General features: G+C 26.6%; 11 protein-coding genes and 3 long non-coding RNA genes across 42 annotated transcripts in view; 5 read left to right on the plus strand and 9 right to left on the minus strand.

Moving 5' to 3' along the window:
* LOC126895601 (dolichyl-diphosphooligosaccharide--protein glycosyltransferase subunit 2) overlaps positions 1–2299 on the minus strand; it is a 15215-nt gene extending 12916 nt beyond the window's left edge. Inside the window, exons 1-5 of the mRNA XM_050667668.1 lie at positions 2140–2299; positions 1802–1995; positions 1546–1674; positions 1319–1482; positions 1101–1240 (exon numbers count right to left, since the gene is read on the minus strand). Coding sequence (XP_050523625.1) covers positions 1101–1240; positions 1319–1482; positions 1546–1674; positions 1802–1995; positions 2140–2149 — 637 coding nt within the window. The 5' untranslated portion in view covers positions 2150–2299. The remainder of the gene's footprint in view (positions 1–1100; positions 1241–1318; positions 1483–1545; positions 1675–1801; positions 1996–2139) is intronic.
* A 6803-nt stretch (positions 2300–9102) lies between these two features.
* LOC126907089 (tumor protein D52) lies at positions 9103–18667 on the minus strand. 8 transcript variants are annotated; one of them, XM_050688127.1, is made up of 7 exons: positions 13266–13884; positions 11483–11744; positions 11319–11378; positions 10533–10601; positions 10332–10391; positions 9466–9628; positions 9103–9397 (listed from the first exon to the last, which is right to left on the minus strand). In XM_050688127.1, exons 1-7 carry the CDS (start codon positions 13579–13581, stop codon positions 9278–9280), a joined length of 1050 nt encoding a protein of 349 aa, XP_050544084.1. In that variant the 5' UTR covers positions 13582–13884; the 3' UTR covers positions 9103–9277. The 8 variants fall into 8 exon arrangements, with proteins under 8 accessions (XP_050544084.1, XP_050544141.1, XP_050544103.1 ...); XM_050688184.1 differs by lacking the exons at positions 10533–10601; positions 13266–13884 and adding an exon at positions 18498–18667; XM_050688146.1 differs by lacking the exon at positions 11319–11378 and having other exon boundaries at positions 13266–13893.
* A 6316-nt stretch (positions 18668–24983) lies between these two features.
* Positions 24984–25338, minus strand: LOC126897200 (uncharacterized). Its single transcript, XR_007702048.1, has 2 exons — positions 25201–25338; positions 24984–25062 (listed from the first exon to the last, which is right to left on the minus strand). It is a non-coding gene; the product is annotated as an uncharacterized LOC126897200 (long non-coding RNA).
* A 54-nt stretch (positions 25339–25392) lies between these two features.
* Positions 25393–29393, plus strand: LOC126897192 (F-box only protein 5-like). The gene is made up of 3 exons (XM_050670603.1): positions 25393–25719; positions 26733–27573; positions 28100–29393. Exons 2-3 carry the CDS (start codon positions 26749–26751, stop codon positions 28355–28357), a joined length of 1083 nt encoding a protein of 360 aa, XP_050526560.1. The 5' UTR covers positions 25393–25719; positions 26733–26748; the 3' UTR covers positions 28358–29393.
* A 211-nt stretch (positions 29394–29604) lies between these two features.
* Positions 29605–51069, minus strand: LOC126897186 (sphingomyelin phosphodiesterase). Of its 3 annotated transcripts, XR_007702045.1 has the most exons (13): positions 50746–51069; positions 37969–38058; positions 37451–37647; positions 34985–35302; positions 34758–34922; positions 33707–33934; positions 33449–33621; positions 33005–33373; positions 32437–32629; positions 32175–32359; positions 31930–32115; positions 31649–31750; positions 29605–29985 (listed from the first exon to the last, which is right to left on the minus strand). XR_007702045.1 is itself a non-coding variant. In XM_050670575.1 (12 exons), the coding sequence occupies exons 2-12, from the start codon at positions 38042–38044 to the stop codon at positions 29913–29915; spliced, it is 2163 nt and encodes a 720-aa protein (XP_050526532.1). In that variant the 5' UTR covers positions 38045–38058; positions 50746–51069; the 3' UTR covers positions 29605–29912. The 3 variants fall into 3 exon arrangements, 2 of the variants coding, with proteins under 2 accessions (XP_050526532.1, XP_050526541.1); XM_050670575.1 differs by lacking the exon at positions 31649–31750; XM_050670584.1 differs by lacking the exons at positions 31649–31750; positions 50746–51069 and adding an exon at positions 44262–44580.
* A 6903-nt stretch (positions 51070–57972) lies between these two features.
* On the minus strand, positions 57973–74757 carry LOC126901397 (uncharacterized). The gene is made up of 4 exons (XM_050677814.1): positions 74510–74757; positions 66447–66569; positions 65742–65986; positions 57973–58911 (listed from the first exon to the last, which is right to left on the minus strand). The coding sequence occupies exons 1-4, from the start codon at positions 74600–74602 to the stop codon at positions 58479–58481; spliced, it is 894 nt and encodes a 297-aa protein (XP_050533771.1). The 5' UTR covers positions 74603–74757; the 3' UTR covers positions 57973–58478.
* An 820-nt stretch (positions 74758–75577) lies between these two features.
* Positions 75578–88995, minus strand: LOC126901358 (carboxypeptidase B-like). Of its 6 annotated transcripts, none has more exons than XM_050677767.1 (9): positions 88775–88994; positions 81414–81892; positions 79168–79430; positions 78489–78597; positions 78004–78165; positions 77698–77902; positions 77226–77412; positions 76953–77140; positions 75578–76478 (listed from the first exon to the last, which is right to left on the minus strand). In XM_050677767.1, the coding sequence occupies exons 2-9, from the start codon at positions 81592–81594 to the stop codon at positions 76274–76276; spliced, it is 1500 nt and encodes a 499-aa protein (XP_050533724.1). In that variant the 5' UTR covers positions 81595–81892; positions 88775–88994; the 3' UTR covers positions 75578–76273. The 6 variants fall into 6 exon arrangements, with proteins under 6 accessions (XP_050533724.1, XP_050533740.1, XP_050533732.1 ...); XM_050677783.1 differs by having other exon boundaries at positions 75578–76482; positions 76957–77140; positions 88781–88991; XM_050677775.1 differs by having other exon boundaries at positions 75578–76482; positions 76957–77140; positions 88775–88991.
* LOC126901407 (uncharacterized) lies at positions 84415–87638 on the plus strand. The gene is made up of 3 exons (XR_007703042.1): positions 84415–84483; positions 87387–87440; positions 87529–87638. It is a non-coding gene; the product is annotated as an uncharacterized LOC126901407 (long non-coding RNA).
* Positions 88996–91368: 2373 nt separating the features above from the next.
* On the plus strand, positions 91369–98175 carry LOC126895666 (U3 small nucleolar RNA-associated protein 15 homolog). The gene is made up of 9 exons (XM_050667807.1): positions 91369–91635; positions 91697–91789; positions 91865–92049; positions 92119–92245; positions 92302–92482; positions 93675–93892; positions 94120–94415; positions 96324–96457; positions 97399–98175. Exons 1-9 carry the CDS (start codon positions 91546–91548, stop codon positions 97605–97607), a joined length of 1533 nt encoding a protein of 510 aa, XP_050523764.1. The 5' UTR covers positions 91369–91545; the 3' UTR covers positions 97608–98175.
* Positions 98176–98556: 381 nt separating this feature from the next.
* LOC126895661 (MOXD1 homolog 1-like) lies at positions 98557–133681 on the minus strand. 5 transcript variants are annotated; one of them, XM_050667791.1, is made up of 15 exons: positions 133563–133681; positions 130134–130213; positions 129042–129174; positions 128756–128979; positions 126531–126816; positions 124962–125417; positions 109336–109491; positions 104780–104956; positions 104622–104708; positions 104230–104536; positions 102863–103143; positions 102650–102775; positions 102385–102569; positions 101984–102305; positions 98557–98998 (listed from the first exon to the last, which is right to left on the minus strand). In XM_050667791.1, exons 5-15 carry the CDS (start codon positions 126789–126791, stop codon positions 98819–98821), a joined length of 2538 nt encoding a protein of 845 aa, XP_050523748.1. In that variant the 5' UTR covers positions 126792–126816; positions 128756–128979; positions 129042–129174; positions 130134–130213; positions 133563–133681; the 3' UTR covers positions 98557–98818. The 5 variants fall into 5 exon arrangements, with proteins under 5 accessions (XP_050523748.1, XP_050523749.1, XP_050523750.1 ...); XM_050667792.1 differs by lacking the exons at positions 128756–128979; positions 129042–129174; positions 130134–130213; positions 133563–133681 and adding an exon at positions 127291–127829; XM_050667793.1 differs by lacking the exons at positions 128756–128979; positions 129042–129174; positions 130134–130213; positions 133563–133681 and having other exon boundaries at positions 126662–126768.
* A 1833-nt stretch (positions 133682–135514) lies between these two features.
* LOC126895664 (2-hydroxyacyl-CoA lyase 1) lies at positions 135515–141345 on the plus strand. The gene is made up of 11 exons (XM_050667806.1): positions 135515–135877; positions 135939–136165; positions 136227–136408; positions 137340–137516; positions 137584–138008; positions 138079–138154; positions 138229–138318; positions 138670–138817; positions 140570–140677; positions 140750–140873; positions 141149–141345. Exons 1-11 carry the CDS (start codon positions 135818–135820, stop codon positions 141242–141244), a joined length of 1713 nt encoding a protein of 570 aa, XP_050523763.1. The 5' UTR covers positions 135515–135817; the 3' UTR covers positions 141245–141345.
* Positions 141346–150832: 9487 nt separating this feature from the next.
* LOC126895663 (zinc finger protein rotund-like) lies at positions 150833–234231 on the minus strand. Of its 9 annotated transcripts, none has more exons than XM_050667802.1 (7): positions 233780–234231; positions 203875–204264; positions 187246–187317; positions 186689–186731; positions 184677–184894; positions 158042–158119; positions 150833–153073 (listed from the first exon to the last, which is right to left on the minus strand). In XM_050667802.1, exons 1-7 carry the CDS (start codon positions 233906–233908, stop codon positions 151949–151951), a joined length of 2055 nt encoding a protein of 684 aa, XP_050523759.1. In that variant the 5' UTR covers positions 233909–234231; the 3' UTR covers positions 150833–151948. The 9 variants fall into 9 exon arrangements, with proteins under 9 accessions (XP_050523759.1, XP_050523758.1, XP_050523761.1 ...); XM_050667801.1 differs by having other exon boundaries at positions 203875–204267; XM_050667804.1 differs by lacking the exon at positions 233780–234231 and adding an exon at positions 230611–230780.
* LOC126895667 (uncharacterized) lies at positions 216007–225805 on the plus strand. The gene is made up of 3 exons (XR_007701694.1): positions 216007–216083; positions 224783–224881; positions 225240–225805. It is a non-coding gene; the product is annotated as an uncharacterized LOC126895667 (long non-coding RNA).
* A 15712-nt stretch (positions 234232–249943) lies between the features above and the next one.
* LOC126900854 (ubiquitin carboxyl-terminal hydrolase 48-like) overlaps positions 249944–286705 on the minus strand; it is a 46444-nt gene continuing 9682 nt past the window's right edge. For 2 of the 3 annotated variants that reach the window (XM_050676844.1, XM_050676836.1), the window contains exons 9-19: positions 283749–283924; positions 278457–279106; positions 277466–277590; positions 277198–277373; positions 268973–269089; positions 265530–265642; positions 261280–261422; positions 257758–257958; positions 254328–254456; positions 251520–251580; positions 249944–250096 (exon numbers count right to left, since the gene is read on the minus strand). In XM_050676844.1, the coding sequence (XP_050532801.1) occupies positions 250077–250096; positions 251520–251580; positions 254328–254456; positions 257758–257958; positions 261280–261422; positions 265530–265642; positions 268973–269089; positions 277198–277373; positions 277466–277590; positions 278457–279106; positions 283749–283924 (1911 nt within the window). In that variant the 3' untranslated portion in view covers positions 249944–250076. The remainder of the gene's footprint in view (positions 250097–251519; positions 251581–254327; positions 254457–257757; positions 257959–261279; positions 261423–265529; positions 265643–268972; positions 269090–277197; positions 277374–277465; positions 277591–278456; positions 279107–283748; positions 283925–286705) is intronic. The other variant, XM_050676855.1, reaches the window with a different exon arrangement.

Below are 286705 nucleotides of genomic sequence, written 5' to 3' on the forward strand. Positions count from 1 at the left end.
ATGGTCATTAATGAGAAAAGGAGCCTCAAAAAAGTATATTAATATAATAGAAGATATGTATGATGGCACTTGTACCAGGGTAAAAAAAGTAGAAGGAGTAACAGAAGGTTTTAGGGTAAAAGTAGTAGTGCACCAAGGTTCTGCTCTAAGCCCTTACTAATTTTCTATAGTGATGGATGAAATTACTAGAAAAATACAAGGAAAGGTGCATGTTGTTTAATGATAATGTCGTGTTAAAAGGAAAAAATAGGGAAGAAATTAATCAAAGGCTAGAGGTGTAGAGATCAGCTTTTGAAGAAAAGGGTTTCAGAATAAGTAGAAGTAAGAAAGAGTATATAGAGTATGAGTTTGACAAGGGAGAACATGAGATAGGTAAAATGAGGAGATCAGTGACGATAGGAGAGGTGAAAAGTATTTATGATCAGTTGTGTAAAAGAACGGTGGTATTGATGAAGATGTAAGACACATAATTAAGTGCGTGTGGTTAAAGTGGAGAGAAGTGTCTGGTGTATTATACGATAAAAGAATTCCAATGAGGCTGAAAAGTAAATTCTACAAGACTGTAATAAGGCTAGCTATGATGTATGGTTCGGTATGTTAGGCATTTGATAAGAAAGTAGAATAGAGAATGAGTGTGACAAAGATGAGAATGCTTAGATGGATGAGTGGAGTGACTAGAGAAGATAGGATAAGGAACGAGCATATAAGAAGGAGTATAGGGGTAGTATCAATTGTGGATAAGATAAGAGAAAATAGACTTAGATGGTTTGGTCATGTTATGAGGAGAGAAGAATCGGAAGCTGTAAGAACAATTATAGAAATAAATGTTGAAGGAAGAAGAGGTAGAAGAAGACCAAAAAAGAGATGGAGGGATGCTATTGAATGTGATATAAGGACAGCTGATGTGAACGTAGATGATGAGGGAGATTGTGTCTAGTGGAAGTTTAGAATAAGGGTGCCCAACCCCAAGTAGTTGGGATTAAGGCTAGGAAGAAGAAGAAGAAGAAGAAGAATATAATTAAGTTAAAAGAATTCCCATTAAATTTCAATGATCAACTTGTTTTTATCCACCCTAATATGTATATATAAGTAATAATTACCAGTTACAGATAGACCTCCTTCAAATTGCAAAAATTTTTTATCTACTTGATCAACTTGCATGATTGCATCAGTTAAACGATTATAAGCAAAACGACCATCAGGTCCTAGACTGGCTAGTAGGTTAATTGAGTAACCAAAACTATATTGTAATAAAGAAGACAGATTAAAAAAATTAAAAAAAAAAAATGAAAATACTTTAGGATAAAATCAAGTATACTCAGTTATAGTGTCATCTGGTTTCATTTTTCTTTTAATTATATTAATTAGTTTGGTAGTGTCCTTTGGTTTTAAATTTAGGTTATTTAAAGAATCAACACCAAAATACAAATCTGACATTCGAACATCTCGAATATCTTTTTTTTCCAGCATGGCATGAATACTCTAAGATTAAAAATCAATATTTAAATAAACTAGTTATATTATATGTAAAGATAACTTCACTACTTGAACCGATTCATCAACTTGTAACCTTCCAGAACATTTTTCAAGTAATTTCCAAGTGCTTGTAGAGAAGTATAAAATATCAAATGCTTTGTTTTTAAGGACTGAATCTGACAATTTCTTACACAAAATCTAGGATATATTACTCATTAATAATAGAAAAAAAAATTTTTCTATGTGTTTAAAATTAATATATAATACAATAATAATTTTCATTGTATAATAATGACATTTAATAAAAACACAATATATTAAATACCTCAACATTAGGTATTGAGTAGCCTAGTTGTTTTAAACCGGATACAGCATAGTAAATATCAGATACATTTGAAGAGTCTAATCCAGATGTTAGAATATTTTTTAGTTGTTCTTTGTCTCTATCTGATAAATAGCTATTGATAGAAAGACAGGTTGGTAGGAAAAAACAACTGGCATAGAAGACGAATAAAACAGCTAAAATAAATAGATTATTTAAAATTAAAAACATATTTTTATAATTTATTTAAAGCTAAAAAATATTTATCTCAAAAATAGATTGATTTAATTAAATTGTTAACATGATTGAAAAAATAAATTTTAAGAAAATTAATATCTTACTTGTTTTCATGATGTTTTATTCAAAATAATATAAGTTATACGGAATAAAATAGTTAATACATAACAGTAAATTACACTTTAGTACAAAATATATCATTTAACATCAGAAGACCGGTAGATTTATTCTAAGTAATAATATAAAGTAATACGTTAAAGAAAACTTTTTATCAGTTTGTAAAGGTTATGTTTACAACACGTCGCCGATTTAACGGTATTATCACAAACTACATAAAATTTTTGTATTATCTATGGTATAATAGACGTGTCACATTTAATACCAATAACCACGTCTATGTCAATATTAGGTAACAGCTCAATCTTATGAACTCATCCCCTAATTAATAAAAAAAATTTTAATTATTATGAACAGTATTTTATATAAGGTATTAATTTAACTTAAATAAACTTTAATGATACATTCTAAAAAATTTAATTTAGAGGTTTAAAACTGACATTTTAATTTTAAATTTCAATTTCTATACTTTATATTATAATTTCATCTTTAAAGAGTAAGCATAACTAGGAAAGCATCTTAGCCCTCCAAAATTATAGTAGTTATATTTTTTTTTATATATTTGTTTAGTGGTCCTCAGTATTGTACTTATACATCAATATATATAATTTCCAATTAAGAAATAAATTATAATAATACAAAAAATACGTGTTTTTGAAAAATATAGAGTGGAACAGGTCTAATTGAAAACTTCTATAACTTTTGATACACTTAAATTTCACTGTATTTTTATTTAAATAATTTAAGCATTATTAGACGAAATTAAAATCATATTTGTCATTATTAACCTTTTAACGCTTCATTTACAAAAATGATAAATGGATCCATAACAATTTTATGATATATCTTTATTTATCTGAAAGCATTTTAATACAATGAAACGGTACGTAGTGCAGACGGAGTGCATTTACGAAAAGTACGAGCAGTACCCACCCACTCTATATATTAAAATGCTGTAACGGATAAAAAAAATATAAGAACAAAATAGTTTATTATTTTATCATATTACCAAGTTAAAAATAGGGGTTCCTATTTAAGAAAATGTTATTTAAGGTTTTTTATCACTGATGGAATGAAACAAAAATATTAATTTACATATAATTGTACAGTAGTGATGGCAACTTGTTATTAATTTTGATAACTGTTACAAACTGTTATTGTTACTTTCAAAATAATAGTGATGTAATTGTTTTATGTGTTTAAAGACTGGTGAATATTGATGACCTTGGGTTTGAATTTGTTGTGTTTACTTTGCTCGTTGGGGTTGCACTTTCTCCGTAATCATTTGCTCCCGATCCCACTTTGTTTTTGGAGTCTCTCTCTTTACCAACCAGTAAGTATACCAACCAATATAATAAGAAAATGTTTCTATTCTCATTGTTTGTAATAATGACCTTTTTTTTTACTTTTAAAAATCTGTATATCATTAATCCATAACGTTATCAATGACGCATTAATCTCTGATGATAAGTTTTAAACAAGAACTGCTAATTTTAGATCTTATTTTTATACACAAAGATAAACTATACCAAATCAATTTTTTTTTTTGGAAATAAGGTGATGCTATTTTTGAAATGCTCATGTTCAAAAGTTAAAGTGTGTACCGGTCAAGTTCCCCACATAGCTCGAATCGCATTACCCCTCTCCATGTAATGACGACACTCGTGTCCGGCACTACCGGCAGTTTGCCGTCACTAACTACGTCGGTGTACGCGAGTGAAGTCGTACCGAACCGTTTGGGTCTGATGACTCGTGGCCAGTGATCTGGTATATTTTTTTTTGTTGGGTTTGTGTCAGCCTGTATAGGCGAAGCCCCAACATACGGTTACTAAAGGCTCAATCCATCTTTGGAGTTGGTGTCCTTAACGTCCATACACTGGTGGTGTTTCCTTTTCTGTGGTATTGTCAAGTTAGTGCGTCTTGTCAATATAAAATTAATCGTGGCATTCAGGATTGTTGGCGTCGGCCAAGAAGTATTGTTGTGGAGATGTGTCAAGTGGCTGGGTGATGTTACTCCTTTTTCTTATTACTTAATGTTCATATTATATGTAATTATTTAATTTGTGTATGATTAAAAGAATCGTGTCATTAGTAAAAAAAATGTGTAGATTGTGTTTTTAGCCTATTATTCGACTGTGTAAGTAAACTCCCGATCCGTCATTTATATTAAGATATTAACTTAACGTTAAAAGTATAAAGTAGTGAAATAATTTACTCTGGGAATTGTAAAGTTTCATTTCAATATATTTTTACAGCTCATGTAATGACCATTTCAAATGAAGTCTTAACTAACTGTCAAAAAAAATGTGACTTGAAATAGTTTATCTCTGGTGTACAAATCATATTTCTCTCTTATGATGAAAATTATTAATTTTTTTGTTTTTTTGTTATTTCGATGTGACGAGTACTGACTAAAATGATATTTAGACTATTAGTCCGTGTCCCGTTCCGTCCTTATAATTTATATAATTGTTTGTTTATGTAATGATTTTTGTGGTTTTTAACTTGAATTTTTAATCATAAGATTAATGATGCAATGCATTGTTATTAATAATCATGGAAATACACATTTACAGTACTTTTTGGGTCGGATTCAACGACTTGAGCTTCGGATTTTGGAGTGAACTATTTAACCCCAAACCATAGATGTACTGGAAAAAATCTTGTTTTTCTATTTCGATCATGATTTTAGTGATCATTTTATTATAGTATGAACAAAAAAAACAGTTCAGTCGGGACCCGGTGGAGTTTGACGAAAAACGGCATTTATGTCGGGTTAATTTTAAGAAAAAGTCATGCAAATAATAATTTCCACAAACGTTGATAAAAAAAAATTTACTGTACAGCTATAAATTAAAAAACGCCTCGCATTATCTAGCACCAGTAAAGGTGATACGGAAATGAATATTTTCAAGAATTAATATAAATAAATTATTATTCATATTTTGAACTAAATACTGTAAATTGGCGTTACCTTAATAATAAGGGGTTACTTTAATAATTGATTATTTTTATCTTAATATTGGTATAATTTTTTGATAACGTATATGAATTGCCGTTTTTAATAATTTTTTATTTGGTGCAACTGGTCAAAAACTCAAAATTGTTCCTTGATAACATTTCACCATAATTTTTTAGTTTTTTTCATTGTTAATAACAATTTAAAGCAAGCCTCCAGAGCTAGGCCGACACTGAGAAGAAATGATTATTTTGCCAGTGTTTTCATGTCATTAGCTTAACGAGTGACCTGCAGATATAAATGTATTATTCTATAAATTCAAAATGAACTTTTTAAAAAATGTTGAATACTGTTATACGCTTATTCTTAAAAAATATTAATTAATTTTCAAAATAAAATTACCTATACTATATTTTTTCATTTTATTTATCTTATTAACAGCAGGGGTCTTACCCTGTGATTGGAAACACTCAACGAGTGTTTCAGAGTGTACCGGGTTCGGTCCCCAAAGTGCCATTGAGATTTTTCTTGTGATTTACTTATTGGTGGTGTCTGATCTCTTGTTGCAAGCCGGTCATAATACAAGTCCCGTCCATCATTGGCCTAGTCAAAGAACAATCTTTGACTCTCTAATTAAAATTTGGGAGTATGAATAAAATTATTCATTGAGCGTACAAACTGCGCCTAGTATCTATTAATTGAACAGGAGTCATATACATTTTCCATGTAATAAAATTTTTTCTCGAAAACGGTCAAAATTTTAAAACGCTCACGAGCGAATGTCAACAATTTTCCGACCTACGGCAATAATTTTGAGATAATTATAATTAATTATAATTATAATAATTAAGACGGAGTCTCGTGATCCAGTACTCTTGTTGCACGCTAAGTAATATTCCCAGAAAACCGTTTTTTTCCTTGTTCTATGTTATAATAAGATACGCGAAGTGATAAAATGATGAACAATAAAAAATTATTTTAAATTTTTTAAATTAAAAAAAATTCTTTAGCTGACTGTGATTCAGATATCGATAATAATATTCATTCGTTACCTGTAGCTGTAAGTAAAACAACATTTTATTTGGTAGTTTTGTTGTTATAAAATCATTTTTAGGAATAGAAATTAATATAATAACTATTTAATTTTTTGTAACTATAGTCTGAACTAACAACTAATGCTTAAGTACTAGTAGCTTATTAATAACTTATTTATGTTATTAATTTGAATACATATTTAACTTTGAAAACTTTTTTAAGATATCCTATTTTTTTTAGGAATACATATTATTTGTAAAAATTGTTTAGGTCAGAAATGATGGTTATCAAAAATTCTTTGAAACGAAACATTGATTTAGAAATGGCGCAATACCATTTGAAGTCAGTGAATGGTGAATATGTGTTTCTTAATTATTGCATATTATTCAAATTAGCAATAACGTTTCTCTTTGATACTGCCACATGTGTAAGGTTAATATGATGGGCTAAAATATGAAACATTACTAAAAATTTAAAATGGTGTCTCAATACTGAGTGCCTAATTTTGATGAAATGAATAATCAACAATTCATAACTAATAATAAAGTCAGATCATGAATTTATAGATGAATCTATATCTGAATATCAACAACCCAGTGAGTAATATATTAAAATTGGTACATTTATTTTTGTAAATGTAAAATTGTAGACCGAGGAGTAAATAAATATTTGTATCATGCTGATTTTTAAAAGAATATAATTAATAAACAATTTGTGATAGTTACGTATTGATTCAATCAAATTAAATTATAAAGCTAGTCTTCTGAAAAATGAGACTGAATATTAGTTTAAATAAAATCAATTAATAAATTGGTAGTGATTTAAATTTTTTATACGTGGTATAAATATTATTGCTTCTAAACTATTTTTTTTTTCAATTAAAAATGTTCAGTTATGATCTGTAAAAAGTTAAATCTAGTTATATTAAAATTGTACTTTTAAATCATTAGTTTTATGTAAAAGTAATATGGTAACCTAAGTAATCCCATTTTAGTCATATTTAAATAATTAAAAAAATATTTATCAAAAAATTTCTTTTAGCAAACAATGATAATTTCATTATTATACCTCATGATATAAGGAATAAAATTATGGGGTATCAAAATAACCCCACATGCAGGCTATCATTGATAGGTACATTTATCATAATACATTAACATGTTAAAATTAAAAAAAAAATTTTTTTTTTTATATTTAAGAAATTCATATTTTTGAAGTAAATAGATAAATATTTATTTACTTAAACATTATTTAAAAATGAAATTATCTAAGAATACATATAAGAATTATAAAAGTAACCCTAATTTACGATAGTGAAATTGTGAGTTAAAATTATTTAAAAAGGTTATTAATAATGACTTAACATTTAATTTGAAACTTGCGATCTATTGAGTTTAACTCTAAAGTTGGGCTTTCATATCTCTATTCGTGGGTTCTGATTGAAAGGTCTCAGAAGTGATTCCGGTTTTGGGTTCTTGGAATTCTTTACTTGGTAGACATTAACAGAAGTTTTTGTCTATCTCGACCAGTCTAAGGTTGCTTGTGAACACTAGTGAACCGGGAAATCTGGAGGTCCATACTGACAGCTTTGCATGTCATATTCTTGGTGTCGGACTCGATTGGACTTGGTTTCCAACCTAGTACACATTGGTTTTGCAATTTCCGATGTGTGCGTGGCCCTTAACGGGCAGAGCGTTGCACTCTGGTAGTTCTTCTTGGTCACTTCGTGATAATGAGATTCCAAGTGGTGCTCTGTCATGTACTTCAACTTACGGCTAAAAGGGAATATTAGTGGTAGGTCTCCGCTTTACTGGGTATGGAAGAACTATGGAGTAACGTGGTTTATAATCTCGTCGCACAGTCTTTTCTAATTGTAATAAGTAAGTTGCCTACAGTACGATTTCCAGATATGTATTGTGGATCCAAGGCTCTTAGCACCTTTAACTTTGGTGGCCGGGGGCCAATCTGACCCCCCAAATGACACGAAGTAACTATGACTCTTTTTTTTTTTTTACCAAATTTGACCATAAATAACACTCCTGAATAATTTAAGTTTAAGACATCGAATATGTATGTATAAAGCTTTATTAAATATACCACTGAAAGGATGGAAGCACTACAAAATTTATGAATTGAAAATACATTTAAGAATTTATATTTTTAAACATGAACTAATTTTGGCACGCTCATTTTGATTTAATAATCCGATGATCTTAGATTAATTATGTAGTTAATAAACTAAGTGGATTTCTATATGCCTGTTCATAAAAGTACTTATAGTGTATTTACTTTATTAAAGATAATAGGATTTCTCTAATCATATTGAAGTATTTATAAGTAAATTAAACTAAAATATTAACTTATAGTATTTTTAAGTGTATAAATTGATTTGTCAAGTTCTTAATGAGGGTTTTAATTATATTACTTGAATTTCAATAAAGAAAATTTTATATTATATAAAATAATATACAACCCAAAATACTATTCCTATAAATATATTTTCTTTAGTTTCATACTATATTTAATAATACTATAAAAAATAAAGATAGAGTGTGTTCATTTGAGTACAAAGAAATATTTATTACATTTAACTATAGCATAATGGTATATCTATATCATACACAATAATTAAATAATGATAATTAATGTGATATTATAATTTAGAAGTTATAAGTTACAACATTCACAAGTTATTAATGAAATTAATATTTAACAATCTTTAAATATTTATTTTTTAATAATTTATGCTCCAAAATGTTAGCTAAAAAATATCTACTTTACAAGTGGAATTAATATAAATATGTGGTGTAAAGTATCTTGCTTAGGCACAATAATTTTCATATCATATCATAAAACTTACAAGAAAATGTTCTATACATAACAAAAAAATAATTAAAAATGATAATCACAATAACTAATTACAAAATATTTATAACATAAAGAAATAAAATGTTAATATTTGCAATATTAATTGTAAAATATATATTTTTTAAATAATATTACACTTAACTAAGAGATTAAATCTTAGGAGAGAGAGAAAATTATTTTTGAACTGCATAAAAATTATTTGTAAAATGAAATTTGCACATAAATAATTTTAATAAATATCAAGTATTGAAAAAATATTTGTATTATTTATTGGCTGCCTCTCGTTCTTCTCGTAAACGCTTTTCTTCATTAGCTATCCTAGTTTCTTCTTCCAATATTTCATCAAAGTTTTGCATAGAATTAGATCTTGAAGACACTTTTGTCTAAATAATTAATGATAAAAGATGACAAAATAAGTTTTATAATTATTAACTATAAAAAATATATCTACCTTGACATTTTCTAATGCAGAACCAACTTTTTCTTCAAATGAACGGAATGACTCTGAATTTTTTATCTGACCTAATTTGGATGTCAGACCACTACCAATACCTCCAAATATTGTAGTCGCTTTTTCTGCAGTAGTTTTAACAACTGATTCAGTTTTTTGGTAACTAAAATTTAAAAGAGAAAAAAAAAAGTCACACTTTTACTAAAATAAATATAATTTTTTTTAATTAAAAATAATATGGTTTATCAAACAATTTTTAAAATAAAATTATTATATTAATTTATATCATTGTATACAATACCATAAAATACAAACATAACTGAATATGTATTAAATAAAAATTGAATATTTTTATCTTCTATTATAAAACATAGCTAATCTAAACTTGTTGAAATTTCAATTATCAAAAAATTAACAAATTAAAAAAATTAAGAATTTCAATGGAAATTTTGATGAAAAAAAAACAAACAAATATGATGGTTTTTAAAAAAATTGAATTTTTTTGTGAAATATTTATGAGAATGTTTTTTTTTAATTTGGATAAATTTAAATAATATTAACAATGAAAATACATATAATAAGTAGATATGATTATTATTAATATTATTCATCAACATAGAGCAATATATAATTTATTTATTTTTAACTAATCAATTAAACAGAATTTTATTAAAAAATCCTTTTGAAATGAGAGTTAAATAATTTTCAAATAAATCATCAAAATTTTTCTATTTTTTGATTTAAACTTTCACCGGTTAATGATGAGTTAACTAAAGTGTATAAAAAGCTTTTCTAAATAATAGTCCATGTTACACTAAGCAGCAAATTAATCAATAATAATGCACATAGATAAAGCTTAAACTTACATAGGTGTTTCAACAACTGCAGATCCAAACTGTTTAAATTTGCCTTCTACATTTTGATAACTAAGTATATAAAAAAGTAGCTAATTAGAAGAAAAAGCATAGTGCTAATAAAATAAGCAATTTTGTGAAATTTTAATTCAATAAGAATTACTATTAATTTTTAAAAGAACATGCTGGACTACACATGTAAATTTTATATACCAGTGTTTTAGAACCATATTCCTGGTGGGGGTACGCATGTCACTTGAATCTGGTAAAGAAAAGTTGAATCTAGTAAAGAAAATATAAAAATTTTCAAATTATTTTCTTTAATATATAAAACTTGTAGTAAAATTAAAAATTCAGAGTGATATAATATTAAATTTTGACACAAGAAGCAATAAAATTGAGTTATTGTAAAAAAAAATATAAATCTACACAACTTATAAATGAATAAAAAAACAAAGTACTAATGAACTTTACAGTTGTTAAATTCTTTGTAACAAATAAAGTATATTAACTATAGAGTAATAGATTCTAAGATTCTAGCATTTTACTAATTTATGTTTGTCTGTAATTAAACATGGTTCAGGGTGATGAACATGCTCTGTCCAAAAATAAAAGTTGGATCCAACATTTTTATGTTGTTTGAAATTAAAAAAAAAAATTAAGTAGACACTCTTATAAGAAATAATGGTTGAACAAAAAAAATTCATAAAAGTTATTATTTTAAATAAAATTAAGTAGCTAGTGTTAAAAGAATCACTCTGTATAAAGAATCACTATGTATGGTGGATATACATCCACCATACATAAATTTTTAAATAAAAAATCAAGTAAAAAATGAGTAAATTTGTATAATTTTTTAATTATTTTATCATTACGAAATAATATTTAGGAGTTGTATTAATGTTAATTTTCAACTTTATATTGTAATTCAATAAAAACACTGATATATAAAATTTCACTAAAAGCGATAAATGTTTTGTCTTTTCAAAGAAGACTTACATTGGTGCGTCAACAACAGCCTTCCCAAATTGACTAAATTTTTCTTCTACATTTTGATAGCTACATAGAAATAATAATTGTATAAAAATAATAAATTCTAACGAAAAAAAAATTAAATCAAAACAAGCAAAAAAAACTATTATTGATATTTATGGAATACTCACACATTAGATTCTTTAACATTTTTTAAACTTTGTGAAACATCATCAGTAAGTTCTTGCCATACAGTATAACCAAGTTTCCTACGAAGTTCTTGAGAAGCTTTCACTTTAGAACCAAGCACTTCACGTAATGTTTTAATTTCTTCTTCAACTTTATTTAATTCTTGTTGCCATTCTTCTTTTTGTTTTTCTTGTTCCTCGAGACTCAAGCCTTGAAGTTCGTTAATGCCAGAATCAGGTGACATAATTACTGGTGGTTCTTCGCCTGAAAAATATCAAACATGCAACAATTCGCCATGAAAAAATAAAATATGTTCAAAAATTGCAAAGCATCGATTTGTTAGAAAAAATATATAAACGGCCTTGATGATGTACACGACTACACACTAACTCATCATAAACGAAATATTCTTTTATTATAACATCATGCAAACTATTAGAACTCATAAAAACGCTTTGCAAACAAAATTGCTTTACAATTACTTAAAAAACAATAGTAAATAAACCGAATTTGTTAAAGCAGGTAAGACAAGAAAGTACACTGGCGAAGAAGAATATTTTGTCTGTAACTAATCTAATACACAATAATAGTGTATCAATTTATTTTTATAATTGTAACTAAATTCATTGCGTTACAATATTAGTGTTTTTTTAAAATAATGGACTTATTTTATTTTAAGCCTAAGTCATAAAAATAAAATATTTAGTAAAAAAATAATAATTATTTTGACAATTTTTATTTTTTAATAATAAAAAACCTCAAATCCGCGACCTCTTATTAGAACTTAATCGTATTTAATACAATTAGTAAGACTATACCTAATACAATTTTTAACTCTATTGGTCATGTCTAAGATAAACTACAAATCTTAAATAAACAAATTATAGTATAGATATTTTTATTAATGTGATTTTAAAAATTGACTTAAGTTTTAAATACATTTAGCTTGTTTATAAATTTTCATAATTAATAACACTAAACAGTAGTACAATAATAACAAAAGTAAAATATGGCGTAATGCAAATTAAATAACAAAAGTTAAGTACTATGTTTATGTATTTACGATCATGATAGCATTGAAAATAAAAAATCAATATATCATTTATCATTTATTTATGCCTAATATTTAAAAAATATAGCCTAGATATAAATGTTACAAAACGCTAATGCTGTTCAATCAGTCAAGAAAATGGTCGAAATCATATTTATAATATATTTGGTAATGAATTAAAAAAAGAAATTATTTATATTATACATTTTATTTGAGATTTCTACAATGTAGTACATTTTTAAATCATCAAAAATATGAAAATTTATTTTCATATAAAAAACAGTTTATTAAAATTTACGCTTTTGAAAATAATTAATAAACCATTTCTTATAACTATTTTTGATTTTAATAAATATTTGCGTTTAGAGTTTAATGTCTCAATTATCTATAAATGTCAATGACTAATCGTAATTTTCTAATGAGCAGAGTATGAGATAAATGAGTATAGAATATACTATGCACAGTTGAATTGAAGAATTAAAAATACATAAAATAATATTATAAATGAACGTTATATTCACTCTAATAATTAAAGCACTAATACGAGTTATATAAATTAAGATGATGCACGTGATGCACAGAATTTCTTGTGTTTTAAGAAGTTAAATCATGTACCAAAAAGAAAATAATATTTTCAAAAAATTTTGCACAGCGAAAATTGTTCTTTAAACAAATAACGGTTCAGCAATTATTCAAACTAAAACGTGTTAAACAGAGCGTAACAAGCCGCCGACCTTTTTTCTTCATCATTCTTGCTAGTTTTTGATAACTCTTATGTTCTTTAATTTTATCAAGGAATTTAGTGCGACTCGATGTAAAAGGTAATTCTGGTGAATGGTTAATTTTCAGCGGGGAAGGCGCAAAAGAAGCAATGGAGTCCTCATCGTCTGGATCAGATACAGTATCCTCATCAACAATAACGAATGTACTGCCAAGAGCTGCATCATCTGCATCAAAACTGGGTGTCTCGGTGCCAATAAATGCAGTTTCTTCATCATCGTACTCTAGGGATGGCATGTCCACGTCATGCACTACAACGTCACGCGCCATAATATCCGTGAGAAAACAAAAATAGACAACGTGTGAATTTTTCAAGAAAAATAATGATGTACTCAAAATTTTTTACGTCATCTTGAAAAACAGCGTCTTAAGCGAACACGAGACGCAAACGTGTACCGGACACAGAAAAACAGCACACCACTACTTCATCGGTGACTGACAAAACCGGTCGCTGTCCCAGCTATACACATATTTGTGGATACTTTACAATCCCCGCCAACACACTAGATTTAGTAGTATTATTGCCAACAGAAACACACGATAATACCGTACACAACTTAATAATGACACTAATACTACGTTTCCATTGAGATCAGAATAATAATATATCCTATTCTATAGTATAATAAGATAGTTTAATCTACAATTACTGTAAATTAGAATATAAGTATTTTATAATTAAATTTATCTATAACTAATCCGTGGTGAAATTATGGTCCACCTTAAAATATTTAAATCTAATAAAATCTAATTAAAAAAAATCTTGCAATAAATGATAAATTTTCAAAAAATTGTTTTTACGATTTAAACAAATGTATTTTTTCTGGAAGAATTCTAGATCCACATCTGTATAAACCATCAAAGACATACAATAATTCTTTAAATTTTCGAAAAAGAGTAAAGTCACATCTTAATTGTTAGCTTATAGTCCTTATTATTAGAACATAGAAAATAATATTTATAATTTTAATGTATGGCCCACATTTATCATTATTGTAAGACAATAATTTTGGTTAAATTTAATTATGATTTCTTAACTCTTACCTATGTCTATTCGTTAAGTTTAAAAAACGGTTTATACAGGTGCGGATCCTGTAGTGAATCAAAAAAAGAAAAATAATATTATTATTTGTTTGTAATTTAAAAGGGGGATATTACTTGTATTAATTTAGGGAGTACTTTGAAAGTTACTTAAAAGAAATGAATTAAATAGAATATGACGGGATTTGGGTGCTTATTTGATCCACTACTTTATTGTATTAATAATATTATTACTCGTGGTATAAGTACGAGGGTCTGTAAGAAAGATAGAAAATTAAGTGATCTTTATTTTATTAATATGGGATTTATTATAATTAATTGTCAATTTTTAATATCAATAATGCCCTGAGTTTTGACAGTTATCGATGATAGGTGGGATTGAGTCACCTCGTGTGTCTACCCAGAGTGGTATGATGGGTTATACATATGAACCTCCAACCTAACTCCTGAAATAGACACGTATCAACGATATAACTCTGCCAAGTAACTCTGTACAAACATGATCGATTTATTAAATTTACTTGGTATATTTATTATTATTGATGATAACTTGATTTTCCTGTATGCCTACTTAATCTATGTACTCATAAAATTTAATTCTAAACCTTATATATTTTTGGTGAATTTATTAGATTCCAACCTTGATATTTTCTGTGACACTCTTAAAGAAATAGATGTTGTATTTTTTTTACAAATATAATTGTGAAGACGGCGGATCACTTCTTGCATATATTTCGTTATGAGGAATAATCGAGCGTAGTGAGTGCCTCTATGAATATCTGACTGCATCTGTTTTTTAATGTTCTTTATTTTTGGCTTTTTATATTAAATTTGATGGTGGTTCAAAGGCAAGAAGTGATCACCGACGCCACTATTATTTCTTTATTAATCGTAATTTATTACATTTTTATCAATAATGATCTACATATTATAAAATACTATCATATCTTATACAACAATTTAGATAAGGTTTATTACCCTTCATCTTGTGTGCTACCATTACATATTGTTTATTATTTCCTGTTTGTTTTATATAATTAATATATGCTTTTTTCTATGAAATTTCATTAGTATATTTAAACATTTAAAAGGTACATATATATATTATTTCATTTTGTGTGATTGATTGATTGAAGTCTTAATTAATACGTTATGACATTAATGATGTATTGTTTATATTACAAATAATTTATTATTACATAAATGATGTACTGTGTATATCATTACAATCCAGAATTTTTCCAAAAAAGATACATTCGTTTAAGTCGTAATAAACATTTTTTTGAAAATTCAACATTCATCACATTCTAATACATTCTACAGTTCTATACAATTTTCGCTAATGCAGTATTTCTTAAATAAATTTAAAAAACAATTAAATTACCTCCCTTTTCTTTTAATCCCTTAAGAAAACGGAAAGGAGTTTAGTAAATTTAACCAAAATTATTTTTTTACAATAACAAAAAAAGTATATTAATTTATTTAAAGACTTATTCATCTTCCTTGGAATTCTTTTATCGCATAATACACCAGACACTTCTCTCCACTTTAACCACACACACTTAATTATGTGTCTTACATCTTCATCAATACCACCGCTCTTTTACACAACTGATCATAAATACTTTTCACCTCTCCTATCGTCACTGATCTCCTCATTTTACCTATCTCATGTTCTCCCTTGTCAAACTCATACTCTATATACTCTTTCTTACTTCTACTTATTCTGAAACCCTTTTCTTCAAAAGCTGATCTCTATACTTCTAGCCTTTGATTAATTTCTTCCCTATTTTCTCCTATTAACACTATATCGTCAGCAAACAACATGCACCTTTCCTTGTATTTTTCTAGTAATTTTATATGAATTTATTTAAAGTATTCAATTTATGAACAATGGCTACATTCATACGGTCGGAAATTTTACATATAAGTTATAGACTTTTTTTAAACATTTTTGTGGCGAACAATAAGTTTGAAGATTTATGTTCAATATACCCTACTTCAAAAAAAAAAACAAAATTAGCTCTTCCATGATTAAGGAGAGGAATCTTTTTATTTATACCTGGGAGTCTATTTTTGAATGTATATTAGTGTGAAATCAAAAAATCGTAGTGTAATAGTGAAATATGTTTAAAAATATATTTAAATAACTTAAGTTTTAGATGAAATTTTTAGAGTGTGTTTTACTACATCGTGATATTAGCACACTAATTACAGTTATCAATGAATTTTTAAAAAATCGAGTTAAACAATTTTTTTTTTTAAGTTTATAATAGATTATAATGTTACATTAAAATTCAAATCAATGTTATTCAAAATATAAATTTAAATATTTTTTAATAAAACGTTTTTAAAAAGATTCTAAAAGATTAATTGTTAGTTAAAACTCAGCATAATATTAATTAATATAATTAGTTGGTAAGTATTTTTTAAAATATTATTCTTTGACATTCTATAGTACCATAAAAATTTAACTAAAACTAGAAGAATTTTTTTGGGGGTAGGTGCGCTAATTTTTATGAATTCTTACTTTATCAAAATTTATAAATTTTTTCTTGGTCAGCAAGCCTATATAAAATTATTTTTTGAAGAAGGGAAGATAAAAACCAATGATAGAGATCAGCAAAAAGTTTCAAGTAGGGTCAAATAATTTAAAATATATATATATATATATATATATTTTAGGCCTAGAAACTAAATAAGTATATATTATATGAAATTTAAAATTAATTATACATAAGACGATAGTCTACAATTGACTATTCTATAAATACCTTCAGTTTTTAAAATGCAGCAAAATAAATAAAAGAATAAAATAAAGAAAAAAAAGTTGCTAAATTAAATTGTATTAAATCTATACAACTTTTAAAACTTACAGAGAACAATTAAAATTTATAATACTTCTTTGAATCTATAGATCATTATCATGTATTGTATTATGATGTAAATAATACATGATATTTATATATGAGGCACTTAGAAGAACGCAAGAGATATAAGTGATATATTTTAATATTAAGATTAGACTTCAACATTTTTTGATTCATATAATAATACAATGTATATAAAATAACATTTCTGATGATTTTTTTTGTGTTATTTTACTAAACTTCTATCAGCACAAAAATTTTTACTCAGTTTTTGTATAAACCTAATAAGAGCAGTATAATGTCACTTATAACTGTACCATTCTTAATTTGATTCTTTAAATTTAATTCAAAATTTCACATTAGTCTTCAATAAATAATTATATAATTTTTAAACAAATTAAAACCTTGACAATTTTTTGGAGAATCAAAAATAAAATTGTAGTTATTAAATTTAAAATATCTATTTACATAAAACATTACTCTTGATACTATACTTTCATAAAATATTATATATATTTTGCACTTATTTTACACTTAAGAAATTGTTTTTTAATGAAACAATTTATATTTGATTACTAATGCTTATGTCCTTCTTAAATATTAATAAAATCCTTTAAAAAAAAACCATTTCATAGAAACAATAGTTATAGAATTATTATTTGCTGTCTACTATGATTGGCATAAGTACATAACTATCAGAGTAATTATTTCGGCAATAATATAAAATTTTAAACTTTTTTATTTTCCACTTATGTATAAACTTTCATAGACTATGTATTTAACTTGAACATTACATATATACAGAAGCTCAATACTATTTACATTCAGAGTTATATTATTTGGGTAAACAGTAGTTCAAACAATAGTCTTAATAAAATTTAAAAAGGGATTCCCCTTTTAGATTTGTTCTTTAGGATATATCAAAAGTATATACTAATGAAATACGAAATTTAAATGTAATATTTTTTATACAATACAGAAATACTTATTAAAAACTTGTTTTTCGTTGAATTTTTATGAGTAAAAAAATATAATTACTAAACATTTATATAAAAAAAAAGTACTTCTATATTAAAATCAATCTAAAATATTCCAATAATAATATAATTTTGAACTATTATAAATAGTTAGAAAATTTGCTAAATAATATATGAAGTTCATAATACATAATTTATATCATAATTCATGATATAAATTTAAAACATTTATGACACATCAAACGTATGCTTCAGATCATTAAACATTTAAGTTGAGTAAAATAAAATCAATACATACCAACTGAAAGAGTACTCATTTCGAAAATGATTAATAAATTGTATAAACAGCACACTTAATTTAGCAATATTCTACAAAATCACCAAATCTTGAAAATAGGGATGAAATAATGCAGCCTTAAAGGTTCAAGTCCATAATCGCCTTATCAAATTATCAATGACGTCAAAATAGTGCGTAGACGTCCATTCGTTCGGTAAAAATTATTAGTAATAATCCTTACAGTGTAGCCAATAAGCTCGTGACCAACATAATAATTTAGGCGCATAAAATTAAATACAAAATACAAAATGTTTACATAAAAAATAACGATTTAACAAGATATTGAAAATATCAAGTGAATAAAACTTGAATGAAAATTAATCCATGCAAAATTATCATTGATGCACAGTGTATTTTAAAACATTAAATGAGAAAGTGTTTACACTAAAAATCGGAATCCTAATGTAATCATTTTCATTGAAGACAATATAATATTTTTGTTATTAAAAAAAAAGACATAAATATTTTATGTATGTATATTACATTTAAAAGTCTCAAAAGTGCATAGGTTGAATTGACTTTCTATCAACCTTGATTCAGACTAGGAAAATTTATAACTAAAATTGTTTTAAAGTTTCATAATCTTTCTTTTACTCGTTCATATGTTTGCTAATATCTAACAGATCTTATTCATAAATCCAAGGAATTAATAGCGAATTTAATAAGAATTAAGATTGTCTTTACCTACACCTTAGACTAATGACGTACACAAAATTTTTCAATGGGGCCTAATATAAAAAAAAATTGTAGTGACTTTTCTTTTAAGTGATTATTATTATCTAAAATGTTAATAAACATAATAACAACAAACTTGATATTTCCTAAGGTTTATGAAAATAAATCAAACATTAATTTGATAATTTTTATGAAAAAACATTATTTAATAAAAAAAATGGCGGGGTATCATCCATAATAAAATTATACTGTACATATATTTGTTATACGTATTTATTTAGGGTATAGTTTTTAACGGTTACTAACTTTTTAACTTCGATGCGAAGCTGAGAAGGTATTGATTTTACTATGATGTATTTTTTTCTTAGCTCTCGTCGAACCGATATCTTTCAACGATACGTCAAAAGATCATAAATCGTATCTAGTCGAAGACATTACCCTTAAAAATTGAAAAAAATTCCCTTGTTTCCCGTAAATGGGGAAAATCTCCAACAAAATTACAAATTTAAAAATTGCTAATTTTCGACATTTTTTTTACTTAAAACTGCCATAACTTTTTCAAAAATGAACAAACCAATATAATTTTTTTTTATAGATGCTTGATGTCTTTACCTATCATTTGTTATATTTTTTTTTATAAATCTGACCTTTTATAATGTGGCCTGCCCACAGGGAGGATTCAAAATGATAATTTTTTTATAAAAAATTAACTTTTTCAACTAAACTTTTGAAAGTGTTCCGGAAATATTGACACTTCTATATATATCTTAAATTAAGGCTAATGTAATATACTTTATCATGGGAAAAAAATGTTGGACTTTATTTTGTCTTTATTTGAGTGGAACAAGGAAAATTTTTTCAATTTTTAAGGGTAATGCCTTCAATTAGATACGATTTGTGATCTTTTGACGTATTGTTGAAAGAAATCGGTCCAGTGATAGCTAAGAAAATGTGACAAGAAACAAATAAAACATATTATAGTAAAATTAATATCTTTTCAACTTCGCATCGAAGTTAAAACTTACTATCTGAGGCATCTTGATACTATATAGTTCCCCACTATCCCGAGTCCATTTTTAGTTTCCATGCGAAGCTGAAAAGGTATTAATTTTACTATTTAAAATTACAAATTTAAAAATTGCTTATTTTCGACATTTTCGACTTTTTCTTAAAACTCTCATAACTTTTTTAAAAATGACCAAATCAATATAACTTTTTTTTGATAGATGCATGATGTTTTGTTTGGTGAAAATGGCTACCGAATGCTATTTTTGTGTGAAAATTTTCGATTTGGTATTTTACATTTTTAACTTTATTGTGCTATAATTTATTGAAAAATGTACGGATCAATACAATTTTTTCATGAGAAGTAATATTTATATTTTTCTTTCATTCGACATACTATATCTTAATCAGGATATAAATAAGGAAATATCAGATCATGTAGCTTTTATAATAATCCATCAATTTTTTTAAATTAAATACTATCTAAAGTTTTGCATTGAAGCGTTTTTTATGATAGTGATTTTAATTACTGTCAGATATCATCATACTTGATTCAACTATGCCACGTCACCACTGTGCCGTGACCACCCTGTGCTGGGTTTTTTTTATTTTTATTGATTATTATTTTTATTTGTTTTTTTAAGGAGTCTACAATATTAATTTGTATTGGACCACAGATTGATAATTCAGAGTCTGTACTAAATACGCTATTGCCTTACACTAAATAATCGTTTCTATTCATAACAAAACAAAAATGTCTACGGTTGTAGCTAATTAAAACTTTGATTGACCATTTAGTTAAACGTCAGATTAACTCCGAGGTGTATTTATGGAGTCCGGATCCTCATGGATATATAATAATAGTACCGTGGCATAGTAGAAAGATTCATCACATTACTTCTCTACTACCTAAAAGATATCTGAATTCCATATAAAAAAATTTTAATTAAGCCACTGCACTAACTTAAAAATTGCATTATCGTTAATAGACATAGAGTAAAAAGTTACCAAGATACATAACTGTATGAACTACTAAGCAGGATCGTACTGGAAAGACGTAAATTATGTCAATTCTGTTAATTCGAAAAAAAGAAAAAATGAGCAAAAAAAAAAAAAAGACATAAATCAATTTTATAAACCGGATTACGTTGTTCATAACTACTCTCTTTGTTTTCTGTCACTAGGTACTATGCCTAGAACTTCCAAATTTGTTTTTTTGTTCTTCGCCTTTGCTAAAATAACATTGTAATTTGAATTTAAAAGGGACTAAAAAAAAACTTAATATTTATTAAACTAATTAATATTAGTACTCGGGGCTAACAAATAGTGTAATCTAGAATTGCCTGAATGAATCGATCTTTTTGAAACATTTAATAATTACCAAAAACGTTTTTGGGCTGATAAACATTTGTATAAAATATGTATTAAATTTAAGTTTAACTTAAATTAAATAATTAAGAATGATAAATGTTAAATAAAAAATTTCCTTGGTATTAAAAACCTTTAATCTTAGAAAGATTCTTATGGAAATGCCACAATAATTATATTTCATATATATATTGGAAACTAAATATAGAAAATGATATAAAGTAGACCCTCGTCCAGGCGCGGTTTTAGAAAAATTTTGGAAGTTCCTTTCACTATTTNTCCAGGCGCGGTTTTAGAAAAATCTTGGAAGTTCCTTTCACTATTTCTGTTAAAGTTGAGCAATTTTTTAATAATAAAACTTTGTTTTAAAAAATAATTCTAACTTTGAGGGGGTATTGTTCCCATCTTTCCCATATATGTCCGCTCAAGCTCTTATCTTAAAATTAAAATTTGTGGCTACATTCCTCCTTAGACGTAGTATTATTGATAGTTATGTTTAATCAATATAATAAAAGAAAAATAGAAATTAGTAATTAGTAATTAATAATTATAGTTTATATCAAAAAATTATATTTAAACGATAATTTAGGCTGTATAACGATTGAGAATATTTCATTGTTTTCTTGCTTTTGAAAATCAGAGATTTTATAATTAAACTGATATAAAATTAGAAAAACCAATAATCATGTTTTTAAGTTGTTTTAAAAAAACTAATTGTAAGAAAATTTGCAAATCTTATTAAATCCAATCGTTTCTTGTTTAATATAGATTATTTTTAAGGAAAATAAAAAGGGTATGACATTTTAATGAAAATAACCTGTTTTGAACATGCCTATGTACAAGTCTATGTAATGTCATAAATAATTTTATGGATCACATGCTATTGTAGTTCATTTTTAGAGTTTTTTTAGGTATCAAACTAAGTTTAAAGGAGGTTTGAATTTTGTATATCTTTAATGCTACCTAAATTTTTTATCTGGATCAAATTGTTGACCTTTTTTAACCCACTATATTGGGTCAGGTCATAAGTATATTTGCAAACCACGATTGTTAAATAAATTTAGTTGAATATAAAACAAGTCATTTCAGTTTTTTTCTGAAAATAAAATAAAACATAGTTTAAGAAATAATACATATATTATCTACTATAACGTTCATTACGATTTTAATATATGAGAAAAATATATTTTTATACAGAGTGTTCAGTAAGTAAGGAAACAGGTCAATTGTTCTAAACAATGAGAACAATAGAAATCTGTTTCATTACTTAATGAACAGTCTATATATTTGCAAAAGAAAATACAACATACTATGATAAGATCAATGTATTTTTCAATTCTCTTATCATCTAATAACATATAGTGTATTTATAAAAAAAAGCATTCTCTTTTTAATGTAATAATATTGTTTTAATAAATCGTATTTATATAAATATTTCTATTTTAATATGAAATTTTTTAAATAATAAAATTGAATTTATACATTAATTATTAGCTTATTAGTAGGGCTCAGGACTTACTAATAAAATATTAACTAGAACTTATAAACTATATAATTTAAACCACATTATATTTATTGTATCCATTATAACATGCACATAATAACGGAGTTAAACTTATAGTAAACATATAATATTAATAATATAATATTTTTAATCAAATTTCTGGCTGGGTTATTGAAGAATATGTATTTGCTTAAAAATTCAGACTTAAGTAATCATCTAAGGCATTAGAGGATAAATGTAATAACGCAGAATTTTAAGTACGATAATGTAAACCCTGCGTTTTGTAAATAAACTACTGACTTTTCTAGTCTAACCTATAGAAAGTTTGAAATTACTTAAGTTTTTTACAAAAAATTTATTAATATCAATAGGATTAATAATTTAATATGCTCTTTAAAATTTCTAAAGCATAAAGAAATGAACTTTTAATAGTTAAATATCAGATCAACTTGTTAGAAATATGACGTTATTTTATATCAGTTTAATTTAGTATTTGTCATGAGAGACGTGTACAAAAAACTATTTTCTTATACTTACGTGAGTTTTGTACAGCATCAAGTGCACAATGGGTTATTTTTTTTTGTATCAGGTATTACTAGAGTGCATTTTTTAAATTTAAATTAATTTTGCTAATTTTTTTAACTTTTTTAACTTTTGCTCATCACTTGTGCGAGAGTTCTTCGTTGCTTTAATGAGGCCTATTAAAACGGACAGAAGGATAACACTGAGAAATGTCGTTATCTTTGTGGTTCAACTCGTACCAATTTATTTTATAAATATGTACATTTTACGGAATAACCTTTTTTTTAAATGATTAGTTAAATATAAGAAATATGGTTGATATGGCATTTAAACTTAGTAAACAATTAGGGACCTTAACTTATTAAACCATCAAATTGTGCCTTTTAAATGACATTGATTAATAATTTCAAATAAATGTAATATTAAAATGATTTGGTATTCTAATTGATCCTTTTCAATTTGAAATCGCTATATGTATGTTATTTATAATCACAGTATATGTATACAGTGGTGTTTTGAGAGGTATACGTCGTATATCCACTAACAATTATTTAAATTAACATATATTTAAGAAAAATAATATTTATATTGAAGGGTAATATATTACGTATACGCTGATTTGTAATTATATACCCCCAAACACCCATGACTATACATTTTATTCAAAAAATTATAAAAACATTAATTTTCTTGATATAAATTGTATAAAAGTGCTAACTTTTTTATAAAAAATGCGACGAATTAAAAATGTAGTATTCAGATAAGAAACTGCAAACTTGTATTTGCAGTTTGTTAATTTAGTTGTTGTGGCATTACTACCCACGTGTTTGTAATGACATATTATGACAATCATGACATTACTATAAATTTAATTAATATTAAATTAGAAAGGAAGAACAAAACTAAATAGCACATTATAATGTAGACATTCTAAAAGTTTTTAAAATCATTTTTTGTGAAGTATTAACTCTATTGCACAAAATTTTACAATAAAAATATCTCTCCGATCCAGTAACACCAAAATTACAATTTTGTAAAATATGTCAGATATTTTATATTTTTTGCATAGTAAACTATTTTTTGAAGAAATGTTTATAAATTTTTAATTAAATTAATTTTCAATAAGTGAGACTAAAAAAATTACATAGAGAAGTTTGAATTTATTCATCTTCATTATTATTATGGAATTTGTCATAATTTAAAATTGACATTAATTTTTACTGAGTTAAAGGGAATCACCGTCATAAAAATCTTATAAAATGTGAAATTTAATAATTTAAAAGCACATATTGTTCTATAATACTTTAGATATAGTTTAACTATCCCGAGTTTCGTTTAAAAATAATATTTAAAATATACAAAACGCGTATAAATCTTATTAGTATATTCTATTTCAATCGATATAAAGTAATACAAGCAGTCCATTCATTAAAATACCATATGGGTTGTATCCTAAAATTCCAAAATAGTTTTTCAATTGATTATTTATATTAATTATTAGTATATTTTTATTATTTAATAATTTCAAAGGCTATGCTATGAAAATTCCATTTTTAAGAAAATCATATTTTTTAATTAAAAAAAAAAAACCTTGTAAATTAAGAACATGATTTCTCTTGATTCATTATTATTGTTTGTTTGCAGTCGCCGGCAGAAGCAGCTTCCCATTGGTCATTTGTTGGCGCGACGGTTACCTTGTTATAGATCCCGTTTGCCGCTCTTCTACCCCACCACTAAATATGCTGTACACATGTGCCTATGTTTCTTTATTTCGAATCTAACCGACATTCCTGATAATATCCGTCTATAACGATTGAGTGTTGTTTTCATTTTGGTCTTAACGATAATCCTTATGCAAAATGATTTCACTTTTACTAATTCTTCATCTATTTTAATGCAAAGTGTGATCAAAATAATTGTTATTATAATGAGTTATTAATCTTTGACCTTCATGTATACCGCCGCGATTTACGGTTCTACAATTAACCACCGCCGTCGTGTGTGTGACATTTATACGTAAATGGCTTTACGCTAATTGAAATTTCCGGACACCCCATACTTCAATTATAATAATTTATAATTCAATACTTATACACATAGTACATACAGGTAATAGTTCATTATTTAATTGTGTAATAATGTAATCTTGATCTTCTATATAGGGACATGCTGATTAATTGTTGTATCAATGGTTTTTTATAACACTAATCGTTTAAAATGTGATATTATTTATTATACAATCGTAGTATATTGTATTTGATGACGATCATTTACTAACAATTAACATTTACCCTAACGAATTAATAATTGACTATACTTATAGATATCAGTAGGTTAATTTTAATCAAAATTAATAATTTTAGTTTTGATAGAAGTAAATAAATATAAAAATATGTAATTATTTGATTTCATCTTAACTATTTTTTTTTTATAATTGTGTAAAGTATTGAAATCAGATTTTTCATAAATGTAATAATATAAAATTAATTATGTAGTATTTTAATAAGTATAATGAATTTCAACATTTTTCATTTTGCATTAATAACTATTTAATAAAGTATTTTGGGTGAAAGTATCAACATTTTAATTGAAAAAGTGTAATTATGGATTGAGTTCAGTTTAAATTTAATTACATATTTATTTTTTCTTGATTAATTATTGAACATTTTAGCAATTTTATTTATTTTTAATTTCATAGTCAAAAAATTTAATTTATATTTATTAGAAAAAAAGTAATGTAGAAACTATATAACTAGTAATTTTTAGTGTCTGAACTGAGAATTATAAGTTTTATTGTTTCTCATCATATAATATTATATTTTAATAAGTATATTATAGGAAGATAACTTATTCAATAGTTTATTTGTTTGATATGAGTATTATTATATTAAGTTTTTTTGGCAATATGATATTAAGTTATCAAAGATCAAATTATTATGGTTAAGCTTGACCCCTTTTTAAAGGTTTTAGTGGACTTTGTATTATGTTTACATTATTTCCACTTGATTGACTATTTAAAATATATGTACTTTATTAAGCATTATTATTAAATTTGTTAATGACAAATCTTTATTTTCAATATTTATATTCAGTTATTACATATATATTGTTTCTTTTTTCAGAATATTATTAAAAACAATGGCTGATCTTTCCATTAAAGAAAGTCCATATCATTGTGACAAGTATAAGTCATTTTTATTCACATCAACCCCATTTAAAAGTATTGACGATAGTGGATATGATACTTCAAGTTCAACTATAAACGGTGTTACTTCTAATATGAGTAATTTATCTGATGGATCTATTAATTTGGACCCAACAATAAATGATCACTCAAAATTTCAGTCGTGTTCTGATATATCTTGCATCAAGAAAAATGCAAACCAAAAAAAAGATAGCGTTTGTTGTACAGATTGTAAAGTTTTTAACAAATTACCCCAGCAACTTGAAATTTCTTCAGATCTTTCTCCTTCAAAAAAATTCAAATTTTCCTCAGATTTGAGGATGCGATTTCAGTTAAATAAGAGAGTAAAAAAAGAGAAATGTAGACCAAATAGAAAAATGTATTATTTACATAATAACATTAACCATGAGCGAATTTCTTTAGAAGATCGAAAAAATGTTGATATTATGTATTTTTTATCAGAACGTCATCATTTTGGTCCAGTTATAGAAAAAATATTTTCTTTTTTATCCGATTGTGATATTGTATCAGTATCTTTGGTATCAAAAGTTTGGAATAATGCTGTAAAAAATTCACTAATTGCAAATAAAAAGATGGAAAAGTATTTTAAATTATCTAAAGAAAACAGAGAATGTGAAAGGAAAGATCGAACATCTGGTTATAATAAAGGGTGTTTAACTAATATTGAAAATGTTATGCGTTCTCCTGTTAAAAGAGATTTAGTTTTAAAAAGTCCACCTGTCAGTCCTAGTAAATATAGATGGCATGTTTTTCAAAAGGTAAGATTATTTTGAAAATAAAATAATAGTTATTATAGTTTAATATATATTTTTTAATAAACTGAACTATATGGCTTTTTTAAAAGCAAAAAGATTGAGTTTTGAAATTATTTATCAGATGCATATTTAGACATTTTAAATGGAAGGCTAAAGAAATTTTCATTATAATTTTATGATAAATATCATTTATCATTTATTTTTTTCAAAATCTTTCTAGTAGAAACATTGTCAGTCAAAAATTTAGTGGTCACATGAATTTCAGGGGTTCACACCCCTTAAACCACTTTATTAATATGACTCTGTTATTTATGATAAGTATTTAGATTGTTATGTGGCAGATAATAACAAGTTTGTTTATAAGACTTCAAAAATATTGATCATCATTAATTACTAAAAAACATACTCAAGTGTTAAGGAAATATTTTTAAGGTTATCTTGGTACACTTTTATTAAGCACATTTTAAATGTCAAAATTAGAGCTTTTGTGTGAAATATTATTTAGTTAAATTTATGATAATTTATTTAGGAAGCAAGAAAGTTAAATTCTGACCAGCGCCTTATTCATTGTCCATTGTGCAGAATGCCTTCTTCGTGGTCTCCTACTCAATCAACTAGAGCACAGTGTCATGGTATACATTGTGGTTACACATTTTGTACAAGTTGTATGTGTGAATATTCTAATTATTCAGAACATAAATGCCGATCTGTCCCAATATCATCAAATACTCGACGATCCCTGATATCAAGTATATCTAAGAGCAAACATAACTTACGAAGGTTGTAATGATTAGAAAATAGTTAAAGTAATTTATTGTTAGTTTAATACCCATGATACCTCAGTATTGTTTTTCCATGTTAACTGTTTCAATAATACATATTTTCTGAAGTTTTATTCAGCAATTTATGTTAATGTTGCCAATTATAATTGGTTAATTGAAGTATAATCTTTTAAATAATTTTACTGAAAAAGTTTTTAATTAATTTTTTATCTTCTAGTTCTAGTTAATTTTTTTGAAACATTACTATTAATTTATTTTTTTTAATGTACATATTTTCATGTGAATAACATTGAAAAATTGCTCAAAAACAAAATTTAATATAAGTTTTTGAATATAAATTGCATTCTGACTGAATAAAACAAAAATGTTACCAGTGTATTTAAGTTTATACTATGGTAAGAATATATTTTTATTATTTTTTAATTGTAATGTACAAATTATTAATTAGCTCTCTGTATTATTTAGTATACATTTTTTTACTTTGTTTTATTATTTGATAAAGTCTACTTAATTTTTCACTAACGATTTCAAACTTTTATTTCATTTTTTTGTTATGTGAATTATAAAAGTTAAGAAATTATATTTTTGTTTAATTTTTACTAAATCTATTTAATTAAAAAAGAGAACTTCTGATTAATATAAAAAGAAATTGTATGCAAAAATTTTATTATTTATATGAATCTCAATTTATTTTTGCAACTTATATTAGTGACTTAATAGTTTTCCATTGCAACATTGTGTTTGACTGATTTAATTTGTATTCATTGTTTGAAGTGAACTTAATTGATTGTCTCTTTTTATTTCAATTATTTTTGCTACATTCCAACTATTTGCTCAAAATTTTTTGTTACATGTTAAAGTAGTTATTTACTTTTTTCTTCTTAATGATAAGAATTTATTATTTCTATTTATTCCATTATCTACTTAAATTAATTTGATTTATATATAATTCAAGTGTTTGAAAAAAATTAAGAATTTTATTATATTTGTTCCATTATATTGTCTTGTAAATTTTAAATATAAATGACAAGAATTTTATTAGATGCATTGTGTATTTTTTTAGGAACAACTATATAATAATATGCATTATATTAAGAATTAAATAGCTTTATCACAATTAATTTATCTGAAGTATTACTTGTAGATAGAATAATAAACAAAATTTCATTAACTCCTATTAATATTACAAATCAATGAAATATTGCTACAAAATATTTTTTTTACTTACTATATACATGCATTAATTTTGATCCTAATTTAAATTTTTTTTGTGTACATAAAAGTTAATTGCCTACAAATTAAATTTAAAAATAAGTAAATAGGTAAACGTGGATTACTATTAATATAACTCGCAGTAAGCTCATTTTAAATAAATCCCTCATGAATGTTTGATTATATACAAAAACATTCGAGAGATCAATTTAATATCTTCAAAACTTTGTCTGATCGCTATTCCAAAGTGTAAATAAGCAAATAAGCTGCCAACTTATCTGATCCAATTGACGATAATGACTTAAAATGAATTATATTTTTCATATTATATCCTTCATAGATCATGATTCACCTGGTATATCCAAGTAGGTATTTTGGTATTTGATATGTATAGTGTGGTATAGACATAATAACTGACATCCTGACAAATAAAAATATTTTTTGTAAAAAAATTAACTTAAAAATTTTTTTTATTTTTAAATTAAACTATTTACTGATTATGACTATAGTTTCTATAAAATAAAGGCATAGTTGAATTAAAGAAAAAATTTTAAGGCAACTAATGAAATTCAAATATTTCTCATTCCTGCCTAATTAATACACCACACTGCTTAACAATTTTGACTATAACTATGCTTAGCCAGTTTTATAAATTATAAAAAAAAATGTATCTTATTTTTGTTTATAAAACGAACAAATATTAATTTATATTGTTTAATTCAGTTTCTTAGTAGGACGGTTTCTCAAAAATTAAGTTTTGAAATTCAATCAATACACCTCCAAGGAATTGTTCCAAAAGGTGAACAAATAATTTTTACGCAATTTGTTTGAAATTGAGTGAGGTTAATACGTGACGTAAGAGGGTTGACAATTTGACTGTAAGAGTGGTTTTTTGAGTTCGTCATTTATCTTATAAACTACACTGTTTATAACAAAAATGATAAAACTTAATTTATAGGACTAAATGTTTGCTGTAAAAAATGTTATTAGAAAGAAGCCGTACCTATAATTTATATTAGACATTAAAATTAAAAAAACAAGATATTTTTACTTAATCCATGAAATTGATTTTACTCGATTATTTAAATATTGCAGCAAACTATTAAACTTAAAAAATTTTTATATAGAAATTGTTCATAATTTAATTTTTATTATTTTTGTTGTGCTTTTTTTTTTTTTTACCATACATAGTACAAATATTTCGAGTATTAATGTGCGAAATTTTTTTTATACAATTGCAGAACAAAGAGACACGAAACAAATTAATTATTTTTAATTAAGTAGTTTTACGTTACTAAAGATAATGTTAAACCAAAATTTAGGTATGTTTTAGGTTTTTTTTCTTGGGAGAAAGTTTAACTGAGAATTCCCCAATTAATACGTCTAAAGATTATAATAAGTCAAATAATACTAGTTAATAAATTTTTTTGTTTTATAATGTATGCTAATAAATAAATGCTTGTTTATTTTATTTTCATCATAAGGAAGTGTTATAAATATCTTCTGGTTTATCTGTCTAATCTCTACTTATTAGTTTATAAGTCTAGGATCATTGAGATAAATTTGCATAGGGATATTATTTTATAAATGACCAATTATTTGAGAAACAACACAGAAGAATACAAGACAAAATGGGATAACGCGTTATCTCAAAACTTAGGGTTTAACTAAATATTATAAGACTCTTAAAACGTTTCGTTAATGTTGAATTTATAATTTATGTCAAAATATCGTCAATTAGTCGTGCATTAATATACCACCGGAAATCTTGTGTTATAAAAAATTGCGTTATTAGTCCAAAATTTTCATATGCGCATTTCTCGGTGAAAATAAGATCATTTTATTTTATTATTTTTTTCAATTTGACATATCTCACAGAATAATTGTTTTGGTAGTCAGTGCCACTCTACATATCAATTGTAACTTTAAAACACTATTTTTCACAAGCTTAATAATTTATTAAATAAGTGGTTCAAATATTTGCTTGTTTATTGTAAGTTTTTAATACGTATTATTAATTTTAATTGTATAAAATTTAATTATTTAACAAAATTTTCATTAATAATAAAATTAAGGCCACTCACCATTATTGTATTAATAATAATCTGTACTTGATGGTTGAATGTATTTAGAGAAATGAAATATATACATTGCGATAGACAGACTACCGTCACCATATTGCCATTCTTTGAAATATTAAGAAATGAATTAATAGTTTTTAAATAAGATTGTATTATTTTAAAGTGGTTATATATATTGAATAGCTGTTAGGTTATAAGTAATAAGAATGAATTATTTTGTGTTAATCAATAAAAGTGCATAAGCGTTTTAGCAGTTATTCAGGTAAAATAAAAAAGGAACATACGATGCAGTAAATCCGTTATACAACCATGTACGCCAGCCTACTCTAGTGCCACGGTCAATACGAGACTCTATTTCTTGGCATAGGGTTTTACGGTCATGAGAGCGGCCAGACCGAAGATCACAAATCATTCGTTTTTTACATTCTGCGTCGCATAATGGCCGTGTCGGTGAATTCTTCCAATAATGTCTATAAGAAAAATAACATAAATTTAATAATATTTTATATTTTTAAACTAAACGATTTACTTGTAATATAAATCAAATGCGGCTTGATCGTCGGTTAATTTGTTAATGAATGTATCCCAGTCTTGAGGTGAAAGCGATGGCAAGTTGTAAGTTGATCTAGTTGAGTACAGTTTTTGCCATATAGGATAATCATACAAATTTGCTTCTTTTAAATTCATGACCCACGTTTCGTGATCTAGCACTGCCTATTAGAGGATTTAGCCTTATGTAATCTTACAATAGTATTAACAATATCTTAAAATCAATATTTATTTAATATTACTCTAGTTGAATGATCTCGATCACCATCTACATAATATATTCGGTAGCCAGGATTTAAATCTGAATATGGCGTTACTGATGGTCCAACATATGCTATGCTGACCGGTCTGCCAAGATCTTGGGTATCATAGAAAATTTCAAACTCGTCAAAATGTGTATGTCCAAAAAATTGAGCTGCTATTGTACTTTCATACCTAATAAAAGAAAAACAATAGATAATATAGACATCAGTCATGATTTGATTTTGTGTGGCGTAGTTACAGGTATGGATTGGATAGTATGTCATCCCTAGTGATATCTTGTACCTTCTCAAAAAAATAACTATAGCATTAAAAATGTATTATGGGGATATTTCTTTCGCGTAACCCTCATAAAAGGCTTTGCATACATTAACATATTTCTATTGAAAAGAGTATGTTGAATTCTATTAACAAAATATCGAAAAATTCCATTTTCAATGCTATAGTTATTATTCTATCTAGTATATTTATAGTTAACCTTAGTCTTACTAAATTTAGAGAACTTAGAATAAAAATTAAAAATAGATTTACAAATTTATCTAATGATACCTGGAAATTATTGCGTAGTAGTTTCGACTCCAGACTTTCAAGCAGTCTGGATGACCTGGAGGTATGTGTCCGAGCACATGCACTTTTTCTCCATTAAATTCAGCGTTTTGTAATTCGTATATGAACCACTGTAGTTCTTTAACGGGGTCAGTACTGTTAAGTAATAACCACCAATTTTTGTTATTGCAATAATTCATGTTAAGAGAGATGATTCGAAAACCTGGTCGAACAAGTACGCTATAAAAAGCACCTCGTTTTATAGTTCTGCTAACTGAACTCGGTAACCAGCGGCGCCACTGGGTATCTAGTTCACTGTACAACCAGTCGATGGCATATTCTGGTATATTTACGACAGAGCTTGGAGGAAAGCTGAAATATTAAAATAATTTTTAACTTTAATTTCATTCATATTTAAATAGTAAAAAGGTATCAATTTTCTTTTACCTATTTACCGGCACGGCTTCGTGATTACCAAGTGCTGGAAATATAGGAATTCCTGGAAACATGTTTAACAACTGTGCAACTGTTTCTTTTAATATTGCTAAGTTTTCCTCTCTAGTTTGATTCCAAATATCATGTGCTGGCAAGTCACCCGTCCAAATTATGTAGTCAATGTCCTTAAATTATATATTAAATCACATTATACAAACAGTCAATACGTTAAATAATTGTAGTAATTAAATGTTTTTTAATTATATTTACAGCGTGATTTGTGGCAATGTGTTGTAACATACTGTCCACTGTACGTTTTGGAGTGTCGCATTTTCTATAATCTCCCCATCTTCCAGCTCGTGCTTGAGTAGTAGCTGCTGGTCCGTTGGTTAATCGACAGCAAAGAGGTTCATTACATTCAGCATTTGTGCCTTCTTCATAGTACGGATCAAAATGTGTATCTGATAGATGTAGTACTTTAAATTGAGGTATAGGTTCCTAGAAATCAACAAGTAAATGTATTTTTTTGAGTAAATAAGTGAAAGAGCAAATAAAAATCATTTTTAGTTACTTGTTCTGATAACACATATTGTTGCCTTATGTCAAAAGTTACGAAAATTATTAAGTGAGATAACATGTATAAATACTTGTAAATACTCCATATATATATATATATATAGTTGAAGTTTCTAATTGATAAAATAATAGTTAAAAAGTTAAGTAATCTATTTTTTAAATTAAATAATTGTTGTATTTTAATAAATGTATTAATAAGTTGTAAGTAATTTATCTCATTGAAATATTGGAAATAAAACAAGAACAAAACATAAATTAATCAATTGGAACAGCAGTAAAGTAATAAGATTTATAACACTTGGTCAATTATGACAATGATATGAATTTATATAATTAAATTTTTAGAAGAGATTTCTAAAACTAATGTACTAGACGAAGATTTTTGTCACTGCAAAACCAAAGTGAGAAATGATAAGCAGCTGTTAATGACAAAAAAGTTCATCGAACATTTTTGATGAAAGCCCCTTGTACTTAATTGTGGTCCAGATTTTTACTATATATAATTGATTACTGAATAACGTGCTCAATTTTATTTTAGACAAATATTAAGCCTTATATTAAATTGTATCGTTAAAGTTTTCTTTTAGTTCAGATCTTAATTAGAAAGCTTAATTAGAGATTTACACGGTAGTCCACCTGATCAATTTAACTTTAAGGATGGTAACTCATAATTAAAGAGGTTTAGGAAAGATTGAGACACAATTGAATACGGCAATATACAATTGTTAATTTTAACAATAGTTACTTTCGGAATTATTGGTTCTATTGGAGATGGTTTGGGTACTGGTGGAAAAACTACATCCCAGTCGTGTGTTGGATTATAGACATCCCCACAGGCATCACCAATGACAAAACTGCATATTTCTTCAGGACCTATTGATATTCTTTTGAGAACGTAAACTACTTCTCCCTAAAAATAATGACATTCCATTACATTTAACTATTTACTAAAATAATAATTTTAATATTTACACTAAACAATTCAGTAATGCCTTCGCAAACACGAGGGGTTTGTAATTTGAAACTAATACAAAATTGGTAAGTAATCTTAACAATATCATCACGCGTTTTTCCAGATCGTATATAATTTTGTAATAAACTAGCACCAGCTTTGCAAGCTGTGCAAGACATTTTTGACATGACGCTTGTCTCTACTTCACCAACTACTTGATTCATATTAAGTAATTGAAGAGCTTTATCGACAAACCTTGGTAGGACTACTCTAGCTGCTCTACCATCGTCTTTAGCCTCTTTATCATCTGCCTCGTAGAAGTACTTACTGTAATTTGCCTAGAAAAAATGTTTAAAAATTAGACATTAAAGCAAAAATAAGTTAAAATGTTGTGTTCTATTATAATTAGTGAATTTATTAAATTACATTATTTTATTTTACTTATATTAGATTTATGTCGGAAAGGACACCTTATTAGTTTTAATCTAAGTTTTAGCTTATGTATTACAAAATTGAATAATCTTTTAATACTATCAATGATTTTTTTTAACCTTTATTCTCTAGCAGAGCAACTAATTAACCACCAAAGAGAAGGATGGGGAGTCAGTTCTTGATGGGTTCTAAGTTTATTAACCATAAGCACTCAATAACTATCTAAGTTAATTTTATATAAAAATATCTTGTTTGGGTATGGAAAAAATTCTAATTAGGTTAACAGTAAACTTTCAATTATTTTAATTACTTATAATATTTATGGTTAATTAACTTGAAGATTTTTTTGGATTTATTAATTGAAATAGTAGAAGGGAAACTAAATGTTGGAATTTATCGGAAAAACATACGTAGGTTCAGGTGTATTTCGAACAATTCGAACCACAGCTGGTATATTTTAATAGTATGGTTTTTAGATTAGTTAATATTCCAATAAATAAAATAGATTTTAATAGAAAATTGGGGTTTATAAGAGAAATAGTAAGATTTAATGAGTATAACGAAAACGTAATTTCAAAATTAGTCCGACACACAAAAGTGTAATAAAGAAGAGAGGGCAGCTAGTACAGTCACTAACGTGGAGGAACAAATGGTAATTGGGTCGTCCATTTTATGTTATTCGGGCATTTTAAACGGACTACCTAGAATTTTTATACTACTAAAGTAACTTTTAAAAGTAATAATTTAAGTGATTTATTAGGTAGAGAAAAAGTAAAAGAAGAGAAGAAATCGGTTACTTATAAAATACAATGAGAAAGTTGTAATAAATGTTACGTAAGACAAACATAAAGAAATATAAGGTTTAATAAACTCTTAAGAAACTTTAAAAATCAAGAAGATGATAAATAACCTGTGTTTGAACATTTATTAAAGTATAATAATTCCATTAAAACCATAAAACTAATTAAATACGTAAATAATTACAAAGAACTTAATATAAGGAGGCAATATAAATGTTAAAAAATAAGAATAATATAATTAAATGGGGTCTTGGCCTTCTGAAAAGTTCAATATTAAAGTTGTGCCAATTTTCGAAATGTGCTAATATTGCTTAGTGATAAGGCCACTGGAGGTATATAAGGGGGTAAATTAGGTCAGTGTGTCATTAGCGATGATAATGGTAACATAGTTCTCGAAATACGTATCCGCGATTTATTTTTCTAAATGGTTTTTGTTGTATTTGAGTCAAATATTCTTTAGATTTTTTTAGATTTTAATAATTAATCTTGATTTCAAATAAAATTAGGCACAAGTGATTAATTTTTTATTATATTTCTATTTTGTATGGAATAAAATTCCGACAGGTGGCATCAAATTTGAAAGTTTAAATAACAAGGACACCCTAATATGCTCAGTAGTTTTCAACAATTTCGGATAGGCGTTCTGGTCGTATACAAATTTCTCAAAACGAGTTTCATACAATTTGAGGGTAATTCTCGATTAAGTTATCACGTAGTCACTTAAAATGTGATATTGTAATTTTTCGTGAAAATTTACATAATTATTCTAATAATTGATAAGACATGATACGAAAAAATGTTTTATACATAATATGCAATAAATTATTAATATTTTTAATTAATTTTCTTATGTGTTTTGTCAGTATATAATAATGAAAGCTACAATAATCTGCGTCCTTTTGCTAACTACTAAAATAGATTCGTTTGAAAGTTAATTAAAATAAATTTAAAAACGTGTAATTTGGTATGTTACTTTAAACTTTATATTCCCCCCAACTATCTTTTAATGAAAAAATAAAAATAATACATTTTGGATTCTGAGACACTAAAAACATATATTTTGACATTTTAACAAGTAGTTTTCATAAAAATTTAGGCTGTATTAATTTGTTCAGTTTTTGAATTTTCACTTACTGAGCAGTGCACTTACCACTATTGTGTACTAAACAATCGATATAAAAAGTATTAATTGCACAGAAAGTTCTAAATATTTTATCTCTGAATATTGAATTGTTTGTTAATAGAACTAGTTACTTTTAAAATTTCAAACTGTCTCATTGTTTCGTTTTCTATTTTTTCTAAGTCTACGGAAGAATGGCGTTCTGTCTGATTGACTAAAATCAATGGTTGTTGATCGGAATCAGCACTCAAAAGTATTATGTCTTCCCATATAGACATATTATGTGTGTTCCATTTGGACGAAAAAGCATTTTGTTTTTCTATTGGTATTCCTAAATAAAATATTTATATTTTAAATGTATATAACCAATAGTGTAATTTGCAATGGAGATGGCGGAGTCTCCATTGACACATTGTAACATCTATAAATAATTTTATTTTTATATAAAAGGGAAAAAGAAAATGCAATAATAGAGAATTTCTCCATTATGTCTACTATTTAAAATTATGAACAATGAATATGGGGCCATAGTCTATACAGACAATTTTTTCAAAAGTTTACGCTTATCTATGCTACTAGACTTATATATCAAAAATTATAATAAATTAAATTTTAAAGATTTATATTTTTTAAATTAGTTAAATATTTTTACCAGTTATGTAAATTGTAAGTATTGTGAGAAATATAACGGTTTGTTGTGGCCATGATATGAGTAGACTGAACAGCATAATACGTCAAGGGTCTGTAAAAAAAAGGACAGTTTTAATAAGTTTGAACACTTAAAAGAATAATTTTAAATTAACTATGTATAAAATATTTTAAATAAATAACTTCAATACGAATTAAAAAAACGCATTATCTATTAAATTTAATCTAATAAAAATATTGACATACTAATTTTTATTGATTACTATGAAAGGCGCAGATATACAGAGTGAAAGAAGTCTGACTGACACTCTTATAACTTTTAGTTCAATAATCATTTCGAGGTCATTTTTTTCTCTCTTAGATCATATTAATAGCACATATTTATTATTTACTTTTAATAATAATAAAAATATATTATTTCATTTTTTAATATTTCAAAATAGTTTATTTTTAGAGATAACCTTTTAAAAATTTTTAATGAATTAATAAAAAATATGACAAGTTCTTATTGAGTTACAGGCAATTTAATATATAGAGTAGGTATGTGGCCTGGGTGGAGGGTATAGCTCGTACTGGTGTAAATTTATAATGCTTAATCAACTCACTATACACACCTACTCCATGTATTTAAATGCTTGTAACTCAGTCATTTCTGGTGCTAAAATTGTAAACGGCACATTAACCTTTTTGTAAGGAAAATGCTAAAAATAGCTATTTTAAAAAAATTTAAAAATAAAATTTTTTTTACAATTATTATTAAATACAACATAGTCTAAATATACAAAAATGAGTATGTAAAAAAAAAGATTGCAGCAAAATTTTAATTATATTATAAGAACATATCAAGCTGACGTTTTTATACGTCAGCTTGATATGTTCCACTCTGTATATACACTAACATGTTTCTTAAAATTATCTTTATTTATCAGAATTAAAGTTTAACCTTTGATAATATTAAAATTTAGTATTACTATAAAAGTAACTTATAAATTAAACCTTTGTTTCTTTGTAAATAAGATAAAATATTAAAAATAAGACAAAGTTTAGACTTAAATGCATTAAATATAAAATATAACAAATACTAGATAGTATAGATTGTAAGTATATGCAGTTTATATTTTTAGACTGAGTTGAATTATACGATTTATAAAGACATTTATAAAAATAGGCCGAGTTGAATGATTATAGAAAAGTAAATATGATTTTGTGAGAAAAAGTATGTAATAGAAAACATAAGGAGTTACGACAGAACATAGAGGAGTAGCGTCGATTTTGGTTAAGATGACAGAAAATAACGTTCGATGGTTTGGTCATATTATGAGGATTAAGAAATCGGTAACTGTAAGAACAGTTATGGAAATAAATGTTGAAGATGATCTAAAAAGAGGAGATTGGATGTAATTGGGGTTGATATAAAGACTGTTGGTGTGTATATAGATGAAAAGGGAGATTGTGTTAATTGGAGGTGTAGGATATGGATGGCCAACACCAAGTAGTTAGAATAAAGGCAAGCGAGAAGAACATCAAGACAATTATCAATCACAAGGTTTTATGTAATATTTTTAATGAAAATAAAAATTTCTGATTGTATCTAAAATGTTTTTTATAATTTATTTATTATTCACTGATTGATAAATATTAAAAGTGGAGGAATTGTAATCCAAGTCAATAAATAAGGTTTTAGAAATTTTAAATTAAAAAATTATAATTTTAAGTGATATGTTATTTAATGTATTATTTTTGACTTAATTCGTAAAAAAAAAAATTGTATTATGGGAATATAATAAAAATAAAACTGTTATCAGTTAATTGGTGACAGAGAAGATCGTTTAGAACTTATTTATATTAATTATTGATCATAATATTATTAATACGAATTTGTTTCGTAGCTTTATATGTAATTTAAGAAGTTTTAAATTATTTTAAAGCAATGACTGGATACTTATGTCGTATGTTATTATTATTTATTGCTATTATAATTTTTAAATATGTTAGTGATGAACTAACATGCAATTAAATTATTATTCAATGTGCGATTATTTGATTTTAATGATTTCAATCATTAAAACATTAGATTATCTAATATTTTCAAATCTATACGCACTGTTAAAAAATGTTGGCGTCTATACAGTTTAAACTGCAGTCCAGCAAAAATCAACTGTATTTATAAAAAAATGTATTTTAACATTGTTAAAAAAAGACCGTATTGTTTTAGATTTGAAGGAAGTATCATGTTATTATTCATGTTACGTATGCCATTAATTGACGTTGTAAACAATACAGCATAATAAAAATGTAATTATTGCATTACAGAGATCTCACATTTCTTAAACGGATATGGATCTCTTCAAAATTTATGCAATTCACACATAACTAGAAGGTTCAAGTAAATAATTTAATAAATATATGAACAGTGTTGAATCATTAAATTATAATTACTTAATTACACGGAGAAATACGAAACTCGTGTTTTGATTCGGTAATTTGAGTACACTTACCAAAATGTCTGATAATTTGCACTCGCATATTTAGTATAAGCCATTGACATCCAATCATTAGTATAAAAATAAAAAAAAATTACAGGCGCCACTGCTTTACTCAGCTTCGTGTTCAAAAATTAACATATCTATGTCTAATGTTTGGATGCGTTTAAAATTAATTATAATACTATGTTAATATTTGAATAAAGTATTAAAATTGTTAGTTATAAATTATTTTTCTTGAAAATAGAAATAAATTATATTCTCTACCTCGTACCAAATCATGCCGTGGTCATTGACATGAACGATGTAATAATAAAATGAAAATATTATTCTTAAATAAATTTAAATACTAAATATTCATTATTCTTTGTTCGAATTTGTTTTTAAAGAAGACGTGCATTAATATGCATTTTAATGCAAAAAAATGTATGTATTGCTTATGAAAAAAATTGTTTGAAAATTGGCATCAACTATATATTGCATATGACTGTTTACTACTATTTGAACTATAATTTGCATAAGAAAAATAGAGCCAATGTTGAAAAAATATATTTATATATGTAAAAACACATTATGACAAATAAATATTGAGTAATTATATTATATTGAAGAGGATGTGTTAGTTAAAATCTATTTAATTTATATTTCAAAACATGTTCATTCAAACCGGAATTGCGTTGTGATGATAATAATGAAGTCTTCATTCGGCATTATTAAAAGTTCTCATTTATATTATATAATTTTTTTGTTTATAGTTTTTATTTTTTTAATTAAGTACGTACATTTTCAGTGTTGCCTTTATAAAATTAAACATTTAAAAAAATGTTATTTGTATATAAATTTGAGTAATCCATTAGTAAAAAGATAACTTATATTCAAGTGAATATTATTCTTTTGAAAATAAATGTCCAATAGCTCTTTTATTTTGCTTATAATCAGTTTCAAATTTAGCATCTGCGAGCAAAGTAAATTTTAAATCTCCTGTATACTATTTTAAGAGGAAAATGTTAAACAATAAATAACCACACCCTAAAAAGCCGTTCCAGGCTCTTACCTATTTATTCTACCTCTAAATACACTGTTTCTAATATAAAATTAAATGTTAAGAAAATATATCAATTCTACTAGTTAATACTATTTGGTTATAATTAACCGTTCTTAAAACTAGCGTGTAGACGTACATATTTATACTGATACGTCATCACTGTAATATATAGTAACCTATGACGTATCTAATCAATGTAATTAATTAACAGTTTCTGACGAGTGGCAATCGTTATTTTACCGTTAATCTCATATATTTTTCAAATAATTTTTATTTTAAAATAATTGTAATAGATTTCATTAACATTTATTGATAAACAAGTTTATTTATTTCGTATTAGTTGTAAAGATTAACATGTGTAAATAAGATACTTAAATAAAACTTAGTATCCAGGAAGAGAGTTAAAATTATGTTATCTATTTAAATGGATTTAAAATGACTATGATAGGCTATTGTAGCGTGATTTGAGGTCAAGGAATCTTTTTAATCATCACATGTATAGTATCTCGTACAGCCTTATAACCTGTAATATAACGCCAAGAGAGATAAGTAACTCACAAGTTAAGGGCTAAAATGTCAGTAGGGATTGATATTGTTTAGATTAATATATATTTTCTTATTTCATAAATTTAAGTATTTATATTGATGTGTAAGTTTTTAGCTGCAGTAACATTCAACGAATGAATGTAAAAAGAGAATTAAACAACATTTAATGATAATTTTAAACTCTTAAATAATTTTATTAATATATAAATTCAATACATTTATCAGAAACAAATTCACGATTATTCTTATACACGATATACATAAGAACAATTATTTATTCCTCTCAAATTGCACTAAAATCTTAATTTTTTGAACTTATAAGGTAATAGTAATCCGAATATAATCGTAAATATTTATTTAAAAATCATTATCATTCATTGGTTTCTTATCAATAATAATCACCAAAACAATACATTACAGTCCATGATAATATTCTTTAAAACCACCTTAAGTCTAACTTAATAAGTTATTTATTTTTAATAAAACAGTAGGTGTAATTAGTATTTATCAAGATAAGACGTTAAATAAATCATGTTTCAAATATTAAATTATAGATCTGAAAGGTAAAAAATGATACAATTTGACGATCAATATTCGTTAACCGCTCTGAGATACATTTAATATTTTTCAAACGTTTTAGAATTCTTATTTTTAGTTCTATATCACATGTTGCCAAATATTGAATCGTCATAACTATATTATAAATCATAAAATCAAAAATATAAATTTATATTTCCATCCTTTTTTCCGTTTAGTGATCAATTACATATTTAATTAGATCAATTGTGAAAGTTCGATAAACTCGGGGATCGCAATTTAACTATTTAAAAATTTAACGCATTGAACATTTTTTAGTTAAGAATAGTTACTTATTATGTTGTATTTTCACTTAAAATAATCGATTACAAATTTTACTGGAATGCATGAGTGAAAAAAATGATAGTTCTAATTACATTGAACTTGAAAAATAAAAAGGTATCACACTCCACTTGTTTAAACTTGCTTAGTATTTATAATTATTGTATAGAGGTATGGTTTCGAGATCGAGGTCAAGGATATTGCCGGCGGTCAAAAAGAAAGAATTGGTCGTCTCATATGCTATACACCAAGTAGGAATTAAGTCGTATCCTATTTGAAGCCTGTCTATTAATCGTTTGTGTCGTTTGTATACGTCACCACAGTGTGTAAAAGGGAAACTTCAAAATAGTATACAATTTTTTTAATTTTCATATGTATGACAAAAAAAAATTGAAACTATATTTAGAAAATTTAATGTTAAAAGTTTATATTTTTTGTGTTAAGATAAAATCTACTTTGATTCACCAGTGTAAAATAAAATTATGGAAGAATGTAATCATAGATGCAATTTGGAGGTGTTTAGCGCCGCCTAATTTTATCACGGTTCCCCAAATTTATGAAAATTATACTTGAGTTTTAATTAAAAATATTTTTAAAAAGGGGAAAAATTAAGTTACATTAAAAAAAAAAAAAATTGTTCGAATAGCACTTATGAATGTATTTGACATTGATCAATTTTTCTCGAAAGGAATGAAGAAATGCATTCATTTAAAATTGAAATTGAGACGTTTGTTTTTATTTTTCAACTATTAGTTTAGCTTATAACTTTATACGAAACCTGAACTAAAATACATTTTAGGTTAAAAACCCTTCGTAATAATACATTTAAAACTACTTATATTTATTGTTGAAACGTTTGAACTATTAAAATTTCTGGCTACTAAATTATTATGCACACTTCAAGGACGAATAACGGACAAATATAATATTTTTATTTATCGCTACATAAATAAACTAAACATTAATAAAAGTATAGATAATTTTGTAATTTATGATGAAAACGAATTAAAAATATCAGTACAATCTTTATGAGTGAAGTCATTTGCCTACTGCTGAATCTTGACCTATACTTTTAGTTTTATGTATTAATTAATTAAATTTGAAATTTAAGTATGTTATAAATATCTTTTTAATAGTCAGTATTAAATAATATATTTATTACATAAGTTGCAATATAAACTATGTGAATAAATTGTTTATTTATTTATAATTAATTATAGGTATTAGTTTTACTATTGTTATTATATTATATATTTTCCATCGTTGTAAGTTAAATGTATGATATAAGATTTATAATTAGTATATATAACATTATTAGAATAATAATAATTATTAATTAATTATATATGATAATTTGTACTTTACCTCTCTAAAAATTTTCATTGTATTGAAGTTTTATTAAGTTATCTCTAGAAAATAATAGAATACGTCCACACAGTAATTAGACTCATACTGACCACTGACATTTTAAAAGAAGCTATTGCAGCGCTTCTATTACCAGTACTCACTCCCTCTTAGTTGTCAATAAATATGCAGAACCAGCAAAAAAGCAATTACGTGTAAAATTTAGAATGCCGGATTAGCGAATACGATTAGTTTTTTTTTTGTAAATTATTAATGGTTAATTTATTTTTAAAATAAAACTGCAATTTTTTTTAACATCTCATGAATTTAAAAAATCTATAATTAAGCATACAAAAATAAGTTGATCCCATACTATTCCTCTCTATAAAGAAACTAAATAACCTATGAAATTTATGATCATAAATGCAGCCAATTATTAAAATATATGTTTGTATGCGTTTTGAAGTTAATCGTTGTTTGATAAGAGAAGGGCACTGTATGCTACACATCATCTAATTGCATTATACATAGATAAAGGAATTGGGCTAATTAAATTTTAAATCAATATTTCCAGTCTAATGAAACTATTAATCAATGAAACGTATTAATTTTATCATAAGTCAGATATGTTACACTCGTGAGACTTTTAAGTATGTGAAAAAATTGTTATCGGCGTCGAAAGAAAGGAACCTTTATTCACTATAAGATATTGAGACTCGACTAATTATTCAATACTTGAAACCATTAGATTAAATATAAACATCAGTTTTAAAGAGTGTTCATAAAACACAAATGGAATATTTAATGTTTACAAATAAAAATAATGACATAAAAACGTAGTCGGATTAAGTTTATATGAAAAGGGCAACTTTTGTTTATACCATTTTTCAATATTTTCAGAAATAACCAACCAAATAGATTTCATTATGTAATATAGGTTCCAAAACTTTCTATTACTATAAACATTTTGAATTATAATTCATTATCAATATTTGAATTATAAAAGACCGATTTTTTGGAATTTTTATTCTAATATAATATAACTATTTACAGTGTAGTGCTAAACATTTTTTCATTCGAAAATTATCCATAACACTTTTTTGCCACACCCTTTAAATTGTATTTTTAACATAAAATTACTTTCTTTGTGGAAGAATTTTAAACCCTATTCACTTAGGCACGTTCTTGATTCTTTATACTAGTTAAAAAGCTAAGTATATTGTGAATTTCTTTAAACATAATATACATAATTAATTACAGTAAATGAATTATGATAAATAAAATTTGTCTCAAAAATACAAATTTTATCATGGTAAATGTTCATATATTTTCAAATAGATTAATTGGAGTAAAAATGTGAAAAAATATTTTTAATTGATATAATATCTAATGGGATAATTTTAAGAAATATAATTATAACATTAGTAATTTTTTAAGTATTAAAATTTTTTCTTTTAAGTTAATTTAAATAATTTGATCGAAATGTTATCTTTGAATATTGCATATTAATATTGTAAACCAAATTCTAAATTTTAAATTAGAATTTTATCTTGATGTTAGGTATGTATAGTAGAGTGCAGCAACTTTTTTTTATGTAAAATATCATTATTCAGAAATAAACGATCAGGTTTAGATCTGATTTTTCATGTTTATTCCGCTACTTAAATTAGAAAAAAAAAAGATACTGCCAAGCAAATGATATACATATTTAAAGATGTAAAAAATAATGCGTTATAAACTTAATAATTATTAAATTGTAAAATCTGAATATATTAAGTGGTGATGGTAAGCACTATGCATGCTGCTGTATATAACACTTGTCTACTAACTGTGCTGTCGATAGGTCCCCGGCAAACCTATTGACTGTAAGAAAAGATAAAATCCTATCATTTTACAGGAGTTCAAGGGAGTATAGTTTTATCTTTGTATAACACAAACAACTCGACATGTAAATAAGAGGAATTAATGAACCACCTCGAAAAATTGTAAAAGTATATTATATATTATATATATTACTATATTTTTGTACAATAATCTTATGAATAACATTGAGTGTTCTGAATTTTTACGAAAGCTAAATTTTCATGTGGCTATCTGCAATACAAGATTAAAAACAACCTTTTATATTTCAAATCAGCAATGATTATGTATTTAATATTCCTCCAAGCCGTTTAATGCGTTCTTGTAATTTAATAAATAATGATCTTATTGTAATTGCTTCATTTTATTGTTTTAAACATTTTGTTTCTAATATTTTATCTATAACAGTTATTGATACATAAGTTATTTAACACTTAATGTTTAAAATTTTGATCATATTATTTTGTTGTAATATTTGTTTAGTATATTATTTATTGATGTTTGTTATATTTAATATCTAATTATTTTTAATTACTGCCGATCAAATAAAAATTGTATTTACATTAGGTTTTTACCTGATAAATAAATAAACATAAAAGTTAAATAAATAAAAAAATTGAGTAGTCCTCCTTATGAGTTCTAAATGTCTTTGTCTATTAAAAGATATTGAACCAATGTATGTAATGTGATTTAAGTTTAAAAAAATAGGTTTTATTGAGTTTATATTTATAAAAATGTCAGATTAAATAAAATAATTTCGTTTACCGTTTAAAAAATTATAACGTTATCTAATAATTTAAACATTTAAACGTTATACAATTGTTTAACGTTAAAGGGGTTGCACACATAATTTATGCCATAAGCAGTTTTTAATATGGACAAATAGCTACTTTTTATAATGAAGAATATAGAACATTTTATGAAAATATGTAAAATGTACTTGTTTAAAACTATATAATTTTCACACTGCTATTAAATTTCATATTTAAGACATGAAAACATTTTTAATCAAATATTTAGTATTCCAAAAAATTAGGTAAAAACACATTTTTATAATAAAAAATATTTAACTATTGTAAACATAGTTGGTTTAATGAACGGACAAATCGAGAGACTGCCAAGGGCGATATTCTTTTATGTTTAGGTGTGTTTATTTAAAATATAAGACAATGAACAAAAAAATAATTATCAAAAACTACAATAGATCACTTCATATAATTTTGTATCTAGAATGTCAAAATACTTAATGCCGTTTCCGACAGTACACTAAAAATATAAATACATATGAAGTTTGACACAATTTATTTCAAGAAAACCATTTAAAAATAAAAAGTGATAATAATTTTTTTTTTTTTAATTTTGTATTAAATTACCATTTAATTATTATTATTTTATTATCAATTTAAAAGTTAAGTTTTATTTATTTTTTAATATAATTTAAAAAAAAGTAAAACCAAAATTAACAATATTGCTATAGTGTTGGTATTTCTGTTTTCGGTTAAAATCAAAGTAAAATGTACAAGTAAAATTTCAAAAAAATATGTGTAAATCTATACATTTTTTAAGTATTACAATTTCTAACACAACTATTTGAACAAAAGGTGAATATGGTTAAGTATTTTTTTATGTTTTTTACGAAGTATCATTTAAAAATATGAATTTTTATTATACATTAAGATATTCATCGGTAGCATTGTTATTTTGTAGCATAAATTATTCAAAATTAAGTACAAGTATATACTTTGTTATTATAAAAACACGTACATTCAAATTAAATTAATTTTGTTCATATAGGTGTAAAAACAATCTTGAAATTTAGAAATATTTTATAAGGTTGTTTTTTTTGTGTACAATTAAAAGTAAGTTTAACTAGGTAAATTTAGTTTTAATGTGATAAATTGTCTATATGGGAATTCAAGTATAGTAGTAGTGTTTTGTATATACAAATTATGAAAATTGACGCTCTTAAAATTTTTTTACAAAAACTCATCTAACGACCGGTATGTCATAACAAACATATGTATGTCTTAGTAATAAAGATTAATTTAATGTTTAATTATTTTAGGCGTGGAGAACATTATAAAACATTTTTTTTAAAAATGACAATATTAAAATATTTAATCGAGTTAAAAACAAATAATTTAAAGTTTAAAAATTTTATTACTCGATAAAATAAGTATGGATAAAAATCTAAGTGTTAAGTTTACGTGACTATTAAAAAAAATTCGATAAAAAAATTTAGTTTTTAGATAATGCTTATGCTTAAAATAATGCCAGTGTCTTAAAAAAACAATTATATAAATATAAAAAGTAGTTACATTTTTAAAATCCTTAAATCTTTGCTATTGTTAGGTTAAATAACTATAATTGTAATTTAATTATAAAAAAGTTATAGTGGAAATTTCAACTATATACTATATAAACTAATAAATTCAAACTTCAATGCTTTGCTTGTGTAACGACTCAAATTTCTTGTGTTTAAACTCATTCATATAAGTTTTAAATTTTACACAGTTCGTATTTACTAATGTAAATACGAACTAAATACTAATGTAATACACATTTAACTACATAGTTAAACAATTAAAAAGCATGAAAAAATTTAATTTCTATATATTAAGAACCTTTTTTAGATATGAAACTAGCTCGATTGTTAGCATATATATTATCTTTTATCAACTTTATATTTCTTAATGTTAAAGTATTTGAATTTTGCGACGAGAGAAATTTTCTTAAAGTGAGATTGTAAAAGTTAAAAAACTAAAAATATACATCATAAATATAATCTACTATTTGTGTAAATATTTGTCATACAAACGTTTATTATACATATTAACCTTGAATAAAAAATAATAAATATTATATGAATTCAATGAAAAATGAATTAGATTAACTTTTGCAATTAAAATATGATTTCTGACAATTTTACTACAACCTTGACCTAGTCTTTTGAGGTCCGCTACATGACCGAATCAACCGGTTGAGAATATTTTTTTATTTTGGTACTGGCTTCAGTTGTATTATACTGTTATGTCGTTGCGAGATATCCGTCTGGAGGACCTCTTTAAGTTGTAATTTAAATACGTTTAGTGTTATTATTATTTAAATGCGTATCATTAGACAAATAGTAACAAAGTAAAAAAATACATCAAACATTAAACCGTAAAAATAGCAGCACTAAAGAATATGCATTTTATTTTTTTAAAACAAATTTAGCTTGAAAAAGCGTGAGTCCGATGTCAATATGCATTTAAAAAAATATTTGTTATCAGTAAGATTCTTTGATGTATCAAAAGATTTTATCGACATTTTGTTAATTCTTACAAACTTATAAGATTGAAATCTATTGGATTTCAATAACAATCTAAAAACATTTTATTTAAAAAACATTAATATAAACAGACATCATTCACTGGTTTTTAAGTAGACAAAACTTTTACCAAAATTGATATTCCGTAGTCCACTTAGATATTTACGTATTCATGACCAGCGTGTTAAATTTAACCTACTTGGAATAGTCAATAGTGACATACCACCAATTGACTGACATATTATAGCGCTGTTTACTGATGAACAACTCTCACTACAAATCGGGAAACAAAGTATCATTTAAGCAAATTACTTGCACTTAGAATATTTTAAACAAATGTTGAAATCATGTAAAAATATATGCAATATATATGATGTGTAGAAATATTTAAATGTATTTATATTTTTAATTAATAGCACAATTATGTTAGTATGAGTATAATGAAAAATGGAATAGTATGGTTTATACGATTCCATTTTTCATTTGGTTATTTTTAAGTGACCTAAACATTTTTGTTCCTTGTTTATAAGATTGATTTTCATTTTAATGATAAAATAAAATTTTAGAAGAAACATCAGACAATTTAATAAATTTGTTACATTTAATTTAAAATTTTTTAATAAATATTTATATAAATTTGAACTTTAAATTCAACATTTAATTCCAATATAAACAAAAATTGTATACATTTTAATAAAGAAGAAGAATATTAAGTACAGTATATATGTGTTGTCTGTATAAAAATGTACATGCAATACACTTGATTATTATTTTTACATTTATCGTTTATGTCATAGTAAATGATGCATGTTCGACATTGATATTGTAAGAGGCTATTGTTATCATGACGCTGCAGGTATGTACAATAACTAAGAACATTTAGAGATCATTGGCCTGTTATTGACTACAAATTTGTATTGTTTAAAATTTTATTAAGAATGGTAACAAATTTTTAAACAAAGATACATTACGTTGAAATATACATAATACCAACGATATGATTTAAGTAATCATATTGATGAAGATTGCTAATTAATGAACTTTTAGATCAAAATTCCACTTGACAGTATACAAGACGGTATACACATCGGTATTGTTTACCAAGCCCAGTTATTGAAGTACACTATTCGAACGGTTTTTGAATAAATCTAGTTTATACTCTCGTAAAAAATCCCAACAGGAGTTTCACCTTCAGTCCCGGAACTTTTTAAATGAATTTACTATTCTCGTGTATTCAAGAGAAAGCGACATGCTTCTGTCCATAAAATTTATTACTTGAAATTTATTAAATACGATGTGTTAATAAAACAGTAAAAAAAATATTGTAGTACTCACGTGCAAGTCCGAAAAATTGTATTCCACTTTTTTAATTCTCTGGGCCCACCATCAATTGACAGATTTTATATTAAGATACTTTTGTACTAATTAAGTACTATCTAGTTAAAATAGTTCACAAAAAGAGCTATTTTAAGTTAATAAACATAATTATTAAAATAAGCTCTATGGAATGGAATTTTTAAAGATAAATCTTATAGTTAAATTTGACAAATAGATAATTTTGAAAAATTGTTATTAAATCTAATTATTGTAAAAGAACGACGAAGATAGGACAACACGAAAAATCCGAGAAAGTATTACAGCGAATGTTGAATACAGACTACATCGTTGGTTTATCGTATATCTTTAGAAGCGGCCCGAGGAACTTCTTTTCGTATCACTTGGAGAATAATTAGCGCAGTGCTGCCACGTATCGGGAGCTCTATCAGTCAGAAGTCAGTCATTATAACAATATGACGCAGATACGTAATATTGTTGTGTATTTCTCTACATATATCGCTACTGTTTGCGTAGATAGTCAAGTTATTTTGAATAATGATAAAAATATTACCTGGCAATACAATTATGACTAACTATCACAAACTATACAAATTGTATTTGATTAATGTACCTTTAATAAACTAATGACCTTTTTAAGTATCTGAATGCAGTCTGTCAACTATTAACTCGAAGTTTTTTTTTTATTACATGAAAATCGTTTCCAATTAGAAGAATCATTCTCGAGTCAAATAAAACATTTGTAATGGAACTTTTATATATTTTTAACGTGCGATTCCTGTATTTTGTTTTATACATTTTTGATTTAAAAGGATTTATTATGTAATATGTCCAAGTTGAGATTATTATTCACTACTGCATAGGTATTTTCTTTATAATCTCTTATAATATTCGAATTGTTTTGTAAAATAATATAAATGTGGAAAATACATTATGTTTTTAAATGGCTATTTCTGATGTATGATATAATTATAATATTTTTATAATACCATAAATGTATGTATAATATATCTTTAATACTTTATTACGTCATAAGTAACATATTTTCAATTTTTTTCTGGGAGAAGTCTACTAATGGTGTTGCAGCATAGTTGACAATACAATATTGTCAGCTGACCGATGGTGCACAATAGCTAACATCGCAACGATTTGAAGTTGTTAATATTTATTAATGATGGGAAATATTGAATAGTAACTATCGAACTATTCGATAGTTGTCCACTATTCAAACTATTCAATAGTCATTCAAAAACTATTCAAATAGTAAAAATATTCGATAGTTACACAATATATTCAAATAGTTTTAAAAATTATTCGATATTCTATGCTAAAAATAAACTATTCGGTTGTATAAACACAATTCGAATAGTTAATCGATACTTGAATATTGGAAAATGCCCATCACTAATTTTTACAATTATTAATTGTATAATAATTTATTTATTTTTGTGTTGAAAAAGTTTAACTTGTGTGTAAAAATTGTTATTTTGATTCCCGGTGGTCATGGCAAAAGTTAGATTTTCAAAAAATGTATATAAAATGAAAGAAGTAAAGATAAAATATTTATGAAAAAATAATTGTATTGATCCATACATTATTCAAAAAGATAAAATAATTTAAAGTTGAAAAAATAAAATCTCAAATCGTAAATTTTAACACCAAAACTGCATGTTTTTTAATTACGGCAACCATTTGCACACAGAAGATAAGTCGTCGGGACAAATTTTTTTTTTTTAACTTATAGTCACACAGTTGTTTATATAGAGCCGTCCGGTAAAATACTTTTTACGTCCGGTAATACTTTTTGTATTACGATAGATGAGGTAAAATATATATTTTAAATATAGCCCTATATTGTAAAAATTGGCTAAAATATAAAGTATAAAATGTTACGTAGACCATAAGTTATATGAATTGTCACTAGATCTGTTCCACTCTATATATATATACATGTATTTTAAAAACTTATCCATTAAATTAAGTACAGGAGGGGTTCAAACAATAGAACATAAGGCTATGCAAATTATTTTTACTATATAACTTTTGACCAAGTTTCAGAATTTCAGCATCTTTAAAATACATGTTAAATTAACGCTTTAGTGATATAGTGCAATTTTAGTATATTACTAATATGTAAGATATTAGATACAGGACATTGAAAGAACAGTTAATTACTACGCTTAGTAAATTAATACAGTACATTAATTTATCTTAAATATGATCAACTAAATAATTTGTAATAATAAAATTTTTAGTTTTTTAAGTAATTTATAAAAATAAATTTTGCATCATGATAACAATAATCATAATCATTATAATAAATAAATAACAAATTATTACAATATTTTAGATACCTATTAAAAAATATATAATACATTAAATACATAAATATTAAATTTAAATTCATAAAATATTTTATTCTTGAAAAATTTTAGTATTATTATAAATTAACAAATCATAGTAATATGAAATAAATCAAGGAAAAACAATATTGTAAAGCATAATTAAAAAGTTTTAACTGTACAGTTTTAATACTTTATAAATGATCTCTAATACTTAAGTAATTAGTTCCATTAGAAACAAGCGAATATTTAAACTAATAATAATTTTTAAACAGCAGTCAATAAAGTAATCAATAAAATTCAAGGAGTAATATGTCATTTATAACAACTGAGTAGGTTGAAAATATTACTAAAGAAGGATAATTGGGTAAGTGTACAGAATTCCTGTTGTTTTTACTATTTATCATATAAATAAATAGTTTTTTATCCCTCTTGATATTTCACTGATTGAGTGCCTTAGTTTTAGTTATTAATGAGGTGGACATAATGCTCATGCACTCAGACCTGTTGGTCCATTGTTTACCCACCTAAGTGTTATCACCGAAGTTTTATTACATTATACCTATCATTGTATAAGGGTGGACCATTAAATCACCCCTATGGATGACCAAAAAGTCCTGTCTCTCCGGCGAAATTAAATATCTCTCTGGGTCTTAGGTATTTAATATCTTCTTTTTCAGAAAAAGGCTTACTCAAGTAGTTTAGATGATTCAGTGGTTAATAATTATAAAAATATATAATTGCTTATTTTATATTTATAATATTTATTTTATTTTGTATGTTAATTTGAACTTTTCTGTACTTCTTTTTCATTGATAGAAGAATATTTTACATTTTTTGTAAAAAATTGAAAAGTAGTATTTATTAATAATAAATATAGATAATTCAGTTAAAACTTATAAACATACTCATATATTTGTACAATTTGTCGGAGATTACATGTGTAAAATTTGAAAAGGATCATTGTTGTAGGAAATATTAAAAAACACTTTAGTGCATTTATCGGAGATCATAAACAGACCACTTAAGAACACTAATCTCATTACTTGACAAAAATCGATTAATACCAAATATTCGACGAATAAATGAGTAGTAGAAAAAACCCAGTACAGTGGGGACGTGGCATAGTTGGGTCCAGTATAGATTAAAATCACTATCATAAAAAAGGCTTCGATGCAAATCTGTAGATAGTGTTCAATTCTAAGAAATTGATGGATAATTACAAAAGCAACCTCAACTTCTATTTCCTTAATTATATCTAGACAAGTAATTCTTAGATTCAAAAATATAATTGTTAACGCCACGTAATGGTTCGTGAGTTATTTTATTACTATTTTAAACTTAGCGGAATGTATAATATAAAATAAATTTTACAACAATATGATTTTTATGTAATTAATAAAAAAGAAATTATTTATTAATCCACAAATATAAATTCTATAAAATTTTTAACTAATTAACATTGAGCAGAGCTAGCGGACAGGTTACTGCGGCTATTGTCGCACTAGTACTAACGAAATGAGATAATAACATGTCTTAACAATAATATATAATTTTTATAATTAATTGTTTTCAAATTATTATTGATTTCGATTTTTAATCTGTTAAAAGTAATAATTTTTGAAGTTATTGAATTTAAATGAGGATAAAATGAAATTATTTGAAATTTTTTTTTCTAACTCATAAAAAATGCAAAATATAAATTGTTATAGGTAGATTCGAACCTCGTACCCTAAACATGAAAGTCACAAGTGTACCAATTCAGCAACTGTTTATTACTTTCCTCTGGTTATAAAATTGACAATTTAAGCTAATTCAAATTTTAAAGTTACTTTTCGACTTTAAAAAAGCAAAAAAATTTAATTAAGTTTAACTTCTTATGTATTATGAACTTTATTCTATGTCAACTAAATTTAATAATATTCATGAAAATCAGTGTATTTCCCTTGTAAGATATTTTAAAATAAAATAAACTTCAAAACCTAGAATTTTAATACAACAATAGCATATATTTAATACGGTAGCTTTTTTCACCAAGAAGAAAATTTATTATTAAAATTTTTAGCTTCGATGCGAAGCTGAGAAGGTATTGGTTTTACTATAATGTGTTTTTTTTTTTTTTTGTGTGTCTGTTACCACTTTTTCTCAACTCTCACCGAACGGATTTCTTTCAACAATACGTCAAAAGATCACAAATCGTATCTAGTCGAAGACATTATCCTTAAAAATTGAAAAAAATTCCCCCGTTCCCCGTAAATGAGGGAAACCTCCAAAAAAATTACAAATTTAAAAATCGCTAATTTTCGAAATTTTTTCAATTTTTTTTACTAAAATGTGCCGTAACTTTTTCAAAAATGAATATATCAATATAACTTTTTTTTATATAGATGCTTGATGTCTTTACTTATTATTTGATATATTTTTTTTTGTAAATCTGACTCTTTATCTGCCCATAGGTGAGGATTTAAAATAACAACTTTTTCACAAAAAATTTACTTTTTCAACTTAACTTTTGAAAATGTTCCGAAAGATCTGACAATTTTATATATATCTTAAATTAATGATAATGTAATATACTTTAATTAAAAAAAAAAAAATTTGACCTCTGGACTTGTCTTCATGGTGAAAACGGCTACCGAATGCTATTTTTGTGTGAAAATTTTCGATTTTATAATTTACATTTTTTACTTTAAAGTGCTATAACTTTTTAAAAAATGTATGGATCAATACAATTTTTTCATGAAAAGCAGTATTCATATACATCTTTCATTGAACATACTTTTTTTTTAAATCAGACCATTTCCCTATGTGTGGGGGGGGGCTTAAAATATAAAAAATGCATATATAAAGTAGAACTTTTTCAACATAACTTTTGAAAATGTTTCGGAAGGTCTGACACTTTTATATATGTCTTAAATTAAAGGTAATGTAATGTACTTTATTATGTAAAAAAAAAATGTCGGACTTTATTTTGTCTTCACGGCGAAAATCGCTACCGAATGCTATTTTCGTGTGAAAATTCTCGATTTTATTTTTTACATTTTTAACTTTATAATGCTATAACTTGAAAAGTGTATGGATCCACACAATTTTTTCTGAGAAATAATATTTTTTAATAAACCCTTTTTCGTTCGACATACTTTATCTTAATCGAGATATTAATAAGGAACCAGCAGATCATGTAGCTTTTGGAATAAAACACCAATTTTTTTTAAAATTTAACACTATCTAAAGATTTCCATCGAAGCGTTTTTTTTTATAGTGATTTTAATCACTGTCAGATATCATTATACTTGATCCAACTATACCACGACACCACTGTGTCGCGACCCCCCTGTGCTGGGTTTTTTTTTTCATAGTAAAGTGTATAATATAAGTTATAATAAAGTGTCAATAACATTTTTAAAAATTAAACTGAAAAAGCTTAACTTGTGTGCAATAATTGCTTTTTTGAATCACTCCTGTGGGAGGATTTAAAGTCAGATTTAAAAAAAATTTATATCAAATGAAATATAAATATTTAAGGTTGCAATATAGGTTTGAAAATGTTCCGGATACTCTGACACACACACACATATATATATATATATATAATGTATTATACATTATTATGGAAAAAAAATTTTCGGACTTTACTTTGTTTTCACTATAACTTTTTGAAAAATGTATGGATCAATACAATTTTTTTATGATAAATACTATTTATATACCTCTTTCATTCGACATAATTTTTTTTAAAAATAACCATTTCCCTTTAAATATTTATTCCCACTGTGTTGGTTTTTTAAAATTTGTAATTAATTTTTGCTTCGTTACAACCAGTGGTGTTTTTAGATGCGATTGATGCGTCCAAGGCATATAAGCACGAGCAGAGAAAATGCCATATTTTAAAATTGTATGAGTATAATATAAAGTTAATATTAAAAAATTAATTGGTTTATATTATACCAATTAATTTTTTGTTTATGCTAAGTCCTTCGACTTGTCTGTATTTCATCATATTTGATCATAGGTCAAAGTCATCTATTAAAAATTAAATATAGGCAACTTTGTCAACAGAAGTATATGAAAGTTTTGCAATGGTTTTATATAGAAAAGAAATTATAGTATGATGAATATTAACTTGATATTATCGAATTTTTAATGGAGAAATTTTTTTATACATTTAGTTTTAAGAATACAATTACTTCTCCAGTATTGTGTAATCTTATTTATTTTAACAAAATAAATAAATTTGCTTAATTTAATTTACAATAACTACAAATTTAAAAATGATCTTGTTAATAGTTTTATGTTGTAGTAAATTTCGTTAGAGTTATCTAATAAAATCTTAATTAAAGATAATTATTTAAATAGATAACAAAATTTAAACATTTTTCTATCACATCTAGATGTTGAAATAATTATTAATTTATAATTCATACAATAATTATACAGTAAAATCTTTATAAAAATATTAAAATTTTTTTTTTTTTTAACTATCTTAAAATTATTTCATGATGTTTAACAGGATTTGTGAAAATTTTAGAGCTATTCTATCAAATTAAACAGACTTTTTTAATTCTTAAAGTTGATTTTTCAACAAAAAACTTTAAGTATAATTTTTTTTGGTTTAACTTACAATAATGAAACTTTATCCATTATATAGATAATTTTATAAGTATATAAACATATTAACTTAGTACAGTTTAAGTAAAAATAAGGTGAAAAAAGGTGTTACTACAAAAAGAATATCAGGATAATTCGTAAAATTACTGGAAAAATTCTTTTATATACTATTCTAGTATAGTTTAATTTTGAAATAATCAGTGCTCGAATTGGCCAAAAATAAGTAGGGGAGCTCAACTTAACAATTTGAAAACTGCGTCCCTAGCATTTTGAAGTCTTTTTTTTTTTTACTCATTACTTTATTTAGTATTTATTAATAAATTATATTTCATTATCATACTAATATTTAAAAAAAAAAAAGAGGTGGTATTTTCCACCGTCCTCATAAAAAAAAGTAGTTGGGGTGCGCAAAAAAATTTTAAAAAAAGTAGAGGAGCTACGTCCCCCTGCGCACTCCCCAATTCGAGCACTGGAAATAATTGAGTTATAATATATACAATCTTATATTAAATTTATTTTAAATATGAATACAATCTTATTTATAAATAAAGGTTTATAAATGAGTTACTTAATATGCTTTGATATTTGATTTATATTTTATACACGTCAACTTACCGAGTAATTAAGTAATGAAAACCTTTTAGTCGACCATTAACCCAGTTTCTAATAAACTTAATTATATACAAGGAAATAAAATAAAAATGCTTATTATTAATCATTTTATTAAAATGATATCAATAATAATAATTATTGATTAAAATTCAACTGTGGATCTCATTTTAGTTAGTTTTGGGTTTTTGACTGGATATTATCATATCTTTCCACTATAAAGTACAGCATAGGAATCGGATCTTTTCTATTATAGCCAATTTTATCAAACATAGTAAGAGATATATCGTTAAATCTACTTATTATTGCATGTGGTGATATTCCTCTTAATCCCATTTGTTTAGTGACGGCTTTTGTGATTAATTTACCCAATCCGTTATTTCTTTTATCAGATCGAACAACTAAAGTAGTTAAACCACCATAACTTCCACACATGGCCCATGCAAGCAGATCGTTATTATTTTTACTGAATATTCCGTAGCCAAAATTGTAAATAACTGAATCTTCAATATCCGATTTAGAATAGACATCACTGTGTTTCCATTGTGAATACATAAAATCTACATGATTTTTATTAAGCTGACTTATGAAAACATCGTCTGGAATTCTACAACAAATACAGCATTTACATTTTATTTATTATCATTTTAATATAATTTATTCAGAATAATTCTATACACTAAATATTAAATGAAAAATAAGGAAAATTATTTTAGATATGGTCGAAAATAGAAAACAAATTTTTTGGGTTTGCTTGTTGATATATTTGAATGGTTTTTGTATAATAGACAGTAAGCTTTACAAGATAAAACATTATAATCCAAACTAGTTAAAAATCATACTAGCCCAAATTAAGGGTCCCCGAGCTTTAATTTTTAGAGGGTCTTTGATTTTTTTTGTTGAGTTATAAAAATATAGATTGAATGACACTAATGTTATAGAGGCATTATTTAATTGTTGGACTCTAAGTCTTACAATAAGGATGGATTTAGAATTATTTTAAATGAATGGAGGTGTACAAAAAGTTTATAGGTGATAAAATAAATTTTTTGCCAATTTTATTAATTAAAATATCTTTTTTCAGTAGTTAATGATAAATCAAAAAGGGGAGAAATGATGCCTGCGCTCACCTCTTGATCCGTCACTACCTTATATCTTTATTCGAGTTTGAAATTATAAAAATATATAGAATATACCTTATGTATATATTTTATAAATATAAAAATTATCTAGCTCAAAACTAAACTTAAGAGGGCGTCCAAGTAAAAACGATGCGCATATAACGCTCCTGAGATGGCGATGTGGTCCATTTGGGCGGCAAGGTCACACTATCAGTCCCTACTACCTCTCTCCAGCGATCACTGCCGTTGAATCGTTCCAAACCGATACAGTTTTAATTAGTGATGGGCATTTTCGAATATTTTAAACTATCGATTAGTATTAAACTATTCGAATTGTTTTTATACAATAAAATAGTTTATTTTTAGCATAAACTATCGAATAGTTTTAAAATCGATTATTTTCGTCCTAGTATAGAAAAGAAGTTTTTTTATATCTTTTTATGCAGCTATCACAGTCATAAAGACACAATCACCTTTACAGTAATCTGTTAGTTTTTAGTGAGAACGGTTTTGCCTTACAAATAGTTTGTATGGAGGCAAAATAAACATTTTAATTATTTTCTAATTTTTTTGTATGTATGATTTTGATATTTTTTTTTAGCTCTTTTATATCCAATCAAGAGCAACCTTTTAGGGAAATGAGGATCTTCAATCTCGAGCAGTAACCACTCTATGTAAAACATACTATAATATAGTGACTGTGTAACACGTGTTTTACAAAATACACAAAATGTAGTAAAGTTTAAATATCAGAGTATTCTGATGACGACACAATAGTTAGAAATTATAACTTTCAGTGTAACATTATAATGCACAATGAAGCAAGAAATAAGAGTTCATTAAATAAATTCATACTTGGTTAGTAAAAAATTTTGTGTTTGATATTACCAAGAAATAATTTACATAAACAAATGTATATATACTCACATTTGTTAATACCGATTATCCAACACAAACCGATATAGGAATCGTAAAATAAACGCCATTTCACATTTATCAAAAAAAAATCAAAAATAGCTTTATCATGTATTATTTTTTTACAATTTCGTTAAAATTCAATTTCCAAAGAATTATTATTTATGATAAACCTTAAATTAAACTAGGCGTGAAAAACGTCGTGTGTGCAAAAAATGGAAGTTAAAAATTTTTTTTCTCTGAATTAAAAAAATACTCTACTTGGCGATAGGATCAAGTGTAATAATTGTATGCAATTGGAGTAATTGTAAATGCATATTTTCTCTCAGAATATATAGCAGATTTTATTTTAGATTGAAAAGTTGAAAAGATAAATTGGGTGTCGAAATGTTCATATAAAATTTAATATAAGTTTATATTCTCTATAGTAAACTTAAAAAATCCCCATTTATCCTATGAATTTTAATATATGTTAAGATTATTAAATACGCGCTTAATTATTTAGAATTTCTTATCACACATTGTGAGTCTTAAAAATCAAAAAATGGTCTTGAGTAATACCTTAAACTACGTATAAATAAATTCAGGATCGGTAAACTTTAAATTCCTACTCAAATTTTTTATGATCTTTATTTTTTTGGTTAATAATTAATTTTTTGGAGAAAAAATATCTGATTTTTGTCGAATACTAAAATATCAGCTACTAAATCCGTCCACGAATATAATGTATGCTGTCGACTCATATTTATGATAAGTGTGTTTTCGAATGTTAAAAAAAAAAACTCCATGTAAATTTCTGACAGATTTCTGATCACTAGATATTTTTATTAAATATTTATTATATTTTACGAGTAAAAACCATTGAGTAACTATGGTAAAAAGGATTGCAGTAAAATTGAAATTGGAGTCCCTTTACCCGTCAACAATAACAATTTTTTTATAAATTCACATAAGTGGTTGCTAAATTGTATTCTGGTTCGTCGATAACAAAATATAAAATAACTGGTTTTGATTATTCGCGTGGGAGCAGTTGAAGGGGAGGGTAATCGGTTACCTCCGCACAACAGAAAATTCGTTACGTTATAAATGCCACTAGAAATCGATACATGTTGACAGGCAAAAATTCATTTTTTTGCACAAAAACTGAGATCTATATAATTTTGTTAACCCAACTCTGAAGTTATTTATTGAACTTTTAAAAACCAAATATTAGGAATATTTACTTATGAATAAAAACTATAAATGATGTTAATGAAAAAAAACGCTAGATTTAAGATAATTTTCTCCTTTATAATTTGGTTAAAATTTTGGGACTAGTATCAATACAGATCAAATAAAGTAGTCCAACGTAAAACATGTTAAAATCGTTTATTCTATGTATCATGTTAAATAAAAGTTTGGATAAATGTTATGTCATAGCCTTTTTTTGGTCAGGGTTTTGGTTTTATTTTTTTCTTTAATAACAAATAGAAAATAACTAAACCGGACCGTCTATTAATAGCAATAATTTTAGTATATTTGAGCGGCAAATTCAAACAACCAATGGAATAAATATTTTACAAACGGTAACAAATTCAAATAAAATGTAAGTTAATAACATCAAAATCAATCACTTCGTAAATTTATTTAAATAATATATTTAAAAAAAATTTTATGTAATCGTCAACATAATGTCTATTTTGATTTAGGGAGGGGTGGCCTAGCCCCTTTAGTTGGCATCTACGATTTGTGAAGATCATTAAAACATTTAAGAGGTTAATTTTTTTTTTTTGATTGACGTCCGAGTTTTGGAAAATGTATGCCACGTGAAAAATTTCCTTAAAACCATCCGTCAAATCTATCTTGTATACAGGACCGTTTTAGGGGTTGCTCGGAGGCGCAATAAATTTAATAGTACAGAATTTTAATAGTACAGAGCAAAACCTACAAAATTTGTAGGTTGGGTTTAAAATTTAATATTGTCAACTTACAGTCGCGTAACCAAGTGTATCGTAAGATGATTTTATGTAAGCTCTCATGTGCTGCTATAACTCATTGATTTTGATAAATATTGGATTTGTCATCTTACTCCATCGTACCCTACATAAAAAAATTCAAAAGGAGCTGAGATGGGGTTCAAACTTTAATAAAAAATTTTTTATTTAAATATTTTTATATATTATTTTATCTTTTGGGGTTAGCTTGGTCTGATGAGGGGTAGAAATTTATATTTCGGTGAACTGAGTTCCGGGTTCGATCCCCAGGGTGCCGAGTTTTTTTTGTGATTTTCTTATTGGTGGTGCCTGATCTCTAGTGCAAGTCAGCCATAATACCTGTCTCGTCCATCATTGGCCTAGCCAAGAATCATCACTGACTCCCCAACATATGAAGAAGGGTACTACCCTTTGTAGTAAGTTCAGGAACTTGAATGATATAAAAATGAGAATTTTTTTATATTATTGTAATTATATTGTTATTTATATAATCAAATAAATCCAAATTTTTATAATAATATAAATATTTTTTATTTTTATAAATACTTTATTTTTTTATTTTTTTATTCGCCTTGTGATTAATAAGTAAAAATTGTTGTTATTTACTCAACTATTTAATATATGGTAAACAATTAAAGATAAGATAATCATTTTCTTGGAAACTATTGAAAAGTTTATATTTTTGTAATAGAAAAAAATATTCAATTAAAAAAACATTACAATAATAATATTATTTCTTTTACGAAAATTAAATAATCTCAATAGATACCAAGAAAACAAATGTCTCATTCTTAATCTATTATTATGTATTAACTATAGTTGATTATACGTAAAATTTGTATTTATTTATCACAAAATCAAAAAATAAATTATGCCACATGAGTACTAAAGATATATGCACATGGAAATAATAAAATAATAAATATTGTTCTCATTGTTTGTAACAATGAGAACAATAGAAACCCGTTTCCAGACTTACTGAACACCCTGTATACATTTGGTTCTTGTCGAGTAATGAATCAAATACGTTGTGTTGTGATACCGACCCATATCACTTTGAGTATTTTTTTTATTGGGAAATAACCTGCCGTTATAATAAGCATTGAGCTCAGTGGAAATTGGATAATTTACGATAAAATGAATCCACCTTGTGTAGAACACTAAATAACTGTTACTATTTCTTTCAAGTAACAAATTGTTATTGCTAATAAAGCAGTAAATTTTATAAATCACTGTTATTGTTATTTTTTCCAATCACTATGCGACAGCATTTGTGAGGAGCTGCATCCTTGTCAGTAGACAATTCTTATGATAAAACGAACTATACTATAATATAGCATATGTAAATGATAGCTATTTCACGTTTTCCTTGTATTTAAGTTTTTATTAAATTTTCATGAAAGTAATACCAAAAAAAAAAAGCTTATTGTAATAAGTATTGTTCAAATAAATTTCATTAGGATAAGTATCTTTATGACATAGTTATAGCAGTTTTTAAATATTAGTATGAATAGTAGTTAAAAAGGAAAAAATTAAAAATTATTTCTTTACAATAACTTAATTTTGAGATATTTTTCTAAATTTCTAAAGTTGAGAATACGCATAATAAGGATCAGTATAGATTGAACTCTAAAAATAATTATTAAAACTATTATTTCTTAAACCCTTCCCAAAAGTTTTATACAAAAATTTATATAATCTTTCTGAATTTTGAGAGTTTAACGACTATTTGTATATAAAAGATAAGTCAAAGTCTTAAAAATAATTATTTCAATTATTTTTTTCTGAATTAAATAGGGTCAAATGTCATAATGCATTTTTTTTTTAGATAATTACAAGTTTTTATCTCGAATTTAAATTCTATATGATATCAACATATAAGCACCATAACTTTTCAATATACAATAATAACTACTAAAAATTCTAAGAGAAAAATGAATTTAGAATTACTCTATTTGTTTCTAATAACCCACTTCACCCTATATACAAACTTTAACTTAAGATACATTTAAAGATATTCAATTTTCAACAATTATAAAAGAATAAATGATGATAGTAATATACGTTTTTAAATATAAAATTATGTTTGTAAATTTAATATTTGGTATATTAGCTAAGTACGAACATTTTTATAAATTAAATATTATTAGTTATTTGTTTCAGTTTTATATTATAGTGACTTTTTGGATTAGACTATTAAGAAATACTATTAAGTAAAATATAGTATGTTAAGTATATTTGCTCTTTTCGTAAGTACTACAGAAAGTTGAGTAAACGAAAAAAAATCATACGCATTTTTACAAATTTCAGAAGTTTACTTTTTCATTTTAGCTTCAACTCGCTCTAAAAAAAACAAAAAATTAGTCATTAAAGTGTAAAATTAGTCATTAAAGAGTGAAATTAGTCATTAAAGTACACTATTCAGTATAAAATTTAATGCTTTAAAAACTGATATTTAACTTTTTTCTTTTAAACATAGTAACTCGAGTAATCGTGTTGTTTTATGCTTAATATTATAACATTTGAAGAAGTATTAGAAAAATCGTTGAATTAATTTAGCTTGAACTCCACAATATTAGTAAAATTTGGCTATGAAAATATATTTTCGAATAGAAAATTTTATACTTTACAAAGTTGATACCTTGACATTTTTTTCAAAATGCAAGAAAACATCGTTGCATTACACGAATGAGAACAAAATCAAAAAAATCTTATCTGACTCTAGCATTATCTCAATAGATGCGAAATTATTATGCAATTCTATAGGTTAAATAAAATTCTCTACACCTTTCTATAGAAAATCAAATTGTCTACAATTTTGATCTGTAATAATTTTTTTTTTTATATAACAGATTTATATTAATTTTGAAAAAATAAAATGAAATACGATTTCATGTAAAAATTAGTTATTTAGAAAATGTTATTTAATAAAGAGTGTTATTATTTTGGTACCGCACAAGTAATAACAATTTTATTATGAAACCAAAGCCGGTTTTCGAAACACCACCGCCGACGACTGCACATGAGCAACAACCTCCGAAAAGTGCGTCGCAAAACTGTGTAAATATATGAAAACATGTAAGAGATATGATACGTCGTAGAGATTTGACCAATATGTCAAATTTAGCATTATAAAATTATAACATCCGTTCATAGGCGATTTTTGATAAACCAATTTAAACAAAATTATAACAGCTTAAAGTAACGTAAACTTTAAATGGTTATAACTCTTTTTTAAAGTTTTTACTGAGACTCAAGCATGGACAGATGTAGATAATTTTGTCGTGTTTAATTTGACATATTCATGTCTCTATGACCATTCAATCCTCCAGAATCTATGATCGCCCGAGATATGTTTTGATATGCCGTAAAAAAGTACTTGGACGCCCTATTAATCCTAAAATTTGATATCGTTGAAAAAAAAGTACTTCAGTTCTAATTGAGCTGCTTCGTTGGCGGGCATCCATTTAAGAATACTATCAGCATATAATTTACTTTCTAAACCCTTTGTTTTGATGGTTGTCTTAATAACATCTACCATTCTTCCAACGTTTGCTTGAAATAGAAGAGTTCTCTGCCAATTGAAACGTTTGGTAGAACTTAAAATTCTTATATAATTATCTTCATTACCAGGAAATGTATACGTAACAATTATAACAGGATATTGGTTTCCCTGGAAATTCAGTTATTATTAATAATTGAACAATAATTTAAAAGAAAAAAATATTTGTCATTTGATTTGCAATAGGTTCTGCAGTGGCATTTTTGAAAAAAAAATCTTCTTTTTATATCAGGCTATAAGTTGATTTGTGAGCGTATTCCTTAAGTGTTCTATAAGGTTCTGATGTATTTGATTCAGCGAATATTCTGTGTTACCTTTTTTAAAAAATAACTTTTAATGTAGTTCAAAACTAAAAATTATTTAAAAAATGCAACAACAAATATTTGATGGATCAAAAATTATTAAAAATGTCAAAATCTAGTGGGAAATTCTGTGTATATTATATAAGTATTATTTCTTAAGGTATACGTTAATTAAAAATATTTTTAGTGGGTATACCATACAAAATACCACTGGGATTTGATATTTGTATCATTCTCCCAATTATTTGCTTGAAAATTTATTTACTTACAACTTGGTATTGAATACCTAAAAATGTGCCATTTTCAATATCACTTGGAACGTAGTATAATTTGTAACTTGTTGGTGCATTACTTTTGTTCCATTTAAAACCATTTTTTATAAAATAATATGCCTGAAATTATTTATAGTACATTTATTAGATTTTGATCTAACTATAATAAATCAAATTTAATATATTTATTAAAACTTAAACGACAATTTTTCTTTTGGATAGTTAAAAAAAAACTCAGTGAAATCAGGTTTGGTACAGTAGAAAAAGGTCATAAAGGAGATAATTATAGATTGAATTCTGATAATAATCAAGATTACTATCATAGAATGCTTCGATGCGATTGTGCTTAAAGAAAGTTAGATTATTTTAATCTTCATTAATTAATAATTAGTAATAAATTATTACTAATAATAATAGTTTGAATTGAAATTGTAATTTATCATAAGGCGTTGGTAGTTAAAACATATTATACTAAAGAAGGATATTTTTAAAAATCAGGGGTACTAAATCCTTATATGCTTATACTGTTTGTCCTAAAGTATATGCACTAATAATTGAAAACAAAATTAAAGTTGAATATTATAATAATACAAAAAACAATAATATTTTGGACATAAATAACATCTTAATTATCAATGGTAATTAAAATGGGTAAAATAAAAGCTGAACTTTCGCTAAAACTATTTTGATACCTTATATATATATATATATATATATATATATATAGATAATAAATTATCTTACAGTTATGAATAATAACTGCCTTAAATGAGACCACTATCTTTAACAACATAATAGTATAGAAAAAAATAATTTCAAAAAATTGTGTTCTATAATTTTTTTATCCAATTGAACGTTAATCCGTTAAAGTATTTTAGTACATAAAGCATGTAGCACAAGTGCAGTATACTTACACCTATACAAGTTGTAACCATATTACTCTATATTTTAGGTTTTATCATAACACGCTAATTACGTGCAAAATTATGTTATTTGATAAATTCATCAACATTAAAATTGTATTTTTATACAATATCATAAATAGTACTAACAGACAAAAAATTTTAAATATAATAACTAACATATCACTAAATTGTATTAGTTAATATTTTACAAAACTGTTATTTTATTGTGAGCAATTTTCTAAATATTAATTGTAATACCATTACAAATTAGTAATAATATATTACAACTTTCAAGCATTTTGTTATATTATAAACTACAATATACGTTGAATTTGGTTATTTTTCGAATTGTAAACTATTGAATAAAGACAAATATATATTATGATTTCATGTATAAAAATAAAGTGCTAAAGGATTATTTCTTATCTTAAATTGCTTGTGAAAAATGAGTCAAGTCATAGTGATAATTTATTAATCGCGGGTAAAAGGTTAATACATTAGATGAAGTACGCAATTTAATAACAATTATAAGTTTATTACATTTAAGAATACAACTTGGTAAAAATATATCGTACAAAACAAAAATGAACGTTAATAGTGTGAGAGCAATGACCGACTAAATGAGATACAAAAACTAAGGTTAGACCAACAAAAATAATTAAAAAACACCATTAGTATATTACTTATAAAAATCATTAACAATGTTAGGAACATATAACAAAAAAAAATAATAATAACAATATATCATAATGATGAATAATTGAAGCGAAGTCAGTTTTCCCCTACACTATTCTTCTCTGACTTAATGCAAAAGAAAAATTACGTTTTTACGAATTTTTTAGTGGTAACTTCTATGTATGGATAGCTATGATCTGCTAGCGAACATCTCCTAGGATGAATACTAGATTTAATCGGTCTGCCATAATCCACGGTACTTTGTTATGTAGTTGTATCATATAAATTGTATCACAATGATCTAGTAAAATAGACAGGGCGTATTTCAATGGTCTGTGAATACGTTCGATTATTCCATTCATCTGGGGAGATAGTAAGAAGAACGTATTTGATCTGCTCCAAATGTATCTACGAGTGCTCTAACAGATCCGAATTATCAGTCTTAGTCAGATGTTAAAACCGGTACGCCAAATCTTGCGATTTACCATTCCCTGATTTTCTTTGCTCAAGCAGCGGCCGTTATGTTACGAATTGGTCACACTTAAGACCAATGGGTGAAATCGTCAAGGTAGGTAAAAATGTACATGTACATTCGTTTGCTAGATTGAGCGGCCTAACGGTATCAATGTGGATATGTCTGAATCTATGCTGCGTAAAGCATACGGCGTAATGTTGTAACATTGTTTTATCAAATTTACTGTCCCCTCGGCGTCCGTGTAATGTTTCGAAAATTTGTCGTCGGCGTGTTAGTGGCATGTACAGCCTAAGTACAAATAATAAGGATGTAGCTACGTATCTATCGAGCAATTATTTGAGTTCCACGTCATTCATCTGGCCCACATCAAGTTGATTTGCGCTCAAAATTATCCAATAACTAGTACAGTCAGAGAAATCACTGTGATTTTTGAATCATGGATATCTTTCGAAGTATTATTAATATAGTTTAGAGATGAATTGTACCTGTCTATGGCGGTACCATTTATAAGATTTTCTCCTCGCCTTTACATAAACTCTGAGGTTCGCTAGGTGTATCCCCTAAATCTCTACTTGATACGATTTCTTACATCTATACCTATTTTCTCCTATCTTATCTACATTTGACGTTACTCCTATGCTTAATATGTATCATTTATAAGTTATGATAGATTTTTGTGGTTATATTTATAATAATAACTTGTTATTATAGAAAACAATCGGTATCTCACACCGCACTGTACCATATATGTATTATTTCTTTTATTAAAATTTTTTTTAGTTATTTATTACAAAAATGAACGTTGTCAGTCTATCTTATATCTTCTGTTGATAATTCAAACTTCGATAATTACATTTCAGAATTTTTATCAGAAGATGGTTCTGGAGTAAGTAATCATGATTTTAAATATGATTAAAATACTGATATTATTAGTGAAATTGATGAATTTAATAGTTCTAATAATAATGAAACATTACAATAAACAAATTCAAAGTTTTTTTTATGGAAAAAAAAATATAAATGGTCGGTAAATGACATTACATCAAAATAAACTGGGAACGCGCGTCACAATACTTCTGAAAGTTATGCGAACCCGTAAAAAACTTAGATCACTCTGCGAACCCTTCTGATATTTGTGATATATAACTTACTGGTTCTATTATAAGGAAAATTTTAATTCGGTTTGCAAAAATTCATAGCATCCGTCAAAAATATAGACGAAAATTGAGTCTTACAAAAAACACTGATAAAATTGAATTACGATCGTTTTTTAATATTATTTTTACAATGCTATTTTTAAGTCAAATTATAAAAGTGTCGGTCTATTATTAGGACTAGTAATAGGACTAGTCGAGAAATAATTTATTTAGTGGTGAGTAAAAAAAGTTTTTTATTTTTAATTAACTGTTTACCTTGATAATCCGGATAATAGAAATGAAAAAAAAAAGAAAATAATTCTACTTTTTCTACTTCTGACATTTTTGATAAATTCATTAATAGTAATAAATCATTCGTTGGATTTCTGTGCTACTTTAGACAAAATGCTTATTAGCTTTCGTGAGAGGTGCAAGTTTAAAGTGTACATACCCAAAAAAGCTTGTAAATATATGTCTAACTGATTCCAATAGTCATTATTAATATATTGAATATATTTATGATGATCAAAAATTTCAATGGATACTTATTTTAGATTTAGCCGAAAAAAGAATTGCAAAACCAATTAGGTCAGTTTTGAGGTTAGCTAAACCAATACACAGTTCAAATAGAAATATTACACTCGTTAATTGGTTTTGTTCCATAGAATTAGTAGAGCTTTAAAAAGAAAACCTAACACAGTGGTGTTGCGGCACAGAGGAACGCGGCAAAGTTGAGACGTAGAAGTATATATGATATCTTTAGTTAATTATTATCATCAAAAGGCATTAATTTATATCTGTTAAATTTTATAATTTGTATATTTTTAATTTTATAATTTTTATGATTTTTATTTTACTCGAATATTAAATGCTAGTTCAATTATTTGTTAAAATAAAAATAACAATATTATTTTGCTTTAACGTTCAATTTCACATAGTAGAACAGTCGTATGTAATTTTTTTTTTTAATATTGTAATACACTTCAAAAGCTTTATTTTGATATAAGTTTAAATTATCAGGTCTTTTGTAATATTTTAAAAAGTTGAGTTGAAAAAAAAATAGACTTGTGTAGATGGTCTTTTTGGATTCTTTTGATATTTAAAAATTAAAATTATATTAAAAATATTAATTTAAAACTAAAAATGTGTTAAAAATATTTAACTCAAAAAGCCACAAAAATTATTAAAAATCGTGGACGCGTATTTCGGAAATATTGTTACTATTATCAAGGCTAAGCACATACTATTTTTTTAATTAGTATTTCTTTATGGTAATTTTTTTGTGATTTTTTCAATAAAATTTTGTCGAAAAGTTGAAGAATTCTGAATAGAAATTGGGCGGATTGTCATATCTCGGATGTACGCCGGGACAACAGATAAGATGAAATAAATTAGTTAGAGACAGATGGTCTAAAGAATAAAGTGTTTATTATCAGCCGAATAACTTGTAGGGTAGCTGTTTCATCAGTAATGTGTACAGGCCTATCCAACACTCATAGTGTCAACGGCGAAGGGACTTCATCACTCAATTTTAGGTTGGACTCGTGTATAAGGAAGAAAGAAAGATACAAACTAAGAATAGGTATGTGAAATGTTGGAACATTAACTGGTAGAAGTAGATAATTAGTAGATGCATTGAAGAGAAGAAAAGTTAATATTTGCAGTGTGTAAGAAATTAAGTGTAAGGGAGAGAAATCAAGAAAAATAGGTTAGGATTATAAAATAATATATTCGGGTAATACCAATATAACGGATGGTATAGGAATAACAATGGATGAGGAGATGAAAAATAAAGTAATAGAAGTAGTTAAGGAAAGTGACAGAATTATAATCGTAAAATTAATTTTTGAGTGCTTTTTGAAAATAGGCAAGAAAGTGTTTTGGAGATATGAATGAGGTGGTACAAAGTATATCTGGTTATGAGGATGAAAGAATCCTGGATTTTGCAGTGTCGTATGATCTTGCTCTGATACTTATTTTAGAAAGAGAGAAAAACATTATATAACTTATTAGAGTCGGAGTAATATATCACAGATTGATTATTTGATGTAAGGCTAGTAAAATATTGTAAATTTATGCTAGGCTAGTATGTAACTTCACAACATAGAATGATGGTAATAGAGTTGTGGTGTAATGGGAAGAGAATATACAAAAATCGAGGATTCGGTGATTGAAATTGAAAGGAGAAAATGAAAAAGAGTATTTAAAGAAGGTAAAAAAGAAGGCGGTGTAGAATGTAGAGACAGACATAAATGATGTGTGGAATAGATTTGCTAGTTGGAAAATATCAGACATGTTGCCATAAGGTTATTGAAAGATCTTTATAATAAAATCGTATTAGAAGGAAAAATATCAAAAGAATGGAGGAATACTATTGTGGTGCCGATATTTAAAGGCAAAGGTGACATAGGAGTGTGGAAATTATAGAGGTATAACGCTTATTAGTTATAGTATGAAGATTTCGAAAAAGGTAATAGCCAAAAGAATAACATGAGAAACATGAATAACAAAGAACCAGTATGGTGTATTGCCTACAAAATCAACGAAGGAGCCAGTTTTTTGTGTAAGATAACTAATAAAAAAGTATATTGAAAAGAAGAAAATTTTATCTTTGATATTTATAGATTTGTCGAATGAAAGAGGTATATAAATAGTATTTATCATAAAAAAATTGTATTGATCCATACATTTTTCAAAAAGTTATACTATTAAAAATTAAAAATATAAAAAGAATTTTTTTACAAAAATCTTATTTTTTTATTAACTTTGATGTCCGTTTTTACCATAAAAAAAAATAAAGTCCGAAATGTTTTTTTTCAATTATAAAGTATATTACATAAGCTTTAATTTAAAATATATATAGAAGTGTCAATATTTCCGGAACACTTTCAAAAGTTTAGTTGAAAAAGTTAATTTTTTATAAAAAAATCATCATTTTGAATCCTCCCTGTGGGCAGGCCACATTATAAAAGGTCAGATTTATAAAAAAAAATATAACAAATGATAGGTAAAGACATCAAGCATCTATAAAAAAAAAATTATATTGGTTTGTTCATTTTTGAAAAAGTTATGGCAGTTTTAAGTAAGAAAAATGTCGAAAATTAGCAATTTTTAAATTTGTAATTTTGTTGGATATTTTCCCCATTTACGGGAAACAAGGGAATTTTTTTCAATTTTTAAGGGTAATGTTTTCGACTAGATACGATTTATGATCTTTTGACGTATCGTTGAAAGATATCGGATCGATGAGAGCTGAGAAAAAGTGGTAACAGACATAAAAAAAAAATACATCATAGTAAAATCAATACCTTCTCAGCTTCGCATCGAAGTTAAAAAGTTAGTAACCGTTAAAAACTATACCCTCAATAAATACGTATAACAAATATATGTACAGTATGATTTTATGATGGATGATACACTTTCAAAATTTAAGTGTAAAAGTAAATTTTTTGTGAAAAAGTTGTCATTTTAAATCCCCTCCTGTAAGCAGGTAAAAGGTTAAATTTATGAAAAATATATACCAATTGATAGGTAAAAACATCAAGCATCTATAAAAAAAAAAATTATATTGATATGTTCATTTTTTTAAAAAGTTATGGCAGTTTTAAGTAAAAAAATTTCGAAAATTAGCAATTTTTAAATTTGTAATTTTGTTGGAGGTTTCCCCCATTTACGAGGAACGAGGGAAATTAACTCTAGTTTGAAAAACCAATTGATCATATGCCAAAGGATTTTCATACACTTTTGCTCTTTATTGTGTTTAAATGTGACATTTAATGTATCTTTATGCTACTAATTTATTTAGTAATGTTTTATGAATCTATGAAAATGACTATATTATTTCTTTTAATTACAAAAATATTACAATATTTTTAATGTTAATAATTTTTTTAATATTAAATTTTATTTACGACAAGTAATACTTCCGTTTTGAAGTTTTACACTTATCATATTTTGACTATAATATGTTACAAAACATTTAGTTGATAAATTAATTCATCCTTTTTGGGTTGCTGGTAGTTTTTATATATTTTACATATCTATGATATAAAATATACATTTAAATAATTTTAATATTTAACAAAGTAGTAATTATTTTATTAAATAAAAATTAAAAATAATATATTTTTTTGGTATCTAATTTACAAAATGTATAAACATATTAAAATTTTCATCAGTCTAAACGTTTAGATATTTTATTTTTATCTTAGGAAATATAAATAGAAGACATTAGATATTTTTAATGGTCAAATAAGTTTACTTAGCGATAATTTTAATGCATTAAAATTACTTTCTATAATGGTTCATTTGTTAATTATAACGATGTTCGATATCATACAAATCGTGTTATTCCCAGTCATCTCTAGTCAAATTTAGTAAAAATTTTATATATTGCATAATACCAAATTTTTAATTTTAGCTAAATATCATTTGGAAAATGTTTATTTTATTTATTTTTTTTGTTATAGTTAATTAAAAATCTATACAATTAATTAGTATAATTACTACAAAATTTTGAATTATTAAAAAATGAACACTTTTTTAAATAAACTATTTAAGGTGTTCTTCTTCTTAAAATTATCTAGTATATTGTATTAAATGATCCCAAAATTTAAAAAATTTCGGTATGGTACTTTTAATATACACATTACTTTTACACACGATTGGTGTAATTATGACATAAAGTATCGAAAAATCGTATTATATTCGTTAAAAAATTCCAGTATATATATATATATCTAAAAATTCTTAGTCTTGTAAAGAGTGTAGTGTACTAACTTAGTTTATTATATTCTTAACACAATTCGAGTTATTTACATAAAATGTTTCTTTCATTTTTCACATTCGCACAAATATTTAAATACTTACATGCATGCTGTCTGGCCAATCACGTTTTAGTACTTGTTCACAAAAAAATTCGGCGATTTCGCTTGGCATTTCTTCAAGAATTTCTATATCCATTGTTTTTGTAAATTTTAATTAAATATAAGTAATTAATTTAACAATTAAACCAATTAAAAATTAATCGGATTTTAATGTTTAATTAATGTAAAAAAAAATCAATAATTATAGATTTACCGAACTATAATATCAACCGATGCACAACTAGTCAGTAAGTACCAGTATGTAGTAATGAACTAATAAAACTTGCAAGGCCATGAAGTGCAATAAAAAAAATTCTGACGAGTTTTACCCGTATCTTTAAGATGATTCAAATTAATCGACACCAATATACAGCATGTAGCATCATTATTTTAAAAGTAGAGAGATTAAGTAAGTAATATTGTTGATCTTTCCACTTGTATATTATCAGTAGCTAAAATATTTTATGGTTTGTTTAACTCAAAAATTGACACTATGACCGGTCCTGATCAAATTCCTTCGTTCCTAATTTTTAAATGCTGTTATTCTTTTTCACATTCGATTCACTTCATTTACTCTTTATTTTTATAATTGGAGAAATATTCTTTATTTTGGAAATCTCCCAATCTTTACATCAGGTCTGATTTTAGGTATGATGTATCAAATTATCAACTTATCTCTAAAATTGGAGTCTTACTAAAATTACTAAAAAAATTTTTAGAACAAAAAATATTTGTGATTTTAAATAAAACACTAACATAATGTCAATATAGATTTCGAAAAAAAATGTCAGCTTTTATTTTATTACTTTGACTTAGTCTCGATAGCATCATGCTATTTATATGGACTTAAGAATAGTCTTTGGCAGTGTTAATCACAGAAAGTTATTTATAAACATGAGCAATTAAGTATTAATGGATCTTTTTAAAGTTGCTTAAATTATTTCATTTCTAACAAATAAATACGTAAAAATTAATAATAATGTTTCAAAGTAACCTCGAGATTATCTCAAGGTCATCAAGTCATCTATCTTCAATATTGTTTAATATTTTTATGAATGACTTGGAAAGTATGTTTTGTATTGAAAATATCTTTTATTTGCTGATGACTTAAAACTAATTTTGAAATAAATAATATTAATGACTTTGAAAATTACAATCTAATTAAGATATATAAATAATGATTTTAAATTTTTATATAAAATATTTAATATTGATATCGATTGTCTGGAATTACTTGCTCAGGTTCATTAAATGTTCCGGTACACTATATTAAATCTTCGCTTTTTTTATACATTAAAAGTAATAAGAAAAACTATAGTATATTGACTTCTCTTAATAGAATATTTTCTAATTGCAATAGTCTAACTAATTTTGGTTTTTTGTCGTTTTTCATTTTTTATGTTTATTTTATTATAAATTTAATTTAATCTTATATCTGTTAATATTACGTTAAGTATTGTTTCAACATGTACTTATTTGACTGTGGAGGCGTAAATTATTTGTTTCTTATAAATGAATAGATAAATAGTTATGTAATGATACAATATTTAAGTAGTGATGGCACAATCTTTTGCGGGATCCTAGACAAAACTTGTAAAAAAAATTAAAACTTATTCGGAGCTTTCAGTGATATTGTAATTTCAGAACCGTGAGACTTAAAATACAATTTTTAATCGCTAGGCCCGGTGCAAAAAATAAACATTATTTTAATTATAGATAGTGTAGTATTAATAACTAAAATACTTTAAATTTAAAATTGCTACAATTTTTAATTTTTCGTGAGCACATGCTTGTGCTTTAAGTTGTTAATTTTTGAAATTGAATTAGCAATAGACTTGATTCCAGTAAATATTTCTCTTCCCGTTGGTACAATCTTATCAGCCGGTAACAGAAACCCATAAAAACCTGTATCAGGAAGTTCAATCGTATAACTGTATTTAATACCAGCTTTACCCTTAGCCCAATCATCGGAACTTCCTATAACATAAAAAATCTTGTCAATATTTTCAGTATAATTAAAGGCGAACATTAGTATAGCTAATATAGTATAGGCTATACTATATTAATATATAGTAAGGAAATAATTTTTCATATTTTATTCAACTTTTTTTGTATTGAAATAACTTCAAGTTGGGAATATTTAAACGATTAGTGTTATTTTATTTTATATATACTTTTGTATAAGATAAAGCAGGGTAAGCATCAAAAAGTTTTTTTGGAAAATCATGAAATTATTATATATTCTCATTAAATGATATTGACAGCTCTAAAAAATCTTTAAAGGTAGTTACTTTAGAGATATTATACTTAAATATTATGTTTTATATGATTTACAGAGTTTAGTTGCATAATATGTATAAAACTAACAAATTTAGAAAATATTAGGGAGAAAATATATTTATACATAAAAGATACATTTTAGGTATTATCATGAATTTTGTTTTAACTTGCCAGATATTGAGTAAAGAAGACCAGGAGAAGACCCTAGTCGATAATTTGTTCCATGTCGCATTTTAATTGCTTCAGTTGCGTGTCTAGCTACATACATTAAATCGTCATAATCTTCTATACGTTTTCTTGAATGACTCCATGGTACTAACCACATTTGGGAGTAAGAATGTAAACTAATATACACCTAGAATTATTGTCTACATAAATAATTTAGTTAAAAAATTAATATATTTATTATTCGCGTATTTTAATTGTTTTTGAATAAGTACCTGAAATCTATCTTTATGATCTAATATGAAGTCAGAAACTGCTCTTGTTTCAGGTTCGGAAAAAGCATGGGTTCCAGCAAAAGTGTCCTGACAAGGATCTTCGCTTGCACCTACTTCAGCCCAATGCCAATCCCAATTTCTATTAAGATCTACTCCTTCACATCCTTCAGATAATCCCCATATTGTTCTTGTTTGGAATAATAAAAATAATTAGAACTGTTATAATTGTGTTACATTTTTATGTAAAGTAATCATACAAAAAACCTGTCTAAAATTAACCCTAGATAAACAAAAACCTGTTCCAAGTGGAAAATATTTTATATTTTTTTTAACATTCTAGGCATACACATCTTATTTAACAGTTTTTAAAGGAGATTAAAACGTAAACCTGTCTTAAACACAAATTTTCTTTAATCCTGCGAGATTAATTTTTTAGGCAGGTTTAAGAAACTAGAATTTTGTTATTGTTTACCTAGATAATTCAACTGGTATTCTTCTTGACTTTCTCCATAATCGATCTGTTGTATGAGTATATTCATAACCATCAGCATTAACAACTGGAAGAATATACCAGTCTATTTCTGTTATCATAGATTTATAAAATTTATTATCTTCTACTAGTTGCTTCAATATGTACAATGCCACAGCAGGCGAAATCCATTCTCTAGCGTGAATTCCTGTTGTTTTTCAAAGAAAAATAATCCAATTCTTAACTTATATTTTAATAAGTTATTTAATAGTCATTATAAACTATTATTATCATATATAAACATAGTACCTCCATCAATCCAAATAGCGGGTTTTTTCATTTTTTCTTTTAGTTGGCCAGACGATACTTTAACTACTTTAAGTGGACGCCCTTCTGCAGTTTCTCCGATTGGTAATATTTCGACCAAGTGAGGATAGTTTTCTGACAGATACATTAAATAATCGAGTATATCTAAAAATTAACCAAAATTATAGAAAAAATTTTCAACAAGTAGTAATTTATATAATTTAAATTTTAGATAAATTTAAACTCAGTAAATTAATTAAACTCATATTATTTATAAGTGTAATGTATTTAATTTAAGCAAACATAAGAAAAATCTTAAAATTTCTAATATTTTACTTTACAAAACTATTTTTATATTAATAAATAATGCTAAAATATTTAGTAATAAAGAATTTAATAGATACAATATGTTTCATAAAATTGCTTTATATTACATTGGTGTGTAGCTTTTAAAAAAGAATTACGATAATCGTATTAATTTGTTTTACCTTGATAGCGATGATATCTGTTCCATGTTAAAAAATGACCTTTAGTTGCTTTTAATTCCATTCTTTGATTGGGTAATGGTGATTTTGGATTCTGTGTACTTATGCTCCTCTGAAGAAAATAAAATTTGAAAAAAAAAATCATATTGAGCAAAAATTTAGATAAATTAACACTAAAGTATTATTGGAATTTCAACCGTTTAAGATATCAGTGCAATAATGTCGATTTTTTAAACTGTTCATGAGACATAAAAAACTACATAATTTTAATACTAAAATTTGTATATTACCCATGTTTATTTTTACAATATTAGTTTTTTTGTGTATAAAAAAATGATTCTCTACCAGAAAATATAAATAGTAAATTTGGAAAAGAAGTAGAGATAATTGTTTATTGCACTGGACCCTTCAATTAGTTGTAGTGTAGTTAAGTTCTTCCATATGGAGGATAGGTGTAGAGAAAAAAGGTCCTTTTAGCAAGTACGGACCTATTTTCTCTAAGTAAGGAAATAGGTCAATTGTTACAAACAACGAGAACAATAGAATTCCGTTTTCCTAATATAAAATTTCTTAAAATTAATTATTTAAAATTCAATATTTTTAACAAAATTTTGTAACTTTATTTTTAAATTATGTGGAAAAAAGTTGATTAATTTGTTTTAAGATAAGCATAGGTGCATACCTCTAAATCATTAGATATCACTTCATAATCTATTTCTCTTTGAGATAAAAATCGTTTGACGTCTCTAGCTAAACTCGGAGGTAAAACTAAATCCACTGTTTGGTTAATCCGTATAGGCGTCCAAACTTGCACACCTGGTTCTTCAGCCACAGATTCGATCTCAAGAACGGCATCATCATCAATCGGCTTTACTTTTATTAATTGATATCTTTTATAAGATACTTTATTAGATGATGTAACTGATTCTCGCTTCATTATATTTCCTGAAAAAGTAAACTATTTTCAATGTTTCCAACATTAAAACAATAATGCGTTGTTTTATAAAAATGACTTATTTGTTTTCATACAATTAATTAATATTTTTATTTTACCTTCCAATGTACAATTTTTTCTTTTAAATCAACAGTTTAGTAATTATTTAACGATGAAAACTTTATGAAAATTATATATAATTATTTTGGTTACAAATTAAAATAATTGCCGTATTATTATATACAACCCCTCAAAAAATGTATGTATTTAATAACTTATTTATTAACATTAATTACCAATAAAGTGTAATACTAATAAAACGTATAAATTATATCTATTTAAAAATTTGTTTTAATTTTACACATGTGGTATAATGCATGCCGTAGAATTAAGCTTATAATTTATCTACAAAACACCTAAAAGTAGAAGTATTAAAATACTTCTACTTAATAATTAATAATTATTGCTTGAAACTTGGGTTTTTGTTCTTTATATCTCTAATCGTGTTCATAATTATAATAAAGTAATTTAACCTATAAAGTTGACGAGGAAATCATATTGAATTTATATCAAGTATTTTGTATTATCACAAAAAAAAAAATTAGATTTTTTCTATTATATTATGAAAATTTAAACTTATTATGTATTTTCGAATAGTAATAACCATCCTTTCAATTTAATCAAACGAACTATAAATAAAATTTAAAAAAAGTAACCATGAGATGTATTACAGTATGTTTATTCAATTCAACTGCCCATTTTAGCATAACGAAAATCCGGTGGGCTGTTTATTGTGTTTTATTTTTTAATAAATACATAATAATACATAAATAATATTTCCATAAAAACTAATGAATGAACAAGAATTTAGTTTTTTTGCAAATAAAAACTATATTTTTATTAATAAGGAAACGAAATCTAATTTTATTTCAAACTATTTTAAGAATAGTAAAATCTGAATAAAAATATCTTATAATTATAAAATTAAAAATTTTTTCAATAATTTCCTTAATCAATGTACGAAAAAAAACTTTCAATACGTTTATTATTTTGTAGAATAAAATAACCAGTAACTAAAATATTATTGATATTTCTATAAATATCTCTAAATATTTGAATAGCATTTTCTTATTAAAAATTTTTATTAGAAACTTAAACTTAATGCATAATAAAAAACTTGCTAGAGAAATCGTGTTTAGGTCATCTTTCCTTATTTTACATATTATAATAACGTAGCTGTCGAGAAATCATAAATTGTGTAGGTGTTTTTGACATTATGAAGTTATCATAGTTACTTTAAGTCGTAAATAGATTAATATTATGTTGAGTTATGTAAATTTATAAGATTTTTTATTTTTTAACAGTATGTAATGTGTTATGTATAAAAGATTAGTAAAGTACACTATTAAAAGTTGTATTTTAGAAAAAAATACAAGTTTATAAGAAATGATACATTAAGTAATTAACCTACATTATATTGTCAACTTAACACTAAATTTATCTCATTTATTTAAAAATATTGTCCTTTAACTATTTCATTTTTTTTATATTAATATAAAGTTAAAAATATATTTTTAATATATTCTTATCATTTTTTCATTTTATTTTTAACCTTTAACGAGTAGTTTTTTTTTTATATAGCGTATTTTAATTAAGTTTTTCAAATTAGAATTTTACATTATATAGGCGGAAAAAAATTATTTCAATATATGAAAACCCTTTGAATATAAAAGTCGCTATTACGTTAAGTGATACGATCATATTTACTTAGTAATGAAATTACTATCAATTACTTTTTTGATTTAATAATGTCGTCTAGAATGTCTAATTAGACAAACTAGGTATGTATAATATTTTTATTCTGGAATATTAATGATTCCTATAGCACTAAGTCGTAGAGATTAATGTAGGTTGAAATAAAAACAAATTAAATACTTATTATTTATTTAATTAACTATTTATTAACTTAAAAATTTAACAACTAATTAAAGTACCTGTAAATGGCGCTATTATGGAGTCATAGATAAATTCTATATAACTGGTAATAATATTGAAAACTTGAAAAGCTTTAGATGAAAATGTGTTGTTAACTTCAATAGAAGAATCAGTTAATTTGTGAGCATTTGACACGTGTAACGACAAAAATAGAAACGCTACGATAATCAGTTTTATCATTGTTTATAAAAGTTTACATAAATTAAGCTTAGAAAATTAACTTAATAAAAAAAAAAATGGGCTCTCGGTCAATTAACTTTGAATATGACATTGTAGTTAAATACTACAGTCATGAGCTCATGAACTAACTGAATAGCGGCCGACGCTGAGCACTCTGGAACTTAAACTGAATATCAAAGAAAACGTAACCGGAGCGCCATCATTGGAGATATTTTAGCTTCTTAATTTTGTTAGTTCAATGAATTTACGTTCTTTTATTGAATACGTGTATTTGAGATTGTTGTATTTTAGAACACATCTAAAAGTAAGAAGAAATTAATAAAAATTAATGCTATTCTTAAAATTTTTAGATCAATCAAGAATAGTGGCGTACGCAAGATATTTCAATGGAAAGCATATCAAACAAATTTCAATAACCATTTCCTAAAAATGTTTTTACACCTAAAATGTTAGTTTAGCACAGCCTATGGGGGAGCTTAACCCTTTTAGCCCTTCTAGAAAGGCTACTGATTGAGAACATCAAATTAAATTGTGTAATTTAGGTTACGAAAAAATAAAGATCACTACTTAAAAATTATAGGGGAAATGAAGTTTTAAATTATTATTTCCTTTTAATTATTATTCAAAGTATTACTTTCTAATTGAGTTTTAGTTTGTACATATATATGTTACAATGTAAGTATATATAAAAATTATAAGTCAATTATTGTTATTGTTTATTTCATTAATTTGTTTTAATTTATTCTAAATATTAGCCTTTTTTCCACACGTAAGTACTACTCAAAAGTAAAAATCTTTTAACAAAAAAAGTGAATTTATTTTAATTTTAAAAGAATAACTTTCCTAGCGATCTCTTGTCCGATCTAAAAAAAATCCTTGGTAATATTACATTAGTGTAACCAATATTGAAAAAATCTAGATAACAGTTTAGATTTTTTATATAAATAACAAACATCTAGACATTTTGTTAGTCTACGAGATGTTCAGTAGTACTTCATATTTACTGATCTTTTCTGAAAATATTTTTATCATATTTCGTATACTTTTACATAGCACATTATGATGACTCCCTGAACACCAGATGTCTTATAGTAATAGACTTTTATAATATTTATAAATATACTTTGTATAATTTTAATTAATATTCCTGTCATTTTTAGAAAAAGCGATAAGCAAAAATATATCAAAGCTTATTTGTATGCATACTGATTCAATAAAAGCAGACTGATTATATTTATGATAATTATACATAAAAGAGTTAGTTATAAAAAAACAACGGATTTATATGCATTTAAAAAATGCCAAAAATTGAACAATAAACTGTAAAATATACATTAAAGAGTATTTTATAAATTTATTCTTCTTAAAAAAAAATTATATTATACTATCAATTCTCTTTAAAACTTAAGTTATTGCATACAAATTGTATGAATAAACTTAAATATAATTATAGACTATATTTAATATAGTTTATAATATTTCTGTAATATAGTCTTTATTTCACATAAGCACGAAGTGATCTCGTCCTCTGTCACATTGGTTAAAGATAAACTCAAAAAACCTCCTTGGTTTATATTACAAATTAAAAAAAGTTTTTAAAAGTTTTGTCAAATTTGGTTTTAAAGACTTCTGAAATATTTTAATTAATGTATTACTTGAAAATTTGAGTTAAACTCTAATAGGCCTATTAAATTTTTTCTTTTAACCCCTTAACCTCCAAAAAATAATAAAACGTGTGAATATAAATTCAAGAGTCTTCAAAAATACCATATTGATGTTTTAAACGAATTTGTCATTTCTCCTCTTTTTCTTTATTTTCCTCACCTTATTCCCAACTACTTGGGGTCGACCACCAAAATCCTAAACTTCCACTTGACAAGATCTCTCACATCATCTACGCTCACATCAGCGGTCCTCATTTCACATTTAATTACATCCCTCCATCTCTTTTTTTACCTATTTTTCCTTCAACATTCGTTTCAGAAGCGACTAATGAGGTTGTATGAGGTCGACAACCAGCGTAAAATTTTTACCGAAATAAAATTGTCAATTAATATTTTAATTTTCATGAAAATTTATTTTATAAAAATGTTTACGAATATTTAAAAAAAAATTAGTTGGATTTTAATTTTTGAAAATATATTGTTTTTCTTGTATTATTTATTTATTTTTTACTAAAGATTCAATGTGAGAGAGAGCATAGGCTTCCCATTTTTACAACAGACATCCACTAATTATGAAAATTTCATTTTTTATATTGCTTAAAAACAAGATATTGATATAAAATATTGTAATAAACAAAATAAAAATACCACAAATAATTAAAAATATATTTAATTATATTAAAAATCATTTTTCAGTCTTTTGTATCCTATTTTTTTTTTTCAAATTACATTGTATAAATTTGATTTTGGATTCCTATACTACTTCTTATACTCAACCCAACTTAACAATTATATGAAAATGTTAATAACTTTCAAAATACCAATTCAAAAGTTTTGAAGAATTTTTTAACCTATTAGCAAGATTATTTTAAACTAATTAAACAACATGTTTCATTTAAAAAAATTTAAGTTAATAAAATTCTAAATTGATAGGAAGGGTATGAATTTTTTTTTTTAAAAACTTCTTCTGAAAGTTTTTCCAACATCTGAAAAAAAATGTATAATGTTTAGAATAAAATAGGATAAGGTGGGGTAAATTACCAGATTAAGCTTTTAAGATTTTTTATGAATTCTGAGAATATATTTAGAATCTAAAAATAGCATTAATATTTCTTCAATATCATGTTTTTTTTCACCATCGGCATTACTTTAACTACAATTAATGCGCGCGGATATAAAGTAATCTAGTGAATAGCAAAATGTACCACAATCGGGTTATGTGTTCGTAAGTATGTGTTGCTATGTATGATTTTGAGAAAAATTGAATTCATCATACGATTTCCAAATTTGTTAATTTTCCCATCCTTATATTAATCTATTTTAACAAATGAACATTTATTGAAATTTAAATTTCAAAATATGTCCGATAACTGATAATTATTAATTATCAAAATCGCAATTTATATCAGTTATTATTATACATTATTAGTTAATATCACGATTATTAAATAATTCTCGATTCATTTTCTTAAAATTTTAACAAGCGGAAAAAATGTTAAAATGAAAAATTTCAAAGTTCCATCACTATTCAAACATATAAAAAATTATCTTTTTTTTTTTCGAAGTAAATATATGTTTATGAACAAATTTGTTTACATTGAAATAAGTTATTTTGCTATTTGATAGTTGAAGACCTGTACCAATGTATAAACACATATATTATATACCTTTCTGAAATAATATTCATGAAATGCTAACACAATCATTAACAGTTAAAATATGAAAAATATACAATACATACATTTTTGTTTTGTGAACTTCCTTGTTCAACTTATCTATAATATTTTTTTTATTCTACTTGTTTATAATTACGTTTTATAAATAAAATATTGATAAAAAGGGTTTCTAAATAAAAAGCGTTTTTTGTCTAATATTATTAGATGTATAATATTTTATTATTAATTATAAATAGATAAAAATAAGGTTGGGTACATAATTTAAAGTGTAGCAAGAAAACATTATTTTGATCTTTGAAAATGCAGGATCTTCAAGTTCGTAAAACTATTTACACCAATTTTATCCAAATTAGTTTTCTTTTTCTTCTTCCTCGCATTAATCCCAACTCCTTGGGGTCGGCCACCCTTATCCTAAACTTCGACTAATACGATCTCCCACATCATCTACGAACACATCAGCAGTTCTCATATCGCACTTAATAACATTCCTCTATCTGTTTTTTGATCTTCCTCTACCTCTTCTTCCTTCAACATTCATTGCTATAACTGTTCTTACGGTTTCCGATTCTTCTCTCCTCATAATATGACCAAACCATCTAAGTCTATTTTCCCTCATCTTATCCACGATTGACGCTACACCTATACTCCCTCTAATATGCTCATTTCTTATCTTCTCTAGTCACTCCACTTATCCATCTAAGCATTCTCATCTCTGCTACACTCATTTTCTGCTTTACTTTTTTATCAACTGCACAACACTCTGAACCATACATAATAGCTGATCTCACTACAGTTTTGTAGAATTTACCTTTAAGTCTCATTGGAATTCTTTTATCACATAAGACACAAGACGCTTCTTTCCACTTCAACCACCCGCACTTAATCTTGTGTCTTACATCCTCGTCAATATAACCGTTCTTTTGTACAACTGATCCTAAAAACTTAATACTTTCCACCTCTCCAAGCACGTCCTCGCCTATTGTCACTGACGTCCTTATTTCACCTACATGGTGTTCTCCTTTGTTAAATTCATACTGTATATACTCTGTCTTACTTCTACTTATAATTAAGCCCTTTTCTTCAAGAGCTGATCTCCACACCTCTAGCTTTTGATTAATTTCCTCCCTATTTTCTCCTATTAACACTATATCGTCAGCAAACAACATGCACCTTTCCTTGTATTTTTCTAGTAATTTCATCCATCACTATAGAAAATTAGTAAGGGCTTAGAGCAGAACCTTGGTGCACTACTACTTTTACCCTAAAACTTTCTGTTACTCCTTCTACTATTTTTCCCCTGGTACAAGTACCATCATATCTTCTATTATATTAATATACCTTTTTGGGGCTCCTTTTCTCATTAATGACCATTTTAACACCTCTCTCGGTACACTTTCATTCGTTTTTTTTAAATTTATTAATACTATACACAGCTTTTTTTTCTTTTCCCTAAACTTTTCTATTAGTGGTCTCACACAAAATAATGGCTCCATTGTTGACTTACCAGGAATAAATCCAAATTATTTCCAAATTAGTTGATAAAAATATTTTTAATTCGCTCCGTTAAATAAAGTTGATCTAAAGACTCTCCCGAATCAACATTAAATACAGTTTTTATAAATAACTTTTTTATCTTTATATTTTTAGGTATATTTCTTATATCCAACAAGAGGTCTTTTTTTTATAATTCTAATCCTCTATATTCATTCATGTACTGTGGTGTTGTAATGTTAATTAAGAATTTAGATTTTAAAGTTATCTTAATAGTTTTTATCAAAATGTAATTAAAAAAACAATATTAATGAAATGAACGTCAAATATATTTTCTAGATTAATAACTATTTTTATGAAAGTCAAATTTTTACATAGTGATTTTTAATCAATTCTTTCTAAGGATTAAATATTATCTTCAAAAAACAGTTCAAACTAATTTTTCCTTTAATTTTCAGTAATGGATATTTATTCTCACCGTTACTTTATAAAACAGTTACCTTAGTAAAGTTATATTAATTTAATATTAAAATTATTTTTATGTTATGGTTCAGAAGATATTATTATGCATTTATTAATTTTTAATACAGTAAGATAATATGTTACTTATATAATGTAAATAAATTATCTGAAAATTCATAAGAAAAATACATCTGGTGGTTTTGTATACAGCTATTTAATATTCATTAAAGAGTATAAAACATATTAAACTCTAATTAATTAAACAAATAATATATCTTTTTAACGGTTTGGTGATTTTTATTTTAATTTACTAACATTATAGATATATTATAGGATAATTTTCACCATTGAGATACCGTAATTTTTGTTTTAAAAATGTCAATTGCGTTAGATTGTAAGTTTTAACCTTTAATCATCAGGCGTGGATGACTTGACATTAATTTTAAATGACCTATTAATAAGTGCGTATAACTATAATAGCATTAATAATATTTTGCAGGTTGATTACCATTGAAAAAATCGTTAATTTAATGTTGATGTTAAAAGTGAACAAGTAATGATAAGATGTTTTGCTAAATAATTGTATAATTGTAAAGCTAATTTTTTTTTTACTTGGGTATACAATTATACTTCAATTACAGTGAATGTTTGAAATAAGTACAAAGAGTTCACGGAACCAAATCGATTACAATGACTATGCAACATACCGTTGGATGATAGATTTTCATTTATTTCCTCAGTTATTACAAACGTAGCTTTCTTAATAGTTATTATCATTGTATAGTATCATTATATATATATATATATATACAGTGGAACAAATCTAACTGATAATTGTTATAACTATTAATATAAAAGTTGATTTTTTTTTATAAAATTCATTCAAAAATTATTTGTAAATATTATTAAAAACAAATATTAAAAATATAACTTTAACGTTGACTAAGAATCCATAAATTATTAAAAAAATAATTATAAAGAAATGTCAATTGTATCAAAAATTAGAGGTTTATAAATTAATTTTCGTTATCTCTAATATTAATTTGAAGTTAAAACTACGGCATTTTAATTGTATACACATTATTTAATTGTATCAGTAACAAATAATAGGCATCTTATTGATTATTATAAAATCGGTAAAAGTTGTTCTCTTGAATTACCCCTCAAATAAAATTTCACTATGTGAATTAGACATTGCTATAAATTATTTTTATTAGCGTGATTTTTTTACAGGGAAGGGTACGTGTTTAAGACATTATTTTATTATAATTATAAATAAGAGGGTTATTTTATTTAAATAGTTTTTATTAAGAGTATTATTTCAACATTAAAATGATTATTATTTATTTATTGAAACTTTTCAATGAAATATTTTGGGTGTATTGCTATGAAATCTATTTATTGTAAAATTTAAAAAAATCTATGTTTAAGATATCACTTAACACAATAAATTTTAATTTCTTTTATAGCGATTAATGATATAGTGTATTGTATTTTCTATCACATTATTTGGATACTAATAGATATATTTATACAAGTTATTTGAAATAATGTTGAAAAACAATACAATTTTTTATAAAAATATTGTATTATTTAATGATATAAATATTAGTATAGTTAAATGTTAAATCAATTACTTATATTACAAATAGAGAATATTAATAAAATATTTTATCGTTATTAATATTTTATTGGAAGTACTAGATTGCTTTTATAAAGATTTATATAAACGTAGTTTCATCTAAAATCATGAGTTCATCAAATAAAAGCATTATGACGTTCATTAACTCGGTATTTACAATTAATTTNATTATGACGTTCATTAACTCGGTATTTACAAATAATTTATTTTATTCTAAAATAATGATCTGAAGTATAATTACATACCCTTACTTTATAAAACATATTTATGGTGGTCAGTCTGTAGAAAACATGAAACGAAAAGTAAAACTACTTATAAATTAAAACAGGTCAAACTGACATCTTCGATTATATCCAGTAATCAATCCATTGAACACATTGAAATAAATTCCGTTAAATAAAAATGAATAATTCTAAGTCACACCTACTACGTGCATTATAGCACTTATAAATTGAAAAAGGTTAGTTTTCTGAATCTTTTACTAGTCTAACAGGTCAACATACTTGAAAATAGTCCATGTTTGTTGAGCATACTGTCACGTACACCATAATGAAATGTGTCTTTGTATAAAATGTGTCGTGATAAACGGTAATATACAAAATGTACATTGTAAATGGAGAACTTTTTTTGTACTGAGACCCGATTATTCTTTATTATGTTATTAATAAAAATACAATTTCTGAAATTTTCATTTTAATTTGATACCACCGGGTATGCACTTAGGATTTTATTTTGAAGTGGTATAAACAAAATACTTGAATCTAAAACATATTGCTACTGATCGTTTCGCTGCCGACCTATTTTGCCACCGGACACTTGATATATAAATTTATTATTAACTCCTTTTCGAAAAATTCTAATTATTTAAGCCTAATACTTCATTGACAAGCCTTAAAAATCCAGTATAATTATCTCTATAATGTCTCATATTATAACTAAGCTCATCCGGATAAATATATGCAGAATCGTATTCAGGGCATGACAAGACGCATGTCATGATCGCGATTTCAGGAAGAACATCAATTTTAGAATTTTCTTCTATAAAAGCTAAAAAGTATTGTTATAAAATTTATAATAATCCTTTTGTTACATATGTGTATTTTAACATTCACAAAATAAACGATAATTAACAATTTTTATTGCTAAATTAAAGCTTTCTTAAAGGGGGGTGAACTCCGGACAATTTTCCAGAGTGTAACTTAACTTAAATACAATTTTGAATGTATGAATAATGCATCAAATTTCATTATAAAATTTAATCGAATAAACGTTATGCCGCACTAAAATATTTTTATTTTTATTTAAAAATAAAACTTTCTCGGCATTAATAATTTTTAGCTAAAATATTAAAAAAGAACCATTTTAATTTAAAAGTTTTTTTGCAAAAAATCTCATCATATTGTTTAGATTTAAGTTTAATTAATATTAAAAGGAGCAACAGATAAAAAAATAATTAAAAACAAAATTAGATTTGATTATGAAATTTTTAGACACTGTGAAACACGAGTATATTTTAACTTTTGCAACAGCCGTTTTTGCAATGTTATACAGACTAATCCGTTTATCATAATCGGTTTATAATAAACCATTCATTTATTCTTAAAATTAATACACTATCAAAAGAAAAGTTTGTTTTTCTTTTTAATTACACATGTATGTTTCTTAAATTATCAGCTGTTAAGAACATTTTTGTTTTATTCCTTATAACATATTGGGATGTCAACTTTTAATTTTTAAATGACGTATACATATTTAATTAGTTAATAAAATAGGAAATTAATTAATTATGAAAATACCGGTCAATGACAAATTTTGGACCAATATTTCAGATATTATAAATATATTTATGTCTATGCAGGGGGGAAGGAGTGTGGTCAAAAAATATATAATGATAAAAATGGCAGAACCATGCCCCACATTCAATCATTAATTAAAATTGTCGATAACTTTTGAAATACTAATATGAGACTGATGCATTACTCATACATTCAAGGCTGTATTTAAGTTAAGTTACGCTCCTGAAAAATTGTTCGAAGTTCACCCCCCTTTAAGAAAGCTTTATTTTAGTAAGAAAAATGGATAGTTATGTTTATTTTATAAATGTTAACGTATGCATATGTAACAAAAGTATTGTTATAAATTTTATAACAGTACTTTTTAGCTTTTATATAAGAAAATTCTAAAATTGACGTTCCTCTTGAAATCATGGCATGCCTCTTCTCGTGTCCTAACTACGATTCTATATATATTTATCCGCATGAGCGTAGATTAAAAAATTTGTCTGTGGTGCTATGGTCCCATGATCTATTTCATTGGACTGGATAATTGGCCCCTGGGTTTATTTTTATCATATCAAATTGTCTCTTCCTTTTCCAACCTTAAAAAACAAAATTTATTTGTCTTAGAGCTTTAGCTCCCACAGATCCCTACAAATTCTGCAAATTTTAGTTTATAAAATTTTAACTTTGTATAGTAAGAAAAATAGGTTATCATAATCTAAATTATGAATTAATTATATTTTCTACTAGAAATTATATATTAGGAGCCTTTTTAGGCGATTAAAAACATCTAAGTTATACCGCTTAAACATAACAAGGGACATTACAAATGAGTGTAAATTTTTTGAAATGAGAAAAATTCAAGTAATTTTCTGTATAACGATTTTTCTAAGGATTGTTGCAAGGTGGATAAATCAAACTTTGATTCTTTGTATCATTATCAGTTTTTTGATAATATTTTATGATAATGAATAACATGATATTAGTGCCTACCATAGTCTTATCCGCGATAAATGTAATTTTTGTTAGGTTATGTTTATTATTTTAAAAGCATGTTATGATTTGATAAAAAAATTCAAAACTTCAGTACTTTGTTTATCCATAAACAAGGAATTATTAAATCTTAATTTAATTGGTTATGCTATAAATACTTTCTGTGTGCTTAATTATTTTTTTTCATCATGACTCTTTTGAATTAATTTTTAACAAAACCAGTAACAATTCTAAACGCTTTTATTATGACGTCGTTTAAAAAATCTTTTGTGAAACCGTTTGCTCACACTACCGAACAATACACTGTTGAAGATTCATATTGGAAAAAATTAACTGTAAGTTTTTGTTATATTTATTTGTAGAATAAAATTTCTATCAAATTTTTACTAATTACAGAGTCCAGTTTTAGTTAAGGAGTTTGGTCCAATTGATTATGTCCATTTTTCTCAGAAACTGCCCTATCACTTTGCCGTGTCATGCTCAGCAAGAGTTAGTAGTTATTATTATTTTATTTATGCAATAAATAAATAAATGCTAACTGTATGCATGTTCACTAATTTTAAGGTTCAAGTTTATAATCCTGTAACTAAAGTTGTTACTAAAAATATAAACAAATTCAAAGAAGCAGCTTATGGTGCTTCATTTAGAGCAGATGGACAATTATTGTGTGCAGGAGGTGAAGAATCAATTGTTAGACTCTTTGAAGTGAATACTAAATCTATGCTTAGACAATTTAAAGGCCATAAAGCGTTAGTCACTTTTTAATTATGTATTATAATTACTATAAAATATTAATCTATATTTATTTTTATATATAGCGCTGTTCATCGAACTTTTTTTACTAGAGATGGGTTACATATTGCTAGTTTTTCTGATGACAAAAATGTTTCTCTGTGGGATATTGCTAGTCAGCACATAAGTGGACACTATGAAGGCTATCATACAGTAATATAAACATTTTAAAACTCTGACTATTAACTGAAGTTTTCATTGTTTTTCAGGATTATATTAGAGCTGGTTGTGTTTCCCCAGTTTCATCTAATATAGTTGTATCTGGTGGTTATGACAAAAATATAAATGTGTTTGATTCAAGAACTAAATCTGTGTCAATGTCTGTTAATCATGAAGCACCCGTTGAAAGTTTAATGTTTTTACCTTCTGGCAGTTTACTTATATCTGCAGGTTATAATTTGATTCAGCTAATTAAATTGAATTTTTTAAAAAAAAAATTTATTATTGTAGCAGGACTGAAAATGAGTTACCTAAGTCACTTTTTTCATAAAAAGTTACTTTAAGTATAAAAATTTGCTTAAATTAAATGATTGCCGGTTAAATTGTTTTTAATCGATTTTAAACTTATTTAAAAAATATGTAGGTGTTAATTTCTGGAATTCAATATATATGTTACTAATATCATATTCTAAACTGTTATAATTTATCGGCATAGATAATAGATCATAAAGCAAGATCATAGATGCTAATAGTTTTAATCATAAATATATGCAAAAGATAAATTATCATTGAATCAAATATTTGGCTTGTATCACTTTGTTTACCTGACTAGAAAATTACTTTTTTTTTTTGTTCATAATTTCTATTATTTTTGACAAATTTAATTATTTGATGTGTCAATATTATAAACCCCTAAATTTTTTTTGTCATAATAGTGTAATCCCCCTGATTAATTAACTCGAGTTATTCTAGTAACTAAATATTTTACTAATTATTCATTGTTAATGTATTTATTATAAATGTGTTGTGTAACTGTTTATTTTACAATAACACATTTTATAATAAAAACACTTTTCTTAAACAAATTAATGAAATATTTAATAATTTAAAAAAAAAAAATTTAATTGTTAATAATTATGATCGTGGCTATTTCTCAGTATTTAATCAACTAACAGTCCAACAGTTTGGTGTTAAACACAATTATCCCCAACACTGTGCTATAAAACAACAGCACAATAGACTAGTCTGTTCCTGCCAAACACTCAAATATTTACTAAGAAAAAAATTGATAATATTCGAACATTATTATATTGTTTTGTCTTAAAGATGTAGTTTGTCAAGCTACATTAATTTTAATTATTATAAAATTAGTATCTAAAATATATTCAACAAAAACATTATATCTATTATAAATACATATTATTTATATCATGTAAAAAAAAACTCAAGATTAATGATTATATAAATCAAATTTATTCCATATGTCAAACTACATTGTTACTTATTTTAGTCCGTTTTTCTTATATTATTTTTTTTTCTATTTAAACTTTTTCTAAAAGTTTAGTCTTTTCAGTTACTTTTTTCAAGAGTGACTGTTGGATTTATTTAATTATTTTATAATTATTCTAATTTAAAATTTCAGGTGGAACAGAAGTCCGAATATGGGATGTTTTAGCTGGTAAACTATTAGCTAAACTCACACAAAATCATAAGACTGTAACTGCTTTGTGCATGGCTAAGAATGGTTCAGCAATTGTTACTGCATCATTAGACAAGCATGTTAAAATTTATAATGTTTCATCTTTCCAATTATCACATGATATAACATACCCAAGTCCAGTACTTAGTATAGACATAAGCGTAAGTAAAAATAAATTAAGATATTTCATAATGAAATAAGTAACTATAATATAAATATGTATTACAACATATACTATTTCATTAAATACAGCTATTTTGATAAAAAAATTGTTTTATAAAGTAATTATTTATTATTTTAAGCTAATTTTTAGATAAATATAGTATTATATATGCCATAAATAACTTTTTTTTTTTAATGAAACTAATAAGTTTTTCATATGTTATAGAGAGATGATAAAACAATTGTAGCAGGTACTGTAGATGGAATAGTTAATATCACTAAACGTGATACAACATTAAAACATAATTCAGAAAATAAGAAACGTTTGGCTAGATCTGAAGCTATTGTTCATTCTGATGGTATTAATATGACTGTACCTGTTATGCAGCCTGACCAAATGGCCAAGTTTGACATAGCACTAAGAAAATTTAATTATTCTCAGGCTTTAGATTTAGTTTTAATTCATGCTATTGCTTTTAAGAAACCTCATGTTACAGTTTTTGTTTTTGATGAACTGTGCAGGTCAGTAATATGAAAATAAAAATTTTATACTTGATAAACTTAATTTAAACCTAAATGTTGTAGCTTAGATGCGAAGTTGAAAAGGTATTAATTTTACTATAATGTGATTTTTTTGTTTGTTGTCACTTTTTCTCAGCTCTTGGTGAACCGATTTCGCTCAACGATAGTCAAAAGATCACCAATCGTATCTAGTTGAAGACACTGCCCTTAAAAATTGAAAAATTTTCCTCATTCCCTATAAATTGCGCAAATACCCCAAAAAATTACGATTTTTATATTGGTAAATTTTGACATTTCTCTCACTATTTTTTCTTATAACTGCTATAAATTTTTGAAAAATGAATGAATTAACACAACTTTTTTTTATATTGACACCTTAAGTCATTCCCTTTTATTTAATATAATATTTTTGAAAATCTGACCCTTTACCTGCCCACAAGAGAGGGAATATAAAATAGCAACTTTTTTACAAAACTCAATTTTTTCAATGGCCGTAGTTAAAAAATGCTATTTTTGTGTTAACATTTTCAACTTAAAATTGCTATAACTTTTTGAAAAATGTATAGAACAACACAAATTTATTTTTTCTAAATACATTAAATATACCCCTTTCATTCAAAATACTTTTTTTTTTTAATCGGTTTTTCCCCTTATACAATGGGCATTTAAAACATGAAAGATATGTATAAAAAGAAGAACGTTTTCAACTTAATTTGTGAAAATGTTTTGTAAATACTGCGTCCTTCAAACATATGTTAAATTAAACCTTATATTATGTACTCTAAGTTAAATAACAAAAATTTGTCCTAACGATCTATGTTGTATGTGCAAATGACCATCTAAATAGAACAAAAAAATGTAATTTTCGTGTAAAAAATCAATATTATGTTGGTACTTAACTACCATAACTTTTTCAAAAATTAACAAATTAAAATAATTTTATTTTTAAATAGAAATCTCAGGTATTTTGCTTTTATTTGATATAATTTTCTTGAAAATTTGACCTTTTACTGGCTCACAAGAGGGGATTCAAAATAACAAGTTTTTTACTTGTTTTTACTCAAATTAACTTTTGAAAATGTTCCTGAAATACTGCATCCTTCAAACATATCAAATTAAAGCTTATGTTATATAATTTAAATAAAAAAAAAATTTGACCCGAAGACTTATCTTCTACTTGCAAACGGCTGCCGTGGTAGTTAAAAAATATGCTATTTTTGTGTTTAAATTTTATTTTGGTTGTTTATTTTAAAATATATTATAAGATTTTGCCATAGTAATGAGTCCACCAATAAATATAAAATTTACATGAATCTAACTTATATTAAGTATAAATTTATAAATTTATTTTGATTATTTTGCCTCTTCAAAGTTAAGAAAAGTTTTTGAATTTTTGAAAATTTGTATAGAAAGTAGTACTTTTTCAACATAGTTTTTGAAAATGTGTTCGGAAATATTGCGTCTTTTAAATATATGTTAAAATAAAACTTATTTTATGTACTAAAAATCAAAAAAAAAAAAATTTGTACTGACGACCTATTTTCTATGTGCAAATGGCAGTCGAAGTAGAACAAAAAATAGGAGATAATTTTGCTTAAGATATAACTTATGGAACAATATTTCTGTTATGTTTAGTAAAAATAAATATAATGTTCCAAGACTGATAAAAGTATACATTTATGTAATATGTAAAGAAATATCTAATATGCAATTTAACAGCAAAAACTAATTGTGATAATTTAAAAGAAATAAAAATTTTTGAAAGAAAAAAAATGATTTTTATTGTTCAAAGAGGAAGATACTTTAATTGGTTTTTAAAAATTGAAATTTTTTGTTGCAAATGTTATGAATAAATATTGAATAGTTCATAAAATTAATTTGATATTTTTATTGTTATTACTTTTGTAGGAGAAATGGATTGGTTCAAGCAATATCTAATAGAAATCAAAAACAATTAGCGTTTTTATTGAACTTTATTGTTCGATATATTGGTGTCCGAAAGTTATCAAAGACACTAACTCATGTTGCTTCAACTATTATTGGTAATTTGTAAAATCTAAATTCAATATGTATTATAATGATTTTGTACAGTAAAAAATTAAATTTTATAATAAAAATTAATTACTTGTGGCTAATATTATTTAAAATTAAAACTATATTAACATATTAATTTAAAACTAAAAAAATATTAAAGATATTCAACTCAAAAAATTACTTACAAATCACAGATGTATTCTAAGAGCAATGTTTCCATTATTGACATTAAACACATACTGACTAAAAAAAAATATTTACATTATATTTCATTTTATGTATTCTATTGATATACAGAATCTTTTATTAGGTCTTTATTATGAACTACTTGATATCTCCCAAAATAATTATATTATTAAATTTTTTTAGTTACATATAAATCTTGATTAATAAGTTATTAAGTATTTTTTGCATCTTTATCTTATGCTTTATAAGGGAATTAAAATTAATGACCAATAACAACTTTTAGACATTTTTTTTAGAAGTTATAAATAATTTTATAACTGATCGAGAGAAATAAGGTGGCTGAAAATACCTACTGATAAGAATAGTTAATTCGTTTCACACCACCTGTTTTTACATTAAAGTGTTAATAACTTCTGAAATAGTTTTCCTGAAATTGTGTATTGATCACTTAACATACGTAAGCTTGATAAATATACACATTTCCATTTCAAAATATAAAGTTCAATCCCTTTTAGAGCATTACAATTGGACATAAAAACACTTAATGACTCATAAATTTAGTTTTAAATGTTATCAAATAATGTAAATAAAATGTTTTATAATATATTTATTTTGGGAGAAATTGAGTTATCAACAATAATTCTATTATACTATATAGAGTATTCAGTAAGTAAGGAAATAGGTTAATTGTTATAAAGAATGAGAAACCCATTTCCATACTTATTGAACACTCTATATATTAAAATTTGTTTTATTCTTACAGATTGTTATTGGGATATATTTGATAGTTGTACCTTCGAAGTACGTGCTTTATTGATTAAATTACATTCTGTTGTTGAGAATGAAATATTACTAACAAAAAGATTGCTGGCTATTGATGGATTAGTAAAGATGTTACTAATAAGTTCAGAAGTTGTACCAGATATTACAGAAACTCAAAAAAGTATGAAGTCAATATTAAAGAATTCATGAGAAATATGTGTTTAGTGTAATTTATTTTCCAATAATTTCAATGGCAATAAATAATGTTTATTATTTCTAAACTTCTAAAAAATTATTAAATAATCATCAATGACATAAAAGCATTATATAAAATTATTTTTGTTAAAAGTTAAATTGAAACTATATTTTCTTAATGTATTGACAGTATTTTTGTAGATTTTTTGTTTATGTTTTTAGTTAAATGTATCAATATTAATTTTGAAAATTAAATATGATTGTGAAACCTAGAAATGGTTCCATGTGACCCTTGAAACCTGTCATAACATTAATTTTTATTGAAAAATGTTATTTCATATTTAATTTAAATATAATTATTTAAATGATAATTCTAAAAAAAATTTTAAGGTAATCTTTTTTATGTAAATAATTAGTTTAAAATTAATTTCCTATTTTAAAATATTTTTAAGTTTTTTATTTGAGAAAAGCTTGAGAAGTGTTTAATTAATAATACTAGAAATATAATTTATAAGCAATAGATATTTGAATAGTCATAATATTAAGTGTATTAATACACTTATTAGTTAATCAGACCTACTTGTAAGTAATATTGAAATTTATCATTTTGTAGGGAAATATGAAATTTGTATTATTGTACAATATTTTTAAATAAAAATAAATGGAAATCTAGTGAAAGAAAAATAACATAATTAACTAGCAATTTATTAAATTTTTTTCAGTTTTTAAAATTAACAGTGATAAGAAATTCATTATTAGTTGGGATTCTTAATTAGAATTTTTTCCTATAAAGAAAGGTTCACATCATAATAATGTTGAAAATATTTTATTTTCATAATTAGTTTTTAACTAAAATATAGTTATGTATGTGAAATGGAGAGAAAATTTATCCTTCTAGCTTCTCCTAGTAACGTATCTGCCTACAATAGACAGAAAAGGTAGTTGGAAAATAGTCAAAAATTACTAATCATTGTCCAACTACAATGAGAATATTAGTGGAAGGAGTTTGGGCTCAGTAAACCCTTTCCTAGTAAATGTATTATTTGTGTAGGTATCTTTATGATACATAAATATTTGTATTAAGCTACAATACATTCTTTAATAAAAAAAACGATACAAAATAGTTTCATTACAAAATTTTTACAGTATATAAAATTATGTACAAATATAAAAAAAATGACTTTGGTAAAATTGACTTAATCATACATACTACTTAGTGAATTTATTTAATACATATAAATTTTTAGAGTGTGAATCAGTGTGATACATAATAAAATTACTACATAGGAACTATATTGTATTGATGAGACATTTTGATATTTATTTGATAGTGGTACACATGAACTGTCTGTAATATTTGATTCGTTGTAAGCCGTGAAATTAGGATACGTATAGGTATTCATCATCTATAACAAAAAAACAGATATATATATAAAACCATCAGTGTAGACTAATTCATAAGTTTTCATTTGATTACAAAATAGTATGACTTAGTAACCAATTAACCTAGATTGACTATCCATACAGCACTAGAAAGGTAAATTTGCCGAGTTCTTAAAAGTTTAAAAAACAAATTATTTTTTCTATCATATCGAGTTAAAAATAGCGGTTCCCATTTAAGAAAATTAAAGTTGAGGTTTTTATCGCTGAATATGTTATAAAGTTAATTATTTAGCTACATATCGTTGTAGTCATAGTAAAATGAATAAGAAGTATGCTCGATCACAGTCAGCATTTTCGTCGTAGTACGCGCAAGTGCATCGCCTTGTGTTTTTGTGCATTCGTATACGATCGTTGAAATACGACCGCTTCCGAATGCACTTTAAAACCGGGCGATTTTTAAATTGATAATTCTGATATAATATATATGATAGACATAATTTTTAAGTAATAATTATATTAATTACTTTAAAACAACGCATTCAATAATATTTTATAATAAATTTAATCGTATCCACGATTATTATTTTAGATTCTATGTATTTTTTTGTTGTAACTTTTGTATTTTAATGAAAAATTAGGATTTTGTACCTCGTTAATTAAACGTGAGCTATATTAACTAGTGTGCAGACTTATTTTTTTATGTTTTAACATTGAATTAACACCACATTAACTTAAGAAATCAATATTAAATATATTAGATTAGGTTAAGATGGTACATTTTTGGAAAACATAGCGCATAGCATTTTTTTTTCTAAAAAAATGAATGAGTATTAATTAATGTGAATTTTAAAAAACAATCAACATTATTTATAGAAATTATTTTACTTATTAAGTGAATGAGAGAGATAGCATAATATAATCTTGAAATATAGATTATGTTTATTTTATTTTTATAATATAAAAATTATATAATATAATATTTCAATATTTCTAGTACCTTTTCATTGTATATTTTTTTAGTGTGCTGCTAATAATAAATATAATCCATCAGATTTATTTGAGGACAGCCTAACATATTTAATGGGGATATGTAGCTTTTAAATTTGAATACAAATATCCGAATCTTGTAGATAATTTGAATGAACCTAATGATTGCATAGAGGTTAAATAATTTGGAACATTACGACAACCATCACCTACATTAATAAATTTAGGAAAAATCATAGGAACTATTTTTAAAAAATTAAATGAAAATGGTACTTATAGAAATACAGTTAATATAAAATATTTTTACATACCTATGATTAAATTTTTAATAGATGATATTAGAAAAACTCCAGGCTTAATAAAGGAGGTACTGGAATTAACTAAAAAAGCATGTAATTCAGATAATCTTTTGGTGGATGATGAAGTCAAAAACTTCATTATTAGAACAAAAATATATTTTAGAATACGGAATATAAATAAAAAAACTTGCATCACGAGAAATGAGCAATAAAAAAAAAATTCAAAAATTTATTAAATAATCATTAAAACTACATTTTTTATAAATAATATAACAACTTATACTTACTGTAAGTAATTACACAATAAATTGATATTTAATTATTTATATGCAGTTAAACATAGTAAAATTTTACTATGCAGTTAAAGTTTTTCTCAGGTTAGATTTATCAACGAATTAAATCTTGGTTTATAAACTACTACAGTGTAGCAGATAATACAATAAAGATGTATTACAACACAGTTGAAGTTAATAATAATAATAAAAAAATTATAAATGAAATTGAAAACCGAAATTAACTAAAAAAAGTTCATTAAAATACTTGACTATAACGGGACAGTGCCCCTTAATATAGAATATATACAACGCAATGTATTTACATGTGACGTCACGTTGAGTTTATTGTTGGTTACATATTTTACCCCTAGGCTTATCATGCGCACTAATTTGATCGAGCATACTTCTTATTCATTTTACTATGGTTGTAGTTTTTTGAACCAATATTTTTTTTTTACAAAAATGAAATATTTAATAGTTTCTGAGAAATTATTTTCTTATTTTGAATTGATCACTCTGTGTATTGTTTTACCCATTAGTCCTCAAGATTACAAAAAAAATTAATCCTATATATTCACTGCATTTTACTCGAGTACATACTCATATAACAATTTATTAAGTAAAAAATACATTTTTAGTTTTTTGACACTAAAATATTGCGTATACACAACGTTGGGATTAACTATGTAACTTTTAATTGTTGATGTTAAATTTCAGATGTAGAGTTCAAAATAAATCTTAACTTATGTTTTTTGTTAACAACGAAAAATTAAATTTTGTGATAGTCAATAATTATAATGAAAAGATATTGGATTTTATCATAATGTGCGTTTTTTATGTCTGTGAAAATTCTTAGTTCTCACTTGACTGATTTTAATTATTTATACATTTTAATCTAATTAATAAACCTATTATAGCCACAATTTGGAAACCCCAAATTAAATTAAATTAAATTTAGACAAATTTTTTACAATTACAATACCATAAATAATGGAATTTTCTAATTTTTTTTTGTGCATTTTAAAACTATAATTTATTTTTAAAAACATTTATCCTAATGAAATTTTAATACAATATAAATGAATGAATCAACAAGCTTTCTTTTGGTATGCTTTTTGAAAAAATTCAATGAAAAACCTAAGTATGCATATAATTTTTTTAAATTCTATTTTTAAAAAGATTCCAACAAAGTAATTTTTTATTGAGTTATTGTATAAAAATTATAGATATACAAACTATTATGAATTTTAGCAAACTCTGATCAAAGCTGTTTTTATGATAGTGTTATAAATCACTTTTAAATGTCTTGGTATATTTGCCCCATTTATGCTACAACCCCATTGTATTGGGTTCTTTTAATCTTAAAAGTTCTAGAAATTTTAACCTGGTTTTTTTTCATAAAAAAAAACTCTAATTTCTTTGAACTTTTAAATAGTTTAATACTGACCAAAGCTAAAGTGTCATTTTGTAGTCGACAAAAGGTCATATGTTTGCCGGTGATCAAACGTTTTTCTATATTTTTGGTCAATAGACTATCCTCCCATGGTAAATTATCTAAATGCTGTTGAAACGTTTTGTTTTGAAATTCAACAGGCTCCATAATTTCAAGATCTCGAAATAGATTAGGCTCGTTATTTTCTTCAATAGTAAACGAAGGCTGCTTCATCAAGAACAAAATGTGTTCTTGATTTAATTCTTCCAGAGTTTTTGTGCTATCGAACACTGGCGCTACTAATGGAGTAGTCGTTTTAGTTGGAGGCTTCTTAGTCCTGTTTATAATAAATATGTTATAATCATTACTTTAATGGCGTTTTAAATTAAATTCATAGTTTTAAAAAAATGTCATACGTGCTATCGGCTAATTTTAAGAAAATTTTTTCAACTCCTTCCATATTATAATCTAAAAACTGTTGAATACCAAATGTTTCAAAGAAGAATGGTACTGGTGTCATGCTAAAACAACTTGCTAAAGGGGTCCGAGGATAATATGTGACAAAAGCCAAACACATTTCTTGTTTAGTTGAATAACCACCCTAGAAATGAATTACTTTAAATAATCAATTTAATTTTAATAATAGTTTAATACAATCGAACTGAATAGAGGATAACTAACATGAGTAAGTTGCGGTCTATCTTCGGTGTTATACACACACTCGGTTATGAGTTCGTCTCCGGGATAAATGGTAATTTCATTAACTAGTTCTCTTGCTTGTTGATAACTGTAGTCGTAATAGTCATCCTAAAAAATTAACGAAAAGTATAATGTTGAACACCATTTATAATATAATGTAAAGTAAATTCAGAACAATAAAACCAATAGGATTACTTTTGCTATAGTAGTCAACTCTTGATCATGTCTTATGTGGCGAAGTTTAAGCTTTTTGGATGCTTGATGGGCGTGTAATAAAACTGAAGTAATTTTAATACCTCTTTCGGGAAAAATAACGTTGGTACAATCCTTATCGCATAAACTAGTTGTTTTGTAATTAGCTTGTCTTGGAGGTATGATGTGCATAGGTGATACAGCCATACCCACAGCCATAATACCTCCGTCATTTGTTCGTAGATGATCTGTGTAATACACTCTAACGCCAGAGTTGTCCATAACTAGGAAAAATTCGTAAAACTAGCTATTAAATCTTAAATAAATACTAATATTAAATCTAAAACCTTAAAAGAAATAAAAAATAAAGTCTGAACCTGCTCTAGAGGTAAACTAGCTTAAGTTTTATTTAAAAAAGAGAACTTGTGATAATTTACCTCTGGTGAACAGAAATTATGACAGTTAAATTTTTTTAAATAACAAAATAAAATTTAATTGTGATGCATACTTTGGAGTTAGACAACAAAAATAAGTAAAAATAGTCAACTTTTATTTCATGACTATATAAATATATTCACATGGATAAGTTTAATTTATTAATAACGATTTATTTTAATCGTGTATAAATAATAATTTTGATCTTGATAATTTACTTTTACCATTATTAAATGAAAAAAGAATATTAATATAATCAGCGAGTGTCCAGTCAAATTATCTTTTACCATAAATAAAAAATGTTGCCATTTTAATTAGCATACTTTTAGAAATGTCTAAATAGGAAATTAACATAGGAAATTGTTTAATTATGAATTTCAAATTTTATCATACCTAGATTTAAAATTTTACCGAATTTATTTTATTTTATGTTAAGAATTCCAAAAATTCACAATTATTATATAATTTGTTTGAAACACTTATACAATAAATATTTTCAATCAAGAAATCAATAATTTATTTTATTATTATTTTAGTCTGAATTTTTAGACAAGTTTTATTAATTATTAATAAAATGTTATGTACTTCTAATTTTTCTACTTTCAGTATCTACTCTAAAAATTCTGAATATCGTCATCTTAGAATTACAAGGTTTTAAAGGAAATTTTTATATTTTTTCGGAAAGTGTCTTACAACTCGCAAAAAAAATATTTTTTTGTAAGACTTTGGAAATTTTTGATAATTTTATGAAAGCAGCATAGTGTTCAATGTTACGAAACAGTCGACAAGTATTTTGTTTTAAATCATAAAAGTGAGCTGAGAGGTAAATAATAAAAATTTCTAAAAAAAATTCATTATAAATATATGGCGAATTTAAAGTATGGATTTGCGCGAATTTTCAGTTAACTTTAAAATGTATCTTTATAATTATTAACCTTCAACATCACTTTTGGTACCTTTTCTCAGTGTAGGATTATCATAGTGTATTTCTAACATGTAGTATGAATCTCTTCCACTAATAGGAATGCCAACATGGTTAGGTAAGAAATGACCATCTGAACCCATCGCCCATGTTACTACTGGAGTAATACATTTGTTCCATTCTTCAGGCATAGTATCGCCATAACATTGAGATCCTTTTAATGTCACAAATCTCTCCATCGTATTTGGCCCATTATCGCACTCATACAATATCATATGATGGATAAGACGATGTGTATCAGGGTTTAATATTGGCACAAACTTCAAATATTAATTACAAAAAGTATATGTATTTTTAAATTATAAATTTAGTACAATTATCACTTAAAAATATATATTTGCTTACCCCTACGATATGATTTTTTTGGGTAACTTTTGGTGCTCTAAAAATCTTACACCAGTAAATAGTGTCAATATTATCCTTCAGATGTACCTGAAAACAATTATTGAATAATCAAAATAATTTCCATTACAATTAATAAGTTTTAAGTTTATAATCATTACATTATCCATAGTGACATCCCAACGTTTGTAGAAATCTGTTTTTGGTCTATATTTAGGTCCTTTAGGATGAAAACTTTGTGCACCTCTCCACGAATCTCCCAACTTTAAAGCATCAGTGTATTGTCTATCAATTGGATCACGATCGCTTAGTGTCCAAAACATGCGCAATGTGTCATTCTACGTAAATTAATATTCTTGTTAAAAATTTAATGAAACATATTAAAAGTATTACTTAACATGTTATAACGTTATTTATTTTTCAGAATTGATATTTTTGTAGTGTCTCTTTATAAGAATATCTGATATAAAACTTCTTTCGGACTAGATTCTTTAATGATTCAAATATAAAAAAAGTATTACTATTCCTTTAAATAAAAAATTTTGTTAATAATTATTTTCTAAGGGTGGATTTAGAGGGTATACTAGAGAATCATATCTTTCCCGCAGTTGTCTTTTTTAAAAAGTTTTTTTTCTTTTTAATTTGTTTGATAAATGTTAGAAATTATAGTAGCACCTATCATAAATTAATTCTAGGTAAATCTCAGTCTATAATTTTATTTTTATCAATTCCGTTGGTTTTTTTAGGTTCTGGTTATTGTAATTTGTTTATATTAAGTTAATGTAAAGATTAAAGTTTAGCAAAGATCAAAATATTAGGTAAGTTAAATTATCATACTTAAAATATATTATTATCAATAACTACTTTACATGTTTATTTTAATTATTTGTTTATTGCTAAATTATATAACTTGTATGTTACCGGTCATTGACCGTACATTGTTTTAAAAATGAATGCTCAAACTATGGAGCACAATATTATAATAATATAAATTTAATGACACCCTCATTACAGGATGTTATTCATATCACGTTCGGGGTTACACGACAGTCGCCAAGAAAACCTAACAAAGCATTTATAACCAACATGACGTAGTCCGTCTCATCGCAACCGTGTGTATAATTTACATAAATCATCATTTCTACAATAAATATTTATGAAAAAAAAAAAAAATTCTAATGAATATTTTTACAACATTTTTGATTATATTACTGGTAGTTTGTTTTACAGACGAACAATTAGACATGGAAAATTCGTGGTGTGTGGATAAATCTTGGACTACAACTGATGTGGTAGAACGTCACATTCGTATAGCTGATGTGCCGTTGGGGTCGGACATCACGTTCCAATGTAGTTTTTGCGGGGAAAATGATAAGGGTGAACCAAAACTCTGGTATCAGTCAGATAGGTAATGATAAATTAACAATGATAGCAAGTAATTTTTGTTTTAACAGTCAACCCTTAAATCGTATCTGTAACATAGGTTTACTGGTCTTCGCCGGAAGGAAGTCATAACCGGCATATTAGACGTGCTCGAATCAAACAGGGTTTACGTGACCCCAACAAATCATTTGGTTGTGCGAAACTTAACGATTAACGATACTGGTCAGTACTCTTGTGTAGATTTACACAAAGGCAAAGATGGAGTAGACGAGATTAATTTTGCTTTGGATCTGTTACCGCCTATTACAACTGCCGTCGTATCGGCTAGTTCTGCATCTCAATGGAATGATTACGAAACTCGTTATTTAAAAATGCCTAGACAAAAATATGCTAACCAGAGCATTAAATTGGAACCAGAGTGGTTGCCTTGGGGACCTTGTGATGGTTGTACCGGATTGAGATATAGAAGGGCTGGATGCCGAGTACAGTTTTCGAATAATACACGAATTGCTTGCAGGTATATTAAATTTCATCACGTACGATATCTGACTTAAGTCTATTTAATATAATTACTGTCCAACATCAGAGCTATAGATCTATTTAAGATTTCATCGGAATTGGCCTTTTCGTTGTCGTCAATACCCGATTTTTTGTTATCTGAAAATTGTTATGCTTATTGCTACTCGAACAGACGTCGAGCACCTATGTATCGGAATACGTTCGTGCTCAGCGAAGGGTCCAGTTTAACGTTGAAATGTGCCGGAGCTACAGCTGATGATAAGGTATACGCTGTTGTGTCATCGACAACAACTCTATGCTGACCTCGGGTCGTACTGTCAATACAGTTAGTGCCAACATGTATTACCCCATTTAGTACAGCCAGGTTTTTCTAGTAAAAATACATAAGTTTTTTTTTTTTAGAAAACGTGAGTAAATAGAGTGTCACTTATAGTATAAAAAAACTCAACCACGTTGGCCAACGCGTGATCTTTTTGGGTCTTTGAAAATTTTATTTATAAAAAAATTTATTTAATAGGTGACTTGGAGAAAAGATGGATTATTATTGGACGAGTCGCCCAATAGTAAAGTCGTTAATGGTGTATTATTAGACATATTTGGTACGTTGTATTTAATAAGAATTACCGTAGACGATTCGGGTAACTACACGTGTTTTATAAACGATAATCGAACACAGGAAGTACTTGTTTCAGTTAAAAAAAGGAATTTAATGTCGACGTATGATTACGATCGACATTTGTCTTATTTGTATTACATGTTTGGATTGTATTTTGTACTGTTCAGTGCTCGAATCATTTATGCATTTCTCAATCGTCACGAATACTTAGAAATTACTGAAAAAGACTTTGAAAAACCAATTATCACTTCTGCATTTCTTAATAGACGAATAAGAATTCAATTATGAATATTTACCTGTTATATTTTACAATTTAAATTTATTAATTGGTTTTAGATTTTTGTTGTATATAATGTACGTACAAGAAAAAATATTTAATATGTTCGAATAATTCATGATTTATACTAGTACTTTATATTTATCCTTTACATGATGATTTAACCATTAAATTTATTAATTAGTAATTTTTAGTGTGATACTTGCCTAAAAATACAAGGAAATCAAATTTGAAACTGTTAAAACTAAAAACGACATACAGTTAGTGAATGAACGCAGCGCCCGGTGGTATTCACGCGGGTTCGTTAACGTTCGTGGTTTTGTTTTGTCTTAAGTTTTAGCTATGTCGAGGATAAAGAATAAGATGAGTGGACTGTATGTTTGAATGTAGAATGAATTTCACAAGATATAATTATACAAATTAAATATATTATATAATAAATATAAAATCTTATATACACCAATGTGGACAGGGGGGGACACTTAATACTAATGCCACTAAGGCGATGATATAAACAAATAATAAATTATACAAGCGAGTCTTAGAAAGATAAATGAACAAGCATTATACTTATCTGCTAAATGAAACGGCTGATGATAATGTTGAATATTGAAAGGATCAATTGAAGTCGAATGCAAGTAGCTGACCAAAGTGTACAATATGCTGTCAAAGGTATTGTGATGTATCTCAGAAAATATATAGACCCAACGGCGATAAACTGAGCGCACAGGATACGACAATCGCAAAGGTAATATTTTCTTTTTACAGTAAAACGAATACAAAACTACTAGCTCGCAAACGCCGTAGAGCTTATATCAGAAGAAGCGTTAAGATCAAATTTATAAGGATGTCAACTTTTTATATTTTTTCAAATAGCAACATACATAACTACTAATTGGCTTATAAAGTCGAAAAAAATTTAAAGAAAAAAATGACAAGTCGATTATAACTTTTGGATCAGTATATCAGAAATTATTAACAATTTAAAGTAATGACCGGAAGTGAGAAGTGAGTGCTGTTATATTTATTACTATTAATCTCATAACCGTATTCTTCGTCCTACCTAACTATAAAAATAAGAATAACATCTAAAGTACTGGTCCAAAAATTATTATTGATTAGTCATTTTCATAATTAGAGTATTTCCTTTTTTATAAGCTAGTTAAATATGTATTTTACCATTTAAAAAAATTTAAATTGACACCATTCATAAGATATAAGGGATGATTCTAAAAAGTTTCCATGAGCTGATAAATCAAAAAATATATGCAATTAAATTAATCATTTTTTTTTCATTATTGTATTTATTTGTGAGTAATCAAGTGATTATGATAAACCGATAATTCGTGAATTAGTGAAAATTTTGATATTTTATTTTTATTAAAAATAACAAACAAAAGAATAAATTATCCAGAAATTTTGGAAAAATACTTTTAAATGTACTGTTTTATAATACTTGCCGCTGTTTATTGTATAATAGAAGCAGTCTTTTGCAAAACTATATTAAAATTTTTAATGTTTTCATCATTTAATAAGTTACCAAATATAGATGTTTACAATTATATTATATCATATATAAAATCGATAGCATGTAACAAATAGTTATTTAATTTTATAGTGCTTGTTTTTATTTTATTAATACGTCTGCACTATTACCCTTAGAGCGTTACTTACTAATAAATAAATAAATAAATTTCCAATGTGTTACTGTGTTACAACTTTTTACCTAGTAAATTTATTCAACTAATCGGACACTAAGTCCAAACTTTTTAAACCTCCCCTAATGACTTGTGTTTTATAAATTATTGTAAGATAATAGCATTTAAAATCCTATCGCCCAAAACTTTGAACTGAATTTCGACTTTCTTCCAAAATCATTTATTTATAATAGTAACAATAATATTTTTAAACATAACACATACCCCAATGTAGACGTCATCGTATGTATCACAGGTGTCCCAAGCCCTGCGAAAGACAACGGAAATATGGGAACCATTTTGAGCGGAAGCCAGTAACTCATAGTCTTGACTTACATCCTTTTCCGGCATGAGACTCCCATCATTTTTGCTGTGCATATCCTACAAGAATAAAAAACAATATAATTTACTACATGGTAGGAAGCATCTCATTATTTTATTTTTGATAGCCTATGTTATTACGTCAGTTAATTTTCATTGAGAAACTAACGATAAAAATATATACATATATTAAAAAAGCAACAATTAGAAGATAATATTATGTAATTTTCAATATTTATACATTGAGACCAAAACAATTTTTATGTGTATTTTAAAGTACATTTTCAGTAAACTTAACTTTATGACTGAATGATTGAAAAATTCAGTTATATCAATTGAAGAAATATATTTTAATTTAATTTGATTTGTAAATTATTTAAATGTTTACATTAACATTGTGTAAATTTTTTATGATCCGGATTTCCTACTGGGAAAAATTAAGTTAAACCAAAGGTGTAGTTATTTTGAAAATATTAGTCCTGAGAATTTTCTCATGATGATTTTAAAAAAGAGTTTGCATTAAAATAAAAATTACACAAGAATCAATTGAATTAATTGGTATAAGATACCATAGCATTTCTCACAAATATTATAACTGGTATTGTAGAAAATCTCATGGGAAACTGTTGCAGTTATTCTGTAGGGGAATCCAGTTATATTGAAAGGGATAAAAAAACATTTCTGAATAATAAAAACACTATTTTTATTTTCACTATTTTGCCTAACGTCAAAAAATTGCTATTAGATTTTGTTTTTTATAAAACACGAATATTTTAAATCATTAAAAATTAATTTAATTTAATAATAATATCGAATGGTTTTCTGGAATGAGAATGTAAAATATGAGTATAAATAAAAATTAACTTACATAAATTTTATTTTCAATAATTCAAAAAATAGTATTTTGACTGAAAATTTTCTTATATAATTTTGATTAATATTATGCTATTGGTGCTCAAGTTGTTCTGTTTTTGTCTTGATGGAAGATAAAAGTTATAAAAAATGATCGCAATTACGAATTAAAATTTGTTCTAACACGATACTTGTTATTAAAATTTTATATGTAGTCGAAAACAATATAGTCTAATTATTTTTTTTTATATAACAAAACGTATTCCCAAAAAACAAGGTAAGTGTGAATTATACCTAACATTGTAATTATTTTAATACATAAAACATATTTTATTTGTAAAATTACTAATTAGTGAGTATACGTAATTATATTTAATTCTGCAGTTCTAAATTTTTTTCATTTTTATTGAACCAATTCACGTTACAAAAGAAATATTATATACTAATTTTCCCCCTGAGACATATTAATCTTTAAAATTTAAAAATCATGAACACACTAAATTTTACAAAATCAGAGCTCGTCTAAATTTAATTAATTTGAAATATATGTGAGAAAAGCTGACATTAAATTTTTTCGTGAACTCCATAAAAAATACTTATTATTATTTCACATTTTCATTATAATCTTACAAGTTTTTTTTAATTCTCGTTCACACATATTTTTTGACAACACCAATTTTCATTTGAGTCCGCTTTGGGAGGTACTCATAGTCTATAATAGATTATATAAATGAAAAATAAAATGTATTCAAATTTAAGTTGATATTCCTAGAAAATTTAATGTCTCATTTATATTTTATCTTTTATCGATATTAAAATAAATCGGGGCTTATGCATTTTTTCATAGTCATCTGTTATGATGACATTTACTGTGTCATCTTTTTTGTTATAGTCATTACATGTGTTTTATTTACGTCTTCAAAAATGTACCATTTATCAAAAATAATGTACAAAAACTCTTTGTGGGAGAGCGTCCCATATGTTACATTTATCTAAAAGAGGTGTATTTCTTTTTAGCTAAAACTATACTTAAAAATCGTGTAATTTAGTCGAGAAAAAATAATTTCAAGTAGGTTATTATTTTAAATAATTACAATCCTCGTTGGTAAATCGTAAGACAGAAGGCGTCAGTTTTAGAGAGTAGCAAGCACTTTAGAACAGCATAATTTTAAGCTTGTTTTTATATGTTCATCTGGAGACGATCTTAACGGTTACGGGTAAACAGTTTTCCATCCTATTGTATTATATCAAAAATTACCGGACGTGACCATCTAAGCACCTGCAGTGATGTTCCACGAGAGTGGCGCGTGCCCTTTTCAAACATTCAATGATACAAACACACCGTGACAAATAAGCTGGTTCGAGTAGTATTTTATGTTATTTTTTCTTCAGGAATAAAGTTTAATATTATTTGAGCCAATGGACGCGGTGTATACACGCTCACGTATATTAGCTAACTTTATCGAATTCACTCACCCCAGACAAGATTCTTCGGTGTAGTTAATACGGTGCGACTAGACGGATTTACCCCTTTTTCAAGCCATGTAATGAAGCTTTGAAATATAATTGAAACTAACATATAACGGTAAATTGCATATTTTTATTTTTTAAAATGACAAACTAATGCGTGCTTGGTGATTTATAGGTTGAAGTTAACTGATGTGGCCGTCGAGGCGGTTGTCGTAAATTAATCAAGATTGAACACTATTCTTAATGCAAAAACATTTTTATCGCAAACAGAAGTAGAAGAAAAATGTTTCCCTAATCATATACTTTTTATGTAGGGCTATTTAGTTTTTCCGTTTTCATTCAATAAATTCTAAAGAGGATGTTAAACACGATGTAAAAATAATAAATATAAAATAAATTATTTTCAATACGTTAAAAAAAAAAAAGTAATTTAGTAAAAAAATAACTTTTTTTTTGAAAATCTTTAATCGAGACACGTTGAACAAAAAAAAAAAACATAGTAACTAAAAATTGATTCTTCGATACTTCGAATATTATGTTCATTAAGGAAATTATTGATAAATAGCATTATTTTTTTTTTGCGGTTTTCGAGTACATTTTTTTTAATGTTACAATTTTCTTATTTTTCCTGAACGTGAAATTAAATCTTTTTGATCTGGAAGCCTCAACTTTTCGATTTTACTTAATATTTGATTAGTATATTTTGAAAAATGTTTAATGAAGTCGTTATGTAATGTGCAATACAAAAAATATTCTTTAGTTACTTTTTTTTTATTCTTAAATATGTGGTTTTTAATTATTCCATATTACATACTTAAGGTTTTGCATAGTGGCGGACAAATGATTTTGATGTGGGAGGGGACGAAAACACTTTATTATAATAATCATTACATGATTATTTCAGAAATTGTTATTTGTATTATTATATCAAGTTAATTACGGACTATTAGACATATATAAATTGTTGTTTTCTTATTTAATTTATTTGAGAATCGTAAAATTGTATAAGTTGAATTTACTTTTGTATAAATAACAACCGAAACTTAAAATTTAATCTACCAGATTTATAGGATTAATAATTTTTTAAATTAAGTATGTTTGATAACTTTTAATGGAATCATCGTAATATGATAATATTATAATTATAATACATTATACGAGTCGTCTAGTTGCAAACGGGTGTAAATCCTAATTTTTTTTGTAATTATGTTTTCTCTTGACTAATTAGCTTATAAATAATTAGGAAAAAACAAAATTTAGCATAAACATGTTTAGACATACGTCTTTATGCAATTGGACGGCTCATACAAAGTTTCTAAAATATAAAATACATACAATGAATATTTTACGAAATATCAAAAAGGATATATCTCTGTGGGGAAGACCTATCCCCTAATCTTTCCCCATTTGACCGTTATTGGTTTTACAAAATGAAATTTAAATAAAAATAAATTCTTCTACTTTTATAACTAGACATTGAAGAACAATACTAAAATTAAAATTCTCACTGACCATGTGTACATTATTAACGTAGGTGTGTGTTTTTCACATTGACAATTCCCGAATCTACTGTTAAGTATAGTTAAATAAACAGTTCACGTCTGTTGAAGAAGAATATTTAAAAGGACGAACAAGTACTGAATATAGCTTTAAGATAATTAAAGATTATCTTTGAGTTAAGCTATTGATCAAACTTTCATAACCATGTACTTTATTATTAAAGTATATTTATTAATTACTAAGGAAAAAATGTGGTAAAAAATAAAATGAAGATCGCGGCTGTTACTATGATCTAAATGAAGTAATGACTAGTAAAAAAAAAAGAAATCGAGAGAATATTTTATATTATTACTCGTTACATTTTTTTCATGTTATAACAGCTTCGATGCGAAACTGAAAAGCTTTACTCCGTCGTGTTTTTTTTGCCAGTATACACAATTACTATTAGACCAATTTTGCTGAACGACAGCTAAAAAGAATATAAGGAAAATGTCTCTAAAAATACAGTTTTTATAACGTAGTTAATGTTGATATTTATAGTTTTCACTTTATATTGAAATAACTTTTTTTTGAAAAATATATGGATTATTGCGAGATTTTAAAAATCATATCAACATTTTTTTGTTTTCAATTTTTGATAACGTTAAAATAAAAATGACTTCTTTATACATTCATATTAAAGTTAATAAAGTGTTAAGTAATAATCATATTATTAAATTATTATATTATACTACTATCCAATTATACTATTTACGATTTCTAGGAGTTATCATGCATTATTGCAAAATTCATACAACATTTAGTAAAAAATCCTTTATACAGTATATAACTTAAGCTTCGATGCAAAGTTGAGAAGATATTTATTTTACTATGATATGTTTTTTATGTATTTGTTGCCACTTTTTCTCAGCTCTTACTAGAATGATTTCTTTCAACGTCAAAAGATCACAAATCGTATCTGATTGAAGACATTACCCTTAAAAGTTGAAAAAATTTTCATCGTTTTCCGTAAATGGGGTAGATCTCAAAAAAATTACAATTTTAAAAATCGGTATTTTTCGACATTTTTTCAATTTTTTTTTTCTTAAAAGTACCATAACTTTTTCAAAAATTAATAAATTAAAATAATTTTATTTTTAAATAGAAATCTCAGGTATTTTGCCTTTATTTGATATAATTTTCTTGAAAATTTGACCTTTTACTGGCTCACAAGATGGGATTCAAAATAACAAGTTTTTTACAAAACTCAACTTTTCAAATTAACTTTTGAAAATGTTCCCGAAATACTGCATCCTTTAAACATATCAAATTAAAGCTTATGTTATATAATTTAAATAAAAAAAAATTTGACCCGAAGACTTATCTTCTACTTGCAAACGGCTGCCGCGGTAGTTAAAAAATATGCTATTTTTGTGTTTAAATTTTATTTTGGTTGTTTATTTTAAAATATATTTTACATGAATCTAACTTACATTAAGTATAAATTTATAAATTTATTTTGATTATTTTGCCTCTTCAAAGTTAAGAAAAGTTTTTGAATTTAAAAATTTGTATAGCAAGTAGAACTTTTTCAACTTAACTTTTGAAAATGTGTTCGGAAATATTGCGTCTTTTAAATATCTGTTAAAATAAAAATTATTTTATGTACTAGAAATTCAAAAAAAAAAAAATTTGTACTGATGACCTATTTTCTATGTGCAAATGGCATTCGAAGTAGAACAAAAAATAGGAGATAATTTTGCTTTTGGAATAATCTACCAATTCCTTAATATCAAACATTATCTACAGGTTTCCATCGAAGCGTTTTTTTGTGATAATGATTTTAATCACTATCAGATATCATCTATACATGTCCCAACTATGTCACGTCCATACTGTGGCACAATCTCACTGTGCTACAGTTTTTTTTATTTCATATTGTGAATTAAAATAATATATTGAATATAGTAATATTATATTTATAGTATAGTTTAAATTAGACGAGACAGTTCCGAATTTATTTATAAAATTTCACAATAATATGTAAATTTTTAATTTTACCCAATCTTATCGCTGTTTATCTACATCCTGTTCACAATATAAACATATGTTTACCATGTAATCTGAATTTTTTAACAACCATCTTTTTACATTTTTTCTGTAAGCATTGGGGTTAAAATTATGATCAAATTGAAAAAGTAACAATTTATACAGACATATAAAAAAAATATCATTAGGACGTTTTTCTTTTTTTCATCATAAAATTTTCTAAAAAACTTAAATTTTATATAAATTTAATAAATGCAGACGTCTCAAAAAATTTTCAAAAATCAAAAATGAAGTAACATTTTAACTTTGATGGTCGATTATTCATAGTAGAAAATCATTAGGGGAATTTTTTTTTAATTATATACTACTACAACAGTTTTAATTTGGTGTATGAAAAAAGTTACCAGAATTTCCGTGTAATTTTCAAAAATAGAGTTAAAAAAAAGTTTACGTTAGGATGATCAATTTCAAACCCTTCTTATAGTTTGGTTATTCTTTGAATTTTCATGAAATTCGAACTGAAGTTTGTTATATTTTAATAAAATTTTCTACAACGTGTGTTTAAATTAAAAGTTATAACAGTTTAAAATTCAGTATTTTTTTTTAAATTACCATTTTGAGAAATTTTTAAAATTGAAGGAATTTTTCACATTTACGACGCTCTTGGGTTTAATTAGTTTGAATTCGGGTTCTTTTAACACAAAGATCAACAAAATTGATCCGGTGAGAATTTTCACGAACTGACACAAAAAAAAACAACATAATAATATAATATATTTTTGAAAAAAAAAAAAGATTTCTCAGTTATATTATTAACTGATTTCTATCAAACTTTTATAAAAAAATGTGATTTGTAAGTTTTAAAATGTATTCGAGCAACTCATTAAGATTCATTATATTTTATGAAGAATAAAATTGTTGAGAATTTTGCCAAAACTCTCTTAATAAATAAGATCAAATACATTGAGAAAGTCAAAATTACATTTTTTTTTTTATAACAGAAAACAAATGACGTACGCACTACTTAAGTTCATGATTTCGAAAATTTGATTCATATAGATAATTGATATCTAATAAACAATGTTTATTTTAATTTTTTTGGGTTTCTATTTATTGTTCATCAAATAGCTGAAATTCGGCCTAATTCATTTTTAATCTTTTAATATCACACAATTCTTTTAGGAAAAATGTTTATAAGTTTGCAATTGTTGTTTTTTAATTATTTTATTTTTTTATGTATTCACTTAATATGAAAATAAATAACTTAATATTTTTCCTGGAACTAATAAATTTAACTGTTTTAGTTCAGCATTTTTAAAAGTTTCAAATATATTTTATTTTAATTTTAATGAAAGAGGATAAGGAATGAATATGTAAGAGGAAGCACAGGAGTAGCATCGATCACGGGTATGATAAGTAAAAATAGACTTAGATTATTTAGTCATATTATGAGGAGAGAAATTGGAAGCTATAAAAATGGTTATGGTAATGAACGCCGAAGGAAAAGAAAAAACGAAAAGGAGGATGTAATTGAGGGTTGATATGAGGATAGCCGTTGTGTGTACAGAAGATGTGAGAGATAGTGTCAAGTTGATATAGTCTACACAGTTGATAAAGTATTAAAGGGTGCAAAAGAGACATTTCCCTTAGGTGGAAGTTTTGAGGGGTGGTAATTTTTCTGGAGAAAAATGTATCATTGTAAGTAGACATTTATTTTTTAATTTGTTTTAATGATTTTTATCCAAATAAACATCGTTTTTACACCTTAAAATTTTTTATTCTATCTAATTATAACAACATATATCATAATGTTATATAAATATCATTTATGTAAAATATTACATGTATACAAATCTTTATACATAAACAAATTGGGTATATAAATAAAATGGTACGTTTTATTATCATAATATACTTTCTAATCAATAAATCTTTTCGACAGTACTATAAAATGATGGGGTTTCGGATTTAATTTTTTACATTTAAACTATAGGTAATCGTTTAGTAAAATATGTAAGCAAAAGTGTAGCAGAGGAAAAATTTATTTCATGAATAAAAGTAAGGGGTCAAAATATTTTAAAATATTAATAGGGTGCAAAATAACTTTTATTTCTCCATGTATTACACCTTTAATGCACTCTTGTTCCAAGTAGTTGGGGTAAGGGAAGGCAAAAAATAAGAAGACTTTAATATTAAATCACCAAGAACAAAAATTCGTAAAAGATATCTTAATTGTTAAAATTTTTAATTTATTCTTTTTTAAATTTAATTTAAGCTTAAATTTTTTACTGTTTATAAAATGTAGAAACTTCTTAACGAATTATCTCAGAAAAAAAATATCATTTACATTTACTTTCATATAATAGATTTTTTTCAACTAGATGTTAATGCAGATATAATTATTTTTATATAATAAAATTTGCGCGAAGCATTTTTAATTGAATACTATTACTGAGTAAGAATTATTTCATATGTACTATGTGTTGACCTTACGAATATGTAGTAAATAGTAATAGGTACGTTTTACTACCCAAATAATTCATTCTTTCCAGCCCTTTTCTTTCATGTAATCTGAACAAAAGTCAAAAGCAGCAGGTAAAAAGAATTCCACAATGAATAATTCTGGGCATTTTCGAAATTCCAGTAGCTATACCTATACCACATGGGTTTTTATTACATTATGGAATTTAGGAATAAGATATAAACGCTATCACCCCGAAGATCATATTCAATAAAATATCAGTACGTTCCACTCGTATTAATGAATCCGGTATACAAGAACAATTATAGTATTCATGTTTAAAATAAACATGTATTGATCTATAGTTTTATAAACATTCCGTTCGGTATTTATCAATACATAGCAAATAATTACATTACAATTGTCACAGGAATATTTACACATAAAAAGTAAGTTTAGTCTTATACGTTAAATTTATCAACTTGAAGTTATATTTAAAAATATAGAAATAACTTTATATTAAGATTTATTTTGCTTTTATTGAAATCTCAATTTTAATATAATCAAATTTTTTATTTTAAATAAGCTTAAGTAAAATAAAAATGTTAAAAATAATAATTTTTTATTTTAAAATTGTATGATTTTATTATTAATTTGTATTTATTGTGGTCATTAAAAAGATTTTAAGGTATTATCGTTTAAAACTAACTTTTGATTATATGGTCTGATTTTGAATCTTCGAGTTTAAGATCAATTAATCACTTTTTGATTTAAGCGCTTTACAGAAATATATATATATCTAATGCTGAATAGTGTAGTATATCACAAAATGTATTGTAAGCCACCGGAAATATTAAATAATTAGTTTAAAATTGTTTATTGTAATTTCTTTTCGTTAGATAGAACATTAAAAAAAAATTAACTTGGCATTATTGCTTTTATTTATAAAAAAAATATCAAAGAAATAGACCTTAACTATCTTAATAATTATATCATAAATTACGAAAGATAACTATCGACAGTATCTATGTATTTTAGATATTTAATTATTACATAATATTTGTCATTCAAATAAAAAACGATTTCTTTTACTTCATGAAATCTGAGTGTTTTTAGTTCATTTTAGATAAGTTAAATGATGTAGTTGCAGTACCATATTTAAAAGAGGACATTTGGGATATTTGTACTTACTTAAAAAGAAGCCTCAAGATAGCCCACGTAGTCACCCGTACCCACGAATTTGTAAATCAAGGTTTATTTAGTTAATTGATATCATATCGATAGTGCTTGGGAAAAACTGCCTAGGTTAAAAATGTAAACAAAATGAGTATATGTTGTACATAGTTTAAAAAATAATCTGATTATACTAGTAAAATGACTTGAATTACAAAATAGCTATAATACAATATGATGTAACCGACGTTAGACTTATACCGTTTCACCAATACAAACAAATAATTGTTTCAAATCATGTACAAGATTATTTTAATAAATTTTTGACTAGGAAAGATTTTCCTGAGAACCACCTATGTAAACAACTTAGGTTAAAAGTATTTAATGTCACATTTTACTAAAGACACCTAATATGTAAAAGGTTGACCAAAACAATTTTTTAGTCTAGTGGCGTACAAAAGAGGAATGGTCCTTACCCCTTTTGAAAAACCTTGTGTACGCTACTGTTATGTATGAGTTGTAAACAACAACTTTTTTACATATCCATTTATAAATATAATTATGCTATAGAAGCATTAATAATAATGAGTGCACAATATTTTGCACTCGTAGTTGTTTAACATTTTACATTATAGAAAGCATCATGATAGTGTTATTAAAACGATTTTACTAACTAAAATGTGTGGCTTCTGAGATTCGTCATCTATCCAAATTAACACCACATCCACAATATCTCCTTCGGTGAAACCTAAGGCCACAAATCCACGTGTCTTCGCAGATACGCGGACCACGATACTGTCTTGGTAGGGTTGAACAGCTACAAACAGATCTTCTTCGGCCAAAACGGGTTTTCCGTACTTGCCCGCTAATAACGTAGACACTGTATGGTTAGCTGACTCGTAGGAAGTTAACTGGTACGCTTCGGAGTTGGATAATAAAATAAAACTCATCCCCCAAAACCAAAAACACCACCGGCACAATGACCGCAACGACGGAACCGACGACCACAGCATGGCGTTTGCGCGTACACACTGCAGACACCAGCCGACCGGTTGTGCCGGAGACGGTTAAAACTCGGAACACCTGGCTTCTGCGAGCTACCCCCTCCTAAAACCCTGCCCTATCAATTAAGCACATGGTCTCTTGCTTCCGAACAATAATAAATTCGTGGGCCACCGGAACACCGTTCTCACTTTTGCCAGACCGGGTGTTCCTGCATTCACTTAGGGGTGATACGTCGGTTTGTATGTGACTATAAAATATTTTTTACCATCCGCCGCCGTCGTTTTATTGATTAACTCCAAGGGTACTAGGTTATCGATGATCAATTGTACACATTCTAGTTTTTATTAGGTACTCAATGATAGCAAACTATCAAAAAAATAGATGAAATCTAAATATTTTAACAAACAAATTAAAAATTCAAGACATCCCACGAATGAACGTTGATATTTTCAAATTCAATGTTAGTTTCAGAGGCAGAGTCACATTTAAGGGACTCCCAAAAGGAGCAAATTATAATGAGTGAGATCGACAAACATTGTCAAGTTATGGTAGATCGAAAATTTGTTTTAAATTTTTATATGGTAGTATGTTATCAAAAGTATTATTATTATTGTTAACGACAATAATCACAAATATAAAAGGTTTTATTGAATTTTAATTTGAGGTTAAGAATAAGGTCGTTCATCGTTTCCTCAAAAATTGACCATATAGTTTCCGTCAAATCTGAATAAGATCGATTATTCGTTGCTGCTAAACCGATAGTTTATACCAGTCTACAAATAGAAGCTTGAGAACCACTGGTTAAAATATTTGCTAAAGTAACTTAATCGACAATTATATTTTTGAGGAAAGCAATGATCTTTCAAAATTTGGGAGTTGATGAATCCCTCATTAGCCCTGACAACAAATAATTGGGAATCGTTTCGCTCACGTTTTAATGAACGATTTTATAAGGCCCATCATTCAATTAATATATTTTTAATTGAATTTTTATATGTATTCAATTTCAATACATTTCAATAGAAAATGTTCGTATTCATAATTAAATTAAAATATATAGTCGTGATAATACACTCTCAAAAATGCACGGAATAAAATTGAAATCTATTTAAAAATAAAACAATAAAGGCAATCGATAAATTTAATAAATATGAAATTAGCCGATTTGAATTTGTATAATTAGTTTCCAATGACTATTGATAAATTTATAGATAATTAATGTATTTTATATTATTTTATTACACATAATAGTCATTTTTAAATTTAATATTAATATTTAAATTTTGTTTCGATGTCTTGAAGACTTTTTATTTCCTTAAAAACTATATTTTTATTATTTATTACAAAATACATACTCAGAACAACTATCTATTATGATTTATTTACCATTGGTAAAACGTTATATTTTATTTATAAAGTTGTATCTATGTCATAAAATAAGTAATTATTCAAAACGACGTGACTGTGACAGTAACTAAGAGATGTTTAAGAAGACGAACATTGTTATAGGAGAATCTCATTTGTTGGTGATAGGAACAAAATATTGAAAAAAATTACTTTTTTTTGCTCATTAATATTATTAAAGAGCGACTTTGAAAAAATTTTTGGGGTCAAATTTTTGTAGCCACGTCATATTGTTCGTATAGTAATATAGTACGAAAACATAATTAACTTAATAAAAAACTGTTAACTTATAATCAAATAAGTTTGAAGATTTTTTTTGGATCCCTTCATAAAATATAGGCCTTAATCAGAGAGTTGATTTTCGTAACTGAAAATATAAATATGTATTTTTAGCTTGATGAGTTATTTAAATAATTTTAATGTATAAAATTTTAATTTTGTTTTTTAAATTTATTAACTTTTCTTGTTAAAAAAAAAAAATTTATCATTTATTCTCCAGGTACACTTTTGCTTTAAAATCACATTGTATTTTTGGTATGCGCTTGATCAAATATCTAATTAATTTTGTCCTAGAAACACCAGACTTAAGCGTAAATCCTAATGCTCTTGGAAAACAAACAATATATCCTTAAAACTTTACTGTGTACTATACTTTGAGATGAAATTATAAATTTACGTTATCTTACTTTTTTAAGTATCATTGTAATTATAAATAAACAGATTAGCATTGATGACTGGAAGTAATTAAATTTTAAGTAGAAGAATGTAATGTAGACAATGTTCAAAAAGCTGTACTGAAATGCTTTATTAAAATAGATTACCATAATTACTACATCTAAGTAATAAGCAGATAAAGGAGGCTTAGGCAACGTAAGACATTAAAAACCACAATATGAAATTAATTGTTAGGATTTTAAACAAGTCTAAAGTAAAAATATTTTTGTTTGTTTATCTTATTATCTCACAAAAATCTAGATTACTATTTTGGTAAGCAACTTTATCAACATGTAAAAAAAAATAACTTCTAAGAAAATTTAGAAAAAATTTAAATTATCTAAATAATTATTTTCCAAGTAGCACAGTTGGTTATTCTGAATTTTAATGGCCTTGAAAATTATTGTTAAATACATTTAATAAAAAGTTTTAATTTGTAAGTGCAAGAATAAAAATATTTAAAATCAAATAAGTCTCCCTTGAAGCACTTTTGAAAAAATAATTAATATCCTTACAAAAAATGTCCATAATATGTTGTTTATTTATTTTGTTTTTAGTACTTAATACTTTAGCTACTAATTAATAAAAAACCTTTCTTTGAACTTATTTTTTAGAAATAATTTGTCTTTTAACTTATCTAACTTTAAACTATTTTTTATTTTAAGTTTCTTTGTAAATAAATTTTACTATTTTAATGAAAAAAAAAAAATTTCAGGTTTTTGTATATTTTCTTTTAATATCATTATATTTACAGTGTTTTTACAAGTAAATATACATTTTACTCTAATTTTATGAACATCTTATGATTTAAAACATGCTCAATATAAAATTGACTAGGTACTTTCAGTAAACTATAGATTACAAATTACATTTAACTTTTCAATTAATACATTTATAACAATAACAAACCTTCTCAATCATATGATAAATATTGATCCTCTGTGACATTAAAAATTACTGCATGAATCATAATATTATTTTTTATTAATGTAATTGTACAGGAACGATAGTAGTACATTTGGTAATTTTCATTTCTTGAACTTGGTCTCCAGTTTTCTTACTGCCATAAATATTGGATTCCATGACCGCACTAGAAGGAATAATACACCACCAAAATAGATGTTTGTCAAAGTGTTTGCGAAATGTTCGACTAACCACGTACAACGCTATTGGATTTATACACGAGTTGAAAAAACCTAAACAAAAACCTACAATACGCAGCACATGCCAAAATGTATTATACTCTTCAGTAGACTTGGGATTGTTGTAAAACCATAGCATAAAGACGTGATGAGGTAAAAAACAAATAGCAAACATCAATGCAAAAGCCAAAACAGTTTTTGCTACTTTTTTTCGAGCTCTCACTTGACGCATTTGTCCCTACACAAAATTAAAAAATATATGCATAGTTTAATTATAATGTAAAACACATTGGAGTTGAAGTAAATTTCAATAAACACGAAAAACGATGTCTAGTCGTGTACACTTACATTTTGTGTAAAAATTCATACAGTCGTATCGTTTATTAAAAGTCTATTCTACTTATTTTAAGGTTTATTCTATTTTGAAAAATCCTTTGTCCATTTACAAAATCGTCTTTAAAAAAAATGCTCAAATACTAATAATTTGTGTGAAAAATGTATCACAATGAAGATATTGTACCATTCTTATGACAATTTTATAGAATCATTAAGAGTAGATATAAGAGCATATTTAAAGAGTATAATATTTTAATGTGATGCTAAAAGGGTTATAAGCATTATAATATTAGTTAACGTTACTATAATATGATCAGAAATACATATAATTTTGCAATCTATCTGAACGAATTAGAACATGTTGAGCAAGTGATGAACCGTCGAAAGATATAATTTAACATTTATCAACTTTTACCTGACTTTTGAGATAGTTAAAATAGTAGCATACAGTTTATTCGTGACGATTTCAGTGGAATTCGACTAAAAAGAAAAATCTGAATTCCAAAAAGATTATGATTTTGTAAAATGTGAATTAGGTTCAATTGGGCTAGCAAAAGAATTAGGACTAGAAATAAGCTTATACCCGACGAATTTATTTAGACGTGTCTTATAAATCATTTTAGTTTTTAGAATACATTATCATATATAAACAATAAATTTTAGTTTTAATAGTTATTTAAAAGACATTTTGTTCTCGGCAAAAAATGTCTAGTGAATCTTTTTAAATCATAGTTATAAATGTTATTTTACTACTTTTTATTTTCATTACTTGCNTATCGTTTATTAAAAGTCTATTCTACTTATTTTAAGGTTTATTCTATTTTGAAAAATCCTTTGTCCATTTACAAAATCGTCTTAAAAAAAAATGCTCAAATACTAATAATTTGTGTGAAAAATGTATCACAATGAAGATATTGTACCATTCTTATGACAATTCTATAGAATCATTAAGAGTAGATATAAGAGCATATTTAAAGAGTATAATATTTTAATGTGATGCTAAAAGGGTTCTCGGCAAAAAATGTCTAGTGAATCTTTTTAAATCATAGTTATAAATGTTTTTTTACTACTTTTTATTTTCATTACTTGTAATATAGTTTTTTATAAAATTGTTTTCTTAATTATTTTATTTTAATTGAACATCTTTCACTGTAATATTTTTATTAATTTATTATATTTATCCATTTTTTTTTATATTAAAAGAAAAATGTTACTTTCGTTAAAACGTGTTCAGTTTTTACGGAAATTGTACAACTAGTTATATTAAACTCAACACTAAATGAAGTTGTTGGTATAAATAAATACTTGCAATACATTATTAAGTATTTTATACAATTGTATAATACAATTTTTCTTATAAAAAAAAACGGATATTTAAAATACTACTTTCAATCAGTTCCTTAAACTTCCTTAATTACAATAGAATAAACAAATATTGAACTCACTTGGAATTCCCCTGGCATGTTCTTTGCAGTATGCATCAAATGACGGGCGATCATAATGTAGAAACATGCAATGATAGTCAATGGAACAGCGTAATAAACTAGGAATTTAACGAGCACCATGACTCGCGGGTATGCAGGTCCCATTTCTTCGGGATACGGATAGCACACCTCGAATAATACAACGTTGTGCAATCTGAATTGTCTAATGTACGAAAACACGGCGTCTGGTGTTGCACACGCTATGGCTAATGTCCAAATAGTCATAGTTACGGTAACAGTAAATCTTGTAGCGAATCTACCGCCCAGTGAAGCATGTAGTTTTCGCATAGGGTTCACTATAGCAAAGTAGCGATCTGCACTTAACGCTGTAAGCGTAAATACCGAAACACCAATCGATATATCTTTGATGGCTTCTGACAACTTGCACACAATCAGACCATATGGCCACGATGGAACCTACAAATTTAACCTTATTTTATTTTTCAGTTCATAATTTTTTCTCTAGTTATTGAGTCTATACATGTTTTGACTTAAGACAAGTGCACTCGTGAAAACATATATGTCGAAACACTTAATAAATAAATAAAACAAACTTAATATTTTTTATAAGTGTACGAGTAAAATGTCAATTTACGAACATAGCTTGTTAAAATAAAGCTTCGCGATATTCTTTTGATAACTCATTGTATTTATTTAATAACATTAAGACAACAAAAATCAATTAATAACAGTGGCGTATTTTAAAGGAACCGATAGGCGTGACGCCTTTTAGACATGTAATAACTCATATTTGATGGAACCGGTATAATTTTGTACGTATATTTTTTTATGCGAGTTTAAAAAAATGATTATTTTCATATTTATGGTAATAGAAAAACAGGCACCACGTTACTCCTTAAGGAGGCTATTACCTAGATAATATCTATATACGCCTTTGCAATACAAAAAATCTTTAAAGAAACTTATAAAATATCAGGAATATATAATTTATTTATTTAATACTTTTTTAATAAAAAAATATGGAAACACAAATCAATTATAACTATACTATAATAATTGTTGACGACCATGAAACTTGATGCAAATTCATTACGGAATTGAAATTTAGAATGCAAAATGACAGCTTAAGGAATACAATCAGTCGGCAGTAGACAGTTGTGTGAAACTCGCAAAATTAAACTAAGAGATAAAATATTGGTGTAATTTTTCATATGTTTTATTATAACTAACATTGAACGTAACGATTTTCATTAAAATATTACTCGCCCTAATAGTTTTAAGCTTCAAGTATAAGTAATAGCTATGAATATTTAAGTGCTAAAAACTCGCTCATTGTCCATTGAAGAATATGAAATAAAACAAGTTTTGATGAAATTACATTCCCAAGAAATAATTTTTTTTCCAAAGAGCGAAAAATGTATTTTTATTATTTATAATAATTTTGTTCTAGTAGTGCCGGAAAATCAAAAGTCAAATAATCAGATATTACAACTTGCTGGGTTAAACTTAAACAAGAAAACAATAAATAAACATGTAAGTATAATTGCACGTGTTAACTTTATTAATTACCGTGTACACAGTAGAAGTGAACGGTACAACAGTAGCAATCACCAATAAATCGCCAAGAGCTAAACTGAGTATATAAGTGTTTGGAACGTTTCGCATATGCTTATGCCTCGCGATTATTAAAACTAGCGTACCATTGCCAATGGTCCCAATGACAAATATAAGAGCGAACAGCATTGGCACAATATAAGTTTCCGGCCTGTCCGCATAAGTATAGTCGAAATCATCCACCGAAAGTGAAATGTTCACACTGATATTTGTCATGTTTCTGACAAGTCGAAGCCGATTCCTATAAAAAAACACGTACTCTTAACACTTATGAATTAATTATAGTAAATGAAAAATTGACATTTTTTGTGTGTGTTCAAAATAAATATACATTCATAAAACTACAGCAAAAACTTTAAATCGTAATATAAATACTTCAATAAAATATATTATCGAGGTAATCATTTTATTTTAATGATTGTTACAATTTTTTTAGTAATGTTAAATATTATTATTTAATCCAAGCTGGTGTTCGTTTTTATAGTCAATGGAGCACTAAAACAATATCTAATGAAAAAATTGATTTTGTCGTCTAAAAAAATTGTTAAGCTCTCATTAAAATAACATGGAAATTTATATTACAATATTTATTGTAAAAATAATATATATATACATTCTGTTTAAATTTTATCATGAAGTAAAATGAATTTATTTTAATAACTATTATACGTATTATGAATCAAGTAACTTCAAAAATTCTGTGTCATCTTTTTACCTCAAGTCTTCCTAACCATTTTGTTATATTAATCCGTCGTCTGTCCCTCTTCCACAAATGACTTTACAATAGTGTAACCATTTATTAGTATCATTTAATTTATTTGATAAAATTGACCACGTTGAAGAATAATTTAACATATAAGTTATTACAGTTTATAACTTATTTGCATTGGTTAAATGAAGTTACAAAAGTAAAATATAAAAATCTCAAAACAGTATCACAGAACCGTAAACATTTTTTTAAACTTTATTACGGAAACTGGATATTGTTTTTTCTAGTCGCACAATAGTGAACGAAAAACTCGTCTATGCACTACGAACTTATAAAATAACTTCCGCATTAAAGTGCTTAGGACGAATCTTATGTTTTTACTTTTTTATACCTTATGTATTGACCCACCTTATACGTCAACCCCACTTCTCGTTAACCTATATTGTTATTATTTGCTGATTATCAATAAATACAAAAATTTCTGTATACTATTGTCATTGTTTACAATCATTTTTGCCAATACGTCTGTCATACGGTATACGTGTACATAAAGTATATAATTTACATTTTTAACATAAAAAACATAATAATAAACAAAATTTAAGTTTCAATAATCTAATAATTTTGTTAAATTATTAAACTTCATATATTTAGCTTAGTATAAAATAGTGTTTTTAAGTTAAGTTTAATGTATTTTATAAAAATCTAGATAACATTAAATAGTATAAGAATCAATCACTTGTGGCTAAAATTATTTCAAGTTAAAAATATATTTAAATAATTAACTTAAAACAAATGAACACATACTGTCAGCATGAGCTTACCACAGATAACTGTAACATTGTTCTCAAAATACGGAAAAAGTACGCGATTTTTTAGTAATTTTTGTGGTATTTTTAATTATATATTTTTTAGTAGTACATTAATATTTTAAACATATTTTTAATTTTAAACATTAAATAATTATTTATTTTTATAAATGTATAACCTAATTTTGATAAACAAATAAATTTTTGGTTTATGTGGTTTTTATGGAATTCTCATTCTACCAAAAAATATGTACGAAATTATTTGATGTGTAAGATAAATTTTCGGGACTGAACATAATTAGCTAAATTTAATTATTTTTTTGCTTTAATATTGTTTTAGTCATTTCCATAATCATATTTCAAAATAGTATTAATATAATATTGACGTTATCATTTGGTGATAAGGTATACAAGGGAGTATTTTTCGGTCGGATGTCAGTATATATTTAGTGCTACTGATAGTGTCACTGTTCCCCAAATAAGTTTATTTTAATTTATCTATATTTGGTGGCATATTTAGCTAAATATTTTTTTGTTTTAAATTAATATTTAAACATATTTTTGTTAATAATTTTTAATATAATATAACAAAATTAAGTGACAAAATCTTTAATTAATTATAAATAAAGTTCTATGGATAATAATTTTTTATAAATACTTACTTAAGTCTTGTCAAACCAATTTCCGATTAGTATTCATGTTAAATATAAGTGTTGATAAAGTTCATTGTATTATTACTTCTTTATTTGAGAAAATAGCTTTTGCTAATTTCACATTTTTAATATTAAATTTTGCCACGAAGAAACTTATTAGCTTTATTCCATTCTGTAAAATAGTAAAACTCCAATTTCCTTGGATTTAACAACATTAGGGAGACTAAAATTACCTATGGAAATATTATTAGTATTATTATTAGTAGAAGTATTGTTAACACTTTTGTATTCTCACGTGAGTTGGTTTTGAAACTCAATGTATTCGTAATGTTGATATGTTAAAATATTTCACGGTTTTTTATTTCAAGACAACAGTGTATTTACTTAAGTAATAAAATTACACTTTGCTGACAAGTTTAAAAAAGTTACTATAATAATATAATAAATTTTTATTATAAATGAACATACCTAATGCATTAATATATTCTCATTGAATCAAATACGTAAAAAAGAGCTTTTAATTCATAAACAATTCTATGGTTGAAATTCACAGGAAATATGTTGTTATGTTGCATAATACGTGAAGGGTCTTAACAGAAGAGGTAATGAACATTATCTGGTTAGAAATAATAACGTGAAATTAATTTGATGCAATCATAACAACACGCTTTTATGTAGTATTGTAGAGGAATACAATTTTTTTGTATTAAACTCATTATGAATATGTTTCAATTTGTTTTCTCAGTTAACTAAAAGTTAATTAGAAACAAAAAATCTACCCTAAAATTAAAAAAATATTTCTTGTTTAAAACTTTTATTTAGATTTTTTTAGGAAAAAGAAAGGGAAAATGTTTAAATTGTAGTTTATTAAAATGACAAATCAAATAAAGAAACACATTAATTCAAGTTAACAAAATTTAAGCAATTGTTTACATTTTTGAACCTAAAAAGAAAAAAGATAAATGAAAAAATATGGCGTTAAGAAATCTAATTATAACAAATTATTTATGAATTACAAAAGTTTATTTCTTTTTTTAAGCAAGCAAACACAAATGATTTGTATTACCTACATAATACATTTTATTTCTAATATTACACTTTTGTAACAGTTCCTTTTTATGGTTAGATTTAGACATTAAGATGAATTTTCTACACTCCTTATTAACTCAATAATATCTTACACATTTAAACCAAAAAAGAAAATATGTTAAGATGTTTGAAATAAGGTTGTTGAAAAACAAATAGCACGTACAAAAATCATAAAAAAAAAATTTTTACTAATAGTAAAAAAAAAAGTTTATGTACATAGAATACATAATTTAACCTTTATTTACATAAATAAAATTATTTTTAATCAGCAAAAATCTTTTTCAAAAATCAATCTTACCGAGTGATTTGTATGTATCTATTTAAAACACGATTTATGTTTTGATCGCCATACAATCATTAAGCTTAAATCCATTTAATCTGAAAGTTGAATTTATTATTATATTAATAAAAAAACTCAGTTTAATTATTATCCAGTATATGCTAAAATCCGAGGTGAATCAAATAATCATCAAAGACACTACTGAATATTTTCAATTAGACAGTTTTTTATTAGCATTTCTCTACTTTGTTAAATACTGGAAAAAATCTTTGAAAGAGTAATATCATTCAAAAATGAACTATTATACAGAGTGTAACAAAATTAATATAGGTATTTAAAGTTATGTATTCGTAATTAATAATCTAATTGTAATTTTTAAATTTTGTTCCTTTAAATTGCTCTATATTATTATATAAAGGCATATTGAGCTTTTTACTTGTACAATATCTTAATACAATAATATCTACAATGTTTAATCTCCACTTAAGCAATATGAATCAATTGACAGTGATCCAACTAAAAAGGATATTCCAAATTGCAACTAGTAGAAGTAATTTGTAAATACAGGGTGGCCCACCACTCACTGACAACTTAAATAACTTTTGATCCAGTTAATATTTTCAGCAGATTTCTTTTTTAAATATTAGTTAGACTTTAGGTCTATAGCTATATCTCAATAATTAATATTTTTACATTTTATTAAAAATATTAATTATTTTTAAATTTTAAATAAAATGTAAAAAAAAAATCTAAGATAGCTATTTTGTAGAGTAGAATTTAAGAAAAATTTTAGTAAAAAAATATCTTATTAATATTCAGTAGTAAATATTCTGTAGCGTTTTGAAGTTTGTAAAAATTTGAATTTTCATGTACTATTTTACGGTTATAAACATTGAAATACGTATTGAGAAAAGGACAGAAGAAAACGCTATCTTTTCATGATTACTGTGTATACATATGATGATAGTGTGTATACATTACAAACTTGGCATAAATACCATGATAAGAAATTAGATAAGGCAATTATTACTTATCACTCTCATTCAAAAGTATATTGAAAAGATAGCGTTTTCTTCTGTCCTTTTCTCAATACGTATTTCAATGTTTAATACCGTAAAATAGTACATGAAAATTCAAATTTTCACAAACTTCAAAACGCTACAGAATATTTACTACTGAATATTAATAAGATATTTTTTTACTAAAATTTTTCTTAAATTCTACTCTACAAAATAGCTATCTTAGATTTTTTTTTTACATTTTATTTAAAATTTAAAAATAATTAATATTTTTAATAAAATGTAAAAATATTAATTATTGAGATATAGCTATAGACCTAAAGTCTAACTAATATTTAAAAAAGAAATCAGCTGAAAATATTAACTGGATCAAAAGTTATTTAAGTTGTCAGTGAGTGGTGGGCCACCCTGTATACCTTTACACATAATCCCAGTTATATTTAGCAACACATATGGTGAATTAGCAAATCATCATATATTTTAAGCATGCCTTAAAATGTACCCTCATTACAAAATATATAAGTAAGTCTTGTTTTAAATTTATTTTGATTATTACTAATAATTATGTTAAGAAAATTATTTTTGATATTTTTTAGTTTCATATACCTTATAAGGATGTTTACTTAATTTTTTAAATAATAATAATAGTTAATTAGATCATTTTTCAATTTTAACTACTATAACTATAGCATTGTAAAATTGAAAATATAAAAAATAATTTTTTTACAAAAATCTTATTAGCTTCGATGCAAAGCTGAGGAGGTATTAATTTTACTATGATGTGTTTTTTTTATATATTTTTTTTTGCCACTTTTCTCAGCTCTCACAGAACCGATTTCTTTCAACAATACGTTAAAAGATCACAAATCTTATCTAGTCAAAAACATTACCCTCAAAAATTGATAAAATTTACCTCGTTCCCCGTAAATGGGGGAAATCTCCAAAAAAATTATAATTTTAAAAATCGCTAATTTTCAACATTTATTTTACTTAAAACTGCCATAACTTTTTCAAACATGATCAAATCAAAATAATTTTTTTATAGATGCATGATATTTTTACCTATTATTTGGTATATTTTTTTATAAATATGACCCTTTACCTGCCCACTGAGAAAATGACAACTTTTTAACAAAAGATTAACTTTTTCAACTTAACTTTTGAAAGTTTTTTGGAAACACTAACACTTTTATATATATCTTAAATTAAAGCTAATGTAATATACTTTATTATGGAAAAAAATATTTTGGACTTTATTTTGTCGTCACGATGAAAATGGCTACTGTATGCTATTTTTGTGTGAAAATTCTCGATTTTATATTTTACATGTTTGACTTTACATGACTTTTTAAAAAATGTATGGATCAACACAATTTTTTTTGAGAAATAATATTTATATACATCATTTATTCGACATACTTTATTTAAAATCGAACCATTTCTCTTTATNACAATTTTTTTTGAGAAATAATATTTATATACATCATTTATTCGACATACTTTATTTAAAATCGAACCATTTCTCTTTATTCAGGGGTGTTCAAAACTTAAAAATGCATATAGAAAGTAAATCTTTTTCAACTTAATTTTTGAAAGTGTTTCGGAAATATTAAAGTAGTTAATGTAAAATCAAGTATACTTCTTAAATTTTTTTTAAAAAAGGTAAATAATGTAAACAAATATTTGAGTTAGCTTATAACAAAATAAATATTTGAAATAAAAGAACACTATTAACAGGATTATTTTTTAAATAAAGGAAAACTTTCGTCAAAATTGATCACTAGTATTTATTTTTGACTTTCATAATTATTTTTTTGATTTTTTGTTTCTGTAAAGTTAAATATTGGTATTATAGGAAATGATTAGTATTTTAGGATATAAGATAAAGGAATATTATTTGTAGATAATTAAATTTTAGTTATTTTTGTTTCTTAACATGTTTTACCATTTTAATATTTGCAAAGTTATCGACAATTATATGAGAATTTCCAAAATAAATTTTCCACATGTTTACGATATCTTTTTGACCTCAAATTTTAAAGAGATCATTCGTAGACTAGTTAAAAAAGAGGTAGTCTGAGGAAATCGAATATTTATGAAATTCCTGGCATCCTAATGCGTATGCTTTTATTTAAATGGTAAATTTTGTGTATTTTTTACCTAAAAAACATTTAATTAAAAATAAATTTTGACTTACACATGGTAATAAAAAAAGTTAGATGTAAAAAAAATTATTTTTCATTGCAGAATTTTATGTTAGATTTGATTAGAGTCATTCAATTGTAAAAGTCATCTAAATTTGAATTCCATAAAATTTGGGTTTGCATTTATTAAAGAAGGCAACAAGCTTGTAACATGATAAAATTAATTACATCACTATCAATCACTTGTAAATTAGATTTTAAAATATTTAAAAAGTTGTACTTACTAATGAAATAGAAAAAACAAACCAATGAAAAAAAACACGTGAAATACATAATAACAGTGAATATTAAAATAAATATTTTTCAACTTAAATAAACAGCAGCAATGCTTATGTCCGAGTCACTCGATGTAACTGTACAGAGTTTTATCTGAAGGGGTGGGTTGTGTATAAAATCAGCCCGAAAACTTCCGAACATTTCCGGTAAGAATCGAACCTTTTTTTAGCATAAATTCTTTGAAATACATTTAAAATATTTTAAAGAAGTATCGAAAATATTTGTTACACTCCAATTGAATTGTTTACTGTGACGTGTTCATAAATTTAAAAAGCATTATTAAATTTTAAATTGTATAATTTATTAGTTTCAAAATACAATTTTTAATTATTTTAACTAAAAGGATTTAATCAAATTTTATTTTGTATGAAATTTAAATTATTTTTTTTTAAATTTTCAAGTTTACAAAAACTTAGCATGGTTTGGGATCGTCTCATAGTTGGGACAAGTATATATAATATCTGCCAATGATTAACATGACTATAATAAAAAACATTTCAATGCAAATCTGTTAGATTTCATAATAATTTGTATATTTGTAATTTTAAAATTACTAAATTTTAAATATTCATAATTTGACGGCCTATTATTTCTCATAGTAGAACAATCGTGAGATGATTTTTTAAAAATATTTTAGTACACTTCAAGAGCTTTAATTTATTTCGAGTTAAATATTATCAGACCTAACGGGATATTTTCAAAAATAGAGTTGAAAACATTATTTTTATATGCGACGGTGATCTCTTTGAAACCCTTCCTGTATCTCAGTTTTTCATTGGATTTTCATAAAATGTATACAAAAAAGAAATTTGGTAGTTTCTTGTATATTTAATTAGAATCAATGTTATAACAAAGGTGCAAGAATTATTTTTTTTAACATTTCTAAAATATTCTAGTTTTTTATCAAATTTTCGACATTTGTAGGTTCAACTAGTTTAAAATCTGATTATTGTCACACATAAACCAATAAAATCGGTTCAGTGAGAGCTGAAAATTTTTATGGACAGACATAAAAGAAACACATCATCATAAAACCAATAACGTCTCTGTTCTTATCAAAGTTAAAAAATTGGGAAGAACTTATCTTATTTTTCTTCTCTCATAAAAAAAATATTTATACTTTTTATACATATATTTTTAATTTTCGGGAGCCTTCTAATGTCTCTTCGTGAGTAACTTGCGAACTAAGCGCCAAATTAATACTGCCCTGGGACGACTAAACCGTTAAAACGCTACTGTGAAAACCTAACGCGTCCCACTGGACCAATTTTGCCAATGATGTCAAAAGGTCACAAACCAAGTCTAACTGAAGCTATCGGTGCTATAATTTAGGGAAAGCTTTATGTTAAAGGTGAATGTGTCCAAAATATTGTTGTAAAACAGATGATATTGTTATTTTTCACTTTACATTGAAATAATTTTTGAAATCTAAACGGATCATTACGAAATTTTGGTTAACAATATTTTGCATACTATATTTTTCTGAACATTATGTAATTGTAAAACTTTTTAAACCACTTCTAAGACACCCAAATCAATGAAAGATTTCCATAAATTTGATTCTACGATCACCAAAGGTAATTTCAAATTTATATAAATTATTTAGTGTTAAGAAAAACTAACATGGATATCTATTTACTATTGTATAATCAAAAAGACTAAAATAATCGTTACAAATATATAAAGTTTCGTACCCTGTATGAGTAAAATAATAAAAACGTTCTGACAATTTTTCTTTTATGAATACATCAATAACATTTTAGATTGTGCTACGTATAATACCCATAATTATTGTATGAGTACTATCCGGGTGTATGATTTGGATCATACACCTGGTAATACTGTTTATTATTACAAAATTTTATTGTATAACATGGTATTATCTTTTTGTATGATAAGAATAATAATTAATAACCCTACCGCATAAAAACAGATTAATTATTACCGTTAAAGTAGTCTGCTTAAATTAATTATGCATTCATAGTATTTATTGGTATATTATCATGTACTTGGTAACGTTAACCGAATGAATATCTTCCAACACTTTTTATTTTATTTTTCAAGAGTTTCTATCAATTTTCAATACAATTAAATTTCATACAAATAAATTGAGTTTTTGTAAAATAATAAACATTCTGTATCAAATTTGGTCACTTAATTTTACCTTTTAAGTAAAGTAATAATTGATATTCAAAAAAAAAAAATGACTGAGTTTGATGAAATTGATGGTAACAATATTTTAGCTCAATCTCTTAAAACACAGGTGATGAACATTAATAGCAATTTTTAATGATATTTTTCTTATAGTAGTCATTTTATTATAGGGAGTTGAATTTGTATTTGGAATTGTTGGTATACCAGTCATAGAACTTAGTATTGCTATGCAACAAGCTGGTATCAAGTACATCGGAATGCGAAATGAACAAGCAGCTGCTTATGCTGCTCAAGCTATTGGTTATTTAACACGTAGCCCAGGAGTTTGTCTTGTTGTTTCAGGTCCAGGTTTGATTCATGTTCTTGCTGGCATGGCTAACTCTCAAATAAATTGTTGGTTGGTTCTTAATTTAATTATGAATAAACCTTGCTAAAAATTAAAACTAAATTCTAACTAGGCCTTTACTAGTAATTGGTGGTTCTTGTGCTGAAGATCATGAAGGTATAGGAGGCTTCCAAGAATGTCATCAAGTTGAACTTAGTAGACCTTATTGTAAATATAGTGCTAGACCACCTAATGCAAATCTTATACCAGTACACGTGGAAAAAGCAGTTCGTTATGCTACCTATGGTAGACCTGGTAAATCATTAGATTTTAATATTATTATTTTTCAAAATACAATAATGTTAATATTTTATTTTTGCAGTTTATTATTTTTATAGTATTATTATTATAATATAAATTTTTATTCTGCATAAAAAGTTATAATAGTATTTTAAAACTTATTTCATATAATGCCAACCTATATTTTTATAAGATTCTTGTTTTTTCTTTCTGAAATTTGAGATCAATGGAAATTTTGACCAATACCTCTTTGATGTTGGCTTGAATTTGTTGTTAAACCCAACCAGAAAAAGCTAAATACTCCTTTTGTCCCCCTTAATTCACTTATGTGTATAATATTTTATATAATCATTGTAATAGTAAAAAACATTGTTGGCAGATATAAGTATAATTTTCCTTCCTTGAAGATATTTTTAATTATCACATGTTATCTTTCAAGTATTTTTAGAGGCGAAGTTCTTATAAGTTTCCCCATAATATGCTTTTGTTAACAATAAGTATACAAGGTATTAGTTAGACATTTGATCTGTTTTTTTTTTTTTTTTTTNTTTTTTGAGAGAAAAAATTCAATACCTTTACTGATTTAGAATTTAAAAATTTAGTTTTCAAATAAGTTTTAAATATAAATGCAACAAAAATTCTTTAAATAATCAAATTTATTAAAAAATAATATAGTTTTGGATTTAAAATCCTGTAGAAAATATAAAAAAACTTAATTTTCTTGTCATTTTTATATATTATTTTTATTTAATAATATTAAATTTGATTATATTTTTAGACTTTTAAAATGAATATACAAGTCATATTGAATATAAAAGTTTTAAATATAAATTATGATGTTGTAGTATTTTTTTATTTATATTTATATTGTATTTTTCTGTTAATCTATATCCAGACGATCATCTATAATTGATAATAATCACTATTAAAATTTTTTATATTTTAGGTGCTGCCTATTTAGATTTTCCAGCGAATTTGTTATCAGCTAAGGTTTCTAATAATTTAGTGCAATATAAACCAACAATATTAAGTCCACCAATAATTTTTCCAAATATTAGTAATATTAAATCAGCTGCTGAACTTCTTATTCAAGCAAAAAATCCTCTTATTATTGTGGGAAAAGGTATACTCATTTTTTTTTTTTTTTTTTTTTTTGTTAGAATTTATGTATAATTGTAATATTTATTTAGGCGCTGCTTACAGTCATGCAGAAAATTCTGTTCGGAATTTAATAACTACTAGTGGTTTACCATTTTTAGCTACACCAATGGGTAAAGGAGTTATGCCTGATGATCACAATCTTTGTGTAGCATCAGCAAGAACCTTTGTTCTACAAAATGCAGATGTTATACTTTTACTTGGTGCAAGATTAAATTGGATACTTCATTTTGGTAAACCTCCACGATTTAATTCTGGGGTGAAATTTATTCAAGTTGATATACATCCAGAAGAATTACATAATAGTCAGCAAGCTAGTGTTGCTATTCAAGCAGATATTGAAGCAGCAGTTGATATTTTAACAAACTACTTAAAAGAAAAAAATTGGAGATGTTCAAGAAAGGAATGGTTAGAAAAAATTAAAGATAAATGTTCTGCTAATAAAAAATATATACAAGTTTGTTTTTTTCAATTCATAAACTATATGTGTAATAATTGTAATAATTAGGAAACATTTAATATTATAGTCAATGATGATGGATACATCTGTTCCATTAAATTATTACACTGTGTTTTATCATATTCAAGATAATATACCTAAAGGTAAATATTTTTATTTTATATAAATATGTAGCATGTATTTTTTAAAAAGTCATATATTTAATTTTATTTTTTAGACTGTATAATTTGTAGTGAAGGAGCTAATACTATGGATATTGGAAGATCAATTCTTTTGAATAATTTGCCAAGACATAGATTAGATGCTGGTATTATTTTTATGATTTATACATTAAGAGTATTAATTAGTCTAATTTTGTGACTTGGATTTAAAAGCTGATAAGTCATAATAATAGGTTATTGCGATTGTAAATGATATGTGTAGTAAACAATATTTTTTTTTCATTTAAAAAAATTACGTCTTAAATTTTTGAGGTAAAAGAATACATAAATATTTTTTATCATCCTTTTCATTGAAATCAAAATTTATCTTTAACATTTGATAATTTATATCATTAAGGTTTTGAATCCTTTCATACTCTTTGGCATGCCTTTAAATAGAACTAATAATTACAACTAAGTTTAAGGTATTTTAATAAAATATTTAAACTTAATTTTAGGTACATTTGGAACCATGGGTGTTGGTTTAGGTTTTGCAATAGCTGCTGCTTTATGGTGCCAACAATATAAACCTCAGAAAAGAGTATTGTGTGTAGAAGGTGATTCAGCTTTTGGATTTTCTGGAATGGAGGTTGAAACTATGGTTAGGTTAGTTTTAAAAAATATTTTTAGATAAAATCATTTTTACACATAAATATATATTTTTTATTAATATTTTAGAAAGTTAAAATATTATAAATTTCTACATGTGTATTCCTATCCCAAGTTATCATATATTATATATCTATGAATGTAGATGTATAATTTTTATTTATAAAAATAATAGTTGCCGTAGTTTTTACAAATTTGTAATAATTTATTTTAGCCTGCAAGTATTGTAACTTGGGGGTCAAAGAGTGCTTATCTACAATAATAATAAAATTTATATTTTATAATAATTACTAAAGAATTTTTAATTATGATAACAAAATGATTTGAGTTTCCTTTAGTAGAATTAAAGATTCTTGTTCAAAGGTACAGAAATTGTTAGTAACTTCTGAAATATTGGTCCAAGAGTTATTATAAACTATTTTAAATTTTGGGGTATTTTGTTATGTAATATTAAATGGTGATGGTCATTATTTATGCATTAGTCATATTTTGGAACTTGTAATTGTTGTGGTGCACATGAGTTATCTATTTATATTAGGTACACAACTAAGTTTTCACTTTTTTATATAGATGGCTCCTGCAGTAAGTGTTGGTTGATTTTGTGTGTATATAAATATACATGTTGTGAAGGTTATGCTGTGTATCTGGTAGACCCAGGTTGGTATTATTTATTATGAGCTGTTGAAACTAAACAAAACTATCAACGGTATAGACTTCAATTGATGCAAATTAGCCTAGCACTGCGCAAAATATAACCACAATAAAAGCAAAGAAATGAAAAAGTGATTTTACTGCTTGACAAAGCCTTTTTTTTTCTAAGGTTGACCCTTTGTTGTTGCGATAAACTAACACCACAGTGTTGTGACTCAGTCTGAAATTAATCAAGAGCTGAGTCATAACATGGCATGGTCTTCCCCATTAGCCGGATCTCTAAGTAGGATCCGTTGCCTAGATTGCACCACGTGGCGGTGGAGGCAGGACTTTGCAATAGTTGGCAAAATAACTCACAAACAAAGACAAACACTTAAAGATACAAAATTCTAATGAGCCGGTCTCAACCAGCGCCTCAGATCCTATTATACCAGGTGACGTGGCTGCCTCTCTCTAGCGTTCCAATTCCTTCTTCTTTTCAAAAATGATTTAGCGAACGCCTGGATGAGCCAACATCATGTTATCCTAGCCTCTCCCAGGACAATGCTCAGCCTCATGTTAGCAAACCCATTAAAATTTATATAAAAACGCTCTAATGGAAGTCACCCATCATATTTGTCAGATGTTGTACTGTCCAATTATTCTTGTTCCATTCCATGGCACATGGTATGGTCAGCATATAAAAGTGGCTTGATTCATGTATATCCTTAAAAAACGGAAACTTTTATGGTAACAATATTTGAGCTCTGTCAGAAAGATGGTAAAATGTTATGGCTAGTGTTGGGAAATACTTTGAAAAATATATATGTAAATATTTTTTCATAATTAAATTGCATTTTTATGGAAAAAAATAGCGAGAACTTAGTTGCACACTTAATATAATTATAATGAATTGTTTTTTTATCAATTATGATCCATAGTGTATATCAAAGAACTCAATTTTCTATGTTTATTTTACTCTTAATGTCATTTTCACCAAAAATGTCACTTGCATCTTTTCTGTAATAGAGTATTGATATGATTTATTATATTCCCTACTTAGTACTGTGTACTAAACATATTGAAGTAAATTTATCAAATGAAAATTTATTATAATAGGTATAAGTTACCCATTGTCATAGTTGTTGTTAATAATAATGGGATTTATGGAGGTGTTGATGAAAATGTCTGGGCTGCATTTCAAGATTCAGATTCTTTACCTAATACGTAAGTATTTTTATAATTAATAAAAAAAATAATAATAATTTATCTGGTAATTTACATAGTTTTTAATTTTAGGACACCTCCTAATTGCCTCTCAGTTAATATTCATTATGAAAAAATATTGGAAATGTTTGGTCGCAAAGGTTATTTTTGTACAACTACTGAACAAGTGTCAATTGCTATAAAAAATGCATTTAAAGTAAAATAATTTTCTAAAAATACACAACAATTATACAATTAAATTCATTATATATTTTTTACAATTACAAACAAATGTTAATTTTGAGGTTGTAAAAATAATTATGGTACAAATAAATAATGCTTTATTGTTTTTAATATTATAATGGGATTCTTATTCATTATATTTTATTAAAAGTTAACTTCAAAAAATTATATTAGTCAAATTTTAAATTATAGTTGTTTGATTGAAATTATTAATTTTATTATTTATTTATTTATTCATTTTTTTTCTAGGATAATAGTGGTCCATCACTTGTAAATATAATGATAAATCCATCAGCTGATAGAAAACCTCAACAGTTTGAATGGCTAACTGAATCAAAATTATAATAATATTAAAATATAACTAAAAATGTATACAAATTTAATTGAAAATTATGTTATAATACTGGCTTAGTCTATATCATACATATAAAAAATTGTTGTGTAGATTAATAGGTTAGTTATTTAATAATTTTTATTTTAAAGTAAATAATATGTTTGGATGTTACACAAGTTCATGATTTTTCAATGGCCATGTTTTTAAACTAAATTATTTATTTATTTTATTAAAGAAATTCTTGTGTAACATAATTACATATACATAAGCCAATTAGTGTAACATTTATTAGTATATTTAGTTACAACATTTTATAATTAAACTGAAAAATTATTTGTAATCGTATGTTTTTATACCCTAAAAAAAGGCTTCCATAGATTATCATACATCTTGATTATTGTAAAAATTGAAAATTGTGTCATAAAATCAATTAATACAATTTATTTATTTTTTTAAATAATGTCTAATATTATTTAAATAAAAAATTAATTTAATAGGAATTTTATGGCATGATTTATAAAAAAACATTATTATTACATAATGTTGTAATAAAAATATAAAATATTCATTATTTTACAATGTCAAAACATATAATTTAAATAACAGCAATGATTAGAAAATATTTACAATCCCATATATATTAAACTAATTGTATGATTTTATGAATTATATTACAAATATTGAAATATTATAATTTATTTAGCTAAATAATACATAAAACAAATGTTATTTATTATTTTTGTTGTATAATAGTCTATTTTTACTATCATATTATTCTTTTTACATATATATTTGGACTTATTGTTTGTTAAAAAATATTTTTGTAGTTAATTTATAAGTACATATAATGGTATAATTATTTTCATATTTTTATAATATATCAATAAAAATAAATAATACTTATATGAGATCGCCTCGTGTTATAATAATAATAATAATATAAATATTTTATAGATTTTTTAAAACAGTCACTAACATAAGAGTATTAAAGGAGTTTTTTGAATTAAGATTATTTTTATTATTATTTTACTATTATGATAGTGATTTTAATCACTGTCAGGTATCATATATACTTGTCCCCAATGTGCTATCTTTTTTAAAATACAGGTTGGCAATAATTTATTGTTAATAAAAGTATATGTTTCAAAAATAACTAAACCGCAGTTAATACATTATATCTGCAGTTATTTCGATTTAATGTATTAGATTGATTTTAATTATTCCAGAATAATTTAAATGAAAATTCATAGTAACACTTAATAATTATTATTATTCATACTATGGATTATGCGTTAGATCTAAGTGTAATTATTATTTTTAAAAAACTTAAGAGAGTAATATATTCAGAGTTATTAATAAGAAGGTGCTAATTTTTTACATTAGAAATAACTTTATTATGATTTATGAGGCGTTTATAATTTCAGTATACGGTTCTTAATACAATAATATTAATAATAATGTTTGATTAAAATAGAATTTCAATAAGAAATGTCTATATCCTATTCAGAGGTATATTTTTAAGAGAGTCACTGAGTTAAAATCCTGTTTTTTCTAGAGCCAAGACCTAACCAAAACAAGAATACGACACGATCAGAAATTTTTTGAACGAATGTAACTTGATTTTAATGACATTTTACTTTTTTTGTTCTAAATATAATTCAAAATTGCTATCAATTTAAGAGTAAAGGGTAAAATAACTAAAATTTTTACTACTTTCTCCAATCCTAATTTAAAAAAAACCCATAAAATGTTTAAAAAATACCTATAATAAAATCGGCGTTATGTTATAAAATTTTTATAAATGTGGATTTAATTTTTATTTGATCATACAGAGTTTTTATATTATCAAGTGTCATTTAAAATGGTATTCATTTGAAAAATGTTTATTAAAAAATTACCGTCATAATATACAAATACATATCATATTATAGTAATGAGAAGAATAGATACTCCCAAAAACAAACATATTTACATTGTGTAGATGATAATTTTTTGTTTTAAGAGAGATTTAACAGTTTTTATGTATTTTTTTTATATCCCTTCCAGAACAGAACTCTAATTACGCCGCTAGCCGACGAATAAATTACTCGAATTAGTGAATTAATGTTATTTCAATATATAATTAAAAATATTTAAACGAAGTTAGATCGTGTACATGAATCTTGCACCTACCTAACATTTTTTTTTTTGTACGTTTATTTATATATATTAATTATAAATTCGAGAGTCTCTATATCATTAATTTAGTACTAAACACAAGTAAATTAGAATATTCGAAATAATTCAAATTATAGGCAAGTGATTTTAAGTTACAGCGTAAACAAAAAAAAATATGACGAGTAAGAATAGGCAATACAGCTGAATTATAATAAAAAAAATTAGTATCTATATTTTTCTTTAAAAAAGCTATCTCGAAATGTACAAAAAAAATTTAAAGAAAAAAAAGGAATAATAAGTTTAAAATTTAGACTAAATCTGCAAAAATGTATCAAAAAATACAAAGAGAAAAATTTAAGTAGATTAAAAATTGTAAAACTTGATACTTAGATCGAATCCGCCCTATACATAAACAAAAGTAAAGTTTTAACCAGTTTTATAGAAAACTGAAAAAAATTATTTTGATCAATTACATAAATTTATCAATAATTCAACATAAGTAATTGCAAGTAAAATAAATAAAGCACTGTTTAAAAACTACGTTTTATTGCTGACTGAAATTTTAATCATTTATGATGGCCAACCAGTATGTAGATATATTATTATTATTATATATTATATAAGACAGTCAATTATTAATCAAGTATTCTCATTATTGATAAATCAACAGGTTTTCGTAATGAAAATAATAAATAAATTAGAATTTCAGCGACTTAAAAATGTAAAATCTTTCATTTAATGGCACGAATAAGAATTTATTTCAACTTAAATTAGCAATGTTTTGCAGTGACACCTGAAACTACTAATGTTTGGCTCATATTCTTACGGAATTAGATTAATGTTTTACGAGTTCAACTATTTTATACACTTTTTATTTTACAAATGTAGTCGATTAAATTAATACAACACTCTTAAAAATTAAGTAAACGCAGCACATAAAATGATTTTTTCAGTGATGCATTAGTTGTATACTTGTAAATGTATTAAATTAGTGTCTATTTAAGATTGTCTTAAAACATTTTTAGCTTCCATGCCGTCGACGTAGGTTGGTCAAATATTTTTTGGGAGGGTGTCTAAGGGTATTTTAATTAATTAATTTAATCCCTCCTCTAATTCTACGCATATTTTCAGATTGTAGCTGAGTACATATTAATTTTACAAGGGTGTATTTGTCACAATAAACAATCAGTTTCTACAAGACCAATTATATTCAAAGATAATTCAAAAGATCACAAAGTTTGTAATGCTCACTAAATACAACTAAATTTTACTTTTAAAGTTACCCTTAATAATTTTAATATCGGTAATTCTGTAGTCATTAAATAAATTTTAAGTTTATGCTTATGTAGTATACTGAAAGTAAAGATAAGTCGTTGGAATAAATTTTTATTTTAATGTATAAACAAATTTCGAAATTAAACAAAAAATTTAATTTTCGTATAAAAAAATCATAGGACAAGAAAACGTTATAAGTAACGTTATAATTATAATGTTTATAATGATACATTTTGTCAAACGTAGTATCAAAATTATAAGACATCAATGAACGTAAAATATTGTTAAAAATGGTAAAACTTATTACGTAAAACAGTTCTTATTATAACAAAAATAAATATTTTTCAAACGTTATATTTAACGAAAAATTTAAGAAAGAAATAAATTGTCATTTTCCATATCAAGAACTATTTATAACAGTAAATCATCTATCAAATTCATAAACATAAAAATGTAGTAACGCTTTAATATTAAATACATAAAACTTAAAAATTATATAACGTTCAAATGTTGGATAACGTTGAAATGTATTTAAGCGTTAAACGAAAAAATGTTTAATCTAACATTTTTAAAATTAAAATTTTTTGTATTAAAATTATTTTCTACTTCTTATTTTCTATTATTAGTGCCTATACTTCAATCTAAAAAAACCCAGACAGTGGGGACGTGGCATAGTTGGGTCAAGTATAATGATATTTGACAGTGATTAAAATCACTATCATAAAAAACACTTCAATTCAAATTTGTAGATAGTGTTTATTTTAAAAAATTAGTGGATTATTCCATAAGCTACATGATCTCCTATTACGTTATTTATATCCTGATTACAAGTTTTATGATGTATAAGTGTAATATACGAATAAATATATAAAGGGTAATGATCCGATTTAGTCGGATAGTATGTCGAATGAAAGTGGTATATAAATAGTATTTATCATAAAAAAATTGTGTTGATCCATACATTTTTTAAAAAGTCATGTAAAGTCAAACATGTAAAATATAAAATCGAGAATTTTCACACAAAAATAGCATATGGTTGCCATTTTCATCGTGACGACAAAATAAAGTCCAAAATATTTTTTTCCATGATAAAGTATATTACATTAGCTTTAATTTAAAATATATATAAAAGTGTTAGTGTTTCTGAAACACTTTCAAAAGTTAAGTTGAAAAAGTTAATCTTTTGTTAAAAAGTTGTCATTTTCTCAGTGGACAGGTAAAGGGTCATATTTATAAAAAAATATACCAAATAATAGGTAAAAATATCATGCATCTATAAAAAAATTATTTTGATTTGATCATGTTTGAAAGAGTTATGACAGTTTTAAGTAAAAAAATGTCGAAAATTAGCGATTTTTAAATTTGTAATTTTTTTGAAGATTTCCCCTATTTACGAGGGAATTTTTTCAATTTTTTAGGGTAATGTCTTCGACTAGATACGATTTGTGATCTTTTGACATATCGTTGAAAGAAATCGGTTCGGTGAGAGCTAAGAAAAGTGGTAACAGACACAAAAAAAAACACATCATAGTAAAATTAATACCTTCTCAGTTTTGCGTTGAAGCTAAAAAGTATATAAAATGGGGTTAGTACCACTTAGAAAAAAGTGTTACAAAGTATAATTATTTTTAGAGTAGATTATTGCATATAGTAGTAGTGTCTCGTCTAATAAGCATATTAAATGGAGTTTTTGGGGTCTTCCACTCCTTCTGAAAAAGTATATTAAATATACCCAGGATCGGACTAAAATCAATATGAGGCCTGGGATCTCTTAAAATATAGATAATTTCTTCACAGGGGTAGCTTCATATTCCAAATTAAAAATAATGGAGAGGGACGTAACATAAGCTATTGAAGGGACTAATTTATACATTAAAGGGATTGACCCCTTAGGTCTCTTCTAGTAGTAATAGTGGGTAGCTCTAGCTTATATTAATAAAGTAGTTAACTAAATTAATTTTAGTAAAATCAATTTTTGCTACGAAGACGAAAAATATTTTAGTTTTAAGAATATAATTAACCTAAACAACTTATTTTTTTTTGTTTTATATAAAATATTTTTATGTAAAAATTTCAGTAGTCTACACTAAAGAAAATATCCACAACATTTTAACTTCATAAGTAAATAAGTATGAAACGATAAATCGTATATTAAATAGTATCATTTATTAATATGATTCAAGATAATTGAAAAAAAATATGACAAAAAAAGTATATATCGTGTTTTTACATTTACCGCACATATCTGAATAAGCTCCAAAAATCTTTGGGCCCTAAAGACTATCTCCTCTTAGACCCCCCTCTAATCTGGTTCTGTATAAATCCAACCTTGTGGTTTACGATAACATGCAATATCAATTTTTACTGAAATTATAATCAAATAACGAAGGTCGTGTATTGAAACTATTTGAAATACTAAGATAAATAATTAAGATTTAAAACAAACTTATAAATCAAAGACACTTAAAAAATTAATGTTAAAGAAAGAAAGTACTCTGTCAAATATTTGAAAATATTTGACAGAGTTCAAAGTATGTACAAGTGATAATTATCACCTTTACATAAAAAATTTTTTTTGTTTAGTTTAATGAAGTTTATTTCTAGATTATATCAATATGTATAATAATAATAAGCGAACTTGGCCTCAAATCAAATAATTTGTGAAATGATTTTGCTTTTTATTTTCACAGTTATTGAGACATACAATACTCACAGTTAGGAGTATAGCAGTGTGTCATTGTCGCGCTGACTAACTACAACATAAAAGTCTTATTGGATAAATCAATGATCAATAATCATTAGAGTGAATTACCAAAATATAATGTTTTACTGAAAAAAGATTTTTTGTACAATTTTCATTATATATATATATTCTATATTTTTGAAACATTATATATGATAATTATATTTGAAATAAATTAATATAAAAAAGTTATTATTCTTAAAAATTTAGATTTTATGCCACTACAACGAGATGGTAGCATATTTACGGGGAGGGGACCCTGAATTTGCCAGCGATTTTCTAATTGAATATAATAAAAGTTCCAAATTACTAATCCGTATTCTAGAACTCTAATCAGGAAAAATAAATCACACGTCCTTTGCGTGAAGAACTTTATGTACTGTTTTTTTTTTGTGCATTATTTTCTATTGAAATTCTTTTGTTCTCGTTTGTAAAAATTGTAAAGTGGTTATATTTCCTAACTCATAATTATATTTTTGCTTCAACTTTTTAGTTAAAGAAATTTTGTTATACAGAATGTATTATATATATAGATCCGTTTATTTTTATTATAAAAGGTGTTTATAAAGTATAGAACAACACATTTTTTGATATATCAAAAAATATGTTATTCTTGTACTCTATATACTCTATATAGAGTGTTCTATAAATATAAATCAGCATATTTTTAAAATACAGAATGATCATTAAATACAAAACCTACAATTTTATTTTAGAGTAATCAATAGCGATTTTGTAGTGATTCAAAAAGTTTTTAATCGTTCATGTTCTTAGACTTAAATAAAGAAGAGCTACAAAAATAAAAAAACGTATTTATTTTTAATTAAACAATTGCTATATACGATTATAAAAATTTAAGAAACCATAGAAATGTTCAAATTTTATAGAAGCCATGAAGTTTAATTAAAACTTTGAGTTTTAAATCCTAATATGAGCAAAATAAAGAAAGTTTGATTTAAAACTTCACTTAGTTTTGTATACGTCTCTCAGTTTTCTACATAAAAAAAACAATTTACTGGGAATAACTTTTATAAAAACTATTTTATTAACAGATGTCGCTTCTTGTATCGTATGTAGTCCAGTCCCAACTTACACATTTTTGGGGGTCCGGAGCAGATTTTTTAATAGGTCCCAAGAAAAAAATTTTCTTAAAAAATGCAAGCAATGTTTTTATAAAAATTTCAAAGGTCAAAAATTTGATAATAATATAGTTGTTTTACAAATTAGGTAGAATACAAGATTGGCTTTTATTCCTTTGTAAGCATATTATTTGTTGGGCCATGGCACACACTTTAATCCAGGACTAATCAAGTGTCAATCTGAATTTTCTCAATGGAGGTGTTTTGATTAAATTTGATAATAAATTTATATTAAGTCTTCTCTTGTTATTTAATTCTTGTGTTTGAGAGGATAGGAAAAACTGTACGGCACGGCAGAACAGAATCAAACTCCGATATTTATTTACCGAGGCATGACACGTTCATGACTTAACTATGCAGAATGTTTAAGTGAAAATAGTTAAAATTCAAGAGGTTTTTAGACGATTAGCATCAAGCATATTCTGAAAATATAAGGTAGCCACATTTATTTTTAAATATTGGTAACCACAAGAACAAATGAAGAAATATTTGTATGTACAAAGTCTTAATGCATTTTCGTTAATCATTAAAATAATTGTAATGGAATAAGTATTTATTTTTTTTTACGTCTCCAATAATATTCTCCATAATGATCTCTCCACCTCAACAGTCCAAAAAACTGCCAAAACATTCTACAAGCGTTTACACTCTAAAACTTTATACCATCAAAACCCTCTGATCTATCCATCCACTCTATCCCTGGTGACTCCAGAAGCCGCCTAAAGCGAACATGGTGCCGCCTATTGATTGATTAATCCACATTTTCACACGTCATAAAGAACCAGCACTGGTTGGCTTATTCTATCAAGCCTACTGCTTTTGCAGTATTTGCTTAACATGAATATCATTTGTACTTATTGTAATTACATTTATTACATATTGTACGATTTCAAATAAAAGAAAAAAAAATTATTTATTTTAAAAAAGTATACCAAAAAATATCTTATTTGACAAGTGGAAAAAATACTTTTTCCAATTGTTCATTTAATACATGAAGCTCATATTTTAGGAATTTCAAGCAAAATATTATCTAATAAAATAATAACATTTTTGAATGATATTTGCCTTATAGTATTCAGATGGAATAAAAACGTCGTAATCCTAATTCTAGATTATTTATTATTTTTGTTAAAGGTTCAACTTAAAAAAAAGTTCAGTTAACTTAATTTTCTAAAAATGTACATATAACCTTTTGTTATTATAATTATCAATTATTTTTTCGGAAAGTAGAAAAAAATAAGTACTTACTATTTTGAAAAAAAAAAACAATTAAATTTAAGATTAATGGTATTATTAGGTGTTGCCGTTGGCTTGTCATGTAAGAATGAAAACAATTTAACATATACTATTTTAGTGTATAATAAATGTTTCCGTTCTGATAGTAAAATTTTCTTTGTAATAACACCAGTAATCTATTTTCATAAAATAATAACAACGATTATTATTTGTAATGTTTAAAATTTAAGTAAGGTAGGTGTGAGTAATAAGGCATAGCTAGACTTTATGCAAATCTTAATATCTACTAGATCTTTTACAAGCTTAGCTAGACATCATTACCTAAACCTAGCTTATAATATTTTTAATGCACTAATAAAATTGTTATTTAAAAAACTTTTTGTAAGATAGGAGTATATTTTTTCTTAAGTGAATAATAAAAAACAATCACTATATCGATACGTTATGGCGATAAAAAAAACTTATTTGGCAATCGGTCTGACTGAGACCTTGGATTGATGGAATCCCATGGTGTCGTCAGGTGATCAAGGTAAACCCTGTGGGACGCCATGGAACACTACTCAAATGCTTAGCATAACAACATTCATTATTATTGTTTTATTAAATAAAAAACAACCATGAGCTATGAATCTATATGGTAAATAGTAATATTTATTGTGTTTTACATCGATTATAATCGATGCAATATTTAATACAATAGTTCATAATCGACGGGAACTCATTCTGCAATGTCCGTCCTCGAACTAACGCGAAAAATCAACACTGGGACCCATTGAAACCTAAAATTACAGCTTAAAAATAGATAAACTAAATAGCGGACTAACAAAAAAAAAAAATCAAGGCAGTAAATATATTGTTTTAAATACATTTTTTTATTGAATATTTTTATTAACCTCAGAAAAAAATGAAACATGTTTCACATGTTGTGTAAAATACTTGAAATATTTATATATATATTTATATATATATAATACATATACATATAGACATATATTTTATACAATTATACATAAATAAATAATTTTGCCATCGGAAAATGTGTTGTACAACAAACTTAATAGTTGTGTTAATAATAACTTTTATATCACTAGAAAATATACAATTTATTTTTTCTGTACGGTTATTTTGTACAACTTGTAAATTAAAATAGTTCAACAAAAAAGAAAAAAACAAATTATTAGCCTTAAGTACCGAACCATCACAACGATAAAAATAAAATTACATAATAATTTGTTTAAAAGCGGAACAACGAAATTTAATACAAATTGAGCATTAAACGAATTAAAAATTATACAATAATAGTTAAAAAATTAACGTTTTAAACTAATTAGTGAAAAAGTACAAACTTTTCAAAGTAAAATTTGAATCCTACATAATTAGGTTTTAAGTTAGGAATTTGTTAATTACTTTCGTGACTCGTTGACTATACTATTACAAATGGTAACAATCACATGAGAAATTCTTTAATTGTTTGGCGATTTTTTTTTATTCATTCAGCAAGTCAAAAAAAAACAAATATAATTTACAATTTTACTGAGATCCATAAAGCTGACCTCTAGAGTGCTCAGAACATTTTCGAAATTATAAATATATAAATAAATATTTGTATATATTTATATAAATATAATAGCAAATAAGAGAGAAAATGTAATTTGACTTGAAATAATTGAAATGCGTTTTTCTCTAGTTAATTCAATTTCAATTAGTTATTCTTTTTAATGTACACATCAGTCTTGGTACAGACAATCTTTAAAAAAAATATTGAAATTTTCATTTTATATTTACAAATTAGGTCAGCTATGAAGCTGGGTATGATCAAATCATGTATACTCATCAATAACTTAATACCAAAACTTAATTTATATATTATGGTTACAAAACAAAACATTAAATCGAGCACGTATGAGTGACGACGACGAGAGTGCGGTGGAAAATATCGACCAAAAATAATAATAATAGTAATAATAATAATAACAACAACACATTTTATACAATAATAAAACGATTGACATATTTTCTGGAAGAAAAAGTTTTGTCGATTTAATTTAAAATAATTTAAGTCGACGGGTGAGAGGTATGGTCTCTTTTTTTGTTATCACTGACGAATTTATCACACACAGCAACGTTGCTCGACCTGCTAGTGAGGTGGGACGAGGTAATTAAGTTCACTGAACTTTATCCTTCATACCATGTAACAGGTGTTCAGACATAATAGACGATGGGCTCGGTTGGTGTGAGTAGTTGCGTATGTGATGCAACGAGATCAGTTGGTTTGGAAAACTATTGGGCATCGACACTGAAGGAGGCTTCATGTCCATAGGTCCTGCCATAGGTGACAGTTGATGGCCGTGAGCGAGCTGCTTGGCTCCCGGGAATGGTAAATGATTGTAAGGCAAATACATGGGAGGACCCGGGTTGTGTTGTTGATGGTGATGTTGTTGATGATGCGATGGAGGTGGAGGGTGTCCTGGTAGACCGAACGATTGGATAGGTGTAAACGCCGACGTACTGGTCTTGGGCACTGAAGATTCCGAAAGATATTCGGGTGGTGCTGGTGGCAAGTGAGGGTGACGAGAAGGCTGATCGTCAGCAGAAGCCGATGCGGGTGCTGAGCCGGGACCACCGCCGTTTTGCATCGATTCGCCATTGGCTCCGCTCTGCTGCTGAAGACATTCTTGCTGCTGTTGATTAATAGCTTCAACTAAATTATTGGCTGTATCAGGTGACATTTTGCCCCAATATGCTCCATTCTCTAGCGCCACTCTGGGTATGCCAATAATAGGTGGCCTTTTGTCCATGCGCTCAGCGTGTTTTTGCATGTGCTTAGAGAGGTATGTTTCTTGTGTATACGATTTTCCACAATATTGACAAATATGAGTTTTGAGATGTTTAGATTCTTTGTGTTTGGGTATATGCTCGAGCAACGCTGTTTCGTCTGTGAAACACTTATAGCACGAGTTGCACTTAAATGGTTTATCTGTTTGGTGACATCGTGAGTGTGATTGAAGGTTAGACAATTGCGAAAACGCCTTGGTGCATCCAGGATGTCGACATTTGTAAGGTTTGTCTCCTGTATGGGTGCGTATATGCTGCTGTAGGTGACTGAGTTGTGTGAAACGGCGTTGGCAAATGTCACAACGATAAGGTTTAATTCCCAGATGGATGCGGGTGTGCTGACTCAAGTAAGAACTGTTGGCGAAAGTCTTGTTGCATTGGTGACATTTGTAAGGTTTGACGTCTTTAACGTGCAACTGCGAGTGAAGTTGGAGTTCTGACTTTGAAGAGAAAATCTAAACAAAAATAGATATTATTAGTATTAATTGTGTTAAGAAATAATGATGTTAACAATTCTACAGTTTAGTTGAGTTTATTATTATTATTTCTTTTTTTACATAAAAAAAACCAGTTCATTGTGTTGGTGTGACTGCTGTGGGCGTGTTCAGGTTTCTAGATGTTCACTTAGGATTATACATTTCTACCGTCACCACAACACGGACCAGACACAACAGATAACGAGTTACGGATATTCGGGCGTACGTCCAAAAAACCGCAACAAGATTGGTCGAGTAGAGGGGAGAAAAAATAGAATTTTCAGAGCAAAAGTTAAGGTCAAGGCGTCCGAATATAGATTATTAAACGGCTGCGGAAGGATTAACAATTGGAGTATATCCAATGTCATCAAAGGGACCAAAAATGTCACGGATAAATTCCATGGTGCTTACCCGTTGTTTTGGACAAAAAGTATCCCAGCGTGGTCGAGAAAGGACAAACGGCACAATATTATAAATTTAATTATCATCGAACGGCGTGTAATATTTATGGTTGTAGGAGGAAACAAACAGCACCTGACGTTTCAGTACGGGAGCAACTCTAAGGGAAGGATAACTTAAATTGGATTGTTTACGGACACCCTGAGAGTTTTCCGATCTTTTTTTGTTCGCTTTCTTACGAACAACAAAGTGGTCTACCCGTATTTGTGCCGTCCAGTCTTTTATACCGGTTTCAGTAAGACGCAGACGGTTTTCGGATAAAACGGGTTACCCCCACCATTAACCATACAACAACCAACATAATGTATACCGATAATTATTTCTAATGTAGAATAGCATCATACCGGCAAGTTGTCTAAAGAGCAAGAGAAATAAAAACAAAAATCGGTTGAAAAAATAATTGAAACAAGAAAAATAAGAATATTGATCAATGTTAGGGTAACTGAATTCACCGCAAATCGAAGGTAGACTGTATGAATTCGGAAAATTCTCATAGAAAATACAACAAGATGACTGTATTTTCCGAGTAGTGATGTTTTTTCTAAAGAAAATCATCATTGTATCTAAATATGATGGCGGCAGCAAGTACAACATATATACAGGCTGATGATTATCTCTCAGCCGTCAGATTTATTCGCTTGTCTGTTTTGGGGTCTGCCGCAATCGTGCGCACTCACACAATATTATTCATCGTAGTCAAGTAGTGTATGGACCGGTTTATTAAATATTTTTTAGAGGCGGCGGGGCCACATAAAATACACAGCCACGCACACGAGACCAAGACACAATATTTGGTCCTGCCAAACAGTTATAATATTATTTTGCCATATAATACACATATTATTAAATACTACACAGTATTTTTTATTTTACATTATTTCGTACGAAACAACAATAATTCTAAGAACACTTTTCTTTTTATATATTCATTATTTGTACATAGAAAATCGATCGCAGAAAATACAAGTAGGCAAACCCACGAAAATAGTTATTTCACAGTGGAAAAAAACAAGTCATATTACTGTTTTAATAATAATGTCCTATTAATAATCATGTAAGTGTATAAACACCGTAACATTTAGCCCTTTTCGTGGAATTTCTGCATCCAGACTATAAGGTAGCTTTGTTAATAAAACATATTTGAATACTCGATATAAATCATTTGTTTTCGTGGAAAGTAGAAGCCAAAAGAAAAAAAACGACCCGGTTTTTATCCACTCGGAGCGCTGTACTTGTATTCATATGCAAACACCACACTATTGTTTCGACTATAGATGTCGTCGCACCGGTTCGTTTTCTCTCTCTCTTTCTCATTAAGTCCACGTGCGACGCAATTTTTTTCTTTTTTTTTATTCATAATTAGCAAAACAACAGCGGTGGTAGCGACAAAAAAAATTACCTGGGTCACCACAGCAGCAGATTTTTATCACACGGCCTTCACAAGACGGACCACAATACTTGGTTTATTTTATTTCGTTATTTATCTTGATTATTATATTTTTATCAGCGACGATAATTTACAAAACAATCGTAATACGGAATAAAGAAGAATAATTAACTTAAATTTTAGACGGTTACGGTAATCGTAAGTGGAAAATACACAAAGTATTTAACGAATTGCTGAAGTCGAGATAAATCGTAAATAGATATGCTGCGGTTTCAATTTGACGTAAGCTAATATAATTTTTATGACAAATTTTCTCTTTTGACTAACAATAACATTAACGAACGGTCGACAGTCAAAAAAAAAAAAAAAAGGTTGGTTCATTGAAAATTACGGTCGTTGCATTTTAAACCACTAATAATTTCATTGCAACATAGTTCAAGTTTTAATTTTTTAACAAAATTACTAATATTATTTGGGCGTCTGAAAGTGTTAGATACATATTTTTTGTGCACTTGGCCAATTTTTAAAACCATACAGAATTACTGTTGGTGTTCTTTATGATTAAGAACTGAAATTTGTTTAAAAATCGTTTAACACGTTAAAAATGGTTTTATTCGGAAAATCAAAAGTGGCAAGATCATTCGGTCGACTTATAGAAAACGTGGACAATGATCTTTGTTATGTAATTATTGTATGTTACAGTTTTCAACAGAGTAAAAACACTAATGGTGTGGACCCAGGACAAGTATGTTCTAGCCACCGTAGGACAAGTAGGTGTAAATCCTATCGAGTGGCAACACCTGAGCGGCGTTCAAGGTCAGAGTGTCGTCTACAAAACGGCTATTAACGCTAGACAAATTTTACGAGACGGTTCCATTCGTGCGTCGGGGAACAGCCGCTGTCGATGACTAAACAGACTCTTCTGTACGCGTCCTCCATTGATCCAATGATAAAATATCATCGTGTGGGGATCGGCACAGAAAAGGTTGTGATATGGACGGAGGCGTGGAATTAGTCTGAGAGACATACACGAATTCCGACAGCCGAGTCTGTTCTACAGCCACCGGGACTCGTGTGTATAATATCATACACACATCATTATGCGGCAACGTACACGATATATTTTCGACGGCGGGTGCTACCTGACTGTCTAGAACGAGTGCGTGTGCAGCGAGCCATCGTCGTCGGCGCAACAATGCGGGCGCGGTGTCAGGCAGTCGCTGTTCGCCGTCGTAGAATTTAGTTTTTCAGCTTAGCATTCGATAACACAAACAAAAGCCCTTTGTGTTGAACAACAGCGAAAACAAAAAAACGAGTTGAAATTTATTGAATTATTACTATTTTGAACTTGACGTGTGAATCGGCAGCTTCGTATAATTACTTAAAAAATAACAATCGCATTGGTGGGTTACCGAAAGTACTCGTTTAAAAACGTTTTGATGTCGATTAAAAAAAAAAAAAAATTCTTAAATCCTCGGGAAAAAACCACGTGTAAACAAATTTTGATACTGCGTTCTCTTGATTTGTTTGGAGACGCCAAACCGGAAATTTCGACCTTAAATTAATGAGCTGTTTGGTGTTTTAATTTTTCTTATCAGTGGGTCACGAAAACCAAAAATTCAGACACTATCTATACTGAATTGATGATTAAATGTGTGTTAATTACAATATTGAAAATTAATATTATCGATTTTATTTAATTGCGAGATTCCCATAGAAAATTAAAGGAAAACCCATTCTGACATTCCACTACGCTGAACGATTGTTGACATAGCCGAAAATCCCAATAAAATAGACATTCAACATTTTCCGACATTAAAACATTTCATCTTAGTAAAATAGGTAAATTCAAACCAACGATATTTGGCATTTTTACTAGATTAAGTTGATTGTTTCTCAACAATAACAAAATTTTGTCTACTATAAATTATGATGAACAAAAAACAGTTACTTCTGAGGCCGAAAAAATAGATATGACTTTAAATTCTAGGAAAAGCAAAAACGATTGGTCAAAACTGAATTTATATTGAACCAGAACGTGTTAAATAATTTAATAAAATTTAATTCGACCGCATTATGTTAAATTAACAAAAATTATAATCCAACGATTCGTAAATAATACACTAAGACACTATTCCACACCGGTTTGTCCAGCTCTGCTCAACAATTATTTTTCGTCCCCAGCAAGAATAGTAATTATCATCAAACATCAAATAACAAATTATTATTATGTAACATAAAACCAAAATCTCAAAGCCACGATACTTTTTACCCAATAAAATCATTAAAAATCAATCCATTTTGCTCACCAATATTAACCACAATCGTCAATCGTTATTCCAAAACATTTTTTTTTACTATTTTATAATGACCTCCCCCTCCCTCAAGCAGAGCACCGTCGCAAAACATCTATTAATAACTAATCATTTTTTCTTTGAAACAATATATATATATATATATATATATTCTATTTACAAATTCTGTCGGTTATAAGCAATTAATATTTTTTCTAAAAAAGATTAAATTGGTATGTTAATGTGTTTTCGTTTGCGAATAAAAATTTAAACGGTCCGTACGAAACACTTGCCAAACCACCAATCTTTTATACAAATATAGATTTAAATAATCTTAAATCTATACTACAAATCTTACAAATACGATTTTTTTTAAAGATAATCATTACAACGATAAAGTAATATTTGTAACGGTAAGAAAAATGATAAATGTCCAACAGTTAATTTAATCATCACGTTGATCGTTTAAATAAATGTGAACAATAATCGTTATTCATTAATAAATAAAAAAAAAAATCAATTTTTTTAGGCGCGTAATTAAATATTAGTTATATCAATGAAAAGTCGACAAGCCGAAGATAGTAACTGTAACGCGAAGTAAACATTTAAATTTGTAATTTCATTGGAATAAATACAAAAAGGAGCAGCGTAATTTGAAGATTACTGGAGAGACACTTGGCGTCTTAAACTCGTAATATCACATTATTTGATTTCCTATTTTTTATACGACAAGTTCGCACTGTCGGGGTGCTTCATTATTAAATAACTAAAACATTGTAATGATAACAATAAAGTAATGGGTCTTACCTCAGGGTTCCCATGGTCTACGCTCGACCATCCGAGACCGTCTCTGCCTTTGTTCACGCCCCGCTTCCTACCGCGACCCTGTAACAGACAATAATATTACATAAGGATGGTGTCGGCATTACATTATTTTGGTGGAAAACAAGTTTAAAAATCAGCGGATTGGCAACGAAACGGCCAGCAGCAAAAGACAAAACCAGAGCGAGTGGTCTAACGCATATATGATTATTATGTAAAATTCGAGGGCGGCACACGTTTCAACAGCACGCGCGTTTAGAGCTGCGCGATATGATTTAAACGAGAAACCGGTTGCTCGGTACAAAAATCTACTAGTTTTGAAAAACACCCTGTTTTTTATTCGCTTTGTGGTGTGTGCACACGCAGCAATAATGTATACACGACATTAGCAAAACAAATTTAAGTGTACGCTATACGCACAAGCCGGTTTTTGGTAACTTAAATAATTCATAAGCGTCGTACGATCATGTTGTCCACCAGATATTATAACTGTTGATTTTGGTCGGAGGTGGTGTATCAAAATGTGCAACGACACAATCGTATTTTTTAGACTTGTGTTACAACTCAACTTCATTTGTGGTGAGCTTGCGAGACGCGCGTCCGTTTTATCAGCTCTTTCGTTGTGCCGGTCTATTAATACGATTTTTATTTTGGCATCAATGACGCTCATAATTTTGGCATCGGTCTTTGCGTTCGAGAAAAAACCGCCGTTTCACCTAAAATGTAAGTGTGCACCACAACGATCATACGTTTTTTAATGACCCCGGCCGTACAATTAAGTCGACCAATTTGTCGATATACGTATGCGCACCGTTCTCCCTCCTCCTACTCCATTGCCACCGCTGCCCGTTCATTACTCCCATCAATTCGGCGGACCCTCTTTTCGGATTATTGCACAATCGTGCCGGTATACTCGTGTATATGTGTATACACTTATGTATACCGGTGGCGGTTGCGTGCAACACACACAACAATAAGCATGAAAAAAAAAAAAAAAGGGAGCGTACAATCGAGTTTTTTTGTTTCATTAACCCGCCCTCTTCTCCCGTGCACGTACCTCGTATGTGTAACTCTTGCGGAAAGGGTGAAAAACATAGATGGGCAGCAAAGCTCAGACCGACGCCGCCCTTCCCGTGTCCGTTGGTAAAATGGAGGTGTTCAGGTCATTCGGTGGTCACCACATCGATGGAACGGACAAACGAAAAAATAAAACGCAAAATTATCGGCACGCTCGATTAGCAGAAGCAAAAAACAATTGCCGATGAATTTCTGTCTTCATAACTCCAACGAACTAAGCACTCCGTGGCCCCATTGTCGACCCAATCCGACCCGCCTAGCGTCAAAATACCTCGCACAAAATGCGGGTATGCTGACGACTTATCATACCGATTAAAAAACGCACGTAGGCTCTCCAACATTATGTTTTATATTTGTCTAGGCTGCCTAACAAATAATAGGAAACGATTTTCTATGATGATTAAATATTTGCCCGTGAAATACAAATAATTTCTTTTTTTGCGAAATTAATATTTCATTCTACAGTATATTACAAACATTGAAACGTCCTATTGCGATTAAATTTTTTTAAAAAAAAAACGTCAGCAAATATTTGCACACCATCAGACGAGTAGACTACTAAACGATTTCAGTGGATTAAATTTTCGGTGCGATATTTTGTCTTCCGAATATTATATTGTTATGACTTTCTGGGAACGGAACGATACCCGTTGAAGATGTAAACTAGCGACGGACAAACCCAACTGAACGAGGAGGGGGGAAGCAGCAGCAGCAGGGCGACGGAAAAGGGGCTAACCCGAAAACAAATATTTACCACGAGCAAACTGTATCGTGTTGGTAGAAGAAAAAAAAAACTATGACACTTGTCAGGTGGTTTGCGCACATGTACCCCGACAGCGATAGATTGTTGTGTACAGAAATTTAATGTCGTATCGGCGACACGCGTATACTTTGCTTGTTCTATCAACTCCCACCCACAAACACCGTGCCAGGAATAATTTTCGACTGCTTCTGGCAGATTTGTCTTCGAGGGGTTCAACAGCAGGACGGGGGAATTTACGATTGTTAAAACCACGACCTCGTGGTGTTTTTCAACTCGTCACATGGTGTCGAGTGGAACCAATTTCGAAAATTCGCCGTCGGCCGACACGTTGCCGGGAAACGCGCTTCGCCCGATGACGGCGGCCATAAATCCTTCGAGTATGCTGCACACGGTTTTTCATTGTGTGGGCGGGTTTCAGCGCACATTTCGAATGTACGACCGAGAAAACTACGGCGTCGCTCGAGTTTTGGAGGAAACAACTCGTTTAATTGTCAACCGTGGCGGAGATTAGTTCCCTGAAAACCGATACGTCCGTCGGAAGCCGCGTTTTCGGTACGAGTAGCAGTGATAAGGTCTATTGCTGTTGGCAACGACTTTTTTGTCGACAGATGGGTGTCCGGTGCGCGATTTGCGTTTGTTTGCGCGTGCAAGGTGCACACGCGCGCAACACTTTTTAGCCGTGTTCGATAATAACATTTATGCGCGACCACGAATCCTGTGCGAGCATATGGCGTTAAATATCGTCTTTGTGCGCGGGGGAGTCTGGTGTTTTTTACGACCACTTCTATTCGTGTAATTATCGTTCATTCTGTATTTCTCTATCGGCCGGTCGTCGGTGAATTTACATTAACGGCGTCGAGTGGCGCCAAACGGTTAAAACAAAAATCGACGGCTACCGGATACGCGACTATTGTACACCAAACGGCCGGTACGCCGCACGTGCACACCGTTTGCTGTTGATGTTTCCGAAAATTATTTTTAATAAGGTCGCAGAAAAAAGGATTGTCGAGAGAGGCGGTTACTGTGCAGCAACGGGCACGGAGTAGGCGGAGAAGCGGAGAGGAGTATAACGGCCGCACGTGGTTACTTACAAGGCCATGCCGTTGCCACCGTCGGAACGGATAAACTCCATTTCCTGAAATAAATTCGGCTAATAAATTCACGGTGAAAAACCGTACGGAACACCTATGGCCGTCGCAGAAGAATTTACTGTGCGGATATCGAGTGACGCCTATTTGACTGTATTCGTTTAAAATCTCAATTACACAAACGTCGCCAACACGACGTGGGCGACGGCAACGAACTGGTCGGACGATAACCGCCGTCAATTTCGTGTGAGTTTTATCTCTCGCCGAGAACCGCAGATAACGACGTCTACGCGGAACCGGTGCATTGTACGCCGCATTGCGCGTGTCGATTTTTTCTTATTCCCAACAGCACGTGTATGTATTCCGAGAGATTCATAAATCGTCCTCGCGTTAGTAACAAGTGTCTCATTAAAATCGTAACCACTGCACACCGAGACGTCTCCTACAAAACAAACACGCCGTTTATACACGCAATAGAAAATCTGATTTCACAACTTTTTGCCACGCGAATAAAATATGTTATTGAGGAAATTTGTATTGGAAATGTCGGCAAATTGTTTTAGGGCACACGTCAGTCGAGTAGCTCAATGTCGTTACTCGAAATACTTACAATTATAATTCCAGATAAACAATGAAAACCAGAAAAAACGTCGAGACTAAGACAATGCAGCAGCAGCAGCAGCAGGTTAGACCGGCGTGTGTATCGAGTGGCCGGCACACACTCCAAGTCCGATAATGAAATGGCACAGGCATATTATAAAATAAATACGGATTTTCAAAACCGAGATAATATATTATTATAGCTGTTATCTCTCGAGTATTAGATTACAACGATGAAAACCGCTTGTTTGAGCATTTCGCACCCGCGTACCAGAACACCTACTGATGACGGCCACTAGAAAATATTTGTCGACTAACAACATTATTATCAACATTGTCGTCTTTGATATACTTATGTTATCATACTTATTTTCGACGGGCGACTCGGCAACGACGCTTTGTAACCTGTTCTAATGTTACATTGATTCATTTATTGTTTTTCAATTTTTACGCTAAAATTGTGTAGTTCGGCTTGATCGGCTCTGACCCGTCGGGTGGTATCGGCCAACGCGAGAGGAATGAACAGAACGCTGATAACGCGTATTGTCGACAAATAATCAAATTTTTAGTCCGTGTAATGACATTTTGCATTATGAGAGCGCGTACATAAATGTAGGTCGATGACAACGTCGCCACCGTATTAATTTTTTGCAGCGATTGCATTAAAACGACATTTTTTTACCGCATTTCTCAACCACCGGCGCTGTATTATTCATTGTGCTGGCGAGACATACCCACAGGTACGTTGATAATAAGGTGCCAATCCCCGGAATTGATTAGAAAGCCAAAGGCCTCAGGTCAACGATATCGTCACTTTTTTTTCAGAGGATCGTAGTGACCGTCACAACCTAAGTGCTTTCTACGAACTACGAATTACCTGAAGAACCACGTATGGCCGCCGTCCGGGAAAACCGAGGATCGGAAGCGAGCACGGGTAAAAAGATGAGTGAAAAAATTGCCATCGTGATTGATTTTCAAACACGCGCTAGTCATTAACAATAGTGCGATCCGTGATCTGGGGATTACATTAGGAGCGCACACGACTTTTACTCATCAGACAAATTTCCAACGGTTCACATAATTCATTACAAGACGAAAAACGTGACATTTACTCGGAAACCGATCGAAATTCACGATGATTTGCTTTTAATAGATCTTAAAAGATATTATTAAAAAAATGGTATTACGAGTAGCTGTTCAGGTTACCTTGTTATATATGGTCTGTTCGTCCGCAGCAGCGGCGGCTGCGGCGGCTTGAGGTCCATTTTGCACGCTGGCCGGCGAGAACCCATAACAGTTCTTATTCAGCTCGTGCAGATTAGGATAATCGGTCCCTAAACAGTTTTCCATGGCGAAATCGTACTTCATGCCGACGGTGTATAGACCGCGCACACGATAAATGTTCACATTGACAATACGTACAAATGATAATTGAATGCGGCCGATTAGAGTTTTAATGAGCTAGGCGTAATTAGTAAAAATATTCGGATCAAAAGCAATCGAGATTATTTTTACTGAATTACTCGGTGGTCGGTAAACCGTATGGGGGCGCACTTGTTTAGGTTGTAAAAAATTTTCTCGAGTACGCCGCGCACACGTTTACACTGAAACACAAATTTTATTGTTTAAAAAAAAAAAAAAGAGACCGCGTAGTGGCCGCACACAAAAAACACTCAGTACAGCAGAGCAACAGACACCGGTCCGTACGTGAGCGGTTCGTTTCGGCGAGTGTGGCCGAGACAGCAGCGGTGTGTGCGGTTTGGGTCGCCGGCGACGGCGGCGGAGAGTCCTCGTTCGTCCGCCGCGTCACCTCTCCCCACTACCGCCGCGATACACTACTACGAGAACCTCTCCCCCCCCCCGTCCTCGCCGCTCGCGTACAAGTCACAGCCGCTTCGAATCCCTACGCACACACGGGCGCGGGTAAAAAAAAATAAAATAAAAAACCGGCGATGATGGTAGGGTGTCACAATGAGCGAGCCGGCGGACCCCCTGCCGCCTCCGTCGCCCAGGATCCATTAAAAATCCGGTAAGTGGGGATAGAGTGACTGACGCGGCGGCCAGGGGATGTTGGCCGCGGGGTGACGGCGGCGGTGGTTGGGCTTTTTTGGACCGCGTTGTTAAAAAATAGAACTGTCGGTTGCCGTGCGTGTGTTCTAACAGTGGCTACAGCAGAGGCAGCAGCTGAAACGATCGACGGAGAAGTAAAAGAAAAAAAAAATTATGAGTATACACACACGCGGCCGGTGTTTATTTGCCAACACATATTTTCATTCATAACTTTTTTTACTCATATCTTCTACACGCCGTCAACTGACAATGACCAGTGATCGATTTTTTTCATTCTATAAATAGTTGGAAGTAGTTACCTACTATTAATATCATAGAATACAACCGACGTTAGTACGTCACAATTATTACAGTTGGAGCGTTCTTGTGAACTTCCAAACGTAATGGAAGTACTTTAAGGCTATTAATAATAAACTGCATAGATAACTAATCTCATCGATAGTCAATATTTCGCTCGAATTTACTCTTTTTATGAATAGTGATATTATACGAAAAATAACGAGTTAAAACTGACCGATTTTAAGTCGAAATAGTTTTTTAACAAGTTTATCACAAAATAAAATTTTGTTAAGATTTATATCTATATAATTATAACGATACATGTAATTGTTTATGTGTAACATAAATGTCTTTTATATTTTTCCTACCTTTAAATGACCCTTGGACTATGCTCACCAGGCCAGAATCAAGAGTGGGGAGCTAAAGTGACCATCACTAATTTTACTAGCCTATCATGATTAGTACATACGTATAATTTCCTGTTATTTTATTTTTTTAGTTCATCACCTTTTTATGGTACTAATATTTTATATTTTGCATCTCAAAGTACCGTCCCGACTTATCTTAGACAATGCTCTTCAAGCACAACATTAAATTTATGTCTTGGCAAATATAAAAATAAAACTTTTACTATGCATTTTTGCAATTTTTAAGGCATTTCTGTAATTTAAATTTTTTTAGAGCGTTTCAATTAGGCAAAACTTACTTTTTTTAAAAAAATTAAAATTAGGTAAATTAAAAGTATGTTCGACAAAGCAATGAAACCTTTTTAATATGTATTACTTTTCTTTATGTTATGTATAAAAATATTAAATAATTAATGAATCTCGAATAATTTCTAATGATATCAACGGAAAATTGGAATTAGATTAATTTAACGCTATTGAAATAATGAAAAAATTAATTTTTGCAATTTCATGGTTTAATCAACATACAAATTTTTAGTTTTATTCCGTTATTATATTAGTAAAAAAAAAAAAAAAAAAAATTAAATTATATTTTGTTTTATTTAAGATGCTAGTTAAGTATGATGAGGGTTGCCGATGAGTCAACTACTTACATATTATTCCAAAACAACATCAAATGTCATTCAATTTAGTAATATGTCAATANAACAGAAAAATTAAATTATATTTTGTTTTATTTAAGATGCTAGTTAAGTATAATGAGGGTTGCCGATGAGTCAACTACTTACATATTATTCCAAAACAACATCAAATGTCATTCAATTTAGTAATATGTCAATAATGCTACATTTATACTGTCGGGGCGTTGTTCTAACCGTCCAATATTTTTTACAAGCGTTTATTTGGTTTACATCGTGTAAGCCCATGTAAATAACACGGGGTAACTATTAATTGCGTTTGAATATTTAGTAATAGACTGCGTTAGATCTTAAGCTGAATTGAACAAAAGTTGTCGCTTTAATTTTCAAGAGAATTCGTCAGTAAATGTTTCTTTAATCATAATATATTTATTAGGCCTTGTATTGGAAACCTTGTAACGTTTATTTAGTTATAACTTAATATAATAATAAAAAATATCCATTAAGTAAGTGATCAAATCGCTTTATAAATTTTCTGAAAGCCGTGTCAAATGTTGGAACTGCAAAATTGACCAATAAGTTTTCTACTGAATATAAATAATTAAATATAATATTGACGAATCAGAACGTTGTCCACAATATGTTGTTCATCCTTGGTGCTTCCAAGGGCAAGAATGGTACACGGGATTTAATATGATTGCAATTTCAAGATCAAAATTCGTTCTTATGGCTACGACTCGAACAAATTAGCTCTTTTGTCACGGTCGTACGACTACGTGTTGATCCATTATTTCAAAACAGCAACTAATAAAACCAACAATTAATGGGAGGGTTGTTTTTTTTTTAATAAAACTATGTTCAAAATGTTACTGAATTACAATAAAAATAAAAACATCTGTTTCATTTGCGCAATACCAAGATAATACTTTTAAATATATCTACTTATAAACTCGGGACTTTAAGTGTACTTATTGAAGAATAGATAACAACAATTTATTTTGCTCTCTCGTGTTTATAGTAACTCATTTAGAAGATACTTAATTTTTATCAACTTATCTGATTTTTCCTGAAAATGTTGTATCTGTTAAAAGCTTAGTAAATTATTACAACTAGAAACTGACCTAGGAATCAATTGCAAATCTTGAATACAAGTTTTCCAAAATCGAATTAGTCTACATAGCAATATTTATACTATAATTAAAGCCGAGTTTAAAAACGATTGGTTGGTTTCGATACATTTCAATGTTGTAGAATTAGCCGCTTGACCAAACGTAAAATGTCTCCCTTCGAAACGGAGGAACAAAATATATCAGAGCAAATGTGAATTTTTTATACCTTTTGGAAAGGTATAAAAAAAAGTTGAGTAATTTTTATAACATTGTTGTTTGCCATAACATAACAATATGGAAACTACGCTATAGGTAAAAAAAATTCCGCTAATCATATAATAATTTTTTTTTTACAAACATCATTGACATATCAGAATCAATGTTGAATTTCAGATAAATGTGTGTAATCTAATCTTATCAGACCTATAAAATATTAATGAATGTGTTAAAAATAGTAAAATAAGAAATAATATTTTATTTGTTAAAAAAAAAGAAAATGGTTCGCGAGCAAGTCAAGTTGAATAATTGAAAAAACATACTACTATATTTATACGTTTGATATCATAAAATTTATTTTTGTATACGTTTCAAAGTAAACGTGTGATTCCTAGTAATCAAACATAAATTGCATATAACAATGGCTGTAGTCAAAATGTACTTGCTATTAATAATAATAGATAAAAAATTTGATGCTCAATCCGTGCTGTATACATAAAAGTATTATAAACATTGACAAATGTGTGATCGCTGTTAGCTTAAAAATGTATTCTTAAATTAATTCGAAATGTTCAATATTTTAAAATACCTCAGGTTAAACATAAAATTTGGATTTACATTTTATAGAACTGTTACGGTATAAATAATTGTCTTGATTAATTAATCAACACTCGATATGATTAAAACTATTGAGTACATTTGATGATGATCATTTAAAAATAATTGTATTCATTTCAATGAGTTTAAAAATAATTATAATGACAGTTACACTAAACTTAATGGTAATTTTATATAGTCTATGTAGAAGTAGTAATTAAATAAGAAAATGATAATCTTAATTATTAAACTCTAAGAGAACAACACTATCAGTTAAAATGTGTAATGATTTTTTAATAATTAGTTGATTTCTTAATAATTTTCAATATTTTGTTTGTTATAATTGACTATAATTCTATCACTACAATTAGCCGGTAATAAAAATAATACCACAAATCAGTGTATATCGCGATAAAAAAACTAACGTATATCTATTTTATTTGACTTGAATGTTTTATGCGGTGGGCGTCAATTGTATAATCGTCGTACGCCGCAAGTGGGGTGGTCGCGTGTCGGTGAAGCAAATAATAACTATAAAAAAAAATGAGTAAAAAAAGTCGAGTAAACGTTTAATAGTTTGTTTTACGCGTAAAAAAAAAAATACTAAAGATAAAAAAACATAATACTTTTTTTTTATATTAACGAAAAAAAAAAAATGTTTCCTAAGTACCTACCTGCCGCCGCCGCCGCCTCCGTTTTGGGCGTCGGATGGATAATTTAATGAATGACATATTTTTTGTTGTTGTTTGTTGTCACAGTTTAAAAACCAATGTTTTTATTTATAATTTTTTTGTCTTTTCCTTATAATGAACATCTTTCCCCAATAAGTGGCGAGCTCATTGATGGCAGTCTCTATTGATCTCATGATTTAATCAAAAGGGAATAAATATTATAACGCGTGAAAAGACCACCGATTTTTAATACTCAAGTGTGGGTATTGTTGTAATGAGGCATTGTACATCGATCTCTTTTTTTTTAATTTATCGTAATTATACTCTATTTTGAAATAAATTCAAAATATATTAAATTTAGTTAAAAATTGTAATATATACATAAAAAAAAAAAATAATATTTCTGCTTGTATTACACAACAATTCATATATATATTATAAGTAAAATATATTTTTAGCTAGGAAATCTCATCCCGTAGAAAACGAATAATACTAAATATATTTAGTTAATATATACTAACTAAATTAATAAAAATAATTAAGCATTTTTAATTACTTTATCCAAACGCGGTTATATATTTAACATGCATGTTAGTATTAATTAATTCGACTTTAGACTTCAAAAAACTATAAATGCATATTATTATTTAAATGTAAACCAAGTCTGATTTTAAATGTACAAAACTCGTCGGAATAAATATCGATAATCATTATTATCATACAAAAATAACCTTCATTAGGTATCTGATAGGAAAATGGCCAAATTTAATTAGTAGCTATTAATTATATCATGAGAAAGCCATAACCTCTCGCTAAAGCGCAGATTGCCAATTTCCCACTAGAGAATAAAAGTAGTTTAGAACATTTATTTAGAATACCGAATATTGTGTACACTACAAAACATAATCACGTAGTAAGTGCTCGAGTAGTACGAAATTACAATCATAAAATACATATAATAAATATATTTATTATGTTATGATTTTTATAGTATACAAAATTAATACATTTTACAAAAAAAAAAAGTCGACAAGTATAATATTTCAAATCCAGTCCATGTGTATACTCTTATAATTCTAATGTGTATTGCATTGGTAATAATGTCAACAATGGCCATCATAAAAACCTAGGGGTCAGTTCTGTGCACAGAAATGAATGGTCAACAATTGCATCGAGATCATATAATAGGCCTAAGCGTGATAATATTGTACACACTACGGGTGTTTTTTAACATAGTCTGTAGCCGCGAAGGGTAGTTCATTATATTGTTATAGACACATTGTATACGGCGGCGTTTCGCACATTTTTATTTACACATTCTTTTTTTTCGTTAAAAAAAAATGTAAAAACACACACACACACACACACACATCTATACCGACGAGCGACGACAATCGTTTATATCCCCAGACTAGAACCTAAGAGTGTGGTGGTTGGGTCTGATAACAGATGGTTTTGAAAAATATCACAGAAGTGTGCGATAGTGATGGCACCCTCTTGAAGACGAAAATTATTGCACGCGGATGCTAAAAAAGTCGTGCGGGGGATGTGAAAACTGAATATTTATACATGTATTTTTAAAAAGAAACGACTGCCGTTCATTTACATTCCCCTCGTTTTTTTTTCTAAAAATAAGACACTCTCGGGAGGGTCTTGTGCATCATGAAGAACAAATGGTTACGGCGTAAAAATTAATGTTTGTGAAAAATATTCCAAGTTCTTCTTACGTACAACTTTTACTTTGTTAATAAAAACGAATTATTTTACTTAAGATTAGAGGTGGATTTTTTTAAATAATTCTAGCCATATATATTATTTTCGTAATTTTGTTAACTATCAAATGTTATTTAAAATGAATTTTGTAATATTTAACTGTTTGCAAAATCGATTTATTAAAAAATTAAAAAGCGATATCCTTTCTAGCGAAATTAAACGAGCAACTGGACCCGTTGAACAATTGGAACATTGCGAGAAGTTTTTTTTGAAAATACATATACATTATACGTAGATAATATGTTTTAAAAGGTCTGTCAGCAGTTAAACGTAAGTCAATTATAGAAAGTTACATTCATATGTAAATAAATATTAATAAATTAGAAGTACAGTTTTATGAACGTTTTACGTATTCTCGTGTCTTGGTTAAATATTAAAATACAGAAGCAAAATAAAACCGTTACATGTCGTGTAGATAAATTTGGGGGAATTTTTACCAGTAATTTTTATTTTTTGATAGAAAAAAACGGTTTTTGTCCCCAAAAAGTGCTCGCGGCGTTTTTTGTTTTGTCTGTGCATTCCTATGTATAAATATATTATGTGGCACAAGCAAGTAGGGTGTCGTCTTTTTATGAATACAATGCAATGTACGAAAACGGCCAATACCTGTTACGGCGGAGAGTGTGATGTAAGAAAAAAACTGGCATCGCGGACTCCGTGCAAGTACCTACACAATGGCAAATCACGCATACTAATATAATAGAAATTTGAATACGCACACGTGAAATCAACGGAAACGTGTCCGGTGTAAGAGGGGTGCACATATTTTTAGACTGTACCGGGGGGGTGAGCGGCCGGCAACATAAAAATTGGGGAAAAAACACGTTCCCATGAGATGCGAGTGTGCGAAACCGGTTACTCAAAAAAAAAAAAATACATCCATTATAATGGATATTGTTTGGCTTATTGTGTTTTACGTGTAAAAAGAAGGGAAACGCACTTAGAGATTTTTTTGGGGTATTTTACAAAAAGAAGACTGATAGGAAAAAACGGTTTTTTTTTTAATACCTAAAAACGAATAAAATTGACGCGTGTAGTAGCAATCAGTAGCAACGTCCCCTTTAACCAGCACATTTTTTTTACTATGTTAAAAATTATATTTGACTCGTGCTCGCGAGGCTCGTGCCTTTGGGGTAAAAAATAAATAAATAATATTGAGAAAAAAAAAACCTTGAACTAACGTTTACTGTATAGCGACTTAGGGGTGAATTTTGTAAATTTCTGCCGTATTAGGTTTTTTGATTAAGTATCGAAGATAAACAATACATTTTGAAATTAAATAAAATGTATAAAAATATGACGTTTCTTCGTGGTATTTTTTATAAAGATTCATTTGGTCATTGGCTCTCATAAGACTAGTAATGAAGACGTAGTAAAATTGTCTAAAAATACAACAGTTTGAGCAATTACAAATAAATAACCGAAAAAAGGATTTAATATTTATGGTGGAAACAGCAAAGAATCAATAGATTAACTATATGTTTACTTCAATTACATATCACAGGGACTCGAGCGATGTTCAATAGATACAATAAAAATCAATTCTTTATAAAATATTTAGAAACTCAATTTGGACAAATTGTTAATTTGAGACAGTTAGATAATTGATAATTAGAAAATATAACAGCAGATTTTTGTAAAAGAACTTTATTGGTGCTATATAGACTCATAATATTACAGTTTTATTCGAGTAATGTAGTTTGTTAATAGTTCATTATTTTCCTTTTGTTAATCACAAATCATGTGACCATTAGACATTCGTATCCGAATCGTTTAGCGTGTACTATTATACAGACCATTGTATTTGGTTGTTTTATTAACACAGAAAATCGTCTTAAAGAAACGCAGTTCGAATAAAAAGAAATCGAACCAAGCGGCTTCTGTGTCGAGTTACCACTGTTGAATATCAATGGTTACTAAATCGAGTGTAAAATCGGACGTAGGTAATTTTGCACTCGTTTTCAACTAACAGGCTTATAAAATTCAAAAAGCTTATTATATTTTCATCGTTGATTTTCTACAGTTCGAAGCTTAGAGCGGATTAAATTTAAAACCTTGTAAATCCGCACATTTTATGATTTAATCATTTGTTCATTTTTTATTAGAATTTAATCTAATAGGTTTGTATGATTTTTTTGTCTCAATAAAGTTTATTACTTGAACATAAATAAAAAGAGGTCGATAAATGTATAAGTTTATTTTAATCATCAAAAACATGTTTATTCCAATAGTCATGCAAAGTTGTAGTTTCTTTAATAAAACATTTTCAGTTAAAATAAAACGAGACCAAAGAACGTGATTCATTTTCAATATATTACACTTAACTAGTTAAGACATGTCTCGCGATGGTTAGTAGAATTTATCGAAAATAATTAAATTATAAGATACTCATAAATAAATGAAAATAATATTTAGATAAATGGGTGACGTTATCCACGTTATGTTACCTTTCATTTATCTAATGCATTAAAAAAGTAAAATGTGATATTAACAAAAATTTTGTTTTCCTCTGAAATACTGTTCACGTTAATCTATGTGCTTAATTTAGTCATTTGCTAAATTGAACTATTAATTGCTAGTTGTAAGTTAAAATATTTTCAGTTTCGAATTTAACTTTTTTATCCTAAAATTCTGTCAGATTTTTAAATAGGACAAAATTATAAAACATCGGTAATATTGCCGGTCAGCAAAATAGCAAGAGAAATAATATAACATTCAGCAAAATAATTTTAAATCAACACATTGTTTTGTGCGTTTAGAAACGTTTGAAATACTTGCATAATTTTGTTTCAAACAATACACCTATAATTTCATTCAGTGTGGACAAATGTAATGTTGCACGTTTGGAGTACAACGTTAATATATATTGTTATCTCCCACTAGCTAGTCTAAATTTAAACAAGCCACCGCCAATGGTAAACTGGATTTTATTTGAGTGTAAAAAACCACTGATCATAGAAGCATGCCAATTAATCTTCTTATATGAGCATATAAATGTTTTCAGTTCATCGATACATTATGTGCTATACAAATTTTAATATACAAAAATTATGCCCGAATTTCCCCTACATAAACTGTGTAATAAAATGTTGTATTTGTGTACGAATTTTCGATACTTGACTGTAAAATTAACGAGAATATTAAAATATCATACTCGCGAATGGAAATTTTCTGATCATTTCTTACGGTGCATACAAATTAACAGAATTATAATATATTTACAAGCATAATAGAATTACCTTTTTATAATATAACCCAATTTATTCTTAGATTTTTAATGTTTTTCTTAAATCAAAGTGGGAATATGGTTAATTAAGTTAATACTACTGAAATTAAATAACTATCAACATTTTTTAAGGTATATACTATATATCTAGAAAAAATTTCAAGTACTATCGTCTTAACGTTGTTTTTAAGATACTGAATTAAATCAAGAAGCATCAAACAAATTAAACACCGTTTTATTAAATAAGTAGTTAGTATTGCCTGCGGAAAAGGTTTCTCAATGGTACATAGTCTTTGTTTAGTCATGTGTTGTATTATACACAGACACAAGGTATACATTATAATGTGCTCAAAGTGCTATTATTTCCAATTTAAGCGAATAAAACGATAGGCACACGATAATGTATTTGTGAAAGAACCGATTTTGACTGTCGCCCAAGGCTTTAGTGGTCAGAGTGGTGCATACAACTTGATTTGTGTGTTTAACTTTGAATTTTATTTTTCAACAAATATAATAACTATTAATTCATTCTAAAATAGCTCTAATAAGTTATATTAAACATATAAATAAGTAAATTTGAAAAAAATAAATATTAATTCAAATTTAAAATTTCCGAAAAATTAATTATTTTCCTTTTTATAATTTTCCTATTCAATTGCAATACATTAATATTTCGTTTTTTAGATAGTTGTACCTATATAATGTTTAATATAAATTACTTTAATAATACATTGTGATATATATTTAAATTATATTATATTGTGGTTCAATTAATCACAATTTTTACATCCATAAATTAAAAAAAATTAATCTAATTAAAGTTTATTTAGTTAATGTTCCTATAAATTAGTTTCAGTTTTATAAGTATATCGACAGACATATCATTTGAAAATTATGTTAAATATTCCAATTATGAGAAATTACCGTTACTTCAGACTATAAAACTTTGTTTCTCACATACTCTTTATTATTTATTAAAAAGAGATAATTAAAGAAAACTTTTATTAAAAATTTATTTATCTCATGCAATTGAAATTTGAGCGTGAATTTACAGTAATTATTAATTTACTAGTCGGGGTCACGGTTAATGAGTGACGAGAGTAATGTCTATTGATCCAGTGATACTTGTTTTGCAGATATTTCCTTCTTGGACATTTTCTTCGTCTTTTCTTTTTTTATTTGTGAGATTTTTTGTAGAAGTTTTATGTTTATTTTAAGTTAGACGACAATTAGCATATTTATTTTTTATTATTTTATAATTAATTATTAATTTAATTTAGTTTGATTTATATATTTTATCAAATTTATAGTATTTTTTAAATTTGTTAGGCTTATTTTTTATTTATTACCGCATTAATTTGTTTGTTTATTTATATATATAAAAAAAATTGCATTAAATACCGTATTTATATCTTTTAGGGTGCAGATGAGTAAAATGTATCCAATAGAGTACTCTTAAATTACATTTATCATTACACAATTAAGTTATTAGATATATCAAAGGATTAAAGTTGTTCAATATACATTGAATATTACAATGTAGAAGAGAAGAAAAAACATTATTTTTTAATGAATATTATATTATCATACGCATAGCCATTTTAGTTGTTCCAGAACTAAGTTAACTAAGTGATGACGTATCAGCACCAGAGTTAATGTATAGATGAACGTACTAAAATGTAATTATTATAACGTTCTTAAGGTTATTGGTCTAACAAAAAAACTTCCGCAGAAATAAACAACATGGCATGCGTTTTTAGGGTTTAGTGAACGATCCTGTGGTTAAAGTTTGTCGATTTCAGCGCGACTGAGACGAATGAAAAATAACAAACTCTCGGCTTTTGTTGATAGACGAGGCATCGTACGTCTTGTCTGTTTGATAAACAACAGATGTCTGTCGTCTAGCTACTTTAAGATTATTATAGACTTCGTTAAGGGTACGGTAATCAGTACAAGTCGCGTATTTAGTGATTTTTTAAGATTATTATGAGATTTTTAGGTCCATTGGCGTTCGCGCGTATAGGCGTGTAAAGCTACAAGAGTTGACAAACACGATGATATTGAATTTGGCGGTTCCAAATAATTCAGTACACATATAAAAAAAAAAAGAACACCGAAAAGTCTGTTACCAGTGCCCAAAAGTATATCATATTTCACGACTATGCAACCTCAATAAAGTGACGGACAATTAAGTTAACTTGTGGGAGACAATAGTAAGGTTTTATCAAATTCTTGAAAACAACATTTTAGCTTGTGACGATGACTGGAGGCCGCTGCCCTTAAAAATGTATACGTGCGACGTACCACTTCCGGTTGTCGGATGTTTTTTCTCTCGTTCATTATACACAAAACGCACGTACACGAAGAATCCCGAAATTATGTAGCCCCCCCTCACGCCCCCTTGTTCGGTTAGGCCATCTCTTGGACCTTGGAAGCGAAATCGCTCGGGCACGGTTTAACGCGACCATCGTCTTCGACCGTGTCCAATCGAAGACGACCGCACGTCATTTTGGTCGGACAGGGTTCGTATTTTGTACCTCATATATTTTGTCAGTGTTATCAAAACCGATTTGTATTTTCTGTTCGTCATTGAAACCTCTACATTTCCCCCAGTGCGATTTTACCGAATCTTTAATTTTTATGCATACCTGTTATATTGTGCACTAGTGTTCATAAATCGTGTTCCGTATGGATGCTGACCATAACACGTTCAGCATGGTTGAACATATTACACCATTAAGCGCGTATAATTAAAAATATAATAAACAATACCTTTTAAGGTCGCCGCCGATCGTCACAATTATCTACAAGTTAACTGGTAACAGTACTAAATTTTCAAAAATAAAATTCTCAGTTGCAATTCAAAAACACTTTTTAATAGAGGGATTTTTATTTCTATTATTTTAAAGATATAGGATATGACACAATTGGGTAGCTTTGAAAGTAAAACATTCGAAAATTGCCGAAATCTGTTAACGGAACCTAATTAACGTAATCATGGGGTTATTAGATTACAATAATGTAATTGTATAAATATATTATGTATATGAACAAACAGCAACGTTTTAAGAGTATTTAAACTGTACACAATCATTATCTCAAGTGTTTTTTACAGATTAATAACTGACATTTTGTTTGTCTCGTAGAGTTTTTAATCAACACTTGTGTGACTTTTATAAATTTAAAACGTGTATACCAAAGGACGTACAAACAAATTGACACAGCGCACATTGTTATAATATTGAAATATAGAAAATTCAGTGGTAATAATATTTCTGAGATTATTACTCACAAATAATTTATATTCAACAAAAATAAAACTCTCGAGTAGAACTAGAATAGAATTTCTCGAAATGTTAATATTATAATGTATCATCCATTAAAAAAGTTCATATTAACAAATATACGAAATTCCCCAACAAAATCTTTTGTATAAAAGTCAAGTTACACGAATAAATGGCTGCGATGGTAAACTTAGTATTAAACTATAAAATATATCACTGTGATATCAATTTTATGCACTCATTAATTCTAGAGAGGTTAGAAATGTTAAATTCATAGTAGTCGTTACCGTTTAAACACAATATTCTCTGTGATACTATGTAATTGTGCTATGTTTGACTAAGCACCAAATAGTAATTATGTTTATAAAGAAAACAAGAAATTAGATATATTTGATTACCCAATTTAGTTTAATAACAAAATCAATTTTTTTTTTTAAACATTTATGGATTATAATTTAATGTTCTTTTGCCTTCTTGAAATTATTTTGTCCACGTCATACGTCTAGATTCATAAATCTGGGAACTATCGTTTGCATTGTGATTATATACATGTATTTGACAACTTATTAGCAACACAAATTATGCATTCATTTTTAAGTAGGACAAAACTATACATTTATTTTTTGGACCTGTAAGATGTGTGGGATTTTCCTTTTGACTCTTTTGTACATAGTAGGCCATGTATAAATTACTTAATATTGAATTTATAAATTTTCTTTTGTATGTTAAACTATTTTAAAGACTTATCTATAATACTGAATTGTATGTTATGTAGAAATGTATTAGTGATTTTATTAGTGAAATGACGGACTTAAATTTATTGTTAACAATAAGTAATTTTTTTTTTAAATTAACCAATGGTATTAAATGAGATGTTTTCACAAAGATAATTTAATTAACAATAATAAGCACTGTATAGTTAATTATTTAAAATAATTCATATTTTTTATTGAAGTTCATACCAGACGACGACAAAATGAAAAATACTATAGTTGTAGTGAAAACTTAAAAATATTTAATTTTAAACATATTTTGACTCAATTTTATTAAACCTCTTCCTAATATGCTATACTGTATTATATGGTATAGCCTATATTTAAATTCATAATGCCAAAAGTATCAAGTCAACTAATTTTATTCTTATTTACGTACTGCTATAAAATGTTCAACTGTAATGTTATAGCAATTTTTAGAAAAAAAAAAGCTATATTTTACTAATAATCAAAAAAAAAAAACTTTTAATCAATTTTAAAGACACTTTTGCTACACCAATAATAAATATTTCATCGACTATTGTTCCAAACGCATTAGTGCAAGTTCATTGAATTTTATCGAAATTTCCATGTGCTAATTTAAATGCTTTCTTATGATGACCTACCCATCACGGTAACCATACCTTACTGTGACTGTTGTTCTCACAGATCTTATTACACAGATAGGCGGCATCTGTTTTGTCCAAATTCTTCTATACATTGCACTTGTCTGGTATAATATATTTTTGCGCAATCTCCCCCAGATAAAAATGAAAATAACGTAAAAAAAAAAAATCGTCTCTTATTCCCTACGTAATCGTGAGCGTCTGAAGGAACCACCTGTTCTAAACAGGGCTGGAATAGCGGCAGGTAGTGGCCACCAGACGGTCTGTGGATGGAAAACCACGGCACACACAATAGACGCGGGGGAAGAAACCACTGCCACAGCACAGCAGCGCGATGTCCGTGGGAACTTAGGGTCGTGTATAGTTTACGCTCAAGCAATTGTACCTATATATATATATATATATTATTATTATTCTTATTATTATTATTATTGCACATATAACCCCCATGACTACTCTATATGCGAAGTATAACCATTATTCCGGAAAAATAATTAAATATTTGTCCGCTTGTACTATCACAAGGGTTCTTAGTGGACGCGTCACCTGTTTTTGGATACTTTAGACGGGCGCAGCCGTCAGTAATGAAGCAGAAAATCACGGTACACTTAATGTTCAATGAGACTAGGAATAACGACAAAATATTGTATTGTTTGACATGGGTCTCTATGTATACACCACAAAAAAATTGATTAAAAATTGTCATATGCCTTGAAAAATGTCATTATTTTTGACAAAAATGCTCCTGTAATCGAATCATGTAACATTGAAATTTAGAAATAACATAATATTATAATAAGTGCAGCCTCCGGGGACGCGCAAGACTATAATCAAGCGTGAGCGTTTAGCCGAACTCGAGTCAGTTAATTTGCCATCTGTCCCTTGAGGGCAATACCGAAGACGATGGAAACACATAAATGAAATGTTTTACAATGCGCTTTACAGCACACTGTTTATGTATTATATGACATAACGTTAGTAACACTGCTGTGAATTTTTAAGTCATTGCTAAAGAGTAGAAAAGCTTTAAACATACTTGATCAAATCGAAATTGTTAACGTACATTATTCAAGACGACATTGTAATTTGTTGAAGTCTTATTGAAATTGTGTGAGCATTAAAAGATGTTAAAGTCAACCGAGTTATAATGATAAAATTATTGATGACTGAATGGATAAAAATTTCGTGTATTTGAAAGTTCTGCTGTTAATCCAATTGAAAATGAAAGAAACTTCAAAAATTATACTTGCAAGCAAAATTATTAACTTTTAGCAGTGCAATTTTATTATATCCGTGTGTACCAGTACACGATATAGGAACCTACTTTTTTGTCATATAATTATAAATCTATGGGTGAACGAGTTTCCGTAGTGAGCAGATGAGTTTTTATATTAGTTACAGAGAACATGTTAATATAATTTTATACTTAATTTTAATTATCCGTTAAGAATAAATCGTGTTAACGAGACGAGATCGGTATTTAATAGTGCGCGTTGCAAATATTATGTTAAGTCCTATAACCACGTTTGACTAATTAAAAAACAAGCGTGGGAAAACCTATTAATTTGTATCATAAGATATTAACTTGATAATAAAAGAATTCAACTTTTAAAACCAAAGAATCAATAATTTTATTTTGAGTTTTTATAATAATAATTTTACAAATTAAGTATGTATGTACGAAATAAAATTCTCTCTTTATTAAGAAAAAAAAATATTTTATTAATACGTTTATTAAAAATAAATATCTTCCAGATTGGAAATTACACGAAGGTAATTTTTTATAGAAATAATACTACGACATTTTAATACAAGACGTTTAATAATATCATAAACTATAGTATCTCACTCCTTTATCGAATAAATTAGTCGAGTCGACAGATTTAAATTTTCCCCAGCGGGTGTGTGAGAACCAGGAAGATGTCGTGTTTATTTATACGGTTAAAGGGAAGAAGAAATGGTAAACGTGTCTTTTGAATTTTGACCGAACATGTGAGAGTTGTTTGCATTTAAGGAGGAATAGAATAAAGTGTTTCGAATTTAGAGTGTACACAATTGACCATACGAAATTCAACAAGAAAAAATTGAAAACAAATAATGACAAAAGAACCTGTGAATAAAGAAAAAGACCTGACATCTACATGTCCTGTGAGTGCGTCGAACCAGGAAATATTCACTTTTTCGGTCTAATGGTAAACTATCCCCTTTTCGGGTCTTTTGGCCATAATTTATGACTTATCAATGGTATGTTTATAACCCTTTTTAAACCCCTTAAAGGTTTTATTGGGCATTATATACGCGCACACGTATATTGCAAGAAAAGAGTATAAAAAATGACGTAAAAGATGATTTCACGGTACCTTTTGACTTTCATTTTCAAAAAAAATATTTCCTTTCAATATGATTTTTTTTTTGCACTTGTAAACTGTTTACAGTTATAAATTATAGTTTTTTCTTATAAAAATTACTAACAAACTATTAAACACGTGAATCTTACTTTACTTAGAAAACTTTTAGATACATTGAGAACAAATATTGAAGTCTTATTTGATAGTGTTGTGAAATCATTTCAGTTAGTTAAGTACCTATATTAGTTATTAAGTTTCTTATACTTAAAAAGGAAAGTTGGCAAGAAGATTTGGTCCAAATTTTTACTGAACTCATTTTGTTAAAAAATTAATCCAATCGATTGCAACTATAATAAAATAAACATTGATTGAAATTATTTTTTAAGTTCTGAGTTATGAGATTAATTTCGAAGGTTTATAGTTTGATTTGTTTATGATTTTTTATTTGAGGGGCCAATTCCCCTAATTTCATCAACAGTCCTCCACTAATTAAAGAGGTTACACATAATATTACATAAATAAATTCGAATGAGAAATTAAATTTGATATTCCCGAAAGTTTGTTCAAATTGTGCCTTTTTGTATAATGTAATAGAATATTCAAATTAATATTCTTTGCTGAGAATTATTACTTAGTAACATATTACAAAGCGATAACATTTTTGGTTCGATAGTAACTCATTAAATAAATAATGACAGCTCGTGTACGTTCAAAAAAATAGTAATAAAAATTCCTAGTAATGATAGTTATATTTTATTTATGCTCGAAAATTCAAGTGTAATTACTGTCCCTGAAACTCTTAAAAAAATAGAAAATACATTGTTTTATAGTTTTTTTCTATTACTGAAAAAATGTTATGAATAAGTGGCTCCTACTTCATTGTTTGTTATAATACCGAATGTTTTCATAGCGAAACAATAATAATAATATAATAGACAAATAAATAAACTTGAGTTGGTTTTTCTAATGGGGAGAGTCAAAGAGCGATTATTTTATTTAGGCAAAAAGAGGGTCTGAGATAACCCTTTATTCATTGGGGATGAAGATCGAACAGTATTGGTAATAAACGATTGGCGTTCCGGTACACGTCATACATATAAAGACGATAAATATAAACATTACATACTCAACTAGCACGTTAAACCGTGTCATTTTTCCCTTTCGTTTTTTTTTTTACAATTTTTTGCTGTATCCCTTTCGCGTTAGTTCATTTCAGGTTCCGGGTATGGCCTACAAAGATTTTGGGCAATAAACTTCTAAGGGGATGTCTTCTTTGCCTTGTCGGCATGTCATGTATGTTTCATATATTAAGGCCGCCTGCATTTTTTCATTTTCCTTAGGTAACAAGAAAGGATTCAAACGACGAGGGTTTCACATTTCTGAATTACAGTCAAAACAGTATAATGTTTTAAAGGGGAGTGGTTATATATTTTTAAATGTTTTTTTTTTTATAACACACAATGCCATAATAGTTATGATCCAAGAATTTGTCACGAACTAACCTCAACAAAACGATAATTGTACTCTTTTGTCGGCACATTGGTATTTTTCTTGGCAATTTTAATAATAATAAAAAAAAATGTCTTAAATAGTTAATTTTATTAACAAAAAAAAAAAAAAATTCAAGTCAATTTTTCTTTTAATCAATTCTTAACCAAACGGAGTTAATTGGTAACAATCTACTGTCTAAGTATTACACATAATAATTAGAAACAAGTCATAAAAATTAAAAATTGATATTAAGGATCTTTTTGAAGTTAGCGTTGTACATAAATATGTAACATACGTTAGGCCAGACTTTTAAAAATTTACGTTGATTTTGATTTTTTTACTACTGAAAATAATACATTGCGATTGATTATCCACAACCATATCTAATGACTTTATATTGCACACAGACTAGTCGATTAATAAAAAAAATCTAAGACTTTATAATCAGGGATCATATAACGAATTTAATTGCTCGCATGTAAAACAAGTATTGCACTAAATGCACCACTATAAAAAAAATAACTGTTATTGCCCGTTGTTAAAACCATTAAAATGAGCGCATTTCGTTCTAACTTGAAGTCTCTATAAAGTTTCTGTTAATCTTTTTCTGGAGTTGAAATTTATAAAGACAAACAACAGCTTTATTATTATATTAGCGACATAAATCGAAATGCTGTAAAGTTTACGATCACTTGTAATATTACTATTAACGCGAATGTAAAGTTAAAATAAGATAGTTTCGTTATACATGATTTTTACTAGGAAACGTACGCTGTAATCTTACGGGTTCTCACGAATATAACATGTGAAGAACACTTTTTATCAAGATTTCTAGAAGGAAAGATCAACGTCAACAGTTTATTGTGTGTCTAAATATTTGATATTTTGATAATATTGTTTTGAATTATTCTAGTGTACACCGTTGCAGAGGGTAAAAAAAAATGCATTTTGACACTGTATCGGTATCGTCCCTTCAACTGCTATTTTTTTTTGCTGAAAATCAATAACATTTTACTCGCCCCACACGTCTCAATTACAAACAGCCAAATATCATCCGATTTTTGTCTTTTATCGTCTTTTGCACTTATTATCACGCTGCTGCCATAAATTTATATTTTACTGTTTTTAAATTATTGTAAGACTATACTCGAATTTACGTCAAATCTTCACTGTCGATCGTGCGATAGACATTAATTTATTCAGAGGGACTCAGTTTATTCAAAAATTGCGCAATCAGTGGTGATGAAAATAGAATGCTCTCCTCTCCTCAAAGTTATATTAATAATTTTACACACGATATATTATTATTAATAAATCAGAAAAATGTTTACAATATATTCGTGAAAAATATTTTGTAAGTAACTTACATGAGACTATCATGTAGAAAAATTAGTTACTAGAGAATAATAATACAATTATATTTAATTATTTATCAGCTAATACGACGTTGTTTCATGAAAAACGGAGAACATACTTGCGACACTACGTATTAGATTTTCNTGACACGACATTGTTTCATGAAAAACGGAGAACATACTTGCGACACTACGTATTAGATTTTCAGGGACTATACACAATAACGAATCGACATTATATCACACGACTGCATTAATTAATAGGGATAATTAATGTTAATAGAAGTTTAACTTATTTGACTTGTGTATATGTGCAAAAAGTCAGTTGCTAACAGTGTTATACGATACCATTTAAGCTGTCGTGGAAATACTTAATAATCGCATTTCTTTGCTTTAGACAGTTGTCTTAGTCATTATTTCTTTGGCCACCTGCAGTAACACTAATTTCTCTCCATACGCTATCATCAAGTTTAAGAATAACCCTTATAAATGATCAGACATACCTGGGCTCTATCCCATCCACCCCCGTTGTAGGCACAAATTATGAAGATAAAGACCCGTTATTTTATCGATGACGAAACGACTGTTGATCTAATGAAGATAGCATACACGTTTAAGGTTATGTACGTCGGATATGATGACTTTGATGGTCTAACCCTATTATGTTTACCTGCAGCCATGTTATGTTATAACTCCCCTTGTCGGGACTTCAAAATATGTTGCATCAAGTTGAGTCCAACATGTTAATGTTAAAGTATAGTCGTTATTGATAGAATTCGCTTGTTGTTAATAATCATTTGTTGTGAATGTAATCATATACCATAATTATACAACAAAACAACTGGATAATAAAAATATTTTAATATAATAATAATTTAAAAAACACGTAAACAACAATATTTTTTTGTGAAGTTTGCTGTACTATGTATAAAAATTAATAATTAGTTTTTTTTATTTAAAATTTTTTATTGCGAATATAACGATTTAACAATTAAAATTATAACGATAAACTATTAACTATTTTTATTATTTTAAATAATTAATACATTTATTTCTAATATTACGTTATAGATTATACAAATTATTTTTTTTTTATAAAATTAAAGCTTTAGTATTAAACATAAGTAAGGTGAAATGCGCGCAAAATGAAAAATTAGGGTCGAGAATTCCTCCCTATTTTCAGTCCACTTTTAAAAAATCTTTTGTGAACAACGTGTGCAAACGGAACAAAAACAATCGAAATGTTATTTTTTCTCTCTGTTCGCTGTATCGTCCAATTTAATTTGAGATTATTGTAAGGCAGCCGTCACAGGAAAGAATAAAAAAAGTAAAACGACATCTTATACTGCTAAATGAACCCGAACGTTTCCGTCAGTGTACAAGTCCGTTACGCTGATAATCCAAGTATCGTAATAAAATATTGTTTTAATTTGCGTCAACGGAAGAACCTATACAATTATAATTGTAATTTATTTATTATTGGTCACTGTTCATTGACGATATAAACGCCACAAATTAAATAGATAAAGATCAGTTAGCGCAAAAATAATATTCGAGTACATACATTCAAAAGTAGGAGGTGAACGATTAACTAATAATTAAAACAGATACCAAACAGAGTTGTTGGGGATCAGAATAACACAGAACATTATGATTTTTACGGATAAACTATACGGAGGTAAGACAAGATCAGGTTGTTCGAGGGTATAAACCCGTAGTGGCTATTGTGTGAAACACGCCATACCTGTAGACTACAGACAATATTGATTTATTTACCGTAAATATAGGAAATGGTTTTATAGCGATTCATCAAATTAAAAGGAAAAAGGGTATTGTTAGCTGGAAAGGCGTAGTTATAAATCTATCAAGAGTTGTTTATTCCGACAACAATAATAAAAATGTAAGGAGATCTCGACTACAGCAGCACTTGGAATAAACAGAATACAAGTTGTCTAGCCGTATTTTGACCAGTGAGCCAGATATTTGATCGAAACTGTATTTCTTAATGACTAATTAATTGACGATTAAAAATGTATATTGTTTTTACTGATTTTTGTATATTTCTCTATAAAAAAAAAAAATACTTTGCCAAATAACAGCGATACGGTAGCAAAATTGTGTAGCACGAAAATAACTTTTTCCAACATTTATTTACCAAAAACCAACAAAATATGTTAAGACAAATTAACCGGATAACTGTTGAAAATCACAACCTCAATCGTTACTTTGCAAACAAAAATTTTTACTTACCGATGGACACATTTTACATGTATACTTTCGGCCACCACCATTCTGATGGGTTACCACGTGATGGGCGTCGGTGATTTTAGTAGCATTAATTGGATGTGGTACAATTAGCATAGGAGGCGCTGAATTAGGAGACACGCTACTTACTGTACTCGCTGTACTGTGAGATCTAGGCGTGCCAGCACCGTGTTGTTGGTACATGCCAGAACCATCTTCCATACCTAAGACACCCAAATGATGTTAGTTATATTGCAATTTTTTACTAATAATAAAATTACACTTTTTTAGTTCTTGTTAAACTGCGAGATGATTTTACAATAATTGGATAAATTGACGGTCAAAGAGCTGAGTAGATAATTAACCGAATAACTCTGTTAATTATTAATTTTAATAATTCACATATTAATTATTGATAATGTCAATAATCTAATATTTCTTAAAGACATACCCAAAGTTATATACAATTTTAACTTATGTCAATAATTTAAGCATTTTAACAGAATATTTATGAATACAGTGTCATTGAAATATTATGCGCAAATAGCTTTTTAAATTATGATGTTTTATTCTCTTATTGATACTTGAGTAATTAAAATTTTATATATAATTTTCGATTGCATTGTTAAAAGAAAAACTTTGATTAAGATTAAATTTTCGGAGGTAACTTTTGAAAGACACTCTGTGAGTTTTGGTCGGGTAGTATTTTTTTTAATGACCTTTAAGTAATTGTTTTTGAATAATAAATGAGGCGTAAATACACATCATAACGTCTAATACACGACAATTTCGTGGCAAAATTCAACTTGATATAAATTTTTTACAATCACACATTAAGTGCATCAATGAATACTAAATTTAATGTTATTAACACACATGATAGTTGTTTTTGAAAACAAGTTCATTCTCTAGTTTAAACCAGTTTTAATATTAAGAAAATGTATAATAGAATATATATTTGATTCTCCGTAAAGACTTGATAAAATTCACAACATTAAAAACTTAGTCATGAATTTTTAATTTCACATATTGGATATTTATATTTTAATTTTAATTAAATGTTGTGGCGAGAATTACAAATTTTACGCAATATTAGAATTAATAAATTCGATTTTTAAAAAGAATTTGTGTAATTATGTGTTTATAATTAACCAGCTTATTTATGTACATATACTCAATTTTTAAATAAAAAATAATACGTAATTTGTTCTAATTTGGCAGATTGTTGCTTACCATTTATTGTAATCACTCTAATGATGAATTAAAATCTATAAGTATAAAAGTAGCATTTTGCTTTTTTTGAAAATTCGATAAATCGAAACTGTATTTTTAAGTGGATTATTTATAAATATCCAAATTAAACATATAATAATTGTATTTTAATTAAATATTGAATTATTTGTTTGATTAAAAAATGTTTGTTAAACTATTAGTAAAAGTTGATGAATTTTAAGAAACATAATATTTAGATTTACAAATATTGATTGAAGTATAATATGAGTAGGAGTGGTCCTATTTGTTTATACCCTGTAAACCTATTCAAAGCACCATTGTTTATTTAAACTTTTATTAAACAATATAAAAAATATAAGAAATTACTGCTCTATTTCTAACGATACTACTTAATATTTTTTCTAAATTATTCACATGAAAAATTGAGTATTTTTAAGTAAAACTAGATGTACTTATGTGTGGTATTATAAGGAATGTACTGAGCTGTGTCACAGTTGGTTGGTTTCTTACTTATTTGATGTTCAAGGTGAACATAATATTGCCTGTCAACTTGGACACATTTAATAGTGTGATAGTCCACGTTTATGATATGTATCTACCTTTTTCTATTATCATTTTGTAGTTAAATATTTTCGACGAGACTGAACGAGATATTTCAGTAATTTTGATTCAGCAAATGTTATATAATTCGAATATTTAAATTTAACTATTAGAACTTTTGAATCAATTAGTTTTAGTAAAATTATAACGGGAGGGAAAATTATAGGTGTTCAGTATTGGCTTACCTTTTGTTAATTGTTGGTTGTGATCGTTGTTGTTCATCTTAGCCTAGAAAATTAAATTATAAAACAATTATTCTAATATTTTACAGATTGCCATGTATACGTATAATTGCATATTGGCGTATTCTATATACTTTTTTTTTTAATGATAATTAAAATTACTGTCTGTAAAAATATACATAAAATAAAATGTAAGAATTTTTAAATACTATTATAGTTATAGGAAAATTAGTTTCAATTAGTACTTTAAACATTAAAAAAAAAAATATTAAGAATCAATATTGATGTAAATAATACTATGACACTTAAGGATTGATGATTTAATGTTTTTTAATTAATAAATTTATTCCAGGTGGATTTTGTATAATCATTTTAGCTAAATCACAGCAGATTAGAAGAGAATTCAACATTGTATTCATACATTGTATTTATATGTGGTTATAGGGAAATAGGAGACAATAACCTGTTTTAAACGATCACTGAAATTAAATATTAAGAATCAAACGGAATTCTTTTGGGAAGAAATAAAAACCAGGTACCCTTATTAGCAATTTTTTTACCTCGTAGCCTTGTTTCATAGCTGTCTGTCTGGCCCAACTGTACTCTACATCTTTGCCATGACCACTACATTGCTGCAAACAAACAAAATAAACCAATGAGAATAGTGATTACAAAAGATTTACAGCCCCACCTTTATATTAAACTATACATAAAAAATCGGCTACGTTTACATTTAAAACTCTTGTTTAATAATGCGATGCCACGAAATTTATTAATTAATACTAATATTTTATTAATAATTAATGGTTCTGTTTTGTTGGTTAAAAAATCAAGTACAGTTTACCTTATATAATATTTAAGTGATAAAATATTAAAAATTGTACTGAAATACTCTAATTTAGTTTGAATTAATAATTAATATTATTCTACGAATTAATTTTATAAATTGTTTCTTCTTTTTTCATAATCTTCAGGCAATACACTAGTTTTTTTTTATGTTTGTATACTTGCAAAAAATTAACAATTGTCTAGAGCAGTGGTCGGCAACCTTTTTTAATTCTCGGGCCACATTTACAAATTAAAAAGAGTTCGCGGGCCAGATAAAAAAAAAAAAATTTATAATTACATTATTTATTATGCAAAAAAATACTATCTAAAACTTAAAATAATAATATGACTTATATAAAATACCCGTACCAAAAACGCAACGTTCAATTATATTTATACAAAATGATATTCAATTAAATTAGTCGATTTAGAATTTAAAGCGGGCCGTATTCAATAGCCACGCGGGCCGGATACGGCCCGCGGGCCGCCGGTTGCCGACCACTGGTCTAGAGTCTAATGTAATAATTACATTAGACTCTAGACAATTGTTAATTTAATTTTAATTATTATTATTAATTTTTCTATCCTATCATGGTGTATTTTTAAACAGAGTAGTTCAATATAGCAAGTAAAATGAATACTTATTAATTGATTATTACGTTTCAACGCCTAAGTTTTTAACGGTTGTCATCGTAATAATTTATGAAAAATAATATGTCGCAAAAAATATTATTCTACTATCATAAATGATGATATAATAATATTTTATAAATCTATTTAGTCCCTTATTTTCTATGTAATACAACCAGTTTAAGGTGTAATTTAAATTTGATTGAGATTGATATATATATCTTTAGTTGCACGATGACATTTAGCTCAGTGTCTCACGATTATTTAGGTGTTTTATTTAGTAAGGGTAAGGGTGATTATTTTTTTATTTATAATGTAATAAACTATGAAATAAATTTTTTTTATGATCATACAATTTACGGGAAATATATAGCAATTGTGTAAAAACTAAAACTTAATTTTTACATAACTGTAAAAATAAAACTGAGTTTTCTTTATTTTAATTTGTTTTATACGTTTATTTGAGGCGGTTCTCAAAAAAGGGAACTAAATAAAAAACTGGAATTATGAAAAGAGTTGTACCCGTTAGTAAAATGAATCATAAAGAGAATTTTTTCTAAATTACCCCAAAAATTTTAATATATATTTTATTAAATAATGTTACAAAGATGGTATACGTGTAAACTATAAGCCTGCAAACCCATAACATTACTATCAAAAATGAAATATTTTGTTATTTCAAAAAGCCATTACTTTTCAGCTACAAATAATCAAATAAGAAGTGTAACCCGATTTAAATAAAAAAAATATTAGCAATAAGGTGGTGGTCGTCTAGTGTACATGACGATGATTCACAATTGCGAAGATTAATGCTTTTGTCAGATGTAAAATGAAAATATGATAAATGATCATTTTGTTGGACACAAGGTGTTCGATTTAGCAAGATGGTACCTTGACAAATCCGCATTATTCCAAATCACATTATGTAAAATGTTAATAGATCTTGGGAACAAAATCAAACCTGATCTAGCGCATGATATTATGGTAAAAAGGGTACAATCCTCATTACATATCGCTATATTAATGTTGACAGATAAAATAATTTAAAAAAATTATACTTTAATAATAGTACCTATGAAAACAGATAACTAACCATAATAAGTTTTAAGTTCTAAAAATTAATTTAATTTATCAGATTATATTATAAGAATTAATGATAAATAAACTATTGTTTATACATTATTCAGATTCTCCAAATAAAACCAGATCTTAAATCTAGAAAATTGTAAATGACATTTATTTCATATCTAAGTTCACGAATCAAATCAAACGTGATTAAGATATACTGTTGAAAAAGATAATAAGGGTTCATTTCTTTAGGCTAAATTCATAAGTATTAATTTTTATTAGACCTTTTTATGATTCAAGATTTTTGTTGTTATCATTTTTTCTAAAACGTTAGAAAATGAAAAAATTAATACAAGTTTAATGGCTTTCTACACATGAATATTATATGTGTATTCCTATAATCGGATGACATTTTTTATGTCAACCACGTGAAATTTAATTTTTTCACTCCAGGTAATTTATAAAATAATTCTTAATACCACTTATTTTATAAAAAAAATAGAAATTAAATTTGTATCAATATAGTAAAAATTTTCTTAACTCAAAATTGATATTTTTTCATTTTTATTTAAAAAATTTGTGTAGTGGATGGTACCCTCAAATATGTTTGTAACCAACCAATGAATTAGAGAAGACCATAGGATTCATTGTGCGCTAATGAAGCTCACTACGGGGACGGTTCCTCATTCATGGTAGAGGGGTAGTATGGTTATCGTAACGGTGGTAGTATGGGTATGGAATCGAGACTGGACCGGTGGAGTAGAGGGTTGAAAAAAGTCCCGGACCAGAAAAAAAGGGGTCGCGTGTACATACATACAGATATATATATATAACTATATACACGAATAATGGAAAAAAGGGAAGTGGTGGGCGTAAAAACGTTATAAAAAAATCAATAAGTGGTGTAAAAAAAAACCAGGGTTTTTTTCCCCGGGGATGATAGGCAAGCGGGTTGGTATACTAGAGGCGGAAAGCGCATGCTCATCAACGCAAACGGAGGGTAAAAAGCTGGTGAGCTTTTTTATATATATTTATATATATATATATATATATGTCGCTGTCTGCTTTTATTCAGTACAACCCTTGTTAAAAAAGTTTCATGATGTGAAAATATAAAAAAAAAAACCAACACTTAGTCGACGTGTACTGTACGTTTTAGAATAAAAGAGTAGACTCAATGTCGAACTTTTTTTCCAATGAAGTTAAGCTTCTTAATCAGAAGGGTGTTAAATAAATATAAGAGTTTCTGTAATGAGATTTTTAACGATTAAGCTAATAGTAATGGAAAAGGATTATTGTTAGATAAAGAATAATGATGATAAAAATTACTTAAAAAAAAAATCAGTCAACAATTAAAACTATGTATTCAATCAAGTTCTTTGCTAAATTGACTCATTAATTATAATTTATAATTTAAAACGTGTGGTAATAATACAGTATTAAAAAAATTTTATGATATAATTTTACTTTATTAATTACAATTTGATGCTGTTCCAAAATGTCTTAAAACCTACACCGAGTTAAAGTTTATATAATATACTTAAGGATTAAAAAAACTTCAGATATTTTTAGTTTAAGTCAATATACGGGACATTTCCTTATTTCATGAGGAATTACCCCGTATAAATGAGGAAAAAAAAATGTATAAAATAAATTAATAAGATCTTTGATTTTAATAAAATTATTGTATATAAAGTTAATAAATAGAAAAGTATAAAAGAGTATTTAAACATTTTTATTTCACGGACCTTTTCTATAAATAAAATTATTTGATATGTCATATTTTTTAGCTTTAATGCGAAGCTGAGAAGGTATTGGTTTTACTATGATGTGTTTTTTTTTGTGTCTGTTACCACTTTTTCTCAGCTCTCACCGAACGGATTTCTTTCAACGATACGTCAAAAGATCACAAATCGTATCTAGTCGAAGACATTACCCTTCAAAATTGAAAAAATTTCCCTCGTTCCCCGTAAATGGGGGAAACCTCCAAAAAAATTACAAATTTAAAAATCGCTAATTTTCGAAATTTTTTCAATTTTTTTTACTAAAAACTGCCGTAACTTTTTCAAAAATGAACATATCAATATAATTTTTTATCACACAATCAACACAATTTCTTTATGAAAAATAATATTTTTTTATAATCCCTTTTTCATTCCACATACTTTATCTTAATCAGGATATTAATAAGGAACTAGCAGATCATGTAGCTTTTGGAATAATACACCAATTTTTTAAAATTAAACACTATCTAAAGATTTGCATCGAAGCGTTTNAATTTTTTAAAATTAAACACTATCTAAAGTTTTGCATCAAAGCGTTTTTTTTTTATAGTGATTTTAATCACTATCAGATATCATTATACTTAATCTAACTATGCCACGTCACCACTGTGCCGCGACCCCCCTGTGCTTGGTATTTTTAAATTTTAATTAATTATTATTTTGTTATGTTAATATAAAGTCATAATCGATGCTTGTAAGCTTAAAAAGAAATCAGTCAATGGTAAAAACTATTGCACTGATTTCGTTGAAGGAAACGGTTTTTGGATATAATTTGGGAAATTTTGACTTTTTCTGTTGTGCTAATCTTGTTATTTTTCTGAGATACACGTGTTTATGAGTGGGATTGGTTTTTTTACTGTTTAGATATACACGCAAAGTAACGCGGTTGTTATTTGCGCGTGTGCATCAACATAAACTACAAAAAATTTCCTGGATACATATTATTTAATTATATGTTTGTTTGGTAAAAAGGCCAGTGGTTATAGTATTCTTCACTGTGGATATTATCTATTAATAAATACTAATTTATACAATTTGAAAAAAATATTTTCCTTTTTAGAAATTAAAAAATGAACAGTCCAAAAAAACTTTAATTTTTGTTTTATACAAATTTACAATAATTTGGGGGAAATTTATATTCTATACATTAATTAGTATTGTATAAGAGTAGTAGAGCTAAATCTTACTAAGAAATCATTGGTATCGGTCAATCATGAAAATTATAGAGGTGAAGTATTGCTCGCACGCAATGTTAGTACATTCAGTTATAATTATACACATTACATATATTATAATAATACACATAATCAAAAAAGTTATTTTAAATCAATTATAATTATTTATACCAATGTGGAACTCGATAAACCGACAAGAACATAAAAGATTTTATGTTATAAAATATGACAATGTATAAATATATTCTAATTTAAAGTACCCAATACAAATAGCAAAGCTGGACAAGATAGTGACAGTAAAGTTCAAATGGTCAAGAGTTGGTGACCGAATTATATATAATAATTCTTTACGAATCCAATTATGTTAACTTAATTTGCTTATCTTTTACTTTGATAAAATGTTATTTCTAGACAAAAATTATTCGCTTCTTTAGAAATCTGATAAAAGTGGCCGGTTAGTCCGAATATTTCTCAATTTAATTTTTGTCATTCTCAAAAAGATTAATGCTTTGAAAATAACTTGAAATTTTATAAAAGTACAGATAATTTTCAAACTAGTGGAATTTGTAATTACTTTAAAGTTAACGTATTCCTAATAGAGATGTCGTATGAATATAATATTTATCATAACTGTTTTTGTCATAGTATAAAAAACGAACAGTGCAACAATTATATTTAATTTAACGACGACACGCACGTAATAGATTTGCCTAATATATAAGTAACGATGTCGGAGGTATAGCTAATTTAAAAAATTAACGCCTTTCTGTTTATCAGCGCGTCGTTCGTTATACCTGCGTGCATTATTATTTATTCAAACAAATCGGCGCGTTAATATTGTACTGAAAGATACAGTTTAGTGAGTGTAACCGATTACCGCGGGACTGCTGCCTGAACAGCATAAGGATGCTGCGAGCCCAAGAGAAACAATGGAGTTCTGTACCTCTTCCCATGGTCATGCAAATAATGTCTTCTCCTCGCTTGTCGTCACCCCTACGATTTACACGCACACCATTAATAACAACGTCGACGATGACGGCTTCCTTGATCGTCCACGCACGTACGATCACCTCTGAATTACACCGTATTCATTCATTATCTGCACAATGTAAAAAACCATCGACTCCACAACAATCATCCGTCACATTCGGTTTTCAATTCGGACGTATGGACTTTGTCGCTGAGTTTAACGCGTTGTAAACTCGATTTTTAAATTATACAATACCAATTGGGATTCGGTACGATTCTTCCTGTGAAATTTGTTTGTATACATTTATATTTATTGTGTGTCGTGTTCGATCAACTTAATAGATATTGAGATGTGCGTTCTACTTAAATAGAACAACTCCAGTAGTATAATAGTTGAATACTGATTCAAAAAAAAAAATACCTTATAAGTTACTCTACTTTGCCAATTTATTATGAAAAATACAATAAAACGTAATCCATGGCCAAACAAGAGTCTACTTGACGAGAGGTCGATTAATTAGCAAAAATAAACCCAGATAAAAAAAAAACCAAATATTTTATGAGAAAATGCTACAACTAAAATAACGTCTATGCTTGGACGTGTTAATTTTACACAAAAATACTTATTTAATTTTTCAATGAAATCTATATTTCATAGAGTGGCGAGAGATAAAATATTAAAATTTATTATTTTCGTATAACGGCAAACTATTTTGGATTTCGTCTATTAAGATCTATGTCAACAGCTGCTTCGAGTTTTTTTTTATTTGCTCATAATTCTTTCTCTATAGAAAGACAATGTATGTATGCGAAACCCATTTAAAGGTATAGAACTATAACATTTAATCGCGTTATATTTAAAAATGCTTTTTTTTTCGAAAGAAATTACGAATGGTGTGTTTAACTCAAAAAATCATAACCCTTTGAATTACTGTACGCCCGGAGTCATGCTGAGCTCTTGAATTGAAGCCTAAACAAGAGATTATCGGTGCCGATCATATTTTTGGAGATAGTTCTCAATAGAACCACCATATACGATGATCAAAAGGACGTATTTTCTTATCTGTTATTTATATTAAAGCCATCGAGTACAAGCTAAATAAAAGCAGTTAGAAGTTGGGTCACTATTATGGGGCACAGAGAATAGAAAATTAATCAAGGAGAATTAATTGATATTTCTCACACACGAGCGTTTCAGGTGCTCTCTATATTGCTCTCTTCATAACCATATTCATGATACACACGCATATGAAATATACATAAAAAATATTATTTTCCCGGGTTGGATTTATATTTTTATTTTAAAAAGTTTTTCGGTTTACATAATGCCGTCATGTTTGTTATTTACATTTTCCCCATTAAAATAAATATTGATTTTGTTATTAATTTACTTTTTTTTACCCACTAAAGCATCCGTTATATTAGTACCTATTTATCCCTGTTAGAGTACCATGTATATTGTACAATGTACAAGCAGGATGACCAAAAAAATCGTATGAACATACTCCCACGACTGATGTGTATACAAAAAAATCTCATATATCAGTTATCTATATAGGACACGCCACTAACAGCATCACATACCATCTGACCCAAATTATTCACGCACCTGGCTACCGGCTACCATCGTCATAATGAAGGACTCGTTTACTTAAAATGATATCCACTTGACTCCCACGTTTTACCCTTTGACCTAGTTTCCACGTCAAGGGTGTGTGAGGATGTGATACGGTAGTGCAGCTAACGGGTTTTGAAGGTTAATTGTATTACTGATATTACCGAGTTAAAATACTGCAGCATTAAAATAAAACGGTTTTGTTTACGTAAAACACCTTGTATTTTTAAATTAGCTTTATTTAATAAACTCTTCAAATTAAGAATGTGTTTGTGATAACATCACAAACAAAATTTCATAAGGCAACACGCGATATTGTCGAGATCTGTTTCTTGTATCCTATTCAATTATAATACCACGTGAAGGAACAGAGTAATTGCATGAAAATCCGTCAAAGAAAACTAGTAGAGATTGTGGAAATGTGTCGATTTTACCGCATTATAATGCACTTATTTGTCGTCATCGTTATTCGACTTGGACGATGATATGATTTTCCCATACCTCAATATGTATAGCTACTACCTCGTCCGTTCCGTTGAAGATTTCCCAGTGTTTTCCCGGTTTTGGATAGTATAACGCAACTGCGGTACATTAGACAATGCATGTGTATAATATCAAGTACGAGCCGCGAAGCATACGGTCTCGGTTGACTTGTTTGTCGGCACGGCTTCTCTTTTATGTGTTATTCTTTTTGTCCATCGATAAATTTTATTATTTATATTCTATTAACATGAAAAAATCCTTGAAGTCGATGTCGCGCACAGAAGAGCCGCTGCCACTGTCGTTGCGTCTGCCATCTCGCGTGTGATCCATTTGGTTCCGGTCGTAGATACAACACAATGGACCAACTCGCCTCTCCTCCACCGCCAAATAAAATTGCCCTTCCCTTATGTGTCTCCTAAGTAGAGAACATTAAGCTGGATGTTGTATACATGTGTTATACGGGAACGTTTTTAGCTCACTTTGTTGTATTCGATTTTTCCCTATTGCTTTTAAAACGTTATTAAAAAATTGTACATGCACTTGTATAGGTGTATTGAGTAATGTACGTCACAGCCGTTTATTATTATTACATTTTTTAGACGTCATTTTCCTTCAATGATATGCCGTCGTCAACGATGCGGATACAAAGACACGAACGATTTGTGCCAAAAAACGAGTAGTACCATAATTCAAATATCATTTATGTGGAAATGATGTAAATAAAAGAACATATTTGTAGTACGACGTAAAAATGTATTAATTCCTAAGGAAAACAACAATGACAAAACTGAATAATAATGAAACTTTAGACATTTGATGACCACGTTCAACGAAAAGTGAGTTTAGAAAATAACAACATTTTAATTTATTGGCGTTTAACGACTGTGACAAACGTGTTTGATTTTTCACACGAATTTTGCCAATCGATCATTTGATGTTTCTGATCACGTACATTTTTTCGGGCTCTTGATCCTCTTCACGGACGTCCTGCGGCGATTTTCTTTCAATTCTCGAAAGTGAAATCCTAAAACGCATTATAATAACAACCGCACAATCTTACCCCTTTCGTTCTTTTATGCACATGAGCTATTAGCCGATCAAACGAAAACAACTCGGGCCATTTTTGCATACATATAATATACCTTAACACAATTGTCGGTAAAAATATGCAGGCACACATACTGAAGATAACATAAAATAACGCGCGTGTGTACTTACAAGTAGATGTGGTAATATTGTGTTCCGAACCCCTTTTATTACTTCTATTATACAAAAATAGTATTTTATTTATATTATTCAGTCTTTGCTCCTTTCAATGCTCTTTTGACAATGCTTCTGTAAACAACGGTAGCTGGTGTACCTACACATTCGTCTAATAAATGGGATGAGTGTAACAGTGGGTATATATGAGGCGTGTGACAAAATCTATATTGCTCTATGCATAATAAATAATTATATATTTTTACAAAAAGATATATTTTCACTAATGAAACTTTTAAAACTATTGATTTTTTTTCATTTCATTTCACTTTCAAAATAACTTGTGCGCTAACTAATACTGAAATATGATTTTAATAAAAATTTATTGGTTAAAACATCATTTTAAGAATTCTGTTTTCAGGTCCGAATTAAGTTTATGAGCAAATTTTTTTTTAAAAGGTACTTCATCATTTGCAATTATTTCTTTCTAAACGATAAAAAAAAATTTCATTGCTTCATTGAAGATAGAAATCTAATATTAATAGGTCTAGTCTTACTTTAACCCAGAAATGTTTCAATCGTGATATTTTTTAGTAAGAAAAAATCAATGTAATAAATTATTAGTGGTTGTAAAATATTTATATTAATATCCATTCTAAGGAAAAATAGTAAAATATTCAAATTAAATGTATTTTGCCCAACGTTAACTTTCAGCGATATTTGTTCGATAGTGTATTACTATGAGTAAAAAAGTCTCAACAGAATTGGTATAGTTCATTTTCTAAACACCAAGTTTCCAGTTATCATCGAAATATTTTGAAAGGAAATAAATTTTCTACTATGGTAAGCTACCATCTAATGATAATAGTTTTTTATAGTTATATAACCAATATTTTTCATATTTAGGCCATCTATTTTTTTTTATTATGTTAGTATTCATTGACAGTTTCCAATCTATAGTTAATTTGATAAATATTTCTCCTAGATATTAAAATGTGTATAATAGTACATTTTTATGTAACACGAAGGACTAAAAAATACTAAAGAATTTTTTTCCTACTTTTAATCTCAATATTTAAAAAAAAGTTGTTTAATTTTTTTTTATCGAATAGAGAACCTAGTTAAAGATGACAACGCCAAGGTTATGAAAAATAACAAGAACTATACCTACAGTTTTAAATAAATTATTCTTAATAATTATTGGTAAAATGTTATAAATATAATATTTCTATAAATAATTAATAAAAATTAAATATATTATTACGTGTATTATGTCCTTTTTTTTTTATAAAGTAATGTTTGTAGCAAAAGATTTAGTTTTCTACAATTAAAAAATAACTCTTTTACCCGATAAACTTTTTCAAAATGGTTTTTAATCTTAATATCAACACATTTTAGCACTCATAAATATTTTTCAATTGTATTCAATATATTTGATGTTAACAAGATGGTTCCTGAAAATTTTTATAGAGTAACATTTCACAATTTCTGATAGCGCGTGACCTTTTCCCCAATCAATAACATGTCAATAAAGTTGCCAATTTAAGAGAGGCCATTGCTTTTAAGTCTTCGTTGTATATTGTCCTCTTGCATTGAGATAGATTAACCTTATTTGTAAAAATATACTATGGAATTATATTTTCAACAACTGTTTTGGAGTTTGAATAATTGATTTATTTTGTAGGCATAGACATTTACACCAGTTTGGGACTATAAGAACAAAAGTTCTTTTAAAAAAAGATAATAATTAAGTTTATGATTTTCAAATATTAATTCTTTAAAAAAATAAATGACAATTAGTGATACATATAAATTATTTCCATTTGGAATACTTTAAAAAATATTTGTATTTGTAATAAAATGATTTTCTTTTAAAGTATTTAAAAACGTATTCTAATACTTTTTGCTTAAAGTATTCGAAAACGAATTCAAAATATATTTAAATAGTATTTTTAACATGACTGATATTATTATATAAAATCTATTTGTATTACGGAATATTGTTTTCAACGATAATTCTCTAGAAACACTTCAAAATCATAAGTTTAACTTTTTAGCTCACATAAAACAATGACATAATTATTTCAGAATCGTTAAAAAAAAATTGTTCTGAGAATGTTAATTGTATTACTTCAAACAAATCCGTTAAAATAATTACAAATGTTTAAATGATAATTTTTCAATTGACACTATACATTATTATTGGAAATTACTACTTTACTCGTACAGTTACCGGTTGGGTTTGTTAATGAAGATTTCTTTCTATTAAATCATTTGTGTTAATTTTACCAATTGTTCTTCAAGCGGAATAATAGTAACGTATGAGCCTCCAGCACAAAGCCTATCTGTGTCGTCTAAAAGTACACAGATCCCTCTCGGTATTTCGCCGGGTGGTTCGAATCAAAAGAGAAAATTAAATCATTTCGTGGCCGCCATATACGTACACATGACCCGAATTAATAATCCCGTCCGTTGTTTTCTTAAGCCATTTTAATGCAAAACAGAGAGAAGGTCGTCCGAGTCGTTGTCGACATTGTGGGAACCCGAAATCTCGTTTTCAATGACAATATTAATAGCACTCAATATTTACCATCAATATTTGCATGCTCAGTACAAGCCGCATAAATATATGCACCGATCTTCACATCACGTATATGTGTACTATACACAACAATATAATAATAGATACCGTCCTAAGAAATTTTCGCACCCTGCGGTTATATTTTGATATTCTAATCAATCGATTTATATAAATAAGAAATATTACCCCCACGAATGGTTTATACCCTTTATTTTCCTTTCTTCCCTTTGATATTATAGTAACCCGATCACTGCTAATGTGACGTGTATCGATGACACGATTCGTCAAATAAAATGTGCCAACGTTACTTAATTACTGTAATCGATTATCATGTGACATAATAACGTTTACGTTTAGGTAAAGTGTTTCTAATACGTATGATTCTTATAATAAGTGGGAAATTTAATTATTGTGTAATTATACTGCTTGATTTGCCAAACAGTTAAAAGTATATTATAGAATAAATAGACAATAGAATGATCTTCGTTATACATAAAATATACTATAAATATGTTTCAAAATCATAATACACTTGACGTGTACACACTATTCCATCATTTATTTTTATTTATATACCATTGATGTTATTTGGTAATTTACTACTAGTTTTACGACTAATTATGTTTTGTACCGCCGAAGAACTACTATTTTTTATTTGTTACGCCTGTATATACAGAAATATGAATTTTATATGCTTTTTTTTGTATTTATATACTGTAAAATTATATTTCATCAATAGCTAACACCAATACATTTAATTTGGTAAGTAAAAAATCGTGTGGTTTTCAATGTACTAGTAAACATTTTTTCATGATAAATATGACATATTTATTTTTTTTCAATTTATTTCTTAAATGTCCACTTTATTTAGAAAAATACATTATTAAAAAGCATAATTATTCATTTATATATTAATTATATAAAAAAAAATGTTTTAATATGTTAAATTAATAGAGAAATTTCATCTATACGGTTTTATGCAAATTTTAAGTTACCAAACGATTCAAATTAAACGAAAAACATCGAGAATCGTTTTAAAAGGGAGAGGTTTTTTTTGTACTAGTCCCAAAAAACATGTTGCAATTGTATCGTATGTATTTTTTTCCCTATTATGCTACACAATTTTTTTTTAAACGCATTTTTACTAAACGCTAGTCCAATGAGTAGAGACCTTTCTGGAAATCAACCGCCGAACCAAAATAAAAAAACACACGAGACTACAACATTCCGTGTTAGCTCGTCGACAAGATCACAGCGGGCTGTTCAGTACACCGGAAAGGAAGTAAAAAACAAAATAGATTCGGACCTATAGAACGTAAGCGCAATTCGTAGTGGTCATTGTTTGTATTTCAGGACCAAATATCGCACGTCTGTAGAAGAGAGACCACTCGGCAGGGTGGCGGCTTTTAACGAGGTAATACGAATTACACATCATTATTGTATACGCTGGGGTGGTATTTTTGGGTTTTTATTTTCTGATAAAATAATAAGAATCCGCCTTTCCTCCTCGTTCTTTGGTTGTAATCATGTTGTAAATGCCGTCGTCACGGTGTGCACAATGACAGACCCGCCGATTGTAGTGCACATATATTTACTTACCGTGCCCATACATATCGTTGCAGTATGACATTACATTATTACATCGGCAATATTGGCCTACAAATTGATCGAGGGTAATATTCAGTTCTGTGTACACAATAGGTTCATTCATAATTCAAACCACTGCACATTCGACGATGACGGTCAATGGGCTCGTGTGGTTAGTACAACATTATATTGTGTTGTTATTGCAGTGTGAATCAACAACAACAATACTAGTAGCAATGTAAAACAGACCTTTGGCGACTACCGAAATTAAGAATGCCTCCTAAAGTCATAACTATTCGTGCATAGGGTTTCTTTTTTTGTTATTAAGTAGACTAATATTGACGAGTCTTTCAACTGTATCGCAGTTATCGAAAAACGAAGTAAAAATGCGTTTATGCAGTTTTCATTTTGTTTTATTAGATTTATTTCACTTAAAAAATGCTGTATTCAACCTTTAATTATGTCGGTATGTTTTTTTTTAACAATTGTATAATTTTCCTACGACATTGGTTTTCATTTAAAATTCTACAAAATTACAAGCTCTTTTAAGAAATTTAGTCTTCAGCTATTTAAATATTTTTGAACTATCAAACATTTTACTCGAAACAATTAAAAAATTATGTTGATCGTGTTATAAAATAAACATAATTTTTATGGAATCACATGCACAACAATATTATACTGCGCTTCCTTTTAATCTTAATATTATTAATAGTTGTTTATTGATTTTCGCTGGACAGTAATAAACATTTACTAAGAATACAACACCAGTATCGTTTGAAAAATGTAATTTTCATTAATACGATGTACTATATTTAAAATTGCTGTCAATCTATGAAAGAAGGTAGTGCGTGTGATTGTCAGCTTATAATAAATATACATGTATAGAAATTAATTTCGCTGAGTGTATACCGTTAGTGTAAATTAGCAGTAACGATATCTAATTACAAAACACAGCATTGGGTTCACCGGCACCGCAACATCGTTTTGAGGAAACTTAGGCGCTCTAACATGTCATGCGAAGTAAGCGAAAATTGTTGCTATTTTACAGTATGCGTTTATTATAAGTTACGCTAAATTGACGATTTTTCAGTAAAAAAATCAGCAAAATTAATCGATTAAGTATTCTAGGAACGTTTTAATGTTAAGAGGGCAAAATTTGTGCGTTGAAACGACGGAACTCGTGCTTCATCATTTAATAAAACAATTAGTAAATAATATACGACTTTTCTTCATTTTCATTTAATTATTTTTTACATCAGTTACGGATATGTTACAATAATTATCATTATTGATTATACTTGATAGATTCCAACAGACTTGCATTAGACACGGTACGACCGGTGTGCTGCGACTGCTGTTATTATTATTTTTTCAAGTTTAACATAAAGTGAAGCTACTATTAAACAATACAACGTTTATTCAATATATAAATGAAAAACAGTTATACATCGTCTATATAACGGTCTTGGGTGAGACATTTTTTTATTTAAAAAAAAAAAATGTAAAAAAAAATTATCCGAAATTTATGCATTGAACTGCTTATATTCTCTAAGACAAAAAAAAAAACGATGGGTTATATAACATTCATCCCCTGTTCTTTTGGGATTGGTTGAGTAAAAAAAAAGAGCCACAAGGTGTGTACAACAAGTACAATAGAACGAGTTAAGACAAACGAAAAAAAAAGATTTCTCTCCCATGGTCTATGACCATTAGTAAAAAAACATACACACACGGCAAAGGCATCCTTTTGTTTACCAAGTAATTTGCATAGTTAACCCTCTCGAGTCTTTCCCATCACACTTGTGTGCTATACCGGATCGCAATCATTTACATAAGCCTCTAGCGGCCCACAACCGGTTGTCGCCGCTACCCCATCGTCATTGTTTTTTACACACATTATTCAAATTATTATTATTTTTTATGTACATTCGTTTTGCACCCGGTGTTTATGTATATACATATGCGTTCAGAGCTACGTGACTATACGGACGAGTGGACTAGAAAGAAAATCTCATTTTTTACGACCACTGCTATCTAGAAATGTTTAAAAAAAATTCCCTTTGGTGAGGGGTAACTACAACGACAAAGCGCGCATTATGATTATTAATATTATTGTTCTATGCTTAGAAGGTGGATCCGAGTGGGGAGAAGAGACTGGAAAGTAAAAAAAAATCGCCTTATAACCCCATACATGCATATCTACATACCGTCACATCTCTCGCATATTAAATACTCGTCTTTATTTTTTTACACACCATGGTATCGTCTCCACGGGGGTTGGTAATTACTCATAGTATGTATGAGTTTGGGGATGAATTTTTTTTCAGTCTTTTCTTTTTTTTCCGTTATGAACGGTGAATCTCACGGATAGAAATTAAGATGTGATCAGGGTATTTTTTTGTCTTAACGGCCCTAAAGAATTATGCGAATAAGTTTTTTATTTTGTTCTTCTCTCAACCCGGAAGTTTGTTAAATTTCTGTTATACATGTTTAAGACTTTATACGTTTAATTATTTTCATAAAATGTCTCTTAAAATTATATTAAATTTTCAATTTTTTTATTAGTTTTTTATACGTTTGAATGAATTATAACATTTAGGTAAGAATATTACTAATCATAAAAATAAAAAAACAGATTATACTATAATAATTTAATGCACGAATAACGTCATAATAGTGTTCGTAAAATGTATATAATATTTTCGAGAAAATGTCTTAATAAATCTCCATAAAAAAATCATTACTAAGAAGTGTACTTTGTTAACAGTTTAAAATAAACCTTTAATCTTGATAACTTTTTTAGTTTCTTTCAATATGAATATACCTTTCTTATAACACTACTATTAATTTTTAGGATTCTGATGATTTGTAAAGTAGCTAACATAAATTTACTCAATATTTAATATTGTGTAAATTTAATTGTTAAAATTATTTTCTACACTGTATTAGACAACTCTCTTGTAACAATTAAATAATAAATTTATAACTTCTTATAATAAACTTAGTATTTTCAGATTTTAAAGAAGAAAATTTGATGATATTAGATTGAACTATTTTAATTGTATGGTGTAGTTAATCAATTTTAGAACTCGATTTATATGTTTATCGCTTGTAGACCCGTGGAAAATTACTGCTAAGCATCAATCATACATCTTAAAAAAATTATCGTTGTAGGCAAGTGTCTTTAGTGCTTGTATATAAATCCGCCACTTTTTATAATATACTTTGTTCTATATTATAATATAATAGTACACTTATTAACTCACCATGTCGACTCCAGGCGTGTTCCACATATAATGCATAGCGTTGGCTGGATCTCCTGGGTGATGGTGGTGATGTGGATGGTGATGATGGTGATGTGTAGCTGCCGCATTATTCATATGTTCGGCCATCATTGACATCCAGTGCACCAGTCCAGTGCCGCCGGCACTGCCTGATCCCGCGCCACCTTGCTGTTGTAGGTGTTGCGTGTGGATAGCTGATCCAGCACCACTGCCGCACTTGTTACCATTAATTAAGCTATTATTGTTGTTGTTGTTATGACTAGAAATGGCTGTTTGTCCAGTTACGGACAGATTACTTTGTTGTTGTTGTTGTTGCTGCTGCTGCTGCTGCTGTTGTGCTTGTTGATCCGACGGCGGCCACAAAAAAGCCGCCTTCTATCAAAATACCAAAATATACATTAAAGATTTGTCAACATTTTATTTATTTTTACGTATAACTAATCACTGTTGATTTTCATATTTTTAAATAATATGAATCTATATTGTATAAATTATGCTATCTATATTAATTTTAATTATTTAAATTCGTCAAGAATAAATTTAACACACGTTTGTCGATAAGACATATTAAAAAATACGATATTTAAATAACTGAATAAATATACGAATATCGATGCATTTTTGGCTCATCTTAGCTATCTATTTCAAGCGATAATGATAGTTAACAAGCAAAAGATGGATATTGTGTGTTTTAATATAGAGCCATAAATTAAACAGTTACTTTAAAATACGGTGAAAAGTACTCGAAGTTCTCTTATTTGTGAGTAGTACGCTTATGTAACGTTGTTGGAACAAATCCAATTTTAATTATGTTCTGCAACCCTGTCAACCAGTTTTTGTAACATTTTAACCGCTTCGTAGGCCCATCAATATGATACAAAATAATTCAAACATGTCATTTCTACTAAAACACTCACTCAATTTTTATAATCTTTCAGTGCAAATAATATTAGCATACGTTTTTTTTTTTATTAAATCATGAATTCTGAGTTTGAGGATGTATATGTTATTTTAAAATGTTGTATAGCAAGGAGGATAATGAAGGTGGTTAAAAAAAAATACGAGTTTTTGAGTGCAATATATTTTAAGAAATATTCAATGACCAACAAAGTAATGCAACAAAATACATCGTGTCATAGATTGCGTCAGTATGATTGGTCACAAATTATCGGCCTGCAATTTTGTGTTTACTAAACAGTTGTCTTACATCATGATTCGTTAACATTTTATGATTTATGACTAAATTAAACGAATAAATTAATTAAAAATATGAATCACTATTTCAATACTTTTTTGTTATTTCAAATCAGTACAATAATCGTGACGTAATTAATTATTTTTTTTATTCCTTACAATAGTTTTATTGTCATTTACATTAACATACTTAACATCAATATAACAGAATACGATTTAGTTATTGAAGTGTTCGCATTTATGAAGTTTATTACTTAACATCTACCAGATCTAATTTATAGATACGAAACACATACATTTCACTCTTTACCAATAAAATTAACTTGGTTTGTGATCTAGTCGAGGCCTTTGGAATCGATCAAAGAGCAAATAAATTAATCTATTATTACATAAAATAGTAGATGCTCTCTGTGTTTTGCATGGAATTCTTGTAGATTTTCTACGACATGGCCTATTACAATAGCATTGCTTTGACGCCTCGGCGGTTCATTGTTCACGTGTTTTCGGTTAGATCAGAAACGGACATGCACGCGCGTTTGCTGCGAACAAACACACGGGCTTATGTGCACAAAACAGAATAGCTTTTATTGTCTGCACGTGTACACTATGAAACGTCGAGTTAGCATAGTTGGTGTGCGTATACAATAATATCAACTAAATTTGACAGATTAAACTATAATCATATTGTTTTTATGGAGTCCCGATGCAATAGTCCAAAACAATTGTATATTTAAATAATTATTACGTTGCCGAACATACAGAAATATTTAATAATATGTTTATAATTATTGTACAAGTTAAAGGATTGTCTATACTTTTATAGTGTTTTCATTTTATAGAAAACAAAAATATTTAGAAAAACTTTTACGTTGAACTCATTTGACTAAAACACGTACTATACCTGAATGAATCCTATTATGATATTAAATATAATAGAAATCAAACACAGTCATAAAGTAATTTTAGCTTCGATGCGAAACTGAGAATGTATTGATTTTACAATGATGTGTTTTTTTTTGTCTACCCATATAAATAGTTGGCTCTCATTGGGCTGATTTTGATTATTAATGTGCCAAAAGAATAACTTTTAGTAAAAATTTCAAATTTTAATATAATATATTAAAGAAAAAAAATTTTATTTTGGTATGCTATTCATGAAAATGAAATTAAAAAAATATAACACAGGAAGTGTTTTAACGAACCACCTACGCAATTGTTTTTTCACTTCAATGTTTGATAATGTTCTGAAACGTCTGAATTCTTAAAACCTATACCAAATTAAAGATTTAAAGTGAACTATACTTATCACTTTCAATAATTATTTATACAGAGTGATTATTTTAATATTAGTCACTAAAATTTCCCTAATAATAATAATTTTAAGAAAATTCTTTTTGGTCCTTTTTAGTTTTATATATTTCTTGATTTATTAAGTATTTTTTTAGTTCGTCTTCGATACCATATAAGGTTGTCAACTTCATTTTTTTAAATGACAATATACATATTTAACTAGTTTATAAAATAAAAAATGATCTAATGGCGAAAATGACTGGCCGACAACAACTGTTGACTTATTATTTTTGAAGTTACAAGTATTTTAAAATTTAGAGTGGAGGTAACGTGTAGGTTATGTTATTTTCATCGCATTAATTTGTCGCACTCTTCCTCCATTTTATATTTAATAATGTAGATAACTTTCGTAGTACTATTTCAAAAGTTGTTATAGATCAGTAATTTTCTTAATTGGATCATTGATGATTTTATAAATATTACTTTATTAATAACACTTTGTACTTGCTCTTACTATGCTGTGTATTTTTAAATTGAAAATTGGGACATATAAAACAACTGTTGCTTCCTTCACAAAAAAAATTAAAATAAGTACTTTTTTAGTGTTAGTTTGTTTTGTTTAAGTTAGGAATCATGTATCCTGATGAAGATAAAATAATTGTTGTCATAATATTAACAAGGTCAATATTTAGAGGTATGCGATGGTAATACACAAGACTTCGAAAAAAAAGTTTTTAGCGCCATGAGGTCTGACATGAAGGACTTTGACCCAGTTTGCGCATTATACTTTCGGTCGATCGTGTAATCAGTCGCTAAACATATACGAAACTTTAAACGGTCATGTTATCGACATACGTACACGGAAGGCAAATGTTGCAACAAAAAGCTGACATTTTCTTACTGAAATTGTAAATAGATCCCCGTAAACAGTTTCCCAGTTAATTAAACATACGTTTTTATGCTAATTTTTAGCACTATCCCATTCCTCAAGCAGCCAATTAATCAATTAATCATTTGCCATTTATTTTTAAGAACAAATGTCAAGTCCATAAGTGTTACATTTTTATAATAAGGTAATGATTCGTATATTAAAATTCGCAACAAATTGCTTTACATATAATAAAAGTTATTTTGTCATTAAAATTAGATATTTAAGTGATGATTCTTATGTAGGACAAATTAAATGTGATGCAAGAGCCAAAACTTTCAAGGAACTTAAAGAAAAGGCGACTAACCGATTAGAATGGACAATTGGAGTTGTAAACCAGCCTTCGGGTTGATAAAAAAAAGTGATGGCTAAGAATATAGAATATTATTTTTTATTTTGATTTACCATCAAAAAATAATTAAAATTTTCTTTTAGTTAAAAAAAATACCGTCGATTATATGAGGACAAATATAGATTTGTTAATGCACTTTAGAACAATTAAAAACTACAATAGTTCTAAATTTAAAAATTTTAAGATCATTTTTTTGTTTTCAAAGAATACTAAATCTTTAAACTTTATAATTTATCGATGAATTAAGTTTAATTGCATAGTGTTGTAATATTTATACTCTTATACAAAGTATAAAACTAATTGAACTAATATATATAATGTTAGACTTTTGATGAAAATGCAAGTTTTATTAATGTGTTAAAATTTCAAGTACTGTTGTATTATAAAGATTATTAACAGATATATCAATTTCTTCATGAAAAAATGGATATATTTGTAAATATTATAAATAAATGCCAGCTTTATATAACTGTTTTTTGTATTAATATTCAAAAAGCTTTATTATTAAATGAAAAATTATAATTTATACAATTTTGTAAATTATGTAATTAGGAGAATGAAATAAATTAAAATAGCATTAATGAATGACAAAATAGTGGAGTGTGCAACGTAAAATTATTATCTGTGCGTTATGGTAAAAATAGAGCGTCACTAAAAATTGCACCTAACATTTTTTAAATCTCCAAAAAATAATTATACAAAACTGGTTATCAAACATTCAACATATTTTTTAGATCATTCTCCATTTAATAGTAAAAAACAATAATAAGTTCCCATTTAATTTTCTAAAATTACTTCTAAAATCTACCCCCAGAAATAATTTTTTCTTACGATAAACTTCATATTTATACTCGTTATAAAAATAAACCAAATTTGATTTGTATATTTTTATAAACAAATTATTATTTTACGATAAATGGGTGTAGTACTTAGTATGGGTATACTTAATAAATCACACTGTATATATTAATTACATGTATATATTTGCACACACTGCTACAGAAATGTGTACAAATTATAATGTAAACAAAAACAATTATTTTTAAATTATTGTAATAAATTTTAAGAAAATTTCGTATTGCCTAAATTAATAGCGCATAAATCAAAATTTATCATTTTTGGTAAGGTTTATATCAATCTGTAATATTCTATTGAAACTTTTAAGTTCCATTATTAAAAATTAATTTGAAAAAACTAAAGACAATGGAATATAATTTAAAATTAATAAATATATCTCTTATAACACTTATCTAGCCATCACTATTAACAATAAAATTCATTGAACAATTCAATATAAACAAATCACAATGAATTGGTCATATTTAAACTACAATGCAGTTGTGAGGAATTTTATATCCGTAAAACTAATAGAAACTTTAAGAATCAAAACATAAAACATATAGTCGAAATAAGATAAAAAAAACTTAGCCTAGATCAAACTTTCTTATACATTTACTTAATTGTTGTCACATTGTAAACATTAAAATAGAAAACAAACTAATAATTTTAAACAATAATAATAGTATGTAAATGTTCAATCCTTGGATATTTAAAAATTCTTAAGTCAAAAAATACAATTACAATACACTGTAAATAGACAAATTTTAAAAACATTACTAATCAATTTAGCATCAACAATGATAACACTCTTATCATTCTCGATATCAACAGTTCTACCATATCTGTCTAGTCATTTAATATTTGTATATTAGCAATATTATTTTATTTTGAATTTTACATTTTTTATATACTTTGGGTTTGCATGAATTTTTGTGGTAATTTTTATTTAATTTAATTAATTAATTAATTTTTTAAATGTAACCTAATAATAGTCTAGTGTTAAAACTAGTAGTTACCATTTTTAATTTTATATTTCTCTAACCACTGTGTTAAACATTACAAAATATATTTTATTTATATTTAAAGTACTAAATCTTCTTTGATCGATATTCTATACAAAAGTATAAGCTACCTTATATTGAAATTTATTAAAAATAACCCAGAAATATGAAGTTTTATAATATGCAATCGCACTTATTTACGTATAACTAGCTGGTTGACAGTGTAAATTAATAAATCACTGATTTTCATCAATTTTGCTAACATAATTTTTCACTAAGAAAGTATAAACGATATGTAAATTACATTTATTATTTTCAAAATAATTTACATTACTGCATTACATGACTCAAAATGAAAATATATTATTCGTATGATGCGTCTAAAATTCAGACGATCAAGTGTTTTGAACGTCACTAATAATATGGCGTTGAGCCAAACAGACGGAAGTTTTTATAAATGGAACATTTGCCAATAGTTAACTTATTAATTATTTACATAAGATTAGAAATTATAAAAATTACTATGTATGTATACATAACATTGTACATATGCATGTCTAATTAAAATATTATGTAAGCACATTTAATGTTTTTTTAATAAAAATATATGATTGTAGTAAGTTTTTCGTTTAAAAAACCTTAACCTAAAATTAATTTTAGCTATCGTATGAAGTAAAAATTAGATTTAACAATCAATGGGTCAATAACCATTATATTAAAATAGCGAATCAGTTAATCAAAAAATATCGAGTATTAAAAAGAAAGCAGTTTTTGCATTAATTTTTTTTTTTTTTAACGCAATATTTGTAAGAAATATTTAAAAAAAAATAGTGTCAGGTTAAGCACATAGAATTTAAGTAGAATTAAAATATACATGTTAACTTAAAAATTATTGAAAAATTTGTAATATACTCAACTCTATCTATTTTTGTTCATACATTTATATGGTTTTAATTTTTAAAACTGTTTGTACTAGGAACAATCACAAATAATTTATGTAAAATTAAATAAAAAATTAGTTTTTCAAATATAAATTATCGGTCCAATAATATTCATATGACTATTTAGTAGTACCTAATGAATACAAATCATAACGTTTATTATCATCCACCATATTTCACTAAGATGTTGTTAGTAATCTTGAAAATTTGATACTTTTTTATAATTCTTTTATAAATATCATATACATATACATGTAGCAAATAGCTTGAGTTCTAAGTATCTATCTAAAGTGTTACTAAACAAATATAAATGAAATTTAACTATGAAAGCTTTTTTTTTCAAGCATATCATATGTACACTTGGCTTGAGTTTAATACAGGTGATCAATTTATTATATTCTATTCCATTACTCACGAAATAATTANTCACGCATATCATATGTACACTTGGCTTGAGTTTAATACAGGTGATCAATTTATTATATTCTATTCCATTACTCACGAAATAATTACAATATTGAAAAAAAAAATTAGTCACATATACTTCTTGATTTATCAGTTATTAATTACCTTTCTACGTCGTCCTTTATAACTTATAAGGGCGTCAAAGTTTTTTTTTAAATAGTAACATATATTTTCAACTGACTTATTAAATAAGAAACAATATAATTAAGAAAATGAATGATCGATATCAACTTTTGGACCACAGTACTATGGAAGTTATTATCATTTTTATACGTTGGCGAAGATAAAAGGACGGTCCACAAATGTCCAGTGATATAAATAACTATACCCGCACTTAGATTCTATTTAAAAGTCGTCATAACTTCTCAAGTACAAATCCTAAAGTTGTTATTTAATTCGTTATTTGCTTTATTATAATTAACGTGTGACTGCGACGCACGTCTCTAGCTCTATAGGCGAATCTCTAGGCCACTTGGACAATCTTTTGCTTCCCTGCCTCCTTTGTGGAGCCCTACTATCTCTCCTTCATACTTTTTTAAGGGCATATCTCACGATGTGTTTGATGGTTTCGAACTGCACACACTAACTAAAAATGATTAATTTTTACCACATTCTAGAATGTTTTTAATTATAGTTTATGTAATTTTTTTGAGGAGAACTAATCTCCCTTATCTTTCTATAAATTTTAGTGGCCTGAAAACAATATTTGTTAAGCTTTTTTTTAACAGTTCTAAATCTAGTGGGATGAAATTTCATTGTTTTTAAAGAATTTTAGAAAAAAAATTAAGACTAGTACCTCAATATATTCCTTTTAAAAATTGTAAGGTGTATAATTTTACATTTTTTTTATTATTTAAATTATATTATTACAGAATATTAATTATTTTATGTACTTGATTTAATTTTGTTGATACATCTTTATGATTTGGAACTAAATTGTTTCCATGAATAATATAAATTTTCCATAGAAAAAACAACATACTTATAAAATCGTGATTCACTGATTAATAATTAATGAGTTAAATAACTATATATTAATTATTACCAGTATATATAATTATAATATATGCTTTATTCGTAACATAATAGATTTTTTTTCTTTAGTAGTCCACCATAAAATTTATAAAAAGTTTACATATTGATATATTATAAATTGCAAGGAGTAAAATAAAATGTATTAAAAAATTAATATTAAGTAATAAATACTATTATTAAACTTGTTTTCTATGTATTAAATAAAATTCTTTGAGTTTGCTACTTGGACATAAATATTTTTGAAGCGAAAACTTAATTTTTTTATATACTCGTAAAAATTGATTACTGTAGTTTTAGTTAAATTAGTTGTCTAGTCAAGATACATCTTGATTAAAGATGATAAATTTCTATACTTTTGTTATAGAGATGTAGCTTAGACGGACTTTTGAGGATATACCAATAACACAATTTTTCCTTACCCATTCCGAGTGGATAAATTTATGTGTTTATCATGTGACTATTGTCATACTTCCTCATCGAGTCTAAAGAATGATTAGATTTTAATTCACTAAGTTGATTTTTATCAATTATAAATTTCACAATGTTTGTGAGTTTTGCTTTTGAGTTACAAAATATAGATAATTTACTATGGATTTTGTTAGTGATTTTAACTGTTTTTTAAATTATAAGTATCCATAATATTTCAATTGTTTTATCAAAGTCAAATAGCTCTTGGCCATTTAAAATATACTGCAAGAATACTTATCGGTATACGTTAATAGTTAGAACACGTGACTAAACTACAGCTATTGATTTTAGAAATTCGATTGTTTGTGTATCACCTCATGGTTAATTTTATTAGCTATCGGAGGAGGACCAGTGGTACTATCGTCATCCTCGACGTCATCGTCATCAACGTCACCCGATGTATCAGAATCCGTATCAGCCGTTGAATGGTGACCGTGTAATTGATGTGGCTGTTGGTGTAACGTTTGATGATGTTGCAATTGATGAACAGTGGCGTGCTGGTGATGCGCTTTAACCGCTTTACCAAACGTAGCGGCCACATTGGCGGCCAACAGTCGTTTATAGTACAACGACGGACTGAGCATTAGCGATTCGGCCGGGCGCAGCTTAACAGCTGCTGCCACAGCCGCTGCTGTCGTCGCTGGACCCGATGGTGTGATGTTATTGTCTTCGTTATCGTCGTCTTCTATGGCCGCCACGACAGGTGTATGATTAGACTGTAATGACGACGAGGACGCCACCACTACCGTCGTCGGCGGGGGTGACTGCGAACGTTCCTCCTCGTCGTCGTCTTGTTGCGCCGTCATTAATTGGCCAGACGCAATAACTACCCGACGTTTAACTTAAAAACGACCATATACGTAAACGTGAAATTTGTTGTGTATGTATTTGTATGTGGAAATATAACCGCGCACGGGAAAACCGTACACAACGAACGATGCCGGAAAACTGAGAAGGGGAAAAAAATCGTCCGTAGCGCACACACACACACACACATGAGATACATGCAAGACAAAAAGAAAAAAACTCGGGGCAAAGAAAAGGAACGGGGTGGGCATCGTCGCGACGATGTCGGGGTAGTGCAGTATGAGTAGGATGCGGTGGCGGGCAGACGATCGACGACGGCGGCGGTAGTGTGTATTGAATAAAAGAGGATTGGCGGGGTGAGAGGGAAGGAAAAGGAAAATGGAAACATCGTACGAGGCGCAGGGGTACATAACGTCTCCCCCTTTCCTTTAGTGTTCACCCCTCCGCAGACTTTTTATTATTATATATATTTTTTTTTCGCCCTTGTACATTTATTGTATTTTCCCTTTTTTTTCTCCGAGGACGCCGTCCTCCTCCACGTCCTGTCATCTTATCCTCGTTTTTCTTTTTACCCTATTTTTTTTTTCTTCATTTTTTGCTTGGAGTATGTTTTCTTCGTCGACCTCCCGGACGATATATAATAATAATATTTGACTATGAATATTAAACTATGACGACGAGAAAGGAGTCGCAGATTTTTGATCACATAAAGGTCGATGACGGTAAAATACACAAAAGATGTGAGACATATGCACAGAGTGGTGCAACGGAATGATGCCAAACCATTTGACCACTTTTTATTGTTGGATAAATTACAAATGATCAGACAAACAAGGTTTATAGTTGGCGATACGTATTTCATTTCGTAACTGAAATTCTCAATTCCTTGTTTGTTTCAAAAAACTCAATTTTGTTATTTAAAGAATAATATGTTTACACGTCCTACTTTAAAAAGATTTAATAACATCGTGTTTATCATATTTAGTCGGAGTATAATGCAGTGTAAAATATTGCGCGTCGATGAAAATCATTTAGAACCATAAAATGGTATGTTATATTTAAATTAGATATATTATTTGTAACAAGGATTATTATGAAACGGGCGTTGTTTACCAGACGATGATGGTCCAGACATAATAGTATTTGGAAAGTTTGCGTGTTGATTCTATTAGATAACTAACTTGACCTACGCGTGGCTAGACAAGAGACCTTGGAACGAATGGCTTATAAATTACTATAGGACGCCAAATAGTATAGGAAAATCGTATTGTAGTAATACGTTTGACAGAAGTAAAAGTTGTTAGGTATTCTTATTTTTTCACTAACTCAACTAAGAAATAGTTAAACTATCTGATCACTATAGTTATTGTTATATAACAAAATTAGATATTCTAACAAGGCCAAACATGTATTTTATGATAATGTAAATTAAAAAAATAAGATAAACCGAAAGGACGCTTTTCATTGTATTAGAAAGTTAGAAATAGGTAAATTTTAATACAAACTACTTATTAAGTGGGTTACTCATAATACTATTTCGTAGTTGCCTAAAAAAAGTATTATTCAGATGTGTTCACCCGTTAAAATGGTATGTGTATATTTAACAAACACAGGAAAATCAATTCTAGCTAACACAACAAATTTAATATCTATTAAATTTTCATGTCTTTCATAAAAAAATGTTGTTTGTCATCAAAAAATTTTACACGCCAACGTTTTTAAAATTTTCATTAGGAATTCAATTTCAGTTACTTTTTAAAAAGGTAAATTTATCTGATATATATAAATGATGCATCTAGGGGAACCGAATGATATTAACTCAATAACTGACGAAATAGTTAATCAAAAAACTGGAAAATTAAGTTAATTCTTAGATTAAAAAATTTTTTAAAGTGTAGAAAAATATATTTTGCTACCTCAAAAATTTCATTTTATCTGTGCTTGATATTTAGCCTTAATTTTAGAGCATACTTAATATATTGATATCATATCGAAGTATTGAATATTAATGCTGCTGTGGCATATACAGGAGACTTAAAGGGCTAAGCCTTCTATATTGGTCACCTACATTTTAGTGAAAAATTAACTAAAAATAAGACATTTTTAAGCCCTCTATGAAAAATCTTAGGTATATTATTGCAAGATTATATTGAATAGTATCATAAAATTGATTGCTAATAAATAACTACTTTTGTTCAAAATAGAATTTTATAAAGAAAATAACAGAAATTGTCTTTAGCAAAGGTAAGACCAGTCCGTGTACTCGCTAAAATTGTAATACAAGTTCTTATAGTTAGACTGTACAGCCCGTAAAGGCTTTATCAAATCTTAATTATAGTTAATGGACTAAATGTAAATCAATGTTTGCTTGATAAAATTATTTATTTATTCAATTCAACTTACATTTAAAATATTTTTTATATAAAAACGAATGATATATTATATTAAAAGATATATTTTATTAAGATGCAATTAATTTTTTCATTAATTAAAATGGTAAATAAATGAAAATTTAATGTTGATTTGCTGAAAAGTATGGAGTTTGTCGACACGTTTCTTCAATTCTTTACCCTCGTTGTAATATAATGTATAAATTGTAATTTTAGATTGTTCTAAGAATTCATGTAAATCTTACCGATGAATAGTTTTGCATAGGAATTTAGAAATGCTATTGATTTATTCTAGTTTATATAAAATAAACTAAATCAATAGCATTTAATTATATAACTAAAAAGATTTTTAGTTTTGAGAGATCGTATTTTAATAATAACGTCCTTATGCCGTAGGTCCGGTTTGCTATCTATTGCGAACAAAAGAGTATCCAAGTGATTCTAACCTCTTGGAAATTATTATATAGCAAGGCCAATTAGGTAAGTTTTATAGTTAGTAGAAAACTTAATAATTTCTGATAGACATTATATATACATTATTACGTATACCTATAATATGTTTTGTTAAAAAACATCTAATTAAATTTCAATGAACAACAACATCATAAAATATAATATAATAATCATGTAAACTTGTCAGATAAAAATTAATTGTAGGCCTAAAAATTTTTTATTCTATAAAATAATTATGAAACGAAACCCTTAAATAAATACTCACCAATATTATGATCCATAATTTCATAAAAACTAGAATTTTCCAGATTGTTGTAAACAGTTAAATTTTGATGAGCATTATAGTTTTCCTAAAATATTTATTTATTTAACATTTAACTGACCCTAATCAAGGAAAGAGTAAACTTTTATTATAATTGGTTAAAATAAAATTAATGATAATTAGGTTATAAGGTTTATATAAATTTAATATATGTGTCAGATACATCAGACACGTGTCTCGTGTCACTTATAATTAAATTGTAAATGTGTTTATTCTCTATAAAGTAAAATTATTTCTTTTATTCAAACAGTTTCTATACAGATCTTTGTTGCCTCCTCAAATGAAAAGTTTTCTTGACCATGAATACTTTATAGTAGAAATATGAAAAATTAGGGAATTATAAAATATGGAAAAGTGGGGATACAAATACTGGACTGATCTATAGCTCAATAAGAATCTTTGATTGAGTCTCGAACCAGTGACAGTGCGCATTAGGCACTACAGCAATACCGACTCAATGATATCTCATCCGCCTATTGTTACATTATTATAAAAATAAATAAAATACTAATTGAAAGTTTAGATACTGAGGTGCAATGATACACATCTAAAATAGTACTTGAAAAAAATAACAGATCACTATAAAAAAAAACAGCATTATGACATTCAATACAAAATGTTTTTTTTTCAATTGTGACTTTAAGAATAACGAAGAAAGCTTTACATTTTTAATATTGCTTGACTCATATAATATCCACCCTTATGGACTGCCGACACGTTAGCATTGTTATTTTTTTACACTACAGGCGTATGTAGACATAAGAAAAACTCTTAAGATCATTTTTATACCCAGAGCACTTCTTTCTTATAACGGAGGCGGCAATCCCCTTTCAATTTTTATTTAATTTTCCTAAACGCATTAAACCTCTCTGAACGAGTGTTTTTTTAACCCCAACAGTGTTGTTTTCATTCACTAACCCTTCCGCGCGCTATTATCATAATAACAAAATTATTTTGAATTACAAACGGAAAATACACGCCTAATCATAAATATAAACGGCTTATTTGCATCGTGATTTGCCGTCGACGACGACACTATGATGTGGGTTTTCAATAACACAAACAAACATTGGAGGCGTTCTGATGTTAATTTGGAATCTACAATCACCAAGGTGCCAATTTATTCCGCCCAAATAGCACGCAACGGGTGTCGCTCTGTACACGTTTCTATCGTAGAATATTCATATTAAAAGAACAAGACATGTGAGAATACGAATAAGGGGAATGTTTAGCAGGAAATCGGGGCAAAGTGAAAACGTAAACACAACGTCGTTGATTCTATTCATTTTTGTGTATATAAAAGGGTTGTGCCTTTTACACTGCATAAAAAAGAAACAATATCAGAATAAACTAAAAGAAAAACTATGCACTTTATTTAGAACTCCAAAAATTTCATTACTCTCTTAAAGTTTGACCAAATGAATATTTAATTTTAAATTAAATTAATTTTACCATAATAAACAATTTTGTTGCTGTAAAATAGTTTCTCTGTAAAATATCTAACTAATTTTCAAAAAAACCATTTGAGAATATTATTTTTCCTAAAGAAGTCTTTAATTAATAATATTCTTACATAATTAGTTTAATTTTTACATAATTTTTTTGTAGATTTCAATGTTGATTATTATTTTGTAAACTATATTTTATTAATTAAAAACGAATATTTTTGATTAAATAAAACATTCCGTATTAGATTTTCAGGTTCACTGCGTGATTTGAAATTTTTTTAAAAAAATTTCTTACTGCAGATTTATTCGTACAATATTTTCTGCAGTAACTTGTTTTCAAAACTTAAACAAACAACGTTTTGTCTGTAATTAAGTATGTGAAATAGTGTACATAATAATTTATCAATATTTCATAAAAAAAAAATCAAGTATAATAGTCATTGATGTTTTATTCTACTAGTATTACTCGGATATTATTTGGCCCAATACGACATACGCTGCATACATATATTCCAGAAAAATAGGTATCGACACAAAACTTTCATATTATTTTTATTTTTTCAACAATTTTATTATTATTACCATTATTTTATTTTCGAAAAAATATTGTTGTTTCATTTTATTCCATCACGTCGCATATTGTACCCGTGCCGTCGATTGGAAACTGAGGAAAACAAAACACTCGTTTGCTGTGGTACTGATCGAAATTGTTTTCGTTTTAACCGTATTGCGCCAGCAGCAGAGTATTTCCAGCACAAGAAAGATAACAAAAGTCAGATGGTATATTACAGGCCCTACCACCTTACACTGCACGAAATGCAAAAACAACAAAATGTAACCTTCTTAAGTAAAATGAAAATAATAAGGAACTTCCACCCAACCTTTTTTACGAGCACAACTCATTTGTTTATACATACTCGAGATACTACAAAGAAATTAAGAATTAAAGGTTTTGGTTCAGTAATCACACTCTCACAAAACAAGAAAAAAGTAAACGGATGCAATAATATTTTTTAAAGGCCATCTGCAATGTTAATTCAACAAAATTTCGCAAGGGATCTAATGTTATCATTTTCCTAATGACTTTTCAACTTGTATTGTACGATTTTATGATAAGTAAATATGTCAAACGGGAAACACTAGTGTGAAGATATCGACTATGTGAATACTTAATAAATTTATACATTTCGTGTAAAAAATTACTATAAAATTATCCAAAAATAATAAAACTTTCTGTGTTAAGTGTAAATGATTTTTACTACGTATCAAAAAAATTAATTTTTATTATTTCTTGATAATAAAAGTTGTAAATTTCGATGAATAAAAACTGTATTTTATTTTTATTTCGCTGTACTTTAAGACTCGAAGTTCTAGAGCCAAACCTGTACTAAAGATATGAAAAAATAAAATTTTTCTTTATTTTAGTTAAATTTACTTTTATAAGAATATATTCCAATGATTAAAGATAATATTTTGTATAGTATGTAATATATAATAGTTTTTTTGGAAATATTTTATGTTAACTAAATTTCCTTATGTGTAATAATTCAAAGAATAACAAATACATAAAATTAACAGATATTCTATTTAGTAAACTTTGTATCATCCTTCGTTACCATTTCGAGAAGTTTATATAATTAGATATATAAGTGAATACAAACATAATAACAATGCATCTCATTAAACTTATTTTGGTAAATAATAAGTGTAACGAAAATTTTTTAGCGTATAGACTATTGTGTCTATTTCATGCTTTGATAAAGCAAATTTTTATTTTCAAAATAATTTAATTAATAATTTTCACATTTAATGAACTAAATTATTATAATATAGAATTATCAAAATCAAATTACGATAGATATTTCCTGTAGTTAGAACTTGAAATTTCAAATAATTCGTACACCAGCGCGCTAAAAATGACAGTTACTCATTAAAATGTATAATGTATATTCAAAGATATGCAAATTTCGTTATTTAAAAGTACAAAATAATGTAAAGTATAAATTTTAGAAACATTAAAAAAATGTAAGAAACTAGCAACATAAATATATATACTACTTATTCAATTAAAAATTAGCTCATTCAAATTCTAGTATTCATTTAGATTGTTAGTAAGATTATATTTGAATATATACTTATGGCCAAATTATATTTCATATTTTAAACGATTTAATTATTAGATACATGAATTAAAAAAATTATTGAAATTATCACTTCTATTGTAGAATAATGTTACTTTTACTATAACACTCGGTGGCAATCAGATAGGAGGGTATTAGAATAATAGATTCTCATCCATTGCAATTCTTTTGCTACTATTTTGTATAATTTTCATAATACTTAAAAAATGTTGGAAACTTTATATGTGTATAGTAGTTTATAAACTACTATAACTAAACTCAAAACTTATCATTGAACTTAAATATTATGAAAAAATTAATCTTATAAATTTTGAAAATTAATTTCTAGTTTCGTTGATTATAAAGACCAAGACTTTTACTTACAATATAATCACATTTAGATATGTCTATACTTAAATCTATGTATAAATTCAACGGAGTACTATTTTAAAATAAATTAAAGGTATGAAATATCCTTAATTAGAACAAAGCCATTAATATGACATAACCTATTATTTATTATATATTATAGCTTTAAATTAATATAAATAGAAATAGTTCTGGGTATGGAAGCATAGCTTCCACGGAGTTTTTTACCAGAAAGATTAAAATTAGTCGACCGCCGCCACTGATAGCACTAAAAGATATTATAAGTATCCTGTATTTTTATCATGAAGTTTTATGAATTATGGTCTTGCTATGTACCAAACAATTTGTAATTGAGTTAGTCCCAAAAAAATAAATACCAATGCCAATGCCAATGACATATGAAACGAGAAAATATCATTAGAAAGGGAAAAGGGAAATAAAAAGGGAAAATGTAACATTGTTTTTAAATAAATGAAAAATAAACAAAAATATTATTAGAAAAATAAAAGGAAAAGTAAAGGAATAAATGTAAATATTTTTTCACGAGTTTAATTAAATTAAATCTATTAAAGGGTTATACAGTTTTTTTTCATTTTGCTCTTTAACAACAATGGTCATTAGTGATCAGTACTGTTTACTAATGTAGATATATGTATATCTACATATGTATAATTATATAAATATAATCATATAATGAATGATTTTGAATTTGTATTTGCGTAATTAGAGCTATTATTAAAATTGTCTTAATGAATCTATAAGTTTTAGAACTATTAATATTTTTATAATATAGAATTAATATTTAATTATTAATTATCAATGTAATTTCGTTTTCTGGGTGTGGCCCAAAGCTAGTTATGTAATTTTAATTAGAATTTTCTTCAAATATCAAAAAACAATGTATTAGCATATATCACGTGATTGATTTCAAGTATTCATCACAATTTCTTTAGCCTCTATTCCAACTATTTGGGGTCATCTCGAACTTAATGTTTGACAGGTTTTTATACTGGCTGTCGACCTGACGCAACCTCATTATGGCACACCATTGATCTCATGACTTCATGTGTGTTAATGGAAAGCATTTTTATCGCTATGTATTGTAAAAAATTTAGGGCAAAATTGAACTAGGAAATTCAGAAGAAGAGTAATAAATATTACTATCATCCCTAAAATTAATCGTTAACCTCCCATGATTTGCGGAGAACTTCAAAAATTACAAAAAAATTTCCATTTGTACAAACATTACTTCGAAGATTAGTGTTAAAATTTGTATTTGACTTTTGATTATGATGATTTTTATTTAATTTCTTAACGTTTGTTTTTTCTTGCATCAATTATTGAGATGGGTTAATTAAATAATTAAAAAAATAAACTTTTTTCCATAAAAACATAATAGTAAACACAAATCCCAATACCCTGATAAAAATATAAACTATTAATTAAAATAAAGATAATCTCAAAACCTTTTTTTCAAGATACTACTTTTACAGTGCAATAAACATATATAGTATGATTTATGATTTATTAGCTATACGACCTCCTCCGCCTTTTTTTTGTTAAAATTTTGAATGGCAAATAACGAGTTTTGTAATATTGCTTTTTGAGATATTAACACTTAATGATATAGAAATGTGAGGAGAGGGTTAGAATTAAGTTAAAATCTATTTTTATGCCTAAATAAGAATTTTTCACTTTGGTCGTCTCACTAGTCTATGGCAATAAATTATAATAACTTTGTAATAATACACAAAACTGGTTATCGACCAGTCAAAATATTATTTAGACCATTTTCAATTTTTGTACTAATACACGCGCGTTATTTGAAGTACATATTTTTTCGAGCAACAGTCAAAAGTGTTTAGAAAAGTATTTGTATCCATAAATTCAATTATTACACACTATATAAGCATATTTTAAATTAATATTTAATGATTTACTATGAAATATCTCTTACCTTCTTAAACATTAGTTTTATTGGTAATTTTTAACAGTTATATGGTTCAAAATTATATTAAAATATAAATCACCGAAAAGTGATAAAATTCTTAACATTTTCATCTGAGTTAAACTCTAGGTAATCATTTCCAATGGACAATTTTGTTCATTCAGAAAATATAGACTGCCAAAAATAATTTACACAAGAATGATTCTAGTGATATTCCTATATCTGCCTATTGAAACACATTGATCCACACTATGAATATTATGTGTCATAAGTGGAGTGTAGCGTATTTGCATAGTGAAATCGTGAACTCGACAAAAAATTTAACAGTTGTAAACAACACTAACTACTACCGAAGCATCGAACGGCGGCAGACGGACGAAAAATGTGTCCGTCAAAATACTGAAAAAAGCTTACGAGCCGAGGGCATTAAAAGAGTGAAAAAAAAAGTAAAAAAGCTCTCCCGAGTAAAAAAGCCGGTCTTGTTTTGATAGGTGATTAGCCGCATCACCGTTCGAGCGCGCTCAGATCGCAGTTTTTTTTATCCCGTTTCCGCTTCTCTACAATAGTCAGTCTATGCGTGAGGATAAAACGTGATGTCTGGACGCACGACTGAGGGATAAACTATCGGGTGAGGTAAAGAACGAAAAGAGCCGGGACGTGAGGATAAAGGGAGGGCAGAATGAAGGGTGGTAAAAAAAAGTGAAAAATAAGCTTCCCTGTGGAATCGATAAAAAAATTCCTGCGCGTTTTTTTTTCGTCAAATCCTACTATGGGCGACAGAGAACTTTAGGACAGTGGAAGGTACCAGTTAATTCGAAACGCCCTGCACCTCTCACACAATTCGTTTAATGCTGCTGTTGGTGGTTAAAAGGCGACCTCTCTCTATTGTATTCCTCCTCTGTGTCGTTAACTCACCCAACTCGCCAAAAAACCATTACTACATAGTGTCAAATTTTTAACGTCTGATAATTTGTCAGTAATTTTCAATATCGATTTGATTGGGTTTAATAGAACGAAAACTTTAATACTATACGTCTTAATAGTATAATTTATTAATAAAGTGTAAAATATAACTATAGAATTTTGCTTCTATTTCTTGATAATTTCGTATAATGAATTTTAAAATAAAATTTTTTACTGGAAATGATTATGTTTTTTTAAGATAAATGGCAATGCAATTATCTAATGGATGCATTACACAATTTGTTCTATCTTTATAATTTAATGGTAATATACATATTTTACTATTTTAAGTGTTATAGTATGATCCAACTATGAAAATATTGAATTGACAATCATTTTTAAACCAGTGTTTTAAGAAATTATTATCATTATAAAATATTGAGTAGAGTTAGGTTATGTTATTTTAATTTTTATGTTATTAAGCCTCACTCTGTAGCATTCCTTGTCCTATCCAGATATAGAAATATTCATAACTTTATTTTAAAAGGTTTTCAATTTAGAGTTATTATTTAAAACTGAAATTTCAAATTATCTTATTGATATTTGAGGAATCAAAACCTAATTACAATTTCTAAGCTTACAATTTAATATTTAATTTTTTATGAAAATCATTAGTGTCTGCATATTATTCATAGTACTAGCTCTACCAAAATTGTATTAAACAATTTCTAATTCAAATACATTTTGATTCAATAATTTTTTTTTTTTGAGTTAATACAGTAGTGTTAAATTTTTTGGCAAAAATATGAAAATAGTCTCCTGATAGTCATAAATAAGAAATGTACATAATATAAACTAATTGTTAATTAATATTTAAAATATATTATTTAATCAAAGTCGTTTTATTACGATAGTTCATTTTGAGAATATTTTAAGTGAACAATTATGTCTGAAGCGCGATCTATTAAATTACGCCAGCATGAATAGTTATTACTTTATTCGCTAGATGTCAAGATGTGCATGTGTTATTTGTTCAGAATAATTATTAGGTATTAGCCGATATGAATTTTTCCCGATACTATTTGTTATACTTAAAAATAAATTTTCGACTATATCGAATTATATCATTTTAAAAATTGACTTTTATAACATTTAGTTTAGAACTTTTACAAATATTGATCTCATAAATTAGTAATATTATTATACTTTTATATTATAATATAATTAAAAATAAAAAAAAATAAGTAGGATTAATTTAAACTAACAAATTATGAATGCTGAAGATCCTCTTTTGTTAACGACAGATTCACAAGTTTAAATTTACATTTGTATAAATATATACTTTTAATTTATACATGTAGTGTGAGGTTGACAACTGTGGGGCCGGTTCATCGCATTATTCTTTATTTGGGTCGGGGATATCGGGATGAATATTGTTTTTTTTGTAAACAATAAATGATTTTTCAATATGGTTAATATCGTCTGATATTCGTGTATAATTATATAAATGTAAAAAACTATTCATTGAATTTACTAACCCAAGTATATGATTTAAAATAAAAATCTAAAAGATAGAAATGAAACATTAGTATTTAAAATTAATTGTTAATTTTCAGTGTTATACAAAATACAAAGAAGAACTTGAACATTTCTTAAAAATGAATTTTTAGAGAATTATTAGCATACTACGCTAATAAATACAACAGTAATTAACAGTAAGTTTTCTATCCTCAGATTTTAGCGAACTTTCGATTTTTTTACTATACCAAATTATAATGTTTATTGATTTTTTTAAACATAAATAAAATGTATGTGACTTATAACTAGATAAAGGTGTTAGCTGACACTTTTTAGTAACTTGGTATTAGTATTATATTCAAGTTATAGTATTTTATTAAATGTTCATATAAGTTATTTTATATATTGAATATCAAAAATATCCCATAGACTTTTTTAATATATATAGTTAAATAATAGTATACCTTAACAGTTTTAAAAATGTCAGTTAACACATTTATCCATAGAAATCTTGATTAAATTCGTCATTAATTCATTCAGTTTTTAACTTTTTAGCCAATTGGTTTAGTAGACATTATAATCCTAATAATCATGAAAAAAGTTTGTCCTGAATAGATGGACAATGGTTTGACACGTTCATACATCTTCATCGGGCCAAATAGGATAGACCACGCAAAAAGCAGCTAATCGTATATACTGCTAAAGTTAAAAGTCTGAGTGATTAGCCCTGAAACAATGGTGTGGCAAGACGATTAATCATTCGGTAAAAGAGGGACCAAGAAGTAGACAGAGGAACAAAAGACAAGGAGAAAATGTTCGATGCGGAATAGAAAGAGGTCAAATGTGTAGTAGACTCATCATCATCATCACTGGCACGCCGATTCTAAAACGAGACCTCTCCTTGGGGAGTTTGCTCATTGCACACTGAAATAACCACACACTCTTTTCTCGTCCTCGTTTTATAATTCACAAGTACCGATTAAACTTAACAAAGTTTTTATTTGTGTACTTTTTGGTTAACACTTCACCAAAACACCAGAGATATTGTGATCAATTTATAAAACACGACTTACGAAAGACATTAACGAATTCTTACATTTTAAGAACGGTCTGCTTTTATTTCATATTTTTTAATTTTAATACATTGTGATAAAAAATAAATAGTGTCAATTACTTAATTTGAAATGGTTTCTATTGATATAATTGTATTTGTATAATTAAAAAAGTTAAGACAACCATTTGTAATAAAGGGATCTTTTTATAAACAATAATTAAAAATCAAATTATATTTTTGTTTCGATAAGCGTTTGTAAATGATGTTACTAAATAAAACCTATTTGACTTATTAGGCGTACTTAAATTAAGGCGTTTTCAAATTAAACTTGACTTGAATAATTTTAAATACACATTTGGTTCACTTTAGTTAATATGAATTTTCCAAGTTGTATCAATGGTAATGTATGAAATATAAGAAAAACTTATATGAATGAATGAATGCGACACATCGTTTTATGAATGGAATGTTCATATTCACCGAATTACTCTTCCTAACTGCTGTCTTTATTGCCTCAAGCCATTGCTGCCGCTGTCAAATTACTATGATTACCGCGAGCTACCAGTACAGCGATGGTAACAGCTATCACAATGAAGTCAGTCTTCTTCCTCACATTAGTCCACTTAGTCATCAACCTTCATGACTTCACATAATATTTTTCACTATCGTACATAAATGATAAGCGCATACACGCGCTCATAAAAACTGATTTCTTCTTGAAAAATGAATATGTACAGTACAATTCCAACGAATAATCAATTCGCACAAAAGTCTTGTATCTTACCGGCGAAGTATTCGGTAGTTTTAAAATCTATTATAAATAATTTTATGGAGAGTTTGACTTTAAATATAAAGTTACTAAGGTATATCTAGGATATGAAATTTTGAAAAATATTTTATATTTTAAAACTATATGCAAGCAACTTTTCATACATGGTAACCGCAATTATAAAACCATTTCTGTTTATTTATCAATTTTTTTCTTAAACTTCTATGATGCCGTCTACTGGTCTACTGACTTGGCAATATTTCTTTGAATTGAATTTTTTATAGCATAATTTGCAAGAGAAATAAGAAATGAATGATTATACTTCATTGAAGTTCAGTATGTGGACGCCATCGATTTGACCAAATATTCATCGGTCATCATACTTGATTGATACCTACTTTATATAAATAATTCTTATAATAATGACTATTACTGTATCAAAATAGAAGAAGTTATGAAATAAACTGTAACATCTGTATTTTAATGCATAAATAAAATAACAGCAAAAATTAAACTACACTAATGGTTTGTTCAACTATTATATCTCAATCAATGTCTTCAAAAAAATTAATATTAATAATTTTTTATTAGTTTTATCTTTTCTATAATTATATTCCACGTATCACCCCTAGATTACATTTTAGAATTCTAGTAACCTCAGAACTACTGTTAAAAGTCATAAGTTATGTTATTGACCTATAATTTCTAATCATATACTATAGTTCAATATAAAGGGTGTTTAGTAAGTAAAGAAACGCGTTTCTATTGTTTTCTTTGTTTGTAACAATTGATCTGTCTCCTTACCTACTAAATTGTAATTTTATATAGAAAAATTTTTTTTTAATTTTAAGAGAAGACAGAAAAAATAATATTTATTTAAAATTTATGGCACATTGGAGATTGTAAAACATTTTTTAGAAAAAATTGTATTTTATTTTATATTTTTTAGATATTGCGAGAATAAAAATCATACTTTATAAAAAATTGCTCATAATACTTTTGTCGAGTACCCAAACATTTTCCCAACCTCATAAACAATGTTAGACTGCAATTGCAATTATATCCTACGTAGATAAAAATGAAAAATTCCTAATTTACTAATACTGATCACTGTGACACATTTCAAAATAAAACTATTTGCTGAAATTTATAAATATATATAATATTATATCAGGGGTGTATTTAAAACTCACTTTAAGTGAATGATTTTTTTACGAACAATTTTTTTTTTTACTTTGGTAAGCATTTTAGAGAAAATTTTTTGCTAAAATGTAAAGTGACAACCTAAAAAGTAGTCTTTAGAGCCATATTTCGTAAATTTTGCTTTTAAAATACTGATAGCACTAGTCTATGAGCGGGCAATGGCTCCCATGGCCCCACATAAATACGAAAATATATTTCATGTAGTCTTTATAATATTGTAAATAAGCTTAACTATTTTCCATTCATATTTTTTACATAAGATAAGGCGTAAGAATATTCGATTATTTTTGAACTGCAATAAATTTAACGCTTTTCATTCGATTTTCTTGTATCAATGAATGAATAAAAAAAATTAAAAATCGTCAATAGCGCCTAATGTCATAAAAACAGTATCTTATATCTTTATGTAGTGGTTTCGTCCTTCGATTAGGAAACAAAAGAAATTGATTATGATATCACGAGTACAATAAAATGTAAATAGACACATAGCATATATTATTTTAATAAAACGTAACAGGCATATTATTCTCAAAAAAATTCATATAGACGATAATCTGTGTTATTAAATAATAATATTAAATATTACCTTATGGCCTTGTTCAAAAAGTTTCTGTTAGTTCTCGTTAGGCGGCCTCGTTTTAATATCAGGACACACGTATGTCCTTTTGTTTGATATATTTTATAAGCACTACTATAAATTTAAAATAGAATGTCTCTATTTACAGTTTTGCGTTCTGAACATTATTGTTCTAACATTCGTCTCGCCACTGCTAATTGAGACAAAGTGAATAGTCTTAAAAGTATTATGATTTATATGCATAAATCTTATAAATAATTTGTAATTATACTACTTTTGGTCAAATCAAATAACAGAGTAGTAACATAATAATGACTTCTAAAAACAGTTAAGTTAGATATATTTGGAAATAGGAAAGATTCAGGTAATTTGTATAAATTGTATCATTGGCCAAATGGTACATTTAATAAATCAATTTTTTATTCATGTTGTCTAAAACAAAAAATTGTTTAAAAAATCGATGGTTCAAATGAACTGATTATAAGTGTAATGATCGAAATAACTTAATTATTCTCATAATTGAATAATTCGATTATGACTATTAATAAAATTGATGTTAATTATTTTAAGTTTTTGGAGAGGTGTTAATCAATAATAAATAAATTCATTACGATTCATTTTTTTTAACATTCGAATATAATTTTAGTGAGTTAAAAATTATTATGGAGTCTTTTATATAAGTACTGAATGTTTCTGACTTTTGATAATACATTTTTACTTACATATTTTATATTATACATTTCTAATTTTATAACTTAGTTACTTGATAAATTTTAAATAGGTATATTACAAATTTTAATGAAAAGTAATTGAATTTTTTGCACTAGCATTATTTCAATTACACTTATATTATTTGAAATAATATCTTTATATTATTAATTTGTATATATTTATAAAGAGCTCAATTAAGTTAAAGTTACCTACTATTTAACACTACTTAATGGCGAATTAAAAGAAAAATTGGTCTAAAAAAATCATAGTTCAAGTCAAGTTTTAAAATCACTTAGTTGTAACCAACAAGTTATTAAGAAATATCCTTGTAAAATCTATGATTTAAAAAGAAGGTTGTTTGAATAGATTAACAATACGAGTAAAGTAAAGTCAATTAAAAATAAGTGATCAAAATCAAGCTTGAATAGCCAAAGAATTTTAAGTGTGCGATTTCAAAAAATTACTTGCTGTATGTAGTTGCAATACTTGTTAAAAGTCGACAGACGTAAACAACTACAATATCCATGTAATATTGATAAAATTAAGTTCCCACTACAAAAAAATCAATGTTTTTTTCTTTGAGTTCCGGCTCACTACGGGCCATTGATCACACACACAGGGCGATTCTAAAAAATGCGACGCATCACGGCGATGAAGGTTTCTGCCTAGCTACTTGTTTTATTCATCGCCCCATAACTTGCACGCTCTGATTTCTACTTTACTACATCTCCTATCAGCACCCATCGTCTTTTCAACAGTATGCTTTAATCCGGAACCAAAGTGATACCATCAAAGACGAAGAAGAGCACCCGCGTCATTGCATATTATTTTGTAGTGTCATTTTATCTACTAAATAGGGTCACTAACCATCAAATTATGCATCAATAATAAGTTTATAGTCAGGACCGAATTTATTTATTTTACCTATAAAAATTACGGCAAGTGTTGAGAGGTATTTATTTCCATTTTTGAATCCGAACATCTAAAATTATAGTGATATTCTAAGTAAACTAGAGACATAAAGCCTTCAATTATCGCAATGAAAACAGTAAGGATTATATGGAGAATTTTTCCGATATGATATTGCGATTTTACTCGACAATAAAGCATTCAAGAATATTTATTATAAAGAATAATTTATAATATTAATAATATTATGATTCGTAAAAAGTTGATATTTCTCTGAAATCTAAAGATGTTATAAACACCATAAATAATAGTTTAGACAATGTATAAAATAAAAAATTGAGGCATTTCTATAACGTATAATAAAGCCAGTATATAATAATGTGTTGAGCATTGCAATTTAGATGGCCCTCATCCTTAAAAGTATAACGTCGATACCGAGGCGCATTAAATATTGAAAATAAATGGCTAATTTTGATGAAAAATTAAATCGTTATCTGGAAAAAGTGTGATTAAAGTAAAATTTGTTGACGTTTGGTTGTACTCAATGCTACTTACAGTGTTCCTATAAAAATATTTATTCCTAAAATCTAACATACAAATCAAACTTTCAAAATAATAAGATCATTAGTGTCTAGACGTTGTAACATGTCATTATACCTTAGTAACATATTAAAGTTGTTACTTAAAAAAAATATGTACTCACGTTATTCCAATCGTCAAAAAATATCGAAGCATCCATTGTGATTTCGTAATGATTTTTTTTGTTTATAATTTTTTTAAGTTTTCTCATATACGTAAACCAATACTAGACTGCATTTACTATAGTTCATTACACTAATAGATGACAAAACGATGGATTTATTTTAATTACTCTGGTATGTTTAGTCTTACATTTGATCGTAGCTAAACAGATAAAAATTTGGAGTGAGAAATTTGAAACGTTATCGTCACATTGATGCGAGTAGTCGTCGTTATTTTAAGCAATACATTTTTATTACGTGATTTACGACTTGAAAGTTTAAAAGGTTAGTAAAGAAAGACGTAATCGCAATTTTCATTGAAAACTTGTGTTCTGCGCGTGCGATACGCCGATTCTTGCCGACAAAGGTTATCATAATTTTGTCAACGTTTATGTCTAATGATAAGTAAATTATTTATTAAAAAACACTAAACAAAGCTAGTTTTTTTTGTGTATTAAACACAAAAATGTTCTAATCAATTGACTTTTATATATTAACCTATTATTTTGAATGCACTTCGCGGTAAATGATTTAAATGTACAAAAGCAATAAATCGTATTGTGTTGAATTTTTATAATAAGTATTTTCAAATATACAAATTGTATCAAAATTAGCGGGGAAATGTTTTAAAATACCTTGTATATTCAATGTCTATTGTTTATTACGAATAATTGTCAGTATTCTTTTTTGTGCCGTCGATTTGGAAAACTAGATTAAGATTATAGAAATATTACAAAGCATGTTGTTAAAATGTGCATGTCATATATTTACAACGTGTTTTAAGCGTAACCACAATAATAATTAGTTTCCTCCGCATTCATTTCAGATATTTGTCGACTATAATTTCGTATTGCGGTGCATTGTGTTTGTATAGTATAATTGTTTAATTATAGTGCTTTATTTCACCAACGACTTTAGCTGTAAGTAATAACACGAGTAGTGTGACTTCGTTTTGAAATATATTTACGTGATAAGCACTTATGGCGATAAATCTTAAAATATTATCGAGTGATCATCTAAGTAACTGTACGTTGTACTATTGTATTTGTATAAATTATTGGTGAACAACTTGAGCACGATGACGTACGTGTTGCATTAGAGTTTCAAGAACCAATTGTATTTTATGAAGATTATTAGGGGTAGCTGAATACATTACACGTCTATTATAGTCAATCATTGTTATTATTATATTTTAAGGGTGTCGTTAGGCTGATATTTTAAAAAGGTACGTCACATTGACGTATTATTTATCAATTGGGATCGATCTGTTTTTAAGCCCACCAAAGAATAAACTTCATTATCACATGCATTGGAAACTACTCGTGAAAATGTAATCTCGTGTAAAATATGTTTCATTATAGAATGTTACGGAGTTCGCATAAGACCAACAAAAAAATACAACTTATTTATTCTTGTTTAAATATTTTAAGATAACCAAATGTAAATCGATTTTTGTTATAACCTAATATGTTGTATTGTATAATTTTATGATGACCACGCACACATTAACACCAAGTTTTCATCACTTTTTGCATATTACACATAATATACGTGAATGATATGAGGCCATTGATTCGACAAATATTATTCTTTATTACAATTGGAAGGTAAGTACATGTACACATAAAAACTTTATATTTTAAAACGGCGTTAATAAATACTATAAAAACAGAGAGCAATAAAATTTAATAGTTCATTTTAAATACTTTTACTGCTTGTTATTTCTTTTATCTAATTATGTCTCTTTGTTAATATTATTTTTTATATTAACATCATTAGACAATCAGAAGTGTTGACAAGTTCAATTATTTATACAAAAAATATAATTTTAATTATAATTAATTGTATTTTATAATCATCAGACACAATTAAAAGACATTTTCACTATTAATATGTTCAATAAATTCTAAAATAAAATTATAATTGTGATATTTAAATGCTTCGAAAGTGAAAATGTTTTTTTTTTTTTTTTTAGGATTAGTTAATTTTTTAGAAGACCGGCATTCCAGATTATAATTTTTGCATATATAAACTAATGTATCACTGACGTTAAAACTCATTTGGTAATAATTAGTCAATGAGGAAATGAATTTTTAATTAAAAAAAAACAAGAATCAATTGTTAATATCAGATTTTTAAAAAGTTGTCTAATATAAATTATGCCTCATAATTGTATCCTAACAAAATCAGTTAACAAATTTAAGTATATTTTTTATCGTATGAAGTTTTTAATACTATTTTACTCCTAAAATTAGTCATACGTAATATTTCCTGGTTTGTTTTTTTTGTAAAGTGTATGTTATCTCTTTTATAATAATAAATACCAATTATAAAACGAAACTTTAAAGGTTTTTTTGAATCTTAATAATTATATTTTTTAAATATAAAATTAGTTAATAGTTGAATACTAAACTTTAACAAAGAAATTACTTTTTACATTTTAAACAAGAATTTAAAAGAATTTTTTAAATCATTTTATTACGTTTATGCTAGCGTGATACCAATTTTATTTTTTATGTCTTTGAATTTAAAAATTTTAAAATGTGCTAGCCTTTTTTTGGTTTTCAGCAATATACGTCAACTACAAATAACTTAAAAAAAAAAGTGAAAAGACATTGCTTCAAGAAACAACCCATTGTATTCTAAACATAAAATTATAATAAAATGTTTGATAAAAAATTGATATCAGATTTTAAAAAGTCATTAACACAAGTCAGTAACATCAGATTTTTTCTTTTAATTGAAATTTTATGAGGTAAAATATTTCTTTGTCGTGTTAATAGTCGAAAAAAAATTATAACAAACTTTATTCGAATTTCTAAAAGTGCAAAAATGTTTTCAATCGTTTTGTAAGATTTTACTTTATTTGTTATATTATTTTTAGTTTTATAACCATACGCGAATTTTTGCCTTATCTGAAGAACCACGATATGTTCAAAATTCTACAGAAAGTTCTTATGAAATGATAAATGCATTTAACAGAGAATTCTATTTTCCTCGATGGACTAATAGGACATAAAAGCCTTATAAATACGATTTTCGGTAGAAACGAAACAGAATATTTGAAATACATCGCAGACTAAATAAAACGATTTATTGAACTATTAGTGTTTTAAGAATTCCTCCACTGACCTTTGAGTGTAACGCGTAATCCATACAATCGCCGTAAACTGATCCGTTTTCACTCTTGATGGTCGGCGATGACGGCGGTCCGTTAACAGTACACACTTCAGAAGAGTCTCTGGAGTACCACGGATACATAATCCAAATTTAATGCATTTCAACGGACTTAAACTCACGAGTGTGCATTACTTTCGTACGCGAAATCGTGCGCTTAAAACTACAGTACTTCATATAGCAAAAGTATGCGAACCGTCAGTTTTCAAACGGGCAGCGTAAAAAATTCGCAAACGAAATTTGTCTACATTAACTGGGCAGACACGTTTACAACAGACGCGCGGACAAGTGCGAGGCGCGCGCCAAAATCACGTGGGGCAAAGGATCCGGCGGTGGCGTCAAGCAAAAACTACCGTACAACGCGCACGGGACCACTACTGTCGTCGCTGCTGTTGCTGCCGTCGCTGTTTTCAGCCTTGTGATCCTGTTCGTCTGGTCGTTGTGCACTCCGGGCCGGTGGATAGAGCGCCGCACCATCAAGATACACCCAGAAGGCTGGTGGGCGGCGGGGGCGTCTTCTCACGATATTCCGTTCGGTGTCGATTTTGCCGTCACATTTTAGCGTATGAATATCATACAACACTAAAGTTACTGTCAAGGTTAACAGTGTATTATCATCTTGGTATATACCTACTACATGTGCTCATTTCTTCCTGGCGAAAAACACAAGCACACGTGATACTGACGTTTATTGCCAATCGTGGTGGTGGTGGTAACGTCAGCCATTTTTTATAAACATAATATCAAATAATTGGTATTTTTTTTTTTTTATTACACTTGTTGCCTATACCTCAAAGACCAGACTGGAAAGAATCTTTTAATTAATTTACAATCCCAACACCCGTCCATAATCGTCTATGCTCTTCTGTCTTTTTTCTCAACATAATATCTGTTGAACGCAATACGAGTACGCCGCTTAAGACGCATAGAGAAAGAAACATAGTTTATATTTTTTTTCGTACTGGTTACACTTTCACCAACAAAAATAATTTGTAATATTATTTGGTTAACGATAAGCAAAAAAAAAATTCAAGGGTTCAATGTCATAACTTGACATCTCCGTATTGGAAATTGTCCAGAAGAAACAATAAACTAAATAAATTTTATACTCACCTCTTTATATTAAGTATTTTTATTTTTATGATATCAGTTTTTCTAGTAAACCGATAAGCTCGGCAATCAGACCAAATTGTTAAAATATAATTCTCTCTCGGAAAATGTAAGAAAATGAAGGTAATCGGTTATTGCACTGGGCTCCTCAATTGAACTCGTCATTACTTTTTAATTTAAAAATACTAATATAAAAGTTATAATATCATTTTGTAAAAAAATTCAAAGCTGTTTTAAAATTATCTCTAAAATCTTATATATTCTATGTGTTTCAAGATTTTAATATTATTAATTATACTAATTTTAACTTATCATTGATAATCGTTATAAATACATTTATTAATAAGTGTTGTAGGCACCTTTTATTATCACCTAAAATTCAATACCTCGTTTAAATTGATCGAATTTTCAAATAATATTATAATGTAGATACATGGATGTTATATTTGTGTTTAAAAGATACTTCTAAGAAATATTATTAAATGACTAATTAAATAATATATAAATATCATCACTGCCATAATGATTTTACGCCATTATGAGAACTAAACATACCTCTTAATGCACATGTCCAAAAATCATAAAAATAACACAAAATTATTTATTGTTGCATGTATAAATAACATTTATCTACATCAGCACTAAATGAAATTTTATTTTAATATTTTTAAACTTATTCAACTACTTAGCTTGAAAATTACAGTGTTTTATATGTTTGATGATTATAGGCGAAGTATTAATATGTAGAAAAGTTAAAACTAATTGATAATGCTAAGTTGATTGAATAAAGTTAAGTAATTCATGACTTTTTCGGCGAATTGAATTTTTAATCTAACTAGTTACTTTGCCAATCTTAATAATGTTAACTTCAATTTTTTTTACAACAATGTAAAAATTAAAAACAATCGTGTAGTTTCTTTTAACTTAACAAAATCAATAAATAAATGTAACTTGTCTTTTAACTAAATGTACCATCTCCAAAAAATAATTTAAATTGTCAATTTAAGAAAAAATTATTAAGCGAACGACGAAATATTAATTAGTGAATACTGCCCTTAGAGTTATAAAGAAACGTAAGAATACTATTACAAGTATACTGTTTCAAATTATACTTGTTTTTAGTATTTATACGACTTTATTCATACATGTTGTCTCCCCTAATTTTAAGCTCTGGCCGAATGTATACTAGAAATGTCGAGATATAACATTATACTAAAACATATTGAAATAATTAAAGAAAATGTTAATTAGCCAATGAGAATAGTCTTTACAACCAGATACACTTGAAAATTACTAGTTTCATTAAATGATATTCTACATAGTATTTTTCTCCTCGTGGAGTCTCTCTGTAGCAGATTCAGGTGCGAGCGCAGGTCATCCGGTGTCGTAACACAGCCAGGCGTGGCCCGACCGCCCACCGAACGGCTATGCATTGGCGCGGGCGCGGCTTCAATACCTGAAAGTAGCCACCGCTACCGCATTAAATATCATCTGACTATAATCGAAAAATCATCTGGTTTGCATATAAAGTTATAGGCTCCAGTTGTTACGTTTTACTTTTTTTAACTCTTCTTTGTCGAGAAAAGTTTGGGTAAAGTTCAATATCACGAGTAATTCATTTCCAAAATATAATACAACAAAATTTAATGTCTCTCTTCAAGTTAACTCGGATTGTATAAAATCATATACAGTTTTACACGTTCATTTTTAGTTTAAATTAAACAGCTAAATCTATTTTATCATCATATATGACGATTAAAAAAAAAAAATAGCAAAACTTGTTCAAGTTTGACTAGCTATACATAATTATGCAAATCTATATAGATAACAGTAATAAATAATTGTGGTTTTGTGGATAAGGAAATATGAAAATAAATTTAGCGCAGTTGGTTAAATGATTCTTTTCCAGATTTTACCAAAAAAATATCAATCTTATAGTTTTTTCATTCATGGTTTAAAGGACGTAAATAGTTTCAAGGCCCATTTTATATAAAATTAACTTTAGAATTAAGAGTTTCAAAAGTCCTACTAGTTTAAAATAATGTTTAATGATATTTTTATTTCATAATACGTTATTCAAAAAAATCTGTAAGACATAAATCTGTGACTGAAAGCCAAACTAAAATCAGTGCAATAATATGATTTCCAGATTTTTAATATTATGTGCAAAGAATGGTACCTGGGGTAATGACCCAAGGCTCAACAAAATAGGCACTCCTTTGATTTTTAGGGGAATAATCGGCAATGTATATAAAATTTAAGTTATGTTCTTGTATTTATGTATATTTGAAGTTTTTTAATAAGTGAGGTACCTAAGAGTTATATTAATGAGGTAGCCAGAATTTTTTTTTGGAGTAAGCTGAAAAAAAATTTTTAAAAATTTAATTTTGCTCAACAAAAATTTTAAGGAGCATCACTTATCAATTCCCCCGGGTGTTGAAACCCTATAGGCCACTGAACCAAACCCAACAAGGGTTTATCGCGGCCGTTATACAGAACATAACCTGTATATTTTTAATAAACACAAGTATAAATATTAGAGTGTTCTTAGCTATATAGGGTTTTTTTTAGAAAAAATTAATTCAATACAACTCATAGAATTGTTTTATTAGGTAAAAAAATTTGAACAAAATTTGATTGAAATTGAGTAATATTAATGCGTATTGTAAAATGGTGATTTTTCGATTTTCACCATTTGTCTTATAGACTATTGTTTGTCAATAGCATATATAGTACTTACAGAAAAAATTATAGAACTAAAACTATTATTAGCAAAAAATCTGTATCTATATTACTAGACATAAAAATTAAAAAGCAACATATTTTTATAAACAACGTATATTTATATCTTTTTATCATATCTTGACCAATGAAATCGATTTTATTTGTTTATTTAAATATTGCTAACGTACTGTTCGACGTACAAAAAAAAGTTTCTTATAAAAGTTGTTTAGAATTTAATTTTTAATTATTTTTTTGTGCGTTTTATTATTTTTGATTAAACGTAATTCAAATATTTAAATATTAATACGAGAAAATTGTAAGTAGTTGTATTTTACTAAGGATAAAAATTAAATTTTAAAAATTAGTAGTCTACTTGAAATTATTTTTCAGATTATATAAAAAAATAACATAAAAATACTACACTAAAAGAGGATTAATTGAAATTTAAGTTTTAAAAGTTGTTTTAATAGCTGAATGTGCATCAAAACTTTATGCACAAATTCATTACAAAAATACATATACTTCTTAATGCTATGTCTTGAAATAATAACATTTTCAAGTTGTATATAACTTTGGTAAAATAGTATTTCAAAAATTCATTTTTAAGAACCGCCCTATAAACATACACCTTATGTTGACTGAGTGATACAAATAATCAATTATTAACAAGTTTTTTTAATATCCTTAAACGCCGTTATAACAATGTATGGGATGTTTCGCGTCCTCTTGAAATGTTTTAAGGATATGAATGGTTTGCAACGTTGCACAGTGGGAATGTACACAGTCAGTATCAGTGTCAGAGTAACGTAAGGAATCTATATTCTTTGTCTACGTCAATAGTTTTATTATTATTATATATACTTATATATATATATATTCTATATATCTTATTAATAAATTAATCAATTTTATTTAGTTAAGAATATGTATATATGTTATCACATATTCCGAGAGTTACCTGCGATATTTACAGTTTTCATAATCTGTTCAACCAATAGATGCGCCATTTTATTTTTTCAACAAAGCTATAAATATATTATAATACAATTTTTTGTATTGCACTCTGTAAGCATAATATTTTTGCTAAAAGAAAAGAAGATAATTTTACGAATCGTATACACTAGAACTATACAGTCTGTAGACCAGATGGCGTGTATCGAAATATAAAGCTTTAAAAATATAGTAACGCAAACTATTCAGACTTTATTTAGGAAAGTGTTTAGATATGATAACCATATTCGAAAATTCAACTCTATTTGTTTCTTATACAAAATTATCATATAATTTTTAATCTAGACGCTAAACTTTTTAAAATACTCTTAAGAAAAAATTTTATTTAGCTATACCGACTTGATAAAAAACCCGTTTACGTTACTGTTGTGTTTCTGAGACGTAATTTGTAAATAATTAGGAGCTACTATTTAAAATGAAAATTATTAATTTACAATTAAAAAATATTAGAAATAATTTACTCAAAAAGTAACAAAAAAATCGCGCGTTTGTCTTTCGGGAACAATGTTATTATCATCAATGCTAAACACAGTACATTGTTTGCACTTCCGTAGAAAATTCACACGGCCTATTAACCAACCTGACGGTCATGATTACCTCCCTCAACACAAAAAACTTATTTTTACACGGTTGGTTTTTTTTATAGTTACTAATGATTTTTTAAAGTATGTTTTTTTGATTAATGTTCACTCTATCCAGATCGTATCTGCACATAATCGCATTCCTAAAATACGCCTACGCGCTCACCCACAATACTAACTGGTCATCGTCTTTAGGTTTCCGCGGTCCATCGGTTATTGGTCCGTGAATAATTTTCCCTGCCGTTTCTGAAGACATTTTATATTTTATTCGATGTTATTATTTTTTTTATGTGACGGTCGTTTTGTCTTTTCACATTCATTTTTAGACTGATCACAATATACCTCTATTGGTAGTATTGCACTATTATATTAAAAATGGTTATATATTTTATATAATATAATGTATACGGCACATTACACCTCATACTTTTTTGTCTGTACTAACTTTAAGTAGTTATAAATATTGCTCAAAGATTTAGTTCCGGAAAGGTTTCTTGAACAGACGGAACATTTTTTTACGTTCATTTTGAATTATGAAAATTATATTTGTTTTTTTAATTTGCGATTTTCAATACGATAACTTACCGTACATAAAGAAATTGAGTTTTATTTTTTCATCTTATAACTGGTCAAGATATATAAAAATTTCCAACATTATACTATACAGGGTGGCCCAGCATTCACTGACAACTTAAATAACTTTTGATCCAGTTAATTTTTTTTTTAATAGTTAATATGCTCGAGAGTTGTAATAATAATTTAATTAATATCATTTTTAGAATTAAATTTTAAAAATGTTTAAAAAATTTCATAATAGCCATTGTTTAGAACAGATATTATGAAATAATTTGGTGAAAAAAATTCTCTAAAGAGATAAAACTACTTATCTTACTTTTCTTCTGTCCTTGTCTCAACACGTATTTCAATGTTTAATACCTTAAAATAACTAATGAAAATTCAAATTTTCACAAAATTTAAAATAACACAGACTATTTACTACATACTATTAATAAGATATTTTTTTATCGACATTTTTCTTAAAATCTACTCTACAAAATAGATATCTTAGTTTTTTTTTTTACATGTTATTTAAAATTTAAAAATTATTAATATTTTTAATAAAATTTAAAATTATAAATTATTGAGATATAATTATAGACCTAACGTATAACTGTTATTTAAAAAAAAAATCAGTAAACAATATTAACTAGATCAAAAGTTGTTTAAGTTATTAGTGATTGCTAGGCCACTCTGTTTAGTTTGAGAATAAATACTTAAATATTTAAATACTTAAACATACATATTATATCAATAATTTTTATTTAACTATCATAAAAATCTAATAGGCCATTGGTGCTTTAAAAGTAATTAAATATACAATGATCTGGAATAGAAAAAAAATACTATTTCTTTTTAATAAATCGATAGTGAATAATATAATTTCTATATTTTACTTTAGTATGATATACTATATTGAATTTTTTCTTTTATTAACGAACAAGGCGCCGCAGAAATTCCTTCATCTTAAACGGCATAACGTACTCGAACCATTTGAAGGCAGTGCGAAAAAAACACTATTGAAGAATTACATTTACAGTCAACATTTGCAGCATAGGAATCGAGTTATATAAACGTCAGTAGATTACTTTTCGGTAATTCAAAATCAAATGCTTGAATACTATTATATCGATATGTGTTGAATTTATTCGTTTAGCTATATAAGTTATGAAAAAATTTATTTATGATGAAAAAGTTCTCAGTGCTACTCAATTAGTAATTTGAGCAGTCATAGTTTTTTAATGTATGTTCATCATGAGATCAAAATAGTTGTACATCGGAACTTTTTCTTTTTACAGGAAAGTTTCAATATATTTTTAATTTGTCTGAAGGATTTCAATTTTATTTGAAACAATTATTGCCGTGTTTTATAGATAGAAACTTTCCTATATAGTTTTGATATTTTATAAAATATAGCCTTTTCCAGAATATTAATACTTTAGAATCCAAAATGTTTTTTCTCAGTTGTGATGTAAAGCTGAAGAAATATTTTCCCATGACATGAATTTTTTTTTGTGTCTATCATCACGATAATAATCAAACTAAAAAGTGCAATCTCTAATTTGCAGATATAAACTTAAGAACATTACAAGCGGCCTGCATTAGTTTGTATATTTTGACGTACAAATGACCATTTTTAGTGTGTTGATAAATATTAATTGTAATAAAATATACAATAGGGATTAATAGGAAAATGTAATACATTTTATATGAAATATCTTATAAATTTAGTAAAGCATGTTTCATGATAAAACAGAGAACATAATTTGCAATCGAATATATTTACGCTTTTCTTTTATTGTATTTGCCCCTTTACAAAAATTGAAACAAGAATTCTGTACATGTACTTTTTAGCAAAATTTTGATTCGAATGTCTATAGTAAAACGTGCATGATATTCTTTTATTTTGATGTTTGCGGTGGCGTTTGATTTATTGAACCGGTGCGCAGACATTCAGAAAGATTATGACAGTGACGGCGACGATGTTGACCAAGAGCAGTGGAACATTATTATTATTATTATTCGGAATGGTTTCTGGGAACAAGCCGCCTCTATAGACGACGTATGTGTGTTTTTAATGACTTGTCCATCGCAGTCGTCAGTTTCGAAATTCTTGCTCAGCTGCATCCACCACAGAGTCCTTCAATTATTTTTTAATACATTGTATGAAGCATAAGGAGAAGCAATTGTAAAAGATAAGCATGTAGTCAGACAGTTTGCGTTTCGTACGTACCGGGCGACAAACCAGTTTTGTCATGATCGTCATCATAACTATGTCCACAAGAAAAACAAAACTCACTTGCGCCTTGTTGTTACCGTTAAACTTTTTCCTTTCTATGGTTTTAATTTTGTAGAAATCCGTTAAAAGTACGAATATTATTTTAATAACCCATGCAATAAAATAATTATTTTGGTATGTAATACAACGATAGAAACATTTTGAATCACAAATTGTGAAACTCACATGAGTAAAACTTTTATAAATGATTTCTTTGTTATACACTTTATTTTTGATGAGTTATTATTCTTATGCTAATGTGTAATATGCTTTCTAAAGTTAGTGTCCGAGAGGGCGGGGAAAACTACAAAGTACAGCACGATAGAATCTAACCCGAGTATCTTCGCACCAAGGCACGACGACACATTACCGACCGATCAAGGTAGTCCGTCTAATATTTTATTTTAATAGGATTTTTTTTATTTAATTAATTTATTATTCATATTAATTCCAGGCTTCTTTAATATAGAGAGGAATGAAAAAGTAGACATCAATACGAGCTGTAGATGTACTATACTACATCTGCAACTCACAAAATTTTACATGTCGTAGCTCTCCAATATATTCAAAAAATTATTTAACAAAAACGCCAATGACAGTAATGATCTGGGAAAATCATTGGTCAAAGTTGTTGTACAATAAACTAAATAGAATCAAAAAACCAACACTCTTCTGACCAATTTTACTCTGAAAATAAATTTTGAAACAGTATTAAATAGACATAAGATACGAAATACAAGACTAATACACCGACACCTTATAGCCAGGGATTAAAACCAGTTTTCTTAAACCCGGTTATACAAACGATTTTTTTTAGTTTTCCTAAACGAAATCAAACCGCATACGACTCAAAATAAATTTATAAAACTAAAACGAAACCACTTATGTTTTTTAAATCCTAACCGAAAATGATCAATATTGAAAACTGCAAATGAAACCGTTTTTCGGTTTTAGTCTATGCTTATTTCTAAAGAGAATGCCCCCTACGACATAATCCATTATATAATTAACAGTAAATTATATTTTAAAAGACTGCTGACAGTATCTTGACGATACGGTAAAAAATATTATTTGAATACATATTGAAAAATTGAATATTGGATAATCTTATTGACTCATATTGAATATTTTAGGTATACTTATAATCTTATCATATATTTAGACATATATGCAACCTAATTAATAAAATATAACTGCATCCAATGTAAATTTTTTAATTTTGTACATAATTAAAATATTGTTCAATTGTTGGACAATGGCTTTCGTTGCTAAGGCTTTTTTTCCTTAAAAAAAAAAAATGAAATTAATATATGAAACTTTTGATATCAACTAAAAACATTAAATTATTTAAAAATACAAGGAATTTTTCACCAAATAAAATTAATACAACATTTACTTTGTTATAATTTCCCCTCTATATTATATTTACTCAATGTTGTGCCTAAGTGTTGAGAAGAAGTCAGAAATCTTTCATGAACATAATCCTGAGCACGCTATTGTATTTGTTGTTATATTACATTTTAATAATTTTACTATATTTTCTATGTTTTACATCAGTTTAAATTAGTTACCCTCGTAGGTTCAACAAATGTTTTCGATTTAGAGAATCTTATTTTATGAACTCCTTTAGAATATACTTTTAGCAACGGTTCGGTGAATTTAATTGGATTTCTTGGTAATATCAAAAGTTTAATTACAGAAATCCACAACATAGTTTTGTAATAACTAATTATAAACGATGTAGAAATAAATTTTTTTACTCACTTAGAGTATCATATAGTAATGTTTATACTCACAATATATTTTGATAACTAAAAGTAATTAAAACAAGTGACAATAAAATTAAAACTAAAAAATTGTCTACATAGACTAGTGAAGAATATTTCGTTGTTTATTTATGTTATAATTGTTTAAAATAGCTAACTAATATCTTATATAAAGATCCACTATAGGTCATACATCAACTTTATTTGTTCAAGTTCATCATGATGCTACAAACTTTATAAGTACAGAACATTTTATTTCGATCTTATATATCATTCATTACCGTATATGAAAATATATTTTAATTAAGTAGTGAATAATTATTAATTTGATGCTTTAAAATAGTTATTCTATTTAGAAATTTTGTATTACACTTTTTTTTGTGTAAACATTTTATCTACTTTGAAATATTTCAATTAATTGAAGAATTTAATTAATTTACAAAATACTTGTAAATTCTCGATACATGGTAAACATTTTTAAGTTTTAAAGTGCTGATTCATAGTAAAGACGATTTCATTTACGTATATACTAATTGTAATTACAGGCTGCAGTAATGATTGTTTAGTAACTATAAACAAAGTTTTTAATGATTACTTATATTAAATAACATTAGTGACTTTTTGTCACACATTTTAGCTATATTAGATTAGTGGAAGGTATTCATATGAAAAGCTACAAAAAAAAAAACACGTTAATACAAAAATCATATCTTCTCAGATTTGTTTTAAGTTTTATAATATTTAAAACTATCCATGTAATAAAACTTTTACAATTCTTAATAAAATTCACTAATCATTTTTAAATACAATCGACGGGACAATATAGAACTAAATATTACTTTATTTATTGACACCGACATGCAATATCATATAATCATAGTGTAATTATTATTTTTTCTTATTTTACCATCGGTGTAGATAGTTTTGAGTGCACGCGAGCCGATAGTTAGTCATCTTAGAGCGACGTCGATTATTACTATGATGATCATTGTGGTTTGATTATGTTGGTCGTTTTTTTATATGGATAGACTGAATTAGCTTGTCAGAGCTTTAGAAAGATTCATCTCTCAAAACACAAGGTTGTTAATTGAGTTGAATGACACAGATGGAAGGAGGTAATAATAAGACCAACTTTTAATTTACAGCTCACAATCAAATAATTTGCAATGTGTTTATCGCGTCATCAACGTTTTGGTAGTCTATTTATTTGTTTTGTATAATAAAATGTACCTATAAGAAACCTCCAAAAGAACTTTTTATTCTTCTTCTACTCTTGTCCCAACTATTTGGGGTTGACCAATCTTATTCTAAACTTCCACTTGACACGATCTCCCACATCTACGCACAAATCAGCCTTTATCATATCACATTCAATAACATCCCTCCATCTCTTTTTTGATCTTCCTCTACCTCTTCTTCCATCAACATTCATTTTCAAAACTGTTCTTACAGCTTTTGATTTCCCTCTCCTTACAATATGACCAAACAATCTAAGTCAATTTCTCTCATCTTATCCACGAATGACACTACACCTATATTCCCTCTTATATGTTCGTTCCTTTTCATATTTTCTTTAATCACTTCACTCATTCATCAAAGCATGTAATTTTTATGTTTTTAGCGCAACTAGATACTAAAATAATTCGTTTTTAACAGTGAAAATATGATAAGCTCGAAATGTTGATATTATCACATTATTTTTATAAAATTTATGTTTTATTCTAAAAATCAAGTACTCATAAGGGGGGGCAAACGTATTTATTACCATATTACATAAATATTACCATATTTTGATCATTTTTAAGCATTAAATATTAAATGTGACCATAATTGCAACAAAAAGCCAACTAGAATTTTATCCCGAAATTTTGGTTTGTTTTATTTGTAATGTTTAGAGTTATTTTGGTATTTATGCGTGACACGAAATTGACTGATTGACGTTACTCTCCATTTGTCCAGATTTTACTATTCAGGGTCATTATGGCTAAGTTAAGACAGGTAGCAGTGACCGGTTTTTTATTCGAGAATGTGAATTATATATTATACATTTGTGTGTGCGTAAACTAAAGCCTACTTTAGTCTTCTACACATTTTTTTTATGTAATTTTAAGAACGTTTTATATTTGTTTTCATAGTAGTAGACGAGCATATATGTATGTACCTAAACTGTAACGTGTAGTCATTTATCAAATCGAATCTTGCTACTGTAAACGGACACGTATATGCCGCCTATTGTTTTCCCTTTTATATTATAAGAATTCTTTTTAATTTCCGCCGTCGCCGCCAAAAGAGAACAAATTTTTGGCTCGAGTTAGAGTTTGTTATTGTTCTTGTCACGTAAAGAATCCGGTTAAGTATCTAACTACGTTTTTCGTCTTCAATTTAATTCAATTATATTCGATATAATTACTACCGGTTATATTATAATCGCCCCGTAACTTACTTTTAAAATTCGTTGTCTTTTATAATTTAAGGTTTGCATTGACTATAACAAAGTTAGTTATATTTTAAAAAAATATTATTTTTAATTTTAAGCGTTATGATAGGTATTCTTCAAAAGTTATATATTAGTTTTATTTTTATACATATATTTTATTTGTTAATTCAAAAATTTATTCATAAAAAATAATTACAATAAAGCCCAAAATCTGATGTGTTAATCTCAGTTACCTACTCAGTATAATACTCCACTCGAAAGTAGATAACTGAGTTCAAGCTTTAAGATGAAAAATAAAAAATAAAAATTCTTTCATAGAAGTACAAGGATAAGGATAATTTTAAATGAATGATTAATTAAATCGTTGCATTAAATAAATTGCAAAAACATAATTACTATATTGTTATACACATGGTGGATTATTAAGTTGCTCATTTTAAAAATCGATATTTAACGACCACCTTACTATAAGTTACAATCGTCACCTTATATTCCATCCAAACTATACAATGTGATTTTTAAAAATGATACCCTCTATTTTTTATTAATATGTATAAATTGAAATTAAATTTATTTTTATAAACCGCTGGAAATGTAAAGTTTATTGTAAAAAAAAAATTATTCCTAAGAGTAGGTTTTAGGGGTAACTTTAGAAAGTTAAACTTATTAAACTAATAAGGTCGGAACTTATAATTATATTTTACTATTAAATGAAAAATGGTCTAAATGAAATTTTTACTGTTTGAAAACCAGTTTAATATTATTACTTTTTGAGATATTAGTATTTGAATATTTAGAAAAGACGAAGAGCTGAGGTAGTGTTTAATGACGCTCTTTTTACCGTAATGCACAGAAATGAATTCTTCCACGTTACGCACCTTGTCGCCTATAACTAACACTTATAATAATTATACACAGAGTGTTGGTTTAACTTACGCATTATCTCCTAAGATATAAGTGCTACTCATTTTTTTTTTATTATATGGTTTTTGTGGAGCTATTGTACAAGAAAAATTATTATGTTATCTTTATATTATTAATAAGCTTACTTTTATAACTATATTATAGTTAATTAATTATAATTAATAAAATGTTTATTTTATTTTGATATTGATTCGAATTAACAGAAAATTATTTCTACAAGTTATTTTTGTATAATAATTAGTGGTTAACTATAAAGTTAATTATAAGATACCGTTAAAATATTTATTATTTTATTTTAATAACGTTTATGATAACTGTTCTATTATTATTTTCAAATTGTGGTTGTTATTGACAAACTAAATTCTATTGTTCTAATACCAGAGTACAGCATTTACTTCAAACGCGAAATTGTCATTAATAAAACATGCATTAAGAAGCTTATTTATCAATTTTTTCTTTTGAGAACTATTTAACAGTAATAAACCGGTAGAACTTATCGGTACACTAATAATGTCGTCATTTCCATCAACTAATTTATTTTCTTCTCAATCCCTTAAATCAAAAGTTGTTTTATAACAAGTTAATCTAATGACAATCAATTATTTATTTTTTGAATTCCGATTATAAATGTATAAAAATCATAAGGTTGCCATTTAAAAATCAAAAGTTAATTTCAAGCAAAAGAGATGACTATAAAATTTTCAATATTTTGATAGGTTAGCTCTTCAAAGGTTTATAATGATTAAAAAAAAAGAACGTATCACAAGTAGAGTATGCATTAAAACTCATTTAGTACTTTTCTTAAAGTTGTTATTGACCAAAAATTGTTTTAAATAATTAAAAAAAAATATTTTATTTTATTTTTTATTATTGGCAAATAATAAAGATCATTAGGAGAGTACATGACATCCACCTATAATCTATACCCAATTATCATTTAGGGATTAGCGTACAAGAAAATATACTCGTATATCTTGTAAATATGCGTCCGTATGACTTACACTCTGTAATTTTTTACGAAAATACCACTGAATGCAGTTAATACAAGAGGCCCCTAAGAGACCCACGTGTAATACGGTCACCGCAACATGATGACCAACACTTTTTTGCCGCGTATATTATTATAGTAGCCCATTCATCAGTGAACATGCGTACACATAACGACTACAAGCATAATAATAATCCAATCAACCGTGAATGTCGCGTTGCTTCAGGCCAAACTGTGTAGTATAATAGATACCGCGGCTAAGTGTATGGTGTTAAGAGTCGTCGACACAGTAGAACGCGTTCGGGAGGAACGTCATTCGTGCACGGCGAATACTAACAAAAGAAGATAAACTTTTCCCGTCACCATCTATTATACACCAAAGTTATGCATAATCTAGTAGTTTTTCTAAAATAATATTGTGAATGTAAGGATATTATTGGCAGCTTCCGAATTCAATATAAATCATACTTGCTGACAGTGTACATTATCCAGTAACAGTATTTATGATGACAATAAGCTAACTTCGAATTCACAATATTTTACAATCTAAAGACAAGTTGACCTAAATGGCAAATTACTGATTATTCACTAAATTTTTTAACGGTTAAAAATCATTCATGACGCTTAAAATTTACAACTATTCAGTACCTCCTCGATTCAAAAATGTTTAAGACGCTTCTTTCTATAAATACTTGCTTTTCGCACAACGTTAGTTAATAAAACTTAATGAACAGTTTTTTCAACATGAATTAATGTTTTTTTTTTGTAAAATATCGTTCAAAAGTGTTCTGAATATAGTTATTTTAGATGCGTAAACGTTTTACTAGTATCATTTAAAGACCATTAAGCTTCATAATTTACTAATAATCAAACGTATCCGTGGCAGAATAGAGGAACATATGTCAAACATTCTCTTCAATAGCACTCACTTGTATAGAAGTAGAAATATATACTTGAGTTTATTGAAAGTACGCTTCAGAAGTTTACACCATATCGACATTCCCTGTCATAGTCCACAAGTTATTCTAACTTTTGGAAGACTTCACTCTTGTTATAGTTATAACAGTGTAATATGTGTATCTAATATACATCACACAAACCTTATACTATAAATCATCTCAGGAAATAATGAACCGCGGTTAATAAATGGAGTAAACTCATATTTTGACTTTGTAATGAGAACAACAGAGTCGTAACGCTTGTTATCGACTTTTACAAGTGAGATATTTATGCAAGAGAAAATAATGCGGCATACACTAATAAAATAATTAACGACTAAAATCATAGATTTTTTTATCTATATTATTTTGTACACATTTTAAGTAAAACTTAACATTAGTAAATTAAAAAATAGTCTTCGTTCCCAAAAAAATTAAGATTCCCTACGAAAAAAAAAAAAAAACGAAATAACAATAAATACCTAGTTAACTGAATTCAAATAATACTTCATTTTGTGATTAAGACAAATAAAATTGAACATGTAAAAAATTTTAATTATAATAATAATACAATAAAAAAAAAATATCTTAAAATAGTCTGTTATTAATATAAGTTTTTACTATTTAAACTTAACAGCTTGTGTTTCTTGGGTGAAAATATTGCCACATTTATTTAAAAAAAAACACACAAAATAAATTAAAAATATAATATTTTACAATAACGATATATTATTATATGTGCATAAAATATTGCATATAAATTTCTTTCTTAAGTTGCCAGGATGACAAAATACAAAGATAAAATATTCAAGTAGGTACAATTTATTGTTTTGTCATTGGAATAGAATAGAATAAATATAAATCCATATTTTTTAAGGTTTTCCTCTTCTTTTTCACAATAAATTATGATAAAATAATTCTGTTCTTTTTTTCGACATCAACTCATAAGTTCTGTACCTAAAAAAACACATGAATCTAATATTTGTACCAAAATAGAATTTTGTTAGAGAAATATTTAGTATAATTATAGAATTTTAAGGACTAATTTAGAATTTACACATTGGAACTTTTATACAAGTAAATCAATAGAATTTTAAGTAATAATTAGCCATAAATAAAACCGAGAATAAGGATTATAATATGTTCACTAACAGTGAGGTGACCCATACGAATTCCAACCAAAAATAAAGCCATAGTTTATAATCGGTTTTGACCGGAAACAACAACCCAAAATGATGATGATATACCTGTGGACGGTAATAACAATATTATATCAAGTTCTCTGCGGTAATTGCGGGAGACCGTCTCGAATTAGTGTTTAACAACAATAATTTCAATATGGAAAACCAACATTACAAATTGTTATTTTTTATCACTGTGATTGGCATTATGAGTTTTTGGAAGTTGTATAGTAGCCAGTAGTGACAAGGCAACCGCGATCCGTCATCGTCATGAATGACATAATAATAACATATTAAAACAAATATAACCACGTTAAATACAATCAAATGTGTACACTTAAAACAACGATAAAAATAATTTATTCTTTGGCATAAATGGGTAATTAAAATTGAGTGGTTGATTATCATAAGCGGAGTTTGAAAAAAAATATAACTGGCTAATTTTATTTAGAGTAGGCTAACCTATTCCTAAAAATATATATTTTTATATTATACATAAAATTTTCCTGAGTTTTTGAGTTGAGACTTAGTTCCCAAACTCCTTGTAAGTTGATAATTAAAAAATTTACCCATATTAAATCTGGCAAAAAATTGTTAAATGATTACTAAACGATAAAACAATTTTTAAGTAGAGCTGAAAACGTACACGAAAAAAGTTATTTATTGATATATAACATAAATACCGTTTGCATAAAATAACCTTGCACCATAAGCAATCACCCCTCTATAAAACAAGTTCCAGATCTTTTAAAGAATATTTTTTAACAATAAAAACTAAAACTATACAATAAGCTATCATTGATCTGCATACTTAATGAAAAATAATTATAAAACATTAACAATCGTTCAATATTTAAAATTTTTAACTCTAAATCGATATTTATGAAGGAAAATTATACGATAAAGTATAATAGAACGATTATATTTTATTTAAAAAATTATTACATTTTAATGTGTTTGTATTAATGCGTGTGAAAAAAACAAAAAATAAAACAAATGTGTAGAAGTCAGGAAGCTAACACACATCCGAATGGAAATAATAATAGCTCATCGAGTCCCCTTACTAGAACAAATGAGTGTTAAGATACGTTAAAAATATTTTCTCACATTCCATCATCTTTCTGTCAGTTATATTAAAAGTTATTATGGAACGTTCTATGTCATATGATTAAAGCTAAAAAAAAATTATCTTAATTTACCTTTAAAACCAGCCTCTTCTTCAACAATAAAATCCGGCAAATCTTCAGTAGGTTCATCAAACTAAAAATGTTTTAATTTTTTGTGATAAATAATTTTTCTACACATACTTGGAGAAGATTTTATGTTACAACAGCAAAATGTAAAGTTTGTATATTAATATTCTATTAATAAAACATAAAGTATATTTATATCTATTTATTTATAAAATATAAAAGCCTTGTTTCTCAGTATATCCCTACTCTTGTTATTCATGTCTTAATTATAATGTTGTATAAGAAATAAATTATATAATTATTTCTTTACAAAATTGTATAGATTATAAATACTCATTTAATAACCTACAGTTTGTTTAAAAAGTAAGGAAACAGGTCAACCTACTAAACATCTTATATAATATATCATTTAATATTTAGTAAAATACATTACTTTTAAACTAATCTAATCGCTTTGTATTTTAATATAATACAGAAGTAATGTATTTTGAAGTTTAAACTAATCAATAGTTTAGGTCATTCGTTTACATAGTTACATACATTCATAAAACTAACGTATATTCATAAGCTAATTTATTACTTAACAATAGCATGCATCATATAAATATAATTACAAAGAAAGAAAATTTCAAGTTTATCGATAGTATTTTCAAATTTAGTCATTCAAATTTTATCCTTACTTAGAAATGGTATTTTTTTAACCACCTTGTAGTAATAAAATATTATAATTAAATATTATCATAGCAGTCGAGAATGCGACTAAAGCGTATTACACATGGCGCTGATGCGTGAACGGTTTTGTTCTACACTTCATATATCACGAAGCGAAGCAACGGTAAGACACATGTGTATGGGTGACAAGTAGACGCCGTGGGAACAAGCCTGGAGGTCTATTGCACGCACATGTCTTACAATACTTTTAAAAATTGACTCAGTACCATAAGACAACCATCATAATAGAGATATCTTAAGCGTCCTATGTTCTGCATTGTTGCGTAAAGCACGTGGTGGAACTTAAAATTATGTAAATCGAACTACACCTCAAAAAAGGCTAAATATCAGCTCAAACAGAGGTAAAAAAGTCTCTCTCAAATTATAACTATATGATACATTTTAAAATTTGAAAAAATATCAGCTTAATGTTAAACCCAACTCAACACATTAAAAAAACAAATTGATAATTTAATGTACTAATTTGAGAGTAAAAATTATTTTAGCAGACAATATAATATATTATATTTGTATTGCTAGTTAATGGTTTTATAAGAATAATTTGTGGACGTTGGATACAGAAAAGTAAGAATAACTATTGAAAGTTATTTATACATACAAAAATGCATAACACATACACATATTTTAAGTGTTGTAAAACTTAAAACAGAAGTTCAACATTATTACCATTATTTATATATTTTCGCATATTGTCTTTTTAATGCACAATGATATACATAATTTACTATAGAAAATATAAAAATACATTATTTTTAAACCAAAATTTAAATCTTAATCAACGTAATAAAAAAATATTACTATAATGCATAAAAATACATCTAAGATGTTATATTTTTCACAAAAGTAAGGATGTTTCAATCAGTTAATTGCTATTAATTATAATATATATTTATGAAAGCAGGTGTTATTCAAGCTTCAGCCAACGCAAGGGAAATATGTATAAGTAGATATAGCACCGGACAATTACTACTTCTGGATATTAAGACGAAAAAAACAGCCTGGTAATTCACAGAGCACGTGTCTCGGGTAACAGATAAATGTAAGTGTATAAAAAACCAAAAGCGAATAACAGTTCGTTGAAAAAATCTTAAGTAAATAGCTTATTTCAATTGAGAAACCTATTCAGCTGCCGCAAACAGAACTTGATCATTATAATGTCAGTTTCATTTCATTTTTTTAAACAATAATAATGTTGGATATTTATAACAACAATTACAACATTGTATCGTTAATAATATTAATTTACTGCAGGTGAATCGGTGAAGATACTTTTGTTGTATCATAACAGTATAAATTATACATAAGATGCAAGTCATGTCACGTAGATGCATGCCAAGTAATAATTTAAGGTTTAATAAAAGTGATATACGTTTATAAAAATGTGTGAAATTACAAATTTTGAAAAAAAAAAAGAATTAAAAACTTCTGTTAATATTCACATAAATAATTTTTATACAATACTTATAAAAAACTGACAGATAAAGAAATATCATTAGACTTATTTGACAAAAATAGTTTATGAATCATATAAATCACTGAATAACTGCATATTATGTCAGCGATAAGGTCTATAAATATTGAGCTTTATATGGTCAGTTTTTACAAGCTTAAATCCTTTATCTTAATTCACCATTCACTATTTATTGAAATTTTGGATATTTAAATAAACAAGACGATTAGTTATTTTTTTTATAGAAGTCAATTTTTGGTACTTTTTAATTTTCGTAAATTATACAAAAGTCTTAATATCACAAGTAAAGAAAAATTAAAAATATTATTAATTAAGTTTTAATTGTTATTGTACCATACAATCACGACAAATGATCCATAAGTTGTTCCAAAAATGTATGGGTTATTTTTAATGTTTCATCATTTTTATTAAAATTAAATAACGCGAAAAAAAAGTTGTGATATAGACATACCCTGGCTAAGTTATTCGTAAATTCTATGTATAAATCGATGGATTAGGCAGTAACACATTCTATCGAGAACACTATGAATTATTTATAAAAAAAAATATAGCAGCGGTTTAACCATTGCAGATTTTTTAAGAATGAAATTTTGAATAGACTATTAGTTTACCTTAGCTAAAATTAGCGAGTCCGGAAGAATTGAAAGATCAGCTAATGTAGCATCATTGTCGCTTAACTGAACACCTTCAGCCGTTTTTAAATGTTGATCATTAGGCATAACATTGAACGCACTCATGATCTGTAAAAAATTATTGTAATACAAATATTTAATAAGCTCGATAAAAGTAAAAAAATAAAAACTGTTTTAAACTAATTATATCAAAAACGTATATGGCGTGCATAATTATGATTGATATTAATTCATATAGTTTGTTAAGGATAGTTAATTGCTGCTAGTAAATATAATAATTTGTATGAATAAAGAAAATTAGTTTACGAATGATTGGTACAATTAAAATGATACACTGGTCAATAATTTGATACAATAAGTATTACATTTTGTTTCTAAAAAATTCTTATAAACAAGAGAACATGTCATAAATTCTGAATGAAAAAGACACCTCACATAATAATACAAAATGGTAGAGCACTCTTCTTCAGGTTCAATTTTATGAAATAAAATTGACTGTAGCCCCAACATATAAATCTTTCAAACTACACTCATAGGATGCACACCTCAATTGTAAGTTACTGAACACCGTACATTTGGTGTCTAGTAAGTAAGGAAACGGGTTTCTATTGTTCTCAATGTTAGTAACAATTGACCTGTTTCCTTACTTTTATATCAGGGCTTAAAGAAACAGAAAATCAAGATTTCTATTTTAAAAGGATACGCAAGTATCATCGCTAAAGGTTAGGAGTTAGGACTGAGTCCTCTGTACTTCACATAATTTAAGTCTTGATATAAATTTTAATCATGATAAATTATTTACATTATAATTATATAATAGCTATATAGGTATGACTAAAGTTGTAACTGTAAGTTTATCAGATTGAATGCACATTATTATGCTCTTAATAATATTATTTTTAATTTACTGTATTTTTTATTTAAAATAATACTTGTAGTTACGTAGAGATAAACTTATTTTTAAATCACATTTTTCAACCTTTAAAGACTTTACTTTCATTTTAGTTAAAATGTATTTTTTTTAACTTTATTAAAAGTTATACTTTAGTTTTATTGCTTTTATAATTTAGCATATTTTGGTGTTGGAAGTACTGTTCTCACTTCAAAACTACGGTTGTAAATTTTAAAAAATGATGAGTACACAATATTGTACCAAAGGTCTAAAAGGGTTAAGGAAGTCCATTTTTATAATAACTTTTTGAATGATAGCCGTTTAAAAAGAATAATTGAATAAAAACTGACAGAGGGCACGTACCCCTGTGTCTACCTCCTGAATCCGCCACAAAATTATTATTGTATTTAAGTATATGTATGTATTGACAGTGTGAAACTATATTAGTCCTTTATTGTACTTTAAGCTAAAAATGTTCTAAAATAAAACAACGGAGCGAGGAATTAAAAATATGAAAAGAATGTAAAAATAAAATTCATTCACAGCTGTTTTATTATTTATAAAGAACTATACAAAGAAAAAACATTTGCTTAAGTTTAGCACGCAAAAACTGTAAAGGGTTTAGTGTTATCCAGTGTCCAGCCAATTTAGTTGATAGGCTGAGAGAAGGTGTACATTTTACTAAGGGTAAGTTTACACTCTAACACACAGTTACAATATCACGGGGGCAGTTAATCACGCTCTCTTGGTGTCCGATACACTCTTGCGTAAATATAATGTGTGTAAAACCTTTGAATTATGATTAAAGATATACGAGAGATTTCGTGACAAGTAAGGGAAAGGACGAGAAAGGGTGACTTCTTCGCAGTAAAAAGCTATTTGGCCTTTTAGGGGATTTGCTGTCGGGGCCAGCACTTACGGTCATTTAACCCTCTCGCCTAACCTTCATCTGAATGTTTTAGATTAATAATAGAACGGTAAACTGTTTTTTGTCGTCCTTTGGTCCGGCTTGACGTCATTAATATTTCCTCTCTATTGCTCCACAGTAACCAACTAAAGGTCCAGTTACAGTTATATCGTTATGATAACGATTTTGACACACTAAAGTAGCACATCTACACATATCGCATCTGAATTCCCATTTCTCAAGCAGATTTATACCTAGAGCATTACTAAGTTGATACAAACAATTTAACTAATTAAGATGACACAAAGAGTTACAGCAATTAGTTAAAATCTTTGTAATCTGACATAATTTTAACAGACAACAGGTTGGACAGCGACATATAACAAACTGGCAGTATACAAAGTTATTCGTTATCATAATCCATTCAATTACTTAGAAAATAAAAATAGCTCCAGTAATATAAATATATATTTTTTTAGTTACATATATTTCTTGATTTATGAATTATAAAGTACTTTGTCGGTTGATCCTTTACATTTTATAAGAGTGCCAACTTAAATTTTTTTAAAGGAAACATACATATTTAACTAGCTTAGAAATAAAAAATAATCTAGTTAACAAAATGACTTGTTGATAATAATTTTTGGATAGGTACTTAGAAAATTATTACTATTTTTATACATAAGTGATAGGAATAGTACTACAGTAAAATTTACAATGTTAATAATTACACAAACGACACCTCCTCTCCAATTTACATTAAAAAATTATTATAACTTCCGAAGTACTGGTCTATAAGTTGTTACCGACCGGTCATTTTATTAATTAGAATAATTCTGAAATAGTTAAATATGTATAATTTTTAAAAAAATTACTTGACACCTTAATAAGGTATAAAGGATTAACCAAAAAAGAACTTAATAATTCATAAATCAAAAAATATATAAATAATTAAAAAAAGCCAAAAAAAAAGTATGTCGAATGAAAGAGGTATATAAATATTATTTCTCTTAAAAAAATTGTATTGATTCATACATTTTTCAAAAAGTTATAGCATTATAAAGTTAAAAATGTAAAATATAAAATCGAGAATTTTAACACAAAAATAGCACACGGTAGCAAATTTTACTGTAAAGACAAAATAAAGTTAAAACACTTTCAAAAGTTGATTTTTTTTAAAAAGTTGTCATTTTGTATCCCCCCCTGTGGAGAGGTAAAGGGTCAAATTTATAAAAAAAATTATATTGATTTGGTAATTTTTGAAAAAGTTATGACAGTTTTAAGTACAAAAAATTGAAAAAACTTCGAAAATTAGCGATTTTTAAATTTGTAATTATTTTTTTATTTCCCCTATTTACGGAGAACAAGAATAATTTTTTCAATTTTTGAGGGTAATGTCTTCGACTAGATACGATTTGTGATCTTTTGACGTATCATTGAAAGAAATTGGTTCGGCGAGAGCTGAGATTGAGTGGTAACAGACCCCACAAAAAAAAAAACATCATACTAAAATTAATACCTTCTCAGCTTCGCATTGAAGCTAAAATTTAATATATTCTTTTTAATGTTTTGTATTACAGTTAAAATGATGTAAAATTACTATAATTTACCTTCATTTTAAGATCGAGTAAAGTTTCATTCGACGATACTACGATTAGTTCACCTCTAGGTCTTCTGTTTCGGGCACTTCTTCTAATACCTAATTCAAGAGAGTTGTTGGGTACATCAGTTGGTACAGCAATAGGTACGCCATTACCGTTAATACTAGTTTCTAGTTTCATTTTTTTCGAACAGTTACCCCAAAGTTCATCCTATTAAAAAATAAAATAAAATTTTTATTTTTTAATCATAAANAAAATAAAATAAAATTTTTATTTTTTAATCATAAATATTTATAAAAGTTATAGTGAACACATAAATTTACTATCATACATTTTTAATAATGAAATTTATTTTCTTTAAGTGTTTTTTTAATTGAATGTCAATAAATTGGAAAATCTCCATTGCCGAACAACACTTCTTAAAAAAAGGGTAAAAAGGTAAAAAAATATTTACCGCTCAAAATCGTATATTTTAGATAAGATAATTATGTAAATTTAGCATTAACGCATCAAGTGAATTGAAATGTATGTCTTTTATGCATAGAAATAATACAAAAATATATATAGACATTTTATTACGATATATTAAAATAGAGATGTTTTTACGAAAGAAACTAATACGAGTTGGGAGTGAATGCAATTGCTTTCAAAAATCTCTGAGTCGGCCAAATTGACGTTTTTTAGTTGTAGTAGTAACTGAATAAATAAACCCATGTGAAAAACTATTATAATTAATATCATTTTTCGGTTTGTCTTATTATCATTTTTTATTTATTTTAAAACTAACCACAAAGACGTTTCAAATTATATAAAAAAAGTTGTTAATTAATTATATTTATTGTTAATTATTGATAAAAAAAATTATTTATTGTAGTACCCTTGGCACAGCCACTAATTGCGACCACGACAGTGCAGGTGTTGTAAATTTGTTAACACTACAATAATAAATATTATTGTTGGGATGCAAAATTACCTTTCTACTGGCAGTATTTTCTCATTGCCTGTGATTATATTGTACATGACTTCATTATAATTATAACTCGTTGATTTGTTGAAAGATTTCAAAACGCAATTTATATGTTTGGTTTAAATCTAGGATATACACGCTTATGGTGTTATTAATGTCGTCTGGGAAGTTTAACGGTTAAATATATAATTATGTGTTCCAGTCACATATGCGTTTTTTAGAAAAATAAACATTCAATAACATTATTACAACTGTAAGTTTTAAATAGGAACCCATTCATTTGTTGTTCATTTTTATTAAAATAGAGAAGAATTAAGAAAACTATTGATGCTATACATTAGAAATAGTCGATTATAGAGTTGTAAAATATATAAATTAATATATGCATAAAACGAAAAAACCATTAAAATAAATTATAAAAATTTGAATATATTATACTCTATTGAATATTATTAATCATTACTCATATTTTTATTAAATCGGATTCTTTAGTATGGAATATTATTTAAGATTATTAGAGTTCAATACGTTACAAACAAAAATATGATACAATTATTCTAATGCGTTAATTATTTATGTATAGTTACATTGTTATCCTAATTAAATTAATATTTTTATAAGCTGAATTTACGTTGATTTTATTTTGTCAATAAATAATTAATGTTTAATTTACATTAAATAAAATGTATTATTATTAACGGTGTTTTACAACGACCAAAAGCGGTATAGTGTACAATTTCCGAGGACGAACCAATCCATTTAAGGGCGTAGTTAAATGGTTAATTCATTGACCACCACTTACTTCATATTTATGTGTTCCAGAACATAAATTTAAACAAAAGACAATATTTTTGAATATAAAAATTGTACAAAATAATTATTCAGCTTTAATATTAATCAAACAAATTTGACAAAACTCTTATTAGTTTATTTAAATTGCTTTATTAGTTAAATATTGGCTCAATGTATGTAATGATTTGAATCATACAAAGAAAAATTTTAACTTAGGGGCACAGTGCAGACGTGGCATAATTGGGACAGGTATAGATAATGTATGACAGTGATTTAAAATAACTATCATAATAAACGCTTCAATGCAAACGTGTAGATAATGTTTAACTTTAAGAAATTGGAGAATTTTCCAAAAGCAAAATGAACTTCTATTTCCTTAATTATATCCTGATTAGTAGCTCTTTGAGTTATAAGTATAATTGGTGAATAAATACTTATTAAAGTAATTCAAATTAGTATGGAATAGATATTCAATAATTTAATATTGAAATTTTTAGGAGAAGTTATAAAGTAGTAGCACATTTCGTTACTTTTATGATAAACATATGTAAAAATTGAAGGTCTTGATGCAAAACTTTTTAGAAATTTTTTTTTTTGTTAATTATGTAAATAAATGCATTGGTTTACAAAGAATTTTTATCAGAGACCAGAATACACTTTTCTTAATCTCATTTTTATGTTGATTTCAAGTCTGCAATTAGATTTTTTCTCTTTTTGAGATAACTACCAACAAGTAAAAAAAAAAAAGTATTTAAATATTAATAAAAATGTATAAAATCGTACGTTTTAATAGGCTAAAGGTTAGGAATGAAATCATAAATATACTGATAATCAAATCGAACATCTTTTAATTTGTCTCAAGAATAAATTAATACACAATATGTCTTGATAATCAACACACCGATACCGATCTATACTCATCCCAACCGCTGTGTGTCCCAATTTTACGGTTTTTTTATAATTAATTCTATAGATGATTTTTTTTTTTTTTTAATTAAATTATATTACATAATCTTTAATTTAGGATATATACAAAAGTTTCAGTATTTCTGGAATATTTTCAGAAGTTAAGTTGTAAAAGATATCACTTGAAAATCCTACCTATCATAAAATTAAAATGATGATTAAAAAAATATAATCATCACCATGATTAAATTTTATACATTTTTATTCATAAATTTATAAGCCCAGTACAATATAATTCTCAACGAGTTATCATGGATATATTTTACATGACGTGATAGTAGTGCGTTTCAACATTTAAGGATTCTAATGAAAAGTCAGATAAATTCATTAGACAAATTAACTTACATCGTTTGGAGACGATTTAACTGGTCGCCATTGTTAGAACATAACACATACAAAAATTAGTGTTATACATGTATGCACTTATATTCTCAGAGGCGGACTAGCTCGCGCTTCTCTACCGTTTAAAAATAACTCATTTTTCAGAAAATAATTCTTCTTGGTTAAAAAATTGATATTTTAACAATTATAATTAAAATAAATAATTATAATAACAACATAATAGTTGTTGAGAAATTAGATTAGAGAATGAAAAAAGATTGGCAAATGAGATATGGAAAAAGACAAATGAAATTGGATTATTTAGGACGATCAAGTCTTAAAATTATCTCGTAATTATTACAAGAAAAAATGTATAATAATTAAATTAAATCACATATTATTCATAATATTAGTGAAGTTGGCTTGTTTTTACACCATGAGAATAAATAAAAAGTTACATTTTACTTTTCAAAAATTAAATTTACCTTATCATCGAAACCATTAAATTTATAGCTATCTTCCCTTTCTTCTTTTTCGATAACTTTTATAAAAACTTTTGCTTTGTTATACTTTAATTGTTCACGTTTTTTATCGTCCATTATTTTCTTACGACACGGTTCACAAATTTCTGTAATATTAAAAACAATCATTTAAAGAAGATAACATACTATCCAGAAAATACTAATGTTTTAATACATAGAGTAACAGTAAAAACAAAATTAATTTATTACATATTAATAAAAAAATTTATCATTAGATATTTTTTTTTATAATAGCCAAAATATCTGACCTTGTCCTTTGAAAAAAAAAACTATCTTTTTTTTTAAATTATATGAAAGGCAACAAACGCTTAGTCATTAATTAAACTGTCAGAGCTTTGTTCAACCTGCTTGGAATTGAAGAAATAAGTACTGAAAAAGTTTGCTTTAAAAAATATACTTAACGACCATTCTTGAAGACGAAGGGGAGAGACCACTAATTTGTCAACTGGTCATTAAACACGATGAATGACTCTTAGGGTTTTGATGTAGGATGAAAAAAGTCAGGTTGAATATTAAAACAAAATGTTCAATTATGTATGCTAAAATAACTAATTCAATATATTTAAAATTTATTAAAACGAATAAAATATTTTTTAAAGTAGTTATATTAAATAATTGTTTTTCCATTTTTTTTATATAACTCGTGACGAATTAGATAAAAAAAAAAATTATTGAAAAGATAAATTAATAATCCTACAGTTTACTCATCAATGTATGAGATTATTATGTTTATTAAAAATTGGGTTTAAACCTAGTGACCTTAGTTTGATTACTTCAATATTCAGTCGTTCTAAAAATTAATTTAGCCATATTTTTAAAATTATTGTTAAGCTTATTTATCTGCATCACAAATCATTGGTTAAATTAAGTAAATAAAATTTAGACTCCAAATTCATGTTATTTATCAATAATTTCGTGAGAAGGACAAGTTTCACAACACGATATATTTATGTTAATTGTTATTTTAATGCAGCACGTGATTTATGTTTAACTTCTTGAAAATTTCCTACTCTATGTGAGTTGTGAATTAATTATTGGACTGTAATTAAATGTTCTAACAACAAGACGGTATACAACTATAATGGCAAGGGGTAAAATGACCCAGCCGATTAATACGCAACCCCATGCAAACCACATGATTTCTTATGTTCCATATCTTTAATTGAATTCGCCGCAAACATGATCAGCGCATACAGTCAGATAACAGGGTCCGGCGAACCCCCTTGGCGTATCATCACGACTAGGTGACCTTTTAATGATTTACAAGCATTCCCATCACGTCTCACATATATAATACACACATAAGGACAAGCTAACATATATCTCTTAAATGAATTAGTTTCTTGCTTCCATTACTACACACAGTGGTTGAAGTATAGATATGGTGCACGATGGTCTCCTTGTTTCTGAATTGAAATTCAGTAGGTTGTAGAGACTGCGGGTGGCATTCGTGAGATATTAATTGTAGGATTGCAAAAACAATATAGAAACCCAATGGGAGTGCAGTGACGACAAGAAAAAAACAAGGAAGTTCGGACCAAAGTTTTGGGTTCTCCTGGGATCGTTCCAAATGAAAATATATTACAATATCACACTAACTTAACCACCTTTTATCCTTCTCTCAAATAATCCTTTCTTCTTGATTACACTCTAAATTTCCAAATATAAATTGCTAATTTACTAATGGCAAAAAATTATTATTATTATTAAAAAAATTCATGTGTATAAGTTTGCATAAACAATTTCATTGTCTTTTGGGTGAATATGTTAACAAAAAATGTTTGTGATAAAGTAAAATATATAATTATTGTATTATTTTAAGTTTTTCTTGCATTCACTTATACAATAATCTGAAATATTATAACAAAATGTTTGTTTAAAGATATTAATTATTGATATTGTGCTGGGAAGAATCTCTTATGTAAAGAATGTTAATATTAGTCTACAATAAACTCGTTATAGTAATAATAATAATGAAAAAAACGTTTGTTTAATTAATTCAAGAAATAACTCTTATTAACTAATCAATTTTAATTAATAAAAAAACAACTTTTGGGACTATTAATACCCCCTTTGTTAATAAAGTTGTGCAACGTCATAAAACATGTTTTTGCAATATGTTATGGTCTGTTTGGTATAATGTTACCATAATTTCTTTACGTATCATTTTATCAAGGTTCTGATTAAAAAAAAAAAATGCTTTAAAGTTTTAATATATTTAAAACGTCATTTTTAAATCGAGTTTAACGTTATTTGACAAATAAAAAGATATATAATTTTTTTAATAATAAAACGTTATTTAATTTTTTTCATTTAACGTTAATATTAAAAGGGATCGAAACATAATTCACTGGAATAATATATATATTTTAATATGAGCAAATTACTATATTTTTACTTATATACGATTAAAACTTGTTTTAATTTAACATTTGAAAGAATTTTTTTTTTTTTTTAATGAGAATTATTTTACGTTATTAGTTGTATAATGTTTAACGACAGTTTACAATTATTGATATCATGTATTACTGATTACGCTTTTTGATAACAATTTTAATTTCAAATATTATAAATATGTTTTCATAAATTTTTGTCTAGCATAATATAAAATTAAACATTTTTAAATTTTACTTTTGCGATTTTCATTTTATTGTTTTTTTTTTTAATATCATGAAAAATTTTTAAGTCACGTAAATAACTTTTGTCGTATAAGAGAAATAACTGATTTATAGAATTTGTTGGTTGATTATTTACTTAACGTTTTGTTTAAATATAGTATTATATAATTCACAAAGTGCAATCCTAAAACATATATAAGGTAATTCATTTATCACGAATTTCTTCATTGGTTTCTTTAAGGTACGTATTTTTCTTAATTTATCAATCAAGATGCATTTTTTTTATCGCTTATACCTTATAATGGCGTCAATATAAAATTTTCAAAAATACAGTAGATATAATTTTGAACCAATATTTCAGAAGTTATTAACATTTTTATACTAGGAAGAAGTAGGACCAAGAAATGTCTAGTGATAATAAAGCATAATAAATAGCAGAGCATCAGTCATTACTTAGTTAAGTTATTTAAATACATAAGATTTAAAAATATAAAGTAGGCACTCTTTTGTGTTACGACATATGGTATAAGCGATGAATATAAAATGCACTTCATGATTGATAAATTGAAAAAACACGAAATAAAAAAGAACTGATAAAAAAATCATCAATATTACTTTTATTTTTTGAATGACTAAGTGAATCATGATAAAAGTATCACTTGTATATTCTCTATCTAATTTAATACTAACAAGTAAATGTTCGATTTTAATTATTGTTCAATATATTGTCGATAAGTTTGTCTATTTCTATATCGCGTTTTATTCAAATCTATGTGCGATTTTCGTTTATTAATTGCAACATATGTAGTTCACTCTAATGAAACACTAAAAAAATGATATGATATTGGCATATTGTTTTAAAATGTTTTTAAACAGATTTAAATCTCACATATATTTTGTGTTTAAAGATTGAAATTTTAAAACCCATAAGTTACTATCTTTTATTAGCAATTGTTTTTTTCATATTAGTTATTCAAAATACTACAAAAAAAAAAAAAGCTTTACCATAGATTTTTACTATATCAAAGTAAATTTAAAGATAATTTATAAAATTGAATAGCATTGTTATTGGCATACTTAGTTATTTTTTATGAGTAGACATAACCTACCGAGAGATTTATTTTCAATTTGATTTATTAATTATAATAACTCATAAATACTAAAATTGCATGAGGAAATGGATTTGAGAGTATTTTACAAGGTTACAAAATAAAACCAATGAAAATTAAACTTAACAGTTAAAACTTAAGAAATTAAGATTTAATTAGTAATAGTTTAAATATAATTTAAACAAGAAAAAACTAGATTATTTTTATTAATTATAAATTAACCTTTATACTTAATTATTCATACCTTTACATTATACAGGGTTGTTAAAAACATGTATTTTTTAAGTACCCGTTTAAAACATTTTAAAAAGTTTAAAATGTAACAACTATAACATTATAAAAGTATACACAATGAGATAATTATTTATAAAAATATAATAACTTATATTAAGTTACAAATTAAAAAAATTGGTAAGTAACTCATTTACATGGCAATTTCAAAATATTAAAATTTTCTAGTATTTACCTGGTCGTGATGTTTTAAATTCTCCTAATTCTCCAAAGTACAAATACACTCCATAGTCAGCTGGGTAACGACTTGATAGATTTTCCCATTCTTCTTTGGTTAATAATACTATTCTATATCGTACATAAAATATGTAATATAACAATTTAAAAGAGTAAAATAATCAAAGTTATTTTTAAAAACTATTAATATAAAGGTTACAGATTATTAGGAATTCGTTATTTTCAACAATATCGATATTACTGACTCTATTTTATTTTTTTTTTGCGGTACTGATTTTTCTTTTAAATATTTTGTTATATTGCAAAATGATTTTATTTTTTCATTTTAACAAAAATGTTTAATTACTTATAAATATAAGACCACCATTAGATAGTTATATACAGTTAATACCTATGTTTAGTAAAGGATATTTTTTCTCACATTTAAGTCGTATCCATTCCATATGTTCATAGGTACCAGCAGAAAAATTTTCCCCAAAAAATCATTGACGATAGTTTATGCAATTAAAAATAATTTCATACACCTCATGGGGTAGAGAAACGTAATTTCCCGCCAAAATTCAAAGGACAAACTAATTTTTTTACTAAAAATGATACTTTTAGAAGGAGTAAGAAGCAAGAAGCAGTAAAAAGCAAGTAAAAGAGTCATAAAAACACATATTATAAAATTTATTTGAATTTAAAAAAATTTTCCATTCCTTACATTAAAATTTTTTATAAACGCGACTATTACACTACTAATTACAGATTAATATCAATAAATATACCTAACACGAGCGTTATATAGAATTTTCAAAAACTAAGTAAACAGGTTAATTGTTTGTAACAATTGATTTGTTTCCTTACTTACTGAAAACTCTGTATATGGTTAAATAGAGTGTTAATTTTTCCTGTCTAATGTTTTGTTATCATTTTTCATTTTTAGGAAGATAAAAAAAATGATAATGACATAAATTATAGGCTATCGGTGCAAATTTTAGTCTTATTTTATTTTATTTTTAATATTATATAAAATTAATTTATGAACAATGAACAACAAATCCTTTACCCCGAAACTAAAATAAATAAATATAATATCAGTCAAAGAGGGTGGCTGCCACCCCTACAGCCTGACTGAATCGGCACCTGTTATTTAACACCATCTTTACTAGAATATTATAAACATAATTATTAATATTATATTATATTACTATTTTGAATACCTAAATATAGAAATAAATAAATATATTTTAATCCACCTAACCACGGACCACGCATAGTCTTTCCTAAATAATGCTTCTGGTTTTTAGAATTTTGTTTTTTTAAGTTTTAATTTAATCTAGGATAAAAGTCGTCAAATATCTTGGAAGGTTTTTAAAAATTCAAAATAAAATAATTTTTACTTTCATAGATGATTTTTTATAGTAAAACAATCATGAGATGGATTTTTTTTAAATATTGTAATTTAATTAAAAATTTAAATTAATATAGATTAACGTTTTCAGACATTTCAAACTTTTTCAAAAATTGAGTTGAAAAATTCATTTTACATACTGTAACTCAATAAGTATGATTATTCTTAAGTAGTTACCGTTTCAAAAAATAATTTTATAAAAAACAAAAGGTTTTTATTTTACAATGATACACTTTTAGTTATGCTAACAAATATATTATGCCTATAAGCACGAATAAATTAAGATGTACAAGGTTTATAAGTAATTAAATATTTTTAACGTCCATACTTAATACATAGTACATAAATTTATAACATCATTTATAACATAATATCTTAAAGTTAGAAAATAGTTCGAAACATTAAGAAAATGACTGGTCGAAAACAATTCTTGAACTAGTTTTTCAGGAGTAATGGATATTTTTATAATTTGGTTGGTGTTGTAGCCCAGCAGATTATAACTGGCTACGGTATTATGAAAACCAAATTAATGATTTATTTCTATTTAAAATTTTTAAAATTCAAACGGTTGATCGAATAAAAAATTTTTGAAAAAGTACTTATTGAAGTTAAAGTAATACATAGAGGGGTATGTTACGGGAGCGGACTGTACATACACCAGTACGATTGGTTGGGTTGAGTTGGATATTGTTTGAACTGTACTCAATTCCAATCGGCTAATTGACTAAAATCTAAATATATAAAAATATATTTTTTTATAATAATATTTTTATTATTAGAAACAAATAATAAAAAATATGCTTTTAACGCAGTCTAAAACTAATTAATCTAAATTAATAAGTCACAAAATATAATTCGTTGATCAAAAGTTATAGAATTTGTGAAAATAAGCTAAGACTTCCTAATATATACATTATATCATGTACGTTACATATTATCTCATAAAAATGTACAAATTAAAATTTAATTTATTTTTTATAAATCCTTTAAATATTAAGTTTATTGTAAGCAAAAATGATTTTGAAGGGCAGATTTTAGAGGTAACTTTAATAAGTTAATCGATTATTATTTTTATTATCATTTCTAATGGTGTATAATTAGTCGAATATACAAATTATTATAAAAATTTTAATACAGTTAGAGAAAAAATAACAAGTTTAAATGTAATGAAATTCAAGAAGTAAAAATGTTTCATTAATTACTAGGAAAGAATACAACAAAATTTTGACAAATTTAAGATTCACTTATTACCATCCAAATAAAAATATTACGATATCAATTTTTGTGGAGAATATTCTATTCTGATATATTTTGTAAAGGAGTGCTAAATTTTAAGCAGTTTCAACAATTATTCAGTAATTTATTAGTTTAAATTTCAACTTTATTTAGAAATTTGAGTAGCAAGCATTCACTTTCTAATTGGAACACCGATGAGTATGCCGTTGGATATAACTATTTAGTGGGCGTATAACGATAATATTTAATTAATTGGATAATTTGTTAAATACTGACGGCAGCTGACAAAAACATCTAATACGGCTGGCGGTTGATTTGCATATTAGCTGTAAACGAGGCACATGGTCTATTTGCATAATCACCGCAGAAACTACCCACTACTGTTGACTCTTACTCACCCATTGCGACCAATAAGAATATTTCTCAGCTCAATTCTACAAATACCCCTTTGGACGATAAGACCTAAAGTAACCCGCCCAGCTATTAAAAACTATTTTAAACAGACCACCAAAATATTATAATAGTGTCTTAATGGTAGTTACTTGACCCCTAAGTAAACAGTAGACTATATTAGACACTATAAGAGTTATAAAAAACATATCATGTTTTAAATGGGTTTTTGTCCTTTTATTTGAAAATCCAATTTAAATTTAATAATGTTAGTTGTTTCTATTTAAATTGTTTAAATCAAAATAGATTTATAAAACTATTTGTAATGTAGAACAAGTTGATTATATCTCACACAAATAAACAAGCAATTTTAACAGTTTTGGAAAAAAGGTTTTTATTTATAATTAAAAAAATTTACTTACGGATTTTGATCAGATGAAAAAATTGACGACGTAGGTTCAAATAGTAATCCTTTATGTTCTTTACACAGAAGTGTTTCATTCACAATCGCATCTGGTCGTGGTTCTTTTAAAGGATTTCTAAAATTACCAAATATAATGAAATACAAATAATCGTATATTTTTTTTCCACTAAAATATAATTTATAACATGGTTAGGTGTATATTAGTAATTAGTTTGTAGAAGTTACAAGGTTTTTTTTAGTGCGTGAATCATATCGGCCAGAGAGAAATATAAATCAAAACGTGGAAAAAAAACGTATTGCTTTGGTGTTAATACAAATCTAAGAAAGTATTCATTTTATCAAGACAATTTTTTTTGCGAGTCATTTAATAAACTCCATTTTTCAATATACTTTTAGTGAAAAATTAAGTGTAATTAAAATTTAGCAACAGACAACAAAATAGGTGTCATTTATCAATATAAAATGAAAATAGAAGTCATGTGATAAAATTTTCAATTTGATAAAATCTCAATTTTATAAACTGTTATAAATATGTTATAACAGATATTAATAACTGTTATAAATCCATTAATACACTACTACACTATAGTGTAGTAATTGTAATTTATAAGTTAGAGCATTAATGACATGAATTTTTTTTCATTTCAAATTATTTAAAAATATATTGGTCCTATAAGAACGAGATGAGATCTTGTTGTATAAACATATTTATTCTACAGAGAGGATGGACGTCATTAGTAACGCCATCACCTCACTGAAACTCGTAAGCAACAACAATGGACCAACGAGTGTGTTCATCTTGATGGTCGGCAATCTATCTACAATCGTCTAGGATCGTCTCAAACTCGCACACACTCTATGCTCATATCAAACGTCCTTTTCTCCTTCATTTTTGGACACGTCTTTAGTAACGGTGGTAACAAAACAGCAACACATGTTGACGACGGCCGGCTATCAGTCAACTTTACCTCGGTGAAGGAAAGAGGGAAGTTAAGCATGATGACTACACAATACTAAATCGTCAGTCGTCACCCTATTTTCTCTTAACGCAACGTTTGCTACTATTACGATCCTTTTCTACGATCTTATACTATACTAACCACCGTCTAAATGCGGAGTCAGGGAAAAAATCTATAAAGCACAATGCATTGAATTTTCCTTAAAGATACATTTTTTTCTAAAAACATTTTTATGCCATTTGACACTAGGGCACAATTGTGTTCTAGTGCCCTTGTCCAAATATTATTCTCAATCCACTTAACACGATAATAATGTAGTAATCAACTTATTTAAATAACTTTAAATTATAAATTATATAAAACACATTCTTTTTATTTTAATTCATTTTAGTTTTCTAAAATAGTAGATAATACTTTTATATATACTAAGAGAAACATACATAATTGACAACTCTAGCAACTGTTGACTCAATTAAAATTTTGCAGACTTTCTATTTTTACAATTTTTACATTCTCAGATTTCATTATAGATAAATTTACTATTATTATTATTATTACTATTATTTTTTTTTTTAAACAAATATTCCACCCATTATGCATTAAAATGCTTGTAACTCAATAAGTATTCATCCTAATGTTATTGTCGACCCATCAACATTTTACAGTATGTACTAAAAAATGGCTATTTAAATATTACAAAAAAAAAAAAATTAAAATAAATAGTTTTTTAATTTTCATTACACAACAAAACGATGAAAAATATGCTTTTAACGTAGTCTAAAAATTCAAAAAAAAAAAAAAAAAATTAAAGCAACAACTGTATTAAAAGTTAAATCTGTTCTACCTGTATATTATATATTTTTTTTAATATAAATAATAAGACTTTGTTGAAGACTCGTTAACGATTTGTCAAATATTTTAGTAGATTCATTTATATAAATAACTGTTATTTGTAGTTTTATTTACAAAATATTTAACGATGGTATGATTGAAGTACTCATAACTAAGTATTTTTCTAAGAAATAGAAATATTTGTTAATATTACTTATTTTAAATTTGTTCGATTACAAAAGTGTGGATTTATTCTTATTTAATTTAATATGATATAATATATTAAATTTAGTTACTTTATTAATTCGATGCGATAATAATGTATACATATTATGAATATTGATGTGATATTTGAACAAAAAAATAAACTAGAACTATTTATTAATTTTAAAGAATTATAATAGCTTAGAAAGTTATATATCGCTCAATTTGAATTGCATTCGGCTTTAAATTCTTTAAATAACTTTTCACCTGAGGTAGGATTTACAAATTTCAGTCATGTCTACTTTAAAATTGAACGGCATGAACATTTTTTTGGCAACAGTAATGCATTTTAAAATTATTTTTGAGCTTCCAAAAAAATGACTATTTATTATTCAATTTTTAAAGATTTAATTGCTTTAAAAAAATATAAATAAAGAAAAATAATCATCTAACGAAAAAAATTTGTTGATATTGTAAAATTCATTGTTTACCAATTAGAGGACATGCATCAAATGAAATATTGGCAAATATAAATGATTTAATAACAAAAAAATAAAATTTCCTTAAAATGATATAATTTTCTGCACGGCAAGATTGAATTTTAAATAAAAATTTGCAGATTCTACAATAAAAAGTAAAATCAGGAAATAAAAACTACAAAAATATAATATTACACTTAAAAAAGGTCGGAGTCTTTAATAACTCTTTTGATTAAGACAAAATGGATAAAGTATATAAGGGATTCTTCTTTCAATGAAAAATATAAATAATGAAATTGAAAAACAAAAATTTAGCATATATGTAAATAGCACACAAGATATGGGTGTAGTTGATCAAGCTTCAATAAATGTTCGTTATTGTGCATTTGGTGACATAAAAGATAGGCTCTTTTCAACTGTTCAAATTAAGAGATAATGGGTAAAGATTTATATAATTTTTTTTAAAACGTGAACTGAAATTTAAAAATGTAAAAGGTTAACATTTTATGATGTATTTATGATTTTATGGGTATTTATGATATAATTAGTAAATTTTCTGGATTATTACAATTCATTAAAATACAAAACATATTTCATTTTATATTTGGTGTTATAGTCATTTATTGAATTTATGTATTGTAATATATATAAAAATACTGACACTAAAAACTACTTTTGACTATTAAATCGTTGAACTACATTTATTAGTAATTCTTACAAACGTATGAATATTTGGACTTGTGAAAATAATAACTTGTGTACACTTATATTTCGTAATAATGTCTAATTTGTTATCTTTTATGGTTATAAAATTCATAATTAAAAATATTTAATAACAAGGGAAATACTTATATTTATTATTTAAAGTTTGAATAAATAGGTAAAATCTTATATTAAATACACTTAAAAAATCATATCCTCGTGAAAATGCTTTTAAGATTAAAAGCTGTCAAAATGGAAGAAGGTTAGTGTAATTTGAACGTCAAGTATTGTTATCATTGTTGATATAGCCAAGTTTCGACAATATTCTGACCGCAACCCTAATATCTTCTGACTAATTAAGTGTGAATTATTAATTATACATAACGACCTATAGTATACAACAATACATACTCTAAGAGCGACCCTTTTATAAAAGGCGATGTCCTTCAATATTATTTTGATTAATTATTTCGTTCCTAACTACCATGTAATATATTAATGTCTAGTCATTGCTAAGCTTCAACTTATTTGAACGCAAAAGTAAAATGTATGATTTTACTCTTCCATGGCGTATCATACATTATAGGATTATAAGTCATTAACAGGTTTTTATTTAGAAGAAATTCTTGAAAGTAGAACAAAAAGAGTATTATAATATTTGAAGAAACGCGTATGCAAATTTCTTAACCAGATTCTTTCCTCTGTTTTTATTACAAAATAAATTAAATTATTATCATTCAATAACTATTATTCATTAAAATTATAACGATTTGATCGTATGTGAAATATATTACACATCAATATATCATCGTAGGCAACAATTCACTCTCTGTCATTGCAATAACCACCTCGTAGTGTAAATAAAAGGTTAAGAAACCACCTCGTCTTTGGAGGAAGCAGCATTGGTATTAAATGATCTGTGTAAGCTAAAAAAATAATTAATTAAAGTTATTACTTTTTTTTTTTTTAATAAAATAATGATTGAATACAAAAGCAATAAAACGAAAACCGAAATTTATCATAAACCAATTTTAGTAATGGACTACAGTGTGTGGTTCTATCAAATTAGTTATTAAATTTATTCAAATTATATAAGTAATTTATATCAAACAAACGGCAACTATCATGGCTATACAGGATAATGCCTTTAGCATAAATATTATAACAAAAGAATCGTTAAAAAAGAATGACCAATTAAAAATATAATAGTGGTGACATTTCAGAGTTAACGTAATTTTTAGTTATAGACGAGAAGGGAGAGCAATATTGAAAAATTTATATTTGTGCGTCATGGTAAATGTAGAGCGTTGCTAAACACTACCACACTCTTCACTTTTCTAAATCTTTAAATGCTAATAACTCAAAAAATAATATTACAAAACTGTTTATTGACCAGTCAAGATTTTATTTAGACCATTCTTGATTTAATAGTAAAACTATAATAGGTTATTATTTAACTTTCGAAATTACCCCTAAAATCTACCTACCTTTAAAATAAAATATATTCAGTGTATTCTGGTAATAAGAATGTCAGAACATTTTGGGACACCCTTAATATAATTAGCTTAAAATTATGTCAAGTGTAATCGTTTTTTTATATTTTTAAAAATAGTTAAGTCTATTAATATTACTTTTTTTGTTTTTAAGATGTAGACAAATTTTATTGGTAATGAAATTCTAATTCACAAGTAGAAAATATTTATGGAATTACGAAAAGGTATTCAGGTGTATCATATTACCACAGAACAAAAATTAAGGTAAAGATACAAGTTTTGTTTATGGGGTAGTAAATCATTTTTCCATGTCTCCTTTAGAATAAAATGCCGTTAAAAAGTACCATATCAGTATATTATAAAAATAAAATGATAATCCATCAATTTAAATAAACTTATAACATAAAAAAAAAAAAATTAAATAAAAAAATCAGTACCGTTATGATAACGTTGATTATGATAATCAAAATCGAAAAAAAAAAAACATAAATCAATTTAAAAACTCAATAAACTTGATATCTAATAAGATTTAAAAAAAAATTATTATTGAACGAAAAAATCGGCGGTAGTATAAAATAAATTAAATATTAGAACAAAATACTTAATTTCAGAATAAGTTAGGTTGATGGTAATTTAAATGTTTAAAATTATATGAAATATAATTTACTATAATATAAGAATGTCAGTTTTGACATGCAAAATCCAGGGATGGCAAAGGATGACCAACAACCCTCGTAAAAATAAATCCTTTGAATTTCAGGAGCTTAGCACGAACATACATCGAGAATATCATGTCATGTTTTAAGACAAGTGCCACAATATCAACATTTTTACAACGTCACCATTTGCATACTTAAAATAAAATCCTCTTGATAGGGCATTGTTCTACTAAACATTTATATTTACTTCCAATATTTAATTAAAAAATTTAAATGACACAAGAATTTGATCAAAAGTACCTTAATATAAATAAATCTACTTAAATAAATTCATTAGTAAAAATTCTGTCCAGTAATGTAATCGAATTTTATGTTATATAGATTAGCAGTGTAAACAGAATCCTAACACAAACCATTGTTAGTAATAGACCATTTTTAAGATTTTAAAACATATTTATGTAAAACTATTTTTAGGCTACAATTGACATATTGCGTTGAAACTGAAATGGCTAAATAAATATTAATACTAAATTATTGAATATAAATTGCATACTAAATTTCATTACTATAATAAGTATTCATGCATATTCATGTGATATACTTGTAGATCATAAAACTTATAATCAGGATATAATTAAAAAAAATAAGAGTTGGTGTTGTTTTATAAGAATCCAACAATTTCTTCTAAAAATTAAACATAATCTACATCTATTTGCATTGAAGCGTTTTTTATGATAGTGAATTTAATCACTATCAGATATCTATACTTTTCCCAACTTTGTTGCATTTCCACAGTTAACTCAATGCACGTTAGTACATAGAAGACAAGTCCAGAGGTCAACATTTCCTTTTTAATATAAAACATCTAATATTGTTATATAGTTTTAAAAATTAATTTTAAACTAAAGAATATAAAAATATTTAACTCAAAAAGCCACAAAAATTACTAAAAAATTGCAGAAACATATTTCGGGAACAATGTTACCATTACCTAACACATACTGACACCCCTTCCGAAAAATACTCCCTTATATATCCCTCATCACTAAGTGATGTTATCATCTAGTCGATTGTCACATTTTGTCATTTTTAACTGGCAACATATTTAAATAACTAATATAATAAAAAATGATCTAATTACGAAAATAACTAGTCGTAATTTATAGTACGTAGCATAAACTTTAATTGACATATGATTAAAAGATCCAGTATTTTCAGAACATTATCAAACATTAATTTGAAAAAGTTAACTTTTTATTCAAAAGTTGATTTTTTGCATGCCCTCTTTGTAGGTAGGTAAAGAATCAGTTTTTTTGAAATTTATATCAAATGAAACAGAAATTGTTAAGGTATTTGTATAAAAAAAAAATTAATTTTGTAGTGATTATGAAATAATATAGAATCTTCGTGACGGATAGGCAACACATAATGCAATAACGCACGAAGGTTCTCGAACATTCTAAAGTAAAATTTCTAGAATGCCCACGATACAATATATAACGAAGCGACACCGCTTATATAACACCGTAATTATCAAATAACAGTTCGTCGCACAATGCACGTATTGGACATACGTATATTATATTTAAATATAATATGAGTAAATAAAATAAATATTCTGTCATTTATCGATAGCAAAAAATCATTATTTTTTTTATTATAAATAATTAATAACAAAAACATTTTAATTTGTTCATTTTTCAAAAAGTGACTGTTTTAAATAAAAAAATAAGATAAAAATATCAAAATCTACTGAATTTAAAAATCGTAATTTTTTTTTAAGGATTTCCACCTTATATAAAAAATGGAGGCCATTTTAAAAAATGTTAAGGGCCATATCTTCAACTAGATACTATTTGTAATCTTTGACATGCCATTATGCTCTCTCTAAATACACTATTGATTTCTTCCCATTTATTTAATTAAATTATAAAATAAAAATATAAGAGTGAAATTAATATAAAATATATTATAATAAACATAATTTAATTGAATAGTATTACTTGAGTCTTAATTATTATCTTGAGGTATATTTACAAGGGAAATTTCTGAGAAAAAAAAACCACTCCCAAGGAGGAAGAATTTTTTTTTATATTAAACCTCAAGTATAATATTCTAAATAAGCCAATTGAGGACGGTGCAAACTTTTAAAATAATGTAATGATTAATTTTTAAATATTACCTTCAAATAATTAATTAAAATTAAAATTAGATTACTTTTTATTTTAGTAATTTAATTACATAAAAACTAATTTATAAATAGTTTCTTTATTATTAACTTGTAATTCAAGTTAAGTGACTACTAAACAACACTGGCTATACCTTAGAGGCCAAGTATATAATTTAAAGTACTAAAATGAATACTCCTGCAAATGACGTTTCTGTAAATTTTCTCTCTACTAATTTTAGTATAATTACATTACGCGTAAAAAAATGTTGTGATGGAGATTTTGAATTCCCCCATTAGCCATTTACCTAAATCATACCCAAATATTATGTTATTTAAATAAAATTCAATTAATTCTGTTCTTTTTTTGTTAAATATTTAATAATAGATATATTAATACTTGATATACATTTGTGTAGTTTACATGGAGGTTGTAAAGGCTTCAGTTCCCATAGAATAATTTGAAGCCCCTACAAATGGACTGAATTTCATTTTATGAAGGATTAGAGGAGGTAAAGAAATATAGTAGAGAAGCCTCCCGACAAGTTATTTATCAAAATTAATGAAAAAAATATGTGTCTACAGACCCATAGAAAAATGTTCAAGCTATGTTTATGTTGAAACAAGTTATTCTTTTTTTTTCAAATATAAATATAATAACATAACATCGTTTCGTTAAAATTATAACTTTACATAATGTTTGTAAAAAAGCAATAGCAAAAAAATTACCTGATAAACCTTCTCCAACTTTCTAAAAATTCTTTGGAAATACAAGGAAAAGGAGAATTATCTAAGGAAGATGATGGTCTTTTTTTATTTAATAATAAATCATTTAATAATTCTTTTTCAGATAATGCTGATTGTTTATGTATGTTTTTTGTTATTTCACCTTGGTTTCGCATACTCTAAAATATTAAATGAAGTATAATTATTGTTAGTAATATTCAAATGTATATAATTCATATCACTATAAAAAGATAAAATGTATAAAAATTACCCGGCAAAAACGACATGGTTCAGTATCTTTTGTAAATACTGGAGCTTTAGGGAAATAAGAATAAAGAATTTCCCAAACAGATTTTGGAATTAATCGCATTGTATTTTGTTCAATAGATAAATTACCTAAAAATATAAACATTTGAAATGAGTTTCTTTAAAGTAAATATTTAGGAAATATAATTTTTAGACAAAACTTTGCAGTAATTTAATATTATAAATAATAAAATACAATTCATTAAAATAATCTTAAAATATTAATAATTTATAAATAATAAAAACATACAGTATATCACTACATAATACAATATTTAGAAATTTAGAATCCCTTACAACGATTTTTTCTCTTATCCAATATTTTCCATAACATTATGGCATTATCTGGATGTTTTTTCAACTTAGATAGATCAAAACTTTTTTTTACTATCATATTAATATGGTAACTACCCCATAGAATAATTTTTCAAGGATATTAGAAAAAGTAATTGTATTATCATAGATATATGAATGTTTTAAATCAAACTATAGTATCACGACCTCTTTATTTTTACCTCTTTTCCAACTTAATTATAGCAAATAAAACATTTTTTTTCAATAATAATAATGTGTTTTTAATTGAAAATCGATAAAATAAATTTAAATAGTATGAAAAAATGACCAAAATAAATAAATATTGAATACAATTTTTTTTCAATATAAAAACACTATAGTTTAGATTTAAAAATGTATTTCTGACAAATCCTAATTATAATAATAATTTAAAATCTGATATATAGTTAATAAATATGAAAGTTGTTAAAGAAAAACTTAAAATAATTTAATTATATTTAGTTATTTCACTACGCTGTTTCACTTTAAAATATAAAAACAAAAATTTTGAAAAAGAAGTAACATTTAAAGACCTCTCAACTATAGCAATTAAAGTTGTTTGCACTGTAATTTACAGCAAATGTTATAATACAAATTTTATCTTAATGTACAAAAATTGTTACCATGAGTACACATTATGTCTTCATTGAACACCCAGAATATACATTCTTTGTCATTTTTAACATCTAGGAAATCAGAATCATCAAGTTTTTCTTTTTCTTCATGATTTAAATCTTCAATGTCTAATCTATCTTCATCTTCAAAGTTTGTATTATTTTCAATTTTTTGTTGAAAAAAATTGGTTGATGTTGTTACATTATTGCAAACATCATACTTGCCTTTTTCAGCAGAAATGCCACCATTTACTTTTTTGGCAATAACAGTTGACAATATGTTCATCATTTGCAACAGTATTTTTTCTAATTCAAGTAATGAATAGTGGAAAGGTTTGAAGTCATTTAGTTGTAAAGTTTTAAAAATTATTTCAGAATTATTCACAAATATCCGTGCTAATTTTAGACACTTGTCTAATGAGTCAATTGTTATTCCACCCATTTCATAAGAACTATTATTACTGCTAGATATTACATTATTTTTTGTACTAATATTGTTACTACTAGAATCAAAAGCTACTGATAGCATATCTGGATGAAGTGGCAAGGTTATATTTGACGGTACATCCCGATCATTAACAAAATACTCAAATAATTGTAAATACATACGCCTCCAACTTTTTAATGAGTCTTTACCCACCCAATAACTTTTTTCATTTCTAAAAAAAAAAATTTTTTTGTACATAATTTTAATTTTTAAAGTATTTTATTGTTTGCAAGTCAAAAACACCTTAATGTAAAAAATTATAATATAAGTAAAATGCACAAAAAACACCTAACTACTTTTAGCTTGAAAGTGACAAAAATTTTTCAATTATAACTTTATATAGTTAAAATATTAAGAGTCAAAATTGATACTTAATATTTTTTTGTAAGTGATCACATAAATAAGTAATAAAATAAATACTAAATATTTATATGAGAAATTTTGATTATTTTTTGGGTTAATTAGTCTAATTAACTTTTTAATTTATTATATAATTTACAAATTTTAAATATAAATTATTTAATTTTGCTTATTGTAATCAAAATGATTAAAGATTATACCATTCCAAATAAAAAAAAATATATATATATATATATAAATATAAATTGAATAAATCATGTACTTTATTATATTTCAAATCAAATAAAAATATTTAATCCTTAAAAAGAAATAACTATTAAATAAAAAATGAAGTAAGAAGAGGAATACTAAGAGCAATGTTTATAAAGGAAGAAATGGAATATACTGAAATAACATAATTTATATAAGGTAATAATAAAAAATGTAAACAAATATTAATCACTTTTTATTTTCCTATAAATAAAAAAACTATTTTTCTATTTGTTACTTAATATTATTAGTGTTCAAATTATTTCAAAATATCAAAATTTATTTAACAAATATTAAATAGTAACTTACAAATAAAAATTAAAATAATTTATACAAGTTGATTAACTATATCTCGCCCAAAATCTTCTTCTCTAAAGTTAAAACTGTCCTATCTTTTTTAATTTTCAAAAAAAAAATTAATTGTTTCCAACACCTTTAAAGTAATATCAACTTAAATTTATTAAATGGAAATATATATATTTAATTAGCTTAAAAATAAAAAAATGATCTAGTTAAAAAAATGACTACACGATTACAATTTTTGAATCAGTATTTTAAGATATAGCACTTTTGTAAAATGGTGGAAAAAATAAATTGAGTCTATTTATCTTTATGCATATACAAGCACATTAATGATTTCTACTTGATCATTGTATAAAAGTGCTATATTTCAATATACTGGTTCAAAAGTTGTAATCGTCTAGTCATTTTATAATAGATATTTTTTTATTTATAAGCAAATTAAATATATGTTTCCATTTAAAAAACGTAAGTTGATGCTTCTTTAAACATGGAGAGAGGTAGGAGAGTACCAATTATTTTTTTTTTTTATTTTAATACATAGAATACTTTTAATGTCTGAACAGAAAAAAAAATAAATGTTTTATTTTTATAAAGATTTTGCGTAAGATATATTTAATTAATCATCTTGTAATGCTGTGAAATTCTAATAAAAAAAAACCCAACAGCACAGTGAAAATACGGCATAGTTGGATCAAATACATATATATCTGACAGCAATTACAGTCACAATCATAAAAAATGCTTTGATGCAAATCTGTAGAATATTATTGTTTAAAAGAATTTTTATAATTATTCCAAAAGCAACTCCTATTTCCTTAACTATATCCTGACTACAGGTATTATGATTTACTATTTACATATTAATAATTTAGTACTTTAATTTTTATGGAAAAATTATAAAAACTTATAATTGCATATTTTGTTAATTATACGTATCTAAATTTTATATATAGATTTATCAAAGAAAAATAAAAGAAAGTTAACTTCCTTAATTTGATTATTCTAACCTTTATATATATATATTATTATTTCTGCAATGAAATTGAAATTGCAGTTTATAAGCTACTAGTAGCTAATATACACACTAATTAATAAAATTATAATTATAATAACTGTATTAATATTATAAAATGCTCACAAAAAAAAAAAAAAAAATGTTTTATTATTAAGGTTTTTATTCCTGGGACTATGTAAAAAAGTCAATTTTGAAAAGAATAATGGTTACTGTGATTTCACATTGGACAACATAGTAGTCATAGAAGGATCCTAATTTTTACGATAAACTTATAGATTTATACATCATATATGAGATAAATAAGATTATTAATACTGTACTGTTCTGATAATGTATGTAAAAACTTATATACTTATAACCGTGCTGAAATTTATACATAACTTATCAAACATTCCTTGATGATATACAAAATATATTGCTATGCACAAATGCAAAATCATATCCTAATATAAACTCTGCGTGGAAAAAAAAAATTCAAAGGAAAAAAGTACATTTGAGCAGTACACTGATTGTAAAGCCAAAGTTCCAATAAAAGTTATATATATTTATAACTATAAACTTGATTAAATATATCAACAAATTTTATGTTATATATTTAAAACAAAATTGATAGATAATATCTGCATATTTAATAAATTAAACATAATATATAAAATTAACAAACATAATATCAAAACAAAAAGATAAGCAATAATTAAACCCAATCGATTGAAATATGACAATTTTAACATGTATTGAATATGAATTCAAGAGAAAAAAATTGACTTAAAAATTTCTTTTATACAAATTCAGAGTCAAAATATATATATGCGCAAAAATAAGATAATTGTAAAATTATCTTATTTTCAAAACATTCTTATTATTTAAGATAATAGTAAAAAAAATACCTTTTTTCAAAAAATGCGTGTGAACTTAAAAAGACAAAGGTTGTAGAACGGTAAAAAATGAACAAATTGAATTAATTTTCCTATATTTTCTCCTAATTAATTTTCTTAGTACATTCATTGAGAAATTTTTTTTTGAAAATCGCAAAATAAATTTCCTAGAAAAGTGTTCTTTTCTTAGTTCTATTATATAATAAGATATAGACTGGTAGTAAAACACACAATTAAGAAATTAATAAATAATGAAGTAAAATTATTTAACTTTGTAGTTGAAAGCTATTATAATATCAAAATTAATTTTAAATAACATTAGCCACAAATTATCAATTTTTAAAATATAAATTGACAATACATATTTTAAAAACATTAGATATGAATTACTTTAATTGTCTATATAGAGTATGTGGGCTAAGTACCTTTTTATTTGATAAAGGGGAAATTTTTTCACACCTATTGAGGGTAATATCTTTAACTAGATACTAGTTATGATCATTTGACGTATCATTAAAAAAAATTGGTCAAGTGATAGCTAAAAAAAATGAATGACACAAAAAAAACCACTTTGTAAAATAATTTTAATATAAATACAAAATTTCTTCTCACAAGGAGAGACTACAGTGTGAGGTCTTTGAAATTCATTGAAGTTAATCAATCTACATGAGATAAAAATCAAACACATTAAAAAATTTTTTCATCTCAAAAAAAGTTTCAATAAAAAGTGCAAAAAGTTATTTTAACGGGCGGGGTTTGAACCTCCAGCGTGTAAGACTATAGGATTACCAACTCGGCAACCGTACATTGCATATATTGGTAGCTAAAATGAACAATTTATGCTAGTTCATAAATTCAAAGTCAATTTTCTTAACTTAGGGAAAGCAAAATATTTAAAATAAGTTTAGCTTTATATTCAATGTTAGATTCATGTAACTTTTATAANATAAAATTAACAAACATAATATCAAAACAAAAAGATAAGCAATAATTAAACCCAATCGATTGAAATATGACAATTTTAACATGTATTGAATATGAATTCAAGAGAAAAAAATTGACTTAAAAATTTCTTTTATACAAATTTATAAAAAAAAAATTTATACAAAGATAATTTCATATTGAATTTTTTTGAAGTTGGGATCCCCCCCTTTTTTATGACTGAAAATGTACAAAATTAAAAAAAAAAATTAATTTAAAAATATTTTTTAATTATAAAGTTATATTTTAATGTCAAAAAATATTTTTTAATTAAAAATACGTTGGGTTTGATCCTAACTTTTTGTGCAAAAGTTTCTGTTTAAAATCCCGCTATAGGCTGGTAAAGTGTTTGTTTTTCAAAAAATGTATATCACATGAAAGGGGAAAATGTAAACAAAAAATGTTATTTTGGTATGTTAATTTCAAAAAGTTATAGTAGCTTTGAGTACCAAAATAACAATGATAAAAGATGATTTTTTACACGAAAATAAATTTTTTTTTCAATTTTGATGACAATTTGCACAAAAACATAGGTCGTTGAGACAATTTTCATTTTTTTAAATTAATGTATGTTACATAACCTTTAATTTAACATATGTTTAAACATATATTAAATTATATACCATATGGAATCTTTTGACATATTATTGAAAAAAATTAATCCAGCGAGAGCTGAAAAAAAGTGGTGACATACAAAAAAAATAATAATAAACACATCAAAATTAATTGACACCTTCTCAGCTTTGCATCAAAGCTAAAATTGAACTAAATAAAAAATGTCAGGTTTTACCGATTAATTTTAAATAAAAACTAATTAATACTTTTAAAGAACTTGTAGATTCAATTTTTCACTTTAAAATTTTGTTGGTATGATCAAGTAGACTAAAATTTAACACTCAGATTATAGACATTATATGAGTACAATCACAATTGAAATTCTATTATTAATTAAAATTAAATAACTTAAAACGTAGGATTAATATAATATATAACAGAAAATATAATATAATAGTACACTAAATAAGACTTACTCAGGAAAATGATGAGGATTCCAACTTTGTAAATTCATATTTATGATTTTGTTTTGTTCAGAAGTAAGTGCTTTAGTGTACAATAAAGCACACTTATTTCTTACACATTTTAAGCAAAGAGATGCCTTTAATTTTAATCTAGGGCCACCTTGATATAATCCATATATTTTATCAGCCTATATGAAAAATATAATAAGATATATTACTTTAAATGTTATCAAAGTTAATTTTCTATATTCTCATAAGCTTAACACCCAATAATACTTAAAAAAATGAGCATCCATTTAGAAAATAAGGTATACAAAATACAAAGGTACACTATTTGTTTTATAAAATAAAGTATAATGTTTTAAGTTATCAATAATTATTAATTTTGAAGACACATTATCTCTAGGTTATAATATAAAATAAAATTTAATTATTTTTCAATGAACCGTCCATTCTATGAAAATATTATTTCAATAGACAGTGCAAACTAAAAATATAAACATTGACTGTTTTATGACAATTGTAAATCTTTGGGTCATTGCCCTTTATTACAGTTTTTTTTAAATTATGGTAAAACCAAAGCCGCATTAAGAAATTACACTCCACCAAGACTTTATACTAGTATCAGTCAATAACTGAAACAAATCAACCTAACCATATATTTAAGTTATGAATCTTTGATAATTTTTAGTTTTGCAACTTAATTTTATAAAATAATTCTAAAATGAAAAATTTTAACAATTCGATTTTTTCCTTGCCAGCCCAAGTTTANTAAAATGAAAAATTTTAACAATTCAATTTTTTCCTTGCCAGCCCAAGTTTAGAGTCGCCAACTAAGGTTTTCCTGATAGGTCGCTAGTACAATAAATGTATAAAAAATCATTTGACTGTTGTATTTTATGTATACAGGTGAACGGTTTATCATTAACCACTTGATTACTCTTATTATAAGTACAATATTGGAAAGAAAATTTTTTATTTTTTTTAGTTACATAAACTTCTAAATTTATTAGCTATTAATTACTTTTTAGGATGACCCTTATAACGTATAAGGATTTCAACTTATTTTGGTAAATGCTAATATATGCTAATGCTAACTTATAAAATAAAAAATTAATTAATTGAGAAAATAACTGGTCAATAACAACTTTTGGATCAGTATTTTGGATATTATTCTCATTTTTATACTTAGGGAAAACTAAGATTATGGACAGGAAATTAGTAATGATAAAAATAGAAGCATCCACTCTTCATCTCCAATTAACACTATAATTGTTTATACTGTATAAACTTGATATGACATACTGGTTTCAAAGTTGTTATTGACCAGTCATTTTTTTAATTAGATAATTTTCTATTTTTTAAGTTGTTTAAACATGTATGTTACTATTTAAAAAAATTAAGTTAACACCCCATTAATTTATAAGGAATGATTCTAAAAAGTAATTATTAGCTAATAAATCAAGAATTATATGTAACTAAAAGTAATTAAAATTTTTTTATTAATATTTATTGTGCAAGTAATCAAGTGGTTTATGATAAACCTATCAACCTGTATATAATAATATTTAAAAATATTATGTCATCGTAGTTATTATCTTATAAATTGTAACAAAATTTAATGAGCATAGAACTGAAATTTTAACTTTGCTAAACACATTTTAAAATATTAACATAAAGTAGTATATAGTATTCAAAATTTATATTTTAAGTTTAAAACCGAATTAAACTTTTTCATTATAATAAACATTTCTTCAAAAATATTCAACACCAATCAAAAGTTTTAGTTAACATTATAATTATAATAAAATGTACAAAAAAAAAAACTATTTTTTTTCTTAATTAATATTATTTATTTGAATCATAAAAAAAAAAAAAAAAAAAAAAAATCATTCTATAAACTAGTGTGTTATTAATATATACTTTTATAAAAAATTAGCATTTATTTATTGATTTTTCTAAGTTTACTTTTTGTTAACATCACTGAATAAATAGTGTAGAATTAAAAAATAAAGCTAGTGAATCTAAACATTTAACATGTATTATGTTTCATGACTAAAGCTTGGTAATTTGTTATTAACTTCTAATTTAATTTATTGAAATTTTAAACACTTAAAAGACTGAAAAGTATTATAATTGAACAAATACATTTAAAAAAAAAATAACTTGGCACAGGAGGGTCGCGGCACAATGGTGACATGGCATAGTTTGATCAAGTATAATGATATCTAACAGTGATTAAAATCACTATCAAAAAAAGAATGCTTTAATGCAAATCTTTAGATAGTGTTTAGTTAAAAACAGCACAGTGGGGTCGCGGCATAGTGAGGACGCATAGATTTAATCTGACAGTGATTAAAATCACTATCATAAGAAACGCTTCGATGCAAATCTGTAGATAGTGTTTAATTCTAAGAAATTGATGGATAATTACAAAAGCAACATTAACCTTAATATTAAAATAGCATATTTTTGAATACGGTAGCCATTTTCGCATAGAAGATAGGTCGTCGGGACAAATTTTTTTTTTTATTTTATAGTATATAAAATAAGCTTTAATTTGATATATGTTTAAGGGACGCAGTATTACGGGAACATTTTCAAAAATTAAGTTGAAAAAGTTAGTTTTTGTAAAAAAGTTGCTATTTTAAATCCCCTTTGTGAGCAGATTAAATTTTAGATTTTCAAAAAAAATGATATCAAACGAAAGGAAATTACCTAAGGTTTCAATATAAAAAAATAATATTTTGATTTGCTAATATTTGAAAAATTTATGGCAGTTTTAAGTACAATAAACATCCTTATAGAATGTGATTTTTATCGCAAATATTAAATTTTTTTTAAAATGTCGACAGCAATTTGCACATAGTAGATAAGATGTCGGGACAAAATTTTTTATTTTATTTTATAGTACATAAAATAAGCTTTAATTTTATATATGTTTAAAGGACGCAGTATTTCCGGAACAT

The sequence above is a fragment of the Daktulosphaira vitifoliae genome, unplaced genomic scaffold (assembly GCF_025091365.1).
Source record: "Daktulosphaira vitifoliae isolate Bord-2020 unplaced genomic scaffold, ASM2509136v1 Scaffold_1, whole genome shotgun sequence".
NCBI lineage: Eukaryota > Metazoa > Arthropoda > Insecta > Hemiptera > Phylloxeridae > Daktulosphaira > Daktulosphaira vitifoliae.

Coding starts and splice junctions, on each gene's coding strand:
- LOC126895666 (XM_050667807.1), top strand. CDS start 91,546: ATGACGTCGTTTAAAAAATCTTTTGTGAAACCGTTTGCTCACACTACC. Junction 91,636..91,696: donor CATATTGGAAAAAATTAACT/GTAAGTTTTTGT, acceptor TACTAATTACAG/AGTCCAGTTTTAGTTAAGGA. Junction 96,458..97,398: donor TGTTGCTTCAACTATTATTG/GTAATTTGTAAA, acceptor TTATTCTTACAG/ATTGTTATTGGGATATATTT.
- LOC126901397 (XM_050677814.1), bottom strand. CDS start 74,602: ATGGATATAGAAATTCTTGAAGAAATGCCAAGCGAAATCGCCGAATTT. Junction 66,570..74,509: donor ATTGGCCAGACAGCATGCAT/GTAAGTATTTAA, acceptor AAATAATTTCAG/GCATATTATTTTATAAAAAA. Junction 65,987..66,446: donor TAGGTATTCAATACCAAGTT/GTAAGTAAATAA, acceptor CTGAATTTCCAG/GGAAACCAATATCCTGTTAT.
- LOC126897186 (XM_050670575.1), bottom strand. CDS start 38,044: ATGCTGTTCAGTCTACTCATATCATGGCCACAACAAACCGTTATATTT. Junction 35,303..37,450: donor GACAGTTTGAAATTTTAAAA/GTAACTAGTTCT, acceptor CATTTTTTCTAG/GCAAATTACAGTAAGTACTT. Junction 33,935..34,757: donor TAGAACCAATAATTCCGAAA/GTAACTATTGTT, acceptor GTTGATTTCTAG/GAACCTATACCTCAATTTAA.
- LOC126901358 (XM_050677767.1), bottom strand. CDS start 81,594: ATGATAAAACTGATTATCGTAGCGTTTCTATTTTTGTCGTTACACGTG. Junction 77,413..77,697: donor ATACCAGTTGAATTATCTAG/GTAAACAATAAC, acceptor ATTCCAAACAAG/AACAATATGGGGATTATCTG. Junction 76,479..76,952: donor CTTTACTCAATATCTGGCAA/GTTAAAACAAAA, acceptor TGTTATAGGAAG/TTCCGATGATTGGGCTAAGG.
- LOC126897192 (XM_050670603.1), top strand. CDS start 26,749: ATGGCTGATCTTTCCATTAAAGAAAGTCCATATCATTGTGACAAGTAT. Junction 27,574..28,099: donor GATGGCATGTTTTTCAAAAG/GTAAGATTATTT, acceptor TAATTTATTTAG/GAAGCAAGAAAGTTAAATTC.
- LOC126895663 (XM_050667797.1), bottom strand. CDS start 213,212: ATGACGGCGCAACAAGACGACGACGAGGAGGAACGTTCGCAGTCACCC. Junction 187,318..203,874: donor ACACGCCTGGAGTCGACATG/GTGAGTTAATAA, acceptor GTTTGTTTGCAG/CAATGTAGTGGTCATGGCAA. Junction 158,120..184,676: donor CATGTAAAATGTGTCCATCG/GTAAGTAAAAAT, acceptor TGTCTGTTACAG/GGTCGCGGTAGGAAGCGGGG.
- LOC126895661 (XM_050667791.1), bottom strand. CDS start 126,791: ATGACAAATATCAGTGTGAACATTTCACTTTCGGTGGATGATTTCGAC. Junction 109,492..124,961: donor ACATGCCAGGGGAATTCCAA/GTGAGTTCAATA, acceptor TTATTCTTGTAG/GATATGCACAGCAAAAATGA. Junction 102,306..102,384: donor TTAAAATTAGCCGATAGCAC/GTATGACATTTT, acceptor TATTATAAACAG/GACTAAGAAGCCTCCAACTA.
- LOC126895664 (XM_050667806.1), top strand. CDS start 135,818: ATGACTGAGTTTGATGAAATTGATGGTAACAATATTTTAGCTCAATCT. Junction 138,319..138,669: donor AAGACATAGATTAGATGCTG/GTATTATTTTTA, acceptor ACTTAATTTTAG/GTACATTTGGAACCATGGGT. Junction 140,874..141,148: donor CTATAAAAAATGCATTTAAA/GTAAAATAATTT, acceptor TTTTTTTTCTAG/GATAATAGTGGTCCATCACT.
- LOC126907089 (XM_050688127.1), bottom strand. CDS start 13,581: ATGGCGCGTGACGTTGTAGTGCATGACGTGGACATGCCATCCCTAGAG. Junction 11,745..13,265: donor AAGAATGATGAAGAAAAAAG/GTCGGCGGCTTG, acceptor GATATTTTTCAG/GCGAAGAACCACCAGTAATT. Junction 9,398..9,465: donor CTGCATTAGAAAATGTCAAG/GTAGATATATTT, acceptor TTAATTATTTAG/ACAAAAGTGTCTTCAAGATC.